This window comes from Condylostylus longicornis, unplaced genomic scaffold (assembly GCF_029603195.1).
Source record: "Condylostylus longicornis isolate FDR11 unplaced genomic scaffold, ASM2960319v2 ptg000026l, whole genome shotgun sequence".
Classification (NCBI taxonomy): domain Eukaryota; kingdom Metazoa; phylum Arthropoda; class Insecta; order Diptera; family Dolichopodidae; genus Condylostylus; species Condylostylus longicornis.
Window position 1 is genome coordinate 1,176,022 of NW_026577995.1, and position 288,358 is coordinate 1,464,379.

The 288,358-nt window shown below is 25.4% G+C and overlaps 1 long non-coding RNA gene across 1 annotated transcript; it reads right to left on the reverse strand.

The window, feature by feature from the left end:
- Positions 1 to 113,114: 113,114 nt before the first annotated feature.
- LOC129607082 (uncharacterized) lies at positions 113,115 to 225,387 on the reverse strand. The gene is made up of 3 exons (XR_008696794.1): positions 225,213 to 225,387; positions 209,542 to 210,309; positions 113,115 to 113,390 (listed from the first exon to the last, which is right to left on the reverse strand). It is a non-coding gene; the product is annotated as an uncharacterized LOC129607082 (long non-coding RNA).
- Between the last annotated feature and the right edge of the window lie 62,971 nt (positions 225,388 to 288,358).

A 288,358-nucleotide genomic window follows, 5' to 3' on the forward strand; every position in this document is an offset into this window, starting at 1 on the left:
GATAAGAGTCATTTCATACTGCATTCTTCAAAGTTGACTCAACTCAATTTACGTCAAGTCATTTTACATTTATTTGAGATTTTAATCAAAATTAAAAACCTACAAGAAAATAAGCGTACGAAATTGAGTATAACATTTTTGCACACAATCCTGTTTGCTTGTTTTATTGTACTTGTTCATAACACTGGCTCATAAGTATGTGCATAAATTCAGCAACTTCTAATGCAAATTGTAAATGTAAAGTTGAATTTTAAAACTAAACATTTTTTTTTTGTTATCCATTTTGCAGGATTCACCACTGATGAGTAATTTTAAGAATGACTATAAAAAGTAATATTGAATTTATTTTCTTGGAATCTAGTTACACGTACCATCTTAATGTACGAGTATATACATATTATGTTAAAGAATATTTGTATAATGTAAGTATGAAATATTAATTTTTATTATAAAAATTGTTGAATCTGACGATCTGAACACTTTCAGTTGAAATGTTTTCTTTGAAATTTTCATAATAAAATTAAAGAATAGATTTTGTTTTCTCCTTGTTTTTTTTTACTTCGGTATTGTAAGGATAACAAATAAGGAAATAATATGAAAGATTATCACATTTTCCATAAAAATAAATGAAATAAGAATTATAGATGGATGGTAGAGTCTACAGGATAATCAAATTAAACTTAACTTTGCTATAGTATTTTAGAATTATAACAATTTTGAGATATTTGAGTAGAAAATTTTAACATGGTAAAAATCAAACAAAGAATATCTCAACTGTTCAACAGATGCTTTCTTGGAGAGTACATACATATAGCAGAAATTAATACATACGAATAAAAGCAATGAAATACATACAAGAAGAAGCAGAAATGAGTTATAAGTAAAATACCAGGACATAAATTACCAGATGTATGTTTCATACAATAAGTGAATTATTGTTTTCACACCAAATTTCGTACTTTATGTAGTTTTCAAAAAAATTCTGTTTTCATGGTCGATATCTGTTTTCATGATATCTTTTTGTGTATAACTGCTCTATGTAGCTCTAGTTCGGTTTAATCGATATTTACGAATTTATTTTTAGATAGGGTAAATTGACCCACACTTCAATCTATTCATGTCAGTTCTTAGTTACAGCTGCAAAATTTTTCCTAAAGGCGGATTTACAATATTTGTTTAAAGAAAAAATCAATATTTACAGGTTATGTTTGACATTTTTTAGCAAACTTAAAAGGTTTCCATAAAATTGGGCGGCAGTAGCTTTTACTTGTAACTAATTTTCATTTTTGACTAAATCTTCAATTTTGACAAAATTAATTTTTGAAATAATCAATGGAACTTCTTGTCTCTTAACTAAATTGGTACGAAATTTTGGCAATAAAGTTCTACTAGATTAAAAGTCAAATTTACATATTTTGAGGTACATACATTTTAGTTTTCGAATACAATTTTGGAATTTATACAAAATATATTTCAATATTGAACTTTTAAAAAATAATGGCAGAAATAAAGCAATGATTTTGGTTATGTATTGATCAAAATTGAATAACAATTCAACTCAAGTACGTGCATTAGAACTTATGGTAATTAGCGCGAACGTGATCGAAATATTAACGGATTTAATTTACAAAACCATTTTAATTTTTTGAATAAAAGCAATCAATAGTTTATTAAAAGAAATCAATAGTTAATTATATGGAAATAGAAAATAAGCCAAATCTCATTTTCCTTTATACTGTTAAAGAATGAATAATTAATATTTACGAGAAAAAGACGAGCCTGCCTAAAAATTAGCAGTTCGTGAAAATTGTGAAATATTTACACATTAAGCATCACAACATTTTAAATTGCAATTTTATATTTAGTATTTATTTATATTTAGTATTCGAAGTGTTCTAATTTCAATGGCACAGTAATTTTGTGCCAATTGTGAGACAAAATCAACCTAATTGTTGATTAATAATTTTTGTTTGTTGGTCATTCCTTCTAGTTTTTTTGCTAAAACTATATGAAAATCAATAATATAAATTATAAGTTACCAATTTTGTTATTCAATAAATAAAATGCAATTTTATTTACTTTAAATTTTACGAAACAATAATAAATTTAATGAAAATTTGGCTCTTATACAAAAATAAAATCAAAATTTATTTGCCGATATTGTAAAGAATAAAAATACTAACACTATCACTAACACTATAGTATATTAAATATGAAATTTTGTAAAATTAAATTATAAGAATATAAAAAAATATATTTGAAAAATTAAAGATTGCAATAGAGAAATTGGTATTGTTATAAAGAGAAATTGTTTGTTAAATTAAACTTTAAAAAATTTTTATACAATTGAAAATATTATGTATAATTTGTGAATATGTCACACATTTGGAAGAATAACGACACAACTCAAAAATATAACTTTAACTTCCGGAATTTAAATTATTTATAGCCGATTGTAAGTTCCTATCGAAGGCTTAAATACGTTGGTATAGAAGGATTCTACAAGTATAATTATTCTACAAGTTCAATGAACAAATTTTCTATATTATTTTATTATAGAAAAAATTTATATATATTAAAATATAATAATAATAAAACCAAGTTTGCGATTCTGCACTTTGACTTATGTCATTGTTCTTGCAAATGTGCGATATAAATAGCATATATGGGTATAAAATTAAAATTCTCATATATATTAAAAATTCTAATATAGATTTTATTTTATTTAATTATTAAATGTGTTATTTAAGTTAATTATATTATTTTTTTTAATTATTTTAAAAATAAATATGGTTTTAGTTACATTTGTAATTTCTATAACAATAAGCATATATGGTGTGCGTTTTTATTCCATTGCTCTACATTGTTCTATATAGTATATTGAAGAAATTTTCATTATTATAATAGAAACAAAATGAATTTTCATATTAAAAGTAGCTATGTATATAAAATATAGTTTGAAAGAAAAAAAAGAAATTCATATAATAATTATTAATTATCAACTTTTATGCGAGGATATCCGCGGTAAATAACTTATTTATAATAAATTTCAGTCCTTTTTTTTTTTTGTACTTTATAAATTGTGAATAAAGTCAAAGAAAAATATAAAATATAAGAATATATTTACAGTATTTGTTTGGTTTTTTTTTTTGTATTTCCTATAATATTTGAAACAAAATAAAATAGAAACCTTTAATGTTACTTTAATGATTACAAAGGAATCTATGTTTATAAAACGTATTCATTTCTTTTGAAATCCTTGATTTTTTCAAATCCTGTTATAATCATTAAAAAAAAAATTTCTCTTTTATATTACATATAGTATTCCTGTTATATTTTTTCTTATTTTTATATTTTAGTATTTTTAATGTTTTAATCGGAAATTACCGTTTTTTAATAGATAATATAGAAAAAAAAAAACTTTTAGTCATTTTAATTCAACCACACATATTATTATTATAACAAGAAAAAAAACCTCCTCTAACTGCAGCTTACAAAAAAAAAAAAAAAAATTAAAAAAAATAAAAAGGATGCGTTTCTTTTTCAATACCCTTTTTTTTTCTTTGCATATTATACTATTTTTTTATTTTAATTACTGAACACATTTTAAAGAGTCTGCGTTTTAGATCATTTTCATAATATTTATAATAATATTCTTTGATAAAAATATTAAAAAAAATTAAATAAGTAAAAGAAAAAGAAATTTTTATACGAGTTATATATTTACACGCACACACCCACTTTTACCCACACTTACCCACACTTACCCACACTTACCCACATTTACCCACACTTGTGTATATAATTTATTTTGTTTTAGCCTTGAAACAGGATAAAGCGAGACACTGGTATACTTAATATTTATATTTTAATATTCATCCTCCTTTTTTTTTAATTTTTCATTTTAATTTTTTTTTTTTTTGATAATTAAACAAAAAGTAAAAAATGGCAAAATCTATGGGAGAAGAAAACTGAATATTTTAAAAAATAAAATCTCAAAAAAAAAAAATAGTTTTCTTTTCTTGAATATTTAAATAAATTTTACAAATTATATGGAAAATTTTATAAAAGTTGGTAATGTGTTAATTAAATTAAAGTTGACTGTTATATAGCAGAAAATCTTCTTATTTTCTTTTTTAAATGTAAACTCAAATATTAAATTAAAATTTACAAAAAAATATAAGGGGTTTTGTATATTTTTCTTCTTAAATTTTACTAAAAGAATAAAAGTAAGAAAATCTTTTGTCTTACAGAATAAGAAAAAAAATTTTGAAAAAATATTTTAAATGAAAATTAAAAAATTTTCTTTAAAAAAGCCATAATATTTTAATAAGTTCATTTTATTCTGTATGTGATTGGAGTTGCAAACCTGACTTTTATATATTTATAGTCTTATTGTGTATCTCACTATTTCACTCGTTAATTGAGAAAAATTTGAGTAACTATCATATTATGTTTGTATAATGAAGCTTTCGTGTGAGAAAAATTATTCCGGTATTGCGTAACTCATTCCTTTCGTTATTTGAGTAATTTGCGTAACTCATTCCTTTCCAAAATCGAATATAGAGAGGAAAAACGACACAATTACAAAAAAAATTACTTCGACTTCCGAAATTATAAGTATTCATAGCCAAGTGTAAATTAGTATCGAAACGAAATTGTTAAAAAACGTTGGTATAGAATAATTCTACAAGTAACAATGAACAAGTTTTCTGTATTATTTTATTGCAGAAAAGTTTTATATATTATAAAGTATAATAGTAATAAAAGCATATTTACGCAAATATGCCAAATGTTTTCAAAACTTATTTACTGAGTATTTGAAGGTAAGACTTTCAATCTATAATGTTTGGGAAAAAGTGCAAAAATCCAGTTGAGAAAATGAGTAATCTTATTGGGTACATTAAATATCTATTAGAAAAAAAAAAGTGGAATGAATATATGAAGGGTTGAAAAGATATATGATATATATCCATAAAAATATATTATATGAAAGGTAATATAGATACATGATTAGGCTGCTAATATTAAATTTATTTGAATTTTATTGAGTTGCAAGAAAAAAAGTTTTCGAATCAAATATAATATCTTCTTTATATTACGTTGAATATAATTGCATACTTTTAGGATGACAAGTTAATTAGTTGAATTTTTGAAAATAAATGTTACCCTCACATATAAAATAGCTTTCAATAGAAATTTCATAAGATTTATAGTTTACCCAAAATTCAAATTAATCCAATTTAGTAGTATAAACTCAGCAGAGAATATAAAAACTTTAAATAATTCGGTATAAAAAATAAATAGATATGTATGTATACGATTAATATATGTATCTACAATTAACTGGAAATAGATTTCTTGTTAGCCCAATTTGACGATAAGGATTGCAGTTTTTTAATATTTAACAATATGTTTGTTATATATAAAATATTTGTTATACATAAAATCTGCAAATTTAAATACGTTTAGAAAGGTATCTACCAGATAAGTGTCAAATTTCAGTTCAATAAATAAAATTTGTAAAAATATACGTACATTAATTTCTGATTTATAAATTGTTATATTCAATTTTCAATTTAATATTTAAATTTCAATAATTATTTTTATTAAGAATAATTTCTACTAAATTCTCTTTGTATGAAATTCAATAACCTGTAATAAACCTGTAATATATTTTCCGAAAAATTTATTGTGCCAAGTTTGCTCATCTTTTGTGCATATATAATTTCTAGCTCCATACATTTTGAATAACTAATATAATTATGTTTTAAGTCAAATTAAGTTTTCTATTTAACGAAGTCAAATTTCGTTAGTACTTCACAAAATTTCTGCAATAAATAAGTACTTCCCAAAACGTTAAACAAAATATCAAATTTTTAGTAAAAATTCAAAAATTATTTTTTCAAATTCCTAAAAACTAAATTTCTTAAACTTGAGATTATAATTATATAGCAGCTGCCGAAGTCAATATTAATCTTTATGTTAAAATTTAGTTTCAGTGACTCATTTAAATCAAGAATTATTATGAAAAGAATTAAAAAAATAATATTTAAACTTAATATATCTTATATGGGTGTGCACGAATTAAGCAAAATCTAAATTCATGCAGCCACATAGATATATTGTACGTATACTAAAATAATAAATGGGAAATAAACGCCCCTATACATATTCCTGTACTAGATTTATATTATTCAATTATTCAGAAAATGTGAGACTATATTTATATTAGTATTAAACATTAATTAAATACCAAATTCTTTGATCTTTAATTTACGATCAGAAAATTATGACATTAACGATCATTATATTCTGCATGGATTTTTTTTCTCAATATAATTATATGTATATATATACGGTATATAAGGTACTTAACAATTTTCTTACTTACTTAAACTTAATTAAGATTTATTTTAAGACTGTTATAATAATTTCTTGTATATATATTTAATATTTTATTTAAATATAAAATAATTTACAAAAAAAAAAATATATGAAGCAGTTGGAGAAAATACCTTATTTATTTTAAATATAATAATATTTTCAATAATATATTAAATATTATATAAAGAGCCCAACATAATTATCCTTTTATGAAATAGCATAAAGCGAATATAATATAAATGGAGAAAAAAAAAATTATTATATTAAAAATGCGAAATTAAAATACAAAAAAAATATTTAATTAAATGCATAAAATATTATAAAAAAATGTATATTTCTTGTTAAAACATTTTGAAAATCACGCAATATCGTATAGTGTTTTTTATGCATAAAATTTTAATGTGGACATACCCATATTATATAATTGAATTATCTTTATTACTAAATACTTCTATTACAGCATATTCCAAAAAATACTTTACATCAAAGCGCATCAATTTAACCAGTTTTTTGTTGTCTTTATTTTTTATTATAATAATATGATCCTTGTACTAGTATCTGTATATATATATATATATATAATATGATATTATATTGCAATATATATATATATATATATAGAGAGAAAATATATTATGTATGAATGCATTCACTTGAATATTAAATGTGTTACACATGAAAGATCAAACGCATATAAAATAGTGTTGTTTTTAATTATTTTAAAAACGATATAAGTGCTATTATCACATCCTATCAATTCGATTAAAATAAATGCATATATAAATTATATAATATATATATATATATATATAAATATATACATTATAAATGTAGGTGCTTTAATGTATACATTAAAGTGTATAACAATTTCTACATTATAATGATGTATCCATGCGTACTTATGTGTGACTCTAGTATATTATGTATATGCAGTCACATATTGTATACATATGTATATATATATATTTATAAAAGAAAAAAAACACTTCTTGTTGTTTTTTTTTTCTTGTTTTATAGACCTTACATTAAGTAAATGTTTGTACGGATTTAATTTATCTAGATTCGCTTATTAATATTCAAATTATGTTAAAACATCCTTTTGTAATGGTAATTAGTAAATATAAATATTTGTATACATCTACCTTATAATATATGCATAAATATATACATCATAATATTTGTATATAAAATTTCGTATATTAATATTGAAAGTGTTAAGCCAAAAATATTGAAATTATAATAGAAAAGAAATTTTGTGAATATTTAGTTAAAGTTATTAGCGCCTTTAAATGCCTTTGATTCTTTGTTTTGTCACAAAAAAAAAAAAATCATTTTTTTTTTATTTGTTTGTTTGTCTATGTTAATGTTAATTAGATTTGCATAAGAAATTAATTGTTAAATTGATCTAATATATAGATGGGGTTATATTTGACATGTGTTATATGTATAGGTTGACTTGTATTTTAATAAATACACGATATGTTTAATTTAATTTGAATTAAATTAGTGTAAAAATATTAGAAAAAAAAATGAAAACAAAAATTAATTGGTTTAATAAAGTAAATGCGTGTGAAATTAAAATTAAAGAACGCATATACATAAGTGAAGGCTTTAAGATGAGAATGTCCGATTTTTCTTATTGAAGTATAACATTGAACGAACTAAGGAAATTAAGAATTTTCATTTAAATTTGAAATACTCGTAGGTGTGAAAAACAAAAATCCCTTCAAATAGAATACTATTCAGAAAGCCTCCATACATCTGCGTTTACGGCAGTGAGTTCGATTTATTTTTATTATCATTTAAGGTAGCCTATGTGCCTCTATCTCAAAAATTTAACGGCCAATATTCATTACCATAGAGACGGTAGTTTTTTGATTATTTGCATACATCATCAATGATTTAAAAAAAAAACACAAGAAAAATAATTTTAGTAGCATTGAATCACAGTTTCTTTGTCAATATGCTACAATTCTATTTCCCGTAATAAAGTTATTAATTTAATTGTCAGCTGTTATTATACAAAAAATCAATTAATATTACTATCGCTTAATATAACAATCAATAATTCAATCGTATGGGAAACATTATAGGGTCAAATTTAAACATTTTACTTCCTAACAATTTCTGAATTTGTTTCACTTAAAATTTGTTGAAAGCAACGTGTTTGATTGAGTCTTCAAGAAAATCGACTGTTAACATGACAGAAAACAAAACCAGTTTAGATTTTTTTCCCATAAAATTAAATTTTAGTTCCTATTCTAAAATCTCTATTCAAAAATTCTAAAAAAGTTTGACCATATAACAGCTAGGTTTTTGCAATATTATAAATTACACGACATTTTTGTAGAAGGTATCTGTAGTACTTTAAATGTAGGCATCCTGTTAGCTACATTGCAAGTAACAATGCTTTTGTCAACCGCAGTACCAATTTAGCGAGAATTTGGCGCTTTTTTATTTTAATAATTTTAAACAAAAAATTTTGTTTATGGTTACGGTGGTGTTAATTTTAAATTTGTTACTAATAAATAACACTGGATCAAAAGAGAAAGGGTTCCCGATAAATAAATTTTTTAAATATAAAATAATTTCTTTGTTAATTAATTGAAAAAAATTCAAGAATCACCCTGCGTTAATTCCAATACTATAATGACAAGAAAAATATTAATGTAATTGATTATTTGTTATATAAGTTATAAAATGCTCTTTGTATATAATATTAACACCATAATTAATTATATTGGGTTAAATGTAAAAAAGTCATAATAATTGTATGAAATTTTAGAAACCTTTCAAAAAGAAAAAAAAACACAATTTTCTATATTAAAAATTTTTCATTCAAAAAAAGAGCAAAAATAATGAAAACTATGCATTCAGTATTTTATTGGACAATATTTTTCTTCTTTTCTAATATATTATATAAGCCTTTTAAAACACAAAAAGATTGCGTTTTTATACCTGTACGAACGTATATTCGAAGTGTATACTAAATTTACCTTACCAATTGTGACGCTAAAAAATAATGGTCTGTGTATGTTTTTGAACAGCGTCGAATTCTAAGTTGATTTAGCTTTGTCTGTCCGTCCGTTCCAAAATAACTCAAAAACTAAGTTCACCAAATTTTCACAAATGATATACTATAGTAAGTGCCAGAACCCTATTTAAATTGGACATGATCGGGGTACTGATTCGGATAGCTGCCATACAACTTTAAAATTTATTTGGCTTCAGAAACTATAAAACCTATATGGTATTGAAATTTCATACAAGCGATTATATTAGTAGGGCCAATGAGTTTGATGAAATTCGCTAAAATTGCTTGGCTCTTTCTGGTAGCTGTCATACAACTTCAATAGTAGTTTGACACACACAGTATTTTGTAAAACACAGTACTGAAATTTTTCATAAATTATTATGGTAATACGGCAACTTAAAGTCATAGTGTGTCTCATAGTCAGTTATGGCTTATTTATTCGCACATAGGATAACAAATTCGTACGGGTATCACAGAGTTGACAAGGTCAACTCTATTTTTTCTCGTTTTTTTTTTCAATTTTTTTTTTTTTGTGTTTGAAATTTAAGTCTACTTTTAATTTTCATATTATATGCATTTAAATATGTTCAATTTTAGATGTTCATTTTTAATTTAATTTTTGTTTTTTTTTATTTTTTAGCGATTTTATATGCGCACATTTTTACGCGATGAATGTGCATATTGTACATATACTTATGCAACGTGTTATTTAATATTGTGTATTTTTGTAAATCCTTTTTATTTCATAAAATAAAACTATATATTTTATCTGCATTAATACATAAAATATATGTATATATATATATTTTTTTTTTATATTTTAAATTGAATTAAAATTTTGTCTTTTCTCTTCTTTTATAACAGCTGTTTTTCAATCATTTCAATTTTTACTTTTGTAATTTTAATAATATGATCACATCATCATAAAGTAAATACGGCGGCAACGCGAAAATCATTTAAGCATTAAAAAATTTCTTTTACATTGGTTTTTTTTTATTTTTTTGTTCATAGCATTTTTATATGTACATTGAACAACGCGGAATAAAATAATAGAAAATAAAGTAACAATAAAGAGCTATTATTTTTTTTTTTTTGTTTTTGATATTTTTGTTTTTGTTCTGATGAGAGCTAATAATTTTGATAGGCGACTCATTTTCTTTTTTTTTTTTTGTATGTTGCCTGAAAAACAGTAAATGAAACAAAAATAATTCAATAGACTGCGGATTAAAATTTAAACAAAATATGGCGAAAGAATACAAAAAAAAAAAAAACAAGAGAAATAAAAAGGACGAGACAAAAGAACAAAATGAAAATGAAAATAAAAAAAAAATAATGTAGATAAACTTTTTGAAAGCCAATAATATTATTATGATGACTTTAATCGGTGTTATTTTGGTCAGAATACTTTTTTTTTTTTCCAAAATGGAATGAATATTGTTTGGGTTGGATATTTTTCAAAGTAAATATTTGCTTTTAATATTGGAAATCAAATTTTAAAATTTTATCCAAATTACAAAAATTTTCCAATTGTAAAGGTGGTAATAAATATTATGGTAAATATATTATATAATATATTTGTGTACATAATGAGGAAAATTATATATAACAAAGTACATACATAATATTCGCATGTATTCATCGTTTAACTCATTTCTTTTATTTAAATTGAAGCCAATTTTCTTTATTTTATTGAGAATATTTTATAACACTATTATATAAATAGATATTAATTGAAAATTTATAGTATAAATATTAAATTACATAATATTTGGAAAATAATATTATGTAATTTGGGCCTTAATTTATTTACATATTAGATTTATTTCAATAAATGATCAATTTTTATTAAAAAATTTGTTCTTTTTTTAAAATTCGCTTATAGCTGGGAAAAATTAATTTGTGTGATTAAAACCAAAAATGAGAACCTTATAATTAATTGGAAATGTTTAATACGATATCATTCCAAAAGTAATGGGAACGTACATTACGGAACTCCTACCGCATAAAAAATGAAAACATTTTCCATTTAAAAAATTCGTATGTTAAAAATTTGCTTTTCATTTGATAAAAATGATCTGTGCCAATTATTATAATTGGCACTGTGCCAATAATAGCCAATTATTAAAGTTAGACAAATGAGATAAGTCGTAGAAATAAAATTTGCCAGAGCTATGTTCTTTAAATGCAAAAAACTTCTTATCAATTATAATCTCAACATATAGCAGTAAAATTTAGATTCGTAAAATGTTCTATGTAATTAGTGTCGCAGTATAAAATGAAAACATGAACTCTAAAAGTAACGGAAATGAATAGGATCGAAGCTTTTGAAATGTGGGTACATTGTAGAAATTTCTCGAATAGACAGTGTCCAAGGAACACCGAGGTTCCTGAAACAAAGAGAGTGAGCTACTTTACGCAATTAAATGCCGAAAAATAACATACTCTGGACATGATATGACGAACTGAAAATATTATCTAGTACAATTTATAATACATAGCGGCATAATAAGGAAAAAGAGTCATCGAGAGAAAACAAAATATCATGAAAAAGGGACTGAGTAACATTAGAAATTGAACCGGTTTGAGAGACTTTTCAGTTCTAATGGAATCTGCTAGAGACCGAGAAATATATAAAGAAATTGTCAATAACATCAACTATATAATATATAGGTATGAGGAAGGATTCAATATTCGGAAACGAAGATGCAGAAGAAGAAGAAATTGCATACTTCTAGGATCACATCCAAAAAATTAATAAGCAATTTTTGCTGTTACTTTCATGATTTTTCATAAATTTGAAAAAAGCGTGGTTAAGCGTGGTGCAAAAGGTGAATTTTCGATAAGCGAAATTTTAAAGTCAATGGAGGAAAGAGATGTAGGAAGAAATAAGTTTTTTCATCATACGGTCTTATCAGTAAAATCAACAGATTGTGTAAAACCAAAAATTCTATGCCTTACTGCAAATGTTAGATTTTTTAAAAAAAAAAAAAATTGTTTGATGTTTAACCAGCTTTTCCACCACAAAGGGAGCAATTTACAAAAAATGATATTTTTAGGACTGGTATGAAAAAATGATTATTAGGACTAACTAAAAGAGGAGCTAATAAAAAACAAGTTGCTCGTTTTTACAAACAAGACCTCTTTTTTCAACTTTCAATACCTTTTCAAAAAAAATTTCCACATCTTCTTTATATTCTTCAGAAAATTTTTTCACAAATATTTATGCTTATAATTTAAAACAATAATTATCTCTACGAATTCCTACTTCTATTAAAAATTTCTCTTTATTTGCACTTAAAAAATTTCGTTACTACACAAGTATATTAAAACTTTAGAAGTTATATTGCGCAAAAAAACTTTTTATATTTTAATTCCATTTAAAAGTATACATTAAAGAAGAATTATATTCAATTTAACACTAAATTTTTAAATTACATTCATGTTATTTTCGTTTTAGGAAACGGCAACGTGTAATAAAATGAATAAATCAAACCAGTTCGTTTCCAAAGTAACCTTGATTTTCTATATCATTTCCATTACTACAGAAAATATCTCGAAAATATTTATAAATTTTATGAGCTTATGCAAGTTAAAATTGTAATAATAAAGAAAAACTTTTTAAATTTACTTTTTTTTGTTACCTTTTTAGAATATCTTCTATAAAATAATATAAAAATATTTTTTCATTTACATTTAATTGATTGGCCGTCAGTCTTACGTTCTAGTATAGTTTTTATAATTTTGTGAGTAAATTTATTCATTGTTCAATATTAAATGAAGTTAAAAATGAGAGAAGTCTCGAAATATTGTGAATTTACGAGGAGGAAAAATTTTTTAGTTCAGCTGTTTTTAGTTGAAATTATTTCGCTTGATTTGTCAGTTATTGCCGACAAATTAATTGAACTAAATTTGAACTGCACATAGCGCTAAGAAGAATAATAATTTTCATGTAAATTCTATTCGGGTGTATAAGTTCGTGTAACCGGTGGAAATCGTGAAATTTGCTTTAATTTACAGAATGTGTTAGACTCGGTGGTACTCCCACAGTATTAGATCAAGATAAACAAAAACATAATGAGTGATTTCTTTTTTTTACTATGATCAATTCCTAAATTCCAAAATTTTCTTGTATAGGGTTTTTCAATTTGCGTGAATCAGACTCTTATGTTATTTTGAAATTGCTTACCTGAAAAAAAATTAGAATTTGATTATTTTGATGAGCTTTTTCTATTTATATCAATTCGGATTGCGGAAGAAATAACAATTAAAATTTTTCATTTTGTAGATTGTAAATTGTAAAGCCCACCCCCCTCCCCCCCCTCGCCGGCCTTGGTACGAGGCGCAGCCCTTCATCACCCGCTCGAAATTCTCCACCTTGATGTACTCGAGTTATTTGTGGCCCCCGCCGTTACAGTAAAGTTCTCCAGCAATACACTCTCCCAAACAGTGTATTAAAGTCTCTCTATCTTCCTTACAGAACCTGCATTTTGTATATATTACAACAAAATGTGCTTGCAAAATTTTTTAAATTTTTTACCAAACTTTTATTTTCTATTCACATACTCTTATAAAATGTTCTATTCAATTTTCTTCCTCTTCAATTTATATAATATAATATACTTGAAAACTATTCAGCAATTTATAATAAATATATTTCATATACATTTAACTATACATATATACAAACATAAATTATTTTATAATATAGTTACCTATATTACTAAAAATATTACAAACAATTACAAAACTATGAACTCCTATAATATTTTGGTTTATGTACTATGGAAATTGTTAAGGATGGAAAATTATTATGCATAGGTACATAAAATATGATGAATTTTTCCTTTTATTTTTTTTTTTTTTCAAATTACTGCATATGTCAGTTACTACCGTCTGTAGATATAAATTATTCACTTAATAATTTCTGGAACAGCAAAAAAACAAAAAACAGGAGTAAAAATGTTGAAAAGGATAAAAATTATGATGAGATGAGATAAGGAAGATATTATTATCAACGCATTCCTACATATTATTATATAACGTTGATATCCTTAAATATTTACAAAAAAAAAAATATTATAATATGAGGATTTTTTGTTTTTGTAAATAGATTAAATTACTATGGTATTTTCGCGGTTAAAAAGAGATAATAAAATGCATTTAAGCTCAATGAAAAGAGATTTTTTATTTCTTCTTGTTTTTTTTTTTTTTTTTTGTGTTCAGATTCAGTGAATCAATGAATATTACTTAATATATTTTATGATAAATGTACATGTATATGTTAAGACAAATGATCATGTACTTGCGAAAGAATATTGAGAGAAGAGAATACTAATTTAAAGGTGGGGAAAATTGTTATACGTGAAAAAAAAAAATTATGGATTTATTGATGTGAAAATATGATGGAAGTTGTTACTATTATTCAGCTTATTATTTAAAGAGTACAAGTTGAATGAATGGTAGTTTTATATTTTAACATTTGAAATTTTATTATTGATTTATTATTGTATATATATATATATATATTACTGCTGTGTATCTTTAAAGTTGATATTTGATTTGTAATTATAAAAGTATATGATTTAGCTTAAAGGATGACATTAAGTAGTTTATACGTATATATATATATTTTCATAATAAATGAATATATATATTTTTAGTTAAGGTGTTGCCATATTGAAAATGTATTTGATTATTTTTTAATTTTATATTGTATTTTCATTGTGATATTATAATTGAAGAGGAAGAAGTGGACTTGTTTTGTGTAAAATTACCCTCTTAAAGGCAAGCAGAGAAATTCAAATTTAAAATTTTGAATTTATAAAAAAAAAACGAGAATATATGTAGTTGATCCTGATTCTATGACGAATGAATGATTTTAAATGTTGGAGATAATTGAAATGTGGTAGTTACCATAAAGACCTATATAAACTAAAAGAGTTTTACTTAAAATGTGGTCATTATTCATCACCAAATTTGCTTGTTCAAAATTTCAGTATTGTAGTTTCAATTGTTTCTGTGCTATAAACAAACAGCTTATGAAATTGTGTGGTAACTACCACAAGCAATTGAGAAATTTGAACGGCTTTTTTTTAAACATAACCGCCCTCTAAGAATATATTTTCTTGTGAAAATATTCGAAACTATGCGCTGAATGAGATATTGGCAAATAGTTTTTAAAGTTGTATGGCAGCTATTACAAGCACTCATGAAATTTCAATAATTTTTAAAGAATATAGTTGCCATTTTACCATATTAATTTTTGCAAAATTTCATTATTGTAGGTTGAACAGTTTTTTAATATATAGCCAAATAATTTTTCAAGTTGTATGGTAGTTACCAGATAATAATTATTCCTTTGTAAAGGTTGTTGTTGGAATTAATCGGAATTAATGAATTGAATTAAATTGAAATACAACCTTTGTCTTATACCCCCCTTGGCTGCAACAAAATGTGTAAGACAATTAGTCTTGCATGTCGAGAATACGTTATAAGTGAAAAAATAAATTTATAATATCATTGAAGCAATATAATTATGAATGCTTTTGCATATTCTTGTGCAAGAATATTATAATGAACATTGAAAATAATGACAAAAATGGCAATTTAGGTCATTTTTTGTGACACGTATTTGCTCTTAAATAAATATATATTATAATGTTTGAGGTCTATATACTATATAGTTTATAGAAAATATATTCTATATAGTGTATGCAAATAATATTTTTGTATGTTGATAAGAAATGCGCACATGGTCCCTTTATGTACCTGCATTTTATGCTATATTTGGTGTGTGATTTAAAAAAAAAAACAAATTTTTTTTTTTCCCGCTATCTAGACACTCTAATATAAAACAACAAAAATATTATTTTCTTTAGTGTAATATAGTTTGTTACGGTAATAACAAACCGTATTTTGCTATCATAATGCTTTGCCATTGTAATGTAATATGCCTATTATGATTTACCTAGCCAAAATATAACCAGAAAAAGAAAAATATTTTCATATAACTAGTATGTATTCAATATCTGTTATATAGGTATGACACATTGAAAGTGAAATAAAAAAAAAACGGTATTGCAGATATTTTAATTCGAAATTAAAGTTTTCAACAAAATAAACACTATTATATAAGTAAATAATATTAAATTTAAAAGCTTACAAATTTTAAATTATTTGAAAATATTGGAGTAGCAAAATTGCTAACAATATACTGCTTAATATCTGGGTGTAGTATAATTTTTGGGCGATTATAGTCTAAATAATTTGAAAATCACAATTTTAGTTCACTTTTTTACTAAATTTTAGTGCCTTTTTTATTAAATTTTAGTTACGAGCTTGTATACTAGTCGAAAATTTTCATTTGCTTTCTATTAAAGTGCCATAACTTTAGACTTACAGAATTCCAAGAGTACTGCAATATTATTGAATGCAAAAAGAAATACGGTTGCAGAGCTTCTGTTTCAATTTTATCAAAAATATCAATATTCCAATATTACACTTATTTTTATGTTCTGCTTATTATTCAGGATAACTTCAGGAACTTAATGAAACATACATAAAATAAATTTGTTTCTCAAATTATTGCATTCTGGTATAAACTTTTTTTTTATTATTCGATTGTAGCAATTGTAAAAGATTGCGTTCATATTTTATCGTTATTATTTTGTAGAACTTAAAAATTAGTTATGATTTCTTTGCCAACAAAACAGAAAAGAGGTGCCCAGTTAAACAATAATAATTGTTTTTTATTTTTACTCCTTTTACTCCTGATTGTGGTGGATAAAGTTTTCTTTTTAAAAAAGCATATTTTCTTTTATAATTGTATTTGTCTTTGCCTAAATTGTTTTATATTTTGTAGATTTTTCTTATGGCTAGTAATAAATAAATTTTGAAAAAAAAAAGAAACGAAAAATTAAATTCGTGTTTTCCTGTAATTTTTCTCTCGTTTTCTTCAACCTAATAAATTTTCAAAGTTTTTTACCACCAAATGAGAATTTATTTGTAATAAATTCAATAGTTACAACCTTTTTCTTATTTTTTTTTTCAACAAAATATCTTATAGTTCATTCATATAGAAAGTTTCCTCAGAAATGGTTGTATAATTCATCAAGAATATTATGGAAATGATAAGTAAAAGAAAATGGAATTAATGAAAAGGAATTTTTATAATTGAAAAACATATTGTGTAAAGTGATAAGCTGCACACAATAAGCTTACAAGTCGAGTTTTGCGTCTATTTAATGGTTTTTTACACAACGATACTAAACGGAAGTTCCTAAAATAAAATTGTAATTCAGTATTGCTTTGAATTCCAAATAAATGTGTAATTTATCTTAAGAAAAATGTTACATGTTAAGTAAAGTTGACATGGTGCACAAAGGAACTCATTCATATCATTTACATTTTAAACTTTCTCATATCCTAATTTTTCAAAAACCAATTGAAATCTCTGCCACTTGCGTTGTGTAAATCCTATCGAGTAGATCGAGAAAGATTTTCCTTCTCTGTTTCCTTCTCGTCATAGCCGTTTGAAAAACATCGTTAGCATTACTAGTGAAATGTCCTTTGCCTTAAAAATCCTTGATATTCAAAAAATCTTTCATTGAAAACGTTGATATTTTTCCAAAATATAAAAATTTTTTTTTCGGTGTATAAAAAGAAAACTATTATTTCTTCGGTACAAAATTCTTCTCAGAGAAGAAAATAGGCTAAGATGGAGTCTGAAATGAATTGTTGAAATTAATAATGAAAATTATTTATTAATTGCTGATTCGTATTGCCATTGATATAAAATTTTACTGAATTTCAGTCTCAAATTGAATATTAAAAATTTAAATTATCTAGCTCAATTACAAAGAAAAGTATGCTAACTTTAGTGATTATGTTTGGCAATAACAAAAAAAAAAAACCTTAAAGAGCAAATAAACAATCCTTAATAAAAAATTTTTTTTTATGAATTTTATATATGTATGTGTGTGCATTTTGTATAATAGTATTAATATAAAATTGATTACGCAACAGTGTATGCCTTTTACAAAATTAACTATTGATGAATGACGCATAAACAAAGAGTCTGCAATGAAGCTTGGTTATTTTCTGCTGTTTTTTTTGTTTTTGTGTTTTTTTTTTCTCAAATGACTTACATAAAAGGCCGGAAATTATTAAAGAACCGATATCCCATTTTATTTGATTATTGTTGTTTTTTTTTTTGTTTTTCTTGTTTTGTTAATTTAAACCTTTGTTTTATTTTTTGTTTTGTATTTGCGTAATGAAATTTTACTATGTGTATTTTTTTATAAACACATAAATATAAACATGTTAATATTAATTTATATATATATATACATGTGTGCAATTAGTCAATAAACACTGAATGCACTTATTAAATTTTTATGTACATTGTATCTAGCTTTTTTTTTTGCCGCTTTTTCGTAAATTGAAGAGGAAATGACAGAACAGGGATCACTATGTACTATATGTACATTCTATGATAACAATAAGAGTAATAACAACAATAGTGATGAGAGAAAAAAATGCCTAAGCGATTGAGTGGTTGTGTGTATGTGAATAATTGCACACGCCATTATTTTAAAATAAAAAGAAAAATACCGGAACGTAATTGCAACTCTATATAAAGTTAAAAAAAATGACTTCTTTAAATTAAAAAAAAAAAATAGTTATTCACAATAGATACAATAAAAGTTAAATTATAAATGGGAATGATTGTAGATAGAAAAAAAAAAACAGAAAAAAAAATTAGTATATAAAATTTTTCTTTGCCTTATACCGCTAACGCCGCTAACCTATAGTGAAGTAGCACTAAGTATTTTTGAGCTAGTTTTATCCTTTCTCTTTTCATATTTAATTAATTTGAAAAATTTTTTAAATTACATTTTTCTTTCTAGATACGTATAAGTTGTTTATTACTTTTGAAGTATTCACAAACAATTTCGCAGAAATCTGAAGATCGAGGGAGTGTAAAAGTGATTATAATAATGTTACAGGCAACAGGCAAACACAAATAAAATGGCTCTAATTTCAGTATTCCTCACATGAATAAATTAAAAAGTTTTGAGATGTGGATTTATAGAAGAATGCTGAAAATATTCTGGGTACGCCATATCACTAATGAAGAAGTTTTCAGAATAAACAACGATTAAAAGAAGAAAAATTTCCTTGGCCATGCAATGTGTGGTACGAAATATTAATTTCTTCAGTTAATAGTTGAAGGTAAAATCGAAGGAAGAAGAGGTATAGAAAGTAAGCAGCTATCATGCTTGAGAAACATCCGCAACTAGACAAGAATAAGAACGGCATGAGAGTTATTTCATTGTGAGTTATTTAAACTTTAGTGTTAAATATAGAGATCGAACTAGTTATGATATTGGCCCATTTCGTCCGATTCACCTTTTAGGATAACGTTCATTTAACAACTTTTTTACATTTCATTCGCAATAAGCTGATACACCAAAGTGTATAGTAGATCAGTTAATTAAAATTACGAATAACCATTTTTTATAAAGCATTGAAGCTTGAATTTTTGTAATTATCAAATTTTGAAATTTTGAATTGCGGCCCCATTGTGTTTAGGCCCCATTATGGTTTTATGAGGTAAAATAATTATTATCTTGAATTAAAACCTTAATAAAATTTTCGACAGTTTTCTTCTTACAAAAAAATGGGCCGTACACAGCCGAAAAAGATATTTAATATTTTTAATATTTTGTGTTTTCAAACATACATTCATATATACATATGTATGTGTACTATAAGTATTTACATAAAAATAATAATATTTTCATGTGAATATTTTATTTTCTTTAATTGTGTACTTTATATACGCAATTTCAAGAAAAAAAAATCTTAAATAAAAATCACGAAATTGTTATCATTGCAAAGGAGTACAAGAATTGCATGACTACATCTTACAATAGAGTAATCTTCAGTTAGTAAATTTGAAAACATTCAAGTATAGCATTAAATTACGAGCAGTAAATGTTGTACACCCAATATTTTTGTCTAAATCCAATTTTTACTACAAAAATTTTTTTGAGTATAATTAAAATTTTAAGTATGCCTATCAAAATTTGTATACTTTTCTTTTAAAGGAATTACGATGTAAAATGTGTAACCACAAATTTTCCACTACATTATCACACTGTTACATAATAATGTGCACTATACCACTACGAGGATATGTACAAGTAATTACACACATTGTTTCTATATTGATTTAATTATCATATTTCTCTTGTATAATTATTGATTGTTGTCTCTCTATACTTGATCTCATATCATCACAAAATACAAATTTTTTTTTGTATATGAAATTAAAAAAATTCATAACCATAATATAAAAACTTGTTGTAAACGATATAACAAAATTTACATAATCTCATAACGCATTTATGCGTATATATGTGTGTGAAAAATAATTCTATAAAAACACCTACGTAAATCCTTACATAATAATAAATACACACTTATATGTTCGTATAGAAATAAAGAAAAACATCAAATGAATTTCAGAAAATTGTCGATTCATAAAAACAGAAAACAATAACAGAATAACAAAACAAAACAAAAAAAAAAAGGATTTTTTTTTTACTTATAGTTTCTTTAGATTTGTACATTTTTCTCATCCTTTGATCTATTTCATTAAGTTGCATTGCATATGCCTATAGAGTTTTTTTCTTTATTTTTTTGAAATTCTAATACAAACGTATATAGTCTATTGTTTTTCATCTAGAAGCGGTCTTATACAACAATAATACAATTCATATATCATAAGATAAATATTTTACATACACACACCTACACAAAATCTATATACATAACATTATGTAATAATGTATATGTATGTCTGTTAAAAACAAAGCCGTCGGAAAAGTATAAAAAAGTAGTTTTTTTTTTTTTGATATAAAGTGACCTAAATTTTTTTTTTACTATCTTTTGTAATTACTAGACATTTTCTATCTATTTTCTCTATATAATGCAAATTTTTTTTTTTTTTGAGTCTATAAAATATTGTGTTTGAGTGTAGAATATGTAAAATTTTTTAAGTCTACAATGTATGTATGTGGGTGTATTTTATTATAGGAATATTGTTATTATAAAAAAGTAATGCATGTAATTGTATTTATAGCTCGAATCGGTAATTGTTCAAATACATTATGCATATAATTTTCAATATGTTTCAAAGTAAAGTATCTATTATACTTGTCTAAGAGCTAAAATATACTTGTTGTTTTTTTGTTTTATCTTTTATTTTTGGATTTCGTATTTAGATAAAACAAAAAAAAAAAATAATATGAGAGAAATATATTTTTGGTATATGTGCGCCTACTATGTGTATAGGAAGTTTGTATTTATTAAAATAGATAAATGAACAAGGGTGCTAGATTTTTATTATTGAAAGTGTTATTGCTATACTAACAGCTTAAAGAAAAATAGTGAGTTGATTAAGAGGCGTTACAAAAGTTTTAAATCAAACTCCTCCTTTTGAAGCTTTAAAATGCGATAAAATTAAGAAAATATTAATTTCAGCTTGTTTTTAAATAAGTAAGGGCTGGGGTGATTTAGATAATCCAAAACACGACTACTGGCAAAGTCACTACAACTGGCATAGTAAATCGAATTGTAAACATTAACCGATTTTTCAAAAAGTAATTTCCCGTATAATAAAATTCAAATACACAAAAAGGTGGGCAACTATTGCCAAAACAGAGTAATTAACAGTATAAAAAACACAATTGCTCTTCAGCTTATTCTCAACTCATTAAGTTTTCTAATACGTATAATTAGAAAAAAATTGTATGAAATTGCAATAAAAATACAAAGTTTCGGTGAATTTTGTGTCAAAATGTCAAAATGAGCAGAAATTACACAAAGCACACACATTTTATTCGCTAATAAGCCAAAAAATATTAAGTGGAAGGACCTTAATTCGAAAAATCTCGATCAGGGTTAATTCATTTTTCAAAAACTTGTTTGCTAAGGCTATTGTAAACTCTTGTTTCTCAATTCAAATTTTCAAGATAATCAAAGCTCTTTAATGTCAAAAATGACTAGTTTTCTTAAACCATAATTAATTTTCCTTAATAATAGCTGTACATTATTCTTCCATATAAAATTGATCAAGTCAGTGGTCATTTAATTTTGGAGCAAGGAATGGATAAATTATGAATTGTAAATAAATTGAAAAATTTATATTTTGAGTATTTCAGTTTTTCCCGGATTTCAAATAGCCCCGTCTAATTTCGAATTATTAGAGAACAAAATGAGAGCCCTGAATATTACGTCAGTTTCGTCCTTTTATTTTGTGATAAAGTTACAAATAAAAAATTGTCTTGTAGAGACACTGGTTGTAGAGACCTTGTCCTTCTCTAATATTATGTAACAATTTTTAAATTACTATCCACAAAAAAATTTGTAATATTATTCTGAAATTGATAAAATTTTCATTTTGGATTGTTTTAACTGACACCCACAATATCAAAAAAAAAAAAAAAACAAATCTGATATTAGATATTGTAGTGAAAAAATTGTTCAAAAAAAAAAAAAAACAACAAAATGAATTTTTCTAAGTCAGCCCATTTTACATTGGGTTGATTTTGTTTTTTTTTCTCTCTCTCTCTCTCAAACTGTGTATATAAAAATAAGAAAGATATCAAACAAAAAATTGTTGTTACGTCTAGGAGGCAAAATAAAAATGAGTAGTTTGTCCTAGAAAAAAAAAATGAATTTTTGTTTTTGTTTCTCTGTTTGTCTTTATATTTTTGTCTTTTCCTCTTTTTGTTTTTTGTTATTGTTTCGCTATGGGATTTTTTTTTTATTTCCGCTTCGTTTATAGTTTGAAAGTTAAAAAATTTTTTGAATACACAAAAAAGCGAAAAAACAAAATGAAGAATAAAAGAGAAAGATGCAAAAAGCAATCTTTTTATTATAAAATAAATCATTATCATTACTACCATCGGGATGTAATGGGTAACGACGAGACAAATAGAAGTAGCACAGCTATTTTAACATAGCGGCACGTAGTTCTATAGTTTATAACAGAGAATGTGTTAAGAATGGGAAGAAAAGTGCTCCTCTTTTGAATTTTTTCTTTTTGCGTTTTAAAAAATTTTTTTTTTTTGAAAAGTAGTCTAATGATAAGAGGCTGAAAATATTTTATAGGCACACATATTCATACGTATGTATTTATGTATGTATATGTTAGAAGTGTATGCAAATAATGTATGTATGTATATATTTAAAAATTCACTGAGTATATAGAAAAAAAAAGTATTAATGTAAAATTGTAAAATTAGAGCAGACATAGCAAAAGTTATGATTGGATTGTTTTTGTGGATAGATTTTTGTGGTGTCGCAAAAAACGAAAAGACTAATAATGTTTACAAAAGAAATACAGCAAAAAAAAAAAATTTTCAACTTAAATTTTTGCTGTCTTTTTACTCAAATGATCGATTACTCACAACCCCTGCATATACAAATATTAAAGTAACGAAAAATTATTAAATATATATTTATTTACTATTGTATGTTGACTGGAGGGTGATTGGAGGTTACGGTATATTATGAAAATATTTAAAAAGACTTTAATACTCAAGACACTTCATGAAGTTATTATTCCGAAAATTTTTCTTGAAAAGGATTTTTAAGGATATTTGATTCAAGTAAAGAAACAGCGTTTATTGTACATAATGTAGAAAATCATATTAAGTAGACAGGATTCTATTAAGATACCGTCTTAATCGTTCATTAATTTAATAGAAGCGGGAAACTGATTAAAAATCTTGAGTAGGCACAACAAGAAATTAATGAGGACTCCGATTTAATTTAATTTGAGAGAGGAACCACCAGATTTTTCGACAAGCGACGAGAAGCGGATCAAGTAAAATATTGGAATGAGAACGCGTCATTATCGAAGGAGACTATATAATACACCACCTGGTATTTAAATCACAAGAAAAGGAGGTTTCCTAGCATCTTTAATTGTTGTGACAAGCAATCAGTTTGCAAATATTTGATAAAATATGTTATTTGTCATGCAAAATAAGGGACAGAGAGAATCGTTTTCACGGTCACAGCATATTGTCAACTAAAATTTAAATTTAAATGTAAATCTAAAATTTTTATGCTGGCTATTATTCAAGATAATTATTATAAAACTGCATATCAAGAATTTTGTAATTATGCTGTTCCTACAATCATATTTTAAAAGTAAAGTCATAGCCCGTTAATAGTCTACTTAAGGTACAGGTCACGGTACTCGAAGAACAGAAAATTCACAACTCATTACAAGTATTTTAACTTTCGTTCGCTCAACGCTGAGAAGTGCATATTCGAATGGCATTTTGCTATTATAAAGCCAGATTTATTTTGCAAAGGTTCTTGGTAAAAGGTGAATTAATTTTTGTTTGATTATTTAATTTGCAGTTTTTATATGTTTGTCTTCCCAGAGCTTTAATATTTACCGAAATATCTAATGATTTTTTTACCTTAAATGACAAACCGATCTAAAATAAACTATTTTTACCTTAATGTTCATTGAACTTGGATCAAACAATTTCTTTTTTTCAAAATAATTTTTGAATGGTGTTATTAATAGTGTTGCGGTGATGGTTTTTTTTTGCTAATGATATTTTTCATTTATGTGCATTCCCAAAATCTGATGTGTGTTTTGTAACTATTATAATTATTGTTTAGATTTGCAGATAAATTAATTGAAACCCGTTTTTTTTTTTTGAGTGAATTTTGAAGGTCTTTAATAATGTATTTTACTTCATTGTTATAAAATGCACAAAATGATAATTAATTTTTATTGAAAATTTTGGTTCACTGCATTTACATTTTATATGTTATGTGGATTTGATTATGATAAAGTGAAATAAATAGAATAATTATTTATATTTAGTTTTGTTTTGTAATTAGGTGTATGACAAACAAAAAAAAATTTTCAAATAAAAGCTTTATTTAAATTTTAAAATATAAATTTCTATTGATTAAAATATTCTATTTTAGAATATTACATAACATACATTTTGTGCATCTACATTTATATTAAAATATGCGCCTCCTATGAAAATATTCATGTGATGTATGAGTTTTATGTACTTGAATCACATGAAATGAAAAAAAAATTAAAATAAAAGTGCTAAAAGAAAACTTTTTTATATAATGAAAAAAAAAATTTTTCAAATGGCATAAAAAATTACTTTTATATATATACTATAGTAGACAAATATCCTTGCAATCATGCAGTATAAATTTATTAGTTAGAATGGCAACTGCTTTTGCCATTCTATAACATTTAATTTCTAAAAACGTTTTTAGTTGGGCAATTTCATATTTTAATGGTGCATATGTTAAGTTGTTGTAATTCTTACTCAACATTCATTGAGTTGTGAAAATTTTCTAAAATCGACTTTGGTCTTAGACACAATAGACACAAAACAAAAACCGATTTATTGAAACCGATTTAGAAAAACGTTTCAGTCTGTCTAAATTGACTAAATTCAAATTAAATACTCTACACCTTGACAATCTTAGTATAAAATTGTAATATACTTGATTTTGAAATATTAAGAATTGTCACACCCTCCCACAAATCGTTCATCAATAAGTCTGACTTATAATTAGACTTAAACCTTCCAAATCTTATGAACCTAACTTGAATATTTTTCTCAATACTTAAAATTAGTTTTGGAGTTGTGTGTATGGCAGCTACCCGAATTGGACATACGTATACGAAATTTCTCTTTGAGCTGTAAAAAAATTTGAGAAATATCTCTTTCAGTGTTATGGCAGCTACCCGAATCTGTTGTCCGAATTGGTCTAACAATAGCGTCTGTCCTTGGCGCAAAAGAAACAACTTGTTGAAGTTTGGTATTATTTGCTTTATTCTTTTTTGAGTTATTTTGCGATCGGATGGTCGGACGGTCGTCGGGACAGACAATTCTAAATCAACACAGAATTTTACATTGAGCAAGATTATATACACCTGTTCATATTGTAGATGACACTTATACGTGGTTAAAAACTCCGTATCAAAGTTAATGTACCCTAACACACATAGTATAAAAATCAATGAGCCTCAATTATTAATAAAATAATTAAAAATCATATTCATATGGTATATAAGTTGAGCTAAATTATATGAGATTTTTATAAAATGATGAGGTCTTTTTGACTTTCTTCTTTCTTCAGTTATATTTGTTATACTAACATTGTTGTAAAATCATTTATTACTGTGCACACAACAAAGCAAACAACCATCAAACATTATAAAAATTTTATCACTTAATTTTCACAATATTTTCTTTCTGATTACCGATATAAGTTAACACAATATTATATAAGTTATACTGCATAGGACAAGAAGATTTTATGAGCAAAAGAACAAACATATTCACAGTAGATCCTCTTTATGATGAAAAATTTATATTAATTCTTAAAATAAGCACATTTTTATAAAAATAAGAAGAAAAAATTTAAACTGGTTAAATTTCATATACCTTTTCCATAGAAAAAAAAACATCTCACTTAATATATGTATAACAGCTATAGCAAAAGTAAATCTTCACGTAATTCACAAGGATATTATTGTGGAATATAAGCTACTTCTTTTCCTTTTGAAACCAAAAAAAAAAAAGTTTGCACTAAAAAGCTGGTAAAAAGAAGTCAAAATAAATTTGCTCCTTTACAAAATTACATCCTTTTCATAATATTATTATTACTCGAAGTCTTTTCTTTTAAAGATGAATTGATTTGAACTTCATTTTATTTTCTGGTCAATTGCCAAAATCGATTTATATTGGAGAAAAAATTTGAAAAAAAAAAATATGAAAAGAATTGAAATTATACAGGGTATGTTAAGTAATTTCAACTTTAATACGAAAAAAAATAATTATTTGAAAACCATGTGATTTGGTTTTAAATTAAGACTTTTAGGAAATAAAATGGAAAATTCTTAATTAGAAATGCAATTTTAAACAATATCTTCCATTTGAATTTACAGAATTTTAAAGAGTACCTGTATCACATGCTAATTGCAGTATAATACTGCTTCGTTTTCTCGGAAGTCACTGAATTTTGAATGTCAGGGTAACGACAAAAAATTAACGACTAAGTATTTAAGTTTAAGTAAGAAATTTACGACTATTCATTTTATGCATAAGCTAATTTAGATAAACATCAGTTGACATATTCTGTATTACTGCATTTTGGAACTTATATACAGTAAATTACTATACCAAGAGCAGCACATTGGTATCAAGCTTAGAATTCCTTTGTAGGGGTATTCAAAAACTGGTTATAGCATCTGAAAAATTATTTTTGACATTTAAAATTAATAAAAAATTCTTTCAATACTTTCATTTTAATATTAAGATTTGAATCAAATTCTTGAATATTCACCGCTATACTGTTTAACTATTAATGTTGCCTCGTTTAAATTAAAATCATAAAAAATACAGTCAAACACGTTTAATATCAACCCTATTTAATATCACAACTCGGTTAAATTCATAAAGTTTTTGACAAGAAAAATCCCCATATACTTTTATACATATTCGAACTCGCTTAATAGAAAACTCGTTTAATAGAAACTCTCTTATAATCACATATTTCTGGACAATGAAATGTCTTTCATTTAATTTCGCTCTCTTAAAATCACTTAAAGTGAATCACTAAAAAGTGAAACTTGACAAAATCCAGAAGAACAATTCTTTTTCTCTTTTCAAGAATAAATGCAAATCCTTTTTTTTACGACATCTGTTGGCAATTTTTTTTTTACAAAACTATTGAATGTGAACGAATTTTTATTTTAGAATGTACTCGTTGAAATATCTGTCAATTAAGATTTAAAGTTCTCTTTGTTTTTTCTATCTATTTAAATATTTTTGTCTTTCAATGACGCTTTGAAACTATTTTCCAAAGTAAGTACGTTAAAATATTTTATAAGCTCATTTAAATCGACAACTCGGTTAATACCATAACTCGCCTAAAATCACAAATTTTTGGACATTTTTTCTGTATAATGTTAAGCGTTGCATTTCTCTACAACATTATCAAACACCATCTTTCGTATCATACAAAATTATCATAGAAAAACACCCATTATTTTAATATTTTTTCTTTTTAAATTTCACTTTTTCTTATACAAAAGTTAATAGTAAATGAAAATCAATTTTCATGAATGGAAAATTATTTGAAAATATTGAAAAAAGGTTTATTTTTAAGAAAAATAAATCCCTTGACAATTTTGTACAATAACAAAGATTATATAAAATATACATACATACATATATACATAGCTACTTTTAATTTTCCTTTTTACAATATCACTTTTTAAGAGGATCGAATACTGTGTAAATTAAATGTGATTTATTTTTCTTAAAGAAAATTAAAATTAAGCGTGTGAAAATAGGGAGAGACTCTATGAAATCAATTAAAATTAATTTATTTTTAATTTGTTGATTTTTTCTTCAACAAGATTTCATCTTGTTCAAAATAAATAGCTTTAATATGTCTGGCTGGAAACTATAATGAAAAGGTTATCAATGTATATGTAATTTTTTAGCACTTTTCCAAAAAATTTTTGAAAAAAAGTGCTTATTAGTTTCACTCTGTCCGTCCGTCCGTCCGTCCGTCCGTCCGTCCGTCCGTGTGTCTGTTTACAAAACTTCTACATTCTTAAAGATAGAGAGCTGAAATTTAATACGTACATAGATCTTCACTAGAAACTTATTTTCGTAGAACAAAATTTTTACCTATCTCCCCCCCTCTAGAAGTTATACCCCCCCAAAGCACTAAAAATTACCTATTTTAACTATTTGTTGCAATGAAACCATAAGCATTTTTGAAATTTTGCAAACGCAGAAAGGCAGCGGCGTGCTTCTCCTACCGTGGTATACTATAGTTAAACTTTAGAAAAACAAAATGGCCGCTCAAATTTACCGTTATCTAAAGTCCTTCTTTTCCAAATTTTTGATGTCGTTTTTCTTCTAGACCCCAGCCTCTAGGAGCTTGAAATTTTAGGGGCTTTTAGACATTAACAAGTAGTTCATTTCGTTAGAAGAAAATTTTTTTCCATCTCCACCCCCTCTCAAGTTATGGCCTCTTGAAATTTATAAAATTTGCATTTTTGACACCTTATATTTCTGAAACCGCAAGTTTTTTCGAATTTCTATAAACGCAAAAAGTTAACGGTAAATTCCATGACATTAAAAAATATAATTATTTTTCTTAACTCACACAATTAACCCTTAAAATCGAGCATTATGTTAACCCCTTTTTATATTAATTTTTGCTGTATTTCAAAGACTGCATATATGCGTCATCCTAAATATATGCAATTCTAGAAATAGTTTTGTATATGAATGTAAATAATTTTAATAGTGTGATAGGTATACATAGACTGTTTTTAAAAGCAGTATTTTCACTTGTTGAAGGGAAAAGTGCTACAATACAAACCATTGGTTTGACCCAACTTTTTATTATCATACAATTAACAAAGAAATGAAAGTGTTATATTACAAAATTTTGTTGAGAAATGAAAAGAATTGAAGACACCTTTTAATCCTTTAGCGAATATTAGAAAACATAATAGTGTTATTTCTTATTGAATTGCTTTTATATTTGATAGAATGAAATTTTTTTTAAATAAATGGTGAAAAAAATTGTTTGATAATGAAGTTGCGTGATGTACATAGGTAGGTTTTCAAGTATTTTTGAGTAATACAACTTATTAATAGAATATAAGACCCTCTCATCACAACAAATATAATTGGTACGTATTATTATTACACTGTATTGCCTTACTATTCTTTTACACTTATAATATTTGCATTTGAAGTAATTGTAAGAAGTCCTTTGAAGATTTATGCTATATAGTTTTACAATTAATTATATTTTTCTATATATAAATTTTCTTAAAGTGCCAATGTCATAATAATAGGGAAAATATTCTATGTACACACATTATATAGGGCTAAGTTGAGTACAATTTTTTATATTGTATTGCTTAAAAAAAAAAAATCTTGTTATATACTTTAAAAAGGTGTTTTAAAAGGTGCTCATTTTTATTGAAATAGTTCAAATGTCTTTTAATAGATTCAAGATTTTCATTAATAACAAGAAAGAGTTAATTAAAAAAATATTCTTGAATTAAGTTGTTAAATTTGTTGAATCTTATAAAATGGAGAATATAAATAAAACATTTTGAATTATAAATAAAAATATTGTTAATAATTATTTTATTTTCAAATATCATTAACTTTTTATTAATTTAAGTACATTTTTTTTTATTTTGAATTATTCAATAAAATGTCACAGACTATAATGATTCCTAGTAATGTTTTATATTGTAATTATTAATGTATGAGACACCATGTTGTATGATGCCATACAATGTTAAAAAAAGTTATTTGTATTTTATGAAAATTAGCTGCTAGAAGAATATAATTAAGGTACTTAATGCAATTAAGATTGTATTAACAAGAAGTGTTCGTAAGTGTTTTGTAAGAGGCTTTATAAATTTTAAGAATTTTCAAAAACAAAGTGTGCTATTTTTTTTTTGTAAATATGTAAGAAAGTGTTCTGCTGTGGTAAAAATAAATAATTCAAATAAAGAGATTAAGTTAATTATAAGCAGCTTGAACATTTTATATTATAATTTTGATTTCATTTCTGAGAAATATGTTGATAAGAGCAATGGATTCGATCAAACCTATTTCTTAATAAGAAAATTTTGTTCTTTCACTCCCCTATATGTATAAATGTTACCTATAGTTTTTCAAAATCCGAAAATTATTAATTTGCTTTCAATTTTTACAGGAAAAATGTGAGTCTTTGAAGATCATTAGTTTGATGCGGACTAATTGTTTATTGTGGGGTTTAACATGCATTTCTTAAACAATTTCCTGAAAATTACGGAAAATACAACATTCGTCAGTTTGTCAGATCACCCTTAACATTAATATAACCTATCTGTACAATGTTTGTTTTAAAGCTCATTAAAATATATACATACTAATAATCTATTTTATGTGGGAGAACTATACTTTTAGAATCCGTATACAAAATTAGATTTTTCTGTTTGAAAGAAAAAAAAATCCTCATTTTTTTCTCTCACAAATAGATTTATTTGTTATAGGCTAAAAAAAATAAAATTGAAAAATAGAAATAAGTAAACAGTGAGGAAAGAAAAAGGAAAAAAAAAGAAATGAGTTTCCAAGAGAAAATTGAATTAAAAAGAAAAATATACAAAAAAATAAAATTCTGTATTTTATTGTGCTTGTTATTTTCAAGGATTTCTGCAACTACGTATATGAAAATTTTCTTTTATTTAATAAGAATTCACATTCTTTCATCTTAATTTAAAATTCTACAACGCTTTTCTTTTCATCATTTTTTACTTTGCTTTCATCAATAATCTTTTTTTTTATTTCTTTTGTAAACATTTTCTTTTTTGTTTCTCTCTCTTTCTTTTTTCTTTTTTATATTAAATAATTGCATTCTCTAAATCTCATTCCATTTGCAATATAAATATTATGAATAATTATAGAGAAGTTAACGACCCAAGTGATAAGATTATCATATAATATTTAAAAAAGATGTAAGGATTACCTTATGTCAAAGTAATTATAATTTTTAATTATTGTATACCAGTTTATTTTACAGAAGACAAAGTGCGAGTGTGTAAAAATGCTTATAAATATTGGGTATATCCGTTTGGAATAAATTCGTTCGGATGCAGACTAAATTAATTTATAATTGCAAATGTTTGAGAAAAATAGTTGTTGATGAAAGAAGTGAGCTTCCATGCACCTCACCTACTTGAATAATTTAAAAAACATAATTGAATGCAGGACAAAAGTGAGGCAATTAAGCAGAACTGCAGTATCTAAATTTAAATTTCATTTCATTAAATTATTTTCTGAATATTTTTAATAGATCAGGGGAAAAATTGCATATTATTACAGAAATACATTTCGCTTAAAATTAATGACTTAAAAAGCTGGAAAGCGAATCGTATTTTCACTAAAATACCCTAGAATAGACAAGACTAATACTGTGTTTTCCCTTCATTTCTCAGTTTTTTTTTTATATATTTTATAAAAAATTTTTTTATTATTTTTTTTCTTCTTTTTAATTTTCACAAAAAACTTATTACATCCTTTTCGTTTGCATTCAAACGCAAGATTGTAAATATTTTCTGAATGTCAAACTTTTTTTTTTCTTCTTTAAATTGTAAATAATGTGAAATGTAAATATATTAAAAATTAAACAAAAATTAAACTTAAAAATAATTTATTATTCTTTGAATTTGTATGCTTTCTTTTTTAACTCTTTTCAAATCATATTGTGAACTTTTTTTTTTTTTTTACTTAATGTTTATGAAAGACTGAATAATGACGCTTGTGGCAGTTCTATTTTATTTATTTATTTGTTTATTTTTTTTTTCCTCCGCCGTTAGTTTAAATATTGTGATTTGAAAATCAATTGAAATTGAACAACTCTGTGATGTTTTTGTTAATATTCTTTTTAAGAAAATTTTATTTATGTGTAAATATTGGGGTTTTATAATATTAACAAAAAAAAAAAAACAAGATTAAATTGTTAGGTATGATGCACATTTGTATAGTTACTGTACGAACAGGTAGATGATGTCACATTAACGGAATATTTAAAGACTAAAATTATTTCACATCATTAGTAAAGCTTCTACATATAGGAACCCAGTGACCAGTAACACAAAATTTACACAAAATTTGTTAGAAGCTTATTCAAAAAGTCAAGTTTAACCCGAAAGTTTTGGGAGGAAGAAGGCTTTATAATACAAATATTGAATATTTGTACAAAGTATGACAAATTAAAATTCAAATATTACATTTTTGGTTCAAATATTAAACCACTTTGCTTAGACTTGGAATACAAATTGAAAATTGTATATTTTAGAAAATGACAGCCCTGATTTCTATTTGCCATGATAATTTTAAGAGAATGACAAATTTAGATTAAAATGTAAAAAATTCAGGTTTTAGTTTTCGAATCCAAATTTATTATTATGTAGTTAATGTTGACAGAAAAGTTCAAATATTTCTTGTGAGCAAGCACCTAATTTTCAAAAAACAGTCTAACTTTTTCTGTTTACTTGAACATTAAATACATAGTTTCAACGGAATAAAACTAATTCATTAAGAGTGCAAAAAAAAACAATTACAGCTATCCTGTATACAAAATTTGAAATCTAATAAAATGTGTAGAAAAAATGTCAAATGTCATAAATTTATATGACGTTGTCTATATGACTGACTTTCAAAACTTTCAAATGGTGTTCCAATTTATTTCATTACAAAAAAAATGTTTTGATTACAGAAAATTAATAATAAACAATTTAATAGCAGTTTGTACAATTACAGACCAGAGAAGACTTGGGAATTTTTTTTTTTCGTCAATAAAAATTAATCGAACAGTTAAATTTAAAAAATAAATAAATAAATTTGTATTTGAATGGTATAGTGACTGTGTGTGGCTGTCAGTTTATTTTGCAATTTATTAAATTTTTTTTTTTATATATTTGTAAATTTATTTAACTAAAAAAGTAAGTAAGTTTTATTGTAATTGCATTTAAATTAAGTTCCAATTTCTTGTTTGTTGTTTTTTTTTTGGTGTTATTTTGCTTTCAAACTCTCATTCGGCTTACCAATGTCATACCATCATAAAGGATTTCTGGTTTGGTAATTTTTTTTTTTTTATTTATTTATTTTTCATTTTACAATTTTACATTATATTTTACAGGTGTCGTTTTGGTTTTATTCTATTTTTTTGACTTTTTATAATATAAAAGAGTTTAAAATTTTTTTTAAACAATCTTTTTTTTGTGTATTTTTGTTTTGGTATACATTTTTTATATACATAGATGCAAGTAAAGTTTATGACCCATAAATGGACTTACAAATAAAATAAAAATGTAAGAACAAACAAAATTGCACTAAATTAGAGAAGATTAAAATGTGCAGACAAAAATTTTAACAGAACACAAAAAAAATATTCGAGGACAAAAACGACAACAACAAGAACAACATTAAACAGTAACAAAAATTAAGAAAAAAAAAATTGGAGTAATAAAACTAAAAAAAAAAAAGAGAAAAAAAAATGGAGAAGAGAAAAATATAAATAAAAAACCAGCAACAACAACAAAATCTAAATAAAAACATTAAGAATGAAAATAAACAAAAAACAAAAACAACAAATTTAAATAACAAGAAAAAAAAATGTTGAATACAATGTTAAAAAAATTTTTAATTGTTTTGTTAGTGTAAAAGTTGTAAAACAAAAGAGAAAGGATGTTTACAGTGCTGCTATGCTAGTATTGCTAGAGTACTATACTGCTATCTTAATATTTTGTGAGTATTTTGGGGAAAAAAAGAGCATGAGTGCAGTTAGAGGTGAAAAATTATTCTTCATATATGCAAGTAGGTATTATTATTATTTATATTTTATTGTGTATGTGTGCATATGCATGTTTACATATAAAAGAATAAAAGAAATCCACAAAAATCACAATAAGAAATAGAAAAATAATATGAAAAATAGTTAAGAAGAGTGAAGAGAAAAAAACAAATAATGTTGAAAATGTTTCCTTTTGTTTTTAAATGTAAATATTTTTTCTATTTTGAATTTATTTTGGGTGACAAGTTTTTATAAAGTTTTAAATAATTCATGGTAAATTATTTAAATTTGTAAGTGATGAAAATTTTTTATTTCACATATTTTTTTTTTTGCCTTTTTTTACTTTTCTCATTTTGTCAGTTAGTTGTGTACTAACATATGATATAGAAGTTGAAAATAAATTCAACTTTATTTTACATTTTCTTATTTTTGAATATAAAATAATGTTTTCATATATGTACATATATAAATTTAAAATTTTTCATTTATAACACAAAATTATATAATGTAAATAATTTGAATTTAAATATCTTCATATACATACTATGTATAAATGTAATTATAGTTTTCAATCTTACCACCATATGTAACTTTTATTACAAAAATAGGTACAACAAATTCACAATAATTATAGTTGATTTATTTAAATGTTTGTATGTATTGTATAGATATTATATACAATATGGTGTTATAATATACCTGTAAATATAAATAAATGAACTCGTTAGTGTTTTATATAAGTAATATAAATAAATATATAAAATGTTTAAATATTTTATTATGGTTTTTTTTTTGTAAATGTATTTATATATATAGTAATGTAAATAATTTAAATATAATCATTAAAATTTTAAATACTTAAATTTATCAAAAAGGTTCTGATGAAAAAATGTTAAGAATGAAAAGGGAAAAATTTAATATAACAGTTTTATAGTGAAAACTTTATAATATATTATTTTGTGTGTGTTTGTTTTTATGGGTACCACAATAATTACAGTAAACTTTGGTTATAACGAAATATCGATTATAGGGCACAAAAATGATAACAAAGTTTCATTCTTATATAATGTATGGAAAAAAATTGGACGTGGACGACGTTTCAGTTTACATGGCAATAAATTATAGTTATAATGAATATCTCCGCTTGAGCGACATGTACATTGTTATGTACTTAGCTAAAATAGTTTTTGATGTGAAGTTTTTGTTTTTAAGGAAAACAAATTTTCTTTTGTCAAAATATTAAATGTCATTTTCAAATTAATTTTCATTTTTCTTTTTAATTATTGAATTGCAACTTAAATAAAACAATCATAAAAATTGAAAATTAATTATGTAATAGATATGTTTTATTTGTATACCAGTTATAGCGATATTTAAAATTGTTTAAACTACATTCATATTTTCTGAAACTCGCTTGAATGTACAGTATAACGGATTTCTACTGTATATACATTTTAAGTAATTTTCTACAATCCATAATTTATTTATTTTTATATGTTTAAAAATTAAAGTTTTTCAAATACATATGTCGGAATGTTATTAAGTTTCATAAAGGAATATTATAATTAAATTTATTGTATAAATTTTATATTCTGTAATTTAATATAATTAAGAATGTTCACTATCATATATAAATTAAATGTTCTAAAAATAGATTTGTCTTTTGATTTAGTTCTAAGAAATTGGAATATTACGTTTTTACTATTTTCTGAATTAATTTTTAAAACAATATAATATTTAGTTAAATTATCGTGGAAATTTCAATTTTTCATGACAATTTTAATAGCTACAATGTATATACTTGAGTTTGAGCATTAAAAAGCTGAGTTTTACAAAAGCACACTAATTACATAACCATAGCAAAAAATGACTGCGTATTGCATTTGCAAATAATGTTGTACATATACACACACACATAAACTAAATACCGTAATATTTTAAAATGAAAATATTTTTTTGTTAAAATTACAATTTATATTTTAAATTATCAAATTCATGTCTAAGAAATTGTATAACATTTAACAGAGCAAAAGAGATATTCTCATATTAAATATGAATAGAGTACCTTATACTCGTATCGTATAATTCAAAATGTTGTAAAATTAATTGAGCACCGTATACAGAGAAAAATGAATTTCTCAAAATTTTCTTTTGTTTGTTTTTTTTCTCTCTTAAAATAGTAATTTTTCACTTTTGTCATATTTTCAGATAATGAAAATAATATCAAAATATTTATTGACAATCAATTTTTAAGATAAAAATAAATTTTTTTTTTCTCTCTTTTTTTTACTCAACAAATATTTTAGCCCCTTTGAAAACACAATTATATGTTCATAAATTTCGATTTCATATTTTGTATACTTTATATAAATTTCGTATACACATATGTATGCATAATTTTGTATAATGTTCCTGCATATAATTTAATAATATACTTGTATATAAAGGAGAAAGAAAAATTATTACTTTGTATTGGTATACGAGTATAAATAATTTATTGAATGTAGGCCCGAATTGCTTCTAATTTTCAAAATTTATAAAAAAAAAAGAATGTTTTATCGTTTACTTTTAAAAGACTATTTTAAATACCAATATAAATTTAAAAATCAATTTAAAGTTAATTTTTGAAAATATCTTTTTTTTATAATAATATTTTGATTCAAAAATATTTTAAAATTTTGAAAATTTTCTTGGGCAATCCACGATCAAGGGAGAAGAATTGTGAATTTAGTTTTTTGTTATAAATTTTTAATTGACACTATTATTAACCTAAAAACTGATAAAATTGCCAAGTTTTAAGTGAAATTACAATAATAAAATGGTTTACTTATAATGTGAATGTAAAAAATGATATTCCCCTTTGATAATTTAAGTTTAGAGCTTGTGACTCTGATTATATTATAGTTTTAGGCGATTTTTTATAACCCTACAATTTTGCATAAATTTAGGGGTTGTTGGAAAAAATAGTCCAAAAGATCAGGTTAGAATCCTAATTAATATATTTAAGGCATAAGAGCATACTCATGTGCTACAGAACGCATTAATTTTTGCCGAGATTGCTACATTTATGTTTTTTTTATAGAAGTTTGAGTGAGCACGACTCTATAGATATGTTAAATGATTTATCTTAATGGAAATTTCTTCATGCAACTGCAGAACAGATGGATGACGTAATCAAAGGAACGAGTTAAAGGCATGCCTCTGTAGCTCAGTTGGTAGAGTTCCTTTGATTACGTCATCCATCTGTTCTGAAGTTGCATGAAGAAATTTCCATTAAGATAAATTAGTAGTGTAATAGGCACATTCTTATTGATTCCGCAACTATAATGTTGTATTAGTAAAATTCATAATATATGTTAAATGATGTTTAAGATAGTGATAAAGATGATTTTATATCAAATTAAGTAATTCCGTCTTTTAATTTTTTCTCATTTTGTTCCTATTTTATGATTTTTTCTAACTCTTTACCTTGTATCTTCTAATTTTTTGCTTGTATATCGAATTTCATAACTGCTCATTCGAATTTAAGTCAATCAAATAATAAATGGGTAATCTAACTTTTAGTATTTATGTGCATATGTATGTATGTATTTTTCATGTCTTTCCTATATACCATCAATAACCTTTCTCTGTTTAATAAACCATACAACTTTGCAAGTATTTCCAGACTACTAAGCATCTGATTATTAATATTTATTTTAATTGCTATATACACTTTTGAACTGTATAGTTGTTCAGTGTTAACACTGACATAGTAATATATATTTTAATATTATAGATGCTTTGAAATAATGAAAAAAAAATTCTATATTTTTTTTATATAAAAAAATTACTTGCTTCACAGTTTTATGGTTTTTTTTTTTTTATTTTGATCTTTGAATTGTAACATACGAGTATTATTTTAATTTAGAAGCGTATGAAATTCTAGACTCAATCGCATTAATATTAAACATTAATCTTTTGTAATTTATATTTGCACATTCCATATTAATATATTTTAATATTAAAGCGATTTTCAAATTAAAATAATGAATAGCTATATATTGTATAACAGTTATATGAATTTATTTTCTAGCTACGTTATATACTTTAAGCATTTCTCCAAAAAAAAAAAAAATTAGAAAAAAAGTGCTTATTAGTTTCACTTTGTCCGCCGCTCCGTACGTCTATTCATAAAACTTTTACGTCCTTTAAGATAGAAAGTTTAAATTTTGTATACCAATAAGATATTTACAACAAACTCATTTCTCTAAGTGAAGTTTTTGCCCATTTCCCCTCCTCTAAAAGCTATAGCCACTCAAAACTTTCTACAGTCTTAAAAATTCTGTTTTTTAACTATTGTTACAGTATCCGATCTGATAAACATCTGTTAAATTCTGCATACGCAGAAAAGTAGCTATACTGTTTTATTTCCTATCATGATAGATTATGGTTAAATATTACAATAACTAAATGCTCGGTGAAATTAATCGTTACCTCAAACTGGTTTTTTCCCAAGTTTTTGATTTTATTTTCCTTGTAAGGCGGCAAGATGTAGAAATCTGAAATTTTAACAGCTTTTGGACAATAAAAAATAATTTCTCTAGGTAAACATATTTTTCAAGTTGTAACCTTTCCAAATTCATAAAATTTGAATTTTTGGCATCCTTATTTCCGAAATATTTCCGGTTCTAACTGTAAATGTCATGCAAACAAAATCCTAAATGTATGCAATAAATCAATACATTTTGGTGTATGAATTATGAATAAACGTAATTTAAAATTGTAATACTGTTATTAATAGTATTGTTATTAAAAGAAGAATATTCACTTATTAAAGGGAAAAGTGCTATTTTACAAATCATTGGTTTATATTTCATACAAATTTACAATTAAGCTATAAAATGAATTGAATTTTCACAAAATATTAAAGAGAACTGACAGATTTTTGTGAACATGAATATAGATTACCCATATCAAAAAGGGCTTAGATTTTAGACAAAATGTATAAGTTTATTTTTATTTTTAAATTTTAAGCTTTCACTTACCAATGTTATTAGATCTAAACAAAAATAATCTAATAAAATTTAAAAAAAAAAAAAGGAATAATTTTTTAAAAGAGAATTTTAAATTAATCTGTTATCTATTTGATAGTTTTATTTTATATATTTAGAGAATATATGTATATAAAAATATTTTACAGTATAAAATCAAAATAAAACTTTTTTAATATCATAGGCAACATAAAATTTTGTAGGTTATAAAATATATCCTTAAGGTTAATAAACCAATTCACTTTGATGATCATTTTATTTTATTTTACGCCTAAAATGGAAAGCAATTTTGTAATAACAATGTAATAAAATTTATTACGATTTTAAATTTATCTACCTATTCATATATACATACGTAATATAACACAAAATATAATATATAGAAATGTAAAAGATGTTAGAGAAAAATTATGAATGGTTTGGAGGAAAATTATGGTAATGTGTTTGGAGAAAGTTATGGAAAAAGTTATACAGAATAAAATTAGGCAAAGTTTACATTAGCTATAAACGAAGAAACCAATTACAACAAAATTGTTTGAACATTTAAATGAAGTAGGACCGGTTATAAGACTATATATCATAGAATTTCTCAACGACATATATCATAGAATTTCTCAACCATAAGAGAATTCTAATAACATTAAAAAGATGAAGGAAAGACTCAAGACATTTAATCAACATGGGAATAAATTCAATCATCGCCCTATTTTGTTTGTTAAAAAAATATTATTTATGTTAACCTGACCAATAAAATTCAGTCAACCCCTTTTATATTATATGTAATATGTATATAGAACAGATTCCTAACATTGTTTTCTAAACCGCCAAAAATCAGCTTTAATAAGGCCTGTATCTAATATTTTATTAGCAGCAACAAAATCGTTTCTCCAAACTGAATTACTTGTTTTTCTTCACAATTTTTAAATAATTGTAGAGAAATTCTAAAACTCGATAAGATCAAATTATTATTTCACCCATATTTTAAATTAAAGTAAATTGAATGTTTTCTAAAAATCTGAAATTTCAATTTCTAGTGATTTTTCTACAGACCATCTAAATTTTGAAATATATCTTAAAATATTATTAAAAGAATTTTTGTTTTTTAATTGTAATATTTTAGGATGGCAAATTTAAAAATTGCAAAAGGATTATTTTATGATGCAAAAATTATTAGAAATTCATATTAAAATTTCTAATATTTTTCTAATGCTCATTAGAAATTTTACAAAAAATACAAAAAAAAAAAAATAGAAGAAGAATTCATTTTACATTTCAAAACTAGAATAAAAGATAAAGGAATGTAATAAAATATTTAAATAATTTATAGGTGATCCACTCGGGTGAAAATATTCGGATTTTAAAGGGGGGGGGGGGGCGAGGGTCAAGAACTAATTTTTCTTTTTTAGGTATTTTTTTTTTTCATTTTAGTTTTTGTGGTATATTATAACCTACCTTTTCGAAAATTATTAATGATAATTCACTTACTTTTTTAATACTTTATTTGTGTAATGTAAATTTTGTATATTATATTTGTGGCCCTTACCAATTATTTTAAAATATAGTATAATTTGCAAGTATGTACATTCGTATTACAAAAATTAATTTATTTTTAAAAAAAAATACTTCATGAAATATTTTGTTCCATTATTTTGGTTTGAATTTTAATGAAATACTCGAAAAGTCTTTACGTTTTCTATTTATTTTCTATTCGCTTTACCAAGTCTTGTTCTAAAGAGCTTACTGTAATGGTACTGTAATGGTATAATTAAAAGCAAAATAATTCGTAATTCTAAATTTACCATAAACCAAAATTATTTCGAATTAAAGTAATTTTACTTGCATATATCACTATGAAATACAAAATATTTTCTGTATGCGTTCCTTCTTATGTAATATTCGTAAAATTTTACATTCGTAAATTTGTAATTAGTGTACCTTCATAACTGGTATAATAAACAAATTATAAATACACAAATTTTTTATTATAATGTTAGAATGATAATAATTCTGAAACCACAGAGAATATTGTGAAGATAGCAATAATAGATACACAAGTATTAAGGGTAGGAAATAGGAATAGAAGATTATTCCATTTAGTGTAATTTCTTTCTTATATACATGTGTAAGGAATTGTTGAAAATCTATTTACTTTATATGTATTTTATATATTTAAAAATAGATATTTATTATGTCTCCATATATATACATACTCTTAAATTTTTAATTCTGTTCAATGGCCCAAAAGAAAAATTAGCACTTAAAATATCTAGCATTCGCTCAAAAAGTGCATAATCACCCAAAAATACATTATTAATTTTGAAATTTTTTTCGTATTTTCGATTTGTTAGCATAATAAACCCTTCGAACTGCATTGGAATTACCCATATAGTGATTTCTAGTCTCCAGTTAATGTGCTACTAAATCTTCCGCATTTTTTCACTTCAATTATGACTTGGGCCGTTCAATATAGCAAATTTTACAATTTATTATTATCAATTAAATGAGAAATGTACGAAAATTATTTGCACTAAAAATAATTAGACAGTTCGAAGATAAAAGTAAAATAAAGAACAATATTCAAAGCAATTATTTATTTTCTCTTAATATTTCTAATATTAGTACAGGCATTGTTTCTTTAGCTCATTTTGTCAGAGATCTTATAGAAAGGAAATGGCATTGTTCTAATTATGAAAAAGTATGTATAACTTTTGAATTAATTTTCTATCTATACTATTTCAAACTAAAATGAATTTCCATTTTAATTTATGAGTTTTGTAATGCGACGGGATATTTTTTTTTTCTCTTTCAACTCAGTTTTTTTTATTGATATGTGCGAATAATGAAGAGAAATAAAGTAATTTCACGCAATTGTTTCAAATATGTTGTCGGTCTCTTTTATCTCTTTTAATTACGATTATTTGCCTTTCAATTAAGTGAAACTGAATCTATATATGTGTGTAGGTAGGCATTAATATTAATTATACGTTTACCTTACGCACGCACATGTGTAATGTTATACACGTTTACACTATGTGCTAGATGAATAAAATAATAATTTTACAAGAGAAAAAAAAAAAGAAATTCATTTTCTCTTTTAACTTTTTATAATTTAAAATAAAATGTTTGTTAAAAAAAAAAATAAATATAAAGCATCAGAAAGATTGCTCATTACTGTAACCTATTTTTTCCTTTTCTTTATTTGAGTAAATTAAACTTCAGACACCTTAAAAATGAATAAAGATTCAAAGGGAAGATAATGTACGTACGCACTTAAGAATATATAAAAATTTTACTATTGTTGCTATACCCCAGTATATAGATGCGACTGACGTTGCTTCTACTTTTTGTTTTTACTTTTGATCCTATAATGCTATTGTTGTTATATGCCATACGTTTATGTGTAAACTATATACAAGTTTTCGCTAATTTATGAGACGAAACATTGGAAATTTTCATGTTTCGTGTGGGTAAGAAATGCTGTAATTATGATTAGTGCAATAGGGCCTGGTTCTCGCATTCAACAATAATCTGTTTTCTTAACGCCTTTCGCAAATAAACAATGCACATATAAACTGATTTCTGTATCAGGAACAATATGTAAATAATTAATTTCCAAAGATTTTTGGTCAATAAAGAAGCTTCTAAGAAAACTGTATTTGAGAGTTGTAATTGCGACTTAGGTAACGAAAATATTCTGGTTTTCTTCATTTTTATATTAGTTTGATACCTGCATATTGTTCAAGATTATATTGGTCTAGCGAAATTTTAAAGCTTTTGAGGTAAATTTTACTTAAGTATTTTAAATATCAAGATTGCAAACGGCTAGGCTAATACCTTAACTTTGTTGTTTCTTGTTTCATATTTAGCAGGTAGTCAGAGAAACATTGATCTTTAAACGAATGCATTTGATTAAAAACTTAAAAAAAAACTTGAAAGTAAAATTTGAATAAAAACTTACAAGTAGCTTTGCCCAATAAATTTTCTGGGTAGTGTACATTTCTTGTACCCTTCTTGCATTTGTGCCTATACCTGTACATATATAGAAAAACTTAGTCTTCAAACAAAATTAATTATTTCATAAGAAAATAATGTAACAACAGAGACAACATTATTTTGTATATATAGTTTTCCTTTTCTATTCTATTAGTTTTTAAGATGACACAGAAATTTCATTCTTTTTACCATACTGTTGTTTTGATTTAAAAGAAAAATGCGTTATACGTACATATATTAATATCTATACACACATGAATATGTATGTATATATACGTAGGCTGTATAAATGTTATACATTATGTAATAATATGTGCATATATATTTGCATATTGAGAATGTTAAAATTAAAGTATACACAGACATTCATAGTTTTTCTTTTTTTTTTGCACAGAAAGAGAATATGATGTAATAATAAGGAGGATAATGTAAAGGAGCTAATAACTGTAATCATACATATATCTATATGTACGTATTTATATAATCCATATAACACACATTACATCACAAATGTTGTAAATGATTGCACACATCATATTTAACAGTGGTGGCCTAATATTGATTTTTCCAAAAAAAAATTAAAAATTGCTGGAAATCTACACATAACTGAAATAGAAAACTTTACAAAAGGTTGTCTCTTATAAAATTGGGTAATATCAAACGTACTACGCAAAGTTATGGTTTTCTTTAAATTCGCTGAAATATAAATGTCACTTTTCGCTAAAAGCTCGCTAATGGCCCAATTTTTTCACAAAAGACTGACATATTCGTGAATTTTCTTATTTCATCTTTGTTCCCAACAAGCATTACATACATAAATAAAAGTAAAATTTAAATTACATTTAGAATTTGTAATCAAGGAGTAATCCTGATTGAATTTTCGAAATATTTTTTTATAAATTTGTTCTAAGTACATGATTTGAATAATAGGTTGACCTTCCCTGATAATCAGACATATGCATATTGTGTATAAAAAAATTACCATATATTGCTTCCTTTTCTCTTTTGACATTATAACATTCTGTTTTTCACTTTGTGTCGTATGCTTAAATGTAGATGTATTTGGAAATTTATATTGTCAATGACAAACAGCCTTTTATATTCGTCTCAATAAGGATAAACTTAATATAACTGTGTATATATTTTTTTGCTAGGCTTATGAAGGACTTTTTAAATTGTTCTCATTAAACCCATATGTATGTATATACAGCTATTTACTTGCAGTTATAGAAGATGTAATAACAGAAAGCCATGAAAAGTGAAAAATGACAGAGAAATATAATCATCGCTTATTTCTTTTTTCTTTGTTCAGATAAAGATATTGCATTGTAATATGCACACACAGAAAAAAAAAAATATCAAAGTTACCATCTTTTCTAATATACATACACATTTATTAAAGTTTTTACAAAATTTTTAGATTTTGCTGTAATTAGGCAAATTTATAATGTACTGAAGTAAGGAATAAGTATAACAATTATAATTTCTCTTTCTTACAAGAATTATTTAATTATTATAAAAAATGTTAATAACTTGTACTAAAATTGTTGGCTTTGTTGCCCATTGTAGTTTTGCGTTAAGATAATGAAGTACCAAAAGCTCTTATTGTATTGCAATATCTTTTTTCTCGTTTGTTCACTCTCTCAGAGAGCGTAGTGCTTTCACATAGCCTCTCAATCTCTCTCGGTTGCGGGCTGGATGTCTTATTTGTGCCCAGGTCCTGTTGCTTTCGATAATTTCTTTATCTGTTGTTTGACGCAAAGTCATTTTCGGCTTTGCGATTTAATGTTTCCCTTGCGGATTACACTGTAATGCTTGACGTGATAACACAACCTGCGGTCTTCTTAGCGTTTTCCTTCTTTTTATCTGTAATAACATGGGCTCTTCACCTGCGAACTTTCACACCTTAGCATTCGATATTTTTCTTACCCAGAAAATATCGCATATCTTTCTAAGACACTTATTTATGAACACCTGAACACTATTAATACTAGCGTGATTTGTGTGTCAGGCCTCACTCCTATACAAGAGTATCAACTTTATGCAAAGTCGCGAACAGCCTGAATTTTGTTTTTTTTTTGCTGAGCCCGGACGATCTTCACGCAATTCAAAACGTTCTCTTCTGCACCCCCCTGCGTGTTAATTATACTACCAAGGTAATGGAATATATTTACATCTTCTATTGTTGTATTATTTATCTTGAATCGGCCCATGTTCCAGCTATTTATTCTTAGAGACTTAGTTTTGTTTGTATTAATTCGAAGTCTAGCTTCTTTTGCTTTATCGTGCAAGAGATTTTAGGAGATAATATAAACACGTTCCAAAGTTATAAACCTTATTTCTAAATTTCACTTATATTTATTATGCATTATAAAGTAAAAATTACTTTAATCTTCCATCTATAAAAAAAATAAATAGAATCTATTATTGCATATACTATCCACTATTAATCTGTTCAACCATTTTTTTCAATAAAATTTCAATTTGTACAAAGAAAGTAGAAGGCAAAAAATTTAAATACTACTCGTACCAAAAGAAACGAAAATAAAAGATAAATAGTTTAAATTTATTAGTAAATCGGATAAAAGGAAGTAACTATCCTTGTATTATTAATGCGCACGATTTCCTATTAATTTTTTTCCTTTTTTTTCCTGGAATAATATTTAATTTGGAGTCCAAAATATTTTCTTTAGTTTGAATTATATTATGCATGCATATTTATAGCGTTGTATGTTTTCGAAGATTAATTTTAAATTGAGCTACGATAGAATTGTAATGAAGCACAATGAATTAGTGATGAGATGGTTTTGCTTGGACTAAGCATAAAATTAAAAAACAAAGATGTCTTTGTTTGGTTTAATTTTCTTTTTTTACTCATCTTTGTTAACTATTAAATTTAACTGATTACAATAAAGTTCTGGGCTACGTGATATTGAAAAAAAAAATTAAATTCTTTAGTTAATTATGCAATATTTGAATTATCATAGCTTTTTGTCCAATTTAATTTTTATATAAAGTCATGGAATAAATATTAAATATTTTATTGAATTAAGTTCTTTGAAAGAAAAAGAAAATGTTAAGGAATCATTTTTGATTTGCAAAAAAAATCATTTAAAAAACTAAAATAATTATGAAAATGCCTTATTTTCAACACTTTTTTACAATTTTAGATAAGTCAGTAAATTTTTAGTTCAAAAACCTAAAAAAATGCAAATATGGCTCTTAGTAAAATTTCGGTTTGTGCAATCTGAATTCCCTTAAGAGTTCACCAGTTACTTTCATTATCAACCCAAACTTAAATATTAAATTTCGAAGAATTACATCAATTAGTTCCGTAGATGTGGTAAAAAATGCGAAATCGGCCCCTCTTCGGGTTCCGAGTCCCAATACTTCCAAAATATTTAAAGATTTATTGTTTTAACAGCCCGAATTTAAATATGAAATTTCAAGGAAATTGATTAAATATTTCTCTTTTTATATGGAAAAATATTAAATTGGCCCGTAAAACGGTTCATTTTCCGAATCCCGATATATCTTAAAAGTTGATGCCATCACATAACTTCCCTTATTGTACGCAGTGCGCTCATTAAAAATAGTTCTAAAATTTTTAAAAGTTTGCATAAAATTCAAATAATTTTTAATAATTCATTCCACAGATTATAAAATATCGCATGACTTTATTTGAGTATTTTTCCAAAAACATTTTCCAATCTTCAATACAGTGATTTTCAAAACTCGACATAGTCACTTGATGACATTTAATGACCGCACTCAATGACATTCAATTACAACAAAAATATATAGGAAACTATTCCGAATACGAAGAATTTGTTGTAGCAAATCCTTTCAGTTTGAGTTTAGTAAACCCTACGAACGGTTTTGGTTTCAGGAATCAGGAAGAAACGGAGAAAACAGGAGGCAAAGAGCTTATATTTCAACAAAAGTGATCCTATATCAACAAATAACACTCAAAGTCACAAACAAAAAAGTTTAATGACCCAGATTAGTATAATATGAAAAATAAATAAATAAAAGAGTTCAACGTATTTAAGACTTAACGTAATTGTAAAAAATATAAATCTTTATTTAGCAAAGTTAATGTGTGGTTATTCTTATCAATAGTTATTGGAAATAAACCACGAATTTTCATATTAGTAAATAAATTCAATAAATTCTTTAACGATTTACAACTTTTCAATTCAATTTACATTTATATATATACAAACTGTACATACAAATATAATGTCCGTATATATAAATTATGCAATATGAAATGTTCAAATTTTAAACCAATTCGTAAATTTTCAAAATTGAAAAATATTCTCATTTCAATGATTCCAATTACTCTAAACTGCAATCGATACTAAAAAACCAAAATGGGGAGCAAAGGAAAAAAAAAATTGTGTTAAAGGAGCAAGAATGATACTCCAATTTTATGTTCCTTTCCATGCATATTATATACAGTGCAAGAATGCACATGAAAAAATATTTGATAAAAAACAAGAAAAAAAAACACACAAACAAAAAATGTTAAAATTTATGTCTTTTTTGGCAAAAAAAAAAATAAAAACGCGGAAGATATAGGAATAGACTTGTAAAAATTTCAAAAGCTAAAATTTATAAAAGTAATAAAGTAATAAAGGATAAAACAATAAATTATGTTGAACTTAACAGGAAAAACTTATTATATCATGTTTGTTAATAGTGGAAAAGAAATTTATTTATTCGCTGGGAAAAAAAAGAAAAAAATTCGGATATTACAGCACATTTTCAATATAATAATGGTTGGTATACGATGTGAAAATTATGTGGAGCATAATAAATAATCCTTACTCGTATTAGAAAATATTTCTGAAAGTTAATTTAATTAATACATAATAATATCTTGTTTATATATATATGTATTTCAAGTACCGAGTGATGTGTTTTTAAAAGGATAATTGAATCTATTGGAAAAATTTAAAATTTTATTATATAAAATTTATTTGATCTTAGCATAAAATTTCTGAATATGAAAGTACTGCAATTTTGGTAGAAATTTTATAAATATGTGAAAGTGCATTGTTCATTTTTATGTCAATATTAAGTAAAATGTTGCTAAATGCCAGACATTAACTATATTCAAGCTATAATTTTGTTTATTTCCTATTTATCTTACTAGCCTATCCAGAACGGTGGTGCAGGACGACCTTGAAGGCATTATGCGGGCTATGTGGATGATCCCATGATGCGTTACGAGGTATAGTAATGTCGAAGGGAACGAAATGGTCGAAGAACTGGTCAGATTGGAGGCGACGACTGACACTGCCACAATGAACTGGTTTGTGATTCCGCCCTTCTGGAATTGAAGAACATTATAGATAGGGAAATTAGAAGATGGCGGAACTTGATTTGTTATGGCGGGCCGAAGAGAAACGATGCAAAAACAAGAGAGCTGATGGCATTGAGAAGGGGGGATACCAGCATTGCGCTTGGCATTTTAACAGGATTCTGTTTATTGTATTTCCTAATCGAATATTTGGCGATGATGCCACGAGATCGGTATGATGGAAAATGGAGACGATAAGAGAAGACGATAAGATAAGATAACGGTTTGACGGATTGGAGGAGTTCTTCGAGGATTTACTTCAATGGATAACTTCAATGGATTTAACGTGGAGAGGTGTGTTGTAAATGGACTTAATAAGAAGGTTAAATTTCAAAAAAAATCCCCGAAACTATTATTATGTAAGTGTACTTCTCATATAATACGTACATATCTAAGCAATAATAATGTCAACGATATGAATTTTATGGCTAAAATAGTAAAAGAGAAACCAAAATGTATTTGTTTTTTTTTTTTTAAAGTTTAGGAATAAAAACTTCGTTTTTATCAGGAAAATGAAAAATAAATTTTATATACCCCAATACACACATACGATACTAATATATCACACAATGAACACAATATGTATATACAAATATAAGAGTTTATTCTAATGGAATTTCATGTATCTAGGATTCCACGAACTTTGGATAATTTCTGATTTACAAAATTTTTTTTCTTTTTATTTACATAAAAATATTCTCTGATTTTGCTGATTTTTGAAAATTTATTCATTTATAAGCAATTGAAGTTTTGGGTTTATCTACATATTAATGTTATATATCAGAATTTTCAGGCTCGCTATGCTTTTAATATTATAGAATTTGAATTTTTCTACAAGAGCGAAATTAAAATTAGCATTAATTTTATAAACAAATAATTGTCAGATCTTAAGAACTTCTGCTACTTTGTTCGATTATAAAATTGTTTAGGTCAATAGAAAGGTGTAAATTATACAGAAAAAAAATTGAGTCCAAATCAATATTTTACGTGGTAACAGCTATTTTAAACTGTATAAAAAGAAATAAGTCCTTATTATAATATATTCTCTATGGTATTAGAAATCCTTAGCTCCACTACCAGTTTATTTAAATTTTATTTATTAAAATTGAAATTTTTAATAAATAAAATTTAATATTTTACTTACTGTTCGATATCGAAAAGAATGCATTTACATCTTTTAACTTTTATAGAAATCCAGTAAACCTAATAGGTCCCATAACCAAAAATACGAAGATTGATTATTAATTTACATTCCACCTACTTCCACTTTTGTCTTAACTTACATAAATTTTAACTAATTCCTCCTAATCACGACAGTTTTTTGTAACAGAACTCAAAAACAAAAAAATGTTTGCAAAATTTTTCAGAACATGATGTTTTGAGAATTTTGACACACTAAAACTTTAATTGTACATTGGTATAAAAATAGAATATCAATAATTATTTGCCGCAAAATATGCAATTTTTAACAATATACCATTGTAACAAATTTTAACAGCAAAATCAATTATTTTTCGATTACAAATTGTTTATCAATTGAAATAATTAAGTACTTAATACACCTAATATTCCAATATGTCTTTAAGGGTAGATTTGTGAAGATGTGCATATAAATAAATTTTTAAAATTATCATTTTATAAAATGTAGACTTTTCCAAAATTATTAATTTTACTTTACCAAAATTCAACATTTATAAATTTTTTAACCAATTCAAAGCTATTTATAAGAAATATGTTTTACATACATTATGTATTTATCATCATAGTGTATATATATGTAGGTAATATTGTCAAATTTAATTATAGCTATTTTTAAAATCATTTACTTTATTACAATATTATCTTTATTATATTTTAAAATAATATACAATTGTAATAAAATATAAATTGCTTTTATAATTTTGAATTATTTTAATACTTATACAAATTATATACCCTGTATATATATGACAGATAATATGTATATAGCTATTTATTATATTTAATAATAATTTATTTAAAACAATGTGATTACAATTCAAAGAACATAATTTAAAATTGTCAATATATAAGAGGCTTTTGGATATGTTTATTACCTTAACTTCAATTTTCATTGTAACTAATTTATGTAAATCAATTATCGGTTTAAATTCTAAGATATTGGAGCTTACCTATGTGCATATTATATAAAATTGGTTTAATAACAATTATAATGCAATCATTATAATTATTATAATTTTATATATATCTATAATAATTTATTGAACAAATTGCTTGATTGTAAAGATTAATGTTTATACATTTAGTGAAAATTAATTTTATTGTATTCAGAAAGACATTATAGCAATGTACACTTTTAAGGCAAATAATACAACCAATATAATATACGATATAAAATTTTATAAATGAACAATTCGGTTATGATATTATATTTTTGATTAATAGTATAAATTGAATTTATATATTAAATTTGAAATATACAAGATTAAATTAAAAATTGGTTTTGTTGAAGCCTTAGAGAAAATTTCATTAAAATTATATGATAATTGAAGTTTTATAATTTACGAATCAAATTCTTCTAGCTATATTTATTAAAATTATCGGTTTTAAGTAAAATGTCAATTATTTCAAATTGTGTATACAAAGATTTCTTTTAATTACCTTTTTGTTGTATTTCATATTTATGTTCTATTTAAATTCATTATAATTTAGTTAAAATTCTGAAAAAAATTTATTCTGCATTTATAGGAAGAAACACCCGTTCCGCTACGGAAATGTCCATGGCTGAGACGTACCTAGCTGGCTCATACGCACTTCTCGCTATATTACCGTTGCTCAGGAGCCAAAGGGTCACATACGCCAATTCACGGCTGCATATCGCCGACAAACTTCGAGAATACCCTAACCGACCTCCGAGCTAAAAATTGTGGTCCGGCTGCCGGTCACTATGTCGATTGCGACATTCTTTAGTGAAAATTTTTGTGTTTCATTTCAGTGTACCGATATTATATTCCTAAACATATAACGCTCTGAAGTCTAATGGTATAATACTCTATAATGCACATGACTTTTCTAAATAGACCAGCTTATTTGATAGAAATAGTTACACACATATAAAGCTTACATATAGAAAATAAAATATCAATATTTGAAATTTATGTCTTCCTTTTTATTCTCTTAGAACATAAAATTTGAAAATATATACATATATAGAATCCAAAATTTATAACCGGCATCATCTAAATAATTTTTGACGTATACGGACAATAATTGCAAAGACACTTTCAAGAATTCAGTTAAAGCTTAACCTCCGGGGTGAGTGTATTTATGATTTTATGCACAGTATCGTATAGCTTTTATCAAAATACAAGCCATCATCCTGCACTCAAGAATTAAAGATCACATAGAAAATCGACTTTGAAAAGAACAGGCGGGTTTTAGAGAAGGAAGAAGCTGTACTGAACACACCAACACAATAAGAATAATTGTAGAACAGTCTAAGGAATTCAACTCGCCGCTCTACATCGCCTTCGTAGACTTCAAAACGGCTTTCGACGCTGTAGACAGAAATGCCATGTGGAGGGCTCTAGAGCTAAGGGGAATCCCTAGCAAAATAATTAGAATTATCAAGGCGATGTATGAAAATGCACAGACCCAGATTCTTCACAAGGGAAGACTAAGTGAGACCATAACGACAATGCGGGGAGTTAGGCAGGGCTTTCCATTTTCGCACAACCTCTTCAACATTGTTATAGATGAAATTATGAGGAAAACAAATGAAATCAGAAATGGGATTAACTGGAATATCTTCAACACCCTGGATGATCTGGAGTATGCGGATGTATGCCTAATCACACACACATATGAAAATATGAAGCAAAAATTAGAAAAGTTAAAGGACTGCGCAGCAGAAGTTGGCCTACAAATAAACACAAGAAAAACAAAGACCATCAGAATGAATGCCACAACAAGCCAATCATTTGAGATTGATGGCGAAGCAATTGAGGATGTAACCACCGTAACATACCTGGGGAGCATAGGAGTTTGAAAGGAAAAAAAACAAAAAAAAAAAATCGTATAGCTTTTATAGTAGTGTTCGTTATAGCAAGCAATTCACAGCACTTGGTCTTAACTCATAAAATTAAAAATTATTGTACCTATCCTACTTAAATAAATTTTAAATGGCGTTAAAATTAAATTCCATTTATTATAGTTCTTTCAGGACTTGCAAGTTGTAATTGTAAAACACAATTGTAAGAAAACAAACATTTTCTTATTTTAATCTGATTATTATTAATTTATTATTCCTTTCCTCGAAATTTTCTATTTTATGTCAAATAAAAAGAGTTTTCATTATATCAATTGAAAACATTTAGCATTTGGTTATTCGATCATTATAGATAATGTAGTACAAGGATAAGCGACCATTAACACCATATTTTATACAATGTAAAATACTGTGAACCATCATTCGAAACGATAAACCATTTGATAATCGTAATTTATTTTAATCTTCCACGTATGGGTTATTTTAAAAATTAAAAATTATACTTTTGTCTTGTTCCTTACTCTATTGCCGTGCGCCGTGCGCAATTTCGGAGTGTCCGACGTATTTCCTTTTGGTGGCCATCTCAGCATATTCGATCAATTTAATACGATTTCTGCTTTCTGATTATAATTTCAATCCCTACATTTTCATTAGCGAGCCATTAAATCTGCACTATTCATTCTTTGTGGTCAACATTTTTTTACACAAAAACCAGAAAACTGTTATGAATTTTTGAGAACCAGAAAATTCAAAAAATTATTATTGCCAATTGAAGTTTCAAGACTAAATTTATTTTTAAAATTGTGACCATTTTCAACACAATTTAAAATAGGGTTACTGTAAATGAATTTTTAATTTTCATATTTGTATATAGCTATCCATATATGTAGGTCTTTATTTGTTCTGGATTAAACCTTCAGAAGCCAAAAGGCAAATATAATTGATTATTGTAAATTTACATATAATGGTGAATCAAAAAGTAACATGTAAAATAGAAAACAAGGTGATATTCATATATATTTAAATGTTACCATTATTGCTATTTAAATTGTAACTCGAAAATACCTACACATATGTTTTTCTAATAAATTAATGTCAAATTTCCAAGCATATGGCACTATTTTATTTTGGAGTACATATACATAATTATACATACACATACCTATATAATTGCTCAGGATTTAAAGTATGAATATTTATGTATGTATGTATAATATTAAATGTGTTATGTAACATTCATACGAAATATATGATAAGAATAACAATAATTAACGATTCGTTTAGGTGAAAATGTAACGTGTATTACCAAAATAATTACATACAAACGTAACGCACGTAAATATTAATGTCGTATACGGTAATGTTTAAGGAATTTTATATTTTTATGGGTTATAGTAGACATTCACAATTGTTACTCTAATTTAACAACGGTTGACTTTGTGTAATAGGAAAATGTGAAAATATATTCAACTACTATAAATAATACGAGAGTGCAATACAATCCTACAAAAAAAAATTCTTGTAATACAATTTTTGCTTTTAGTTTGTACAAGTTCCTATGCATTTATTATAGGTACTACTTGTATAGTTAAAGCTTCTACTTATGAATGTTACACAATATTTATTAAATTTCATGAAAAATACATTTTGTAAAAAAAAATTTCATGTCCTCTGTTGTTGTTCCTAATAATTGTTGTTAAAATTTGTTTGAATCAAAAAATATAATTGCTTAAGACCTTTAAAATTATACAGGTATTACTAAGAAATTTTTGTCTATTAATTTATCAAATTTTTGCATGTAAATGTTTTAAAGTTAAATAAAACAAATGTACACAAAAATTTTACTAAATTTTTAAAAAAAATAATAAGCAAAATTACAGAGAATCGTCGTTTCGATGACAATACATTTATTGTAAGATGGGAAGATGTAAATTTAAACTAAACCGGATACGATTTGAGAAACAAAGCAAGCGTTTTAGAATAGTTTGGATGCTCTACCAAAAACTTAGTAAATGTACAAAAGTTCCTTTGTAAGTAGATTAATTACCATTTAGCTAATAACTAAATTACTTTGAATATTTATTTTAGTTTTGGATTTGGAGTGATATTATAGCGGAATTAAGAACAAAACAGACTTGCAACCGATTGTTGGCGAACCAATTTCTCAACAAATAACCAATTTGCTGTAAGAAGGAAATTCAGTGTTTTTAAGTTTAAATTTACAACTTGAACCCCATGGCGGAGAATAACTGTCTGAACTGAAGGCAATATGCTGTGAGTGTCAAAAAAAAAACCGCTCAGTAGAAACCTTTTTGTTTTACTCTTAATATTTTTTATTTTAATTATGCAATTTAAAAATAAATTTATAAAATTTATTAACATAATTTATGAAAAAAAAGGACATTAAAAAAACAATGACAAAACCAAAATTAAACAAATCCAAAAATACAACAGTTTTTACGTGTCAAAAATAACCGCTCAGTTACCAAAAAAATGTTATAATTTTTTGAAAAACAATGTAAATTAATATTTGGTATGCATTTCTTTTGCTTTAAATACTAACAGTATTTCTGTTAATTCAGCACGTGTCTTTTGCCATTTTTCTAAAATTACTTGCTTCAGGTCTTGCTTGCCATTAATTTCTCACTTTTTTAATCTTCTTATTCATATAATTCCACAAATTCTCAATTGAGTTAAGGTCTGGGGACAGCAATCATTCTTTGACAATAAGGGCTATGTCTCGGGTCATTTTTGAATTGCATAATTAAAATAAAAGATATTAAGAGTTAAATAAAAAATTCAAAGAAAAAATACAAAAAAGATTCTACTGAGCGATTTTTTTTGACGCTCACAGTAAAATGAATTTCGATTGAACTTAGGTTATTCAAAAGTAGCATAATTCTAAATTTCTTATAAATATTTCAATGAATGCGGTTATAATATTATAAAATGTAGCAAAAGCCAAAATATTGTTCTTGCAAAATAGAAACTACATGCATAGTACCGCATTTGTTATATAATTAATTAAGAACTAGTAAGTAATGGCAGATTGGGTTTCCCAAAAATGTAAAAAATGGAAGGAACTACCCACTACTTTTGAAAATTTTTTCAATTTTGGTCAGCTTGTACGTAATATGCTATCATTAATTTTGATACTGTTATTCTCTTCAAAGAACATATTCTACAGATTTAATTAGAAAGACAATAATTTTAATTTAAAATTTTCTATTTTTCTCTTTATTTTCATAAATATTGTAATTACTGATTATTCTTACAAAATTCTAATTGAAATTGACTTGTTTTATAAAGAAAAAAAATAATTTAAACCATGTGTACGTGATATTTGAAATTCAAATACAAAAAAAAATTGTAGAAATTTGCAATTTTCAAAATTATCTATATGATTATACCCAATTATTGAAATCTATTTTCTTAAGAAAAACTTCAATTTTATCAATTTTAATAAGGATTTTTAAGACAAAAAATTTTTTTTCTCTTCATTCATATAGTTTCATCAAAAACCACATATGAAAATATTGAACCATATTAAATTAATTTGAAATTTAAACTAATTTTTTTTCCTTATTCCTTTAGATATGAAACTACTATATATGCATGTCCTTAGATACATTGTATTTGTTATCTTATCATATTATGAACTTACAGAAATTTCAGTACTACAATAGAATATTGAGAGCTTAAAGAAAGTAAGTAAAAGAAATTGTATAAGGAATAAATTTTAAAATTAATTTGATTTTGGCGTCAGATGATGTAACTTTGTATTTTGGTACACACACACACAAAAAAAAAATTGTTTTTGTTGTTTTTGGTCAAAACAACAAACTTCTTCCGAACAATCAAATTTCACATATGAATCCTTTCTTATTTTCCTTTATTTTTTTAATATTATATTGCACATACAGAGTGTCTCATATATCAAATTGCACTGCTATTATATCATTGTTTATGCTATATATCAGGCCGTCATAAGTAAACAAAATTTTTACATATGGGGACGATGTTTACAGCTCAACAAGTTTGGAGTTTGACTGATTTTTTTTACTTTTTGAAATTTTAAGTATAACTTCGTGTCTGCTTAAGACAGGCGCCTCATAAAATATGTTTTGGAAACCTCAGAACAAGGATTTTCTCGTTAGTGTCGCCTACATTAGCTAAAACCTGCTCATTTCGGAATCACATGACTTTAAAATTCGAAAAACTTTAAAATTTTAACTTTTCATTTTTAAAGAACCATAATTTTCTAGGTGACGTAACATTGGTCCTTTCTCCAATATTATCACATCTGGTAACTTGGTTTAGGAGATATTGAGAAAAATAAAGTATTGCAAATGTTATTTTATATACCAAGTATTTTTCTTTAATGACTTACGATAGTTCTAACCCTGTAGAGAACGTAGTGTCTTTGCCGTTTAGATATGCTCAATAGTATATTATATTGGTACATAATGTAGATCGCATATATTCTCTCAGTTTTTACCGCATATATTCTCTACACATCCTTATGTACACATATTATACATATATTTTAATATACCACAATAATGAAAATCATTTCTGATATTATATGCAACAAATTTTAAATAGAGTCTACAATTTTTCTAAATTATCCTATTTATATATAAAATGCATTTGAAAGAAATATGCAAAGAAAAAATAAAAAATCTTAAAGAGAATCCAAAATAAAAAACAAAAAAAAAAAACAGTCAATTTCAATTGCAACCTGACCAGGATATCTGGCGACATCTTTTAACCAAGTTATACGAGTACAAACACATAACCAATGTAATTTACGAAAATGCACATACTTTTTTTTTCTTCTTTTTCTTCTACATAACTGTTTTCTTTAAATAATAATATTAAGAAAAATTCAAGATTTTTTTTTAAATGAAAATTTCCAAGTTTCATTTAATTTTCTATGTTATGTTGCCGTTGTATGTAGGAACTAATAATAAAATCAAGAAAAGGATTATTTTTATTCAGTAAGTTAATCTTTAAATTTCTTTTTATTTTTTTTTTTTGTTTTTTTTTAAAGATTTCATTTTTAAAGTTGCAAAATTGTAAAAACAAACTAAAAATTATACAAGAGAATCAGAATATTTTCTTTTTTATTATTGTTTGTGTTTTTGTATTTTGATTTGATTTTGTTTTGTTGAAGGACTAAGTAATAAAATTCAGAAAGAGATATTTTCTATATTATGCAGTTTAAAATAAAAATTTTTAGTTATCCTTGATTATTAAAAGGTAAATTTTGTTGATCTTGAATTTATTAGAAATTTTTCTTTGGAAGAAGAATCAATGTCATTACAAATTTGATTAAAGCTGTATAGGATAACTCTATAGTTGAAGTTCAAACACAATGAAGGCAATATTTTAACAGTGATGCTTAAATATAATTATTAATTTATTGATTATTTAACTATGGATGGTTTTTATATTCTTATTTACGAAATAATGATAAAATATATTTCTTTCAATGGAAACATGATAATGTGAAAATTTAAAAAAACTCGATTATGGCAAGTGTTTGTAGATTTTAGATTTTTAAAGGAACCGATTGGGGCAAGAAGATCTTCCCCCGGGTCACAGCAGCCATTCGTAACTTATTGTAGCATCTCCACGCTTCCACCTATAATATTCTAGTTCCAAGTATAAAGCTAACTATTGACCTGAGTATACTTGAACATTATGGTGCAATAGTTATGGCACCGGTCCTTTAACCGAAGGGTCTCGGGCTCGAAACACGGTTAGGTCAATATAAAATTATATTCAATATTATTATAGCTTAATAAACAAACAATACTTTAAAAAAAAATTAGTATACAATTTTTTTGTATCCATGATAAACTAAGAAAAATTAAAATAAATATCAATAATCTTATATATTTAATATAAAGAAACTATTACAGGCTAGTCTCCTAGTTAAAAATATCTATGGTGCAGTGAAGCTGGGGCATAACTATCTATATAGGTGAACAAAGGAGAAATAAGTTTAAAGCTGGAGATATCCCAATTACAATTAGTTTACAATATTAGTTTTGGACAGGGTTTCCTCTGTTGGGAGGTAAGGTTTAGTTCTGTTGTTAAAATTTTTCAAATTTTCCGAAAACATCGGACTCTGTCCGTCACTAATTATTTTATGTAATGAATTAATATAATAATTAATTTACATTGTATTTACTTTTCGTCATTTGAATTAAAAATTGATATTAAGAATTAGAGATTTCTCTATTAAATAAAAGCTAGTCATGTACAAATATCAGGCCCAATTAAATGATGGTGATAAAACCTGTTAGTTTATTACTTTTTCACTAATTTTAAACATTATACGAGTTGTATTTTATTATTTTAATACCCCATAATATTATCTTTCACATTATAAACTTTAGAATTTACTGTTCAGCATTGTTTCATACAAAAATTTTTAACAATAATTTAAAATATAAAAATTTTGTTCTAGATCTATCATCGGAAAACTTGGGTTCATTGCTACATATATATATATAAAGAATAAAAATGGAAGTTATGAAAGAATGAAAAGAAAAATAAATCTAAAAACCAAAAATGATGGGTCAGAGATTTGTTACAAATATGCGGAAAAATAAAAAATTTTCTTTTCTATTTTATTTTATTTTTTTTTTAGTTCCCCCTAGATGAAGAGTACACAATACAAACTTGCATTCAACTTTTAATATTTTTTTGGTTTTCAAATATCCAGTGATAGACAGCAATCAGATTTTTGTTTCGTTCGGAAGTTTGAAATTTTCCAAAAAAAATTTTCATTTTTTTTGTTTGAAAACTTTAAGGAAAAAGAAAACTATTGCAGTTGTCAATCTTGTTAACTCTAAGATATTTGTTACGGAAATATTTTTAAAATTTCAAATAATTTTTTTCATAAGAAATTAAGTTTGTTGTTCATTTAAGAATTTAACTGGAATGCAAGTAATACTATTTTGACAAAAATAGTTTTCCTTTTGAAATAAGCTTCAAAATTATGACAATAACAGAAAAATGTTTACTTACTAAAATTAAGTACATTTATATTAAAAAGTACATTGTCACGACAGTGTCATTTTGTTTACTATCGCAACAATAAAACTCAAATATATATTTTTACATATTTAAAAAGCAAGTATCTAATTTTGTTAGAATCTTAATTAAAATTGTGTTATTAAAGTAGCTCAATTTTAGCTTTAACGATAATGAACTAATTTTATTAAAATATCATGTAAAAAATTTAATTATAGGCAGAAATTGTTCTAATATTACAAAGTAGCGAGCTTATACTGGAAAATGGTACGTAAATTATTATAGATGGTACGTGCCGTCTAGATTCTTAATCGAAATTAAATTTTTGCCTTGTAATATTTTGAATAATTTTGTAATAAAAATTAATTTGCCTTATCGTAACGCTAACCCAATACAATTGTAACGGTAAGAAATAATGGGCTGAAATATAGACTCAAGTATACTTTTCGGTTTAATTATATCTGTCCGTTCGATACCACAACGATAACTCAGAAACTAATTGAGCTAAGGTTACCAAATTTTTAAAAATGATATATAGTGATAAATGGCAGAACCCTATATCTAAATTGGATGTGATTGAGGCAGTGGTTGTGATTGTTGAAACTTCAAAAATTATTTGAATATATTTAAGAAATTAATGAAGCTAATATCGAAATTTCGCAAAAGTAAATATTTTATTAGGGCTTTTATATTTGATAAAACTAGTTGAATTTTCTTGAATTGTGATGTTAGTTGCCATACAACTTCGAAACGTATTTAGTCGTTTGTTATGGAAACTATTGAAATTGCAGTACTGAAATTTTACATAAACGAATAAAAACTAGGATTACGCTTGCAGCACCGTCGCAATTAACAAACAGCACTTAAAATCATTCACCCGTATGAGTATCACAGAGTTGACATGGTCAACTCTTCCTCTTCTTGTTTATTTCGATTTTCTTACTTAAAATAATTTTAATATTATAAACGAATGATTGTATTTCCAAATTAGATTTTGAATTTAAATAATATTATTGTAAGTATGCATGAATATATGCTGTTCATAATAAAAAATTTTAATTCGATTGGCTAAATAAAATTGAAGATTTATATGTTAATTTTTTATTTTTTTTTATATTTTTTTTGGCAAATAAATTGAATTTCATTTCGATAATAGTATAAGACAAAATTTAAATAAGAAAATTTATATCAAAGTTTGAAATATGCATTCATTTTGTTTTTCCTATATATGTATAATATGTAAATATTATTCAAGTGCAAAGTTCGATTGCATATATTTGGGCATTCCAAAGAAAACAAAATGAAAAAAAAATAATTTGTATTTACTTATAAACAAAAACTTGATGAACACAATAAATTTTTGGATTTCTTTTGTTTCCCATTTTTTCTCTCTTATTAAAAATCATTTTATTTTGTTGATTTCTTGAATTTTTTAAGAATATTGAGGTTTTTATCGAATAAGGAATAAAAAGTTTTGAATATCTTAATTCATAACACAAGATTTATGCATGTATGAGTGCATGTACAAGGGTATATACATTATATTCTATATGCACTTATGTATGTATGTTAGTATATCAGAATTCATTTGAAATAAATTTTGTTTACGCCAAAAAAAAAAAAATTGTTTCCTGAACATGCAACATTGTATAATTTTTGAGTTTTTTTATTTAGAAATGAATTTTTATCTGTGTACAAAACCATTAACTAAATTGAAAAAAAAAAAATTTAAAAATTTCCTTAAAAAATTAATTGAAATTGTTTTGTTTGTAAATTTTCTTTAAAATTTATTAAGAATTTTCAAAATTTTCAATGATTTTTTAAATTCGTACGATTTTATTTTTAAAAATAATTTTAATTTTCTGATCCATGATTCAATGTTTTATAATTTCCTGTAAATTATTTCAGACTTATTTTTTATATCAATTGCGATGCGTTCAACAGGTGTCGCCACGAACGGAACATATTATGTATTTGCAAGTTGCAGTAATAATATTATTAAAGCCAGACCAATTTAAATAAAGAAATTTAATTTTGTATTGTTGCACTATAAAAATTAATGTTATAAGAAATTGAAGTGTGGCTGTTCAAGTGTATAACAGTTATGAAATTTTTAAGAATATAATATAGTATGTATATCAGTGAGAAATTAAGATAATAATGTTATAATACTGTACATAAAGAATAAATGAAACAATATTCTAAGGGGAGGGTAAATGAAAATTTATTCATTTTGTAAATTGGGAGATTTTAAATCAAATTGTTGTAAGAAATGAAATGTACGAATATTATAGCCTTTTCCGTATAGTGCTTACTCCAATTAATTTTTCATAAATTTTGATTTAAATGTGACTGTATGAGGCACCTATATGTATGTATATAAATTATCAACTTAAACAAAGAAGAAAGTCCTGACAAATATTTCAAACTTAAGTTTATTTCTTTTTAAATTGCAGCTCGTTAGTAGGAATAAAGCCGCTTATCTAACATTTGCCAAAAAATTATTTCCTTTTATAATTAAAATATTTTCGAATGCGGGTAATTATAGTGTTATTTTGATGTACATAAGGATGTACAAGTATCTTTTATAATATGATTCGTGAGTACTAGAATAATTTTCGGGTTATTACAATTTCTGAAATTTATTAAATATAAAATTATTGAATATGAATATTTATTATTGTTACAACTAGTAGAATGGTTGCGGTATGTATTAAAACTATTAACAATTTAAAAGATCCATGCAATATAGAGAGATCAAAAATGGCATTTTATCTGAAAAGTTTGTTTTCTCAGTTCATAACTTTTTCCGACAATAAAGTAATAATAATTCTTTTGTTCGTTATAAATAATAATAATGTTAAACAACATAATAAAAATAAAGATATTTCTTTGCTTTTTTTGTTTTAGATGTTTACTAAATAAAGTTTCTTCCTTACTTTTACATAAAACAAAAAAAAGTGATTCGGAAATCTCCCGACATGTTTTGCAATCTTATAAATTAGCAGGAAGAAATAACTGACAAAGAAAAGGCAGATTCAATTTCAGAAAGGAAAATTTTTCTATCTGAAAACTATTTCGTTACAAGTATCGCGTATCGCCAAGTGCGTTACTAACTTAATCATTTTCATATTTTAATTAATTATTTCATGTGAATTTATGTGTTCAACGAAAAAGAGAGAGAGAGGTTTCGACCCTGGCCAAAACTTCGGGTTGTGGAATATAATAGTTTGATGTATTACGGGTTAATAGTTCCCAAAAACACTATAAGAACTGAATGAATTGAATAAACGTATAATACGAAACTTAAAAGAAGCCTTCATGAAAACACCACATTAATGTCACGTCAGGATTTAAGTACTATGCCAATGTACATTCTACAATGAAAAAAAAAAACAAGTTAGTACAAATTGTGAACAATTGGAAGCATATGATTTATATCAGACAAAGTGATAGTAGACTTAACGAAAGTATTATCGAATAAGATATGATTGTTTATAAGGTCAGGTTATGTTTTTTTTATTAAAGAATTGGTAGCATAGAAATACTAACGTACTATGGACAGTTAAAAAACAAATGCTGTGGTAAAATAGAAATGTTATAGTTGACAGGCACGCACTTTGCGCTCCCGTCTTCAAACCAATAAAGAATATGGAATAAACATTACATGCTACGCATAACAATTGCGGCCCTGTTCTATGGCGCTCATTGTATATATGCTTACTTTGTTTATATGGTAGATCCTCCGGTTATAGTTGAAGAAACATAAAATATTCTCTTGATTATCATTTAAATTCTGGATTAAATTCGAGTATAATATTAGAGAAATAACTTAAGTATACAAACTTTTAAAATTTCATATTAAATTTTCAATTCTTCTTTCAACCCAAATTTATTTTTGATTTTTTAAGTCACTAAATTTTATCGCATAAAAAATGTGCAGAAATATTTTCCTATATTAAGTAAGAAACCAAAGATTTATTGTATTCAATAAATTAATCTTCTATATGAAATAGAAAAAGAATAATGTAAAAATTTGCAACAATCTATAAAAAAAAAATAGCAACAATATAAAGCGTAAGTGTAAAGTAAACAATTAGTTGTTTAAAATTGTTCGCTTCTGGACCTTTTTTTGACATTATATTTATGTATCCTTTTCATTGTAATAAAGTAATGAGAAGATTACAATATAAAAATGTCCTTTTGAAGAAAGTATCCTTTCTTTGCTTTATACAAAAAAAAAAAACAAAAAATAAAAATAAAATCGTTTCATTTTTTTTTTCTATCATAGCTTGCTTGTTTGAACTCATATATAAAAAAAACTATTAAATACTTGCATACTTACATACACACACATACATAAAATCATAATATATTGTGAATTCTAGTAAAATAAAACGAAAAAATAAATAAATATTAGTTTGAATAATAATAAAAAATTTTAAAAAGAAAAAAAAAATTAATTTCTGAAAATGTCATTTAAGACGTTTTAATATTGTGCTTTTTATACAGGCACAGTGTTGTATACATGAGACTTGACTGTATTTATTTGTAAACTTGCTTATATATGCGAGTATTACAATGGAAAATATGCTGTGCTGCAACCTAGTATACAGTGCATAGTTATAGCTACATAATGTAAATATGTAAGTATGTGTATGTGCATAGTTTATATTTATAGTGTCAGAAGACAGTTTGTGAATGACAATTAAAGAAAGATACAAGAATACAAAAGGAAATCAAGAAAACTTTCAAATATTTACATAGGAAGTTTTCGTTCTTTTGCTTTTTTTTTTGCTGTTAACTTTAATAAAGTTTTTTAAGTTGTTCTTTGTAAAACAAAAATAATAAAAATAAGATTTATTTACAATAATAATAAAAATGTATGAGTCGAAATGAATAATTATTATTTTTTTTGTTATTGTGCTAATATTGGTTATTCATCCATGTTAAAAACTGATTCTAATTAAAATGCATATTGCTTCTGGGCAATATTTTATATTAGTTTTAGTTTTTGAATGAATAAAATGTAATTGAAATCTAAATGCTAATATTAATAAAGTTGGATCAAGCCAATGGTTTCTAAAGAAGCACTTTTTCCTTTAACAAGTGAAAATACTGCAACATTCTAGTTAACAACTGAAAACAATCTGGTTATTTATTATATTATTAGAATTTCTTTCATTTATATACGAATATATTTCAAAAATTGCATACCTATTGGCGGAGCACTGTATGCATTCTTTAAAATAAAATTTAAAAAAATTTAAAGGGGCGTTAATATTATGCTCGAACTTAAGTATTATTTGCGTGAGTTAAGAAAAAACAGTTAGCTTTCTGTATTTATAGAAATTTGGAAAAACTTACAGTTTTGGATATATAAGGTGCCGAACATTTGAATTTTACAAATTTCAAGGGAGCGATAACTTGAGAGGGGATGGATGTGAAAAAAAAAATATCTTTTAACGGAATGAGCTACGTATTTATTAGTATCTAAGTGCTGTACACTTCTTTAACCTGAGCCCTCCATTATCCTGAGCCCTAGATTGGACCAGATAGTTAAAAATTTTCTTTTATGAAAATAAGTTTCTATAGTAAAGACAAATTCATGTATAAAATTTCAGTTTTTTTCTTCAAGGATGTAGAAGTTTTGTAAAGAGATACACGGTCAGACGAACGGGCGCACGGACAGAGTAAAACTAATAAGCAATTTTTTTTTTAAATTTCTTTTTTAAAAGTGCTAAAAAGAATTTGTCTTTTAATAATTTGACCGAAAATGTTAAATATTTTAGCTCAATATTTAATATTTAAAACAAAACAAAAAAGTTAGTTTATTAAAAATATTTTTTGCAATTTTACAAAAATTTTTTCTTATTTTATTTGTAAATTTGAAATAAAAAAAAAATTGTGTTTATATTTTCAAAATTAATTTCTTTTATTAGATTTTCTTATTCTTATTGAAATTTTTTTGATTAAAATTGTAATTTAATTGCAATTTAACAATGCCAAAATAAATACAAGATTATTGAAATAAAAATTATAATAAAGGAATAATAAATTTAATGAAATTATAAAAGAAATTTCTGTTCAACTAATAGCGGGTGTCTAATAAAATTGCAACGACTTAGTATCAGACTATACGCTTGTTAATCTTTTGAAATAGACTTATGCATTTTCATACAAAAACAAAATTTTTTGAAAAATCAATAGATTTCTTAAATATAGAAGAACACCTTAAGATTACTACGTTTCCCCAGTAAGTGTTATAGTTCTGCCAGATTTTAAATAAGTCTATGGGAAGTAGCTTTCATTTTTATTTGTAGAGGTAAAGAAGTTTTGACAATTTCTAAATATAAGGTTTCATGTCCATGTAAGCTAAAATATAAGAAAAAATATGTTATATTTATTTTAGCTTACATAGAAATGAAAACGACAAATTCAAATAACTCCTTACAAATCAGACTTATAGTCGAATAGTTTCATCTTATAGTCCCATAGTTTTCATAACGCTTTCATCACATTTGTTCTTTTGCCAATTATTGTTTTTTGTCTAGATATATGCAATAACAGAAGGTATCATTATTATAGAGAAGAAGTAAGACAGTAGAGTAAATAAAATGTAAACAGAGTTTTTCAATGATTCGTGTGAAAGATACTTGATAGCAAACAATTGACGGGGGCTTTTCTTGATTATTTTTATTAAATTTTTTTTAAAGATTTCAACCTTTCAATCAAAAATTACAAAACAATTTACTTTTTTTCGTAAGAACAATATGATGATCGATTTTAGTAACGTAATTTCCAGACTACGGCAAGACTATGAAAGAATTTATTTCTTTACTTCGACTTGAAAATAAAGTAAAATTAATTCTTAAATAAAATGTGCAAGGAATTTAAGTAAGAAAACTAAAAATTTATAAAATTTTATAAATATATAGGTCAAATTCATAAATAAAATATTTTTTATCTGGAATTCGTGAATTTCCGCTTCAAAAATTTGTGTTTCTTTTACGAGAGAGTTTAACGCGTACTGTTCATAAAATATTACATTAATTCACTAACGGTAATATTACAAAATTTTATCAAAATAATGCACATGAATTTATTTTAGTAGACAATATAATTTTGATATATATACATATATGACATACATATAAATTTATAAAATATAATTTTCTACTTTAAAAACAAACAAATAAACTATTTTAACTTGTCATTTTAATATCATCGATTTTTGAACTGCTTACTGAATATACATACAACAATGTGTATGTATACATGATATTTAATTTAATTTTAAAAATACATACATATATATTCACTTTAAACTTTCTACATTTTCTAAATATTTAAGTGTAACATGAATTCAAAACGTCACCATATCCTTGAAGGCGTTTATAAGTTAAAAAACAATTTATCGATCAATATAACAACATAATAGCACATAATATATATGTATATATATACGAGTACATATACCATACACATTAATCTATAGATATATAATATATAATCATACTGCTATATATATATATGGTAAATGGATGCATGTGAATGTTATTTCTTTCTATTTTGATGCTTTTAGCATGGAAAATAATAATAATAATAAAAAAAGGATTCAAATGTTGAAATAAAAGGAAAACATGGTCTTCTATATATTTCTATGTCAAGTTCATATATTTTTTTTTTAAGTTCATTTTTTTTTTGTTGAAAACTTGAGATGACAAAAGAAAATCTCTATAAAAATCGATTGAATTTACTTTGTGCTACACACCAAATTAAATGTATAGTATTCTCAAAATATATTGGAATTTCATATTATGTATACATGTGGAAATTGAAAATGGTTTCATTTCCTATATTTTCGATATAAGCATATATTGTGCACATGTATATGTGCACATAATAACAAATAGTTGAATAGTTGAACAATAATGTTGATAATTTCTTACACGTGTACCAATTTAATTCGAAAATTTTAAGTTAACGTTAAGTGTACATACATTTTTGTTACTTGCACACATATGTTTACAATATATGTATATATACTTACTCTATATCTATATGTTTAACATTTGCGTTTATATGTATAACATTTAACTTAATTTTCTTTAATTGAAAATTTTGTAACAAAAATAAAATAATTTTAGAATTACTATTTTAAATATATTTTTTGTTTGTAAATAATTTTTAATTAATTTCGTCATGTAAACCAAATTTTCGTTTCATTAATTAAATTAAAGGCCTCATTCTTCATTTTTTATGATTTCAGTTATTTTTTAAGTGATTTTTTAATCAGAATACACAATTTTTTTAATAGCTAGATTTGAAAAATTTCCAATTAAGTTGCTAATATTTTCAACTGGATTTCAATTTTTCATTACTTCTCAATAGGTCACTATTGAATAGGTCAGTACAATTTTTTAGAAAAAAGCAAATTACATTACACGAAAAATATTCTTCTCTCTTGGAAATCACATTATAATAACAAATATCGCATATAGGGCAGAATAACGACACAACTCAAAAATATAACATTGACTTTCGGAACTGTAAATTAGTGTGACCCGAGTGTAAATTACTTTCGAAGGCTTAAGATCTTTGTTACAGAAGTGTTCTACAAGTATATGAACAAATTTTCTTGTAGAACAGCTTTATATATTAAAGTATCATAGTAATTGAAACAAGTTTGCGACTCTTTATTTTGACTTTTGTCATTGTTCTCGCAAATATGTGATATTCATTCACGTTCCCCATTGTCATTTCAGACCCAGTGGGGTAGAATGTGGAGAAATATGCAATAAGAGCTTGTTATATTATTTTTATTCATGAAACTAGTTGAAAATTAAAATAAATACTCGGTTTATATTAATTCAATGGAAATTTCTTAATACAACTGCAGAACAGTAGGATGAGGTAATCAAAGGACCGAGTTAAAATTAAAAAAATTTTTCTCCTCGAACTGGACTCGAACCAATGACTTACCACCTTCTAGGCGGATGCTTTACCAACTGAGCTAGAGAGGTATGCTATCTCTATCTTAACATAATTTTTATAATTTTCGTTGAGTTTTATTAAAAAATTTTATTGCCAATCTTATAATTACCTAGAAAATTTCATTATTTTCAAAATTCAAAGTCTAAAATCATTAAATAATTTTAATATTATACATGTATCCATTACAAATTTTTAATAATCTTAATATTTATACATAAATAAAATATAATAAATGACCTTATTTACTCTTGATTACACTTAAAAATCAATTTCTTATCTTTACCTTTTTCTTATTCTTCTTTCTTTAAATACCATAAAATTATCTTAAAAGAACTTAATTTCCATGTTACATAAAATTAATATTAAAATCTTTGGAAAATTTCGAAAATTCCTTATTTCCATAATTTTATGTTATTTTAAAATAATAATGAAGAAAATTTTATAAAATGAACATATAAAAGGAAACTCATACATAATATACATAACATTTAAAAACAAGGCAACACAACAAAAACAAAAAGAACAGGGAAGAAAAATAAAATTTCGGAAATATTTAGTCCTAGTAGGATATCATACTTATCCTGTATATATATTTTTACATCTTTCAACAGTGTTATAATATTGCATCCCATCACCATAATATTATAAGTGCCATATATCTTATTTTCTCTCTATATATATATATATATATACATTTAGTTTTATAATGTTGATAATTAGAATTATAAAACTGGACATTCATAAAATATATGAACTGTTATACGAGTACAAGTTTAAGTGTGTATAGTTTTCATAATATACTCTCCAAAAATTCATATTAACATATTATGAATAATTTATGTATTTTATATACAATGTAACCTCTTTTCGAAAATCTATTTCTATATTATAATTATGCAGAACACAATCCAATCTCTATTGTATGCATAATATTATGCAAGTGCATTGAAATCCTTGTTGTTTAATATGGTTGGGTTGAATTGGTGAATGTAAATGGTAAGTTAGAATAATAAATTCAAATTTCTTTCATATTTTAAAGTACAATATAAATCAGAAAGAACATATGCTAAATGTCATACAATTTCTAGTGAATAAGATAGATTATATGCGTATATGCTAACCTATATATTTGTAAATTTTGTGTATATAGTAAGATAATTATTCATATATTTATTTTCTATTATAAGTATATATGTATACGAAAATATTTACTTATATACACAAATAATAAATATAATATTTAGAATATTACAAAGAAATTTTAAAACGAAATGAAAATATTATTATATTTGTATACTAATATTAAACTGTTATATTCTGTTACTCGTATATATTCAAATTCCCTTTGTTATAATTCTACATTATTTTTATTCTTTTGAGATGGCATAATTTTCATTTTTGTATTATTATAGTAATAATACGGCGTTTTATCTGTCTAAATATGATTTTTATACATGTAAGACGAAAAACAAAAAAAAGAAACCAAAAAAAAAAAATTTGGTGACAAGACGTAGAAAACATCCTTATAAAAAGGATTACAATCATGAAAGTCAGCTAAAATACAAAAAAGGAAATGTTTTTTTTTTCTGTTTTGCGCTTATATTTTTCTATATTTTACTATAAAAAAAAAAAAAATCAAAACCGTATTTTCATACTCTACAAAATAAAATTTTTAAATTGAAGATTCAGACCGGGTCGCATCATTGAAAGATTTAGAAAAATGATGGCAACAACCTGTTTCTTATTTTTTATTTTGAAGACCTACTATATTTCAAATATATAGCGCCGTATAACAAAAATATTGTTAGTAAAATTTGAAAAATAAAAAAGAGAAAAATGGGTGTATTTGTATAACAAATTCAAGTCGATTGTTTTATGACAAAAACAAAGCTCAAAGACAAAATAATATAAAAACAGTTTTTATGTAAAAGCAAGTTAGCATTTTAAATGAAAATCTTGTAAAAGTACATAACGTCTTGAAAATTTTTTATTAAATTATTTTACAATGTAATCAAAGAAGCAAAGAGACAATGGGTCTAAGTATAGTAAATTGAAATCATAAAAAATAAATTTTACAATTTAATAAGGCTAAGGAAAACTTTAATATTTTACACAATAAAAATGTAAAAGAAAAAATTATAAATCAAATAGCAGAAAAACAAAAATTCGACCCAGACAGAGAGAAATCAAGAGGAAAAGTAATAAATTTCGATATGATAAAGTAATTTTGTTGCCCATAAAATGGTTTACAATTTCATAAGCTTAACAGTTTTTTATAACCGAAAAGATTATTGTCTTTTAAAGAACAAAAAAAAAAAAAAAAAACAGGTGATTTAATTTGTCTTCATTTTTCTGTAGTAAGAATTTCAGACATCTTTATTTTCAAAAAAGAATCTTTATTTTGTTTATATGAGCTTATGAACAGGGTCGCATTATAATTCTGATATGAAATATTTTGTTCGTAAATTCAATTTGCCTAGACATTTCGGATAGAAAAGTAAAACACTGATTAAAAAACTTTTATTTCGAGAATCTTAATCTCAAGTGTTCACAATCGGAATCGAATCGCTTTAATCCTCCTCCGTCTGGGAAATCAATATCACCGCATTGCTAGAGCCGGGAAAATTAAGATGTCAGAGACGGGAGCTGCACAGTAAACGTTGAAATCGTTTAAATCGAGAGAAAACTTAGTAACTTAGTAGAGGTTGGGGAGGAAACTTAGTAATAGAGTTAGAGCGTGTATTCAGAGTCGGATTCAGGGTAGAAGACTAGGATGGTATGAAATTTTCGATTTGGTTTGTAGTAAGAACATATACACGGGCCGAAGTCAGGGTTGAGGTTAGGAGGTTAGTTTTATATGTTAATTGCACTTTGGGTTAATAAGAATCTATCGTAATTTAATTGCTCATTAAAAATCTTATTTAAAAATTTAAAATACCTTCAACTTTTTAATCTTATTTCGTTTTCTTAATTATTTTACACTCTTATTTTAATTTATTGCAAATTTATTTTTATTAAACAATTTTTTTTAAATTTCCTTTACAAATTACTATATCACAGATTTTGGTAGGAGAAAATTTCATCAACATAAAATTATACTTATGTCCTAAGAGTTTAAAGAAAAAAAATTCTGGACTGACTATGTGCATAAAATTTGTATAAATAATTTAATTTTGGAAATTTGCTAAAAACGAGATTATAAAATATCCAAAAAGAGACAAAAGAGAAAGAAAACAAGTGAATCATGAATAAATACTAGACTAGAGGGATAATAAAAATGTTAGTATGCCAGTAACAAAATTTGAGGATTTTTAACACTTTGGTCCTTTGAGTGCATTTAAGAGTTTTCTTTTTTATTTGTTGTCTTTTTGCTATATAAAATATAATATTCATTACAGAATAAATTTAGATGTAATAATTTTAGGCCAAAAGAATAAAATAATATTTTTGTTAAGTTTATAGAAGTCTTGCATTTTTTTTTATGCTCAAAATAAACAGTGAAAATTCACAAGGGGGAACTTTAGTTTGACTTTGAAAATTTATAACAAACGTAAAAGTGATACAATAATTGTGATTTTTTTTTGTAAAATAAACGCTTGCATACAATGACGTTGATTTTGAGTATTGTTTGTAAGTAATTGCGACAGATCATTATTTTTTTTTTTGTGATTTTTGAAATGGTGTTGAAAAGAAGTTGTTTTGTAGGTGTAAAGAAAAATTTCGTTTAAATTAAACTATAAATAAAAGGAAATATGAAGCCTTTTATAGTGATTTGTTATCGACTACAGTTTCGTCATTGACATTTCTTTCTTTGCTTTATATTGTTTTTGTTATTGTTTGTCTTGTGTATAATGAGGCAAAATAATTAAGAATTTAATTTGAAAACAAGAAGTATGGAGAAATAAGGTTTTTTGAATTTAACATTTTTCGATAATATTTTTCCCAATGGTTTGCCAATTCTAGAAATATTAAAGGAATAAACCTCACAACAATTGAGTTTAATAATGAGAGAGATGAGTAATGTCAAACATTACCGGATTAAAAATTTTAAATATTGTTAGTTTTGTTTAATAATAGTATACTTTTATGCAGCAGGTCCATCGCACCCTAATTAACAAAATGTGCCGTTTTGTTACTATGTATTACCAGATGATCACCAGGCCGTCATTGAACGTACGATTACAGATGGCCACTCTAAGGCACCCGGTTCTCTAGAAAAATCTAGCTAATTCCTCAATGTTAATTTTCGATATCTCGTCCAGCTCTGAAACACAGGCTCTGCTCTACTTGACTAGTCTGAACCATTAAAGAGTCGGATACTGGTAAAGATAGTGAGAAACGGTTTCCATAATATTCATTTCCCGACAACTTGAACACGTTGTGGTTAAGGAAAAGCCCATCCTAGCCGCATACTCCCACAACTCACCCTATTATTACGCACACCCCCGTAATAATAGTATAATTGGTTCCTCCTCTCTTTGTCTCTCGTTTATACTGAAAAGTTAATAGTACCCTAATAAGTTATTTTTAATCAAAATTAATTCATCTTTTCCGAGGGTATCGCGCAATAATGCAGGCAGAGATTTTATGTTTTTTTTTAATTTAAAGGGGAATAGTTTTATATTACTTAAAACTCAAATATGTTGGCATAACTCGGCAAGAAATAGGTTTAATTTTCGAATCAATAAAACCTTTACCATAATATGCTACTCGTACGAGCCCACGAATTGATTCACATTTTTATATTTTGGATATTATTAAAATTATGAAACAAAAGGAAGACTTTGACATTTTCAACTTGAATTGAAATATCCTGTTTTAAATTTCCTGAATTTTTAATAAACAAGACCCAGACTTTCTAATATTAATTAAAGTTATAAAAACATACAATTATAATTTATATTTAAAATGTGATAAAAAAAATTTATTGTCTATATAAAGGAAACTTAAAAAAAAAAAAACACCAACAAAAACTAGGAATTACTTAGACAAAACTGATTTTGATTTTTGAAAAACAAACAAAGAAAAATTACACTGTCTGGTCTTTTCCTTTGTAAGTCAAACTTTTATTTAAAATGTTGGTTAGACAATGTAAAAAATAACCTACCTATACCTATATAATTTTACTATAGAAAATAATAATAAATTTTTATCATTTTTGTTTTCACTGTATTTTGTAAAATGGTGTTTATTCCACGATACCTTATAGACCATACCATTTAGGATATGCCGCACATATTTATGTTAATCCTTTTTCAAAAATTACAAAACAATTGAAAATAAAATTTGTTTTTTTCTCATTTTCTATTATTCTATTAACTTTGTAGTGGTAGAAAGTCTTTGAAAAAAAAAATAGATCTTTTATGACAATAGTACAAAAACAGTATTATGGGTTTTGTTTTATATTCTTTATTAATTTCAAATGGTATAGGAAACGAAAAAGTGCTGATAAAAAAGCACCGATTTCTTTCCATTGCAAATCATTGAATTTCATTTTTATTTTTCCATCTATGGAAATTCCTTTTTGATCTACATCCCATTTTAATTATCATTAATTTCTTGTTTTTCTTGTTTTTATTTTAAACTTTTTTTTTTATTACCACGTAGTTTTAATTTCCAAGGACATTATGATATAAAATTTTTTTTTTACACACACAAGAAATGTAATAATCATTTGGTATTCATACCATCTAAATTCTATTTTCATTCCATTGTAATTTATACAAAAAAAAAAATCAAATTTCTTCATGCAATTTTTTCTTATCCTGAATTTCAATTTATTGTTTTTATTTTTTTTTGCTCTCTCTCTCTCTCTCTGTGTTACATAATGAAGCAATATTTAAAAATTATCATACCTATACTTTAATTTCATATATTTTTCCTTGCCTGTTTCGTAATAAAAATATGCTGCAATAAAGATTAAAGTAAAAAGTAACAAAAACAAGAAAAAAAAAGAAAAACAATAGCAGTAGCCAAGCAGCAACAATAAAGGAAGAGAATTGAGAGAAACAAAATTTTCATTTACAACAGAATTAATATTGACATTTCGACTTTACTGCTCTCTTTTTCTCTCTCTGTCTTATTCTGTTATTGTTTTATTGTATTTGTGTACAGTACCTTTTATGTGCTCTGTAATTTTTATGTTCAATTTTTTTGTTCTTCTTGTTTAATGTTTGCATTTTTTTCTTCTATGAAAACTCAACTTTTAAGGATTTTCTTTTAATATTAACTAAATTTCATTATTTTTGTTTTTTTTTGTAAAATTTTACGTTCATACGATTTCTTTCATAACAAAAAATAAACAAAATGATAAAAATAATATTTTATGAATTGTCCTTCTTTAAGTAAAATACAACAAAAATATAAAAAAATATCCAGAGAAAATGGGAAAAAAAATTAATCACAAAAAGATCGTCAAAATGTAAATATCCTTTTTTTTTAAATATCTTTTCGGTTCGTGTTATAATATACTCGAAGGAAGATGAAATGATTCTAGAACGTTTTATTTAAGGAAGACAAAAAGAGAAAGCAAAAATTATTCTTTGTGTCCTTTGCTGCCTTAGCCTCCCGTTCTAAAGCCTAATGGCTATTAATTCATTTAAGTGGAAAAAAATAAATAGAAGGAAAGAAGGACATTTTTTCGTTTCACATCTATATTGGGAATTATAATATTATTAAGCAGGGTTTACGTTACAAATTTATTATTGGAAAATGCTTTTGAAAGACTCCTTTTTACTTTTCTTACAATATTTGTTGCTGTTTTTTGCTCTAGTTTCTTGATAGTAGTGCAAATTTAAGTGCCTTTGCAAAATATTTTTTTTTTTTGTTATTTTCCTATTGATTTTGCGTAAATCAATAGAAAAGTGAGTATAAAAAGAAATCGTATGATTTCAATAATCAGAAGAATTTTTAAGAAATATGAGAGTCAAAGAGAATGGTTTTGTTAGAAAAATAAGTTAAGGTATGTTTGTTTGCCAAAAGAAAAGGAAAAACAAAGATCAATATTAGAAGAACTAAGATCAATTGAATGGACAACACGTGGAATATCATATGGAATATAAATAAAAGTGATGGTTATACTCGTATTGTTAATAAAGAAGGAGTTTAATTCAACTCAAAGGAGTATAATTTCAAAAATTATAGATTTTCAGAATTTTATTTGAAAACAAAACTGTTTGGTTTTGTATTGTTTAAAGATTGTGACTGCCATAATGAAATTTAATACTTATATAAGCACTCGCATAGATGTTTATTCTATTATTTCAATTTCTATTAATTGATTTTTATTCTATTAATTGATTTTCTTCAATTTTAACAAGGATAAGAAAAGAAAATCTACAGAACACAATTATAAATAAATGAATATGAGAAAATTATGTAGATTTTGAATTAAATTTTCGAAGACAATATATCAAATGTCAAGCAATAAATGCTCAAAATATCAAAATTTAACTTTACAAATTTCAAATACAGAAGTTTCATTCTATAAAAACACTATAAATAATTATGGAGAAGTAATAAATTCAAAACGTATGCATACCATAAATTCTAAAAGAATTTACTCATATACATAGGTGACAAGGTACACTACATAATCACCTGTAGATTTAAGTTAATATATATATACATACATAGTTTGTATACACCATACCAAAAAAATAAATAAATAAATAAGGGAAAAAAACATCATATTAGAATGACAACTTGAAAGGATCAACGCTATAAATATGAAAACAAATGCAAAAATAAAAAATTGAAGATGAATCATTTAAGGATAATTTTGATAAAATACTATTAGAAAAGGATATATTCTTATAGAATTTCTTTTAAGAATTTAGTACGATATTCAAAACAAAAAAAAAGAAAAGAACAGTAAAGCTAACAGCAAAATAATAAAAAATATTATCCTGAATGTAATCTGGAAGAAAAAGAAAAATTCATCATTCTATACATAACATCTTCATGTATATATAAAGCTTTAATCCTGATACATTTTTATGAAATATAATGAATTCCTTTCATTAAAACTTATTTGATTTTCATGTTTTTTTTTTTTTTTGGTGTTTAAAAGGTGATACTGATATCCTTATATATAAGTTCTAGTTTATTATTAAAAGCAATTGCTAGTATATTTGAATATTTAAATAATTTTTGCACATGTACATATACAAGGTGTTCCGAATAAGATAGAAAATAATTTCAGGGATGATTCTTTGATCAATTTCCAGAAAAAAATTGTATTAGGTGTGTGGGAGAGAGGTGGTGGGGTGGGCGCTTGCAGATGTACTCGTTTTCGAGCTACAGTCCTTGCCTGTAACAACAACCTCCTAATGATAGCTCTATGTCGTATGGTTCCGAAGTTATAATCATTTATTTATAAGAAGGAAGAGTCCAGTACCTTTTTTTTCAATAGGCTGTAACTTAAAAACGAGTATGTCTGCACCACCCATACAATTTTTTGCTGTAAATTGATCAAAGAATTATCCCTGAAATTATTTCACACCTTATGTGAGACACCCTGCATATGTGTGTATGTTCATAATAATAATAGTAATGTCTAAAGTATTTTTATGTTAAAACATTTTGTGAAAAGAAAAAGAAATTTTTTTTTTGTTATTTATTTTTTTCGTTTGCTTTTTTTTTTAATGCTAAAAGAACCGCAGTTAATTTCCTAGCTGTTTATATTAAAAAGGATAATATACTATTTAAGATTCATCTCAACTTAGCACTATACATATAAATTTTTTTTTTGTTTTTTTTTTTTGTGCACTTCAAGTGTTAAGTTTTTTATTTAATATTTTTCTTTATAAGAATGTATGCATGCATGCATGTATGTATACTAAAATTTTCTTTTAAAATGTCAAACAAGAATATTTCATTCAGTTGAGTTGATAATGAAGTTTGGTGTTTAGAATATGTACAAGTATATATACAAATATGTGTTTGTGTGTTAGTATAAGATTATTTACATTCTTTTATATATTATAATGTATGTTCTTTTTTTTTTTTTCTTCCTTCAGTCATATAAATAAATTTTTCTTTTTTCAAATATTAAAGAAAAAACTTAAAATGATTTACGCTAATTCTTTACTTGACTGACTTTTAATTTTTCTTTCAGATTTATTCATAGAAAATTAACAATTTTCATTTTAACTATGTAAAGATAATAATTCATATTTTTTTTCTCTCGCCTCCTCTCCACCCCCCCAATTTTGTTTTTGTGCTTTTCATTGTTAAAACAATGAATAATAAAGTATTTTAATGTGTTAGAATAGTGTAGGTATATATGTGAACTTGATTAAGATTTTTAAATTATATGAGTAATTCAAAAAAAAAAAACATGAATGAAAATTGAAAATGATAATGAAATTATTAAAAGTATAATGAAAACAAAAGAATTCCAAATTAATAAAGATGGAAAAGGAGGAAAAAAAAAGTAAATTGTGGTCCTTTTTATGATTATGTTTTTTAAAGAAAAATGAATATAAATTACGTTTATGTGATTTAGTTTTTAATAATATAAAGAATTCTTAGTATTTTATAAATGACTAGAATTTTAATTTATGATGATTTTAATAATGGAAATGGCAATTGCAAATATAGTCTCACAATAGTTGCCTTCTATATCTTATGATTACCTATAACGGTATAGAGTTACTAAAATATTAATCTTTAATTAAATAAAGTGATTAAAGCAAAATTTTACATAATCACATATTTTTCATATATTGCAAAATTTAGACGGTTTTCATATAAACGGCTTGCAAATAATTATATTTTTAAAACGAAAATATTCACCCGTACCGTGTAATACCCATACGAATAAATGATTTTAATTCCTGTATATTTATTATATCCATGCTATTTCACACGTACTCGTGGTTTTTTATATATGCTTTTACCCATATATGGCAAATTTGTATTGAAAATAATTATTACTATATTCAAAATTTATGCAAAATTTCAGCAGTAGGTAATTTCAATAGTTTTCATTATCCATGACCAAATTACTTTTGAAGTTGTATGGCAAAATAATGGTCACTTTACCATGTACGTTTTTGCAAAATTTCATTAATGTAGCTTCAACAATTGCTTAGTTATGAGCAAGTAATTTTTGAAGTGGGATGACAGGTACCATAAGAAATCAAAAAAATTCAACGATTTTCATCACATATACTCGCCTCATTGAAATATGCTTGTACGGAATTTTCAATATTATAGTTTCAATAATTTCTGTGATGTAGCCAAATAATTGTTGAAGTTATAGGGCAGCTACCCGGACCACGGCCTCGATCTTACCCAATTTGAATAGGGTTCATTACCGTTGGGACGAGCGGACGAATGGGTTTATAAACAAATAAAAAACTTATGATTAAAATTTTTGCTCTGAGCATAATTTGAAATAGAAAACTCAATTAATGTAAAATTATAAATCTGGAGATCAGTCATCATATTTATATTCAGATAGATTTATAAATTTGTAGATTTGTATAACAGGGGCAACAGTGCACCGCGGCCACGTATAAGAATCTATTGTGCCCCCGAACCCCCACCTCGAGTCGGGATACGCCCAGCTACACATGCTCGTGATCCACCCTCCTGATGAACTCATAAGCAACTTGTGAGGACCGGAAGACCGTAACTCCGACGCTGGTTGAGTAAAGGCCCTCAGCATCTCTTCCTTCTTATGAGCAAGAGCATCACACTCCCCCAGAAGGTGCACCAAGTTCTCCTCATCCACCCTACAAAATCTGCAAGGATCCTCACTTTCTAGGCCTAGCCGACTAAGGTGCCCCCTAAGTTTGCAGTGGCCCGACAAGACGCCGGTGGGGATTCTCACCTGTCTCTTGCCTTCCCCTATAATTTTCATAAATCGCTTCTGATCATCTCCCAGGAGCTCTTCAGCTTGCTGCAACCCCGGAAAGCTTCTCCAACGCTCTGACCGCCTTCCTTCTGATTCCTTCCTTAATTCACAACGGATAGTATGTGGTTCGATTCCGTAGAATCCAAATATTCAAATATTATATTCAGACAAATTTTGGCTATTTTTAAAACGTGTCAATGAATAATTTTCAAACCATTACTTACTTTCAGCATGCTAAAAAATTCTGCTATTTTCTATTTGAATTACACATTTAATAAATCCATTAATACTGGGTGTTTTTGTTTTAAATTTAATTAAAGATATTTTATTAAGTAATTTTCAACTCAATTATTCATCTTCTTTAATTCATTTACTCTAGGTTTAATTTTTCAATATTAACGCAAATCATATTTTTATTACAAAATTCAAGAAACTTTTAACATTTACATCATTGCACCTGTTAAGAATTTTGATGAATTTACTCCCATATATGCTGACATCCGTAGTAAAACCATTGTAGACATAAAGTCTTCTACAGAAAGTGAGGTACTTGAAATTCATCTGAGTTATTAAATTACTTCAACGGTTGATGAATCAACGTTTTTAATATTGAGATGAATATTTTCATATTTTTCTGCTCTAGTTTTTCTTCTCTTCATGTCATGAAAATCCCTGTCAAGTGAAAATAACTAAAATAGAATTTATGATTGTTTCAATTAACTTTCTTCTATTTTTTATACTCTCTACCTTTATACTTTGGTTATAAAATTTGTTAGTATGCAAGTAAGAAAAGTAAAAATCCTAATAATCTTTCAATTATAGTCCACGTGATAGATTTATATTTCATTTATAGTCTTACATTTTGTACTTGACTTTTTCACAGTGATCACGAGCACAATGTAAAATATTACTATATTACTTTTGTTATACGAAACAAAAAATTGTAATGTTGTTTAAGAATAGTGAAGCTTAATAAATCTTGAAACCTGAAAACTTTTTTGTTAAAAAATATTTCAGAAAAAAAAAAAACTTATGTGTACAAAATGAAGAGGAAACTATGGAAGTAACTGAAAAAAAAATAAAAGAAATAAAAGTGATTTCCACCTGTTACGATGCTCCGGTTGTCATTTTTACTTAGAATCAAGTTAGTTCAGCTTGGACAGTTTATTTAGTGACAGAAGAATATTTTTTTTATTCATTTCCATTTTTGGAAGTACGATTTTCAAAATGTGTGATGAAAGAGAGCAGCACAGAAAATAGTTTTGTATAAATTTTTGTAAAGGTAAATTGAAAACATAAAAATAAAAATTATAAAAATGATTTAGAATGAAAAGAGAATGTTTGTCCAAAAATTTAAAAAAAATTTCATTATGAATTTATTGCACATAGTCTGGAGTAGCAGAGAATTTGAAAACAAGAAAAGTTTTATAATTATTTGCTATTTCAGGACATTAGAATTGAAGAATATAAATTTTTATATGATTCTGTCAATTTCAATATCCTTAAAGATGAAAAGTTTTACCGGTGTGAAGAGTACTAATCAAAAAAATCATAATAAACTTTTAAATTTTAAAATTGTCAAATCCATTAAATTACGATGATTTAAGTAATGTCTTGTTGGTCTTCTCTATACATAAAGTTTCCATTGATCTAATTTAAAGATAAAAAGAAATTTATGGTTTAATAATTGAATTTTAAAATTATTTTTTTCAATTCCTAAAGTTTTCTAATTTTGTGTGCTGTTCTGTTATCCGCGTACAGTAAAATAATTCCAAATAATTTTACAATTCCGAAGGTAAAGTGTGCTTTCTAGAGCTTTGTATTCTGGTTTTAATGAGAAGAATATATTGAGACTTATAATGTGACAATAATATAAGTAATATAGATACGGGCTGCCAATTTAAAATTTCACAAAGTAGCCGATTTTGCAAAAAACCGGAGCTTTTATATAATTAAAACGGAGCCCGGTCTTCTAATACTATAAAGTACTCTCTACATGTTTTTATAATATTCTGATTGTACTTAAATCGGTGCAAAATTTTTTTGCAATTTAATATTAAATTATGACCAATCTATATTGAAAACTTTATAAATTTATTTATAAGAGATCCAACATATTATTTAACCTCCGTTAGTCTTCAAGATATAAATTGGTGCAAAGATGCAAAGGTACGTTTTTACATGGGGTTGAATTTTTTTATATGACTGTATTACACATACTTGCTAAATTATGATATTAAAAATAAAAACAAATGCTTTTCGAGGTTTTCTTTTCGCATTTTACTGCTTGAATGTGCAGGATTACAAAATTTTTACGGTATATTGCAGAAAATATTAATTTTTCAAAATAGAGCCTGGGTATAGATTCTTCACACAGTTGAGAACTGATATTGTTCTTATTTAGGGTGGTTAATTGTAGAAGTAACATTTTACAGCGAAGACTTGATGTCTAAACCTGTCTTTTCAGCTCTTGTTTGCTTCAGGAGGAAATGAATTTTGCAAGGAAAAATCTCAAAATATTCGATTTGGAAGACTTTAAAATGAATCTATCATATCTATGTTATGTGATGAGGAGTTTGATAGCGTTTAAAACTCAGCTTTAATAATTCGCCAACATCCTGAACAAGAACAAGAATGGAACAAGATTGTGTCGATTGGCCTGGATTAAGGCTTTTGAAATACCTACAATACTACAACTGCATTTTATAAGACTGTTTTTTAATTAATTCACTCAAAAAAAGTGTGGATAATAGATAAATTGTTCCGTATACTTTATTTAGGAACAGAGTATAGCTTAGTATTAGTATAAGATTGCTCCAAATGGATGCATTGTGTTATATTTTCACTCTGTACATATTGTGAATTCATTCTTTAAACAAAGCAAGTGTTATTATAAGGGTTGACTTTTTCCTCAAATTTTATATGACAAAGACATACACAAATATAACAATTTAATATATTTATAAATATTAACTTAAGAAAAATAAGTACATACAATTTTTTAAAAGTAATTCTTAAGTTCTTGAATTTAAAAATGATAGAAAAGTTTTAAATACTTTTGAAAATTCTAATCCTCAAATTGTACAATTTAATTTCCTTATTTTCTGGTCAGAAAATCTTAAGAATCATATATAATATTTTTTTTATTATTGTACTTTTTAAATTATATAAAGTATAAGATTTTTTTGGATTTGAAAATTGTGGCAAAATGAAGTGCACTTCCAATTGAAGATAAGCAACTAATGAATATTTTATTTTTTTAAAACGAATAATAAATTTATAAAAATAAAAAATATTCACATATAAGAGCAAATATAGATAATTAATTTATAATAGAAAATTTATAATTTTTAAAAATATAAAAGATACAATATTAGTATATGGTGTACATTGTTCATATATAGAGTTACAATACACAAAGAACTTTGAAGTTTTACAACTTTAAAAAAAATATTTTATATTTTTAATTGTTGAATTGTTTCCTTTTTTAGCACTTTTGTAAAAAAAAATTGAAAAAATGTGTCCGTCCGTGGACCCGTTTACAAAACTTCTATACGCTTGAAGATAGGGACCTGAAATTTCTTATGTACATAGATCTTTACTAGAATTATATTTCCGTAGAAGAAAATTTTTACCTATTTCCTCCACCCCTCCCCAGCACAAAAAGTTATAACCCCTTAAGGACCTAAAAATACCATTCTTATGCCTTCTTATTTTAAAGAAATTAGAAACATTTTTAAAATTTTGCTAATACAGAAATGTAGTGTCGCGCTTCTTTTACCGCGACACAGCATAACCAAATATTAGAAAAGAAAAATGGCGACTATCACTGTTATCTAAAACCCGTTCTAAAATTTTACCAACTTTTTTCTTCCATCTTGCCAAATTATTGCCATTTTGAAATTTCGAAAATTCGAATTTTTGACATCTTATATTACTAAAACTGCAAGCTCTTCCAAATTTAAATAAATGCAGAAAGTTAACGGTAAATACCATGTAATATAATTATTTTCCTTAACTCACTCAATTAACCCTTAAATTCGAGTTAATACTCAAACTTTCAATTTTATCCTCATCCTAAATGTATGCAATCTTTGAAATATTCCAGTATTCAATTACCTAAAATACCATACTAAATAGTTACCTAAAATAACATAAAAGCTACATTATTTTTAACTAGAATGTTAATAGGTAGATTATATTTTCATATGTTGAAGGTAAAAGTGCTACTTAACAAACCATTGGTTCAATCCAATTTTATTAATAATTTTTTTTTATTTCTAAAAATATTGTTTTTAAGGGCAATTAGTTGTTATTATTTACAAAAAGGATTTGTATTAGGCTTTATTTTTTAAAAGATTTCTATACCATATATAAGTAATACATGTCATTATATTTAAGAAAAAATTTTTAAGAAATATTTAAAATAGATTTTCTAGAGTTCTGAATATTTTTGATAAAGATTTTCGTATAATTTTTTTTAATTATAATTCTTGTCATGAGAATCTATCAAAATTTTAAGAATATCATTTCTTACAACAACTAGGTTATATATATTGGTCAAATTGTTATGATGCAGTTTATTGGTCATATTACTGTGTATTTTAATTATTATTTTTCATTTTACAAGTTCAGAACGAACTCACCAATGAATTTTATAATTGAATATTTTAATAATAATTAGATTATATTAAATTGTAATATAATTAAATATTAAATTGTTATAAAGAGTTACTAAAATATCTAATATTCGAAGTTACTTTTAGAAGATACCCTTCTTAAATTTTGGTATATATTGATTTGTATATATATCTATGTCTACAGCAAAAGCTAATGAATGTAAATGCTATATGGTACGTTAATTCAACTACTATACTTTGCAAATTTTCTTTTAGAAAAACAATGTTTTTCATTTTAAGATATTAAAGACTTTTAAACATTTCTTTTTCTACCTTTTGTGTTAACCATGATTTTGACAATGTATTTGATAATTGATTCAATTAATATGGTGTAGAAATGTCAGATTTATATAAATATGGTTAATTAAAATTAACACTTTATTTAAAATATTTTAATAGAATTCAAATAATCTGAAGAGGATCTGACAATCATAATAAATAAGGGCACTCAAGGTATGAGTAACAGAAAAATCAACAAAACCACTAAAATTTGTAATTGATGTTATTAATTTGAAACTTGATTAAGAATGGAATTTCTCGACCCTAACCGAATTTAGAATACAATACCCACAACATACATTCAGAATTTTACAATTTTTTTTTTTATAAAATTCAAATCTGTAATTGACTTTTTAAGAATAAAAGCAAATTAACAAAAGAAATACATGAAAAGTATAGAGAATTTCTTAATTTTACCAGAAAAAAAAAATTAAAATTGTCTTAAAAATTAAAAAATTTTATGCATACACACTTATGTGTACTTTCAAAAAAGTTAAGATTTTTTTAAAACTTTTTATAAGAAAAAAAATTTTTTTTTTTTGCTTGCAATTTCAATACAAGATACAAAGTATATGGAAAATGCTAATATGCTTAAAATTGAAATATTAATTTAAAAATTTTGAATATTTAAATTTTTTTTACATAAAAAGTTGAACTTTGTATTTATTGTAAAATTAAATAGGATAAAAATGAAATTTTCAGTATTAAAACTCTTACAATAAAAAATGTTTGCATTTCGATTTAGTATAAGATTTGTTCATAGAATTTAAAGTACAAAAAATTATTAATAGCATGCTTGGAAAGCAATAAGAATATAACCGGAATTCTTATATAATAGCCTGAGCATAATAGACACTGAATAGTCACAGGGAAATAGAGAATAGCTGAAGCAAATGCAAGGTACACCAGTACCTTGAAATAATCAAAATTTTCTTCTGAAATTTTGAAAATAATAAAAGAACTGCACTGCTTTTCAACAACATTATTTTGCAACTCTTATATAAAATTCAGCGTAAAAATTCAATGAATTTCACCAATAATTCACTATTATACATGTTATTACCAAAGTCCTATTACATGCTTTTTGAAGTCATATCGCTGAAAATTTTTCAAGTAAAATGTAATGAAGATTACTCAAAAATATATGAAATCGGTGCTACATGGGTTCAATATTGGGACCGATTTTATATTAAATTTATATTGCGGATTTGTCAATGATAGATGGTATTCTAAATGCTACATATGCAGATGATACGGCGTATTTAGTTAGTAACATGGAACCTAACACGACATCGCAGGTTTTGCAACTTTATCTAAATAAGACTGATAATAATAGAGAAGGTAATTGCAAACCGGCAAAAATGGCAGGGGAAGAAGTTCCTAAAAAATCGGTGGTCAAATATCTTGAATTCCACTTGGACAGGCGACTCACTTGGATAATATGATTTATTCGATATAAATCGTTGAACTGCCTGTTGAACGCGAAATCAAAACTATCATAAAACAATAAACTGCTTGTCTACAAATTCATTTTTAAATCAATATGGACATATGCTTTAGAATTATGGGGAAGCTCTGCAAATTCTACTATAGAAATAATACATGAATTTCAAAAACAAGTTTTAGAGCAATCAGGTATGACGCTTCGTATGCTAGAAATAACGAAATACACGAGTACCTAAAAATTTCAACTGTAAAGGAAGAAATAAGGAATCGAAGATTTAAATACAAAAATAGGCTTATTGAACATATAGATCCATTGGCAAGGAAATCAACAAAGAGGCAGGAGATATCCCGACTCAAGTGATTGAGCATTCTGGATTTAAACAACAGAAACTAGATTCAGAAACTAGTTACATTTCAATTTAAAGTGCAATTACATCATGAAAGGGGTAGAACGCTCATTGTAGCATTTCCGGTAACGCAAATGAATAATTCCTACAATTTAATTATGGCTTCCAGCCGATTGTCGAAAGTTGTTCAAATAACTTATCTACTATATGCACTCATAAAGGAGCACTTGCTAAACCGTTTACATCTATAAAAAATTCAGTATCTTATGGTTGACATAGAATTCTACAAGAAAATTCATTGAAAATTTTGAAAAAAAATTAAAGAAAAAAAGAACATTAAAAACAAGCATTCTTTAATTTCTATATCCAAACCTGGAAATATTTAAACAATCATCAAAAAGTAAAAAGAATACCTTTGATGTAAAACAAGTCTAGAAAGAAAATATTTAAGACTTTGAAATTTTGCGAATTGTTTTAATCAATTCTACGATAACTAGGACAAATAATCCTTTGTGAAATTAATTTATTTATTTATTTTTTTTTTTATTTATTAATTAACTTTTAACTTATTTTTAACTCATTAAAAACATAGAAAAATTTTCGTAAAAAGAAAGAAAAAAAAGCATACTTTTACAGTTGAAATAAAATATTTGACTAAGTATATAGAGAAGGTACTTTTAATTTACTACAATTACGTAATATAATAGAATTACATAACATGAAATCAAAGAAGAAATTATTGAATTTTTGTTAACCCTTTAAAAGTTTACGATTTATATGTGTAACTTGTACTTTCTTAGAGTCAATCCAAAAATTATATTGTTATTTTTATACATAGAAAAATACTGATTTGAGAATGTTTTTTTAAAAATTACGTGTGCCGAAGTTATTGCGGTTTAGTTCATCCTATTACTACAGAGAGACTGATGTCCGAATAAAATCGCAATCTTAGTCCGTAAATGCTCTCTTAATCTCTTAATTATATTTGGCTTTTTGCATAAATTACGTGTATATAAAAAAACATCGAAAGTATAATTATTCTATTGAATTTCAATAGTTATGCGTTTATAGAAGGGATTGACCCCTTCAATGTAACCATCTCATTGTAGATTGTAGATTGTAGATTCTAAGGGAACCGAGTGGGACAGGAGCATCCCCCCCAAGCCACCGCAGCCATTTTTAACTTATTGTAGCCACCCCACTCTCCCGTCTATAATATCCCCGTCCCAATCACAAAGCCGGAGATATCCCTAAGGGAGTTGGACAATAGTTCCCGAACACTTAGGGACCCATGTCCAAGACAATTGCGGCGCCGAACAGCCAGTGCCGGACAGTCGCAGAGAATGTGCACGGCGGCCTCATCGCCACCCCCACAAAATCTGCACAGGGGGGAGCCCGACTTCCCCAGCCTATGCAGGTGGTATTTCACCGGGCAGTGCCCCGTGAAGAAATTCGCAATAGTGCGAACCCGGCTCCTGCTCATCCCCAGCATTTCCGCAGCGAATCCGCCGTAGCACGCCGGAACAAACACCTTCGCATGACGGCACCCTTTCGTGTCCCGCCAGTGACGACCGCATTCCGCCGCGAGTAGGCAGGCAAGCCTGGCTCCCACGGCGGAAGAAGGCAGACCACAGAAAGGCAGCGGCTGCACAAAGGCAGCCCCAGATCCCCTCCGCGCCAACTCATCGGCAACTTCGTTGCCCGCATGGCCACTATGGCCCGGCACCCAAATGAGCATCACTCTGTTTTCCGATGCCAATTCCATAAGTGCAGCAAGGCAGCTCCAGACCAGCTTGGATGTAACCTGAGCTGAACGGAGCGCCAGCAGTGCAGCCCTTTTGTCTGAGAACACATAGATGGTGCGGTTTCTATACCCCCTTTCCAAATTGATGGAATTGATGGACCCCTTCAATGTAACCATCTCATACAACCGTTCAACTCATCGTGTTCAATATTGCAAATAAATAGTGTCAATTGATTTATAGATTTAAATTACATGCAAATTTTAAATTTTGTCTGGATTTTTTCTCTTAATTTAGAAACGAAATGCTAAAAAACCTATACCTTAATATAGCAAACTTAGCATTTCCATCACACATTCAAAACATCCATATTTTTATTTAGACAGTAAATTTGTACAAATTTCGTTAGCCATAAAACAAAATACTGAAATCACGAATTTACAACAAATTTTTCAATTGTAAAATAGCCAACAGCTATGCTTTTCTAACTTTAATTGAATATTTATTCCAGCCTGCTTTTACAACAAATTTATTAATCATTCAGATCAAATTGTAAAACAAATAAAAAATCTCATTTAATTTTTGATTTACTTATTCCATTGTTTAAATTTACTATGTCTACTGTATGCCAAAAAATAAATTGTGGAAAAAAAAATTATAATAGTGAAAAATTTTTCTTTCTCAAATATTAACTATGTGGCATATGTTCAAATAAAAAAATATTTGCGAATGTAAACATACACATAATATATACACACATAAGTATTTGGCTTTGTGTTCATGAATATGTAAGATTATATTGGGGCCCAAAACCGCACTGTCACCTCCTAGTGGTGGGCCCCGGTAATGGCGGAGGATAAAGGGGTGATTGAAACGATCAAAGTTACGTTCGTGTCGTGGTCATGTCTCGCGGCGAGCCTCTTGCTTTGTGAGTTTCAGCCCTATATCTATACGTCAGCTGACGACAGGCGTCCCAAGTCAAGGTGGAACAGCATATGCCGATGACTGCGTGGCTAAGGGGGAGCTTAGTCGTTAGTATGCGGACTCTGGATACCAGGCGCCCTCCAGTTTGAATGAGCCTTCCCATGGTATGCCGGGCTCTGCCATGGGTGACTTTACTTTCCCGCGCTACTCGTGGGACAGAAATGGAAAACAACAACAACAACAACAAGACAAATAACAACAGTGACAACAACAACAACGACACTAAGGACAACATACAACCACTTAGTGCTCAAGGGTCTTCGGAACCAGAGCTTCTCTCAACTGACGCAGAGGAGGAACTCCTACTCACGCCAGTGGAGGAAAAGGCTTCGCCTCCGATGGAGACGGATAATCAGGATCCTCTTGGACCTATTATCCAAAAAACTGAGGAGGACCTGAAAAGGTTGGACATCAGGGGAAAAAAACAATATTTCTCTGGTGCATCCAAGCGGCGTATCGCGGCTTATATCAGGGATGGCATGTCCCCAGAGGAAGCTCGCAGATACGAGAAGGAAAGGCTGGAAAAGCTGAAGGCCTGCGGATCGGTTGTTGTGGCCGACCATCCCCAAAAGAGGGAAAGGTCGGAAAGCAACACCCCTGATGCAGGGCCCTCAAAGAAGAGGTCGATGAAGGGCAATGTTGAGGAAAAGGTCCCTGGGAACATTCCTCAACAAAACCCGAAAATGACTTCTTATCGGGATGCAGTAGCACAGGTCAAGGTGGCCATCACTCATAGACTGCATCCAGAGGAAAGGCTATCCGAAGTCCAGATGGGGAAAATCAAAGTAGCCATCATGGATGAAATGGATAGGATTGTGGACTCTCATCCACAATTCACTGCAGCGTTGCAAAGGGACGGATGGATATCCGTAACATGCAACAATCAAGACACCAGGGAGTGGATAACCAGTGTCTGCAGGAAGATAAAGCCTTGGGACGGTTGCGATGTCGTGGTACTGGATGGCGACAGCATGCCCAAACAGCATGTCTGCGTCACCTACGTACCAAAGGACGAGACAACCGTCAGTCTCTCCAGGGACAAATTTCTAAGTAGGATAGGGAAGCAAAATCCCAGCCTCAAGATAAGTTCCTGGAGGGTGCTGAGGATGGATAAGGAAAAGGACGGGGGCTGCTCCATCACCTTTTCCGTGGATGATTCCGGATTGGAAGATCTACGGAAAGCGGAGTTCCGACTTTTCCTGAATTTCTTCCGTGTTACCGTTCGGGTTAAAGGAAGGAAATCCTCTCAAGGTGCTGGCGGCAGGGCAGGACAAAATAAAAAACCAGTGCCCACCGCGACAACGACGAGCACTTCAGGCCAACCAAAAGAGCCAAAACTCATTGGAAAGCCTGAAATCGCTCCGAAAATGGCGGCAAGGGAAACGGAAGGACCATCGACCAGCACGCCAAATACAAGCGTCCCGGGGGAACCAAAAGGGCTCAAGCCCATTGGGAAGCCCGGAAATGCTTCGGTATTTGCTGTTGCAGGGGCTAGCGTGGCACCTGGGGCGGCAAAAGAGGCTGTGGCAGGGCAGGCGCCCACCAAGATGTGTAAAAAGGCGAAAATGGGAGGTAAGGCTCATGTAAAGCCTTTGTCTAAAGGGCCAAAGCCCATAGACAAGAGCCGGAGGAAATAATATGGCTGTGAGGTGCATCCAAATAAATCTACAGCATGCTAGGGCATCTACTGATGTTCTGGCTCATAGATTTATGAAGGATCACCTCGATATCGCCCTTATCCAAGAGCCTTACATAGTGAAGGATCAGGTTAAGGGCCTAACAGGTGAGCTATTGTATGATAATACAACTGGGGGCAGGCCTAGGGCTTGCATCTTGTTTAGTAAAAAGCTAACGTATTTTCCCATTCCAGATTACTGTTCTAAGGATCAGGTAGCTGCGTTGGTGAAGGTGAAGTCCTGCGGGGGCTGGACAGAGTTCATTGTTTGCTCATCCTACCTCCCGGGGGACTGTGCCCACCCGGACGAGCAACTGAAGGATCTAGTGGACTTTTGTGGAAGGAGGAACTTCCAACTTATAATAGGAAGTGATGCCAATGCCCACCACACCGTCTGGGGAAGCAGCAATATAAACAAAAGAGGTGAGTGCCTACTTGAATTTATATATAGCAATAAATTAATGATTATGAATGAAGGCAATAGGCCGACATTCATAAATGCAATTAGGGAAGAGGTCCTTGACATCACCCTTTGCACTGAATTTATCGGCAGTAGGGTTGGTGGATGGCATGTCTCAAATGAGACATCCATGTCCGATCATAGGCAGATTAGGTTTGATATCATGGTCTCCGGGGGCCTGGCAGAAGAAATATATCGGGTGCCCCAATCCACAGATTGGAGTCAATTCGAAACGCTCCTCATGGATGGGATTAGATCCGTTCCTGCTTCTGTCAGAACGGTGATGGATATCGAACTGGCCAGCGAGGCCCTGACGGCGGCTATTACTAATGCCTATCACGGGAGCTGCCGTGCTAAGCCGAGGCGGAGCAATAGGAAGTGCCCGTGGTGGAATGAGGAGCTTTCAAGGCTTAGACTAAAGACCAGGAAGCTATTCAATAGGGCCAAAGCGTCAGGTTCGTGGGAAGAGTATAAGGACTCACTCACAAAATACAATAAAGAAATTAGGAAAGCGAAGAGAATCTCGTGGAGGGCGTTCTGCAAGGGCATTGATGAACTCCCCAGCAGTGCGCGTCTTCACAGGGTGCTTTCCAAAAAGTATGCTAGTAGGTTGGGCCTAATGGAACGTCCTGATGGCTCCATGACTGAGAACGGAAGGCAGACGTTGGAGCTTATGGCGTCAACGCACTTTCCTGACTCGGAGATTCTTCGGAATCACTCAAATGCAGTCATCGAACCGGGGGCACCCTGGCCCAGGAGGGATGACTGGCAACGATCCCGTCTAGTCTTCACGATGGGCAGGATTAGATGGGCTGTTTTCTCTTTCAGGCCCTTCAAATCTCCTGGTGATGACGGGATATATCCTGCATTTTTGCAGAGGGGTTTCCAACATATCGCTAGAGCACTGTTGGGAATTTTTCGCGCCAGCTATGCGTGGGGTTACATCCCTCAGGCATGGAGGGTGGCTAAAGTGACGTATATTCCGAAGGTGGGTAAGCGACCAAGCAACCACCCAAGGTCTTTCCGTCCAATCAGCCTTACTTCTTTTCTATTGAAAGCAATGGAAAAAGTGATTGATAGATTTATACGGGACGGTGCACTGGGAAGCAATCCCTTGCATGAATCTCAATACGCCTATCAGTCGGGAAGGTCTACTGTACTCGCTCTGCAGAGTCTGGTGGGGGTCCTTGAAAACTCACTGGAAGTGCGGGAGGTAGCAGTTGGCTGCTTCCTTGATATAGAGGGAGCTTTTGACAACACCCCATATCATGTCATCTGTGAGTCGTTGCACAAACGAGGGATTGATGCGACGACTAGCAGATGGGTCAATCGGATGCTACAGGATAGGATTATTAAGTCCACCATAGCTGACGATATACTCTTCATCTCCGCTGCAAAAGGATGTCCGCAGGGCGGGGTTCTTTCGCCCCTCCTGTGGTCCATTGTAGTGGATGATCTAATAGCTGCTCTCAGGGGCTCCGGGGCGCGTGTCTGGGGATACGCTGACGATGTGGCCTTCGTCGTGCGGGGAAAATTTGAGAGCACTATTTCTGATCTTCTACAGCAAAATTTACGTGTTGTGGAAAGGTGGTGCAAAGGCGTTGAGTTAAATATAAATCCAAGCAAGAGCACTTTGGTCGCCTTCACCAGACGCAGAAGCAGGGACAGATTAACGAGCCCAATTCTGTTTGGTGAACGTATTAGTTACTCGAGGGAGGTGAAGTATCTGGGGGTAACCCTGGATGATCGTCTCTCTTGGAATACCCATATCGATAGAGTTATCGGGAGAGCTACGGCGGCCTTGTGGACGTGTAGGAGCTTCATCGGGGGGACCTGGGGAATTAGTCCCAGAATAGCACTGTGGCTATATACGGCCCTTGCTAGGCCCATCGTCACCTATGCGTCGATTGTATGGTGCCGTAAAGCTCAGCAGGCGGGTGTGCGGGCCAAGCTGGAAAAGCTACAGAGGCTGGCCTGCCTGGGAGTGACCGGGGCGATGCGGACGGCTCCCACCGCTGCATTGGAGGTGATGATCGGATTGCCGCCACTGCACCTCCATATATTGAAGGAAGCTCGGCTGGTGACTTACCGACTTCTCTCTGGCGAGGACGGGGCAGGGCTAAAGTTGGCCCACAGAACTCACAGAGACTTCATTGAGGGCGATCCGATTCTAAGGATAACCATGTCAGATACCTGTCTGCCGCGGTACAACTTCGACCACAAGTACAGGGTTCTGTTTCCTGATCGATGGACGTGGGATCGGGGTGGTCCGGTACTTAGGTCGGGTTCGAGCGTGTGGTATGCGGACGGATCCAAAACGGAGTCGGGTGTGGGCTCGGGCGTATACGGTGTCCGCCCGGACACGCGTGTATATACAACCCTTGACCCGTATTGCACAGTGTTCCAGGCCGAAATACATGCAATAGAGATCTGTCTGAGAATCAATTTGGAAAGGGGGTATAGAAACCGCACCATCTATGTGTTCTCAGACAGCAGGGCTGCACTGCTGGCGCTCCGTTCAGCTCAGGTTACATCCAAGCTGGTCTGGAGCTGCCTTGCTGCACTTGTGGAATTGGCATCGGAAAACAGAGTGATGCTCATTTGGGTGCCGGGCCATAGTGGCCATGCGGGCAACGAAGTTGCCGATGAGTTGGCGCGGAGGGGATCTGGGGCTGCCTTTGTGCAGCCGCTGCCTTTCTGTGGTCTGCCTTCTTCCGCCGTGGGGGCCAGGCTTGCCTGCCTACTCGCGGCGGAATGCAGTCGTCACTGGCGGGACACGAAAGGGTGCCGTCATGCGAAGGTGTTTGTTCCGGCGTGCTCCGGCGGATTCGCTGCGGAGTTGCTGGGGATGAGCAGGAGCCGGGTTCGCACTATTGCGAATTTCTTCACGGGGCACTGCCCGGTGAAATACCACCTGCACAGGCTGGGGAAGTCGGGCTCCCCCCTGTGCAGATTTTGTGGGGGTGGCGATGAGACCGCCGTGCACATTCTCTGCGACTGTCCGGCACTGGCTGTTCGGCGCCGCAATTGTCTTGGACATGGGTCCCTAAGTGTTCGGGAACTATTGTCCAACTCCCTTAGGGATATCTCCGGCTTTGTGATTGGGACGGGGATATTATAGACGGGAGAGTGGGGTGGCTACAATAAGTCAAAAATGGCTGCGGTGGCTTGGGGGATGCTCCTGTCCCCACTCAGTTCCCTTAGAATCTACAATCTACAATCTACAAGATTATATTACTAATAAATATTACTGTGAAACTCATAAACCACAACGGTTACTACCATGAAATTGTGATTTTCCCTATTGGTAACATTTTAAATTCGCAAAGTGATAGAAAAACTTAAAATTTAAAATAAATGCGGACACAAGCGTACTGCGTTAATGGGTTAAAGTCTCAAAATCTTCTAATGTCGTAGCTATTTTCATATAAACAATTTTACATAATTTATTTTTAACATTTCATATTGAAAGATTTTCTTTTTCGTATTCATTAATTCTTAATTAAATTCGTATTATATTCCAATAAAACAGTAAATTTTTGGTAAAATTTTTCAAACGGCCCATAAAAAATAACAAAATTTTGTTAAATATGTGCATACATGTGTACATATTTTTTGATTATGCCATTTAGAAGAGCTTATTTTATTGTTCCATTATTCAGTTTTTTTTTTTTTTAACTTGAGAAAACGAAAAACGGAACAGTCAAATTAAACATAAAAGTAACAAAAAACTAAGCCAAAAAAAAAAATGTAGGAATAAATTTCAAATAGAAAGAAAAAACAAACTTGTAATTGCCTTGTGTCAAACCAAAAATTTCTTTTTAATGTTTACTTTCCAATAAGGATGGGAGAAATTTCCACCTTATTTAAAAATCTTTGACCTTTTGCCAAAATAAAAAAAAAAATCCTTCTTTTTTTCTTTTATTTGAAAAGAAGACCAAACAACAAAAGAATTTAAAGTATTTCTGACTACCGTGGGGCTAACATATTGTACGTAGAATGGAAACACCAAAAAAAAAATTTCTTCTTTTATTATGCACAGCTTGAAAATTAATTTGATGTAAAATTTGAAGTTTTTTGCTAAAAAAACTTAAAAAAAAAAGAAGCAATACAAAGAAATCACTTCAGTTTTTGGCACAAAATTTTAAAATTATTTGTTATGTTTAACCCTTTAATATATAAAAAAAAAAATGTTATTAGAGAAAAAATTTTTTAGTTCTTCTCTTGATTTGATGTAACAAAAAAATAGTTGGACTAAGAATTGAATGCATCCATTTCGATTTATATGAAATTTCAGTCACAATTTCGACTGTTTTTTACGATTCAATTTTAAATGACGTAAACTGAAATGTCATAAAGGGAAATGTTGTTGTGATTCCGTTTCAGTTGATTTTGTTCTTGGTATTTGATTTAACATGTTTGAGTTCTAAATGTTTTCGACCATCACGCCAAATTTTTTCAATATATTGAAAAATTGTTTAAGGAAACTTCATTCTAATAATGCTCTTATATAGTATGAATATAAGTGGTACCAATTACAATTTAAAGGGTTAAAAATATTTACTAATACATGTATATGAAACATATAACAATTATTTTCTGTATGTTTGTATTTGAAATTTACGAAAAGTGATTGTTTTAGAAAAAAAAAACAAAAAAATTTAATGAAAAAATTAAACTTTAGGAATTCGAATTTGAAAAATATTCAATTAGCTGACCATAAAAAATTTCTTTACATCAGAGTAAAATAAAAGAATACTTGAAGCGTTTTTTTTAAACTTTAAGTAGATTTTAAGCATCAATTTAGATTTTTTTTTTTTTAAACATGGTTATAGTTGTGTTTTAAATATTAGTTAATTAGAATCCATAGGAAATATTGGAAAACAATAGAATATTGTTTCAACTTAAATTTCTATGTTTCAAAATTACCAGATTCAAAATACTTAGTATACTTGGTTCAAAAGAATGAAACTAGAAATTATTATTGCACGAGCGAGTTAAAAAATATATTGCGTAAAAATATTTGAAATTCGTGTCCTGGTTTAACTACGTGTGTATGTATATTTTTTAATAATATAATTCAGACTAGAAAGAATTTTAAATGTAAATTTGTTAAATTGAAGCAAGTAATTGTCCCAGACAAATTTTAAATATTTTAAATTTTATTTTTAAAATTCCATATTAATTTTTTAATCTCGGTAATAGTGTTAATTACCTAGATATTAAAATTTTCAAAATATATATTTTTTTGTGCCATTTTGATGGTGGCAATTTTTTATATTGCAACTCCGGTGGCAAATGAATAATATCACAGCAAGATTTCAAAAATATATTTAAATTTTTTTTTATTCTTTATTAAATATTTTTTAAAATTTATCTGGGAATAAAATTTCTTAAATTTTCGATTAGTGTTCAAAATTAAATTTAAATTGACTAAATTGAAGTGAGAAAATCTTTGAATGCATGTAGACTTAAAAAAAATATCAAACATATTTGTGATATTACGGTCTTATATATTATTAAAATGATTCAATTCAGAGGTATAATAAATTTATTATTTAATTAATTTTGTAATAAACTCTAAAGGAATATTTTTATTTATATGTAGATGTAGAATAATTTACATCAACAATAATGTCCTTTTTTTGTTCCAAATCATTAACTTTATTAAGTGTGTCATTAAATGTAATTGTTAAATATTTATTTGTACATACTTGCTTAAGAGTATATAAGGGTTTATGTATGAACTTCTGAAAAATACAACAATATAACTAAATGGAATTTGTTAAATTCTTTTTAATCTGTTGTAAATATGGGACATCGACTTATTTTAGCTACATAAATTACAAAAATTCGAAAACCTATAGTATAATTCGCTCCCCTAGTGTTTTACTCTAGGTTTTGTCAAGAGGTAGTGAAGAAAATTTGATGATCTTTTTGTGGTTTAATGATCTTGATATAGTTTTTGTGAGGCCCGTTTTAGAGTACGCCAGGTTTAGCCTCCTCTTCTTAATGTTCTTAATATTAATCGTATTTAAACTGTGCAGAGGTGTTTCCGTTTGTTTCACTGTTCGTGGTGTGGATTGGTAGGATCCGTTTAGAGAGTAGGCTTCAACTTTTGGACTTTTAAGGTCGTTTCGTTGTCCTAGGGTGGTTTTCGATATAGTTTTTATTCATCAGCTTATGGTAGGTAGCTTTGTTGCTCCGGTTTTATTGGATTGAATTTTTTTTACAAAGACAGTCCTAGTAACTTAATATCGGTCGAGCTTTTCAAATTAATTTGAATTCGTCTGTTCTTTGTGCGAATATAAATAACAGTCTGCTTAAGGTTAGACTACGGTAACATTGAGACAGAATACAGTAATTTTGATTTTGTTTAATTTATGCGACGCTTTCTATTAACTCGCCGAGTGGTAGTCATATACATTTGGATTTAGCTGTTTAAATTTTTAATTTACTTATTAAAATTTAATTAATACTACCAATATTACTTTTCCTTCCCCTTTCCCTTTCTCCGCCCATTCAATCTAAAAGTGATGACGATTTTAGTTATTATGTTCATTTTTCTATACTAAAATACTTGTACTTTAACATTATGAATTTCTGAATACTTCCGAATACAATTTCTACTATTTATAGTATCTGGCATGAATGTAAATGTAAACCACAAATAATTTATAAACAAATCAAATTTATTTTTAGATGAATTTTTAAACAATTTAAACAGTTTCCACATCACAAACTTATTAACACCTATTCGATACAAAATTATTGGCTGCACAACAACAATTATTGCTTCTCATTTCATTTTCAGTATATAGTTTTCCATGTTTCATCCTACAAAAGTTTTGACTCCTAAACAACTCTCTTTTTCTTTTCTTGCTCGGTTTTGTTTTTTGTTGGTCTATAAAAGCGAAACAAAAACCATAAAAAAAACATTCGTTTACTTTTACTGCAATATTCGAAAAAAAAACAGTAGGTACTTTTTTTTTTGCTTCAATTTTAGTCCATAAACTTTATATTAAAGTAAATGTCTGAAGGGAAATTTGACAATTTGCCAATTTTTACATTATTTATATTTATATAATATACATATATAAAAAATAGACAAGGGGCAAAAGAAGAAAGTTAAAGAAAGTATCGAATAAAATTGTTCAAAGTTGGAAAAGCCAAAAAATTCCATTCTTTTTTTTCTTTGTGCTTTTTTTAACTTTGGTCGAATTTATACGGAATAGAAATAACGTATGTAGTCATGTACATAAAATTACGTTAAAAGTAAAAAAAAAAAAACAAAATTTTTTTCGTCATACTTACAATAATATCGAATTTTCACCTTAAAATAGGTTTTGAATGTGTTTTTTATTACCTGATTTTATTTTAATAAATGGATAGAGGCAAAAATTTTTCCAAAGATTGACTAGGTTGATTAGTTGCTTACAGTTATTTACATTTATCCTATTATAAGAATTTAAGAATAACTATTTGCTGCAGTGCAGCAGCATGAAATTTTTTTTTTTTATGTAGGAAGGTACCTTATGTACCGGCAAACGTAATATGCACATGTACATGTAGCTATGCACAATCTAATTTTTAACAATTAAAATTCAAAAATCTTTATATTTGATTTGACCTTCTCATATACCAGCATTTATAAACTTTAGAGTACAAGCAAAGATGTTGTATAACAAGTAAGAGGAACGAAAAAAAATTTTTCCAAAATTATTTGGCAATAAAAATTTTCCACACATCATTCAATATTTGTACAATAATTTTGATCTTAATTATTGTTACTGACCGTATTGCATATGTTACGGGACTTCATAAGATGACACCAAATTTCGGATGTCGAGTTTTCGATGGGAATGTACTTCTCAATACTAGGGGAAGAGTAAATAAACTGTTCTTAGAAAGATGTCGGTCTGTCTGTCTCTCGGTTGGTTTGTCCGCTGGTCTGTGATACCTTGATAAAATTCTATATGCGTATAGTTTATTTCGATTATGTCACGGATTAATAAACTTTAAGAATATGTCAGGCAACGGTAAGCTAATCATTTTTACGAGAGTCTTACACTTTTGCGCATATAAAAAAAAAATAATGAAATGATTTTCTTGAAATATTGAAATTCGGAGTCTTAAATTAACGAACTTATAAATTTTTTGAATAGATCAAGGCTCGGAAATCGAATTAGGGGCTGATTTTACATTTTTTACCATATCTATGGAAATAATTGATAGCATTGCTTGAAATATAATATTTGGATACTAGTTGTTACCGAAACTTACTGGTAAACTCTTGAGTTAATCCGGATGGTACACAGCGAAACGCTACCAAGAACCAAATTTACATTTTTTAAAGAATGTTAACTAAAAGCTTATTAGTGTTTTTTTAACACTTTTACTAAACTGGATAATATACATATTGCGGTCAGTTATGTGCTGACCATATCAGATTTTTTTTTTGTTATAATTTGAACAGCATTCTAGTGTTTTCTCACTGAATTTTTCAAGGTCACTAATCAATATTGTATACAAATTTATTGTATCTACTCAATTTTGTTATTATAATTTATATGTAGATAAAACAAAAAATTATAGTTTGAGAAAATTCTATTTTAAAATTACAGTTTGTCATGTTATGTAACGTTAATATTTGGTTAGCTAAAAAATAGCTTTTTATGGCTAACAAGAAGTCAGCTTAGAAAATATAAATTGTCAGTATTAAATATTCTGTTCAGTAAAATTTTAACATGCTTTGGTTAGAAAAAAGCCTAAATTCTGTGTGTATGAAAAATATGTTTGTAAAAATGTTATAGCTGTTATTAACTGTGGGCTACGTATTACATAATGTATGTAAGTGTGTGAATTACATTGTCAATTTATCAATTTTTTGGAATTTGATTTCTAATAAATTGTTCAGTTTGTTTTTGTTTTAACTCTTTGACAACACATTTTCGGATCTCAAGTTGAAATTGAAATCTTTCGTTACTATTGTATAATTCTATTGGTGGCAGGTTAATATCATTTCATACGTATAAACTTATCTCTTCCGACGACAGTAATACAGATGACAAGCTAATAAATATTTACATTATTAATATTGCGAAATATTGTAAATTTGATGAAAATTATCAATTGTTCAGGCATTTCATATCAAAATATTACTAAGGATTTCAAAAAGATTTTACAGCCAACAAACTTACCATTGAATTTTTTATTTCGTTTAAAAAAATGTGTTAAAGATGTTTACTTTACGAAATTTTCTAAGTCTTGAAATTTAAGGATTGGTTTCAATTTTAGTTAAAGATGCTGAGTTCAGTTAATGAAATGAATTCAAAATCTCAGTTTGGTTTTCATTGTTAAATTAAAAGCCAATAATTAAATTGTTTTAAAGATATTTAAACGTCTTCCCTTCAACTTTAACATACAAATTGCACTTTCTATTTTCATTTTGGTAGCACTATATAGCTTTATCACAATTAATTTGCTATACGCTAGTGAAAAGCACCAATTTCTACTTCCAATTCAATAAATTTCTATTTTTCTGTTAATTTATTTTTATTATTTTAATTTTTGTATAAAAAACAAATTTTCAAGTTTTATTTGAAATTTATTTTATTAAAAAAAAAATCGATAAATTGATTTTACAAGTTTTTTACGTGTTTGGATTTTTCAATGAATACAATAATGAACCTGAAATATTTTACCACGCTAAATGAAAATTGAATTAAATTAATAGTGTATAGCTAGTTAGTAAAAAAATTGGCTCTTTTTGCATTAATTGTGCACATTAATGCATACATACTTCCATACATATACGATGATAATATTATTAAATTTTCTATATATATTCTACGTATTTTATTACTCGTTCCGTAGCGTATATACAAGGTGTGTATAGGTTTATATAGTTTAAGGCACAATTTACAAAATTAGGCATAATAAAATAACTACTTTGTAATAAAATTTTTGGCAGACACAAAATTTAGATTTTGTTCTGCTTCTTTTTTACTTTTTTTGCTCTCATATTATATTGGCCTAATTAAGTAACAATGTTATATAATTATTATTATCTAAGGTATATACATATATAAAATTTATAATTTATACTGTTACATTGTATATGTATACGTAATTTTATATCATAGATGTATAGATTATTTAATAGAGCAATAAAATTTTTAAATTTATTTGTTCATTTTAAAATGGCGGTTCTATTAAATTAATTACTTAATAAAGGTACCGACAAATATTTGATTAAATAATTTAATAGTATAATTTTATATACTTTAGTTTTTATGCTTTAAGTATGTAAATTTAATGCCATTGTACGTCATAGTATTAATGCTCTAATACCTAATAAAAAAATGCGTGTACAAAGTTCACAAAAATTATGACTTTTTTTTTATACAAATATAACACATACATATAAACTTATTTATATACAAAGTAATGTATAATTTACACAATAATAATTATTATTTAATATTTTATTATTTTATTACATATAAAATAAGATTTATTAGCTTGAACATTAAATTTATTTATTAAATTATTACATTGGTAATAATTACATATTTATATTTTAATAAATTAATAAAATAAATTTATATACATATATTTTTTTTTTAAATGATATCGCGTTTGATTAGCATAGATTGACATACCTATGAATCAAAAAATTTTTTTTATATAATAATTATTGCAATTAATAATTTAATGTTTGAAAGAAAAATTTTCAAATTAAAATGTACTTAAAATGTTTTTTTGCTTAAAATGTATACACAATTTTGTTTTACATACAAGCGTTGAAGAGTGACACATTCACATTAGAAGTAATGCGAAGAGTAGCGAAACTTGCATATTATTTATAATACAAGAATAGTTCGTTCGCTTATTTCATTGTTAAATGAGTTGAGAAACATCATATATAAAGAAGAGAACAAGGGGAGTATATCGTTTACACGTATGTATGACAGTCGCATTTGCTTCTTTTGAAATGCTATAATGGTAGATATGGAGCACGTGTCAAGACAAAACTCAAGAGCCTCTTACAACTTAACAGAAGGAGTATCAGAATTGCGGCTCAGTCTTTTAAGAATACGGAGGATCTTTTAAACAAGATTTCCTAGCCATTACGTATCGATTCTGCGAATATACAAAATTGAAATTGTTATATGCATCTATAAGACGAAGTGGTCTTTTAGTGGAGAGAAATGTCTTAAGAACTATAGCTAATTAGACTCTTTATTTTTAATATTGGGTCTGTAGACAGGTAGCAATTCATAAACCTTATTATTATCGGATATCTGAGCATAATAATTCTTAAAAATGCTAATGTATAAAAATAATCTATTTCTCAGAATTAACCATTTTTTTTTGAAGAGTTATTTTATTTTAATTTTTTAAAAAATACAAACATTGGAGCCATAAAATGCGAAAATGTGCGAAATTATTATTCATTTCTGAATTTAAATTGATGAATTGTATTTAAGACTACAAATTCAACAATTCAAATTTTACATTTAAATAGATAATCCAATTTTGAAAGTCACATTTCCTAAAGAGATTTTCCAACTATACATAACACATACATTTTTTCCATATAATATATAATTATTATCATATACCTTAACATATAATATATATATATCATCATATATGTACAATTAAATTTAATATTAAATAGCCTAGAAGATAATTTAAGGTATTATTTTTACATTAGCCCTTTTTAATAAGATCTCTATAATAAACTGATTAATTTGAAAATTACATTAGTGAAATTATTGCCTTGGGAATCATTATACACTTAATATATTCATCAAATTGCTTGTAAAATTAAATATTGTATATTTAAAATTAATTTCTTTATCACTTCACCATATTAAATTTTTAATGTGTTTTTATAAAATCTTTATAGTGTAATATTATTATAATATCGTTATAAAATACAATGCTTACAGACATATTCACTTAGTATAGAAAATATTGTGCATATAGCTATATTGTTATATAAAAGTAAACTGTTATATTATTTTCTCTTTTAGCTAAATATTAAACAAAAAATTTTGTGCAATGGAAAATTAAAAAAATGAATTTCAAGAAAATATTATGTAAATAGATTTTTGTTCAAAAGATGGTGAAAATTTTAAGTACATAGCTAGATGATAATGAAATTATTAAAAAAGTAAATTTCTTTTTGATTTTTTGTGAATATATCAGTATTCTTAGAGGACACATTACGTATCGTATCAACAGTCAGTAAAGGAAAGTAAAGTGAAGAAAATTTTTGTAAAATTCAACGATTAGTTCGGCACTTCTTCTTTGAAAATTAAAGATAGAAAATTGAATAGGTATTGTGCAGTTTCCCTATATATACAATTTAATATTACTTTAATATCTTCCAGAGGCATATTTGATTAAACTTAAGTGAAAAATCTCTTAAGAAATTTTATTTTCTGTCATCATTAAAAGAGCAAATTTTTAAATGCATATTATTAAAAAATTAAAATCCTCATCGTATACAAGTATATTGAATGAAGTTAGGACAGTGATAATTTTAAATGGCAGGAATAAAGTGTTAATATTCAAAAAGTAAAAAATTTAATCACTATTTCTACATTAAAATCATATTGGACACTATTATAATTTTTTTTGGTAATTTTGATTTTGAACAGGATACTTTTATAATATTGTTATATAATGAGGATTTTAAATACATAGGTATGCCTTGATTATATTAAATTTCTATTTTATAATTAAGAAACTAAATATACATATTCTAATTATTCCTTAGATATACTTTAAACAATAATGTGAATTCATTTAGTTAATTTAGTTTTCATTTTGTACAAGATTGTATAGAAGATCATGTAAAATTGTAATCCTATAAACGTATACTTCAGGATATTTTACTTTAAAGAATATTGACTATTATAATAAGAATTAATTTTTTTAACTGCAAATGAATTAAACCAAATAATTTAAGATAATTTGATTTATTTAAAGAGTTCAAAATTCATGACAGTTTGTATAACGATAGAATATTGTTTTCATTACGTGTTATTAATGATATTTAAGTAATCAGTTTATAATTATTATTTTATGTATTATAATCATATAATAATTGATATACATTGTATTCAACAAAAAATATAAAAATTAATGATCATAAATTTAAAAAAAAATTATAGATTTTTATAATTTTTCTATTAAATCATCTCATTCCAAAGTGGGTTCTATATAATGTGAACAAATAAACATTAATATAGAGAGAATATTGTGGCGAAGTTTGATGCTCAAATTTTATTGTTTTTTTAGTAATATCGCTTTAATATTAATAATTAAAATATTGAATGTGTTATACGTAATATGAAATTACGCTCGGTATGATAACATGAAAACTCACCATAATTTGTCGAAAGATTCTTGCTATCTACCGTACAACCTCAAATTCACCACAATAATAATTTCTCTCATCATACTATATTGCACATTATATATTATTAAAAATAAGTTAAGAAAGTTACCAAAGAATTTTTGATTTGCTGCTAACCAAGAATACCTTCATAATTGGTGACGCTGACGTGCTGATCTTCATAATTGGTAACTCCAACCAGATGTCTGGCGTCAAATATATTTTCCGAAAAATGCATACTTAAAACTACACTCAATGTAAGTTACAAATGATTTAAGGACAGACGTATTTAAATATTCTGTTATACAGGAATGAGTAATAAATTTAACGAGTTACAGGAATAACTTGTAATAATTTTAATTTCAATGATCAATTTGACATAAATATCAGAATAAATATGGAATTACTCTTCTCAACCACTCTTTAATGCGATTAAACAGTGTCTATGAAGTTTACTTTTATATTTCGCAGACACGAAAAATGCAAAATTCTACAACATAAGAATTAGGAGGAGCCCAGTTCATCTTTAAAATTTATTATTAAAGATGTTACACAATAATTTTTTGTAAGAGTTTTCAATAATTTATTTGTAAGATAAAAGTCTCATTTCCTTGCGTTTCTATCACTTAATTCAATAAAATTAGTCGTGTGTTGTACCGAATAACTACATCTTAATAAGAAGCAAATTGTAAAATTTAATAAATGAGTTCTTATTTATCTAAATTTAAAAAATTTAATAATAAATTTATTATAACAGTTAACATTTCCAATAATTATTTGAATTTTTAATATAAAAGTGCTTTTGATATCAGTGATTTCTCGTGATATGTGTAGGTTCAGTAATGTATTATGGTCCGCCCCAGTTAAAATAATAACGTTCATAAAATTGTAATCGTGCACTTTCTTCTAACTACCATTTAAATTTTTTATCATTGACATAAGATAAATATATTAATTAAAATGCTTATTCTTAATAAATATGAAATATTTGAAATTATCAAAATAAATGAAGTTATTATAGTATTGACCGACCTATATATAGAATTACTAGTATTCATGTTGTAAATCATACTACGATTTAAGGCTTTGAATTTTTAAAAATTTTACGCGAATAACTTCATTTTATCATTTAACACGTACTAGACTTTTAACTAATCAATTGGAAATTTTCTAAAATGAATGATTACAGTTTACTTTATTTCAATTGTAACCCACTACATATACATACATACACATATACAGTTTATTTTCAGTTTTTTGTTCATTGCACCAGCAAATTTTTATGAGCTCAGTGTTGATATTATAAATGCAAATTTAAATTTATTGCATATAAATGCAATTGAATTTAGTAACTAGCAGTGGTAAAAAAATTAGTAATATGAGATGTTACATAAATAAAACATGTCTGCACGCGAACTTCGAACACAAAAAAAAAATAATGAAAATTTTTTTTTTTTTTTGTATTTTCCTTTTATTGTTCAATGAAGCATTTAACTTGTACGTAGGTACTTAAATTCGTGTGTGGTGAATACCTTTTGTCACCAGAAAATTTTTTGAATAGCACGTGAATTTTTATTTTTATATCCTTACAATACATATGTATGTATACCAAACGGTAAATACGAGTATAATAATATAGATTTTAGTGTAGATTTTTAGTGTTCAGATCAAAATCATTTCCAATTTAGTTTTTATTGTTTGAATTGAATTTTCTTGTTTTTTGAATTAAAGTTTTCCATGACATTTACATTCCATTTTTTTTTTCTGTTTTGTTTTGTTTTAGTGGCAACTATATGACAGTTTATTTGTTTTTCTTCTTTATAAGTAAATATTTTGTTGTATACCTTTGTTTTTAGGTACAATTATGATTTATATGAAAAAATAAAAAAACTCTGTTGGAATTGCTGACACTTTTGTAATGTTACTTAAGTTTGGAATTTTAGTTGATTAAATTGTTATTAATGTCGTTAGAATATTTCAGAAAAATAAAGAAAGAGTTAATTTAGATAAGCCTTTCGGGCATCTGCAACGTGTTTTTTTCGCGTTTCAACAAAACCCGATAAATTTTTATTGAAATTAAAGCTTAAGCAGCTGGGCAAGATTCTGTAAAGAGAATTTTGAAAATTTCCAAAAAAATTTTTGAGAAATATTATCGGGACAAACAGAGTAACAAAAAATAAAAAATGAGGAAAATTGGAATTTTCCTAAAGTTCGAATGCTTGTATTTCCAAAAAAAAACATGTAAAACCAAATAGCCTGCCACTCTTTTTTAAAAGTCCTCTTAAAGCTCTTTTGAAAATTATTTGCTTAACATACTTAAGCAAAACTTAAGTATGTTAAAATTCGGCCAAATTTTCTTAAAATCACTGTAGCTCGAAAACGATTCCTAAATTTACTAAAAAGTTTGGGCTCTAAGCATATTGTTTTAAAAAACATTCCAAATTGCTAAATTCTGACAAAAACTAGTCCTTCTCTATGAAAACAAATCTTTGTAACTCTCACAAATTTTCTTGAAAGAGTATCAGGAAAATCCACAATCTCAATTTGAAATTTAATTGAAAATGCACTCAATTTATTCAATTAAAAGTTATTTCTGTTTTACTCTAATATCTCATGATAACCATTTTTACCTTACAATTTACATTTTGATTATTTATATATAAATGTAGTTTTAACCCCTTAATGAGGCGTATTGGTGTATAAAAAACATTAATATTAAATTACTGTAAATAAATTTAAAATTGAATTAAATTAATATAGGCTGTAAAATTTCAAATAATAAAAAAAAAATATAAATGTAAATTGGAAAATGTCACGAATAAATATAAAATGAAATTAAGTTATTATTGTTGAAATAGGTACCAATTAGTTTAAATAAAAATTGAATTAAGAAATTTACATTATTATTAACTTTATTCATGTTAATTTGCTAGATAATTTACTAAAAAATATAATAATAATATAGAAGAGAAAATAAAGAAAATTTTTAAAAATTTAACCATGTAAATTGAAATTTTAATAGTATTCAATTGATATAGTAAGTAAACCATAGTTAGTGTTTATTAATTTTTTAATACAAGAGAAAAAGGGAGGGAATTTTTTATTTATACGGAATAAATATTTCGAAATTTCACAGTGAACGTTCTTTCGCATTAGAAAATTGCATTATTAAATCAACTGTACTGGGCTGTACTAGCTATACCGAAAATTCTTTTATAACTTCTTTAAAAATTTAAAATGTTAGACCCCATTTATGTAGAATATAAAAAAGAACCCCGTCTTCTATTTTTAATTCTCTGTTTAAAATGCAATACATATACCTATAGCCACAAGGCTTCCGTACTATTATTGCTTAACATATTAATCACCAATTATCTGATTATTATTACAATCATTCTTCGTACAGATTATATGACTTGAGATATGTCATTTCTCTTGTGAATTAAGAAAAATTAATGTTAAATTATGTAGACGCTTATATTTAATATTGCGGCGGTTACTATGTTAAAAACTTTTCTTCTATTAACTTACTATGGTGATTATTCCTCTTTTAATATATCTTTAGAGTCACCATTGTTCTATTGGTTTTTTCTGTTGTACAATTTTAATTTTTAAAAATTTTTATAAAAGTAATTTGTATCTTAAAAGAAATTCTGGTAATCATTTTATTTCCTTTAAAGAATAGAAATGGAAAGAATAAAATATTAAAGAGAGACGACTTGAAAATTTCAATATAGCAGATTGAGAATTTTATACACGTAAAGATAGAAAATTGAGAATATACGTCAAGAGTTTATGTAATAGGTGTTTTAATATTGTATTTAATTATATTTTAAAGCTATATAAAGAGAATGCTGAAATGTCGAAGCTGCTTACTTTAAATAGTTGCACTATATAAAATGTGTTCGGATAAAATTTCAAAGACAATTTTTCAAAAGTGAATTAATGAACTTTCAACGATTCATGAGTAGCAGCATTTTATTAAAATGGTCACTCTAATTTTAACTGACTTATTTTACAAAAATCAATTTCAACCAAAATAAAATCTCTTTTTGTTTACAATGAAGAATAACATGTGATATTGAATGTAAATTGCTTTAAAGGTATAAAATTGTGAAACAATGAAAACAATACCACCCGAAATTAAAAGAGAGGAAATAAAATTAAAATGGAAAAAAATCACAAGAACAAACAAAAAAATTAATGTAAAAGAGTATAGAAAGTCAAAATGAATACAGAAAAATTTGTCATATTTCCTCAATGGAAACCGAAAATAATGGAACGAAATATATGCAATTCTTATAGTTCGGTATGTGTACGTGTATTGCAATCTGTACTTTTTTTATAAAACAATAGAAATCGAGTCAGCAATACTTTTTTCCTTTTCTGTCCCTTTATAAATTTTTTTTTTTTGCACGGCAGTAACGTGATATAAAAATGTTTTATAAAATTAGTCCAACATGTTTTTTTGTAATCAATCAAATTTGAACCAAATTATCACACATATATGTACATATTTATAATTTTACAGAAAAATTTTTACGATTTCTTGAAAATATGAGAAATTTGTTTCGCATGCTTCCTATGTTTTTGGTTTTCATCATTTAGAAATGGAATTGCAATATAACAATAGCTGTGAAAATGAAAATTTTTGGAAATTCACTTATATTTTGTGATTGTCATGTGATTTATATAAAGCTTTCTTTAAATATATTATATACATATAATACTTGTTTCCGGTAGCATTCAAAATTCCATCATATGACTCTAGAATTCTCTCTACAATATCTATATTTTTAAATATAATAAAATAAATTTAATAAATTTATATTAAATTGGTTTTAAAGTGCACAAATTATGTAAACGAAAGCTTGTATACGTAGGGCACTATATAAAATGTTTAATATCCCTTTTATTTAATATTAATTCCCTTGTATCCCAGAAGTAATAACACGAGAAAATATCGCAGAGAAATTTTTAGAGAAAATTTTTAATAAACCAATAAATACATTTGATCTTCATAAGATTGAATTAAATAAAGAGAACACAGTTTAGCATTGGTTGCGTTTATGATTGATGGTTATGTTATAATAGATAAGTTGAACAAACAGGCAGCTGTAGTTTGAAATTGATTACTCTGAGGGTCAATTTTAGAAAAGAAAATTACAATAATAAAATTATTCGAATATGTAACATAAACTTTACAACATTTCGACTGCGTGTTGTTCATTAGGAGCTACCCTTGCTCGAATCGGGCATGTATTTTGATAGAATATTACACGGTTTTCAATAGTTCTATCCCATTCTAACTACAAATTTCACATATGATATTATGTGGAAAAGGGTCCAAGTTGTCATTTCATTCATTCATTTAATGTAGCGTAATATTTTCACATGAAATTACACAATTCATTTTGATATGAGTCATTATTAATGACTTATGTTCCAATTATCTCGAAAAGTAATGTATAATTTTATTAAATCAAAAGTTTTATGAAAAAATATTTTTTTTACTCGCCTTTTTTACATTTTACGTTGCAATAATGAGTTTTTATTGTTTTCGCTTAAATTTTTTTATTATTGGCAATTTTTCATTAATTTTATAATTTTTTTGTAGTCTGAAAATTGAGTCCATATTGATTTCATTTTGAAAATATTATTTTTATTTAAGGACAACTTATTTTTACCATCAATGAAATTTTGTACGTTGGCTGATGTATATGCGTTCTGTTTTGTCATCTTGAATAAGTCCTTGGGTATTAAAATGTGTATATGCATACAATATAACAATATTTTGAAATTGTCTCGATTTTTGGAGGTTTCAATTAAATTTTCTCAATTTAACAGGAAATATTTGATTTTTTTTTTGATATTTTAGTTCTAGTAAAGACCTTTAATTAAACAAAATTAAATTATTAGATTAATGATATAAATAGCAAAAAAAATATACACATATATACATTTATAAATTCATATGTTCTTTAAATTTAAAAAATGTCAAAATGAATAAATTTAAACCACAATGAAATAATAAAAAAAAAATGAGAAATTTATTTGAAATAATAGACATTTGAATTTGATTATAAAAAAAAAATTAATAAAATTTTTACTAATATATTTAAAAAAGCAATCATATTAGCTGTATATATAGTATAAAATAGGAGTTATGCAACAACCGAAAAAAATATATAAATAATTCATTAGGTATAAAAAAATCGCGGTATTTTTGTTAAAAAATTCAAAAATTAAAAAAAAAATTGTGTTCACTTTGGAAAAAAATAGTGCAGTTGGTCGATTCAACTATAAGGTATGTGCAGGTAAACAGATTATTCATTAAAGTATTATATTTAATGGCCATTAGTGTGTTGCCGGACCAACAATCGTGAATTTAATTGCAACCACTTAATGTGGTTGCGTCGATAACGGTTGTTGAGGAAAATATTCAGTATAATTACTTAACAAAAATATTAATAAACAAGGTAAGAACTATTAGGACTTATGTAAAAAATCACAATAAATTTTACTCAACTTGTAATCCCTAGCGGTATTCCGAGCACAAATGCCCTTAAAATGGGAAATACGTATTATTAGATTATTAGAGAATATTACATCCTACAATTGTACGATTTATTTCTATTATCTCAACTGCTCCACAGGCCATATTTGAAAAAAAAAATTATTAAATATACTGAAAATATGTAAATTATGTGCATATCATAAACGTTATCACAAAAAATAAATTCGATTCTACAGGTACGCACATTTTTTTTTTCCAAAGACCTAAAACCTAAAATTGTAAAACATCAAACTACAATTGTTACAAACCTCAAACACATCAAAAATTTTAATTAATTAACAATGATTTATTAGTTATTCGGTGATATTAATTGGATTTTTTGGTTTTCCCTCTAATTTACGTTTATTTTTAATGCTATTTAATTCATCATTTTTTTTTTATTATTTACTACACACACATAGTTAGTGTTTATTTAATAATAAAATATTTTTGGTTAAAATTTTAATAAATAAAATAAATAATTTGAAAAATTTTAATATAAAAGAAATGAAAATATTGTCAAAAAATATTCAAAATATTTTCTTATGAATTTTTAATTAGTTTTACACCTACATACAAATGTATATCATGCATAAAAAACATTAAAATTTAATGTCATAAAAATTAGGTATGAACCAATAGTTTCAACTAAATTTCTTTGTTGTCTTATGCATACGAAGTCTGAATTAAATTGTAATAAAAGTTCTGAAATTAGAATTTTCTTATACAATGTATAGTTCGCAACTCAATTCTTTATTACTCTATTTTCCAATTTGAAATAATTGATGATGGGGTTGATTGTAGATTGTTGAAGAGAGATATAGGCCAAGGAGCTCCTCCCCTCCGACAACCGTAGCCAACCATGGCTTATTGCAGCTCTCAGTACAACAGTACTGAGAAAGCCCCGCCTAAACAATCTGTAGTTTTTGACAGCCAGATCAGGACAGGTACACAGAATATTTATGGCCGTCTCCTCGTCATCTTGCCAGAATTTACACAGCAGGTAATGGGGTAAGAATGATTCTATATATAGTTCCTCCAACATTTATACTCACTGAATTCGAGCAACTTGTGAAATTTGGAAGATTGCAACTTCGTTGCCAGGAACACGAACACAGTTTACCACTATTTCGTTTTTCCCACTTTCTTTTTTTTCTTACATTTCCCCAAAATATTTGTTTAGTCGTCCTCTCTATAACATTTGAAACCGCGCTTGTATTTAAAACTATCACTTTGTTCTAACTCTTTAAAATCCCTCCTGTGCTCTGATAAACTTTACTTTGATTCTTTTCTTTGTGTTTGAAATACAATCTCTTGATAAATCAAAGTACTATGGCAGTTTAAAATCAAAATCTTTTTAATCAACTTTAATAAAAATATTATGATAAACAAAAATTAGAGACCTATAAAGAATGGTACAGAGAGCAAGACGAGGATTATAATAATTTGTTAGTAATAGAGTTAAAAGGATCTGTTACTTTAAAACAAACCGTATAATATAAATTACCTTAATTTCTTAATAAAAACTTAGTGGAATCTACATATCTGTTAACTGTTTTCAAAAACAATCTGTGCTCCATTACAAAACACTTACCTGCAAGTAAAAAAGAAATACAATAAATATTATTAAAAAAAATATTGTCATATTATGTAGATTTGAAAAATGTTATTAATTTTTTCAAGCAAAAAAAAAATACTGTTTTTTGTTACGAGTGTAAAATAATTTCCTCCTTAAGCTAAAGAAAATTTCCTTTACATTTCCAATAAAAAAAAATTCTTACTGCTTGACCTTTGCCGATAAATACATATAGACTCCTATATGAATAATGTATATTAAAATATATACAAACATATTTTTCAGCATTGACAAAGCGCTAGAATCATTACTGTAAAATCAAAATGTAAATGTAATTTTATTATCGTAAAGAAGAGAGAGAAAAACTGCTATATTTGTTTTAGACATTAAACAGCATTGCAGTAAATTGAATATTACATTTAAAATGAAAATTTTCTCACTATCAAAAAATTTTCTTATGCTTTTATTCTATTTCTTTCCTATGTGTTTATTTAATATTCTTTTCTTTTTTTTAAAACAATAAATCATAAAATTTTTGAAGAAATCTGATCTTAAACGACTTTTTAAACTAAACAATTTTATAAGGTCATTTTAGAATCAATAATTTTAACAAAATAAATAAATAAAAATTTTATAAATTTGTACAGAAATTTATTTTAGAAAAATTGTTCAATTAGAATTATAAAATTTTTGGGAAAAGGTTAGTTAGGATGATTTTGGTATACAAGTATCTAAGATTGGCAGAAGTTAAAAATTTATAGTTTAATAAATTTGTAAATCTAAATGCTCCAACTCTTATAATTATGCGGCTTCTACGGAAAAAATAAAGTGTTTGACAGTGTCTAAAACACCACTAAGATGCAAACTAGTAGCCCATGACAAACTGATTGAGCAAATACTCGTAATGTGCTTTAAATATCATGGTGTCAATATTGCATCATACATAGATGCATTTAAGCTCTGAAAACAAAGATTAGGCAGACAAGGCATCGTTAATCTCTGGATGCTTACGTGACGCCATTTGAAAAAACAAATACTTAAGTACAGCTGAGAAAGTTCGAATATATAAATCTCTTATTCTTGAGCGATTCTAATTTATGCCCATAGAATACCGAGCAGATACCGCAATAAAAAAGCGGCTACTTTGAATCACAGAAATGAAAACTCTACGGCAAACAACTGGTAAAACAGTCAGAGATCAAGTCGGAAGCGCCGATATCAAGAAACAATGTGATGTGCAAGTTGCAGTTCATTAGTCGAGAGAGAAAAGCGTGGTTGGAGTGAACATATAGGAAGAATGGATGAAAATAGGCTTTTTGAAATTGCCTTTAACTATATACTACAAAGTCATCTGGATGTCCACCAAAAATGTGGCGAAATTGCTGCACAAGCCAAACTCAGGAAGGTACTGTTCAAAACAGGGCGTACTCGTAGTCCTTTAATAGGAAGAAACTGGTTATATTAGTCGTATTATAATGCAATACAGGTCTATTATGTTATTATTAATATTATTCCGTCGTTTAAAACATTAAACCTGTTGGCCAGTTCATTTGTAGTAACCAAATTACCGATTTAATCTTATCGTTAATTACGAGAATAAATTTTAATGTGACGAATTTTTAAACTTTTAAAATAAGTTTTAAACTAAAAACTTATCTTGAGAGAGAAACATAAAAAAAAGATACGATACTATGAATGAAAGTCTACTTTGTGTAAATATTTCACGATAACTATGCGTATAAATTTTCTAAAGAAAGCTTTGAGATATTTCAGGAAGAGTTGAAATTATTCTATGTATATGGAAGGCTTTCTTTATAATAGAATTAAAAGTATAGTTTTCAAGAACAGAAAGAAACAAATAAAATATGGGTTAGGTAATACAGTCATACTTACTGAAATTCTTGAGACATTATTTATAATATAATTGAAGTTCACTTTAAAAGGCAAAATTTTATAATAAATAACGTAAGACGTAAAACTGAAAAAAAAAATTGGCACGAGATAATGTAAAAAGTACCCATATGTTTTATTTAGTTCTTGATTTGCTTGCGGCATACATTATTTCTAATAGATTGAGGCTACAAATTTCAAGTCACTTTGTCCTATATCGACATATACATGTACTACGCGTTGGCTCAAACATACGCGGTATGGTTGAAGATAAAGAATCAAGTTTTTATTTAAGATGAGCCGGAGAGTGCCACATATAGTTAAAATATAATTAAATTTACTGATTGTAGGGGATATGATTAAAAAACAATCCGATGTTCACAACTTATTATATTTTGTATCCAGAGAAAAATTACAGATTTTTTCTTTAACAAGCATAAGACCCTACCTCATAAAATATTTTTTTATTAAATGTCATAATAATAATCCAAAAATTTTCGCCAAGCCAAATGTATTCTCATAGTAATAAGTTATTCTGTCATCAATTAGAGTAAAATTTCAAATATAATTAATGGTTTTATTTCAATTGCAATAAATCGAATTTTGTATATACGATACAACTAATAAGAACGTAAAACTCTTATGTATAATCTTTAAAATTATTTTTAATAAACTTACACATAATACCCATATTTTTCAATCATTACTGATATAAATAAATGACAAGAGTATTTTTCTATTTTAATATTATGGAATATATGCTTGTGCATGGAATAAATGGCATTCGCCTGAATAACACTAGTAGTAAACAGATTATTTTCTAATATGAAATGAACGTATGTATGAGTGTACATGGGCGAATGTATGTCAATTATTGGTTCATAATTTTTGTCAATATTTAAACAAAAATTTCTCATTAATGTAAGTTTTCTAAAGTTAAAGACACTTATAATTTTATTTGCTATAGGTTAATTGGATTATTGAAACGAATAAAATTTTATCGTATATTTTATACAAAATATTTTGTGATAATTATATATAGCTATTTATTATAATTTTATTTACTTTTTCATACTTCTACATTGTATATTGTGTATAGTATGAAGAAACTCAAATAAATAAAATAAGTAAAACAAAATGAATAAGTTACTAAATTGAATAACATTCAAAGTTCAATTATATACTCGTATATTATAGATTACGTTTCAGTAATTTCGATAATTATATGTAAAATAGAATTAAAATCATGGCAGTATTGTTCTCATATTGATTTTTCGACATTATGATAGTTTAATTCCGAAAATTGGTTTAAGCTTTTTGAAAAATTTTTATGTTAATAAATATTTCATCTGTTAAAGGAAGCCTTGATATTTGAGGAATACGTCTTACGAAAATATCGCATTCCGGAAACAATTCTCGAAGACAATTGTGAACTTAACAAAATATGAAATTTTTTAAGAGAAATATTGCAATAATTTAATTTATAAGAAGCTTCGAATAAAACTTGTTGAAGAATTTTTTAGTGATATTTTTTTGGTGATACTACAAGTTTAGCATTATATTTGAAAACTTATTTTTCAAACAGCTATTCTAGCATTATGTTTTCACTTTGGAACCTTGAAGATCAATTTTCAAAAATATGTATTTCCTAGCACAAGTGTCACAAAACCTTTCGAAATTTCTCTATTCTTATCCTATTTCTACAACAATAACTTCTGAATATCTCTATTGGTTGTCGACCAAAAATTTTAACCTAAAACAGTCAAAACTAAGAGGCCTACTCAAAAAACCCCTAGTGAGAGCTAACGTTTGCAACAATTTATGTTATTTAAATAGTGTAAGGGCTCGTTCTAATCTTGTCGTTCAAATTACATTTTCTGATCCGATAATTTAATATTAAATTATCAACATTCAGGAATTTTCCTTATTTAAATTCTACTTTTTTCAACAGCATAAACAAATTTAAAGTAGTTATTTGTTTTATTTATAACAACCCCATTCTTAAAATTTATCAAAATATCTTATTGCATATTACCACATATTAAATAATTTATTTATTTATTAAAATGTTATGATTTCAAAATTACTTAAAATCATATAATTTGTGGGTTATAATTTGACATATAATAATTAAGATAAAAATTATTTTAAGAAATCCTGAATGCTGTAATAATTTTATTGCAATTTATAAATATGTATGTACAAACATATTTCTTTCAATAAAATTAAAAAGTAAAAATATTTATAATAAACACTCAAATATTTTGTAGTTAATGAAAGGATAAAAATTACAAGATGATATTATAATTATGATCACATTCACATCACATCAAAATTTTATAATTATTTTTTAAAGAATAAATAAGAATTCATATTTGTATACTCGTATATTTAAATATTATATAGATAACACTATAATGAGTGTATATACCCCACTTAATGTCTAATGTGTGTGAATAATTTTGTTCTTTTAAGAATATTTTTAAGGATTTACTTAAATTAACATTGCCTATATAACTATACATATAACTAGATAATGAAAAATTACTAAAACAAAATTTTTCTTTTCTCCTGTTTTTAATGCGCCTTTCCGCCCGTATACAATCTCTGAGTATTTGAATGAGAAAAATTCATTAGAAAATTACAATATGCTTAAAATCACAACATCTGCAACAAAATATATTGTTCATATATAATAGAAGTGTATATATGCACTCATATGCAGTTGCAATACCTTTAAATAAACTTCATATACACATTCCTTATAAAATATATTTTAAAGAAAAGCCTTTTTAACATAAATTTTTATTATTTAAAGTAATTTTAGTTTAAAATTTTAAAATCTAAATGTTCGTATATACTTTCCTTTTTAAATTATTATTTTGTTTTTTATTCCATAACATATTTTCAAAGAATTCTAAGAAATGTTCCTTTTGCCTTTTTATTTTATTTACTAAATCTAATATATGCATATATAATATTAAAAATATATTGTGTGCATATTTGCATGAATATTTTTTATTGTATATAAAATTATATATATAAATATATATATGTTATATTTGGCACGAGTTTTTAAATTGCATGTATACACATAATATACATACGTATACGTACGTACATACAATAATAATAATAATTTAATATATCCTTTTCAACACAAACGCATAATAAGAAATATAATTATTAATTTATTGATATACAAGTTAATATTAATATAAATATATATATATGTATATAATATATATATTATACACTCCATTTATTTTATATCAAACCATAAATATTACATATAATTGGTATATTTATATATATATATACATTTTATATATGTATACGAATACAGTAAAACCAGACATGAAGAGTTGAAAGTTCAAGGATTCATTAAAATTTAGAAAAGAGGTTAAGCTTTAATACTTATTTTTAAAATAATTTCCTCTATATATAAATGTGTTATATATACATATATATATACATATATATATATATATATATATATATATAAAAGTAAAAAACAAATATATTATAAAAGTTTATGTATATAGTGTGATTTATTGTTCTACTTTAATAAACACCATCCTTTATATGAATTCAGATGCGTATAACTACATAAAAAATCTGATGTGGTCAGCACATAACCGACCGCATTGTGTAATGTCTAGTTAAATGAAAGTGTTACAGAATATTATAAAATTGTCTGTTAAATACTTCTTTCCAATTTTTAGGACATTAGTAAGCTTATAGTTAACATACTTAGAAAAATGTAAATTTGGCTCTTATTAGAGTTTCGCTTTGTGCTACCCGAATTCCCTGAAATGCTCGCCAGTTAGTTTCGGTAACAACCAGAACTCAAATATCAAATTTCAAGAAATTCCATCAATTTGTTCTGTGGATATGGTGAAAACTGTAAAATCGGCCCGCAAATCAGTTCTCGAGTCCTGATCTTTCCAAAAAAGTTATATGTTCATTGCTTTAATATGAGGAATTCATATATTAAATTTCAATGAAATTGGTTGATTATTTCTCTTTATACACACAAAAGTGTATGTTTGGCCCGTAGTAAACGTCTAGTTGCCGATGCCTGATCTTTCCAAAAAATTTACATGTTCATTGTTTTAATACGGGGAATTCATATATTAAATTTCAATGAAATCGGTTGATTATTTCTCTTTATATACACAAAAATGTATATTTGGCCCGTAGTAAACGCCCAGTTGCTGATGCCTGATTTCTTCCAAAAATTAGGAATTTTTGCGTATGATCGAGCAAAGCTTATATATGAAATTTCAAGTAAATCTGTTGAATACTTTCTTCAAAATGGTGAAATATGTAAAATCGGCCCGCAAATCCGTTTTCGAGCCCTGATCTTTCCAAAAAATTTATATGTTCATTGTTTTAATTCAAGGAGTTCATATATTAAATTTCAATGAAATTGGTTGATTATTTCTCTTTATATACACAAAAATGTATATTTGGCCCGTAGTAAACGTCTAGTTGCCGATGCCTGATTTCTTCCAAAACATACGAATTTTTGCGGACGGTCGAGCTGAGCTTATATATAAAATTTCAAGTAAATCGGTTGAATATTTTCTTCAAAATGTTCAAAAATGTAAAACAGGCCCGCTAAAAAGTGCAGTTCCCGAGGCCTGATATATACCAAAAGTTGATCGATCCGTGCCATGGTGGAAACAAACTTACATATAAAATTTCATCAAAATCGGTTCAGCCGAACTTGAGATGCACGCGTGCACACACAGACCGACAGACGGACAGACCGACAGACCGACAGACCGACAGACCGACAGGTTGCTAAAAATAGTTTATTTACACTTCCCTACTATGGAGAAGTACGTTCCCACCGAAAACTCGATATGCAAAATTTGTTGCCATCACATAACCTACCTATTGTTTACACAATACGGTCGGTAAAAATAGTTTTATATGTATAAGAATTAAATGATGAATTTATATTATGTTTTAGTAAAAATCAGCCATGGTCCTTATAATAAGCGATTTTTTCGTAGATTTTCTTATTTAATATTTAAATATCTTAATAAAGCATAATTAAACTGCTAACATATAACAGTTATTTGAAGGTGGCTACATTACGAGTATCATGACTACATTACAAAAAATCATCATTTTAGCAGAGTCCACATGCTAAGTTTTCTAATAGTTACAATATTTACAACTAATGAACACTTAATAAGAAATGACATGATCCTGAGGCATCTGTTCCTTAAATAATAAGTATTTCTTAAATTGATTACAATATCTGCCAATGCCTGCTAGAATTCCAAATTAAATACATGAATAATTTTGGTATGAAAATAATACCTGCTCTTTTTATTTATTTAATCTTTTAAAAACCATTCATTTTAATTGTACACCTACATAATATGGCAGAAAAATTGATGAAATAAAAAGAAATCATATCGGAATTTAATCATAATTTTCAATTAATTTATTTAATATAAACTTTTCTTTTTTGCTTTTGTTCTAGCAATTCTATATTTTTAATGCTAATTATTACTAGAATTTTTCTCTATTAGACAAATGTTTATTTAATAATTTTTATGGCTGAGAATTATAGAAACAATAAGAAAAAAATGTGTTTATAGAAGTGTGTGTATAAAAGAAAACTCAGTTAAAAAAAAAAAACATTAGTTTTTAAGTATTAACCATAATGAATATTTTGGGTAGTGTTCGTTTTAATATTCTAAAGTTAATGGCGGCAGAATTTCGAAGAGTTTGAAGAAAATTACACTGAATTTATTTAATATTTAATAATGTAATAGATTTTTTCGGGAAAGTTTTTTAAAATAATAGTGCCTAAACATTGAAAAAATTAAATAAATTTTCATTTTATTGTAGATTTTAAGTAAAACATGTGAACAGTTTTCGAAAAATCTTCAATAACTAATAAAGATTTACGAAAACTAATAAAGATATTAATATGAAATTTTGTAAACATGTGTCTAATGACATTTTACATAATATTCTTAAAATTTTAATGGCTATAATAATGGAAATAATAGAAAGATCGGGAGGCTCCCATACAACCCTGAAAGGTAATATTAAATTTTTGAAAAAATTATAAAGCTATAGATTAGATACACGAAATTTGGCAGTAATATGCACTATTATAGGTTAGAAATACCCGTGAAGTTTTTGTGGAACATCCTACAAGTTCGAGTAGCTACCATTCAGATTTTTATACCCTACACCTTAGTGAAGGGTGTACTTTGAGAAGGAATTTGCAACCATTCAATTGGAGTCGTCTGTATAATAAATAACATGTAAACGATATTCTTGTTGAACGTAAAATTCTGCGTTTACTTGGACAAGTCTGTCGATGCGTCCTTCTGATTTACGATCAAATGACTCAAACTTTAAGAATTTGTTCTTTTTCTGCCAAGAACGGTTGCTATTATAATTGGACCATTTCAAAAAATGGTTTCTAATAGCTGCCATACAAATCAGAAACATGATTTTGGTATTGTCATAGTGTAGTGTAGGGTATAATGCAGTCGTTTAAAATAATTCAGACTTTCAAACGTTTTTGCTTCAAAACAATTTAAATTTATTTTATTGTATTTTACGAATATTTCCCGGACTTACTGTCCTTAATGAATAGATTTGAAAAAAAAAGAAGACGAAAAATGGTGTATATTTGAAAGCGATGGAAAAATCTTTTTTAAAAGCGTAAAATTTAACAATAATAAAAAAAAACTTTTTTGCAATTTTGGCTTTTTTTTTGCTCTTTTCTCTAATTTTCTTTTAATATTTTTTTTTGTTGATTCTGTTGCTGCTGCAACAAAGTAGAACATTACAAAGCTCAACCCAATTTTTTGATTTTGTTTTATTTTTCTACGTTTAGCTTAGACCTCTAAATATATTATACGTATATCGTTGAATACATTTTATGTAAGAATGTTTATCATTTTTCATTATTTTTCACATAGATATATAAAAATTGTATTTGTATATAACGGTATAGACATTCTTTTGTTTTACAATGTATACAATTATTTTAAACAATATGTTCTATATTGAAATATTCATCGAAATAAAATCTACAAAGAAACAAAAATTCTATAGAAAGCAGTGCAAATCATTCAGTCAATGCTTAGAATATTCCAGGACAATATAGAAAAAATAACAACAATTTTCTTTATTTTTCATTTTTTTTTCTTGTTTTCTTTTTTTTGTTTCTATTACAATATGTGCATTAGATCGGCGAAGTCATATAGTGTAATATTGTGTGCTATAAACATTTATGTACACCTATATACATACATGCATGTGTACATTATATGTATAAATGAAAAGGAATGTTCTATATATACAATATAATTCGAAATTTGCAATGTTTGTATGTAGGCATACATTCGTAATAATAATGACAAAGATGAAAAAGAAAATAATAAATAGTAAAGTGCATTTGGCACAGTTTACTCTAAGGGAACTTTTCATTCTTTTTGATTCTCAAATGTCTTGTAATTTTTTATTTTAAATTTTTTTAATAAATACACAGAATTTAGTTGAATAAATTCTTTGACCAGTAATTGGAAATTTTAATTTGATTGTATCAGCAGCGAAATAATTAAAAAATCAAAATAGTGACGACACTTTAAGGTTTGTAGTAGTAATTCAATAGTTTTTGCAACCATATTTCCACGTCTTTTTCATACACAATTCTGCACGATTTGTTTTTGCTTGTATTCCGATAAAGAGTCCCATAACAAATCTTTAGCGTCTCTTATATTCTTCTCTCTTTTTTCCAGACAATTCCCACTACTCTAGTTCATATCAAAATCAAATTTTTTAATAATGAAAATACGGCTATTATGATGATTCGCCACAGTTATTCCACAATTTGTTCTGAACATTTTCGGCTATTTTTTAGACGGTTTGTATCTCCTATAATATATCATCAATTATTTAAAGATTCTAAGAGTGTTATATTGGTATCCGAATTTGAGTAATAATTGAATTAACTTATATAATTAAAGAAATTTGTAGCAATTTCAACTCTGTCTATATTGTGATGTCGCATGCTAATTGATTCAAAAATTTCTCTTAACATTCAGATTCATTTAATATTTTTCAATTAGAAATCATTTAGAAAATAAATTTAACAACTCGATTTACATAATTTTACGTAGAAAAACTCTTCTAACATCATAGTTAAATTTTGCTAAAAAATAATTTTCTAACAGTCTTCTATGTTTCACTTTTCGAAATGAGATTTTTCGTCGAAACTCCTAATATTTGTTCATATTCTAATGAAAATTTAACGAAATTCTTCGACGCCATAGATTTTTCTAATTACTAATCTAAAAAGAGTAACATAATACAATTTCAAATTTATGATAGTCGGTTCAAAAGGAATTTTGTAAAACACCGAATACAAACAATTTAAGTGGAAAAAAGGGCTGACTAAATATGACTATCAGATTGAATGTGGTGTCTTCATATATATAAATTGTATTTGTTATGCAATATAGTTTTATTATATTATGAATTGTTATATACAGTCTTAGACACAATATGTATGTATGGTTGTGTACTCAAGTATTATAGAAATATTTTATGTACATATAATGTAATTATTTTATATGAAATTCTATATATGTATATTTGTATTTATATAGGTAAAACATTGATCAATATTGAAATTTCTATTATGGTCTGGTGAACACGATTTGTATTGAGTTCACCCACATGGCTTGATTTTTATTTTTATTTCATTTTTTTTTTTATTTATATTTCCCTTTTTTTTTTCTTATTCAATAATATAATTTTTTTTTTTTAACAATCGGATTTTGATATCCTGATGACATGATTGTATTGAAGAGATAATAAACTAATTTTTCATAGTTTATTTTTTTTTGTGATTTTTTTTTACCGTTTCGCTGATAGTCTTTTGATTATTTCCTTCTTCTATTATTTAATTTTATTATATTTGATTTTTTAATAAATAAGAAATTTATAATTTTTATTACTTGATTTGTTGTGTACTGAATAAAATGCTGAACAAAATATAAGGCAAATGGTGTAGAAAATATTTGGTGCCTATTTTGCTTTCCCTTTTATTTCCATCTTGAAGCATTGAAACGTGAAATGCTTTTACACCACAATGATTAAAGATTGGTTGCAGTAGTGTCAACATTTGATAATCAAATAAATAGATCTTTGAGAGTTTAAAACAAAAATCAAAAATTTTAATAATGTTAACTTGAAAATTGCATACTTTTAGGGGAAATATTAGATTCTATGCAATTTCCTGTAATTTAAAATTTTGTTGATTAACTTAGTTAATTTGTTTTTTTTCTAGACTAAGTAAATTACAAATGGTTCTTTCCTTTCCTTTTTAAATTTAAAAATGAGTGGCAAATTATTTTAAATGCATTAAGATAAATCAAGTAAGAGCCAGTTGGTGCGCGACAGATACGAGCTTAAAAATTGTAATTTTCAAATCTAATTTAAATTTTCTATGAACTAAACATAGGAAACATATGCTTTTTAAAAAGAAATGTGTACTCTGAGACAGAATTAATTAGCAATAGAATAAGCTTGCAGTTAGAAATTTATTGGAAGTCTGGTAATATAAAACTTATAGTTTTTAAGGTCTTTCTCTAAATTATGACTGGCTTATGATTTGGAACGAATACAACGTAAATTTTGTAAAACAACTTAGGAAAAGAAAATATTTTCTATTTGAATTTTAAACAAATGATTGAGTCACAGTTGTTAAAAAATATATTTAATACGGCTATTATGGACAACGTGTTTTTTCTCTGCTAATTTTATTGTTCTTAGTTCGATTTATTCCAAATACAAACCATTTTCAATAGTTAACCAATAGTTAATAATAGTTGTTAAACATTACATAAAATTCCTGCGTTGTTCTTATTAAGAATCGTGTTTTTTTTTAATCTAACTGATTAATTTTTATTTTTTGAGATTTTTATTCATTTTGCCTCTAAATTTTTAATTTTCTAATCGGATACAATTTTTGTAATAGTTTTTTTTTTTTTTAAATTATTTTGAATAAGTTTTGCATGTATATAAATTTCAATTAATTGTTTTCGTATACGAAATTAGATTCTTAAATTAGCGTCTATCAGTAAGCATTCATTCATTTTTTTTCGTATTTTTAAATATTTTTAATTTATAAAGTTCGTAGCCCTATTTCAATGAATGCAATTGTACATAAACAATTGATTAAATATTGAAGCTAATTGAACGGTTTCTGTTAATTTCTAATTTTCGGAATCATTTATCTTTTTCTGGATTTTTTTTTATATGTCGCCCAAATTTTTGGTTTGTTTTTTTTTGTTTCTGCTCAATTGATACCACAGCAAGCTGTACAAATAACCATATACATACACTTCGTGGTAGATTTCATAAAATGCATTACAATATTTTTTTTTTTTTTGGAATAAGTACATGTGAAAATTTATGATGGAGAAATTTTAGTAGGTATAATAAATTTCATGATTAGTTTGGAATTTAAATTCTGAATATTTAGGGATTATATACAAGAATATTATATAATGTTGTACTCGAAGCCATTAAAACAATATGTTTCTTACTTACATTTACGAAATTTCTTGAAAATTCTATTAAAATAAATAAGAGAAAATAAATCTTTCAAGCAACTATAAAGCAGATGGGTGGCGTGAGCAAAAGTACGGGTTTAAGAACAATATTCCTATTCAGTAAGAAGTAATGAAAATTTTTTTTTCATAGTCGCAGGTACATGAACGGTGTTATAAAAGAATTTTAATCAAATAAAACGAGAAACCCTAATGAGCAATCTGAAACATATTGGCTTCAATGGTGTTTTATTTTAGTTTTATACTTAAGCAATGGAAATGCTGTCGTATAGCACAGTAGTATTCTTAATAGATGATGGTCAATATTGACATCATCCGTTCTAATTCAAATTTACCACGTTTACTCCTAAACTGCTTCTCAAATGTGTTTTACAATTTCAATTCCTTATACAATAGTGCATTCAATCATACAACATTTAATTTAATTTTAATGAATCTTCTATAGAGAATATCACTAAACTTTTATAAAATTCGAAAATGTATCAAAAAATCTTTGAAAACAAAGTTATGCACATATTTTTGAATAAATATCCTGAAGTAGGGACCAAAAAATTTTTGAATTTTTTTTTTTTATTTCGTTTGAAAAATTGATATTCAAATATCATGATGACGCATATATACCAAAAATGAATTTTATTTTGTCTCAGGAAAGGCAAAAAAAAAAAAAAAATAGAAAAAAAAACTATAAAAAAAATACTGAAATTTTTTTTTCTTTCTTCTTTTGTCTGTGTATATTTACATAACCTAAAAATATGACAAAAACAAAAAAATTATTTTCAATTGTAACTTCGTTACCTAGCATGTGTTTAGAAATGGTTAAAACAAAGTCATGTAAACGTAAATATTTATACAGACTAAATGAAATGGGCATAGTTTGAATTTTAAATAAAAAAAAAAACACAAGAAAATTATAAAAATCAAAATTAAAAAAAAAAATACAAAAAATTGAAAAGAAAACAAATATCCAAGGACGAAAACAAAAAAAAAAATTTTTTTTTGAAAAAGAGCGAGGCATAAAAGCTTTCCGCCTAGAGTTCCGTTTATTCCATTTTTTTTTCGTAAATTCAATAAAAAAGATAAAATAAAATAAAATTACTGTAAAATTTACACAAGTTGGTTGTTATTTCAGATTTTCATCAGGTTTTTGTGGATTTCACACAATAAAATTCAATTCGACAGATTTAAAAAATTTATAGATGTTTTTACTGACTATTATTTTTATTTATTCAATATACACACCACCGTATACATATATATATATATACATATATATATATATATATAAGTACCAAAATAATAAATGTACAACTGAGGTTGTGAAACAATTCAAAAATGCCTTTTTACTTCAATGTTTATCGAAACGTGACTAAAATTTTTAAATTATTTTGCAGTGTCCAATGCATTGGACATACAAACAATAAAAAAAAAATAATATTTAATTTTGAAACTTTGAAATATTTAATTACAAAAAACTACATACATATATAAATATAGAAAAAAAAAATAAAAAAAAAATTTATGTTTTTGAAAATATTATTGTTAACCATCAAAAATGGCTGAATTTACAAAATTCAAATAAAAAAAAAAAGTTTTGATTTTAGTTTAGATAAGAAATTCAATGTTGTAAATTAAATTATAGGCGTATATTTGACAGAAAATTTCTTTTAATTTTCGAATCGATAATAAAATTTGGTTGGTATTCAATAATAAAATATTTTTGAAACAAAAATTTTACAATAGAATTAGTTTTATTCCTCACCAAATTATTGTTATAGGTAAAATGAAGATTTAAGAAGACTCGAATGTTTCTATACATTCAAGGAAGAAATTAAAATACTATTTAATTAATTATAGTTTTTATAACTACATTATGACATCTCTTATATGCTGCAATAAGAAGGAACCGACCAATATCGGCTATAGATTAATAAAAAATTTTTCCATTCATTATTTTTAAAGTTGGGTCAAAGCAATGGTTTGTAAAGAAGCCATTAGCCTTCAACAAATGAAAATCACTGCTTCGAATCTTAATTTCATTAATATTTCATATATTGTATTGTATAAAATTATATAAAACTATTGCATATATTTAGGATGAATAAAATTGAAAGAGGTGTTAAAATAATGTTTGAATTGAATAAAAGTGCAAAAAATAATTATATTTTTTGATGGTACGACATTTTCCATTAACATACCTCATTTACAGAAATTTGAGAAAGTTTGCAAAGGAAATATACCGATTATTCGAATTTTAAGAATTTTCAGTGGCGATAACTTTAATTAATATTTAAAAATTGCGAAAATTCCAGGCTCTTAAAGCAAAAATATTGAGATTTCTTTAAAAGAAAAATACAAGCACTATTTTGGAATATTAGAACTTTTAAAAGTTGCAGCTTGTATTTTAAGTAATTTGTAAAATAAAAATTTAATATTCAACTAATTTAAATAATTTCGCATTTCAGTTTGAATTATACATAAAATCCATACCCACTAAATAGCCTTGCTATATTTAAAAAACATATTTTTCTAGTTAATTTAATTATTAGAAAAATTTTTAAGTTTATGAACTCTAAATTTAACTATAAACTCTATATAATTAAAAAATAAATTAATATAAAATTTTTCATTACTTATGTAGGTCTTTAATTCAAATTCATTTCAAATTTATTTATTCATTATTTAAGAATGAAAAAAAAAATTGAATTAAAATTAAAAGGTAAGCCTTATATTTTCTCTCTTTTTTTTCAATATTTTAACATTATTTTATGCAGTAATTTTTATTATAGTTTTGTTTCTATTTTTAATATTAAAATTCCTGTATAAAAATAGGAATAAAATCACAGTAAAATATAAGGTAAAAATAAAAAAAAACAAAAATAAATTAAATAAACATAGTAAGTAATAGTACAAGTTGAAACTTTTATACACGATACACATAAATAGTTTACATAATGAAAATAATTAGAAGAGAAAAGAGAAAACAGAAAAAAAAAATAAATTTTATCTTCAATGTTTTATACATTTTGTTATACAAGATTCAAAAATAAAGAGTCAAAAAAGTTGATAACTTTTCTAATAGAAAAGTTTAAATTAAAACAAAATGAAATATAAATGAACAATATTTTTCTTCTCCTACTTTTTAAATAGAAAAAAAAAATAGAAAATATTGTTTATTCATTACAGGTACACACAAAACATAGAATATAGAGTAACTTTTTTTTTTCCCTCCTATTTAAAAATAATAAAATTTGAATATTACAAGTTTTATTCGAAAAAGAAAAATTGTTATAATTATAACACGTTTCAATAGATGAGAAAAAAAAAACTGAAAGAAGGTTGAAAATAAAATTTCAATTTTATTTTCTTATTCTTTATAATTTTAATGCAGAAAATGAGCATATAATTCTATAACTGTTATATACTTATATACTGTAAAGTATAACAATGAAAATAAAAAATATGTTTAAAAGCAGCGTTCCCACTTGGATACAATTGTATCCATTTGGATACATTTTTGCTTTAAATTTGAGCTTGGATACAAAGATACTCAAATCTGCTAAAATGCCGAAATTGGCTACATTTTAAAATTTTACTGAAATATGGATACATTTTTTTTCAAACACTAAATAAATATAACAAGACAGTTAAAATGCTGCTAATATTAAATCGCGAAGTTGCTTTATCATCAATAAATGTTATTTGCTGGCTATTCTAAGCAGGTTTCCGAATTTTTTACAAGAAAGTAAAAAAGATACTTTATTAACTGCCTCTTCCTGTATTCAAATTTAGAAAATTCATACAAGAACGTACCAAAAATATTTTAGTGTTAGCTAGATGTAATAGAAAATGCATTGGATGTACATATTTTTTAAAATTTGTCCGTTTTCATGGTCAATCGTCTTTACCGCATAGTTCAACAACTACAGAAGGCATATATACATATTTTTTTTCTGACCTTAACTTTCACATTTAAAATATAATAGAAGTTGTATGTGATTTCTTAAAGAATTTAGTATAAATAACAAAACTCATATTGTGGAATAAAGCAAATTAATATTAATTATGGGTTAATTTCTACAAAATAAGACGACTTATTATAATAATGCTATTTTACGAGGTTGGATACATTTTGGATACATTTTTTTCTCGAAATTGGATACATTTTGTTTTTTCCGAGTGGGAACACTGTTTAAAAGTATTTTTAAGGAAGAGAAAATAAAAAAAAACTTCTCTCTCTCTCTCTCTCTTATTTGGGATTTCTATGCTATTAAACAAGTTTTAATTTTTGTTGTTGTTGTTCTTTTTAACAATATTAATTTTTATTATCAATTTTAAAAAGTATAACAGAATTTTGAAACTTTTTATTGAAAAAGAAAAATGTAAACATTTTCCAATGGTTATAATTGTAAAACAGTAGTTAATCTTAATAATAATTATTGTTATAATATTCGATATAATAATAATATACTCTCTGTTGATTTGAATTGAAAATATTTTAAAAGTTTTTCTCTTTTAATAAAAAGAAATCTCTGTAAAATCTCAAAAAATATTAAAGAAAATTTATTATAAAAAATTAAATAATATGATAGTTTTTTTTTTCTAAATTTTAATTATATTAAATAATATTTTGTAATTTTATGGTTATGCTATATTTATATTATTATAGAATCAATATAAAGGAGTCATAAAAAGACAGTCTTATATCACATACTTAAGGGTTAAAAAAATATCAGAAAAATAATATAGAAGCGAAATATAAAAATGTTAAAGGGAAGAGTTTCATTCTTTAATATAATGTTCCATGCTTTAGCAGTTTTCCAAAAGAATTTTGAGAGAAAGAGCTTATAAATTTTACTCTGAGCGATCGTCCATCCGGTCTGTCGGTGTGTATGTTTCTAAATTTCTACACCTTTGAAGATAGAAAGTCGAAATTTTATTCTTGAATTGGTCTTAACTAGAAAGTTATTTCCGTAAAAGAAAATTTTCAATTATAGCCCCTCAAAGTTCTAAAAAAGCCATTTTTTGACTACTTATTGTAACGAAACTATAAACATTTCTAAATTTTTGTGACACGTAAAAAAAACGAAATGGCCGTTAAAATTATCCGTCCAATTCAACCAACATCTGAATGCTTCTTTCAATTTTTTCTTAGTTTTCCTTTTATTCATCCTCAATGTACGCAATAGTTTTATATATAATTTGGTATATAAAGAAACTGTAATGTAGTAGATTGTTTTTACAAGCATTTGAAGGAAAAAGTGCTTCCTTACAAACTATTGGTTTGACTAAAATTTATTGTAGGTCATGTTTATGAAACATTGAAGAGATATGCGTGAAAATGGAAAACGATAATTTTCTATCAAAACAGAAAGAAAATCATTAACGGCAAAGGAATATGTGTGAAGAAGAAATATGAAGAGAAATTAAAGGACTAAACATCTTTGCAGATTAGAAGACTTTGAAAATCTTAAAAAGTTTTATACTCGTAATAAAACTCAGATAATTTGTTTTTAATTCTTCCTTTAATAATTGTTCTGTTGCTGAACGCTTCGTTTAAATTTAGTTCGTGTTAAAATGACCCTAGTTGCTGGGTTCTGAAATACGCTAGTCATCTGTTCAGTATATTATTTAATTAATTGATTAATTCATAGAATTCCATATAGTTATATAACCTTCTTAAATTAGAATTCTTTCAAATACTCTAAATAACGTAACTTATTTAGTGTAAGTTTGCTTAAAAAACAGGGCAGATTTTCAAAAACTCTCAACATATTCAATCTATTTCTGTTTGCTTTTTGTATAATAGCAATTTTTATAATTGCAATATTTTGTGTATAAACAATTACAATTATTATTCAAATTATACACTAAAAATTCCATAATATGAAAAGAAACGTGTGATTCTATACATGAAAATTTGTGTTAGTATAAGTATAACCATATTAAATCAATTTTGGCGCCAATGTATTAGAAAACAAAAATTCAAAATCTTATTTAATTAAAATTCCAAAAAGCAAAACGCTTTCAAATTTCATTAAATTTTCTTCTTCACTCTAGCATTGATCATACCTTTGCAAATTTCTACCAAAAAAAGTACGATACTTTTGTGTGACTCTCACTTCTTATTCTCAAATTTATAAAAAAAATTCCTATATTTTTTCAAGTTCTCTCCCTCTCTCTCTCTCGATTTTGTCTCTTTATAGATTAATTTTCAACTCTTAAATTAATAAGAATTAATTTTATAATATCTATAATTATTTTTAATAGAATTTTGAAAATAAAATAACGTTGTTGTATCGGATATTAAAATAAACACAGAACCCGTTTTAAAAGTAAAGAAAATTATTATTTTTTTTTTATAATTATTAAGTTTTTAATGATTCCAAATAGCAAAAAGATAAAATTATATGTGTGCATGAATATTCAAAGAGGACGAAATCAAAATACTTTAATAGCAACAAAAATAAAATAGCAACAATTTTGAAATACTTATAGTTGAGTCTTGAATTTATTATGGAATAAATTATAGTTTAAATCTCGGATACTTAATAATTACACACGAACTTTTAAATTTTACAAAAACAAAAAATATTCTTAGCTCTCTAGCTATGTATACATGTATAAATATAAGAGCATACTGTTATACATAAAATAAAAAATAAAAAAAATATCTATATATTTTCCTTTTTAACAAAAGGAAAATCCTTGAAGATTTCGTATATAGACATCCTTGAAAATATACTAAAAAAAGAATCTAATGAATTTTTTTTATAATTTTTTTTTTTTTTGTAAATTTTTTTTGTGTTTATAAACGAAAAAGTAATTCGAATAATGGCTAAGTTGCCCTCAAAGATTTAATTCAGCAAAATAAGGATAATAAAAATTTATATCCTTATAGTATATAAAACTATTTATATGTATGTGTATATGTATCATGTGTGTATATGTATAATTGTGTATGATTTTTATATTATAAATGCAAAAAACAAATATTTTTTGATTTTTATTTTTTTTTTTTTCGTTTATTATGTCTAGATTTTTTTTTATTATACGCGAGTATATGAACACATATACATTCATGTATGTATGTACATTCGCTATATATTATGTTATATGCAATACTTATTTATATTTCAAAGAAGGAACAACGATTTGAAGTTCTCAATTTGAATAAAGAAACAAAAAAAAAAAAACAGAGCTACTGAGACTATAAGACTATTGTTTCGAACTTTGGAAATATTTTTTTGCCATTTTATTTTTCGCTTGGCTCAAATTTTATTTTTGTGTTTGTAAATTTTTTCAATTGCATCTTTTCGGTTGTTGTTTCGCTCTTTTTTCGCTATTTTTTAATATCACCAAAACTTTCGCCATTTTCATGTTAACTGTATTTTTTTTTATGAAATTTTAGTATTTCCTTATTTTTTTTTATTAAATTTAAAAAATAAATAAAAAAAAGCGAGAAAATAAATATAAAAGCGCGAAAAAATCGCTAAGGTTTATGTCATAACATGGAAAACTTTCTCACGAGAATATTTTATATACATTCGTTTTCCTTAATTTGAAATGTTCACCATCAAATGCTGTGTGAGGGTGAAAAATTTAATTTTGTGATAAAAGATGAATTTTTTAAAAGAATTTTCCATTTTTTTCCGCATTTCTTCCAATATATCATAGCATATTATGTATACGCGCACTTTTGGTATGTTGATTGATAGGAAATCTACACCACTACTCTATAGGTATACACTGCTCTTATACTCGAATACACGTTAGTGTGACGAGGGAAAAAAGCACACAAATAATAATAATATATAAAATGGATTTTCTCATATAATTTTGTCTTTGATTTCAAAAATTAAGTTGTTCTATGAATATATAATGGAGACAGAGCACGCATTTAACTATAAATGTGTTGTAATATGGAACACACGTTAAAAATGTGGGTGAATTGTGAGTGATTCAGAAAGAATTCCAGTTAAACTATCGATTGATTTTGATATTTTTATTACAGTTATGTTATAATTTTTTTTTTAATAAAATAAAAGTTATTGCACATAGATGTCGCTTTAAAGATTACGAAATTTCTTTCTTTTTTTATATTAAATTGTTTCTTTTTTCTTTTTCTATATTTCTCTTTGATGTTTACATAGCTAAGATTTCCCATATGAAATATATATGTACATTTTAATAATACATATGAATGTACATATGTGTGTATAACCATAGCTTCATGCTTTAACGCATTCGAATTTAGATTTTAATTTAATCATATTAAAATAAAATTTTGTATGGAATGGATTAAAAATTTTCAATCCTAATATTATTTTGAGTATATAGAAGATGAAATTCATGTATGCATGTATTATAAAATAGCCTTGCCAAATTTACCAAGGATTTTTTGAAGGAAAAATTTAACTCTAATTTTTTAGAGTACAACTTCTGTAATCTTGGCTATCTAATCTTCGATCGTTAGCTCTTTGTTTTTGATAAAACGGTTCCCGGCATAAAAGGTTTTTCTAAAACAAAATTTTATATTGAATATGAAAAATTTTAGCACTAATATTACTTTTAAATTTACGTAAACTGTTGAAATATTTTATCTCTATTCACTAAGAAATCGTCATTTGGCTGACTTTTCAAAACAACTTCTATTTGCATTTTGACGGTACATATAACAATGTTCTGACATATCCTGTATAATATTTCTTGCTTTCCTTTTCAAGGAAACTGGCAACTCTAAATCTAGGGTAAAATAAAATCAATTTATAAATTTATTAAAATATTTTTATTCAAAAGATCGCCGCCACACTATTAAGATTAATGAATATTTAGATTGAGAGGAGATTTAAGAGTTATAAATTAATATTTTTGATTTTGAAAAAAAATTGATAAATGGTCTTAAATATTAAATCTATATAAAATATAATTCATTTGATTTTAAAATAAAAATTGTGGTATTTTAAAATTTGTATGTTTTTGATACTGCAATTTGTCTTTGTTATTTGAAAAACTTGAACAGAAAATTCAAAACTGGAAAATAATGGCGATTTATTTTCAAATGTAATATTCAAATATGCATTGTAATAGTTCGTTCAGTACAGTACTTAATAATGCTAATCAAAAACTTCTGGGTTATGACAATTACAAGTGACAATTACCGAAAGTAGTTCAAGAAAATAATTCAATTATGAAAATACTTAATCAGCCAAAGAAGCGGAAATACTTAAGCAGCTAAACGGGAATACTCTCAGAACTCTTGACAATATCGATTACAACGGGACACTTGTAAATGCTAAACCTAGATGATTCTTTTATAAATTTAGAAGGAGACGAAAGGATCTTGTGGGAAAGCTTCGATTCAGTTGTGAAGGGAATTTTTCGAGTGATTCATTTTCTTAAAGAGCCTAGTGGGAGTGATGTTTACAAAATATTCTTTTTTATCTGGCGGAATTGATTTTTTTTCTCTCTGTATTGTGATTCTCAAATGAAAATCTAATTATATTACAGACAGACTACAAATCTAAAACTCATTGAAAGATAAATTTGTCACAACATATGGTAATTTTACTATAATATACACTTACAAACACATGTAGTCTACATTTGTATATCACAAATTTTCTATTATCAAAAAGTGAATTGTAAAATTACCATTCAAAATGGTTTTTTTTTCGCAACATTCAAATGTGAATATTTCATTTCGTATATACTTTGAATGGAACCAATTTAGTTCTTATTAAAGAAAGTTCCTCAATCTACGCTTTATTCCCATGTAATACTTACATATTTCTATACACATATAATAATTTACTGTTCATTCTTAAATTCCTTTAAAATGGAAAAAACTTACAAAAGTACTTAAAACAAATGTAATAAACATAAAAATCTACAAATATAATATAAATTTTTGAATATACACAAATGCATGTGCATGCATATGTGTGTATGGCATTATGTGCGAATGGCATAAAACCATTGAGTTAAACATTAATGAAAACCTAACCGAAAAATGTAAACCAACAAAAGCAACAAACAACAAAAGGAAAAATTATAAAAATTCTTCTTCTCTTTTTATAAAGTGGCTTTTATTGAGCTGAAAAGGAAAACACAAATAACTGAAAGTACATAAGTAGCTATGTAGGTTTGTGTATATATGTATGTGTGGAAAATGAAAAGAAATAAAGTTTTTGCATACCAAAAACTCGCAAAATATATTATGACAACAAAAATACATGATACATACATATGTACATATTATATAAGCCTGTAAATATTTTCATAAAATGCATTCATTTACAAACACTCATACACACATAAAATATTCAGATTATTTCTTAATTTTCATTATAATTTAATAGCTTCAACTCTGAAATTCCAACTCCTTTTTTATTATTTTTTTTTTTAAATAATTTTTTCCAGTTAATATACGAAATTAGCTCAGCTTACCTTATGCCTTATGGCATTGCATTAAAATAAAAAGTTGGTATGCTATTCGTATATTGTTATACAGTATAAATTTAAAAGCTGTTTTAATTATTTTGTTAAGGTGCTCATTAGAATGCTTTTTAAGGATTTTATGTAAGGTTGGCAATGAAAATACAAAAAAGAAAAAAAAAATCATTAATGACTTGTTTATAAATTAATGATTACAACATTAATTTTGATGCTTAAATATTGAGATTAAATTTAAATGAAAACTCATTACATAATTTGGTAGTTCTCGTAATTAAAATATTTTATTAAATCAAGTTCATCGGGATTTCTTAGTTATAAGTTTATTGAATGGTAGCAAAATATTTTAATTTTGAGTACGAATTCGAATTCCATTCTCTCGTACGATCCTATGCAAGTAGGACCAATGTTATATTAAAGAGATGGTATTAAACATTGTATTAAAGATGCTTGAATTTATAACTATTCAGCGTTCGTAAAATGCTAAGATGAATAGAAAAATTCAACTGTGAAGCTCTAGATTTCTATTAATTTATAAAAAAATGGAATTAATCTTAATTGAAATCTGGCTATTCACCAAAAAGTCTGCCTCATTTACTTCTTGATAATTTTTTATTCTTTTGGTATGATTGCTTCCTTTTGAAATACAAAAATTTTTAAAATCTTCAAGTTAGTTTAAATTAGAAATTGATTTACCACTGAGGCAGACATGTAATTTTTAGTTTTGCAATTATTGCTTGATTGTAAAAACAACAAAACTATTGCGTCAACTCAAATCGATTGCAAAAATTTAAATTAGTTTGTAAGAAATTACAATCTGTTTGATTTCTTAATTGCATGGGATCATAAAGTTGCATGTTCGATCACACAGTTATACAAAACCAAAAATTGCATGTTTGCCTTAGTCTTTTTCAGCAAAAAATTAAGTTGTTTATCTAAAAAGATGCTTTTAATGAATAATACGATTTCTTTCTTCTTTTTCACTTTTTGCATTTATAGAAACTTCACCAGTGCATTGCGTTGTGTGTGGGTTGTTGTTTTAAATCCTGCTCTGAACATATCGTGAAAAAACAAGTTCTTGGAACCCCTAAAAACAACTAGTGTTAAGTTTGGAAGACCAAGTATTGGAAAACATACCGAAGCAATGCCCGTTTGCTACTTACTTGGTAAGCCCAGTTTTATGTATGCATTAAAAATTCTACAAATTCTTATTTTCGTCATGCGATTGCGAATTTCAAAATTCTTTATTAATTTTTTTTATATTTTTAGTTAAAATCCACTGACATAAAATAGTTGTGATATTGCTAAACGCTTAGAACAGTAAAACAAACAAATTATTCATTTAATTATTCAATATTCGAGAAAACCTTGAACGAATTGTATATTGGCAACACCCACTCTTTATTACAATAATTTTATTAATCAGTATAGACTACTTAAGCATACATTTTACACTATCATTTAGGTCAAACAACGATTATGTATAAATATTACGTAGAAGTAGTTGTGACATAGCATTTATTATATACGCTGACCAACATGTTACAAAATAAAATTAAAAACATTATTTTAAGAAGTAAACAAAGCTATTCATGCTATTCTGTATTTCTTTTTGCAAAAATTCTCTCTTACACTGTTTTTTCATTGATCCATATCCTCTTTATTGGCGTACATAGTTTCAAACATTCTTTTATAGCAATATAACAAAAACAATATTATATACATTGCATCTATGTGTGTATATGTGAATTAAACATGACTTTTATTCGTTAAAATCGTTTATAAGCTATTGATACATTTCTCAAATTAAAATTTAAAGTATGTTATTCAATTCTTAAGTATAGAATTACAAGATTGGCTTTTTTTTTCTCTATCCCTTTTAAATATTGGAATTATAAATAGCTTAATAATTTTCTTATCTTCTATAAAAACGAACTTACAAATATTGGTTATGTAATAATTTTTCGTATAATATAAACATTATGACATTGTAATTCTCAAAAATTCAGAATTTTACAAAGTGGGAGAAGAACTAAATTCAAATCTAGACAATAGTTTGAAAAAGAAGCACATTTCCAAGTATATAGAAATATCCCCGAATAAACATTATTTTCTTTGTCATAGGAATATGTTAAAATTATTGCATATATTTAGGATTACAAATATATTACTAATTACCAATACAACGTTTAGTTGTTTATTTTTATAATTAATTCTTATAAGAATAACTAATAGAAGGGTGCCCGCCTAGAAAGCGGTATGTTTTTGGTTCGAGTCCAGTGCGAGGACTCGTTTAATAAAGTTTTGTACTTTGACTCCTTCCTTTGATTACGTCATCCATTTGTTTTGCAGTCGCATGAAAAAATTTCCATTAGTCATAGATTACAACACAAAATTAAAAGGAATCGCAGCAAAATATTAATGGAATGACACAGTTGGTTTCAGCATTTAAAATATTTATAGTGCGGCATTATTTCTAATGATTTCATCTGATTTATTGTCAAATTATCAAAGAAAACTGATGAAAATATGACGTGTCAATTACAAGAATTTCTGAAAAGTGAAAAGTATAATGAGTTGTATTGTAATGATTTAATTTACAGTACGATCAAAACGTCGGCAGTTTAAGCGAATTCGACAAGTTTGCTGTTAGTTATTTTCCTTCAAAGTGATTTCATAAAATTTATAGTTTTAAATAGTTGAATCGAAATTGATTCTATTTTTAAATTGTATTATTTTTAAGTATTTACTAGTATATAGAGGCTGCTGAAATTTCGGACTATTAGAGTTCAACTGTCAAGAGTTGAAGGTTCGTGTAAAATATTGGAGAGAAAAGTAATGTGAGTTAACGGGTCAACTTCAAAGTTTTTGTCATTATTATATTTGCATATGCTTCTGCAGTAAATTTTTATGGAATTCAAAAAAGGCTTGTTTGCCTCGGAGCAGTAGATAAGTGACGATGTAAACAAAACTGTTCTCATTTTTGTTTATGTAATTTTAACTTTCTATCTACTGCAAGAGCTTCGTAAAGAGAGGCACGGATGGACGAACAGAATCAAAAAATTAATCAAAAGTACATTTTAGATAGTTTCGTTCAAATTGTAGTATAAGTAGTTGGAATATTAAAATATCAATATTCGGTCTAAAATTTTCCGATATGAATTTTTATTACTCAAAAAAAAAAAAACAAAAAACGAAAAAGAATTTTACTGTTTTATGTAATCGTTTTTATATTTTTTCCCTCCTTTTTCCTTATATTATGTGACTTTTATTTTTATTTTTCCCTAAACAAAAGGCAATTATATTTGAATATACACAAAATACCATTCTTACAATATGGAGAGAGAGAGAGAGAGAGAGAGCGAACAAAATAAAAAAAATCAAAACAAAGAACACAACAAAATGAAAAACCAGTTCTTAAGTAGATTATCAAGTTTTGTAGTTGTAAAAACTTTCCAAAGAATGCAAAACTTATACAATGCAAAAATTCAAGAAGAAAAAGCAAAAACTAAGAGAAAATAAAATAAAGTTGGGTCAAACCAATGGTTTGTATTGTAGCACTTTTCCCTTCAACAACTGAAAATTCTGCTTTTAAAAACACTCTATGTATACCTATCACACTATAAAAATTATTTTCATTCATACACAAAACTATTTCTAGGATTGCATATATTTAGGATGACGCATATATCCAGTCTTTGAAATAAAGCAAAAATTAATATAAAAATGGGTTAACATAATGCTCGATTTTAAGGGTCAATTGTGTGAGTTAAGAAAAATAATTATATTTTTTAATTTCATGGAATTTACCGTTAGCCTTTTGAGTTTACAAAAATTTGGAAAAGCTTGCGGTTTCGGAAATATAAGGTGTCAAAAATTAAAATTTTACGAATTTTAAGAGGTGATAACTTGAGAGGGGGTGGAGATGGAAAAAAATTTTCTTCTAACAAAATGAACTATTTGTTAATATCTAAAAGCCCCTAAAATTTCAAAGTTCTAGATTATGGGGTCTAGAAGAAAAACGACATCAAAAATTTGGAAAAAAAGGGACTTTAGATAACGGTAAATTTGAACGGCCATTTTGTTTTTCTAAAGTTTAACTATAGTATATCACGCTAGGGGAAGAAAGCCACTGCTTTTCTGCGTTTGCAAAATTTCAAAAATGCTTATGGTTTCATTGCAACAAATATTTAAAAAAGGCCATTTTTAGGGTTTTGGGGGGGTATAACTTCTAGCAGGGGGGAGATAGGTAAAAATTTTGTTCTACAGAAATAAGTTTCTAGTGAAGATCTATGTACCTATGAAATTTCAGCTTTCTATCATCAAGGGTGTAGAAGTTTTGTAAACAAAAAAAGTGTCCACGGACGGACGGACGGACGGACGGACGGACGGACGGACAGAGTGAAACTAATAAGCACTTTTTTCAAAAAAATTTTTGGAAAAGTGCTAAAAAGGATATGTGCATACATTGTGCATTGTGCATACGATTCGTTCATACCATGCATGAGAAATGCATAAAAATTTTTTTTCTTTAATATCCTTTGTGCATTACTAAAAATATACACATAATATAGGAGTAGTAGAAGTGAGGGTATTATGTCATTTTGTTTCTTTTTTTTTGCATAATTCTTGTATTTCTGTTGTTGCCTGTGTACAAACATAATATGACTGGGTATACAATAAGGATTACTTTACTAACTTTCGTATTAACTTCTTCCCTTCTTTTGATTCAATTTACATCTCGTTTAACCGCATTAAATCGATAGACACATAAAATAAGTACATTTTGTTTTCCTTTCCTTTTTTCTTGCTTTTTATTTGTTTTTTTTTTTGGCAAATGAAAATGAAAATTTTGAAATTCTGTTTTATTATATGAAAAAGTTAAGATCCTTTAGATTTTTTGAAATTTTCATGTATGTAAGCAGAATTTTTCTTCATTTCGTTCTTTTTTTTTTGATAAATGACTTTTCAATTTTTAACGAATAATGTTATTTAAAAATGGAGATAGAAAAAAGTATAAAAATTTAAGAAACATAAAAATTTCTTTGAAAATATCTTGATTATTACAGTGAAAACGTGCTTAAAAATTAAAATTATCAGTAATCAGGAGTAACCTTTATGGTTTAATATTTTGATTTTTGTGTAACAAGGAGTAGGTTTATATAGGAGTAAAAAAATATTATACGGTAGGTCACCTGTCGATTATGTTATGAAAATAAATTCGTTTATATTATGTACTTCTATAGTAAAGAAAATTCTACATTACATTGAAAAATATTGTATGAATTTGAAATTTTTATATAGGGTCAAGAAATTCATAAGAATTACTGCAAGATTACTGAGTTTAAATCAATTCAACTGAAGATTACATAAAGAATAAATTGAATACAAAATATGGGGCATGTAATTAAGGTAATTTTGGAATTAATAATATTTTGATCGGTTCTATCTTGACGTTGTGATTAATTAATTATTGTGGTGAAAGTATATCTCCCAAAAATATTATATTAAAGTGACACTGTAACTAAAATGGTATGATTTGAAGCAATATAATTGGAAATTTTAAAATTTGTTCTTTAACATTATTGAATAATAGTATTGTCAGTTAAATATTAATCTGATCCAATTTTATCAAGCGTTTTCCATATGAATTTTAAAGTGGTTTGATTAAATGTTTGATAAAAATTTAATATAAAACCTATATACAGGTTTGATTGTAAAAATTGAACATCATTAAATATCTAAAATCTTAACCTATCAGAAGCCCTACTGTCGGTGGTAGTGTTACGATCTTCTGGGCCTTATATGGAGCTCGAGTTCTTCAAGAGGGTCTTAAAAATAACTTTAAGCGTAATATCACTGTATTTTTGTGTTTTAATAATTAATACAATAATAATATTAATAAGAAACTAATTTATTTGAAAATGGGAACGTAAATAGCTATTTAACACACAAATGACAAAACACATACAGAATATGTGTATTTATTCCAGTTTACAACATTATTGTGTAAATTTACTCTAATATAACTGTATATAGTACATATTCTTGTTACATATAATACATAGAAAAATTCAAAGATCAAAATAAATAATAGTGAATTTTCAATTATAATTCAACAAGTAATTCTTATATTTAATGTTATACAATTAACATCCTATTTTTTTTTCATAATTATGAATTTTTTGCGTGACAGACAATATTATTTTGAATTCATTTTCAATTTAATTTACTTGAATAATTATTTTATTTACTTGAATTTTATTACGATATATCATGTGCAACCTTTAACTTATATTCTTCTATTTATATTACGCTATACATTATTCTATACAATATTCAATATAAATTGCACATGTAATAGAAAAAACTTGTTTAATTATTCACTTATTAATTAAGTACTTAAGTAATTGATTACTTTGAAAATGAAACCGTATACAATATGGTAAATGAATGAAAAAAAAAAAGAATTCAATCATCATTAATAACAATTTCTTAATGTATTCGTTGTATCATAAAGAAATTGAGAGAAATAAGAGTAAATATAGTACGAGTATTACAGCATTTAATGTAAAACTACTGGAACAGAAGCTATTATGATGGAATTAATTGTAAAATTTTCTTATAAAGGATGTAATGAAAGAGGAAATGATTGTAAAAAACTGTTTATATGTAGATAAATTAATAGGATGACAATACTTGAATAGAGAAATAAGAGAGCTAATGACACATTATCAAAAAGATGCTCTGTGATTTAATTTGTGATTAATGATCTTTTAACAGTTTCATAATTTCTCTTTAGAGTTACTTTTAATTTTTTGTTTAAATTTGCGGAAAATTTTAAATATAATGTAAAAAGATATGGTAAATTCTTAAACGTCACATTTTACAAAATCTGAGTTGTCTGAGTTTACGAATACTCTACTGCGTTTTTACTTTCAGTCAAAGCTTAAATTCTTAAACGTTTAAAAAAAGTCAATTAAGCGTCAAAATTGTAGATTTTTTTTTTTACATGCAGACAGTCTGACGTAGCAATTCAGTAAATAAATTTGATGTATTGAGTGACTATCATTACGTTAAAAATAACATAAAAAATATTTTTTTTGTTAATTTTTAATATGTAAGTATAAAATTATTTTAAATCTAAAAAACATTTTTTTTTTATTTTGACGTTTACGGATGATCAAAATTCAAAGTCAATAACGGGTAAAAAGTTTACTACATTTCTGTCCGTAAAAGTTTTATACGTCAGACAGTTTGCAGACTGAAAACAAAATTTTGACTTTAAAGAATTTGCGGATATTTGAAAAAAATATTAAAGTTGATCTAAAAATAATAAAAATAAAATTCTTTATTGCAATCACCTTGTAAGTAAGGTAATAAACTAATTCGCTATTTCTCTTATTTATAATACGGGACATAGTAATTAATCTCACTCTCTTTTAATCTGACGAAGAAATTAAGAGAAGATATTTGATTTAGAAATTTAAATACCTACGATATGCCATGTTACGAGTATTTAAATACCTACGATATTGGCACTTTTAAGCAAGATCTAAAACAATTCTAAGAAAATTATTCGAACAGATCGTTTGCAACTTTAACAGATTTCAATTTTAAACAGTTTTAAGCTCAATGTTCAAAAAAAATTTATTATTTTCACAAGACGCATTAAAAGTTTTTCAGAACTCTCTGTTTCATGTGAAATTAAATAAATAACGATATAATTTTATTATTTTGAAAGAAGGCAATCTGTCGAATTAATTTGGATTTATTAAAAATATTTGGATTTAAGTTGCAGCCACAGTTCCGAAACTTAAATATAGTTAAACCAAAGTAAAATTCGTAGCCCTGCTTATAATAGGAATCGTTTAGGTTAAAATTAAATTTATTATTTGGACTTATACAGATTTTAGAGGAAAAACAATTTAGCAAAATTGTGAATTAAAACACTTAAATAATTTGAATTTGTTTAATTCTAATAAAATTAAGGAAAAAAATTTTGATTTTTTTTCTTGTTTGTTATTTCTGTTATTTTTTTTTTTTTCACAAATATTCAAATTTTCCTTTTGATTTTATTTATGATTCACAAAACTTTTTTTAAATTGAGATTTTTTGGTTTAAGCGGGTTATATGTGGTCGTTTTTATGTGGCGGGTTTTATGAAAAAATTATAAATAAAAAATTTGTCATTGATATAATCATGTAAAAAATTAAAAAAAAAATGTTGAATAAAAAAAAGGTGTAAAAGAAACCACAAAATATGGAAATCCTATTTTTATTAGGTTTTTTATTTTCAAGTTTGGTTTGGTCATGAGGAAAGTAACCAAATTTTTTATTTATTTCCAAATTGGTTACATAATACAATATCACCCGTGTGTGCATTTATTTCTATATTTTTTTTTTGGATTTAAATAATATTATTTATTGTTCGAAATTAAATTTTAATTTTTTTTTTATATAATTTGAATTTCAGACAAATTAGCATTTGATTAATTAATCTGCCTCGAAAATAGCTATGTTAACGCAAATTGCAAAATATGTTATCAATTTTATACATACGAGTATATTAATTCTAAGACTATGGCGCAGCAGTTAAAGAAAGTTCACACAAAAATAAAAATATTTTAATTGTTACAAATTAAAAAATTTCAAGCTAAATAAAATTTATTTTAAATAAGATGATGTCTGCTCTCAAGTCGATTTAGGTGATTATTGCAAGTGCACATAGTTACCATTTCGAGTTATAGGCGATGTGTGCATTTGACTATTACTTCGGCTACAAATGTGTGTATTTGACTACAGCTTCATCAAATCACATCAGATATTTGCTGGAATCTAAATTCAAGAAAATGTGTAGGAGCATGTCTGATAGATCTTAAGACTGCATTTGATACATTGTGGATAGATGGTCTAATATATAAAATGACAAAATATAAATTCCCAGAAATAATAATACTCATAGTGTATCAACTGATCACCAAAAAGAAGTTTGTGATAACAAGTAATAATGAAAACTCGGAAATGATATACAATGTTACTTCTGGTCTACAACAAGGTACAGTGCTGGCTCCGATTTTATTTAATATCTTTATGTCAGATATATTTCGACATAAAGACTTTGAAATAAACACAAATAGGGCAATAGCTTTCGCAGACGACATAGTGATATACACAGGTGCCGACAAGTGTACTGAAGCACAAATAAAATTGCAAAACTTATACAATCACGTCGAAGAGTTTCTTTATGATTGGAATCTAATCATAAACGAGACAAAAAGCGAAACAATCCTGTTCAGACTAGGGCTAGAGAACTGTAATTATAATATTAAGAGATATTGGAGAAATTTTCAGATCAAAACTAAAAACAATGTAATAATCCCACAAAGAATGTAGTACGATATTTAGGTGTATACTTAACAAATAGATTAAATTACACGCAACACGTTAGTTAAATCTTAGATAATCAGTTAAAAAAAGCGAAATGTGCATTTTCAATATGTAAAGGCTTGTTTTATAATAAAAAAAATAAGTTCGAAAGTCAGAATAATTGTTTATAAATCATTAATTAGACCTGTAATAACACATGGTGCTCAAATTTGGTACAACATTAGCGCAGGAAATATGGAAAAAATTAGAAAAATGGAAAGATACATTTTGAGAGCTTGTCTTGGTAAAATTCGGGATCCACAAACTGATTATAAACGTTATTACAGAACAAAATATATTGAACGAAATTGAACGAATAGATCTGTTTATTTTAAAAATAATCAAGAACCACTTTACAAAAACAAGAGAAATGCAAGAAAACTCGCTATCTCACATATATATTATTCTAATGAAGAATATTTTAAACTAGCAATGAAAAATGGTATGATTCCACCAGAAACATTCATATATCTAGATGAAAATAAATATATTCAAAATAACGAGGATTACCAATAATTTATCATATTAATAGACGAATTACAGACCAACAAATATTGTATAGCGCTGGTAATATAGAAAATAACTTGCTAAAATACAACATACACATAACAAATTTTGATGTAGTTTTTTTTTGAAAAAAGTAATTTAATTGGATGGTGAAGAGATTAGGGATTATAATTTTTCCTTATAAATTCTTAGTTAATACCAAAATGAATTAGTTAAATTTTAGGTTAAAATTAGGTTTAGTTTTTAGATTTGGTTAGGTTTTTTTTTATAAAAATTAAATATAAATCAATGAATTTTTTTTTCCAATTTTTAATTCAATAATAAATTAAAACGATAATACAAAAAAAAAAAAACAACAACATTTACATATATGTAAACGATTCACATTAAAATGAAAAAAAAAGAAAATAAAATTGTATTAAGTCCTCGCTTCCATGAGGCAGTAATCAAATATTAAAAGAATAAAATGTATATTTCATGGCTTTATATGATAATGTAACAAAAAAATGAATAAAGCATTAAAAAAAAATAAAAAAAAAAGTACAGCTTTGACAATTTTTCAGCATTTAAAACGGAAAACGGAGAATTCGCTGGTATAAATATTTGATTTTTGTCCTAACTCGAGTTAGGCGGTTTATGTGTTTGTGGCCACTGAAATATTAATGTTAAGAATAAATTAAGTCTAACTAGTTCCAATGTGTAATCATAATTTAAATAATTCAGTGCGCCTACTAGAACTACCTAAATGGTTAAAACCATATGATTTCATAAAGAGTCCAATTGTCTATGATATCAAGCAATAGTCCTGTATTTCTTATTTTATCAATAAATTAAAACAATTTTTGAATGAATTGCAAATTCAGAATTTTTAAAAATATACAAATTTCTTAAATTTCTTTAACCATACACTCGGAATACAAATTCTGTAAAATTTTTCTAGAAAAATTACCAATAAATTCCACCGCTTTTATATTTAAAATCAGTATTAAATAAATTCGTAAGAATTTTTCATTTGATAAAATAGAAAATTTAAAAACAAATTTTTTTTTTTGAAAATATTACAAAATACTTATTGAATAATTATTATTTTATTGTATTCAATGTATTTCAATGGTGGTTATGACATAAAAATCCTTTTAAATATCATAAAATGTAACCAAAATTTTTACATACTTATATCTAATACAAAAAAAATTTTATTAATTATAAAATAACTTTTAATTTTATATTCTATTGAAAATATTAAAATGAAAAACACTTTACCACACTGCATTTTCAATTTGGAAATCATTAAATTTCTAAATTCAAAAATGGGTGGAAAAATTTTACTTATATCCAAATATGTATAACAAAAACCCTTTCATATTATAATACCTATAGTGTTGGTAATCGTAGAATTGAAATTATGAAGAGAGGAAAAGCTTGGGTAAAAATCAAAATCATCAATATGGAAAATATTTTCCATATTGCACACAAGGAAATTATTTATACACAGTGTGATGCATTTGGTCAGAGAAATTTTTTTTTTATCTATAAAAAACAAAAAATAACTTCAGAGTTTTTTCTGTTTTGTTCTTGTTTTTTTATTAATTTAATAAAAGAAAAACCCTTTATATTTTTTTTTGTAATAATTTGGCATTTTTAACAATATCAAATCAGGTATATATAAAAGTTGAATAGTGTGAATATTTTCAAAAAATATTATCCTTTAACACCTCAATCATTGAAAATCTGACACCATCCAATATAAAATTATTCAATTGTTTTTTTGTTTTGTTTAAGGCTAAAAATCTAAAAATGTTTACCAACTAATTTTATAACAGAAACACTATGTAATTTATAAAGAAACCATGGAATAAATAAAAAAATGTAAAAAACAAGCACAATCCGGTAGAAAATTCAGAAAACGTGTGTTACCTTTACAATTTGCCTTATTTATATTGTATTATGTAAGTGTGAATGTACGGATTTTAAATAATATATAAGTAGAATGTGTCGGTCTCTATATATATACAATATAAAAATATGGTTTATGGTGTGAATGTAATTTTAAAAGGTATACTTTAAACAATCTTTTTAAATCGTTTGCAAAATGATAGAGAGATACCCTCTTCATATATATATACATATAATATGTATGAATGTATGTATTGAACAATTTATTCGTGGCCGGAAACAAGCGAAATACAATTAAAATATTTATTTAAATGATTTTATTTTTCTTTACTTTATCTGAATATTATTTTTTGTTGTTGTTCTTTTTATTTTCTTTTTATTATATTAAATACCTATGCGGATTCAGAGGGTTTCCTGATCCGTTCATGTAGATTATCACAAGTATATATCTGAGAACGTGTTGAAAATACCCCAAAAAAAAAATAAATAAATATGTTGAATATTTATATGCGAATCGTATAAAGCTGTATGTAAGTATGTTTATATTAAATGCATATATATACGGTATTGTATATATATGTATATATAATTATAACTATACACTCCTATACCTATGGCTATATTATTACTATCATTATTGTTATACATATAATACATATACATATTTTTTGTTTCTGTAATTTTTTGTTTTCGAAAACAAGGATGAACAATGAACACTTAATATTTTACACACACAAGAGGGTTATGAAGAACTTTCAAATATATAGAGAATAAAATAGAATAGACAATGTTGATGGGAGAAAATAAAATATTTTCCAAAAATTTTTGACTATCTATACAATAATATTGTTATTGCCCTTATATTGTTATACAAGTGTGAAAGTAAATGTATATGGGTACCTATAATAAATTGTAGTTGCGAATAAAACTTATTCAGTATAGGATAGTATTTGCATAGAAAATAAAATAATAAAAACAGTAAAACAAAAAAAAATGAAATCTATTTTTACAGGATTTTTGAAATTCATACCTAATGTACCTCATATAGGGAAAGTAGAATCTTTAATATAGCAGTTTCATATAGAAAACATTTGAAATATAAATATTTATACCTAACGTATAACAAAAAAAAAAAAGAGAAACGTAGAGGATAAGAGTCATTAGTAAATGAAAATTACCTTTATCCTGTATAATATAAAAGCCACAATTTGCTCAGTTATTTTAGGTGTCATCGTTTTTTCTTTTTCTATTTATTATTGTTATACTTAATTTTAGGATAATTTAAAGGTCATCATGTTTATGTTCAGGTTATGAAGGTTTTTATTTCATTTAATATTGTGTATAAAATTTTTGTTTTCTTTTCAAATTTAAATATTTCTTATATTATTAAAAATATTATTTTTTAATGCAATATTGTTTGATTAATTGTAATTTTCTAGTAATTGAAACTTATTGAGAATGTCAGATGATAATCAATCATTCACAATAGTTTCAAATTTAAAATGACATAATTGAATTGTTTTAAATAATTGAATGACATTTGTTTGACATTTTCTTTTAAATATAATCCTCTTTATCATATAAACATTTATTAAAATACACGAATTTCACGCTATAATTTGATTGATCCAGAAGTTAATTTTGTTGCCTTATTATATATGGCGATTGTCCCGTTCTTTGGATCTTGTACTTTTAATTATTTTGACATTTCATGTATCTATGATTTATACCAGTTAATCAAGGAGCGGCCGAACTGTACTTTTAAATAATCAATGTATAACAAATATTAGATAAGATTCTTAAAGTTTTAAATCCCCCGATTTGTTGCCGAAAACAAACGATTTAAAATTTCTAGGTAATTGCTTCTTTGGAACAGTTTTTGCAGAATCAGTTTAAGCTTGCAAAAACAATATTAAACAATATTATTTCGCTCCGTTTCTTCTGAAATATGCAAAAAAACCAAAGAAAATTAGACTTCTGAAATAGATCACTTAAATTGCAGTCGAGATTGACACTTATATTAATTTATAGTTAAAAAATTTGAAAATCGCACTCATATATCCATTTTCCTCTCCAATCTTAATATTCTATATAATTCTATATAACTTAAGTTTTTACTTAAATTTTACCACCACATATTGAATTCTGTCATGGGTATGTAAGTGGATTTTTTTAATTTTTCCAATTTTTTATTGAGTGAGATTCATTCAATTAAAGAAAAAAAAACAACTTGTATTATGTCCCAATCAAAGATAATCAAAACACTGAAATAGCATTTCTTAATAGTCTCCCAAACAGCTTTTTCAACAAGTTTAATAAATGGTATAATATTCAAACAGTTTTATATTCGGTTCTATTTTATACCATAAAATTTTCTCTGGAAGCCTATATATTGCATTTGCTTACATTGAAATTACTTATTAAATACTCGTTTCACTTCATTAGCTACTCAATTCAAATTGATTGATACAAATTCTATTGAACAATCTTTATTATAACCCTTATTTATTATCTAATAAATTAGAATTTTCTAAAAAAAAAACAAATTTAAATGGATTACCCATAAGTTATACCAAAAAATATATATAGGTTTCACTAGCGTAAACCACAGATAGACAAATTGATGTAAATGTTTTATATTATATGGAATTCCACACGATATTATATGTATAACATGATTATCAAGGATATTAATAATTTTTTAGAAAGTCAGGAAAAAATTTAAAGTCTAAGTTTAAATAATACATTCTGTTTTATATGGAAGATTCTATACATACATATATAATTTTAAATAATGTAAATACCTAAAATATATAATGTCTATTTATATTACTAAAATATTTACTTATGTATATATATATGTACACATATCCTGTTTATATTTGTCTATATTTAATCAGGTACATATTACAATATTGAAATAAATTAAAGTGTTAAAAATACTATGAGAATATTAAAAAGTCCTTACATACACGTATATTGTTATAATATTATGTAAATGTTTTCTATATATATATATAAAGAGTATTATTTAACATTTTATATATTTATGTATTTTGTTAAATTACATATATATCTCAGTTGACTATCAAAAATAGAATTTGACTTGCGTTTAAAATTGAAAATAATTTAGATGCGAGAGCATATAAAATTCAAAGTTTGGATAAATAACTCGTGCATATAAAGTACGTGTAATTTTTGTATTATTATGGTATATTTTTCAAAGTAAATGATAAAAGTGTTAAAAAGTACACGTAGTATATAAAATTCACACTTCTACTGAATTATTTATAATAGATAAATATAAATACACTATGTCATTATATGGGTATAGTAAAATTTTGTTAAAATTTCAGAGTTTTACAACCTAGATATATAAAACAATTTGATTGATTACATATCTAATTTAAAATTAAATTTGGGAACGAAATTAGAAGTATGTTACTTGTATAAATCCGACTGCTGAAATGACTGACCCTGTATTCAGATTCGAACTATAAAATAGTCGCTCGAGCATTTTCCCATACTACTTTTAAAACTATTTTGGGAATTTCATTTGGGCATACTTTATTATACTGAAATTTCATTAAAAAAAGTTGTATTTAAATTTTTTGAAGATTGTTAAAATAATGAAAGGAACAGTAAATAATGTTTCAGTTCCTATATGATAGCTGAGGTACAATATCAAAAATATTTTAATTGAATTTCAGTAATAATTTTAATGACAGTTTTTGACAGTTTTAATGTAAAGTATTTCAATTAAAAGCCCATTATTTAAAGAAAGAATAAGCGACAGCTCATGCGCACCTCAATAATTTACTGGCTCGGCAATCACAACATTGACAATATTATATAACTCTACCTATACTCATTTTATGGACTGAGAAAGATAAACGTTATTTGATTTTCAAGAATTACAATAATTTCTTCAAAATTAGTACTGAAATTTTTTCACATCGACATAAAATTAATTTTGAACATTCTATGTGATTATTTCAATTGCAAATGCCTTCAAATTGCTCCGATCAATAAAAACTTTGTTTTGCAGTACTGAAAATCTATTAAATTCTAAACAGAGAAACTTTGAAATTTAAAAATTTTTGGACTTTTAAAAAGCAAATATTTTCACTGTATACTTGGATTTTATGGGCTTTGTTATAATCACTTAATTAAAAAAAATTCACTTTATGACGAATTTTTAATCACTTTATTGTACATAATATTAATAGTTTCTATATAAATCCTATTTAAAGTGAAATTGAGCAAAATTACAAAATAATATACGATAAGTTGGCATTTTACACACTTTTACATCAATATTTTTCATTGTTACTTTCTATAATAAATTAAAAATTTAATTTAACTGGCACACAAAATAATTTTAAATAAATTGTAAAATAAATAGCTATTTAATTGAAATACATAATGTTATATATATATATATAAGATAAGTAAATAGTTTATATAAATTTAATAAAAGTCAACATTGTTTTGTACATATGTAGCAAAAAAAGAGCATAAAAATAGAGTAGTAAAAATGAGAATTGTAAAATTTTCCGTATTTAAATTCGATTTGATTTAAATTTGTATGATAAAAAACAATTAAAAATGGTAGGGCGGCATAATTTGATTGTAATTTGATTTTAAATTGTACACATATAGGATAAGTGATTTAGCGTTAGTAATATTTGAAATGAGTACTGGATAAATTCATGCGTGATTGTGAACAATAGAAATCTGATATTGTGTAGTTTTCTTAGTGCTAGTAATATTTACTAAAAATGATAGTCTGGTGTTATTACGATATTGTAGTTAGCGGTACAACAGAAATTGTAATTAAACATGCAATAAAAGCAGACTTTTAATTTTTATTTAATTTAAAATCTTCTCATTCTGTGGTTATGTGCATATTTTCAAATTTACTTAACATTCTGCTCTTATTACTTGCAAATTGATTCATGAACAAATATAATGGAAAATATCATTCCACATACCCTAAAATTTCAAAATTGCAAAAAGTAATATTCTCCTTCTCCCATTTTATTTTATGATGTCAAATCATCTTAACTTCATAATGCACACACACACACACATACAATATTTGAAATAAAATTTAATTTCTATAGACATAAATATAATTTTATTAATAAAGTAGCCCAAAATTGATTTTACACAACACAAAACACACCCTCAATTCTTAAATACCCTCAAGAATTTTTCATCTCAATTATCCTATATACATACATAGTGGCTTTTCATTTCATTTACAAGACTTTTTCATTTTCATTACAACAACCAGTTTACCTATAGAAATTTTGTAATTATGTAAAAATTAAAAAACAGAGAAAAATAATTTTATTTTGTAATCTTTTATTTATCACTTCTGGTATCCCTTAGTGAAATTGTAATACGAATAATCAAAAAATAAAATTTACAATAGTAATAGAATAAACTTTTCTAATATAGCAAAATTCTTTTGACATTTAATTTGGAATATGTCGAAAAAAGCCATTATTATAGTTTCTATTGTAATTGGGTTTTTAATTAAAATTTTAATTTTGACTAAGATTGAAATTTCGATAGAATAAAATAAGGATCATTAATAATATTATTTTGGTAAATTTGATCTCATAACAAGTATACGATAGTATGTATGTGTGTACATAACAAAAATGTAAATACATTAAGTTTATGTAAGGTTTTCCATTTACCTTATTTTTTTTTATTTTTATTGATTTCATTATTGTCCTTCGTCCTTTTTTTTGTTGTAAAATCTTGTAATTTTAATATTCTATTGAAAATTTTTGTTCTTTTCAATCGTATATCAAATGCAGTCACTTAAATTACAAATTTTATATCGTAATTTTATATAGTAATGGAATATTTTTTGATTTTATTTTGAATAACTATTACAAAATATTTTATAAGGATAATCAGATTTTGTTTTTAATAAAATGCATTTTCTCCTCTATTGTACGATAAAATGTCTGAAATGCTTTTAATCTTTTATAAGGTAAATAAAACTATTCTTAGCTTCATAATGAATTTAATTCTAAATTATAAAGGGTTTTATTAAATTGTAGTTAATAAAGTTGGATAACAGGAATGGTTTGCAAAGTAGCATTTTCCCCTTCAACAAATGAAAGTACTGCTTTTAAAACAATTAATATTACATTATTCAAATTACTTTCATTACTCATACGAAAATATTTCGAAAATTGCATACATTTAGGATGAGCAATGTATACAATCTTGTAAGCAATGTATACAAATTTAAAATAAAAAAATTTAAAGAGGCATTAACATAAGCTGCTTCAATTGCAGATTTTAGCAGTTTGCGGTCTAGCAGAAAAACCATATCGAAAATTTGACAAAAATGGGTTTTAAATTTTGTTTTTTTAAAGTTAAATTTGATTTTTCGCTACTAATTTTCGATTTCGGAGAAGGAAGCTTCTACTTTTCTGCCTTTGTAGAATTAAAAAAAATGTTGTGGCTTTCTGACACTAAATAATCAAAAAATAATACTTTTAGATCTTTACGGGGCTATAACTTTGAGGGGGGGGGGGCCCAGATAGGTAGATAGATAAAAAATTTCCTCTACGGAAATAAGTTTCTAGTAAAGATAAATGTATATATATGAAATTACAGGGTGCAGAATTTCTGTAAACGAATGAACGGACAGAATGACACTTTTTCCTAAAATTTTTTGGAAAACTGTTAAAAAATTTAGTATGATGTACAAATAACGAAGCTATAAATTAGAAAACAAAATAAAATAAAAATAAATTTTTTTTTTGTGGTGAACACTTTAAAAAAATGCAAATTAAATTTTCAGTGGTTTTAAATTAAAACATTAGCCTTGGTACAAATATTTCACATTTTATATAATATATGAATAGATATAGAGAGAGAGAGCGAGAGTAAAATCAATTTTTATAAATTCCTCTTATGTAAAGTGCATAAAGTTATTATGGTTTTTTTTCAACTATACACACTTGTATATGTAAGCATGCATAATAATTTTTATTAGGTTCAGTAATTGTTGCCTAATTTACAAATCAGGTTCTTTTAATTTTTTTTTCTCTTTTTTTTTTTTTTTGTAATAATAACTTATGATTATATAGCCAAATAATTTAAAATTAAGTATATTATTTAATTAGGTAGGTATTTTACCTTTTATATTGAAAAATTTTGTTATATAGAAGGAATATAGGAAAATATAAAATAATAAAACAAAAAATAAAAATATTTTAGTTCCGCAGAATAAAATAATAAATTTTATATATATTTATAGGTTTATACGTATAAATATAAATAAATTAACATTCGTGTTATGTAATATTTTAGACTTTACAACACAGAGATTAAAAGCTACTTTAAGCATAGTTTTTAATAAGTTACTACAATGAAATGAATGCAATTACTTAGACCATGTTCTAGAAGTTAATTGGTTAATAATATGGTGCAAAGACCTGCTATACAAAGAGCTAACATACTTGTCAAATTATTTATCTTCAACAATATTATATTTATTTATTATAATAAATAATTATGGTTTCTGGTAAAATCATTTTAGAAATTCGAAATCCTGCTTATTTTAATATGTAAACTAATAAGAAAAACAACCCCGCAGTTTAGGAGACTTCATTGAATAGAGTGTATTGGAATATTTCTCAAGAAGCTATTATTTTTTGAATTGTGACAGCATTTTTGCACATGGGCTATATTTCAAAAATAAGCTCAATATTAGTGTATTCATGAATATTATTCCAATATGTGCACTAATTACCATTATCACGATTAAATTAACAAAAACTGAAATATCACCAAAATAACAATTTATGGAGATCTTAAAATTAAGAGAAAAAAATCTTGAATACTTGCAACACTTCATTCATTTCAAGAGTTCTTGTTCAACAAATCAAGACTTTATAAGTATAAAGCAAGTCTGTCCAAAATTCAACACAGTAACAACGGTTTGAGAACTTGCAATCTTAATTATTAATTAAAATTTCCATTATTAACTAAAATTTGTCAAAAATTTCTTCAACATTAAGCACAAGCTTTTACTATTTTTTACAATATAAAATTTTTGTCAATGGGTTAATCAAAAAATTGTTTTTGTTTTTTGTTGTTTTTTTAATTGAGGCTCATCTTCTTAATTGCATATAATGCATTTTTTTTCCACTTTTTTTTATAAATTTATGAAAAATAAAAATATTAAATAGTCAATTTTTTGTATATATATATATATATATATGAATATTTTAATTCAAAATCAGAAAGTGTGAAAATTCAATTAGCAACAAATGATACAATGTACACACAAGTATAGCATTTTAAGGATCAAGCGATTTTGTTTTTATTTTTATATTATTCTTATATGTATATACATGTATTCACTTGTGTTTATGTGTTTGTATGCATAAAAGTTTTTATTTTTAATTTATTTCCGTTATTTTTTTCCCTATCCTTTTGTAATAATAATCCAATTATTACGTACAAATATCGAAATTTTCTCGTTTTACTTTATTTTTTTTTTGTTATAAAAACGGATGCAGTTACTTATCATTTTGAATCAGAGTGCTTGTGTCGCGTAAATATACATAATATTTATATTGACATATATACACAATGTATGCAAAATATTTATGTACATGTCGATGTGTGTGTGTGTATAATTTGAAATTTCAATTGAGCTTTTATGATGATTACAATATTAATTTCCTTTCGAAATTTTTTATTACTTTAGAGTTGTAGAAAATAATTTTATTCCTTCCATTTTTTTTTCTTGTTTTTATTTTATTGTTTATTCAATTGTTATTTTATTAATTTTTATTGTAATTAAAAAAAAAAAATATTTATTATTCATAAAATTTAATATTTAGCACGAAAACAGAATCTTTGTAAATATTTTTTTTTTTTGGTATTTTGTTTTGATATATGGGGGTGTCACCCAACATAGTCCAATATAATTTTTTATGTATTCACATTTATAATGTATCTTTAGGTAAATTCAATTATTTTGAGAATAGTTTATGCTATAAATTGCATACATATACTTATACACATACATATTAAATAATGCTATATAATCTATAATGTTCAATTTAATTTGAAGGCTTTAATCTTGTAATCAAATATGTATACATATAATGTGTTCATAATATGAATTATAATAATAGTAGAAAATTATTATTGTTTATTAAATGGTATAATTATTACCATTTAATAAAAAAAAAATTTAATAATGATAATTATAATGAATTTTTCATTGAAATAATTTCATTTTGTGCATCTGTGTCGTTCTATATATTATATATACATATCCCGGCCCTGATTCAAAAAAAAAAAAGATATATTCATATTTGATTATAACACTATTTTACAATGATTATAATTGAAATTGAAATTTATATACTAGGAACATTGTGTTATGGAGTGCGAATATAAGCATTATAAATTCCTTTTTTTTTTTATTGTATGTCATCATAACCGGATCCTAGGTCATAATGGTTATATACATATTTATTTAATAATTATTATACATTGTTTCATTATATATATATGTATATTATTAACTCAAAAAATTTATTCAAAAAATTGTGAAAGATATAACAAGTATAATAAATAGAAGAATGAAATTTTTTAATAAAAAAAAAAATCAGTTCAATTCAAATTAAAATCTGTAGTTTTTTTTATACATATATATAACTACATAATATGTATATGATGATGATGATGAAAATAACTACATACATATGGTCTCCAGTTGTTCAAATTAATATAATTATTTGCATAATTTTATTTTTTAATATACGCATAATTAAATTACAAAAATAAAATGTTCAATTAAGGTAATAATTTTACAATTCATGTGCTTATTAAAATAAATTTACAAAAGGATAAAATTATTATAGTTTTCTTCGTTTGTTCTTATTTTTTTTATTACACAATATTATTAAAATAATTTTCAAATATAAATTAATTAATAATTAAGTTCACTTTTATAAAATGTTGTTCATTACTGTGATGTAAAATTATGGAATTAATTAAAAAGTTTTTTTCATATTCTGTTTTTGTATTTTTTTATTAAAAAATTTTAATTGTTAATTAATAAATATTTTGGTGTTAATTAGACATTTTCAAAGACTTTTTAAATGACATTTTATTTTTAAAAATAAATTGCACATTCAAGCAATTACATTAATTGATAATAAAATGAAAAAAAAATTCTTTTTAGATTTTAATAAGATATTAATTATTTATTTCAAATAATATTGTTGGAGTAATTGTAGTGGGTTTTAATTAGAGAATTTTGTATTTTATGATCGCTTTATATTAAATGAAATTTGGGAGCAAATTATCATTTTTAATTAATTATTTTTATATTATTAGACAATAAAAATTATTTTATTTTTCTATTCATCTATTGTGTAATTTAAAATAAATTCTAGTTTAATTTATTGAAATTATAAATTAGTATTGAAAATTATGAAAATATTGTTTTATTTTTATATTGAATTTTTTTTATTTTTATTTATAAATTAGTCTTACATCCGAGAATTCTGTTGAAGGTGCTCTATTCTGCACCCATTATTTTTGAAATTAAATATATATGTTTTAATCTTCTATACCGCTGAAGTATTTTATTGTATGCTATCAAATACTAATCACAATTTTATTTTCTAATAAAACTATTATGCAAGTAAAGTTAGTGCAAGTAAAGAACTCCTATACATAATTTTTGGAAGAGATTTTTGGATACAGTTCGCAAAACAGACTAAGAAACATATTAAAAATTAAGTCGTTTTTAATCAAATTTCTGTTAATATCTTATAGGTGGACTATATTTTTAAGAAATCTTTACTATACAGCTATAATGATAATATAAAAGTACATTCAATGTAAATATTTTAAGTACTGATTATAACATACTGCAAGCTTAATATAAATTAGATTATTATTGTGGAGACATAATACAGTAAATATCTCGACGACAAATACTTAACAGTAATAAATATCTCGAAAATAGAACTAGCAAGACTGTAATTGTCGTGATTTTAAATTGCTATGACAGTAAGTGTCTTGACAATGATTACCATGACAGTTACTGTCGTGACAGTAATTTCTATGACATAAGTGTCACAACAGTAATTGTCATGACAGTAATTGTCTTGACAGTAATTTTTATGACAGTAAATTTTGCGACAGTAATTGCCGAAATATTTATTACTGGTAAGTAATGTCGAAACATTTAATATTATTAAGCACAATTTAATTAAATTATTGTTAAACATGTTACTGATGCAATCAGTATTTAAAATATTTACATTGAAGATACTTTTACATTATTTTCTGTGTTCACATCATTACTGTCACGATTATAATTTCAGATTTTTATTATAAGAATTGATTACAAAAACCTTATTTAAGTGAAATGATTACAAATGACAGAGAATTTATCAATAATCCTGCATATGTCATTCCTTTTAAAAAATTATTATTTCAATTTCTTCTGATATATATGTTTATGTATGTACTTTGCAAACTGAAAACAGTAACCTAGATGTTCGCTAATGAAACTTTCGCTAAACTGAACAATACAAATTGCGGTCGGTTATGTGCTGACCATATCAGATCTTTTTCATTATTTATGACCAAATCTATTTTCGCCACCTCCGTAATAAATTTTTATCTAATAGAATAAAATTAAAAATTTTTATTATATGAATTTTAAATAATATTCCAACACATACATATCTAGTTTAATATTGTAAATTAAATTATGCATGATAGGAAATAATAAACGCTAAAAATATTGTGAAAGTTGACTTGAATTTGTTTTGCTTTTTTTTTAATCTTGTTGCTATTTTTATTTTCGCTTAGTTTATATTATTAAAAGAAATGTTTTTCCAACAAGTCTAGACATTTTTACTATTATACAAGAGCGCAATAATTTTCTGATAGAAAACATTATTTTATGTATGTTTTCCTTAATATTACGAAAATGTACATACGCACGTACACTTACATTACATAGATTATTATAAATGCCAAGATATTATGACCAAATAAATTTCAAATTACATATGATTGTACTTAAAATATTTTTATACAAAATTAACTTCTATTAAAAGTAAATTGTTTGCCAAGAATTATTTAGAACAAATAATTATTATAAATATATTTTTTTTGTATATTACTTCTAATATTTATAACAGATTTTCACTATTACACGGCGCTTGCCGCAAATACTCCCCTATATAAACTCGATCATGAGTGTGACACATAAAAATTTTTAGCGAAGGGAGTCACATATGATTTTTTAAATTGGGTAAGAATTTAACGAAAGAAATTTTTTAAATTTTAAATTTCAGAGTGAATTTGAAATTGAAAACCGCATTATTTCAATTTTAAGTGAATATTTACTTTAAAAAAAAATTGGAATAAAATCGTATATGAAAATATAAAATATAGGGAAAATCTAAAGCCAAATTATATGGTTTTAAGTAAGTAAATGGCGTCTTCTCTTTAAAGGATGAATTTTTTATCCAATATTTTTGTTTTGCTCATTTTTTTATTCTTCTTGTTTTATTCTCATTGTTTTTGACAGCAGTATAAATTATATACACAAACACGTTATTTAGTATATTTTACTTTCTTATTTTTCATCGTAATTCGTATTACTATCTATCTAACTATGTATATGGGGACCGAGTCAAGGAAATGAAGCGATAATACGATAGAAATGTCTGCAAAATAATTTTTTTTTTAATAGTATTTTCTTTTTTCATTATCCTCTCCTTCTTCTTTTCTTTCCAATTTAATCTTTCTTAACTGTTTCTGTCTTCTTCTTCTTTAAGCCTATTTATAATTTTGTAACGCCAAGATTTTTGATGCCTTTATATTGATAACATTTTTAAATAATAGTGAAATTTTTTTAGACGTCCTTAATAACGCTTTAACTAAAAATACGCTTAAATTATTAATTTTAAAATAATTCTTGATATTGACTTAAAAAATATTGCGTTAAGTCTTAGATACACTTTTCAAAGTCTTCACCACATTTTTAAAAAATTATTGACTAAAATTTACTGCATATTTTTTGTTTTGCTTTTCTTACTTTCTAAAAATTATTTTTCATTAACGTTCTTAAAGGTTTTCAATGGAACATCTTTACTTTATACTTGTAAAATAATATCAACATTTTAGTTTACTTATATTATGCCATTTTATTATGAATATTTTAAAACAAACTATAGATAATAATACCAGTAAAATCCTTTGCGTAATTTTTTTTAATCGGATTAGTAAGGGAACAAAAGAATAACAAATAGAGAAATAAAAGCAAAAAAATGTAATAAAAGTGCACACACATAAAAAAAATATCGAATAGGTTAGGTGTGTATTCCAATCGTGGATTAACTAGAAATAATTGAAAATTGTTACTGGCATATCGTGTGCACAGTTTTAATCTTCTTATTAGTAACCTAAATAGCACCTAGTTCGAAAATTTTGCCGAAGTGCTACATTGGTAAAAGACACTATGGTAGAAGATAACACAACCCAAAAAGTAGGGTAGAATCAATTAAAAGAAAACAGCGAAATTAAAGAAGGAGGCGAATTTCATGGAAAATCTAACAGTACGGTCCAAAATGAAGAGATGCAAAGAACGGTCACGAATTCCATTCCTCGCAAATTTTTTAATTGTTTATACGGAAATGCCTTACGCAATTAAATTATATTATTGCATATATTTAGGATGTGCTACTAGAATACATTCTTCCAGTAACATACAAGGTACATTCATATGTAAGTGTATGTTTTGTTGGGTCGTATGTTTTATCAAAAGAAATTGTAATTTGCAAGTGATGTATTAAGTAAATACAAGAAATAAAATAAGTAAAAACAGTTATTTGATAAGTACATAATATTTTTAAAATGACATTGACGCCACTTTTTGTTTTGTTCCGTATTTTTATGTGTTAAAATTAAACTTAGTCGCAGACATCGAAAAAATTGATTTTCATTTACACACCTACCAAAATCTACATATACATATATTTTTATGTATGCAAACATAATAAATAGAAGAATTATAATAAAAAAATAGTTTAAATTACATTTTGAGTGGAGACCTTTATGCACTTAAATGAAATTTTTTCAAATACTTATAAATAGTGTGTTTGAGAATAAATAGTAAGTGTAAAATGTATAATAATTAAGTATAATATGGTAGATACTATTACTGGAATAGTAGAGGCTTCTGTGTTATAAGAAAATAATAAATTTTCGAGAATAATTCTTGAGACATATCGTTTTTAATTATAGAAACTGAAAACATTTAATTTAAAATATTTAATTTACAAAGAATGGGATTTATTTATATAGATTAGATCTATTAGATCGTAATTGAAATCCTGACTTAAGTATTATATTAATTTTTTATGTTTTATTCAATTTCGAATCATATAACAGATTTTGCACTAAAATAAGCAGTTTGTGCTTAAATCTCAAAATTTTCCATTTGTAGTTAGAAGTCTTCCAAACAGTAGTTTTTCTATTCAAAAACAGTTCAAATATTACAGTTTTAGGTCTGATCTCAATTGGGACCATGTGTCATCTTTCACATTCACAATTTTTTGTTTCTTGTTTACGATTTAGTTTCATTATTATTATTCACTAGTTCGCTCATGACATATTGTTTTTGGTTCCTAAACTTTATAACTAGGTTTTATATCAGTGGAATGAGCATATTTCATTATAATAGTTACAATTTACAATACCATGGCTATTAATATTCGAAAAGTGGTACAGTTACAGATTTTCCTATAAGACAAATAATATTTCCTTTCAAAATATAATCGAGGGGCTTATTGGGAAAAAACTCTTTCTCGAACATAAGAAAAAATTTATGATGAATTAGAGAAATAGCATTTTCGAATTTCTAAAATATATGATAGGGTGTTTTCACCATAACCCACAATATGTAAATTTTATAGGTAGAGGAAAATCAATTTGATTTCATTGTAAAAAATTTAATTGATTTTTGATTGACAAACACACGCATTTTTCATATTCAAAATTTTATAAATATTTAAATATTATCAGTAAATATACAAATGTACGTATGTATGTAAACATATTCATTGACTTCATATGGTCAGCGGTTTCTTTTGAACTTCTAATGAAATTTGCCGTTTCTATTGTTTAATCCATTATGATTTTTTTTTTCCACATTTTACAGAACAAACGACTGAAATTTTCTTCTCTGATGAACTTTGAGCACTTCATTTTTTTTTAATTTTTTATAAAATAGATGACCTCTTCAATATAGGCGAATTAAATTTTGAACTTTATTATGTAAACATTTGTTATTTCTATGTTGTATACTTCATCTTTTAAATATGGGAGACTTTATGATCAACATTATTGTTTAGTATAATCTTTGATGTCTTTTTTGAACTTTACATCAACATTTTTTTTTTTCTAAATCCAAATTACATTCAATAAAATATGTGTGTATGTCGTTATATAGGAAATAAATAACAAAAATTGAGATTGATTTGTTCACATAAGTTTGCTATATGAAAACAAAAATTTTGTATGTATTTTGTTCACAGTGGAATTGGAATGAAATCTAGAAAGATTTGTAGGTATGTGATTTTTTTTTTAAAGGATATTTACTAAAAGAAGTAAAACTTAATTGTTTTTATCTGTTTGCTTTATTATACTTGTATTTTGTCTGCTCGTTATTTTTATCTAGATCATATACACACATAATATGTACTTAATTGCTTAAAGCTGTTGTTAATTTTCTTCTTCCCTTTTTTTCTGTGTTTGAAAGATAGCCAAAATAAATATTATGGGAAAATAAAGAAGTGAAAAATTTTTGAAAATTTTGGCTTTCTACATTAATATACCCGGCAGTTAGTATTAATAAAGTATTAAAATATTTAAACACGAATTATTTCATAAAAAAAGGGGGGGAAGAAAATTTTTCAAAAATTCATGTTCCAAATGGCTGTGGTATCTGAACTGGAAGTGCTGTACGATGTTTCTATTAAATGATTAAAAATACCTTTGTGTCCATCACAGCCATATTTATAGTTTACTTTCAAGGAAATCAGCTGAAAAAATGTTTGCATCTTAGACTCCTTTACCTTTTCCTTACACCGGTTTCCATAATATAAGTCAACAGTGGAACAATTTTTTTCTTAATTGAATGCATAGACCTGCACGTTTATATATTTCAATGCATCACAATAGGGAACATCCACTATACATAGAAATTGCTTCAATATTGTTCATAACCTTGTTACACAATATTTGTCAGGGGATTATTTAGCCGAAATGTATGCAATAAAAATATAATTTAAAAATTTACGATTTCCTTGTCTTTTGAGAACTAAATAATTAGAATAGAACCTATTAAAAAATTTAATTAGGTTTTTCCAAGTACATTTGAATAAAAAGCTAAAATTTTTACTTAATATTTTATATTTCTTCTAATGTAATATGAAACCGTATGAAATTTAATTATAAAAGGTCCTTTATATCTAAGGTTAATAAAAATTAAAATTGATTCATTTTAACTCTTTTTTTTTAAGAGATTATTTTATTACCGTTCTATAACACCGTATCATCAATATAACGCACAATAATAAGTATCACTTCTGTGTCCAATATTTTGTGTTTTCACTAACATATACACATATACATATATCCAATATTATTACCTCTTTATTATACGTATATCAATATTTTGTACAAAAATATTCCTTTTCAATATTTTTATTTTGAATATCGAATAACAAAAGTAAAATCAATCATTTTATTACAAATTTTTCTGAAATATATGGATGACACTTGTGTTACATGCATATATTCTCCTAAAATCAAAGGAAATAATAACATTTTTCATATACACGTATACATGAAATTTAAAATAGAAGATACCTACTTGAAAACTGAAAAAAAAAGAGAAAAAAAATCAAAATAAAAGTAGTTGTTAAAAATGGTGTTAAAGAATATAGTGTTAAAAATTCACAATATAATCTGTCACTTTCGAATCCAACACTTTTTCTCTTTCGTATTGTTCTCCTTTGGTGATCAACCATGTTACAATAATCATTGTATCTGCTTTCATTGAAAACACAAGTACGGTATATCTATATTAATGTTTTTGATAATATTGGTATGATATTTTGATATTAAACAATACACGTGTTCCTATATACACTGTAACTATATAAGTGTTATATTGAATAAATTGCATTATAAGTTATAAATATATAGGACGAATATTGTCAAATATGAATTTTTGTGTATATATAGCGATGATAAATCCGTGTATAATACGAAAATAAAATAACCTTCATCATCATCATCATTAATTCATATAAAGTTACATAAACTTAACGTTAATGTCAACATTATTCTTGAATTCCAGAGAATAAATTAATGGAAGGTTTCAGCACAAATTGTTACACATAATATGGTAGATACATATATATATATATTTGTAGCAATTGTGACATTGTCAATAGATATTTTTCAATATAATTAATTGTTCAATATAAAAATTTATTTTTCAAGCAATATTTTTAATGTTATATATGATTTTACATATCAGTGGCCTCAAACACAAACCGCCTAACTCGAGTTAAGACAAAAATGAGATATGTTTACCAGCGAATTCTCCGTTTTGAGTTTCATATGCTCACAAAATTTGGTGGTTCTACGACTGTTGTAGCTGGAGTTATTGTCGAATTCACACATGACCTAACTCGAAATGGCAACAATGTGCACTTGCACTAATCGCTTAAATCGAGTTAAGATCAGAAAACATCTTTTTTATGTTTTTGACAAACCACTTATTTCGAGATAGGCTGTTGTTGCAAATCAAAATTAGTGACATTTTTTTTTATTTGTATGAATTTTTACAACCGCTTATCTCGAGTTAGGCTTTTGTTGCAAAATTAATTTTGAATTTTTTTAAATACTAACTCGACATAAGCGATTTGTGTAAAATAATAATTGGTGGTTTTTTAAACTCATCTCGAGTTAGGCGATTATTGCAAATGCAATTATATTCCAAAAGGCTTCTTATGTCGAGTTAGGTTTTTATAACGCGTGCAAATAAGAACAATACATCGAAGTTAAGCGTTTAGTGTTCGAAATAATACATGATCAGTATAGAATATTTTTTAGTTTTTTATAATAAAAAATATTTTATAACGCTTAACATATTATTTTATGTGATATATAGTGTAGGTACTTTATGTCCATGGTTTAAAACTTGTTCACTATAGTTAAAATTAAATCTTACATTCAGCGACAAGTAAGATAGTTGTATTTTTTAACCCAAAATATAAAACATCTGCACAAGTTACCTGCATTATTAATGCTCTAATTACCCAAATATCCCATGTTTAAGATTTGAATTTTTTTATTTAACAAATAATCTTGTAGGTCATTTCGTGATTTACCTGCGACAAATGTTTTTTTCAATTGACGGAGTTCCCATGTTAAAATGACACGTGGCTAGCTACCTAATGGTAGATTGTTTTGCCTTTGTGGTCTAATTGTATTATTAAACAAAGTGTTGTTTTATTATGCCCTTGTAAAACAAATGTTATTAGGAAGAACAAATTTTTGTGTTTGACAAGAGGTTTTATTCTAATTATTGTATTACAAAGCAACACTTTTATTATACACTAGTAAAACACATTTTGTTAGGAAATTCAAATTATTATAATTTGCAAGGGTTTTTTTTCAATAAATAAAACTGGTACATCTGGGAATAACAATATTTTGTTATACTTTTTATTACTCATTTCCGTGAGTTCAAATTTCTTCGATTTTCAAATATTTATGATATTTTTGTTATTTCGAAGGAAGTATTTTTTACAAAGACAGTTATTTATTATTGTTTTTAAATGTGCTTATGTTGGAAATTGTTAAATAATATAAAAATTATCCAATATAAACTTTATCCACGCTTATTCAATGTACGTTAAAAATTTTGGAACTTGCTAGGCGAGCTGAAATGATTGTGGTGGATATTAGATGTATTGCAATATATTTGAAACTAACATAACGGATTCAAAGTGTTTTTAAGCATAGAAATTAGCGAAACTGGTTCTATAGTAAATAAACAAGTATCAACAGATCTTACTTTGAAAACCGAAGTTAATACAGTTTTGAAAACCGCAATTGACTTTGATCGTGGTGACTGTATTAATGATCCTGATTTTAAAATTGACAACATTCAAAAGCAAGTTTTCGAGTCCTATTGGGCATGTGAACATATCTGTAGAGATAAAAAAATATGAAAGGCTTTCTACTTTTATTCTTTTAAGAAAAATTTGCCGAACGGTTAGAAAAATTCGCTTAATCTTTCGCGACCGGGCTTCCTCAATGCACTCAGGTACATGAACGCTCGAAACTGACTCGTGGTCAATTTGTATGGAGTCTTAATTGAAAAGTAAATGCTGACAGCTAAAATAAAAATGTCGTGCAAACTTACAATATTTTTTGTTTATTTGATAATCAAATACTTATATACTCTATGAAAGGAGAGCAAATTCTGAACCAATTTACTTTGCCATAACTTTTTACGGAGATCTATATACTTTTTACGGCAGAACTTGGAGAAAAACTGACGAACAAACCATTTTCTATACGTTAATAATACGTCTCCAAGATTTAATTTTGACAAGTATCGAATTATTATTTTCTATACGAGTTCGAGTTCAGTATCAAATTTGACTTTTCATTACAGTAGTTGTAATGACTCACACTCGATTTCATTTTGTTTTTAATTTAAAAATGTTAATTAATTCGGATTTAGTATCATTATGAACAAGTAAGAAAGTCATATGGACTATAGTACATAAATAAAATAACAAACACAAAACTCATAAACTCATTTTAGAGATTACTTTATGTGCTCATTTTTACAATAATGTAACAACTTTGTCAGATCCGTTGCACAATGAAGCCTTTTTGTAATTGAATTACTTTTTGAAATTCTCTTAAGTGGAAAGAGTCGCACCACCGATTTCAAAAAATTGACTTCCAAAAATATTTTACAAGAACAGTTTATACAAAGATTTTTTATATTTTAAGACGAGGTGTTAACTAGTTAGATTTTCAAGACATGCTCCAAATTGAAGAAAAAGAGAAAATTAGTCCCAAAAAAGAAAAACTTAGAGTACTTGATGCAATTTTTTAATCTGTTGGTTTACAAATTTTACAAAACGATTAAGACTGGATATTTAGCAGATACTCATCCATATTTAGTTGGAGAATCCGAGAGAGAATAAAAGATACTGCCACCTTTCTTAAATTTAATGAAAAAATTATTTTTAAACTTTTAGAAATAATTTTTACTTAAAGTTTATTCATTTTTTACCTCAATTTATGTTTTTTATGACAATGATTTGAAAAAAAAGTGATAAATCAAATATTTTAGAAATAATACACATATTTCTTCCCTTTTCAATATAACTTAAGTCACCTAAAACCATATTTTCAGTTTTGCAACAACAGCTTAAGTCGACTTAAGTTTGACGAAAATGCAAAAGTAATTTTTCACAAATCGCCTAAGTCGAGTTATGCTTTGCAAAGTACTTTTTATAAATTTTGTATAACCGCCTATCTCTCTTTTTTCATAATTAAGAGAATACTATTAGTTGTTTTACTTCAGATTATGAGTTAATCGCTTCCTTTTTTAATTATCTTTCAATCAAAAAAAAAATTGGTTCAAAAAACTTCATAACTTTTTTCAAAATTTAATTTAAAGTTTAAAATGCATTTATCTCGAAATCACTAAAACAGACTTAAGTCGTTTGTGCTTGAAGCCACTGATATAATACAATATATTTACAAGTGTAGACGCGTAAAAAATCACTTGTTTTATACTTTCAATTATTAATTTTGTAATAATAATTGTAACATGTATTTGAATTTTGTAATAAAATTTTAAATTATTAATAAATTTTTCACATTACCATATGGTTCAATTGTTATGGTTCATATATATTATACTGTATGAGCAATGTAGCTTATAAATGATCTTCTATTTGGCATAGCACATCAACAGAACATTAAGGATTCCAATACATTTTACTTGTATCCCTTATAGATTTTACAAAATTTTTCATTTTAATTTTTATATTTCATAAAATATTAATTAATTTGTGGATTTTATATGAAATTGTAAATGTAAATTTTGGAAGTACATGAGGAATTTCACACGAAAATTTATTTACAACATTTTCCTAAATATAAATCCATTCTTCTTTTACCCAATCTGTTGGTGTGTCGTCTTTATATAACACAAAAAAAAAATAATCAAATAATTTGAAATAATTCAATTCTTTCTATGCCAAACCCGCATATTATTCTATACATATTACATTATTCGAACATCCCCATATTATATTTATGAATATAAACTATATAAATATATTATGCATACATGTATGTATGTGAATATGAGTTTATTAAAATAAAATGAATAGAAATATCAAACGAATAAATAAAACATTTAATTTTAACGCATGATCCTTTTTATTACTTGTCATATTCACAAAATGCTATAATATTTGTGGAAAACAATAAAAACAAAAAAGTAAAGCGCACTTTTTCTTTTTTTTTTTTTGTGTTCTTACTCTTTGTAAATCTAATTCCATCGTTGAGTGCTCAAGAGCGCTTTAAAACATTCCCATATAGTACATTTATTTATGTATCTCACAATATTCTTATTGTATATATTTTTATTCTTCTTCAAAAATGGCAGAACAAAAGGATTAAAGGGAAATATAAAAAAATACAGAAAAAAAAAAAAATTAAAAAGAGAAAAATATTCATTCACTCGCACTATTTACAATTAATAAGACTAAAACAATATAAAAAAAAATAATAAGAGAAAAAGCAAATCTTGAATTCTTGAATAACCTTTTTTTTTTAAATAAAACCTTATATTTTCTTTCACATTCGTAGTTGTCCCTCTTTGCTTTTACATAAATACACAATCATAATGCATAATTTATCAAAAATCCTCCCATTCCATATGATTTGCCAATTTGCTTTTTGACACTTTCCCCCTCTTCTAGTCCCATAATTTTTAGAAAAGCGAGAAATATTTTTTTATTATACATCCGTTTTTTTTTCCAAGATAATGCCACGGATGTTTTGATGTTTCAAATTAGATATTTTAACTACCCACACAAATTGAGTGTCCCATATTTTTAATGGGGAAGGAGTAGGGGGGGGGATGTTCGTGTGGTATTGTGTTTAGTAAGAGTCATTTTTTCATTTTAAATTTTATAGCAGAAGATGAAATTCGTATGATAGTCGGTTTTGTTTTCTACTGCTTTTTTTTTTCTGTAACTCTTCATGAATATTTGTTTTGCCTTCCTTTTTTACAAAAAAAAAAATTTATTTTATTTTTCTATCGTTTTCAAAAAAAAATTTTTGTTTTCTTGTTCAATATACTTAATATGTGAGAGATGTGAGTGCGCAACTGTGATATTAACTGCATTCATATCTTTCTTGCTATTTAATATACTAAACATTTTTCAAAACTTTTATGACAGATTGTGTCAATAGTGACCAAATTATAACAATAAGTTTTATAAAAGAATTTCCGATGACCTATGTTATTTATCAACAATAATAAATATGTACATATGTATATGAGTGTGCATGTAACAAAATATGTAAATCAAATAATATAAGGACTTGCATAGAGCTATTTTGAGTTTAATAAAATTTAAGCAGGTGACAGTGTTTTATAAAGTGTTTTGATTCAATTATTATAGAATTTGATATATAGACTCCTTTCGATTATACGAGTATTTATGGTTTTTTATTAGTGTGAAATTCATTAAAAAGTTAATGAAAAATTCGGAAAAAAATAACCATAAAATTCAAGTGAATATTTTATTTTTATTTTCAAATTGTAATTAATGAATAATTCTTTAGGGGGTAATATTGTGTACTTCACTATGATGTTTTCTTATTAACATGACATAAACAAGGTTCAGACACATAATTAACATGTTACTCGTGTAATTTATTAAAAGAGGCTAACATTCTTTACCCTACTTATTTCAATTTTTAGTTACCATTCAGAAAACGTTTGCTATAACTAATAATAGCTTTGTGTAATCATGAGAAACTTAATTACATTTTCATATGTGATCATTCGGAATAGATTTTCTTGATTTACTGGCCGCATTCGGAACTCATAAGGTTAGTAGACCATGGATATTTCATATAACACATGTTGCAGCGTATGTGGACAGCAGATATGAAAAAGAAAATGCTAGATAGAGAATATGGGAAATTAAAATAGATTAAGAATATGGGAAACGACCATGGCAAAGTAATATTGAAGAGTAGCATATAAGTGCGTTATTTCTATTCTTTGTTAGTTTCAATTTATGTGACCGAGTAAATCATTAAAACACCAAGTAAGACGAAGCAAATATAACTATATCTAATATAACACTCTGTGGTTGTTTCATTATACAAATTATGAGTTTTCTTCAAACGCTGTCCAAGATCCAATTTTTTTATTTCGGAACAGAAGAATTTTGAAATTATTTTTCCATTCAATCAAAATTCCCCTTCCGTGTTAATTCAAAGCATTCCAATTCAAAACCAATTTATTTTTGTTTTAAGATTTTACGCAAATCGTTGAAAATTTTTTCACTTTTTACAATGCTGTTTAAATTTTATTTTGCTCAATAAATTAGAAGACAACTTGTCCAGAAACTGGCAGAGTAAATTAATCTAATTCTGGTATGAAAGCTTTATTTATTTTAGAAAAGGCTTACAAATATATTACCAAAACCCATTCTATTTGTTTACTCTGTGTAAAGCCAAAAATAATTTTTCTTCTCTTTTTCTCTCTATTTTGTTTTTTTTCTGTTTTGTATAATCAAAAATGAAATTTCCCTCCGTTCATTTAAAAAAAATCCACTTTTTTATTTTTGTATGCATTACGAATCAACCATTAATAAGAGAGTTTACAAAAGTAACAAAAATATAAGTTTGATTTTCTTTTATTTTAGGATATCGACTAGAAATACAGCTTGCTATTTCATTTTATGAGAAATAATTTTAAACAATCATACTGTATCTTGAAGGCTAGTACATAAAAAAAAGGAAATACTCGTATATTTGAAAAATGAAAAAAAATACTAAATTTACAAAAAGAAGATGAGAAGAAAGGATAAAAAAAGGATAATAAATGAGAGGAATTTCAAATGGAAAGAGAAAAACAAAAACATAAAAATTGGCTCGATGAACTTATTTTAGGCATATTTTCAGTTCATAATTTCAGGATTTATGCCAAAATTTTCATGTTTTATTTTTACAAAAGTGTATTTTTTCTATGCAGAGAAAACCTTTAAATTTTATGAGAACATGTGAACTGAATAATATTAATTAATATTTCTAGCTTATTACATTTAAATAGTAATTTAAAAATTTTTATGTATTTTGTACGCGTACGTGAAATTTTTTCAATTTATCTTAATTTAAAATTTTTGAGTATTTGGTTGGAATTCGTTATTGTTCAGACGCTTAAAATCTTAGCGATATTATAGCATTGTTGCTCAGTCATCAAACTGTACTACAAAATTTCTAGGTTCAAACATTCGATTTGTAAAATTCTTAAGCGAAATTTTATGGCATAATATAATGAATCAATAAATAAAAAGATTAAATCAAATCATTAGAGTATACTACTTGTATTTGCCGGGGCCGTTAAAATGATTTCTTTCGAAATTTAAACTTGAAAAAGGCTTTGTCTACAAAATTAAGTCATCGATTTACTTTGTTATATTTGCGTACTCAATATTAAATTTTAACATTCAATAGTGTAAATAAATCTTTAGTAAACTCAGACAATAAAAAATTGGAATAAAATATAGAATAAAATCACCTATTAGACATCAATCAAATCGCTTATGTACGCAAAAAGCAAAAAAAAAACACTACAAAGATTTTTACACAAATAAATTGTAATAAAAAATAAAAGATCTGATAAAAACGGTTGACGCCACCATTAAAAATTTTAATCCTGTAAACAATTTTTAAATATCAATTCATATTTTTATTACACAATTCGTATATCATGTAATTTTATATTGCATATGCATACACATATGTGCACATATAATATGGCATGAATAATAAAACCAGAAAAATATGTTTTATATCTTCTGAAAAACAAAATAATAAATGAATATAAAATTTTTTTTCATAAATTACGTAAATAATTTTTAGCACGATTATTATTATACCAGTAAAAAGAAATATATAAAAACAAAAAACAATATAATTTTCAATCGGAATCTATTAGATGGTTCCATATTAAATTCATTATTATTTAGTATTACATGTGTGTACTAGACTAGTATATTTTCATGTTTTTTACTCTCAAAATTATTATTTTATATACAAAAATTTTCTCTTCTATACATGTGATAGTGATAGTGAGTATATTATATTTCCTTATGTCATAAAATTTTACAAATCATTGCGCTCTTCTTCTCTAAAACAATCTGTACTGTACTGTTATTATTATATGGGCCTGTATTGCCTATATAACGCAATAAATCTAAACACATAAGCAATTTACAGTAAAATTACTATATTTTTCTCATAATATTTTCCCTCTCTCTTTCACTTTTCTTCTTCTTTCAAAAAAAGTTATGTACTCATTTATATGCATGCAGCGCTCCAATTTAACGATGAAGGAAAAAAAAATGCACACAGATAGAAGAACATTTTTTTTTTTTTACAGTTAAAACGTAAAAAAGAAAGAGGAATCTACTCATAATACCATATTATCCTGTATAAAATGTAAATGAAAAAATTCTTAATGTGTGTATTATGTATATATGTATGTACGTAATATAATATTATGTTTACATATTATATACGCTAAAATCGACTGACGAAAAAAAAAAAAAAACGAAACAGAATTTTTTTTCAAACTTTTTTTTCCCTCTGGTGTTACAAAAACAAAAGTAGGGCGACTATACTTATTTTTATTCCGATAAAGACAAATGCCAAGTAAAACAAAATGCGAAAAAAAAAACTTGAAACGAAAATAACTGTAAAAATAACGATATAAAAAATATCAAAAGGAAAAAGGCTAAAAACATACATACATACATAATATAATATAGGTATATATGAGTACATGTATGCCAAAGTAAGAGAGCAGACGATGAGGACAAAAAAAAAAAAAAGCCGTCACCGAAAGGTTAATATGTTCATGCGGGGCTTAAATATGAGCTGCGTACATAGATTTGTCTGCTTTGTATTTGAATGGCATGGATTTGTATAGCGGCAGCCATCCCTATGCCATCCCTGTTATCAGCCCCCGTCATAGATGTCATCCCCCTTTTATACTTGTCCACTACTATCACTTTTTTTTTTTAAACTTGTATATTGGGTGAATTTTTGTCTATCATAATAATAGTGAGCGAAAAAAAAGCCCATAATGAAACAAATAAAAAGCTTAAAGAAAAAATTATGTAAATAAAATTTTTATCGCGTGAAGACACAAAAAAAAAGAAAAAAAAAGTCACAACTTTATGTGACGGCGCGACGTGCTGAAGCTATCGCATTCTATGTAACTTTTAACCCTTTTTTTTTGCCTTAGTTCTTCACTTCAGTAGTTACTAAAACACTTAGGTTCGTATATTTTCTAATGCAATGATAACTTTGTATGTGAGTGATTATATTTACATATCAAAGTTGAAAAGCGTATATACTCACACACAAACATATGTAATATTATAAAAATTTCTATGTTATTTAATTATATGCATGCGTATATCAAAGTGCATATTTACATTTATGTTATTATTACTTTGCAATAAAAATGTGTGTATAGGCGGCAGATTTTAGTAATTACGATTAACGTAAAAAGGCTTTTTCCTTTTAAGAAAAAGAACAGAAAAAAATTTTTTTTTTTGTTTTGTTTTGATTGCATTGCGTATAGGGAAATTTTTAAGAATAAACGAAAAAAAAGTAGGGGAAAATAAAATTTGATCTTCCTATTATAGGATACTTAAAATTAAAAGAGTTAAATAAGAGAAATAAAATTATTTAAGACGTTATTTTCATAACTATGGACATTCGATACAAACATGAGAGCGAATATTTTGATTTATGCTTCAGTAACTGAGCTAATTTGTATGTGGTTTAAACTTCCACGTAACATATCACCGGAACAATAGCGTATTTTTCAGTTCTGTTCCAATTAGACGTATGTATAACAAAATTTGATCAATGAGATCTAGTTTGGGGATGTGACCCCACGCCTCCATATTAATGGCCAAGAAGTGCTTTAGCCTCTTTCACATTTTAAATTTTTTTTTTTAAGTCCTTCCCAATCCTTTACTGGCGAACTTATTCTATTTAAAACGTTCATGTCTCAGAGAAGCTAAATAAAATAATATGCCGAGCGCATCAGCCACCTGATTATAACAATATGCCCAGGTTCGCAGTAAAATGTAATCGAGTTTTGCCTACGTAAGCAAGACTGTTTTACATAATTCCGGAAGTGACTGAGCGCCCCTATAGTCGAAATGGTAATATGAATTAATATCATAAGGCAGATAAAGGGATGTCGTCATAAAATTCATTGTTAAAAAGTAAAAGCATGTAATTGACTTAAACGTTATAAACGGAAAATAATAAATTTATTATGTCCTCCAAAAGAAATTTGTATGGGTGTTAAGACAAGATTTACCATAACCTTACTCAATTTATTTTATTCTTTTATGTGTCTATTGAGACTCTGCGAAAACATATTATATAGTCAGTCAGTCGCCTTTACACAGTATGTACTCTTTAAGTATAAGGTAAATAATATAAAAGGAGTTTTTGCTATTACTACATTTTGTTGTTTTTTTTTATTTTAATATCGTTAATTTTTGGTTACTTTTATTTTAATGCTATGCCGATATATGTATGTAAAAAATTAAATAGAAGCAGACATTACACATACACATAATATACATATACTAATTTAACATGTGCATACTTACATATTTTATGTTTAAGTGTGTGTATTAATATATTTATTTTTAATATTATTCGTCCTTTCATTTCTATGTTGTTTTTTTTTTATATATGTAAATATATATTTAAAGAGTTTTAATGCGTCTAGGATTACGTATGCGAAGAAAAATCCTTTGATGATGATAAAAAAAAAATTTTACAGCATTTTTTTTTTTCATGTTTGTTTCATTTTATTTCGTTGTTTATTTTAATAGAAGGATATTATATCAGTGTATTTGCACGAATTCATTTTGAAGTGTAGCTACTTAAAACTGTAGTACGTATTGGCATATGTGTATACACGTTTATAAGCAAAAAAAACAAAAAAGAAATAAAATAAATAACTACATTTAAGTACGGATAAAGTAATTTATATATCTTAGAATATCTAAGAAATGCCGAACAAAAATAAAACATCCAAGGCCTAAAGAAAATCGACCCAAATAACTTTAAAAAATTTTTCAAATTACAAACCTATGATATACAATTGCGTATATGCATTTATTCATTTAAATTAAAGAATAAAAGTCAAATATTGAGTTGTACTGGGTAACTTAAGATAAAAAGTGTTGGAAAAAAGAAAATGTTTATAGTGAGAGTGTTAGATTGAGTATACGGAAAATTAATTATGTGGAGAAATCATGCGTAATAATAAAAATTTAGAAAAATTTAAATTTTATTTTAAAATATAGACCTTGCAAACCATGCATACGACCTTGATAAAAAAGTAATTAAAATATAAAAATTTACAATGTTAAGATGGGAACGAGATCGAAACAAAAAAAATTAAATAGCATTATAAAAATGGATTTCCTCGTGCAGCAACGGAAGAAAACAATTTATTTTTAACGAAATGTCTTTCAATCTTCATAGTCTTCAGATTATGACAGATTTTCAAAAAACAACATTTGGAGTTCCATTCTGTGCATTCGCCCCATTTTTAATAGTGATTCTAATAGAATACACATTGAACATCTCTGCAAATGCCGCTATTGTAACGAGAGAAAGGATATAACGGTTAAAACAACTCTTAGGAATATGTCCGATGCTTGTATACACAAGACTACATTCTTTTTGTGGATTAATAGCTAAATGAATATAAACGATCTTTGCGAAAGATCTTTGATAGCTTTTAAAAAAATTAAATTGGTTCAGAAGAAGATTGGGAAACGGTTATCCGACAATATCGTAACTAGTCTATATTTAAATAATGTTTACTTTAAGCGACAATGCCACCCTTCTATGTTATTAATCACATAAAATTTTTTGACTTGATAAATTAATAATTTCGTCAAATAATTCGCCGATAAATTTTAAGAGAAGTGATCAACAGATTAATTGTTAAGACTTAAGATTTTCAGTTAACAAACGGAGGACTTGGCCTTTTTTTTCTTTCCCCATATTTTTTATATAACCGACAGATTTTCCTGAAATTTAAAATTTCAGTTTTGTTCATTGTCCACGAACCAATTGCAGAAAATTGACTTTATTCCAGTAGATTTATTAAAAAATATATTCAAAAATTGCAAAATACAATCTGCTTTATTATGCTGACTATCATACCATTTTTTACCAAAAATGCATATGATAAGAGATTTTCTATGGAATATCGTATATTTTATAAGAATTTTTGTACTCATTACTTTAACCTACATTATAAAATATTTAAGTTATAAAATAAACTTTAAAAAAAAATGAGTAATAAATAAAAATTCTGTTCAAAAAAAAAAAAATAAAAAATTTTAAGAAATTTTAAAAACTTAAAAAACAAAATTTTTTATAGTTTTACATTAAATCGAAATATGTACAAGTTATACGATGGCGACCACAAGTTCTATGGGGGCAATAAATGTGCATACAATAAAGTTTTTTTTTAAATCAATATTACAATAGCAACGATATAATCTCTCTCTCTCTTTCTTTTTCTGTTCTACATCCTAGTATTATAATAGAATCCCAGTTTTTTGATTGCCTTTTAAGATCTTAAGTATACAGGAAACGATAATATTTCCAATTACATTAAAATAAGTTGTTGCTGCAGTTCACTTAGATTTCTTTCTTATTTATTTTTATTTGTGTAAAATCTAGTACTGAAAAGTAATTTACCATTTATAATAAATGAAATATAGAAATAGTTTTTAATATTCACAGATCTTAATTTTGCAAGAAGTTTCGATCAAAAGTTAGAGAAATTCTTATTCTATTCGGGAACAGAGTGGAATAGGAAAAATTTTTTTACTTACTGTTGATTTATTAACTAAAAGTTTTATTATGTTTTTTTTTTGTCCCATTTTATTTAAAAGTTTAATGAAATAAATTGTAAAAAATTTTTATTGAATTTGATAAGCAGTTAAAAGTTTTTTCTTAAAATATAAATTGTTGCTCTTTAGTAATTAAAACTTGGAAAATAAGAAAATAGGAAGCATTAATATTCGAGGGAAATTGAAAAATCAAAAGTAATAGCGTAATTTATGTAAATAAGATGAAAATTTTTTCGATCATAATTTTGAGGTTTATTCGAATCCAGGAGAAATGAGGATAAGGTATCCATCTTCCTTTTGTATTATAATGCGTAATTGTCTAATTATACTGAATGGAGAATCATTCGCTCGGATAGTTACAAAAGAGCAAACCAAAAATTTATTTATTACAACATATTGAATTTAAATTACATTTAGCATGTAATAAACACATACATTTGTGTGAAATTTAAAATTACCACTTATTATTTTACTCACGGTCAATTAAAATTTCATTTAGCATAAAGTAAATTTACAAAATTGCAAATATTCTATAAACACCACTAATAAATATGACACCAAGATTAAATCCTATGAAAAATATAATTACAATAATTTCGAAAATTTTTTGTATGTAAATTGCAATAAATATTCAATCTGAGGCCATTGATGCGTAAAGAAAGCAATTAATATTAAAACCACAAATAGAAATATTGTAGAAGTATTGAACAAATAGAAGATTGGTGCAAGGATTTAAATTATATGACCAAAAATTTCTTATTTATTCACGCAGAATTTTCTATGTATTTATTTTGATTTTGAATTTTTGTTTCCATGCCTTAAACGGTTCTTGTTAGATTTTAATGAATTTATCTGAAAAATTTCAATTTCCATTATTTTCCAGTAATCTTTAATATTAAAATTTTCAATATACTTAATAAATTTATACGAAATTTAAAAATTCATTTCAAGCATCACTTGCGCTTGTATAGTTTAAAATTACAATTTTCGTACACTCCAAAAGGAATTTGAAGCAAAAAACAAATGAAAAATGGTTTTCATTCACATTCCAATTTCCATTCCAACTCCTTAAAAAACTTTATGAATTCACATTCGCCACTTTTGTTCACAATAACAATATTAATTTCAATCAATCTGCTTCACATTGAAATCTTTAAAAAGACACCGCGAATATGTGAAATTAACCAAAAAAATTATTCAACGCCTTGTTTTTTACAACAGAAAGAGGAACAATCAAAGTATCTTTAAAAAAAAAAAAAACATTTCGACATTTTTACGATTACCACATTAACCGTATTTCACCAAGGCACTTGTTTTTACGATAAACAAAAAAAACCAAAAAAATTTTTGTAAATTCAAAAACAAATCCTTAAAAGTAAACCAAATATTATAAAAGAAATAAAAAAAATGAAAATCATAACATTCCTGTTTCAGACTGTAGTCTGCAAAATGAAATACTCGAAAATATTGAGGTATACTTTTTTTTAACACGAGTATGTGTGTATATGTATATGATTTATTCTATGAGTTTGTTTTTATAAAAAGGCACAACATCAAATCAATCTTTGCATATGTTTATTGTAAAAAAAAAAAAAATTTTTTTTTTACTAAATTTACACTCGATTTCAATGAATCCCCATTTTGATATCATAAATTTGTCTTAATTTATTAAGCATTCCGAATGTGCAATATGAAACAAAGAATACATGAAATTCGCAAGAATATTATTAATGAGTTTACTAAACAATAGAAGAAGAAAAATTACCTTAAGCAATATTCTGTGATGTTATTGAATTTTGCCGCCAAAATATAAAATACAAATTCAATTCTGTATTTAATGGTTACTCTTTACAGTTCTTACATAAATTGGATTACAATTAATAATTATATACGATATTTAATAGATCGGATTTAAAAATACATGAGAGCCGAAGTTTCTTATTTCTTGGTAGCTTCTTGCTGTTGTCACTGTGCAGGAAAACTATACCTTCATTTGTGAATTTAGTGTATATGGCGTTTTATACTAAAAGTATTTCAAGAATAACTCAGAATAATATTATTTGATGAACAAGCAATTAATTAAAGAAACTCGAAATTTTTAAATGTGCTGTAACAATTTATTAAAATGTGGTCTCTTTTAAAGATTTATACTCATATTTCAATATATTTTTATTTTGGTTTTTTGGTAGGGTTACTATACTCTTGAAATTTTTTTATATTTGACATAACGTTGACAATCAGTCAAAAAAATTGCGAAATATTCGCTGCAACGTGAACCAAAACAGTAATGGACTATAAAAAATTAATACTTCTTCGAAATTCTGAAAAGTAAGAGTAAAAGTGTTTGGTGCCATAAGTGCCTGATATGTAATATAGAAATTCAAAATAAAACAAAATCTAGCAAATAAGTCAGGTAAAATTGTTAGATAACATGACCGCATTCAATATTTTGGAGGGAATAGTCAACACAAATATGTAACTTTTAATCATTATTAAAATTGTAGAAAAACCTGTTCCTGTTCTGAAACTTGGTGGTCTCAACTAATTATATGGTGCTCATGCTAAAAGATATTTTATTGTATTTGTATATGTGCTCTTAGTGTATTTTGCATGCATGAAGTGTCCAATCATTGTGAAAGCAAAATGTCCGAATTTATCATCACTATTATTATTTAAAAGCTTATAGTAATTTTCTGACTAATAAACGAGTTTAATCCTTAAATAAAATTAAAATCATATTTTCCATTTTGCATGTTAGAAACTTTTTTCCTTATTTTATTTTCCAATATCTCAATAACAATATTTCTATTGCCGAAAACAAGATATGCTAATTTACATCTGTAATATAAGTAAACAAAATTAATGGTGTCAATTTAAAATTAAATCAAGTAGGACAATTTGATTCTTATGGTTTTCCACTACTACCTGTAATATATCTAAAGCTTACAATATAGACCCAATAAATTTACATACTCAATAAATTTCAAATTACATTATTATATGTGCATCATATTATTGACTATACTTATGTACTCGTAGAATATTTATTAATATAGACTTTTCTTAAAAGGAAATGCACTTCATCAGTTCCTCAACACAAAACGTATGTGTGTAAGTAAGCTAAATTCTCTTATATGTATGTGTAGTTTCCTTTTACATTTTATTGTAAAAATTTTCCACTTAAAAAATATGTTTATAAAATACAAATAATATTACACATTTTAAAATTACATTTAAAATATTGAATGAATTTTGAAGAAGTAAATAAAATAAATGTATTAAGTGTCATTCATGTGATATTTTTAAGTAAACAGTCAATAAAATAATAGATTTACAATTTTCGATATTAAAATAAACAAAAATTAATTTTATTATTCGTATAAAGTGGGCCTAATAATATGTTATTAGCTAATACATATAATAATATTTATAATAAATATATTATTTACAAAAGTTTGAAGTTGAATAATAAATAAATTTTTGGATAAGTGTTTTTCATAATATATACAGGCCTAAATTCAAAGTAATGAACAAAATATTTGGCATTCGTCGTAAAACCCAATAATCTAGTGGTCGTAATTTTTGTAATAAACTTTTAGTTCTGTTTAAAATATGGAATTCTGAAATACAAAATATTACAGATTTTGTATGAGGTATAAAAGAACCATGAGGTGTATGAGAACTTTCATTATATGGTAAAGGAGAACTATACATGACCGACCGGCAATTTTTCTGAGCACATGAATGTTTAAACTTCATTTAATTAATATCCAATAAATAGGTTGATTCATCAATAAGTTGGGAACCATATATCACCGGGTAGAAGGTCGAAAATGAGTAAAATTTTTTTCGGAACATAGTGTTAAATCGGAAGCGTTTCCGAGCTAGAGGGATTTTAAGAAAATTTAGCGAAATTGTAGCATACTCGTATACTTAAGGTTTTTGTTTATAACTTCCATTTCAAAAAAGATAAAAGTTTCAAACAACTAGTCGCTCAAAGAGCTTTAAGAGAACTTTAAATAAAGAACAGTTGGTTATGTGCTTTTATATGTTTTTTCGGAATTACAAGCATTCAAACTTTAGGAAAATTCCAATTTTACTCATTTTATATTTTTTAATTTTTTTGTCCCGGCAATTTCTCTTAAATTTTTTTGAAACTTCCAAAATTCTCTTTGCAGAATTTTTATTATAGAAATTCTCCTGTTTCACTATTAATATCTGAGTATTTCATGCCATCACTGTATTTACTCTACCTGCTACTACAGCTATATTATTTATTTTTGAATCATATTTATTTATTTTAAAAGTCATATACACAATATATATATATATATATATATTATATACAAATAAGTAAATAAATTCTAAGAAAATATTTACTTGTGTCAATTATTATATAATATTGTCATTGTTTTTAAAATCGTTGAAAATAATAAGTTAATTTCAAAAATTAAATTTATATTGTAGAATCTTCTCACTTTGTCTTTAAATAATATTAATATAAGAAGCTCATGCAATATTTTGCTTCTTAAAGGTGTTGTATACACATGTGAATCGATAATATTCTAAAATATAGAAAATAAATAAAGTTCTAAATTACAAAAAATTAAGCAAAAGAAATTCGAACACAAAACATGTAAATAAATTAAATTTAATATGAACTAAAAATATTTATGCATTTATAAAGGTATGTTGTCCTTATACTATATATATTAGGTAAATATACAGTCAATATCAAAAATATACACATACTTAACTTCCGTATATGACCATATGCTTATATGGAATATCTTAAGTTTGTATATTATTAAACGACATGCTTTTCTTATATTCTAATATTTTGTCTTCATATTTCTTATATACAGGGTGTCTGAAAAGTTCTAGTACTTTTGGAAATACTAATTTTTCTCGTTATAATTCTGGTTTCTTTTGAATTTGGTTTCATTATTTGCATTCGTCGCCCAATTTTACCACTAGTAGTACCTGTTAACTGTGTCTTTATTTTTTGTTAGCCTAGAAATGAATCGCTATAAGAACCGCATTTTTATTATAGAAGTACACAGGTCAGGTATGAAGACAGCTGAGATTGTAAGGACGACTGGTTACAAAAGACTGACTGTATATGATGCCATAAAACGTTACCAGGAGTTGAGGACTACGTCGGAGAGGCACTCAAGGGTGCGAATCGAACAGTGTTCTACCATTGTAAACAATTTTTTAAAGCGCCTCCGTGCATTAATTACTGCATATGGAGTTACTTTTGAGAATTTCTTGTAAATTTTTTATTGAATATTGTTATTAATGCTCTAATTAACGTCTCTGGCCAGTTAACCATGTTGATTTTTTAATCCATGTAGCAACTTTTTGGACACTCTGTACACGATTTTAAATTTAGACTATAAATTTAAATATTTTATTACAAATTTTCCCATTATTTTTCTTCTACTTTATTTATTCAGTTTCATTTCACTTATCATTCAAAAGAAAATCAAAAGGACTTCATTCGTATCATTACTTTTTCTCGTTTATCGAATTGAAAAATTGTTTTTCTGTAAGTAGAAAATGAAAATGGAAAAAAACGTAGAATAAAATAGAAACGTGTAGAAATAAGAAGAAAAAAAATAGTAAAACAATTTGACCAGCGAAAAACAAGACAAGAAAAAAACTTCACGTACTTTAAAACTTTTTTTTTTTTTTTCAAATATCCTTTTCTGTTTCCCTCTGTATAGGTACATGATCGCACACACAGTGCATTCAGTATTGTTACGTGTATATTATTAAATGCATTATGTAATACCAACTTCTTCCTTACAATATGAATGTGTGCATGTGTTTGTACTATAATTTACGTACATTTATGTGTTTGAATAATTTTTGTTTGAAAAAAAAAGGATTTTTTATTTTAGTATTACTTAGTTTAGAGACGTGTTGACCTAATGCAGGCATTTTTTTTTCTTTCTTCTTCTTTTTGATTTTGTGTAAGTTCTTCAAACCCTTTCATTTTTCTACTCTGAAATATTTTTTTTCTTTTATTTTCTTACTTCGTGAGATTTTGTTTGAAGAAAAATGAAAAAAAAAAATAAATAGCAAATACAGTAAAATTTCAATTTTTGGAACAATATGGAGAAAATTTTGCTGATAATTTCCTCATACCCCAGTTTTTAGAGTTGGCACAGCTAGTACACTTGCATAGCGATACGACACTCGTTTGACTTTAGCTTCAGAAGAAAATTGTTTTAATTTTCTGCCTTGACTCTTTTATTTAAATGTTATACAATTAAGATTTTTAAGTTTTAATAAAAATATTACAAATTAAGGTGGTAAGCATTAAGAGGCTTTAATATTTAACTCAGAGATTTCGGTTAAATTTGATCAAAAATTTTTTCTTTAAAAATATGAGAAAGGATTTACGAAATTCAGTTACTTTTTCATATGAAAGGCGACCAGGTTAGTCAAAAAATTTTTTTGAATAGTTTCTGAACTATTTATTAGTAAATTAAGTAAATTTAATTTTAAAAGTGAAAAACAAGAATTGAAAATCTATACTAATCCACTAAATTTTTTCTGCATACTTCATCTGATCTGAAAAATATACTGAATATTTTACTGTAAAACTACTTGAGTTTTCGTTCTTCTTTTTTTTTTACATCATTCTAAAATAAAAAAGTTCATTTCATTTTGTAAGCGTGATGCTCTTGAAAATTTGTGAAAAAAAAAATGAAAATGTAATAATAATAAAGAAATGAAAAAAAAAAAAATTTAAAATTGAAAAATTTATATAATCCACAGATTTGTTAAGAAGTCGCTTAAATTTTCCAAATATTTTCTTTACATATTCAGAATATACAATATTATTTGGGTGTATATCCTTTGACCGAATTCCTTGACTTAGGTTATTTAAAATATTTTGAAATATTTATTTGAAAAAAGAACTTACAGTATTGTAAGCACTTTATAATTTATTCAAAAGGAACTGAAGTTGTATTATTCCCATAGAAATACGAAAAGGAATTCAGTGGAGTCCTTTTTTTACTCTACAATATATTATAAGTAAATTTTGTAAATGAAATGAACATTTTGGTAAGATTTTTTTTTTATTATTAAACGAATATGAGAATAAATTTCATAAAATTTTTATGGAAAATTAAATTATCTTATTATAGGAAAGAATTTTCATCTGTAAAAAAGGAATATGAATTATTATAGAAAAGTTATCACTAATGTAAAGTTTTCATTACTTAATTTAAAATTTATTATTATACATTCATATTTAATGCCTTATAAAAGTAAATATATAAGCATGTTACCATTACCATTATCATTTGGTTTTTTAAGGTCCTCCGCATGGAAAATTTAAATGCAAGAATTGTGTTTGAATAAAAAAGGCTTGTTAAGAATTAATTTTTATATTTTTAGAGTATAAAAAGTCTTAAATGTTTTTTTGTTAAAATTTGTGATAACATACAAGAAATAAATTTTGAAAAAATTGGGAAATTCTATACACTTTCTTATCCTACCTCTTTAATTTTCCTTTAATTACTACTTATTTAATATTATTTGTAATTTGTTTCAAATAGTTCAAGCAGGAACCTAGCACTTAGTTAAACAACAAATTTTGTTTAAAAATAACATGCCTAATTAATAAGTTTGAGCAGAAATCCTATATTTTTAATGGTAATGTTCAAAAATTTTTGCAAAAATAAATTTATAAAAGGCAAGCTGAAAAAAACGAAGTCTTGCATTACAGGCTGTTCAGTCCTACTTTTAAATGCACAATTGTACAGGAATTTGATAATTAACTTTAAATCTTGCTCTACTAAAAACTTTTTTTAGGAAAATTGGCTTATCATCTATGGTTTTGTTTTGATTTGTTCCAGAAACCAACTTTAACGGCGAATTTTACATGTGCCTTGAAACTATTAGTTTTAAATAAAATTTTTTTGGATATCATCCAACTCTGACACAAAATAATATTGTTTAAATCTTAATTTAAATCTTAATTTTATTTAATTCTTGTGTAAGTATTTGCTGGACACATTCAAATAAAAATTGTAAATATGACCCAGTCGGTCAATTCCAGTGTGAAAATTTTTTACCTTAGCCGCAGTTTACTTTAACTGGACTTGTTTATTAAAATTAACCTCAAACTCTATATAGAAAATATCGAATCCTAAAAAATCGACTCAGCTCTCTTAAATTTCTGTAATTAACAAGATTTTAAAATAAAAAAATCAATCGAAGTACCCCGTTATTTTCTTGTAATGCTATTAATTGTTCTCTAATTTAATTGTTCTCTAATGCCAGTTTCTTTCTACACTTTTTATAAAATAAAATTATTATTTTAAAATGGTGTAATTTTTCTTTTTCTCCAACAGTAATAGTTTAGAGAATAATAAAGTTTACATGTAATAATTTATCCGATAAATAAACATTAAAATTAACGATATATAACAGTTTTGGGGAAATTATTAAACTTTGGTTTTTTCTTAAGGGTGTGCAAATCACTAAAGCGTAAATAAATTTTCTTGATATTTCTATTTATTCAAACAAAATTTAAAAGATGTAAAAATTTTCTAATACATCTACATAACATAATGTAAATATGTATATTAGTAGTTAGTAAAATAATTTTCTAATAGCAAAAATACCTATACACACATATAATGATTAAAAGGAAAATGAAGTTAAAGAGTTTCAAGGCTGAACTTTTTTTAATAAACGCATATAAAATCTTACAGTATATTTAAATTAAGTTTATGAACGTTAAAGTACCTACCATAGGATTATTATGTGCCTATACAGAAACTGTTATATGTATAACATTTATGTTTATTGTGTATAATAATATGTAAATATTAAGGTTTGAACACTAAAAAAGGATTTAATATTTACAAAATATATTGAGTTTATTACAAAAGAGAATGAAAAATTTTCTTACAACTTATTTTTGTAAAGAGTTTATTTTTTTTATAAAGTAAAATACTAAAACTTTTCTGTTAAACAATAAACCTTTTGGTGTTAAATGCATTTAAGTTGATGTATGACTGCTTTACATACTATGAGGTTAAAAAAATATCCTCATATCATAATATAGTTTACCAGGTGTTATACCAAGTTATACAGGATTCTATATAAAAGGTATATGAAGTAAAAAGTTTTCTTTAAATTTCACTTGCTTTGAATAAAGCTAATAAGAAAATTTGTACATATTCTTTACGGCTCTGTAGATATGTAGTAGTTAAAAGTTAACTACTAAAGAAAGTTGGTATAGTTTGGAAAAAAAACATAAAAGAGGTGAATAACAAGGAAATAAAAACAAACCAATGTAATATATAGAAGAATCTAGGTCAAATCGGCACTTATAAATTTTGAGTCTTTAAAGGATTTAATTTGCTTTTTTTTTTATTTAAACAAACAACTGCTTAAGTAATGTGTAATTAATAAGAATTCTCATATAGTACCTATACAATTTTCTAATAAATTCTTTGTGCTTCTGAAAGTTTATTAAAAAACATTAAAACGATTTTATGATGATCTTTTAAGAGATTCTTGGTGCATTGGAACGGAAATAAACAAGAGTTGTAATAAATCAAGTAAATTATAAAATTTTATTTGATGTACAGTATAATTATTTTAATTTCAAGATAAAATGGTATATTAAAGAAGCACATTTCCACGTAAAACGAAGTTCCATACACAGCTCTCTTAATATCACATTAGTATACCGTTGTAATTATTGCATACCTTTATTAAGAGAACAAAATTAATAATGAAACCGGTTAATTTTGTTTTACTGACATTTGATAAATTTGATATATTATTGCAGTTTTCAAAGAAATGAGTAGGCGAAAATTGATATTTTGGTTATTTTTAAAAAATTTTAAACTTCGATAGCACTGATTTTGAGGAACGGTTACGTGGCGAACTTACTAACGTGAAAGAATTCTGCGCCTTCAGGAAACTATTCAAAAAAAAAATCAAAAATCCAAAAAAAAAAAATTTTTTATAGCAATGTCATTGATTTTTTATTCTCTATCGATCTGCATTATCACTTTAGTCAGATTCTATAAAAAATTCCTTGTAAATTGAAGTAAACAATATAATCTTCATAAAATTTACATGTTTCAGATTTCGCATAAGGAACTCAGTTAAACTCAGTATAAAAAAATTACATTTCGACTTAAAATTATAATTTGTGACCTCACACTTTTGGTTTTTTGTAATACACTGATGTAATATTTAAAACATTATCCTAAAAGAAACTATTCGTATAAAATCATTAAAAATTAATAAAAATTATTAAAAAAAAATGTTTCCAGAAAACTTTTTCCCTGGGACCTTAGAATTTGCGTCTAATACAAAAATTTATTAAAATGTTTAGAAGCTTCCGAAATTTTAGACTTCTCGAAGGTAACACTTGTTAAAAAATTTCAAAAAAAAAAAATGGTGTAAGGGAACCGTAAATTTTTGACTTCGAGATTAAAAACAGCAGAATTTAGAAGAAAAAAGTTCAAGACATAAAATTAATAAAAGTTACCATTTTTAGAATCTTAAGGGGCCATAAAATTTAGAAGTGGGATGTGAGTAAAAATTTTCTTTTAGAAAAAAATGGTATACCCAGCAAGATCATGAATAAAATGCCAGCTGTTTTAAAAGATTTAGAAGAATTGTATAGATAGTAACATGTACGGCCGGATGGAAAGAGTGAAAATATAGGCACAATTTTTTTGCAAATTCGTTCAAAACTAATTTAAAAACGGACACAAATCATGACTAGATTTACATATAAGTTCATTAATGAACCATTACTCAGATATAAAGGACTTGCTCAGATTTTACCATCGTATATTTCACGCTTTAATATTTTACGCCCGTAAAAATCACCAGTTTAGAATTATAAAGTGACTGATCCGACCCTGGTATGCAAATAAATACATGCACATTATTTTTAATTTCAAAATTACATTAAAAACTGGATATAAACAATAATTGATAAATTTAATTAAATATAATTTTAACTTCAACTTAATTCAAATCGCAAATTTATTTAAAAAAATATCACCAACTTTATCCCACATTCAGAGTTAAAAAAATTTTGTCAAAAATTTTACAACTTAACCATAAATAGAATAAAAATTAATAGAATAAAAACAAAAATTATAAACAGTCCTTCAATAAAATTTATTCTTTATTGAGATCCTTATTATACATCATAGTTAAAAAATAAATAAGTCCTTCAGATGTAAATAAAAATTTTTGTAAACTTTGTTCCCTTCTACATTTTTTTTTGTCTTTCTGTTGTTGTTGCTGTTTTCATGTGGATGTCAAAAAAAAACATCAACAACTTTTTATTTTTTTTGTCTTTTTCCATATTATATGAGAAAGTTTTTTATTTACTCGACTTACTGCAGATTTTAAACTCTTTAAGGTTCAAAAATTTTAACACATGTAACTTTAAGTTGTTAAAAAGTTAAAATTTGAAGCATATGTGCGGAACTTTTTTATGCTTTTTTTTTGGTTTTCGTTTGTTTTTTTGTGTATTTAACTTGCTTAAATAAATCACATAACTATACGAAATTCATTTAGACACGTATGTAAGTTGTACATGTGTATACAGATAAAAAAAAACAAGATGAGAGAAGGATGTGCATGGACTAAATGTCAATTTTGCAGAAAATTTTTACAAGGGATTCAAAAATTTTGTTATAAATAAAATTACATAAGACGTACAAAAAAAAATAAAAAATCGTGTATATGTATGTGGTGTATATGAGATGGATAAAAAAACAAGTTTCTATATTATTTATTTGGTGAGTTTTACCGGATTTCCTTCACAAAGGCAAAGAATAAGAAAAAACAAAAAGTAGTATAAAAAGAGAAATTTGTAGTTGTAATTATTTTAAAATTTTACAAAATGAAGCTGTTCTAATCTTAATAATTAACTCAATAAAAAATTCTTCATACAATTGCAGAACAGATGGATGTCATAATTCAAGGAACAAGTTAAAGGCCTAACACTCTCTAGGCGGACGCTCTATACCATTTGAGCAACAGAGGTTTATCAACAGTGCAACAGAGGAATTTTCCGAATAAACTGTAAAGCGATTGGAGCTTACTCATATATAATATATTAAACTTCAACATACTTATTAGATCTTCTACTACGCAACTATGATTACAACAAAATTATAGTATAGATGTCGTAGAATGATCACAGCAAATCTGTAAAATAGCTATTTTCCTTTTGATATTTTTAGTTTAGAGTATATGAGTATTCGCATTGTTTCCATTCTAAAATATTCCCATTCTTTAATTCTAAATAATAAAAATGGTTTTCTATAAATGTACTTCAACTTTTAAAAAATATAATATTGCATAATTTTAGGGGTAATATTTAAAACATTAATTGAAACAAATCATTATACTTAGATAGCCAACATTTAAATTGAAATGTTTATTAGTTAAAGTAGACTTCATAAATATCGAACAACTATTTCGACGAAAATTGATATCTTACAAGATTTGGTTAGGCTTAAAAGGAAGGGCTAAAAACAAAGTTTTGCTCAATAATATAAGACAATTTACTGACATCCATAAATTGTTAAATTTTAAAAGTTCAGCATGATGGCGTATAATAGAGAAATTATTTTAAAAATTAAAAAATAAAAACTTTAAAATAAAATGGGGAAAAGCGTGAAAATTAAAAGCTTTACCTAATAAATAATGCAATAATAGCGTTCATAACAATAAAAATTCCAAATTTAAAAGCTGGTCTAATTAAAATATTCAAAATATTTCGCTGTTCAATTTATATAATGACCAATGTTTGTAATGCTTACCTTAACAACAAAACTTATTCCATCGAATATTAGAACAAAATTCTTACCAAATTCAAAATTAGAAAAGCGTCTTTCTTTTAAATTTTTACTTTTTTTGGCAAGTAATAGATTTAAATCTCGGATTTTCAAGTTTTGTATCGAAAATTTGACATGTTCTCATCTTATACGATTTAAAATACGGAATGGGCAGTTAATCAGAAAAAAATATTTCATTAAATTCTACCTTATAACAGAAAAACAACAAACAAACGGGCAAAAATAAAATAAATCTACAGGATATCCGAAATTTTTCTTTTTGTGTTTTTACTTAAGAAAATATTCACGAAATTATTTTTATGCCAAATGAATTTTTTTCTATTTTCGTCTTCACACACATCGATTTTCATTTATTATGTTATAAAATTTTTCTTTTATTTTGGAAAATTCTTTAACAGATGAGAGAAAAATTAAAACTTAATTGTTAGATAAAAAATCAATATGAATTTTCACCTCAGGCGATAATATTCCTGGTAGGGAAAAATTTTTCCCTATACCAAAGATTCCGATATGAAAGAACTATTTTACTTTAAATATTAAATAAGCGTATATGAATCGTTTTTAAAATTCAAAATTATTGCCATAAATATAAGGATTAAGGAGAAAAACCATATAAAAGAAAACCAATATCACGTTCTTGAACCTTTGCAGTTAGGGGTGGGGGGCAGGACTTCAACATGATTCTGTATAGTGCATTTTAATGCATTTGAATTTTACACGATCTGAATATAATTTTAATTTTTTAGAAGAGTTTATCAAACATTAATGTGTAAGTTATTATTCGATTCATATTTAGAGTTTAATGGTACCCAGCAAAAAAAAAAGATCTTTACTGCATTATAAGTGAAATTTTTATTCATCTGTTAAGAAATTGAAAATTTTTTTCTTTCAAATAATTTAAATTTATTTGTTATTTCCAATATTTTTTCAGAGTTTTGCGTACACGAAAATTATATAACGGAAAAGTCGATTATTACATTTTTATAATAAACCATAATTTATGACAAAAGCAATCTGGCAGTGTTAATCAATGGTGTTGTGGTCGGATGTTTAACAGAATTAAAATTGAAGCTTAAATAATGGGCTTAGCATTTAAAAAAAATTATTCTCATTTATACAATGGTGCCAAAATTTGTACTGTGGTACAATAAAGTTGAGACATATAATACGGCAAACAATTTTAGTTATAAGCAAACAATATTAACTAGATTAATCAGCTGTTATTTCGGAGAATGCTTTATCTATGTTTTTTTTATAATACGTCTAATATGTTACATTAGTTTCTTCTATATCAGTTGCTACTACAACCTTTATTAACGAATAAAATAAAACCAAATTATAAGCCTGTTGAAACCCAGAGCTAAATAATCGGCGATTTCCTGATCAGAACTGGGAGACACGTACTACATTTCCAATAACTTATCATAACCATCTGCATTAACAAAGAATAATAAGATTTAGAAAGAATGTATAATAGCATGGAGCAATTCATTAAATCTAGTTTTAATATTTCTCTACATTGAAGTGATTTTATAATGTGGCTCTGTTCAAATGTTGTACGTTAATTATTTTTATTAAACAGTTGACTAAAATCTCAATTCAATGAACAAATTTATGCGTACAAAGTACACATTGGGAATTCTTGTACGAAATATTAGAATATCGTATGAAATTTTCCTATTGTGTAAAAAAATCTTCCATCTACTCTTATTCATTTTGAATTTTATCTCTAAACTTAAGATTTTCTCAATACTAACAAAACGAAAAATCAAATTTTCAAATAATCCAAAAATAAAATCGAGTGAAAAAAAAATTTTTCGAAGTCATAATGTAAACATGATGTAAATTTCAAATGCATGTATGAAGAATAAACAATGGAAATGAATTCATAAATGACAGTTGGAAAATTAGAAAAGCGGCACTCTACATTTTAAAAACTTTTGATGTACCTATGATGTCTACTTAATTTGCGTTTTAGTTTTTTTTCTTCTTTTTATTAAATATGTGAAATGTCTATATAGATTTAAAATTTTTATGTGTTATTAGCCGGTACACATGAAAGTGTGTTCAGTATATAAGAAAATAAGAAATTTGGTAGGTGCATTAGTAAAAAAATCTATTTATATTTCATTGAACTTTTGTAACCTTTTTAAATTTAAATATGATCTGCGACGGTCATCTGATACACATCTGATTATGTAAACATTATCATCTGAAAAAACTATTGCTTTAGACTAAAATAATTAATTGAACCCTCTTGTATTAAGAAAATTTTGATTGAAATAATAAAAATTGTTATATTTTAGACCGGATATTTTATACAACAATCATTTATTCTGTTGGAGAAAATTTAAAGAACATGAAAGGTTTATGAAAATTTTCAATATTTTAAAATTTTCCACCTGTTCAATAAAATTAACATTTATCAAACCATACGTATTTACTAAATTACGTAATGAAACAAGCGATGAGAACACACCAACCGCAACTTTTCATGACGTATGTTGTAAACGTACAATTTTGGGTTCCTTTTTCTAAACACGACGATCGTTTTTCTCGAAAAACTCGATAAAATAATTGTACGATTGTACGATGTATCTAATTCTAGCATGAGTTAGAGCTGTACGCAAAATTTGTTACGTAACAAACGGACACTTTGAGTCGTAAAGGAATGATATTGGAAAATTTTGGATTTTTTTCTACATTTCTGTTAAATATGACAGCATTCTCTAGCAATATACACGTTCCTTTTATATACATTGGTGTAATTGCGTTATATTAAAAAATATAGGGCACAACAAGAGTCTAGCTTTTCTGATGAACGATCCAATAAAAATTGATAACTGGATCGGATATCCAGTTCTATATTTCCTCGGATGAACGATCCGAAATAAAATTACAAAATTTTTCGAACTTGTAAAAATCAATTTTTTCAAAATAAATTTAAGAAGTTCAGCATTACTCAGCGGGCATTTGAGCAGCAGAACCTTTTCTTTATTTACTATAGCCTAGTGCAGGAAAAGAGAACTAGTGCAGAAAATGTAGAGAACATGCTCTCCTTGGCTCACTAAAATTTTGCCGATTTAACAAGAACTAAGGTATAAAACCATACAAATACTTACTGAAACAAGTTTTAAAGTGCACAATATTTTAATAATTTTGTTCATAATTTTTTTTTTTCATTCACAATAACAAAATTATTGTTTTCGAAAATGATTCTATTTCAACATTATTACTTTGCTATTATATACGATCTATAATTTATCATTTCAATTAAAAACGTATTTTAATTCACTTCCAATATTGCGATTTCGAATTACCGCTATCATTAAATAATTATCAATAATAATATTTGCAAAATCCGCGGAATTTACTTAATATATATTTAAGCTACAATATTATACACATACTTGAGTTATAAAACAATATCAAAATAAATTTTCCTGACTCAATCAATTTTTATTACTTGTTAACATTTGCCTTTAAAATATCATTCATCCTTGTAGCTGATACTATAATAGAGAATGCTTGATTGAAAATTGAAATTCATTTTTCATTATTCTTACACGTGTAGTTTTCAATCTTATTTCAAAAATAATATCCATATAAAATAGAGGTGTGATATTTTTATTTCTTGTTACAAAATATTCATTATAGAGTCGAACAAAACTATATATATATAGGCTTCATTTTGTTTTATATTGTGTATTATCCTTTAAACACAAATTGAATATTCCTAGCTATTTAAAATTTTTGAAATTGACTTACTTTATTTGTACCTATTTTACATAAACATCCGTTATAATATATCATTCCTTATCTTTAGTATTACAGTTTTAAATTGCACACCTATTGTGTTTAAAAGTTAAAAATATGTTTGTACAAAACAAATACAATATACAAGCGATCATGGATTCTGAATATTAATGAATAAAGTTGTAAAGTAAATATACACTATTGCTGGTATACAATATAATACAGGTAGGTAGATATTGTGCTATTAGAATTGTATTGAATAACTATATAGTACAATATGCAAAATACTGTTATCAATATGTTTATTTGTAATAGAAATGGTTATCAGTGTTTCATTTATGTTGACAATTTGCATATTGTAACACGGAGAATAACTAAAAATTTAATACAATTGTACAATATTGTACCTGCATTTATTATTATTTTTTTCTTTATAAATAAAAATTACTTACTTGTACGTATATATAGGTAACTGTTATACGATTTATATATTTTTTTATTTTTTTTTTTAAATTTATATTGAAAATATTGTAAATTTTTTTTTCTCTAAATTCAACAAATTTCAATCGAATGCAAATTTTTAAATTACTTTTTTTTTTTATTGTTGTATAACAATAGAAGACGGCACTTTTAATAAATGGTTAACTTATAAAATTTACTTCCACTGTAAGTTTTTTTTTAACCCTCCATCACTTATATGTGGGGTGTAATCAATGACATGGTAGCTAAATTCAATCAAATTAAAATGAATACGTAGTTTAACTTTCAATTCTAACAAAAAAACAAAATTTTAAAAAATGTATTTGGTACATCCCCATTGGATGTAGGACGGTCGACTTATATCATTCTAATCTTAATTTGCTTCTAACTAGTATATATAAATACTTCTATTCACCGCTATTCCCATAATTTTTACACCAGATTTAGAAGAAATGTCAATATTTGTAATATTTGTAAAGTAATACTCTGTCATCTCAATAAATTTCGATTGCTGATTCAAGGTTGTTTAAGAGCTTACCGGAAAAAATTGAAGTCTATTCAGAGTTTTATTCTTTAGGTCAGTTTTATTCTTTAGGTTAAGTAAGTTTTCTCATTTTATCGCCAAATACTTTGTAATTTATTGATAATAGGTTTCTCGTATTTTTGTTTTTTAATTTTAGTATTGGAAGAGTATTTTCCATTGAATTATTCTGTTCTACATAATGATGTCATGTATTACATTATATTAAATTGTAAAAATCTTGTGTGATTACTAATAATTTTCCTGAAATATTCGAATGGTGAGTGAAAAAATAAAGCCTTAACGCGAGAGAACCACAATCTTTACTGTTCCGACACTTCTCCGGATGAATCTCATTGTAATTAAAAATTTTAAAATTATTGAAAATTTCATTGATTGCATTGATTGCATTCTGATATATAAATTGTGTTGTTTTGTTTGTCTCAATAATATTATTTAATTTACCATAATAATATTATAATTTTTAATTTATAAAATTTGTTTTTATTTTTTTTCAATACATAAATTTCATATATAAAAATTATGTAAATTTTTTCTGAAAAATTAATTACCAGATTGCATTATCATGTATTTTTGTTAAATTCAATAATATGTAAATTACATTATATAAGCATTTTGTGGTGGAATTTACAAATATACAATATATTCGTAATATTATTGTATGTGGGTGCTATATTATGGTTATTATGTATGTATAATGTAGACAGAAAAATGAATTTATAAAAAATTATTAAAATATAAATATAATATTCTTTTACCAAATCAAATAAAAGCTGTTAATTACTTGAAGGGAGAGAGAGAAAAAAAAGAAACAATAAAAAAAACAGAAATCCATCAGGAATTACTTGAATCCCTTTCAATAGCACACACTTGTTTTGAATTTATAAAATGAAATCTCATTAAACAGTGAATGATTGTCGTAATTAATTATTGTACAATCACAATTTGCGAGTAATTAATCAAAAAAAAAAAAAAAAATTTATAGTATCAGCTACAATTTATTATTCCGTTCCCACGAAACAAAATCAAAATAACTTTAATTGATTATGATTTTTTTTTTTTTAAATTTACAGAATTATTTCTTAAATTTGAATTTATGTTGAAATATTATCATAAGTATTAACAGATTTAATGTAATAATGAAAAAATATTAAAATAAAAATTTTTGTATTGGTTATTGAAAATCTTTTAAATGTCCTGTGAAGGAAAAGATGATACAAATTAATGAATTTAGATTATGACTAACGGTTGAACACAATCTGGAATTCATTCAAAATACTATTAGGGAGGATTTTCAATATTAATTTCAAGAAATCGAATATTATTTTTAACATGGAAGATTATTAAAGCTAAATATTTTTAATTAAAGTGATTACAAGTTAAAAAAATTTCAAAATTATTTTGTCACATATTTTCAAACCTATATCTTTCACTATTTGTTTCCAATAAGTTTTTAAAATAATAGCAATTTTAGCTCTTTACACTACATATTCTGTAAATTCTTATACATAGTACATTCTTTTCGAAATTTTTAAAACCGCGTTTAAATTAATTTAATTATCTCTTGATTGAGTTCATTGATTATGGCACCGGTCCTTTAACCGACAGTTCAAACCCTGGTCAGGTTACTATAAACATTATATTCAATATTAATATATATCACTTATAAAATAAAAAAAAAATAGTACTCGTATTTCTAATTTTTATAAATGATCATATTATAGTATTCGATATTAGAAACTAAGTGAAATAAACAATAAAGCAGGCTGGTGATAATAAGTGAACTTTGAAATGAAGAAAATAAAATTAGTCCCTTAATTGGTAAAAAATAAAGTGGCAGAAAATTTTGAAAAGTAATCTGTTCAACAAAAAATCACATATTCTTGTGATTCCCCCAAAAAATTTGGAAATTTAAGGAACTTGCTTAAGTCAACTTTATTTATCGCAGTTCATCCGAAACAAATTTTCCGTAATTCCGTGATTGTTGTGTGGGTGCCACGTAATATTTAGATTTGCCGTCGGTTTTTAAATCTAATTGTATTTGTTATATTGAAACCACAATATTTTTCATGACCACAATTTTTAAACAGATCTTTCATGATCTTAATATGAACTCTTTTCGAATTTTAAGACTATACGTTGCTCCTAAATATTTTTTGTAATTTAAAAATGTACGTAATCTCTTAATACGAGATTACGTATTCAAAGTTGATTATTTTTTTTAATTTTCATTCACTTTTTTACGCGGTATCAATATTATGTTCTCGTATTTAAATCCTTAACATTCCATTAATGCGACATGAAAATCTTATGTAATTGATATTAATTTTAAATAAAGTTGCTTTAATTTTAACTTACCCCATCGTAAAAACTGACAAAAAGTATTTTAAAAATTAACAATTCGTCAACTTTTTACTCAATTTTTTTTTTGACTTATCAATTTCGGCGGATTTTTCGGAGGTAAATAAAATTGAATTGTAGTTCGAATTCGTGATAATAAAAATAATTTTTCTCTTCTCGTTTTTTTCATTTTTTGTTAATAAATTGAATTGAAAAATTGAATTTAAAAATTATACTCAAATATATTGTTCATTTTAAAAATTAATGAAATAAATTTGGAATGAAATTTCTCCGAGAAAAACAATTAATTAATTTTGATTTAATTTTTTTTTTTGTGATTTTTATATTGAAATGTAAATTTTTTAATTCGTTACATAATTAATTTGTATATGTACGCATGTATATTATGAGTATTAAATATTATAGTATTAAATATAAAGAAATTAATAAAAATTATTAACGCTTTAAGGCGGAATTTTCATTATTAATAACATAATAATAAAAAAAAATTTATTTTATAAAATTATTAAGAATAAAATGAAAATTTTATTATTACAATAAAAAATGAAGATGTAACAATCAAATATAAAAAATCTGAATTTTTAATAAGAATAATTATGCAGTAGAAATCATGCAAAATATTATGAATAAAATATTATTACAGAATAAACTTTAATCGCGAATATATTGTGTATGAAGGAGAGTGGAAAATGAAGAAGAAAAAATTTCGTCCACATAATAAAAATATTGTGGGAATTGTCAACAACGGAAGACATCATGACTTTTTATCACATTTTCATTATCAATAAATCTCTTAAGAATATTAACGGCGCCGACTAAAAGTAAAATTAATTAACATAACACAAATAATTATTACGGGAGATATTTTAAAAATTTAATATATAATAAATTGAAAACAGGAGGTTACGATAAAAGATTTGAAATGGTAAGATTTTTTTTATTCAACGTATTTAATATTGCACTGCCCCATAATATATGCAATTTTTTTCATATTAGAATATTGTTGGAATAAAAAACATAAAAGCATTTCTGATAAGTGAAAATTATCTTTTAATCGTGAAATTTAATATTAGGAAAAGGTCCCTGGAATATAGAGGTACTGGCTACCTGCGCCAGTAAAATTTGCCCACAATATGTGAGCGACATTTTAAATTTTCAAGTACTATTTTTATTAAGGAAAAACTATGGAATATACACGTTATGTTCATAATGTAAATAATAAAAATTAAAAAATAAAATTGCGATAAAATAATCAAAATATTTTAATATCAGGAGTCCGTCGGCAAAATTTTCTTTTTTTTTTTGTAATTAAATTTATAGAAATTACATAACTTTTTCTAAGCATTTAAGATATGCTCGTAAAACAAGTTTTAAAATTTTAACTTATTCTGAGTTTATTAGCCATAACTTACAATATTATTCACAGTATTTTTCAACAAAAATAAATAAAAAAAAAGTGGCTGAATTTTCCTAAGATATTCACGAGAAATTCCTACTATTCAAATAGCTTTTACTAGCATCAAGTAATTTGTAAGCAATCGTGAGTATAACCTCATTTTACCATCTATTATATTTTTAATACAATTAGCAATAATTATAATTAGCATTACAGAAACACCCTTAAATTGTTTTAAAGAAATCTGCTTAAAGCTTTTAGCAGCTTTAACAATTAACAACTTTTCTAACCAAACATAACAGCAAAAAATATTACAGCAAATTATAAAATTTTCAATTTAAATAAAATTTTGTAAATTTAAAAAACAGTTTAAATAAACATAGTATCGCAAATTCATTAAGAATATTATTTAATTTTTAATTGAATTTCATTATACATAATTATGACATTATTGTAATTAGCATGAAAATTATACACATATCTATATTACATATATACATAATATACACATTATATTTTTGATTATTAGAAAAATTAGGAAATTTTCCAATAATTACATATAGCAATATAATATAGTATGTAAATAAATTAAATACACAAATACAAATTCATATATAAAGCGATTTTATTTATTCATTATTGTAAATTAAATATTACATAATAGAGCTTGGTTATATTAAGTCAACCCGCAAATATTTGGGCTACTATTTGGTTTCAAATTGTTATGTAACAATCAAAATGTGTAAAAAAAAAGAGAAAGCCAAATAGCTACCCTATATATACATATATATAATAATCTAATTTCTTGCCGCATATTAAATGTTTATTTCAGCAACTTTTCAAATATCTAATAATATGTAAATTGAAATTATTTTCAAAATCAAAAAATAAATAATAAGAAAATCAGAGAATAATTTTAGTATAATTTATAAAATTTTTTGGTATATAGCCTAGCTAGCTAATGTATATGAAAAATTTTCTAAATTTATTTTAAAAATAATTAAAACCATTTTTTTTTTACTTACAACCAAATTTACACTAGCGGTTTAAAAAAATTTTTTGAAATTAAATTATCACTGTAATTTTTATATCATGACCTTCAAAGAATGTTGTTCACATTTAACACAGTTGCCGGACAATACAATATGAAAATATCCACCGAGAAAACGAAATCAATGACTATATCGAAGGAACCAATTAGGTGCAAATTAGTTGTCAACAACAAAACGATAGAACAAGTCAATCGTTTCAAATACCTCGGTGTCGATATTACTAATTCCCGGCAAATTGAAACAGAGGTTAGTTAGCAGACCGCTAAAGCGGCAGCCATCTCCGGGAACTTACGCGATGTCATTTGGAAAAATAAATACATGTTAATAGACAATAAAGTCCGAATTTACAAGACCTGCGTTCGACCAATAATGACATATGCAGTAGAAACCAGGGCCGATACCGCGAAGACAGAGCAAATACTCCGAAGAACAGAAATGAAAACTCTTAGGCAAATATGTGGATATACGTTGAGAGATAAAATACGAAACGAAGATATAAGATCTACTTGCGAAATACAAGATGTTGTTCGGTGGACTAGATGTAGAAGGAGGAACTGGAGAGATCATGTAAATAGGATGTCAGAAAACAGAATCGCAAAGATTGCAATGAATAACAGGCCGAGCACCAGAAGACCAGTAGGAAGACCACCTAAAAGATGGAACGAATGATGGACCTCTTCATCACAAGACCAAGAAAATTAAGGCTGCATTTATATGAAAAACAGGCTAGTAGCCTAAAACACGAAGAAGAAGAAGAAGAATTTTTATATCGCAATTAAATTTTTAATTTAAAATTAAAATTCAAAATTTTTTTTGCAAAGATATTTAGCAAAATTTTTAGCAAAATTAGTAAATGAGTAAGACGGAGGCCGGATATAAGATTATTAATAATTTACGATGTTGGGTTTACCCGCCATATACCGTATTTGATAGTGTAAATGAAAAAAATTTCCGAAGAAAAAACATCGTTTTAAGGAAAATACAATATTAATTGTGAGAATTGTACCAATCTCTTGATTTTTGTTTAATTTTAAATAAATATTGTCGGAAATTTCATAAATAAATATCTGAGCAATATTACAAATTAACAACACAACGTGTGGTTGTTTATTATTATTTTCTAATATAAAATAGCTAATGAAAATTCCTTCATATAACTGTAGGTCAGATAGATGATGTAATCAAAGGAACGAGTCAAGGCAGAAAAATTTTATTAAAAAATTAAAAAATTTCTTCTTTTCGAACTGGACGCGAACAAGTGGCACACCGTTTTCGCGGTCAAGACGGACAGTGGTATAAAAAAATTGTTGACAAATCATTCATCAACTGATTTATACTGTAATCTACATAATTACCAAGTATTTGATTACATGAGATACTAAATGCATTCTTCTATTTGAAACACACAATTCGAAGATCTTATAGATAGGTATTGTGCCTATTATATACCAATGATATTAATATTATTATTAGTTCTTATAAGAATACTTTATGCAAAATCCTCCATACAAATACAGAACAGATGAATAATAGTAATTAAAGGAACGTCATCTTTCTGTTTTGCTGTTGTATTATGAAATTTCCATTACAATTTAAGCAATATTTTTTTCTCAGAGAAGCTATAATTTTTGTGATTAGAAAATTAAAAAATTACATGTGGCAATGTGTTCTATTAATCCTAACTTTAAAATGTAATTCACATATTCATATTTAAATATCCCCAAATAAAATATTAATTTGAAACTAGACAAAACTTTAAAAATACTAAGCAATTTCCTTGAAGAAAAAAAAAACCTAATTTAAGCTAAAAGAAATTAATTTACTCTTTAATAACACTAATAATTTTTTTTGGTAACAAATTCATGAGCAGTTCTGTATATGTAAAAAATTAAGTAATTCCCGAAAATTTCTCCTTATATTCATTTTCGTTTTAATTACTTCATTTAATAAAATTATAAGTACAAAAAAACCACTTGAACTCTTCTATAGCCGTATATTAATTAGAAAATCTTTTAACACTCAATATTTCAGCTCAAGAAAAAAAAACACAAAAAAAAAGTAACATCTTTAATAATTTCAATGATCTTTTATAATTTTCAAAAATTTTCATTTCAAATCCAATGTCATAAATTTTCCTCCATTTCTTCATATTTTCCTAAGCAACTTGACAAAATTATTTAAAAAAAAAAAAATAATTCTTTTCCCTATAATAATGACAGCATGAAAATAAAAAAATATTAATTCTAAAATATTATAGATAGTAATTACTGAAATAAATTACTGAAACAAACACTTTTAATTAGATTTTAGAGAGTCCTTGAAATTATAAAAGGAACAAAACTGGAAAATAATAAAATTAGGCTACAAATGAATTCATTAATTTTGATTTTGTTCTTGTTTTTCCTCTTTTTTTTGTGTTTTTTCATTCAATATAATTATACAAAATGTATAAAAGACATTTTAATTAATAAAATTTTGGATTTTGGTCTGAATTTCTAACATTAAAAACAACAACATCAATATAGTAAGTAAATGCAGTAGAAATGAAAAAAAAAAACAATTTGAGAAAAAAAAAAAAATAAAAATAGTTTAATTTGATGTTCGGTTTTCATTACAAGCTGAAAACATTTTAATTATTCTCCTTTTTACTAAAATATTTCAGTATTTTATTTTATTTTTTTTAATTTATTTTTTTTTTCATTTAAATTTTACTATGCATTTTCTATAACAATTGCATAATTAGATCAACCACTAAGATATTTATTTCTTAGTTTCTCTATATGTATATTTATATATATGTATATGTATATTTTTATTATGGTATCAAAGTTACAGTAAAACCACATTACGATAATGCCCCACAAATATGTTCGAATACAATCAATCAAATGATGGTTCGATATGTTTACCACGTAATTTTATCCCATATATACAATATGCTTCTGTTATTCTCTTTCAAAATGAAGGTGTAAATTAGAAGCTAATAAATGCAAAAAATAAAAAAAGAAAGCTATGTGAAACCAAAAATGTAATTTCAGTTTATAATAAAATAGTAACAAGAAAAATAATTAATTTTAATTTGAAAATTTGCTTTAATATTTAGAAAAACTTTAAAGTATAAAATTTGAATTAAATTTTTTTTTAAAAGTGTATTTGACGAACACAAAAATTGTAGTGCTGATTTGCTAAAAAACTGATAGGAATTTTTAAAAATTATTGAATTAATTAAAAACTATTGAACTGAAGCTATTCCCGAAATTTTTAAGTTTATAAGTTATTGTTCACAAAGGTAATCATCGGAAAAAAAATTATGTAATTCTGAGAATTGGAACTTGTTGTATTTAAAGCGTTTAATACGAAATTTATTCTCTTATGCACTATATCACAATCTTTGGCAAATTAAATTATTTTCCAAAATTTGAAAAAAACTTAAAAATCAATTAGAAGCGAGATGGAAAAGATGATTACCAGTACTATAGTGTCTGCACAATACTGCTCTGGATCAGGAGAACATACGCTGTATAATTGAGTTAATTTGGTAACTCTACCCGCAGATAAGTTTTATTCTACTATATTATTTTAATTTCTGCACATGATGAAATGCATTTTAATACTATGTTTTATTTGCATTTATTTTCAGCAAATTCTAGATATAGTTGGAATGAACATATCATACATGACAGAACACCCAGAATATCATTTCTAATAACCCAAATTAGTTTAGTTCCAGTTACGATTCATATACTATAATTATATTACTTGTAATTTATATCGATAATTACTGAATTCTCTACTCACTTCCCATATATACCCTTATCTTTATGCACCAATAATTTTCACTTTAAGTTGCATTTCACGGCAGGCTTTAATATATTTACTTAAATTTTTATTTAGTATAAATGAGTCATGAACTTTTTTTTTATTACTTAAAAACTTTAAATATACTGACATAAAAAATAAATTCTATCATATATTATAATAAAACTTATTAAATAAGTATACGACAATATTACGACAAAAAGTAATGAAATTTTAATTTCTTTTAATCTTATACAATAATGGAACTATAATGAAACTAAATAATATGCAGTATTTTATATATACAGAAATTTCTTTAACATTTGATTCTAACAGCTGATATACATATACTTACATATATACATATACTTGTGTATGAAATGAAAATATAATCAAAATAATATTTTTTTCACTATTTTTATTGTGTAGTACAACAAAATTATATTGTTGATCGTTAATGAGAGTAAATAACATTTTTATACTAAATACATTTATAATAAGTAATATAGGAGGGGGAGAAGGGGGGAGGGGCGGTAAAATTTTCAAAAATAAATTTATTTCATTTTAAATTTTTGTAAGTACTTGAATACAAACACATTTATGTATATATGTATATGTATATATAGAGTTGCTTACTATTATGGCATTTTGTTTAGTAAAGCTTCTAAAAATATTAAACTTTTTCGTTTAAGTACATTTTGTTTATTTCCTTGTTCATTTTTTGGTACATTTTTAAAAAGTTTTCAAAAAAAAAAAATTACTTATTTGTTGCACTTTTGTCTGTCCGTCTATTTTGTATAATTCTTAGTAAAAATTTTATTACTTTTAAAAATCAAATTTTTACATATAGCACTCCTCTTTAAATTATAATTTTTTATTTATTAATTTTTTATGTATTAATTGCAATTTTTTAAAGTAAAAGGCAAATTTTGAATTATGGAAATGCAACAATGTCAGTAAAATGTCAACAATAATGTCAGTAATAATATCAAACTTTTGAATTAGAAAAGTTAAATTAAACATTATGTCAGACCAGTGCTTCACCAAATTACGGAATAAATTATCTTCAGTATACAAACTCTTTTGAAGAAATATTTTTACTTCCGAATTTATTGCATTCTACAGTTTGGCAAATGTTAATTTTCTTTAATTTTGTAACATTAACAGTTGTCTTATCCAAAAAGTCATTAACATTACACCATCTTCACCCTCTATTTGAATAGCAATACAATTCAATCTTCAAGAAGCCTTAGTATAAATATTTTAAAATTTATGATTCCTTAAAATTTCTCCTAAATTTATGCAAATTTTTTTGATAATAACAATTTTTAAACAAGTATTTTTTGGTTTAGTCCCAAAATCAAATGTAAATTCTTGAATTAAACTATTAAAGAGAAATGTACTATTTTGCAATGCATGATTTTGTAGTCGGCATATTTTCGTTTCTTTTTCAAATATAGCACATAAAATGTAAATTTTATATAATTTTTTTTTGTTTTTTTTTGCTTTAATGTAATACAAAACTTTATATTTCATTTTATATAATAATGTGAGAAACATAAAAAAACAAAACAAAAAAAAAAATTCTTAATTAAAAAAGTGGAAATTATGCAGTAACATTTATATTTTAATAAATTTTATATAGGTAGTAATTTTTTTTTTTTTTTAGGATATAGAGACATTCGCACGTACGCGTATTTTAAGTCATGTACAACATAATAAAATATTTATATTAATGTTATATAAGTTAGGGTAGATCGTAAATGAAAAACTGCAGGTTTATGTTATGGAGAAAAAAAAAGAAACTTTCTTCCAGACCGCTTTGATGCAATATAATAATTATATCTATATGTCGGTACCTATATGAATATTTACATATATATAGTTGGCTATAATAAATGGTATGGTATAGCAATCTATACTTACTCCCCGTTAAAATAGTTAAAGATATTGTTATATAAAAAAAAATTTTTATTTTATTTTTCTTTCTATTTTTTTTTTTTAACGTTTTGTTATACATAAGTCATTGCAGAACATCAAAAAAAAAAAAATTTTTTTTTTTACCTTTGAAAGTTAAAAACAGTGTTTCTTTTTACATATGACGTTCTATATGCACATATACGTTATGTTTACAAACACATTATATATGCGCGTACACGTACTCGTTACGGGTATATGTGATGCAAAAAAAAATATAGAAGAATTTATTTTCTAACTCCAATTAAATATTCATTTTTTGTTTATTTCTTTGTTTGTTTGTTGTTTTTCTTCTAAACATATATATATATATATATTTTTCTTCTGATTTTTGATTTTATATATTTTTTAATACATGCATGTAAGTATGATGTGTGTCTCTATATTCTAAATTTCTTCGCATTTCAAAATCCTTGTTTTTTTATGTAGTTACCTATACAATGACAAAAAAGATTCTCTATACTCTTTTACAAACTCGACAATTTTTAATTTGTTTTCATTTATTTCAAACACCTGAATTTAATTGTATGCACTTCAAATTATATTCAAGTGATGCCGTTCTTTTAACAAAGCTTATGTCTTCCACTTTTTTTTTTGTTTTTTGTTAAATTTTTCTTTATTTTTGCTCCTATGCGATAAATTTTTACTTTACCTTTATCTTTTTATACCCCATACTCAACTTATGGGGCACATACATACATTTATGTACATATATATAAAAATAATATTGAACGCGTGTGAAAAGTGGTGTAAAGTAAAAACGTACAAAAAAAATTTTTTTTTTTTACTTCTCTTCTAAATTCTCTTTACTTAACTGTCTCTGTTTTCTTTATTTTTTTTTTGTCTTATTTTGTTTTCTTACAAAATATTTAATATAGAAATTTTTTATTTACTTATACCCATATTTGTTTTTGTGTTTTTCTTTTCTTTCTTTTTTTAATAATAAATGAATTTACCTAAAAAAAAAAATCGTACTCAACTTTTTCACCACTCAAAACTCTTTCCGCACCATCTATAAATTTTCTCACAAATTCTTGCAAAAGAAAATTGAGAAAATTTTGAATAAAATTCAAAAAATAATAAAAGAAATGAGGATAGACAAGAGAAGTTAAAAAAATATAAATAAAATTAAAAAAAAAAAATATTTTTATTGGCGCCAAAACAATTGCATTTCTGTTTATGTCATATTGTAATATTATGACGGCGTTGCAATTTATTTCATTATATTATATACATATATGAAAATTTTGTGACATAAATCCATTTATGTATGAGTTTATATATTACTGTCTTATTCTCTTATAAAATTGAATTGCTCATATACTACATATACGACATCTATAAACGTGTATGTTAACTTAAATTTACTTATATACTATATAAAATAATAATAATATTTTAGTGTGTACAAATATTTATTGGAAAAATTGTGACTTCTTTGCCTTTTGCGATTTCTCCAATTTAATAATATAATTTGGTTTTATTAATATATTTATTATTTGTTTTCATATGTTATATAATGTGTATATAATGTATTTTTGGGGAAATAATGGTAATAAATAACAGAACGGTATCTAACAATAATAATGACTAGTATAGTAACAGTAATAATGACTGATATTTTTGCATAAATTATTGATTTCTTATAAAATTTTTACAATTATTGTATTGGTAAATTTTTCAATGGGCAATAATAAATTTGACGCATTTGTAAATTAAAAATTAGGTTAAATAGTGTCCATATAAATTTTATTAAAAATAATAGTACCTATACGATAAATAATTTATAATTGAGTACTATTAGTAAATTCTTCACTACGCCAAAATTTGAAATTTAGAGAATTAATTTGTAAAACGCCTTTTAATTTAAAATCCTATGGATTTTGTCAATTAGAGTATATTTTTGCAACAATTTTTTAGGTTTTCTCAATTTCCATTAATTATTTCATATATGATGTAATTACGTTATTTAGCTTGCTTATGATCCTAAAAGAGGTAATGAAGTATATGTATTGCGTACAACTATGCTAATAAGAGCGGCGATTAATGCGATCTAAACATTATTCATAATCAATTTCAAAAATAATTATCATTTCATATCATAAAATTATTGTAAATTCAATTATAAATGTTATTAATTCTCTTCTAGATCTTTTTCATCTCACATATCAAGTGATCAAACTTTAAAATTTCAATATAAAGACATCGATATTTTCCGGATTTATATATACCAACTTTTAATTTCTACTATATTGAAATCTCTTCACTGAGAAAAATTTTATTATTTCAATTAAAACTTCAATTTATTCACAAACCTAAAACTATGCAATTTAAATCACAATTAATAACGACGCAATGAAAAAAAAAACTTTGATAACATTCTCTAATTCCCTATTTAAAACATGATTTATACTCAAAACTCTTCTATTACATTTATATAAATTATTATTGCTATTATTTTATTCAAATTTAATTAGAAATATTTTTTAACCCATATACTTGCAACTAGAGCCCATAAAAATGTATTCATTTTTAAATCCTTTAAATAATGCTCTTTAAATTTCTATTCACAGACAGAATTATTGACTTTGAATACCAAATTTAATGATGGAGCCGAAAAGAAATGAATTAGAAATCATAAATTAATTTCATGATTAGAAATAATTATTAATAAATTTTTTAATTTGATTATGACTAAAATATTGATGTTATCTGAATAAATTTTTAATTCAATATATTTATAATATAGAAAAAAACAGGTAACACTTACCTTTTGTTTCTCGTTTTTCAAAAATGGATGAAAATGAAAACGAAAGAGAAAAATAAATCTTCAGTCGGACTGTTGGCTATGTTTTTGTTTTAATAGTTTCCTTATTTTTTCACTCTTTCTTCCTCTCTCTCTCTCTTTCTCTTGCCTTCTTTTCTGTCTGTTTCGCTCTTGTTCTATCTCTCTGTCTTTGTCTTTGCAATTATGTTTCAGTTTAAGTGACTTTAATTTAGTTTAATTGTAATCAAAAGAATTTTTTTCTAATAAACAGAATCACATTTTTTGTTTTTCTTTTCTAATTTTATAATTATAAATGTTTAATAAAGCACCAATGCAAATTGTATAAAAATATTTTTTCCAAGAAAAATAATAAAAATTGTAAAAATTTAAAATATAGAAATAAAATTTTTTTTATTATTGTTTTCCTTTTTATTTTACAAAAGGAATTTTCTGTTTCTTTTCTTTTTTCTCCTTGTATACTAAAAAATTTTCTTTATTTTTCCTTTTGATCGTGTAAAACACTTAAAGGTCATTCATAATATTTAATTATTGTTTTTTTTTTTTATAATTTTATATAATTTAATTTTATATAATTAATGTATGTATATATATATATGTATATTTGTATTTTAATGTAATTATTATTAAATTTATGTAAAATATTTTATGTATTTTTATTTATTTATTTTTTCAATTATTTAATATAGAATGAATTTTATTTAGACACCTTATTAGAGATAATAAAGTTAGTATAGCATACAATGATGAATACTGAAAATAAATAAGAAAAATAAAAAAATTATTTTTAATAAATAAAAATATTATTTAAATATATTAATAATAGTTTTATATTTAAATATTTTATTTAAAATAATAATGTTATATAGAACAATATTATTGGCATAACAAGAGAAATTGTAATCAATGAAGGATAAATGATGATGTCGCGTGTTCATATTGTAATTTATATTCATTTTATACTCATTTTATATACTTAATAATTATTAAGAACATTAAAACTCTACATTCATTATAATTTTCTGAAATTACACATCTTTCATTATATTTGTAATATTATTTTATGATATTATTAAAATTCAAAGGATATTCAATTAACATATGTAAATGTATTGAAGGAGACAAAACAAAAAACGAAAGAAGAAATCACCAAAGAAAATATAAAAAGTGTAAAATTAATCACATAAGTAATAATAAAAAAAATATTATGTACTTATACTATAATAATAATATTATATTTTATGTAATGGGGTGATTTTCGGTTTTCAAATTTCAAGAAAAATACAGAATAATTTTTATTTCAATCGATAAATAAATTTTTTCCATTTACTTTTCACAGAAAAATAATTGAATGAAAATTATAGTTCAATCGAAGGATTCAATTTTGAGACAACTATTCTAAAATTTCATTCGAAATACCGCTACGACTATGTTTTAGGTATAGGTCAATCGAAGAACTCAATTTTGAGAAACCTATTCCAAAATTTAATTCGAAATATCATATTAATCAAATACACAATATTGTTTTCCGAATGGTCGATATAAATAAAAGTTTTCACGTAACAAAGGAAATAATCAAATGATCTCGATGGTCAATATTGATTAAATCTAAAAACTTTAAAAATTTCGTAATTGCTCATCTACATTATTCTTATTTAATATTATTTTCTAATTATTTCAATAACTAAAAACTCATTTTCGGTCGCCATGATCCAATGACCAAATATAATTGAATTGTAATTGAATTGACTCGCTTTTGTGACAATAATATTGTAATAAATTATCAATCTATCAAAAAAATCACCCTATTTATAATTTGTAAGCGAAAAAAAATATACACGTGAAAATAAATAAATATCGTAAAATACTTATAAAAAAAGAAAATACAAACATAATAAATAAATAAAATATTTTTTATTGAAGAATGAAATAATAAGATTAATATGCAATTTTATACATGCACATATGATTCCATATATATACATATATATATTTACTTATATATTATTATATAATATGTAAAATAATTCCTTACATGTCTTATATTTTTTAATAAATACAAAAATTTTTTTTTGTGTTGTATTATATTTAAATATTCATGCGTGAGAACAGAAATCAGTCAGAATTTTTAATTAAAAATTTCCTAGAAATTTTGCAATATACACTGAAAAAAAAAAATTTTTAATTTAATACCATTACAATTTTTATAATATTTTAAATGCTTCTTCACATTTTTTTCTTGAAATTTATAAAAAGTATATAATATTATAGAAAAAAAATATATATTATATAATATATGAGAAAAAATATCATGTGTCTATTTAAGAAGAAAAGTGTAAATAAGAGTACTTTAACGAAAAAAGTAAAAAAAAATTATAAAATGTTAAGAAATATTTTTTTTTTTAATATTTTAGTTTAGCAAAATAAAAATAAACTTATAAGATGCAATTTTATATTTATAGAAAATGTTATATAGAATACTTGTAATATTCTTAAAGGAAAATATGTAAAATTTTGCAAAAAAAAAAATGAGGAAAATTCAAAGTAAAAAAAAAAATATTATAAAGGATTCTTCTTTAAATATTATAAGACGTCGTCATTTTGCTTTATTTATTTACATAATCTCCTGTTGTCGGAACTCTATTTTACTTTTTAAAATGAATAAAAGTATATAGAAAATATTATTATACAATTTAAATGCAAAATTATATTATGTAATTAATATCAGTTTCAATATAATAGAGAGTATAAATTTTTCAATATTAAGAACATTTAAAAATTTTTCTATTATCCCTCTAATCATCGAACTTCTTGTAAAACATCAAATAGATCGATTTTATATATAATATTTAATAGAAAATATAATATTAAATTGCTATTTTTTAATCGATTTGAAATAATTATTGCTTTTTCTTTATAAAATAGAAATTAGTTAAGAGTTTTATTAATATTTTTTATATATAAAAGAAAATTAAAATATGAAATTTATGCAATTATTTTATTAATATAGAAAACCTTTCAATTGATATATTATAGATTGGTGTTCTTAAAGTAGATATTTAGAATAAAATTAGTGATTATTAGTTTATTAATTTTCATTTTATTTTTTTTTATTAAAAAATATATAATTTAAAATCACTTCATTTAATTTATAACAACCATTATAATTATAAGAGCATTATGTGTTATAAATTTTAGAAATATCATTAATTAAAATATATATTATACTATTTTATTAAATTAATAACCTTTAATATAATTTCAAGAACCTAAGCCTTTATACCGTAATATTTATATAAGATTATTTCATATTATGAATGTAATATGAAGAAGTTCTTATGAATTAGCGCTTAAATTTATATATGTAGAGGGTTCTATAATATTAAAATATATTGAATATTAAAAAATTTAGATTATTTTCGTAAAGAAATGAATGATTTTTACAAAAAAGAAGAAAATTTTTTTGAAAATAAATTGATTTTTGAAGGAGTTATTTTAATTTAATGCGTAAATAAATTGAATACAAAATTAGATTTTTGCATGATTTAGTAAATAATTTATTTATTTAATTTATTTATTATTAAATCAAAAATTAGTATAATAAATTTATAATTAATAATATTTATGAAATTATTTTATTTTGCATATTTTTGTTAAATAAGAATAAATTTAAATATTACGAAAAATAAGCTTATATTTTATGAATTTATGAATAATTCTGTTTGCAAAAAATTAATTACCTATAATAATTGTAACGTGTAGCATGTAATATTTTTTATGTGAAACTACAATTGAATTTTTAAATAATTTAGAAATACTTTTTTGAATAAATGCAAGGTTTTGTAAAAAGTAGTGTAGCAACATGTTTTATTCAAAATTTTTGAAATTTTTGAAATTAAAATTGGAAAGAGACAAAAATTTAAAAAAATTAATTTTTTTATTTATTTATTTATTTATTTATAATAAATTTTTAATTACAGATTTTATGAAACGAATTTACAATATTTGAACTCTAACAAGACCCAATTCATCTACATTAATAAAATATTGAAATAAATAATTGATCATGAAAATTTATTTTTTTGTCAAGTAATTCTTAAAAAAATTTAAATTTTTTATTTATTATTGGAAAAACCTATAATTCCGAACCTGTATGCCTATAATTCCGAATTATATTTATCTACAATATCATTTTTAATTTGATTTAGAAGTATGGCTGTTTCTTTTTTTAAATTAATCTGATTTTCAAAATCATAGAACGAAAAAAAAATTGATTTAATATTTTGAGATGAGTTTTTGCCACTTTGATTTATAAACCTTAGAAGTTTCCGAAATAAATAAAATTTTTTGAATTAAATGGGTTCAGTATCAAGAATTAAATTAATAGTAATGCCTGAATGTTATAAAAAGTTGATTTAGACTGTTTTGACTTATTGTAAATTTATAATTCAATAATTTTATTATATAATCAAAAAGTATTGAATTAGTGCTACATAATTTTAGTAGTCAATAACAAACTGCCTATAAAATCAATATTATTCTAGAAATTTTACTTATCAATATTCTCAATCTTATCACAACTTCGAATTCTGTAAGTATATTTTTTATTTTTTATTTACACTATGTATCCTGCCAAAATTTCCCAATTTAATATAGCCTTTATGATTAATGTGGCTTATGGTTTCTTTTTTCTAAAAAATAAAGCTAAATTTCAAGATTTTTTTATCAAATGTCATGAATTTTTATAAACCAAATAGTTTGGTATTTTTTCTTTAAAAAAAATTTTTTAAATTTACGTGACTTCCAATTCCAAAATAATAAAAAGAAATATTAAACGCTATATAACTTTATTTTTTAAAATTAATTTTATTAAATTTACTTGAAGCATTAATCGTTCTTTTTTTTTTTTGTTTCGGACTAAACCCATTTTCTGCTTAAAAATCGCAGTTTTTTATTACTTAACCGAATTATTTTATTACCAATTATAAATTTATTTGTTTCCCAATATTTTTATACCATTAAAATGAAAAAGAAAAAGCAATTGCATACTTTAAACATTTTAATTTTAAGAAAAACAAAAATATTACTCAACAATTTTTCACAAAAAAAAAAAAAATAAAAAAATTCAATTTAAGAAAATTTTATTGATTTTACTTGAATGCACTTTAATAATGCGCGAAATTTATTAAATAAAAACAAAATCAATAACAATATAAAAATTATGAAGAATTTTATTTTTTACAAAACTTTCTTCTTTTTTTTCAAAGACTTTTACAAAGTTTTAAAACAAAAAAAAAGAAAACTTGTTTTGTTTACTCAAGGGAATACAAAAAATCAAAAATGTTCTGTTATATTAAAACTTTATTTCAATAATTAAATTCTGATTAATTTTAACAGGGCAAAAATTATTGCCAAAAAAAAAAAATAAAAAATATTATTTTATAATTGAAATTATCATAATTATCTAAAATTGAAAATAATTTTCCGCGAATTCTCGTCTATTCCCTCAAATCCCCGCATATTCACGCAGAATTCTCGCGTATATCGCCATTCTTCCTTCATTCTTTCACTCTTTCATGATTTTCTTTGCCTAGCCGCTTAAATTTTTTTTATCGTAGACAACAAAAATAATGTTGTGCGTTAAATATTCACCTTATTGTTTCTTTATTTTATTTATAAATGAGAATAATATATTTATAAAAATATTCTAAGTGTGTAAGTATGTTGGTACTACAAAATGTTAAGCCTATATGCGTATATTTGCATGTAAGTAAGAAGAATAAGAAGAAGAAAAAGAGAAAAAAAACAAATAATAAAAGGAAATTTCTTTTATTTTATTTTTTATTTTTTCTCTTTATTTTTAACAAACTACTTAAGGTCCTGGAAAGAAAATAGAAAATTACAAAAAGACCGAAAAATCATCAACATCTTTAGAAGCTTTACAATCTTTCTTTTTTTTTTCTTTTTCTTCTGTTTTTATTTTTTTCCTCTTATTTTTTTGTCGTTTTATCTTGGCATTTTGTGCGTTTTGTCTCAATTATTTTTTCTATTATTTTCTTCTCTTTTATTATTGTTTTTTTATTCTTACTTTGTTAAATTTCATTGTTTTTGAAATTTCTGTGCCTTTTTTCATTATTATTATTATTTATAATAAATAAGAAATTTATAGAGAAAAAAAAATGTATTGGGAAAACAGAGGAAAAACAACGAAAATAATTTTATATGCGTGCGTGTGTATGTATTCAATGCAAATATTATATAAGATAAAAAAAAATTGCAATATAAAAATAGAAATTTCTGGTTTTTTCTCTCATTCTTTCTATTTATTTTTTTTTTAAATACAAAATTAATGTTGGGATATAAGAAAAAAAAAAACATGACTTTTTATTTTTTTCCATTTTGTATACATATAATTATTATTACAAATGCAGAAAAATAATAAAAAAAAAAAAATGCGAAAAAAAATTGCATATGTGAAAATCAAAGAAAAATAACGCACATCAAACGTATTATAGTTATAACAGTTATATTTTCTGTTTTTTCTTTTTTTTTTTTTTTTGTTAAAAACACACAATTATTATTTTCATGCACATAACATTTATGGGGTACAATATAATGTAAGTATGTGCATATTTTATAATATGTACGCGTATATATGCATGTATGTATATTGTATATAAAAATCAAACAAGACACATACTTTTACAGCGTGCAATATTACTTTCAAGGATATTTCTTCATTCTTGTCCTCTTCAAAAAAAAATTTTTTCTTTTATTTCTTATTATTTTTTTTTTTTTTGTTTTTATTACACATTTTTCTATGCTCTTTATTTTGTGTTTTTTGTTAAAATTGTTTTTTTTTTTGCATTTTTTTTTTCTTTGATGAATCTTTACTTTGAGATATGCGACAACTACAATATTATAATAATATAAATATATAGAGAAAATGTAAAAGGTTCATCAAAAAAAAATTCATATAAGTAAAGATATGTTCAAATATAATATATACATATAGATAAATGTGTGTATGTATATGTAGCCTAAATATTATAAAATTATATTTATACCAAGTATGTACAGAAAACAATATATGTTACGTATATAACATTATGTTTTGTATTCGAATAAAATTATTGTATAATAAAATATATAATATATTATATTGAGTACATGTATTTTACATACAAATATTATTATATGTATAAATAAATATTTTAAATATTAGAACAAAAAATATATGTACAATATGAATTAGGCGTCAGACTTATATTTAATGCAAGTATATTTATACATATGCCTATATGCATACGATTCATAATTAATGTTAGTATATAACTAAATATTAGGATATATATAAATATTTGTAATAACAATAATATGGACATATTACAATATATTTATATATGTATGCATATATTATGTAAGGATATGCACGAGTAAGTAACGAGGCAGACTTATAAAAGTTTTTTCTATTTTTGTATGCATTTTTGTTTTTTCTTTTATAATATTTTTTATTGTATTTTATTAATACTAAAAAGAGAGGATATAAATATGCATGCATATTATTATTATTATTATTGTAGGGACATGTGAGTCTTGCATTATTATTTTTATTTTTTGTATATTTTGTTTTTTCTGTTTCATGTTTTTTTTTTTGTTGTGTATAAATAATGTTAAAACAATGTTAAAACATTTTAGAATGAATTTTAGTTTTTGTAATACAAAATAATAGCAATAATATTACTAATAATAATAATAATAATAATGAAAATAAAAATATACAAGTTTAGTTAATAAGCAAAATATTCATTATTATTATTATTATTATTATTATTATTATAATTATTATTACTGTTATAATTATTAATATATAAATATAAGCCAAATATTTGGCGTTGTTAACATGAGGAAACGCAAAAAAAAAATATTTCTAAAAAAAATAACTTGTTTATTAAGCATAAAATTATTATGAAAATGCACTCGTGTATATTATATTTAAAAAGAAAATATTTTTAAAATATTTACGATATTAACACATGCATGTAAATATTTTGTGTATCAAAATCAAAATCAAAATTTTTTTTTAATAATTTTGAAAATATTAAAAAAAAAATTTAACTGGCCTAAATTTTTATAATTATTTTTTTTAGCTATTTGCTTATTTATTAAAATTCCGAATGTTAAAATTGTAAAAAGATTCGAACCTTAATGTAAGAATATTGTAAATTAAATTGTTGTTGTAAAAAATTACAAATAATTTTAAAATATTTTTTAATATTAATTTTGGCCTAATATTAATTGAAACTTAAACATATTTTTCGGACTATAATTAAAATTATAATTAAAATTAACAAAAATTTATTTAAATTACTTAAATTGTTAAAAAAATTATTTAATAGAATTATTCTAAAATCATATATAAAATAATTTTTAAATAATATTTTATTTAATAATAAAATAAATTTTTTCAAATTTTTAATTAAAATAAAAATTAATTCACAAAAATATTTTATGTTTATAACATTTAATTATTTTAAAATTAAATATTTATAATAAAAAAATTTTAAATAAAATAAAATTTAATATTTACCTTTAATAAATATATACTTATTATGTATATGTAAATGTGTAATAATAATTTTATATATATATATATATATATATATATATATATATATATATAGTTTAAAGTTTGAATTTTTAAATTTAATTTTTTATTTTGTTTTTTTTTATTTTGATTTTTGAAGTTTACAATTAATTATTACTATTGTGAATTATTATGAACGCAAGAAAAATTAAAAAAAAAAACTAACATTGATTTTTTAAGTTCTTAAAGTCTAATTAAAAAATTTTTATCTAAAAATATTAAAATTTTTATTTGTTTAATTTTTTTTCTATAAATTTTAAATATTTTAATTTATTTAACAAAATTATTTATTAGTATATTTTTTTTTTAATTAAATTTAATTTTTTTTTTTTGAAATTGTTCAAATTCAAGTTCTCGAAAATTTTTAATATTATTATTCAGTTCACAATATACGAGTATATAGAAGAAAATCAAGGAAAGAAATAAAATTTTTTAAATGAAAAATATATGAGAAAATTTGAATTTAATGTTTTTTTTTTGTTTTTTGTTTAAAAATCACAACACTTTAATTTCTTTTTCTTATCTTCGTTTCAATCCTGTTTTCCTAAAAAAAAAAAACAATTTTGAAAGTTATTTTTTATTTTATTTTGTTGCCTTACATGTTCTTATACAATTTCAAATTTACTTCGTTAAAGGATAAAATATATTGTTAAAGGATTTTTATTTTTCCCTTTATTTGTTGAACTTCTCTTTTTTTAACAAAAATTTTCTAATTCTTATCACTTTTTAAAAAAGAGCAATAATAAAAATAAAATTTAAATATACTATAAAAATATAATTGCATATTTAATATATGTATGTATATGTATGCAATCATATGTAATATTACAATCTTACATACATATATTTTATATGCATAAATATACTCATATAATGCAAATAAATTTTTTTATATTATTATTTAAGAAAAAAATATATATAAAAAAAAAAATAAAAATAACATATTATAAATGAATCAATGGCACAACAACAGAAACCAAACAGTAAAAAAAAAACAAAATTCTTCATATAAATTATTTGTATGTGTGTTAAATGCATGCATTTATTTGTAAATGTAAAAAAAAAAAACGTTATATACGTTCTTTATATCGTATATGTTCTCGTTATAAATGTTGTAATAATTTTATCTCTGATATTTTATATGAAAAACAAAAAAAAAAAAAAAACAAAAAAAAAATGTAAGCTGTAAACTGTAATATTACTTCGTGTGGACTTGTTGTTGTTGTTGTAATTGTAAATCGGCCTGTTTTTTTTTACATTTACTTGCCATTGCCAGTAATGTAAAAGACAGAAATTATACATTTTTTTTTTTTTGCTGTTGCTATTTTTATTTTTTGTTTTTACATCGTATTGATTTTACCAGTTTTAATATTGCATTTTGTTACTTAAAATAAAAATAAAATAAAATTTTAAATTTAAATTTTTAAAAAAATATTAATTTAATAAAAATAATTTAATGAAAATTATTAAAATAAATAACAAAAATTATAAAATTGAAGTTAATTAATAAGAAAAAAATTTTTTTTTTTTATAAATTACTGAAATTTACTTTAACCTAATGTCAATTAAAAAAAATTTTTTTTTTTTGTATAAGCTGTCACATTTACATTTTGATTCTGTTACTCTGTGCTCCTTTTGATTTGTTTATTTGTCTTGCCTATACAATTTGAAATTTTTTTTAAGCACAAGAAAAATTTCAATATTAAATTTTTATTTTTCAATTGTTTGTTTTGATATTTTTTTTTTTAAATAATATGAAGAATTTATTATTATTTTTGTTTTTTCTTATTTTTACTTATTTTACTTTTTCACTTTAACATTAAACTTAAAAAACAAACAGAAAAAAAAAATTCATTTATAGTTTCTTTCTATATAAATTTCTATTTTTTGTTGCTTGTAACAAAATTTGTTGTTGTTGTTGTGTTTTTTACTTATATTTTCTTTACTGCATTAATATTGCATCCTTACTGAAGGAGCATTCGCGTTCAACTGAATATAAAATACACCGAAAAATACAAAATAGAATTGTTAGCTTATATGTGCATTTCATATATAAAAAAAAAGAAGCAGAAGAAAACAAAAAAAAAAATATCAGAATATAATAATAAAATTCTTGTTATAATATGGAAAATTGAACAAAACAAAATCATAAAAAATCATATAAAAATAACAAGAAATTTCCATTTTCTACCCGCTGCCTCTGCTATTCCAGCTACTGAATGCTTTCTTTTTTTTTGCTGTTTTCGCCTGTTAAAAGTATATTATGTAGTATAACGCTTATAAAGTACATTTAATAACTTTATACACCCACCTATATAATATACATTACATATGTACATTTAAATATATTCCAACTTTACCAATTTCAAATATAAATTTTTTTTTTGTTTTACATTATATATAAAAATAATATATACAATATAGGTACAAATGCATATGTACATTAAATACATTCATACATAATACTGTATTTTGCATGTTTACACACATATATACATATATATATAAATATTTTATAAAAAAAGATAACATAAACCAAACTAGAATATGTTATCCTTTTTTATAAATAATATTCATCTAACTTCTACATCCAAATATATTACAGTATTAAATTTTAAAATAAAACAAAAACAGAAAGAGAAAAATAAAATATTGCAAAATGCAAAATAACAACTAAAAGTAAGAACATTATATTATGTGTATGTATATGTATATAACAGAAAAAGACAAAACAAAAAATTTTATATTAAAGTCAGACTGCAAATGACGAGTAAAGGCTATATAACAAATATAGGAGCTAACAGGAGGACTACATCAATATTTTTAGTTCCCTTTTCATAATAATTTCCATGTTATTTTGCATAAATTTATATATATGTATGCCTGTATGTACACATATATCCTTGCATAACGAAAAATTCTAAGTTCATTTTCTTTGGATTTTATATTCTTCTGATTTTACTTTTTCTCAGCAGCAAAAATATTTTTCTTATTTTGTTTTAAATTTTTTTGCTTCTTCTTTTGATTGTTGTTAAACCCTTTATATAATCTGTTTATATACTCTGTTAAATGAAATATTGCAATTCTCAACTTATTTACCATAGTACAGAATATTCCTTACCTTTTCAATTACATATACATATAAAAAGAGAAATGTACTGGCTTTACATAACATTGCAAAAATTATACATACATGTAATGTACAAAATAATATAGGAAAAAAAATTGAAATTTATTTTAACTTTAACTGCCTTTTCTATAATTTCTTCCTGGTATATAAATGCAAAATATCTACATGAAAACATTTTTTTTTTTGTTTGCTCCTTTTTCTTCTTTTCTATTTATTTTACGTTTTTCTATAATATGTGCAATATAACAGTAGCCAAATGCTTTTTTTTTTATTATTATTATTTTCTCTCTCCATTTTCCATTACGCTCTATAAATAAATATTTCTCTCTTTCTCTCTATATATTTTACTCAATCTATTTTTATACTCATATTACCAATATTCCATGTACATGTACAAAATCCATGTAATATTATTTCTTTTGCATAGAAATGCATGCCAGTTAATATACATGCACACACATACACAAACACAATATGTACTTTTGTATACAAAACTGTTATGCACTCTGACACATTTTTGTTTTTTTTAGTTAGTATGTTGTACCCAAAATATGGATACCTTTTTTATTTTCTTTCCTGTAAAAATTGCATCGTTTTTTTTTTTACACATGTATAAAATTTTATAATGAAAATGTGTGAATGTATTTGTGAGAGATTGAATTTTTTTTAAAAATCCTTAATCGTCTAGCATATCCGTAAATATTATTACGGACCATACTCAATAATAATTATTGTGTGTATATTTATAACGCACATGGAAAACCTTTACTGTTATGAAAGTATTTTTTGTTTTTGTTTTGTGTTCTTTAGTTTTCAAATGGTATAAAAGCAGCAGTTTATCGTGTATGCATAGGAATATTATTATTATTATGGTATAAGCTCTCTGTTGATGTATTTATATGTATTCTTCCTTTAAAATTTTTTACATTTTTGAACTAGTTTATATTTTTCTCATGTGTACGTGTAAATGTAGTATGTACACAATATTATATCATGCCTTCTAAGCAGCAATCAAAATGTTAAAAAGAGAATGACAAGCATTTAAAACGGAAATATTTAAAAAACAGTCTAACCTGTATAACAATTTTAAACTTTATGTCTGGTTTTTTTCAACCATTTTATTGAGATTCGATAAGTTTGTATTTGAATTTTTCTGATATCAATAAAATATTGCAATTATTGGATTATTTTTTGGATTAGAAATTGAGAAAGAAAATTGGAAATCATTCGAATTTTTTGGAAATATTTTGCATAATTATCTTTAGTTTGACCTATATATAATTGGTAAAAATTAGGAAATTTTGAGAAGGAAGTGATTTTTGAAATGACTTTTTCTGACGTGATTTTTCATGAACACAAACATATTCCGAAAAATAATATTGAAGAAATATAATTTGAATTTTATAAAACAAATTTTAATAAATGTTAGACGGGTTAAAAAAATCATTTTAAATAGAAACCAAAACAATAAAAAGGATAAGAATAATAATGACAAATAGAAAAAAGATCAAACAAAAATCACAATAATCATAACGGATTTAGAAATCTTTAAAGTCCTTTTATACTGTAACTTATTGCACATAGTTTGGGTTGTTATGCATTTTATAAATACAATAAAAAAAATATATTATTGTACTAAAGTACCTACACATATTGCGTTTTTTACAATATGCGAAATGAGAACGCAAAAAATTTATTCAAAAGTCCTTTTCATATATTTTATTTAAAGTGCAAAAATAATGCACAACAAAAATTTTAAGAGAAATCAAAAATTTCCTATTCTTTTTCATTTTATATTATAAAGTTTACAATAATTTTCATTATAACATTAAAATCTGTTAAATGTTATGTTATTATTTTCGAAATAAAGTAATTTTACATGTTTTATGTTAACGATTACGAACATTTATACAAAATTTTAATAAGAACCAATGTGAATTTAATATTTTTGCACATGCATACTATGAATTAGGCTTGATGATGAGAAAAGTTTAAGAAAGAAAATTTTTGCTGAATACATTATTTAATTTATATCTGTAGAATTTTAAAATATTTCTCAGATTATTTTTTTATTTCTTATTTATGTCGTGAGTTTTTTAGAAGCTTATAGACTACAATTAGAAAATACGAAATTGAAAATTTTGAACCAGAATAATGTGGTATAAATTTTAGAGCTAAGTCAAATTCAGGATTGTGATACAACCTTAAGTAAAATTAATGAAATTAAGCAAAACGCATTGGAAGTAAGGGAAATATTCTCAATATAAATTTATTTACGATTTGCAATATAATTTTGTATATATTTTTGTCAACGCTCGAAAATAACTGAATAACATTAAGAGGTTTCAACGTCAACTTCCATTAAGTATTGTTTCCTTTGCTAACTTTTTTTATATCCTGCACCTTCCTGATGAGTATATTCACTTTGGTATGGAATTTGTATGGTATATTTGATGGCTCCTTCAAGTAAGCAATTGAAGAAACCATCTGCGATGTGGACATGTGTATATGTCCTTGCTTAGCGTAAAATTCTGGGTTGATTTAGACATGCCCGTCCGTTCGAATTAACGAACAATGCAATCGAACACATACTTTCACAAGTGATTTCTTTTGTACTAAGGTCGAACCCTATATTGGAACTATTTCGGACAACGGGTTCGAGTATACCTGTCGTACAACTCAAAGAGTTTATTTTAAATATTTCAAAAACTAATAAAGGAATAAATATAAAATTTTGTATACGCGTATCCAATTACATTCTACATACATGCTTTATAATTTTAATAGGATAGCTGCACTGGTTCGGCTGGCTGCCATACAATTCCAAAAGCTAATTTTAAATATTTGGAAAAATAATAAATCTAAATTCACAAAACTTGGCAGTGTGTCCAATTATAGGTCAGATATATTCCTGAAGTTTTAGTGAAACTGCTTGACAAGTTCGGGTAGCTGCCATACAAGTACAGAAGCTAATTTAAATATCTGGAAAAATAATAAATCCAGATTTCAAAAAAACTTGTCAGTTCTGTGTCCAATTATAGGTCAGACATATCCGCGAAGTTTCTATAGAGTGGTTTGATAGGTGCAAGATATAATATTTAACAATGAAAGGTGTAAGATATAATTCGATGGGTTTATACCGACTGAAACGTTTTTACTTGTTTTAATATAGTTCGGATATAATTAGAGAATTATAGCCTTAATTTTTATCTTGCAAATGTTTTAATAATTTTAAAAGTTGGCGGAATATATGCGTACTAACTTAATTTTCGAATTTCTTTTTTAACAATATTTGACTCTATTACTCTACTGGCTTATGCATAAATTAAATATTGCAGTCTTTGTATGGGAGCTAATATCGTATGTAAATGATAAAGATTTTGTTCTAATACTTAAAATTACAAATAATTTATAAGAATCTTGCCTTTGGGATATTGCAGAGAGGGGCGAACGGACAGACATTGTGAAATCGACTCCGAATTCGATAAGGAGCAAGAATATTTATATAAATATGTTTTTATTTCTGATCAGTTTATTTTTGGGTGTTATATAAGTGGAATGGCATCCATGAGTCCAACACAATCATTTAACATTATTAATGCACAATTTACCCTATATATGTGTTTTGAATTAAAAGCTATTTATTTAATGTAATTAATTAAAATTTGGACACAGAAAATCTCTTCTGTATTTACTGATGTTTACTGCTCCATAATATTAATTACAAGAATTTAGAAAGAAGTAGAATTGGCCTTATTAAACCGCTTTGTAAATCATATTATTAAGTGCGAGTTTTAAAATTGCTTATGTTATAAAATTTAAGTTTAAATTTTAATTCATTAATTTTAATAAGACAATTAATTTCCAAATAATAATTACCTCAAATTTCCAGTACCAAATTCAAATTGTCTTCAAGAAAAACTGTTCATTCAATGCAATTGAATCACAAAATGCAATTCTTCACACACATACACAATGCAATTTATTATTACATAATTAAACTCAATTTTTGCAATAAATTAATTGTTTTCATTACAAAACAAACTTTTAAAATAATTTTTTACTTTAATTTTAATTAAAAAAATATTTAACAAAAATTTTTTTATATAATCACTACTTTTTTAATACTGAAAAACAAATAATTATTTATTTTTCTTTTCTTTTCAGAGAGATCATAAATTAAGACTCGTGCACCGAATAACATTCGTCATTATTTTAAAATAATAAAATATTACTTAATAAACATATTCAGATTCATAAAATATATTTTCATAGAAACACTGTCAAAACTATTATTAACATTTCAAAGGGAATTTATAAAATTAAATTTACAATAAAAGAGAATTTAAAAAAAAAAAAACAATAATTCTCTTAAATTTTTTCAACAAATTATAAATTCTCTTATAAAGTAATATTTCTCTTATAATGTAAATTTTACATCCTGTTAAAAATGAAAATAAAGTTTAAACTTTAAAAAGAAGTTTTAACAGATTGCATCCTGTAAAGCGTTTTACATTGCTATATGAAAAGGAAATGAACAAAAAAAACCCAATTGGAAATTTCTAGAACAAAATTATGCAATTTTTATTTTTACCATCCTTATACAGGATATAGGATTTTATGCTCAATTTTCTATCATGTAGCAAACGTAAAAATTTTTCCATCAAAATAATGTAAATATTCTACATGGTACTGGTATACAAGAAAAAAGTAAAAAATAAAAACAAAAAATCACTCCAATTATACCTACATGCAATTTTGATGCTTTTCAAAATAAATTTTCAAATAAGGATATTATCCTTGAAATGAAAAATATGCGTATATCATGTTGTTTTTATTTTCTTTATAAATCTTTTAAAAAAAAAAAAATACTTTTGAATGGGTGGAGAGAATTTTATAAGTTTTTTACATAAACAGATACTCCCCCCGTAATGCACAACATAAGTACTTTGTTTTTTACACCAATACAATTACAAAAGTAAAATATAAACAGAAACTTAATGGTGGTGGGTGGTGATTAACAACATACAGGATTACTACTACTAAACTAGATTTTAACTGCGCATGTAGTTGCAAGGAAATAAGTATTGCAACACAATAATAACAAAACAATTATAAAGAAATAAAAAGTAAAAATTTTTAATAGAAATAAAATAAAACAAAAAATAATAAAACAAAAAAAAAGGATTAAAATTGCATCTACAAAACTTCATCATTCCGAGGTTAAACATTTTTTTATAAAGGGAGAAAAATAAGAGAAACTGAATATTATGAAAGAAATGAAATTGTGGCGAGCTCACTAAAATTAACAAGAGCCAAAAACCATAAGAATAATAAAAAACTAAAACAAAAAAAAAAACAAGCAAACAAACAAATTTATGACGAATTACTTAAAAGAAATTAAAAGCATACTTCGAGTTCCTTCGGCGTATTCGTCGTCATCGCGAATTCCAATTTTACAGATACTTAAAAAATAAAAGAACAAAAAACGAGAAATTATCCTTGTTGGTACTCGGGAAATTATTTAAATAATTTTATAAGAGTAAATTTTGTAATTGTGCAATTTTATTTCGAATGAAAGAGAAAAATTTTTTATTATTTCTTTTTCTTCTTCGATTACATGCACGTGTCCTGAAAATTATTTTGTCTTTTATTCTAAATCAAACCTATATCTACGAAATGTAAATTGGTTTACGTAAAATTTACATATAACAGATATTTCTGTTATTCGTTCTTAATTTTTAACTTCATGTAATATAATATAATTTTAACATTAATGCTATATAAGAATTTCTGTTAAATGAAAAATCATTTCTCAATTTTTATATGTAAACTGTTATCGATTTAAGTAGGCTGCTATCGTAAACATTACATTATAATATTTGTATAAGCTCAAATTATGTAAAAAATTTTTTAACAGAATGCAATTAATTACATTAACAGTTTTATTTTAACAGTGCAATTGGATTTAATTGTTTTGCATAAAATCTTTAGAGAAATTTACGAGAATTTTTACGAATATTATCAAAAACTGTTGTTCTTCTAAATGTCATCTAAAATTCATGAATAGATCAAATCATCAAGAAAATGTTTAGAATATAAATACCTTTAAATTGGTTCAAAATTTTAAGCTCCATAAATACGATTTGAGTATTTATTTAGCCTAAATATTTTCGAAATGTGCAGTCAACTATTGTTAAGGTTATGATTGTGAAACAATAAAATTTCATAAAGTACATTTGGGTATGTGAAACAATCAGCACTGGGATTGTAAATTTTTTCAATTTCTAATGTAACAGGTAGCAGATTTTATTATTATTTTTAAATTTATTATATGTTTTACAGATCATTAGTTGATAGTTATCAAGTATTAATAAAATTTATTTATAATTTATTGTATTTTTTAGCATATTTAATGAATTCAGGATTTTAAAGGAACTCATATGAATTTCGGCTTTTCGTGCAAATTTCGAAAATAATATTTTAATAGACTGAAGTTCACTTGGAATTTTAAAGTTCTTAGTTTTTTAATAATTTTATTAATACGTCAATGCCCTATTTATAATAACTTGGGAAATGTACAGCTTTCACACTAAACGATCCATGTATCGGATTTAAAAATTACTTGATTGTGTTGACTGTTGCAATAAAAGAAAATGAATTAATAGATTCGCCTCGAAAGTATTTAACAATAGGCAAATTAATCAGAACCAATTATTATTATTGGAGTCTGTGCATAGAATTATAAAGTAAAGATAATGAACTAATTTTTAAACCGCAAACTAGTCAGAAATGTATTTGAAGTGAAAAGGATTACTAAAAAGTGTGGTATTTAAATTCTACTATATTTAAATTTCATTGAAATTATCTGGTGAGAATGAATAAGAAGAATCGACTTATGTGTTTAAACAATTTTTGATATTGGTAAGAATTTTGCAATTTGATGGGTCTTGTAGGTTCCCCAAAGAAAATACGGGCGACTGTAATGTATTTTCTCATTTACAGTAGAAGAGAATCTTTGAATGAAAATCCTATAAGTGTTGCATACGCAATATTGCGCTGGAAAAGTTATATACTTTCGTCGAAAGTACCATAGCTTCGATGGAATTTTTCAAATCGGTAGCAGGAAGGAAACGCATTTTGATCTCAATTTTTAACAATTATCCATTCCAAATCACCCAATTCATTTCATTCTGTTAGAGCTTTCTCATTGAAATATTTTTCACATTTAAAACGCAAAATTTCTCACATTTAATCCATGGATGAAAAATTTAAAAACTTGAAATTTCATCTCAACCCGTCACTTAAAGATTTTTATAAATCCATACAGTCAAATTAAAATTGTTAAAATTTTATCCTTTTAAAATTCTTTTTTTTTTCCGTAATTTACTTTTATATGAATACATACATCTATATTCATCTATACATTATGTGTGTTTGTTTACCAGGAATAACTCTCTTTATAAAAAAAAGTTGAAGCATAGTTGAAAAAATTGAAAAAAAAAAAAATACCTTCAATTTTTTGTGTTTGTTAAATTTTTACCTGTCCGCTGTGGTTTTTTTTATTCATTGCAATTAATTAAGCCACGATATTTTACAGCAAATGTTTGTTCTATCCCTTTGTCCAATAACAATGATTTTTAAGGCATTTTTTGGAAGATGTACTTGAAAAATTTATTTTCAAAGTAATGGAATGAAGTATGAAAGAGTATTAGAATATTAACAAACTTCAAAATCCTCGTTAGATTTCATGTGATGATCGGGTTGCCGCCACTGCACTTCCATATATTGAAGGAAGCTCGGCTAGTGACTTACCGACTTCTCTCTGGCGAGGACAGGGCGGGATCGAAGTTGGCCGACAGGACTCACAGAAACTTCATTGAGAGCGATCCGATTCTAAGAATAACCATGTCGAGTGCCTATCTGCCGCGGTACAACTTTTACAGGGTTCTGTTTCCCGATCGATGGACGTGGGATTGGGGTGGCCCGGTACTTGAGTCGGGTTCGAGCGTGTGGTATGCAGACGGGTCCAAGACGGAGTCGGGTGTGGGTTTGGGTGTATACGGTGTCCGCCCGGACACGCGTATATATGCAACCCTTGATCCGTATTGCACAGTGTTCCAAGCCGAAATACATGCAATAGAGATCTGTCTGAGAATCTATTTAGAAAGGGGGTATAGAAACCGCACCACCTATGTGTTCTCGGACAGCAGGGCTGCACTGTTGGCGCTTCATTTAGATTACATCCAAGCTGGCCTGGAGCTGCCTTGCTGCACTTGTGGAATTGGCATCGGAGAACAGAGTCACGCTCATTCAACGAGGTTGCCGATGAGCTGGCACGGAGGGAATCTGGGGCTGACTTTGGGCAGCCGCTGCTTTTCTGCGGTCTGCCTTCTTCCGCCGTGAGGACCAAGCTTGCCTGACAGCTCGCGGCGGAGTGCGGTCTTCACTTGCGGGACACGAAAGGGTGCCGTCATGCGAAGTTGTTTTTTTCGGCGTGCTCCAGCGGATTCACTGCAGAGTCGCTGGGGATAAACAGGAGCCGGGTTCGCACTATTGCGAGTTTCTTCACGGGCAATACCCAGTGCAGTACCACTTGCATATTCTGGGGAAGTCGGGCTCCCCTGTGCAGATTTTGTGGGGACGGTGATGAGATCACCGTGCACATTCTCTGCGACTGTCCGGCACTGACTGTTCGGCGCCGCAATTGTCTTGGACATTTGTCCCTAAGTGTTCGGGAACTGTTGTCCAACTCCCTTAGGGATATCTCCGGCTTTGTGGTTGGGACGGGGATATTATAGGTGGGAAGGTGGGGAGGCTACAATAAGTCAAGAATAACTTCGGTAGCTTGAGGGGTTACTCCTGCCCCACTCGGTTCCCTTGAAATCTACAAATCTACAATCTACAATATTAAAAATCAATTAATATCAAGTACATGTTGTGGATAAGATTATGGTTTATCATAGGTTATCGTTTGGATTTACAAACAGTGAAATCGTTAGTCGGAATATAAAACTGAGAGCTAAGAATATGTGGCGCCCTCCATCCACTTCTATAGTATCCTTGTAAGCAGCTTTCAATTTTAATTTGCAAATTTTATACTAACAGTAAGTCAAACCTAGAATAATATTTTTTTTCTAAATTTTTTATAGTGTTTTAAAATTTAATTTGAAATGCCACACACGTGCTTAAGCGAAGGTGTATGATATGAAAATGATATTCTCATGTAATTTACATCATTTCAAAAAACAAGAAAGAAAATCACTTTTTTTTTTGGAGCAATTCAAAAAAAAAATCTGAGTTTTTACAAAGTAAAAATATGAAGGTGAAATTGTCGCCCGTGGAAAAAATGAAACTATACGACCTAGAAAATAAAATTTTTAATTATTACAAAGGGGAACGGAAACTTGATTGCAATAAACTGGAAATGACTGGCTTGTAAATGCATTTTCACATTTTTTTTTATTCATAAAGGTGCACAGATTTACGTTACATGTACACATATACATACATACATACACATTTTTAATATACGGTATATGAATGTGTCCTTTTTTTTTCACAAGAATTTAAGTGAAACATTGAGAATTTTTAAAATTTCCCCGAAAAAAAAGAGTAATGAAAAAACTGAAAATTATTAAATTAGTAAAATTAACCTAAAGGGAATTGCAAGGATTTTTCGTGTATATGGGAGCTTTTAAATTTTTAAATATTTATTACAATGTTAAACGAATTCTGTCTTCAACTATAACTTGATGATTTTATTTAAGTTGAGATGGTTATGCCTTATTTTGTAGTACAGAATGACTACAAATTAAGGTAAATGGTTTCATTAACTCGTATTATAGCAAACTCTTTTCGTTGGAGATTCTTAATTACTTAGAAAATGCACGTTATCCCAAAAATGAATGTTATTTTAATTCAGAATTCCATATGCATTTATATATTTTGTACCATTTGGGCGAAAAATTCTAATTGAACATAAAAATAGCAAAGTTCTCACAGAATTTTCTTGGAAAATCATACCAGTTTTCCGAGTCTTGGCTCAGCGAAAAGTAACAAGATAATTTTATATTTATTAGTAGCTCTTTTCCCTGTATAAATATTTTTAAACAAGAAACTTTGCATATAACAAGTAAATAATGTTGAAGGTAAAATTGGAAAGAGTTCGTACATATGTATGAGTTTCTGACTTCAATATTGCTTTAGTTACGAGAAAACGTGCGAAATATCTTAAAAACAAGCTAAAAACACAAAAGAACTTCATTAGAAACAAAAGCAAATTACTTGTTAATTAAATAATATAATAAAAGGAACTTGTTGCCATATACCCCAGATATTTCTAAGATTGTTACTACTTTTATTTTGAATAATATAAAGAGACCTAGGGCTAGGACTTAGGTTTTTAAATGATTATTAAATACATAATTAAATTTTGAAATTCATTTTCTCATATATTCATATTCAAATCCTTTCTAAATCTCGCTTTTTACTACGCAGCCTGTTAATTTTCGTCTAATTCACTTCCAGGCGGCTTAAACTGATTTTAAAATCGCATTTCTTTTTCATTTATTTTAATTCTTCTTTCCGTTCACACATAAATGTAAATATTTTCAACTGAAATCGCAAATCCACCAAAAATTTACTGCATCAAAATATTTTCATTGAATTTAGAATTTTTTTTTTTATTATAAAATTAAAGATAATTTTTATGAAAACAAGAAGGCAATATTTTTTGCTTATTCTAGATCTCTTCTATTTAACAATAATCAAGGTAATATAAACAAGTACAATAGCATTCACGATAAAAGGCAAACACTTAAATAAAAATACTCGTATAAGAAAAATGTTCAATGAGAACACTATGACTAGTACCTGACTGATCTTCCATTTTTTTTGTTTCCTCGTTTTCTTATTGTCATTATTTTTTGTTTTTTTACTTGTGTTCCTTTTTATTTGTCAAGGATGTGGGATTACTTTAGTTCTTGTTTTTTTTGCAAATAACTGTAAAGAATATACAAAATAAGGAAAACAAAGGATACGATTTCTATAAAAAGGGATTTAAGCATAACTACTCAGTTTTTTTTTCAGTTATTTTATGGTACCTTCTTTCAAAAATTTTGTTAAGCTTTCTAATGTTTTTTTTTTTTTTCAAAATTTTATTCTGGAATTCTTTTCGGCTGTCCATGACTCATCTTATTATAATGTTTAAATTTTTCTCTTGGAAAGATGGTATCTGCTATTAATTGAGTTCGATTCAAACAAAACGAGTGGAACCAAAAAAGTGAGTCGAAGACCAACAACACTCTTAAATTTTCATATTAAAAATATGACAATTCCAAACAAATAACGTTACCCGAATATTACAAGGATTCTTAATTCATAACATTAAAATAGATTAGTTGCTACAACTATTTCAAACCCGTAGTTTTATTAAAAATCTGCTATTTTACTATCATTGCCTGTGTTTAACTTTTGCCGAAACGAATTTCTTCTTTTAAGATATTTGTTCGCGATATCAAAAGTACTTCTAATTTTGGCAATTTATATAACGAGACGAGAATATTTCCAGCTTGTTATCCTCTGTACTAAACGGTTAGTGAATTTTTCGAATTATTTGGAATTCCTTAGAGTCAAAAATGGTTTTGTAAATTAAAGGTGAGAATGCATAAATATTTGCTTAACAAAAAAAAATCTTCTCTGTTATTTCTTTTGTTTTCCTTTTTATTATTGCTATTTTCTGTTTCATTTTTTATTATTTGCTTTTATTTTTTTAAATATAAAAATGTTTTTGATTTTTTATGCATATATACGGTATAGTTGTTTTGTTTTTTATTCTCTTTTTTATTCTCTTGTTGCTGCAGTAAAGCTTTCATGAGAAAAAGAAATTGCTAGGACTTAAAATTTAATTTGCAATAACTTTGGACGAATAACTTTGAAATTTAAAATAAATTCGCTTGAATATTTACGACAAGCTAAGCTCAAATATATATCTGTGTAGATTTGTTGTAGAAAATCCTTACAGAAAATTAAAAGGATTTCATTCCCTAATATTTATTTGTAAACATAAATAAACTGGTTAAATATCTATATATATATATACATAATTATGTACATATCTTCAAAATTATAAGCAAGGATATCAATATTATAAATATATAAGAGATAATATGAGAAAATTTACTATTGTATAACAAAAAGACTTATTAGTGACTTGGAAGACAGTTTTAAAATTACTTTTGTTTATGTATTTGTGTATTTAAACTTTTAAATATTATTTTCTTTTATGCATTTATATATTTTAAATTAGTTTAAATTTGGTAAATAGAATTTTTTAGTTTATATTATTATTTAGAGTATAATATGGAAATGAGTTTTTTCTGATATTAAAAATAATTTCCTGTTTAACAAAATGGGATGATATTAAAAATTTTTTGTTTATGATTCAACTTTGGATTTAAAATAATTTTTAATTGAAATTTTCAACTTTACGTTAGTAATACTTATCGCTTCTTACTGCATTTCGTCATGTCCGTCATATATGTTTTTGATGTACGAGTAATAGAACAAATTTAATGGTTAAGCGCTGTTACAGTAAAATCAGAAATAATACAAAAGTTGTTAATTATAGTTAATTTTGTCTATATTCAAGATTAGAGTTCCTTTTGGGACGAAAATTTACGACTTTCAGCAAAATGGCCATATTCATTACTGATTCTATGAATTAAACATTTTTCGATTTATATGAAAATTTCTGGTATTTCTAAGTGTAACAAATTGCTGTTTTATTATAAAAAGTCTGATGTGATCAGCATATAACCGACCAAAATGCATATTGCCTAGTTTAGTTAAAAGTTTAGGTATTATTTTAAAGTTTAGTTTAGTTAGCCTAGTTTAGGTATTATAAAAGATTATGAAAATACCTTTTTATTATTTCTTTACAATTTTAAGAGCACTAGTAAACTTTTATTCAACATACTTTGAGAACCTGCTATTTCCGATTTGGGCTATTTGAATTCTTTGAAAAGTTTGGTATTGAATTTCAAGAAATTCCACTAATCCGTTTCGTAGATGTGGTAAAAAATATAAAATCTGCCCCTAGTTCAGTTTCCGGGTTTTAATCTTTCCAAAAAATTTACACGATCATAGTGGGAAGAGTATAAAACTCACTCACGAAATACAATAAAGAAATTAGGAAAGCGAAGAGAATTTCGTGGAGGACGTTCTGCAAGGGCATTGATGAACTCCCCAGCAGTGCGCGTCTTCACAGGGTGCTTTCAAAAAAGTATGCTCAGTATATGACTGAGAATGGAAAGCAGACGTGGGAGCTTATGGCGTCAACGTACTTTCCTGACTCGGAGATTCTTCGGAATCACTCAAATGAAGTCATTGAACTGAGAGCATCCTGGCCCAGGAGGGATGACTGGCAACGATTCCGTTTGGTCTTCACGATGGGCAGGATTAGATGGGCTGTTTTCTCTTTCAGGCCCTTCAAATCTCCAGGTGATAACGGGATATATCCTGCGTTTTTGCAGAGCGGTTTCCAACATATCGCTAGAACACTGTTGGAAATTTTTCGTGCCAGCTATGCGTGAGGTTACATCCCTCAGGCATGGAGAGTGGCTAAAGTGAGCCTTACTTCTTTTCAATTGAAAGCAATGGAAAAAGTGATTGATACATTTATACGGGACGACGCACTGGGAAGCAATCCCTTGCATGAGTCTCAGTACGCCTATCAGTCGAGAAGGTCTACTGTAATCGCTCTGCAGAGTCTGGTGGGGCTCCTTGAAAACTCAATGGTGGTGCGGGAGGTGGCAGTTGGCTGCTTCCTTGATATAGAGGGAGGTTTTGACAACCCTCCATATCATGTCATCTGTGAGTCGTTGCACAAACGAGGGAATGGTGCGACGACGAGCAGATGGGTTAATCGGATGCTACAGGATAGGATTATTAAGTCCACCATAGCTGACGATACACTCTTCATCTACGCTGCAAAAGGGTGTCCGCAAGGCGGAATTCTTTCGCCTCTCCTTTGTAGTGAATGATCTAATCGCTGCTCTGGGGGGCTCCGGGGCACGTGTCTGGGATTACGCCGACTATGTGGCCTTCGTTGTACGGGGAAAATTTGAGAGCACTATTTCTCATCTTCTGCAGCAAAGTTTACCTGTTGTGGAAAGGTGGTGCGAAGGCGTTGGGTTGAATATAGATCCAAGCAAGAGCACTTTAGTCACCTTCACCAGACGCAGAAGCAGGGATAGATTAACGAGCCCAATTTTGTTTAGCGAATGTATTAGTTACTCTGGGGAGGTGAAGTAACTGGGGGTAAACCTGGATGATCGTATCTCATAGAATACCCATATAGACAGAGTTATCGGGAGGACTACGGCGGCCCTGTGGACGTGTTGGAGCTTCATCGGTGGGACCTGGGATCAGTACCAGGATAACACATTGGCTATAATTTCTATAGCCAAGCTGGAAAAGCTACAGAGGTTGGCCTGCCTGGGAGTGACCGGGGCAATGCGGGTGGCTTCTACCGCTGCATTGGAGGTGATGATCGGGTTGTCGGCACTGTACCTCCATATATTGAAGAAAACTCGGCTAGTGACTTACCGACTTCTCTCTGACGAGGACGAGGCGGGGCTAAAGTTGGCCCGCAGCAGTCACAGAGACTTCATTGAGGGCGATGCGATTCTAAGAATAACCATGTCGGATGCCTGTCTGCAGCGGTACAACTTCGACCGCAAGTACATGGTTCTGTTTCCCAATGAATGGACGTGGGATCGGGGTGGTCCGGTACTTGAGTCGGGTTCGAGCGTGTGGTATGCAGACGGATCCAAGACGGAGTAGGGTGTGGGTTCGGGTGTATACGGTGTCCAGCCGAACCCTTGACCCGTATTCCAATAGAGATCTATCTGAGAGTCAATTTAGAAAGGGGGTATAGAAACCGCACCATCTATGTGTTCTCGGACAGCAGGCTGCACTGTTGACGCTTTATTCAGCTCAGGTTACATCCAAGCTGATCTGGGGCTGCCTTATGGAATTGGCATCGGACAACAGAGTCACGCTCATTTGGATGCCGGGCCACAGTGGCCATTCAAGCAACGAGATTACCGAGGAGCTAGCGCGGAGGGGACTTGAGGATGACTTTGCGCAGCCGCTGCCTTTCTGCGGTCTGCCTTCTTCCGCCGTGGGGGTCAGGCTTGCCTGCCTGCTCGTAGCGGAATGCGGCCTCCACTGGCGGGACACGAAAAGGTGCATCATGCGAAGCTGTTTTTTTAGGAGTGCTCCAGCGGATTCATCGCAGAGTTGCTGGGGAAAACGCCTCCTGTTCATTGACATTCAAAAAATATAATAAATGGGAAAGTGTATTCCCACCGAAAATTAGACATCCAAAATTTGGTGCCATCACGTACCTCACTTATTGTATGCTATGCAGTCGGTAAAAGGAACACAAGTACCCAATCAATCGTTTGTATTTCAAGTTTTGAAAAGAATTAATTACCAACCGATATTTTGATATTTGAGCTCTGGTTGTTACTAAAAATAACTGGTGAACTTTTCAGGGAATTTAGGTAACACAAAGTGAAATTCTACTAAAAGCCAAATTTATAGTTTTCTATGTATGTTAATTAAAAGATTGCTAACTTCCTTAAAATTGAAAGGAATACAAAACACAAAACGCATATTCAAAATTGTTCACTAACTAGACATTAACTAAACTAGACAATACACTTTGCGGCTGGTTACATGCTGACAACATCAAATTTTTGTTAAATAATCTTCTATTGAATCAAAAAATTCATTAATATTCTCATATTAAGACAACAATTAATATCAAATTTTTATGTATTCCAAAATTAAAATTTAAATTTCAACACCTTTCAACTTGTTCATAGAAACCTAAGCTATTATAACGCAAACATTATTTTTAATTCGTAAAAATAACAAACAATGAAATTTACACTTTTCAATGAATCTGTTTAGGAATTCAAATGATGTCCTGTCTTCGAGTTCATTTTAATAATGTAAATAGACAACTGTTTTGTTTTTAAATCTTACTCAAGCAATACACGCACATATACAAATATGTTCATACGAATTTATTAAAGAAAACATAATAATATATTTACATGCTTTTGAATGAAGAGAAAACATCTAAATTGATTAAATCCTGATGATAGTGCCCTGATGGCTCTGATATGGCTTTTGTTAGTTTTTATTCGGTTTGCTGTGGTTTGTTTTCTTCTTGTCCTTATTGACCAACAACATTTGTATATATAAATGTATGCACAAAGAGGTAAATATGTAGATAATTCGTTGTATAAATTTATCTTTTACATAGGTACACTTTTCCTCATATTTTATATTTACGTATTAAGAGGTCGCACGAAACCCAACAGAATTTGGTTTAAAAGTGTTCTTCTTTGATTTTATTTTAAAATTTTTTTTTTTTTTCAAAATGCACATTTTTATGCGGTTTACAAATTGACACAGAATTTGTGCTTTGTTTTTTAAACCTAACAAAAATTTTTAAATATTGTATGTATGTAATAAAATAATAAAATTCAGAGATAAAAATTGTGATGGTGCCAATGAAGATTGCGTTATTGTGATTAAAATACAGTCACTATTTTAGAATATCAGTTTGTTGATTCAAAGTAAAACTGTTATTTGGTCTTTTTATAATTCCATCTCTAAAAACCAATCCTTTCACTGAAATGTCTTGGATTCAACTCATCAGGGTACTATAAAAATTATATTAAATATCACAAAGCTTAATTATTATAAAATAAAATATTAATATAAAATTAAATTACCACAAATCCACAATATTCAAAACAGACTAGTCCCCTACCCAGAAATCTAATGATTATATCTAGGTGCCTGCCTATGATGTCCGGCTTGCCCTCTAATAGAATACATGATTTTTTCCTATGAAAGAGCTCATTCCTACTTTTATACATATATCAAGTTATTCCTATAATCACAATTAAAAAATTTTTTGGAAACTTCGGAACAAAATAGGTACATTTTCCGATAACATTTTCGCAAGAAAAAATTATTGCTTCTCTTAGAATGCTGAACTTTTTGTTTACCCTTGGATTGGATTGATAGTATTAATTCTAATCTTATTCAATCAAATTTAAGATTAAAAAAAATTTCAGAACGTAAATTCAAAATTTAATCCCCAAATCGCTATTTCATAAAAAGTTCAGCAGACATATGGAAGCACACTTATTCTACGAAGGTAACATTAAATTTTTAATGTTGGTATACTTGCACATTTTTTTTTGGCTTTGTGTCTTAAGTTAAAAATTAAAATGTCCTTATTAATCAAATAGCAAGCATGAAGGAATGTAAAACAAAATAAAATAATTACTTCATTTTTCTGTAAGAAGCTATTTGATTATGCGGTGATTGACCTCGAAGAATCAAATAGCTTCCCAAACAAACAAGATTTTTCAATTTAAAATTTATAAAAAAATTTTTTTTGGGGACCATTAAAACGTTAAGATTCCATATGGTAAAAAATAAAAAAAAATACAGAAAAAAGAATATAACAGGAAAGCAATATGGTGTTTTTGTGTTTTTATTGTACAATTTTTCCTTGTTATTGAAGGTTCCTTATGATTAAAAAATAAAAAAGAAAAAGAAAAATAGCTGTGAATAATATGGGGTTTGATACAACAACAAATGACCATATTCTTTCATATAGTACGTAATCTAATTATTACTCAAATGTGGAGGCTACTGTATGAAGTGCCATTTCGTTTTGTGCAAAGAAATATGGAACTGTTTTATATTCAACTGAATTTGTAACGCAGTTACACTCATGTCCATTGTGAATAACAATTATTATCTTAAATGATTATTGAAAAGGGTAAAATATTTTAATTTTTTATTTGTAGGGAAGAAAGAAATGATGGGAATTTCAACAATTTTTTGCATTCCTAACTATTGTTGTAATAAAAGAACAAAAATTTGTTTGATAATTTTTCTTTTTGTTTTGTTTCACATGTTTTTTAAGGTTTTTTATATTTATTTTTAATTTTGTAAAAATAAAATTAAAATTGTGGAATTCGGTGTGAAATGAAATTAATGGAAAAAAAATGGTATAATTGAGTATTTGTAAGTATATCAAATTACAAATTTGAAAAAAAAAGAAAATGGAATTAGTGAATTAAAATAAATTGGTGAAACAAATTCTGATTTTGAGAGCGTCGATTAAGAAAGGAAAAATAGACCATTCCCATTTAACAATTTAAGTTTAGAAATTGAAATGAATGTTATGAAAACATTCTATTATAAAAAGTTCACATTATCGTTTTGCATAAATTTAGGGTAAATCTTCCATTTTCACGACTTTAGAGAACAATAACTTGGAACGGAAGAGCGATACCAACATTCTTATCATAGAGAAATTGCGTCCCTATTAAGATGTATCTGTGTGCAAGATTTTATTTTCAATCGTAATTGTGCCGCAAGATTTTGCACCAGTACATAGAGATGCAAATTAATTTATAACAATATAATGTTATGCTTGTTTTTCCACCTTTTTAGAACTTTTTTCTGCCAGTCCTATTTGAATTCTGCCTATCCGTCGGTTTATATGTATGCCTGTTTACAAAAGTTCCACGTGATTGAGATAGAAAGTTGAAATTTTATACATAAATAAATATTTAGTAGAAATTTATGTCTGCGGAAGAAATTGTTACATATCGCCTTACCCTCCCCAACCCCCCCCCCCCCCCCCTCCCATTCGTCACACTCCTAAAGGCAGCGACCTACTTATTCTACGGCGACACACCATACCTGAGCATTAAAACGAAAAAATGGCCGTCAATATTAACCATTATCCAAATAATTTTTTTTTAAATTTTGGATATCGTTTTGATTCTAGACGACTACTTGTAGAAGTTTGAAATTTTAGCAGTTTTGAGACACTAATAAATATAGTTTATTTCATTGGAAGACACGTTTTTTCCACATCTACCCCTTCCCAGGTTATCACCACTCGACATTCGATCCAAACTCGCTTATCCAAATTACTATAAGAGCGAACTGTAAATGTCATGCCATAAATGTATATATTTGCCTTAAATCAGTAACTTAACCATGAAATTGAGCTATTGTGTTCTAACTTCTTCCAATTTTTTTAGCTCGGGCATCCTAAATGTATGCAATACACTATATATGAAAGTATATATCGTCGGCTGAGAAATAAAACAGTGTATAAAAAAAGGTATAGTTTTGAGTAAATCGCGTTTGAAGTTTTTTGCAAAATGAAAATGAAGTTTCGAATCTAAAATCTTCCGGTTGTCATCTTTGACTATCCTGAAAAGTTATGTTAAACATTTTTGGGGGAAAAAATAGTTTATTTGCATAAATTTGATTAAATAAATTTTTGTAGATCTTAGAAAATTAGAGGTTTGAAATTTCTTGGTACTTCTTACACTATTTTATTTTTGGTAGAAATTGTATGAAGAAAGTTATACACTGTTTCATTTTAATTTTTTTGTATGGTATACACCATTTCATTTTTATTTATACGTTATTTTATTTTGTAAAAAATTAATATAATTTGAGAAACAAAATTAACATTACATACTTTAACTCAACGTATAAAAATATAAACAGGTATTTTTATCGATATTAATGTAACATGAAAAGTCGTAAACAAAAATAAGTAATATTAACATAAAAGATAATTCAAATGTACATTATTTCTACTTGGAATTTTGAAACTTAGTTTTAAAAATTAATTATAGCTCTTCAATCTCGTCTTCTGAATAGCTTGGTTCGTTTAATTTAGATAAATTATTTTTAGATTAGGCTTTTTCTGCCAAGTTTTGATAAAATGCTACTGAATGTTTCTAACTAAGATTGATTGATCATGTTTTCATATTGCGCACATGAAACGAGTAATTAAATTTTGTATTAAAGATTCTTTTATAAGTATGCTAGCCAACTTTTATGTGTATTTTATAATGCTTAAGTTAATGTGTTGGCAGTTGCAAACTCCGTTGTAACTTTCTTTTGCTTTGAATTCTTTCTTTTTTAATTTTTTTTATTGCTTTTTTACATTTTCACTTGGATTAGTACTTTATAAAATTTTTTCGAGTAGTGTTTCCGCTGATGTAGATGTAATGGTTTCATTATCAAACGTTTAGTCTAAAAAACATTCTGTAAGTTTTTCTGGTTCCGCTTCACCCGTTTCAGATGCTGAACTCTTGCTAGGTTCATAATTGTCATCAGAACCAGAAGAAAAGTCTGTAATAGAATTTTCTGGTGACTTCTCGAAAAATGTTACCACTTCTTCATCATTAAAATTTTTATTCCTTTTCTTTTTACGTAACACAACAAAATTATTTTAATTGTTGTGTGTATAAAATTTTGCCTTAAATTATTAATTATTTGCTTCACTTATTAAAAAAGTTATAACTTTAAGTTCTGTACTGATCAACAAAATCCAACAGAATACTTATTTCTTAAAAATATTTGTCTTATACATGAAGATGCATATAGAATTAAACACAATTAAACAAGTACAATGTACATATGTACGTTTGTTTTGTACGCTGTTTTATTGCATTGTTTGCCAGGGAAGACGATTCAAAATTCAAAATTAAAGTAGTGTATAAGACAATAAGAAACAGTGTATCAAATTCTTACACCGTTTTACTTCTCAGTTTATTGCAAAAATTTTTTTTATTAAAATTTAAAAAGCGTGTAAAAGTAACATACACTTTTTTATTTGGTATTGAAATTAACAACTGAATGATAAATTTTCTACCAAAATAGTGTAAGAATTCATTACGTTATTTTAAATTTTGTAAAAAATTACGGTTTGGCAATAAAACAAAGTAAACGCATTTTACGCTATTTTGTTATTAATTAGTTTCTAAAAATGCTTTATACAATATTTTCGTTTTTATTTAAAAAGTATGTTAGAATGAAAAGATAGAGAAATATAAAGTAACTCAACTTATAGAATCGACTATGGAGAATCCAGTGGTGATAAAATCGGATAACGACGTATAAATGTTATACGCTGTTTTCTTTCTCAGCCGACGATATGTCTCTGAAGACATTTTTTTGAGTAATAAAAGTTGTTTTAATCAGCGGGAATTCAAGATAACAAATGCAAGAAAACCTTAAACAATTAATTTCATATGTGCATATTTGAATATTTTTAAATATTTTTAATTCGAAAAAAGTTATGTATAATTCATATACCAACAATTTAACGTAAAAGTCATATACACATGTATAATTTGAATTATTTAAAATTCTCTTTTATAAAATTCATAAACCGAACATTTGTCTTTCAACACAGTTGAAAAAGAAAGCAAGACCCTTGTATTATAAGTTTAAAACTTCCAAAATTTTGAATTATTACGCTTCTTTAGCTTTATATAATCTTCGAATTTAATTTATTTACAATATGTGTTTGGTATAAAGTGGTGTAGATTTAAAATACCTACTAGTTTAATACAAGAATTGCTTGTAATTTTTGTAGGAGAATTCGGTTCATTTTAATATGAACCATTTTTATGGATTTTAAATTATGTTATTTATGTAAAACACAGAAAATCATGTTTTTGTTAAACATTTCTTTTAAAGTCGATCATGGTTATTTGTCAATTTTCCAAAAGAATGTATAAAGAAAATTTTGTAAAAATAATTAATTATACTACTTGAACTATATATTATGTGATTTTACATAAACCCATTCATTTTACTATGTCTAATTGATATAAATCTCTATGAACTGGGCATATATACGCAGACAATATATATTTTCTTTTCAATATACAGTGGCATAACAATCTTCTACACGTAAGTATATAAGAAGATTGTTGCAATCTAAATTCAAATATAATTTCAAAAATTACGGCTGGCTCGTTGGTTGGAAACAATATCAAAGAACCTCTAAAAATAAAACGTCCATTTCATTTAATTTAAGATAAAAAATTTTTAGTACCCGCTATAGTAAAATTATGAATTAAATTACTATCCCTGGATAGAAAAAGAACATAACATCGTCGACATACCGCAAAACGTCAATTATGTGTTATCAGGGTTTTGGCGATGGTATGAGAAATTTAGAAATCGGATGAAACAAAAAACAAAGCAAAGACAAGAGTGCCACCGAAAGCGTCAACAAATGTCGTCAATAAAAGTAGTCATCAATATAGGAGTTTAGCTACTATACAACGCAGTTATTGCTTGACTATGGATATCCAGACAAGAAGGGATCCGAATTAAATTAGATAATCATCGGAATAACCCTAGAAGAAGTGCAACTGAAATACATAGGGAAGAGGAGCACACAAGAGAAGGAAACTAAAATTACTAAACAATGAGAAAAAAAAACAAAGAGATAAAAACCACACGAAAAAATGGACGAAACTGCACGAAAATTAAAGGAAAAGACAAGTTTTATAAATAAATTAAATGATCTGCAATAGTTTTCTTTAATGGCATAAAAGGATTAATGATAAATGATTTGGTTTATTCAATATAAGACAATAAGTTGTTTAAAAGGAATACCGCAATGCCACCGTTTGTTCCTACGTGAACCAAAAAAACATACTAGACCATAAAATAAGATTTGAAAATTTTGGAATTGATTGAATTACAATTTTTAGTCCGAATATAAAGTACAATGTGTTCTTAAAAATCACACTTTGGTTTGGGCGTTGACCACACTTGATCGTCTAGATTTGAGGCTACTGATTGGTGTACTCATTGGAAACTGTTTCTCAAAGGTTCAATTAAAGAGAATTGGCAGGACGACCAGTGAAATCTGCTGTCTCTACTGTCAAGGTTCTTGACCCCGATGGAGACTTGAATTCTGCAATTTGTCAGGTACCTAAATATAGTTCTAATGTAGGTATTAGAATCACGAATGATTCTATGGGTCGACGAGAGAAGGATCTAAGGATCCGACGAGAGAAGGGTCTCGGTCCCCTATGGGAAAAGAAAAATTAAAATCACATTCCATTTTTAGTATTAAAACTAAAATCCAGAAAATTTTCGACAACACTGTATATAAATTCTTTTCGAACATCCTTAACTGTATTAACCAAGATTGTAAGTAAAAATTCTCACACTAATTCTATTTAATTCAACATAATTTTGAAGAGCTTGTTATTTTCTTCTAATATTGCGTCAAATCAAAAAAAGAAAAGCAATCCAAAAAAAAGTACCTCATCATTAAATCAAATTTAGAATTAAAAAATCAAAGAAGCATAAAATTTCAAAAAATCAAAAATGAAAGATATATATTTGACAGCAAGTAATATTTTGTGGTTTCTGCATTTACAACATTTTCAAACCACAATTTGAGTATATTAATTCACTAGACCATTATCTAGTATTGACAAACCGAAATGAAATAACAAAATAAAAATAAAAACATACTCTTATGTCGATAAAAAATTTTAATTTGTATGTACACATGTTGTGTGTAGGTAATCTTGACTTGAATAGAACAACAAATCAGGAGTAAATAAGAGCTCAAGGATGAGAAATTAACTAAAAATCTAATAAAACATGCAGGAAAGCAAAAAAAAAAATATCAATTTCTTCTAGTTGATTAGAAAAGATACGCAAAAAAAAAAGAAAAAATGAAATACGAAAATTTGTTCATCTATCAAATTGGAAAGTTCGCTAGAAAATGCTTGTTCAGAATATTAACAGTGTCATCCAATCATCTAAACCTTGAGAATTCAATAAATTAAATTAGCTGTTTGGTGCTCGAAATATATTGAATGCACAAAATAAACTGACTGACTACTAAGATGTGGATGAATTACCTGCACCTATACGTCCTTTTTAGTATATATAGAAAATTTTTAGATTTGGTAAAGTAACAATATTTTTCCTCCTTAATACACTTATCCTGATTATAGACAATATACATAGAATAATTATATATAGAAGAACATCTCAATAACAATAATAATTTTGAACTATCTATGGAAAATGTGTTTTCTTTTTGCTGTTTCTTTTTTTACTTCTTATTAAAAGGGCAACATTATTATTTATCGTAAAAATGTATCAGAAAGTGTTCAATTGCATTTTACTTAAAAATTTTATAGATATATGTATATAGAGAATGATAGAAAATATTGTGATAAAAGATGCCCGCAAAGCAAGCAAACTTTTATAATGTGTTTTTTGTACTTCTTTATTTTGATTATTCTCCTTTTTTTTTACTATACCTTTCAATTTTTTACCTTTTCCTTATCCCATTTTTTGTGTGCAAGGATATTATCTTTAGTTTGCTCATAATTCGAGATATACACGTATTATAATATTTTGCAATATGTGTGTATATTATTTTCGGATAGATTTTATTAAGGTGTTCAAAAAATGCACACAAACGAATGAATATTACAATTGATACATTTTGGAATAAAACAAAAGTTTGATCCTGTATTTCTTTATACCATAAGTTCCTATAGTATACATACATATACAAAATATATATATAGTTATAAAAATTTCATCTTTATTCGGTCAAATGAATTCTAGATAAATGTTTTGAATTGAATTATCATTTTTTAGGATAAGTCGAAAGCAATCAGCGTCATCCTTAAGCAAAAAATTTTCTTCTTTACTTTTATTTATCTTCACATTATGTACATTATTGTGGTATACGGTACACATACATATGTACATATATCAATTTCAATATTATATAATAATAGTCAAAATTGACATAACAATCAAAAATAAGAAAAAACAAGTGCATACCTTATCATAAGACTGACCATATTTTTTAAAATGATATACGATATGAATTAATATTCATTTTTGATTAGATGCTTTCCAGAAATTACACAAATTTTATTTTAGGAACACATGCAACATGCATATGACGTGAAGTTCTCGACTCAATAATTATTTATATTCATCCTATATTTGAAACTGATATAAATTCAATATCTTTAATATATTTGTAAAAAGAGCAATGATGGGATTGGTGGATACTGGTGCTGATAGAGGAACAGGTCTGTTACATCGAAAATTGTTTAAGTAAATATTTTTAAAATTTTCAATAAAATTTCTTATTCCGACTATCAATCGAAAACTAAACAAGAGACTGCAACTGCTACTAAAAAAAATTTTGTTTGTCTTCAAAGAAAAAGCAAAATTTTTGAATAGATGGACTTTTGAAGCTCAATCTTATTGACTGCTTTGTCTATTAAATGAATTTTGCCATGTGTGTGTAGATTGCCAAATTGTGTGAAGCTTGACAACATAAAGTAAGAAGAATTTTTGAAGTAACTTTTATATTTAGAAATAAATAATTCTTGATAACTACTCTTTGACCATACTTGTAATTTTTTGCAATGCACAAAACAAAAACATAAAAATTCATTTTTACTTCATATTGATGATTATTGGTTAGGCAATAAGGATATTAAAGTTAATAATTTTCATATTCATTTCGATGTTGTACAAATTTTCTATTTTCTTCATACATGCATATCACATATAAAATTGAGTTGAGGTTCAAGTATATATTATAAAAAAAAATTTTCTTTCTATATATTTTAATATTTTTGCATAAAATCAATTAAAATTCTTCTTAAAATTGCCAATTCCTTTGTTTTTTCCCTATTTTTCTTTATTTTTTTTTATTTCTCTCATTTCAATTCATTGATAAGAACACATTCATATATTTCTATCTTTCAAAATTTTTCAAAAAATAAAAATTAGATTATGAATAAGAAAAGGACAAAAAAAAACAGATCAACATTATTTTGTATATGTGTGTAAATCCTTAAATTGCTATGTTAATAATAATGGTCACAAATGAAATTGAACTTCTGAGAGTTTTGTCTTCCCCAAAATAGATTGCAATAACATAGATCTATATAAAAATAATTACACATTCCAATTGGAATTTTTATATACTTGTATATTATATAACAAATTCTAGTTCCTTATATTTTTTTGTTTCTTTTGTTTTTCCGAAACATAATAATTTTTATATGGAATTGTTGGTATATAAGAAAAACGAAATTTTGAATGCAAAATTCATGTTCGTTCCGAGTTCTCTTTTAATTTTAGAAAATAATAATAAAATAATTGTGGTATAAATTTAATATGCCTTAAGAAATCAAGAATTTTAAGTTCAATGGTTTCAAATATTATTTTATAAAATACTAAATTTTAAAAATTTTTATGTTTAGATTAAATAAAATCAAAATAAAATTTATATGATTTTACTCTAAAGGTCAAAAATATGTACGTGTATGTATATGTATTTTATACAATATAGATTTATGGATGGGTGTAGTAAATATTATATATGGATTAGGACAAAAATTATGAAATTGTAATATAAGTAAAAACTATTTTCTAATTTCGAATAATTCATTTTTTCTTTTATGTTTTGAATTTATTTTATGAATATTTCAAAATTTCTATATGAGAAATGGTATTTTTTTTTTTTTAAGGGTTTCCAAGTATTCATTCAGGTATTGTCGTATCGTATTGAACCTAAATATATACATAAATTTCAAAAGATTTACGTATAATTTTAAAATTGAGTACATTATTTCCGATTATTATTATGCATTCTTTTGTTTTTTTTCTTAAATTTATGTTTAGTTCTGCAAAACAAGCCTTAAACATTATAAGATTTCATTACTTGCTCTCTGTGAAGCGAGTGGTGGAAAAAGGCCTAAATTAGCCGCCCTAATCATATCTCGACTCTAACATCTATATAATTCTAGAAAATTTTCAACACGATTATATCTAATGATGTAATATTAAACAAATAGAGATATGGAGAGATGTCGAGAATTTACAATATAAAAAGTAAAGGAATGCAAGGTGAACTACTACATTTTAATATTTTTATTTTTAGAAATTATACCCACTTACTTCACTGTATACGCTTAAAATTATTCACAATAAGCAGAATTTTCTTATAAATTTTTTTAAAATTTTAATAATATTGTAACAAAATTGGCATTACAACTTGAATAAGCGTATATGATAGATCGAAAGTTCATTCTGTATTATGATTGTCGTTCGTGAATTTTTGAAGAAGGCATTTTTTTTCAACGAAATTTTTATTTAATTGAAAATTTGATTTTTTATTTTTGCTAGCGTTAGGAGCTTATTCTGGAGGTAAAAATGAAATAATTGAAAATTAATAATTAAATATTTAGTATTGATTGTTTTAGAAATGAATATGCTAATACAATTTTTTTTAAAGAGCAAAAGCTTTTTGTCGAATAGAATGAGACTAGAATAGAATGAAACTACGCTATATTCAAAAAGAAAGTAATTGATATTTGGTGCGAAATTTTGATGTTAATTAAATATGTAATTACCATAATAATAAGAATGTATTCTAATATACTAATTTGTTGAACAGTGCAAAATATTTTCGTCGAAGAACAGAATACCTGTATGCTATTTTGTCAGTGAATCATCGGACACAACACCATAAAATTCTAGTAACTTGTTTTTCAACAACTAGTCGTTTAAATACTAAATTTAAATATTTCTTTTATAAATGACAACATAGTCTATAAGTTTTTCTTACAATTTTTTTTTTTGTTTATCTCTTATTATTTCCGATTTATATTAAAAATTTATTGAGTCGTCGCATTTTCTTTACTATATAAATACTTTTAATACAATTTATACAAAATTAATTTAATATGCATATTTTTTTAATTCATTTGTTCCTTCTTTCTTTAATGCATTCTTGAAAAGTAATAAATATTCATTGACCATAAATAAATGGTGCATTATAATCAAGGTCAATCTGTTTATGTACATTGGGAAAAATTGATTAATTATACATGAGTTATTTAAGAAATGCGGTAAACAAAATCAATTTTAATAACACTTAATTCAATTATATTAAAATTAATAAAGAAATTCGAATAAATCCATAATTTTTAAAAAATAAAATGTATGCAAAGTCATACAAAAGGGAAAAATCATGAAGTAAAATTTTTATATTGAAATACAATATAGAGGGATGAAATTGCATTGGAATGAAATTCATTGAGGAGTTCAAGGTGTCATTCTTTAAATTAATACAAAATTGTCAATGAATTCGAATTATTAAATTTCTATTATTAATGTTTCATATTTTAATAATAATTTTTGTGCGTGTCTATATGAAAAGAATTTCTTTTCAATATGCATCAAAAATTCAAAAATGTTTTCCTATTCTACTATTTTATTATTTCCTAAATTGCAATTTGTTAAAAATATGAAAGTACTCGCAGTTTCTCAAATTTTGTAGAAATTTTAATAATATGTTCTGTTAAACAATTGAATGAAGGTAGATGAATTATAATTAAGTCATTAAATTGTTGATAAATTTTAAAAAAAAATTTGTTAATTGATTAAAATAACTTGCTCACAAAAAAAATGTTTATAAGATTTCAAAATAACCCTCAATATGAAACTGTTTGGAGTAATGTTTTTCGATTTTAAACGTGGTATACTTAAATACGCACAATAATTGCTCTATATAATATGATTTACTTCTCAAATGCATAAGGGTTTACCACAAAAATAGCAAAGGTTTAATTTTACATGAGTTTTGTTATAACAGCAAGAATAAATATTTTATTTTCTATTAAGCCATCTTAAGACAAAATTCACCATGATTTACTACATTTGCTAGATAAAACCTAACTAAAAGGTAACTATTAAGTTCCAGAATTAAACACTCGAGAAAGCCCAAACGTATACTGAAATTGCAGTCTCTTTTAGCGATCCGTGTTTTTTTAATATTTATTCGAATGCAATATGCTTGTCTTATGGAAATTTTTTATAAAATTAAATAAGAAAAATTTTTATTTAAGACTTTATTCTCTATATGGAAAAGAATTTGAATTATTTCTTTTAATTTTAAAAGATTAAATTATGCAAATACAATTGAAAAATAAAGAATTTATGAATTTTTAAAGAACTCATTATTATTAACAAAAAAATTTCATAAAACATGAGAACAAAAAGAAAATAATTCTTTCTTACTATTACGATAATTTTTAAGACAGATAAGTAAAATGAATAAAAAATTAAAATCTGCATTAATACAAGGTAGACTCCTTGGAAATATTTAATTCCTAGAAAAGATATGAAAAACATTGTGTACAGTTAAAGTTGTATATGTGTGGTTGTGTACAATGAATATTGAAATTTTTAATAAAGCATTTCTGATTTACATTCAATTTAAATTAAAAAAAAAAAAATTCATACGAAAATTTACTTTAAGAAATAATAAAATATTTTTATGAAAAATACTCTTTTTTAATTTATAAAATATTTTTTCCAATTTTAAATCAATCATGTTAATATTTAAAACATCTTAGTGAAGATATAATGAATCGGTGATAATAGACTTTTTGTATGAAAATTAAAAAATCGAATTTCCTTCATTTTTAACTGCCATTTCCCTCTTGCATTACAAATCGAATTAATCTTAAATTTTACTGGTAATTTATAAAGTAACAAAATTCTTAATAGAAATTGCAATCATGAATTTATCAATATCATAATTTACATGTTCCTAAATGTATGCAATATTATATAATAATTAAACGAACTAGAGAATCATTTTAATATACAAGAATTGTGTCTTCATTACTTAATTTTAAATTTATTACCTGTACTTATATTTTATTATTATCTGGAAAACATATTCGTTCATATATGCGTTTCTCTATATGCTAGAGCAGTACAAATAAACTATTTTTAGAGAAACGTCTGTCAGTATATCTGTGCAGATCATTATCTCAAATTCAGCTTAATCGGTTTTTATGAAATTTTATATATGAGCTCACTTTGAAGGTTAGATGATTTTATATGTCACATCTTGGGAACTGGATCTTTACTACGGATCGATTTTACTGGATCTTTACTACAGATCGATTTTAATAATATAGATGATTAACTTGATATTTTATATATAAGCTTCGCTTGACAGTATAAGAAACCATGTAACTTTTGGAAAAAATCAGAAATCAACAAGTGGACTTTTACTGTCGGCTAAATTATAATTTTTGAACATAATTAGAAATAGTCAACACATTTCTTTGAAATTTATTATTTGAATTCAGGATGTGAAAATTAATATATAAATTTTTTTGTGAATATCAGAGCTCAAAAAATGAATTTTACCTAGGGATCAATTTTGCATTTTTTACCATATTTGAGGCAGAATAAATTGGCAAAATTTCTTGAAATTTAATATTTGAGTTTTTTTTTTGGTACTTGAAGTAACTGACAAACTTTTCAAAGAATTCGGAGAGCACAAAATGAAACTCTACTAAGAGCGAAATTTAGATTTTTCTAGGTATGTTAACTAAAAGCTTACTAGCATCACTAAAATTCGAACAAAGTGTTCAAAAGGCATTTTTATAATTTTGTGAAATATTTTTGTTAAACTAGACAATACACCTTGCGGACCACATCAGATTTTTCCCTTTAATAATTATTGAATTTCTAATTTTTCATTTTGTAATATTGTTGGCTTCTCCATATAGGTTAAATTGAATCATTTCTCATGAATATCTACTACATCTTTACAAATGAAAGTAAGTAAATTTTAAATTATAAAATAAAATGTGCATATAGAAAACAAAAATTTTTAATTATTTTTATTTTTAGAAACTCTAATTTATGAGGTTCATACGCAAAATAAATCATCTCTCATTATTATATGTATTAAATCAACTGATTAGATTCCAAAAATTAAATATTGAACAAAATTTCAATTTCATTATATAAAAATTAGTGAATATACCCATTCAATACTATATACTAATAAAAATTCTACTAGTACATGCCTTGTTTGTTTTTAAATAAAATTTTGTGCACATTCAAAAACAAATAAACAGATTATTGTAAAAAAGGATTAAATTTAAAAAAAAAATGTGCTATATACCATAAATATTTCGTCCTTTTCATTTATTTCATATAATAAAATTTATGAAAATAGATCAGTACATATATAGTTAATTTATAATATTAATGAACTTAATTATACTACAATTAACCTATAAATTAAATCATATTTAAATATTATATAAACAACATTATTAAATAATAAAATTAATAATAACAATAATAATATAAAAATATGTAATAATAAAATAATTCATTAGATTAAAGTATATAGATGTAATTTAATGCCAATAAATATACTATACATATACATATAAAGAAAATATATACAACACTCATTCTGTAAATTATATTCTACATAGCTATTATAGGATATAATAATTTTTAACATATTTTATAAAATTATAAAACAAAGAATTATTTATATAATCTTTACAACATAATATTATTACTGATAATATTTATGATTTATTTGAAATAAAATATGCGTGAATATTAAAATAAAATTAAAATTAAAAGCAATAGTGAAAATATATTGTTCATTTCATGTTTTTTTTATTTTATTTTTAATCCTTGTATTAAATTAATTTTATTAATTTAAAAAAATTTACAAATATAATATTATATAGAATTCAATTTTAAAATAACTAAAAAACAAGAGAAAAAACAAAAACCACAGTTAATTAAGTTATTATGATAAATTATTATTTTATTTTTATTCTCATTATTATTATTATTTGTAAAATAATTATTCAAATATTTATTTTTTTTATTAAATATTATCCAACCGCACATATAAAATAATCCTAGTAATTAAATGAAATTAAAACCTAAAAAATTTATAATTAATAATAGTAAAGAGCTGGAAAACAAAAAACAAAGAATAGAGAGAGAAAATCGAAGCACATTACTGTAAATTTTATTAAATGAAGAGTATTAAGAGAAATTTGTGTATGTATATAACAGGTATGAACACTATATAATACATAAATAATCATAAAATTCACGAAGATTTTTAAATATAAAAAGCGAGCAGCATTTTTTATCATAAAAAATTTTCATTTAATATTTTTTTTTTCTTCTTCTCTATGTTTTTGATTAAAAAATATTAAATACTTTTATCACACACATATTGTTTGTATATAATAAAAATAAATTTTAAAAATAAAATTGTCTCGTAAAAAATTAAGAAGAGAAAAAAATCTATTTTATTTGTTCGATTCTCTATATATTGTTTTAGTCTTCTTTGGGCACTAACAAACGCCCCCCAATAATATTATTTTCTACTCTTATTGTTATTTTTAAATTTACTTCGTTTTTATCCTTTACATTCATATATCTTCATCTATCAAATAAAATACACCATTCTTGTTATAACACTTTCATTCTTCTTATGTCCTCTATAATTTTTCCTTTCTTTTCTTTTATTTTGTATTTATTATAGCATTTTTCCTCATTTCCTCAAAAATTCAGGAATTTTTACAATGCCAAAAGTTTAAAATTTTTTCTTTTGTTTTTTTCAAAAATTGCATCTAATGAAGAATATAAAAATGCAAGTTGTAAAACTACAACTTCAAATAGAGTAAAAAATAAATAAAAAAAAAATATTTTATATTTATAAGAATCGTATACCCAATTTTTACCTGTGTAATAACAGTAAAACTACTAATAGAAAAAAAAAATAAAAAGAAGAATAAATAAAATGAAAAATTTCATGTTACTATTTTTAGTAAGAGTGATTTATGTCTTTTTAGTTTCCAATTATATGGGCACATATTAAAAACTTAATGATGAAAAATTAAAAATGTGCTGCAAAAGGAATAAAATGAAGTAATTAAGAAAAAATTAATGAATCATTTCTCTTTAAGAATAAATTAATTGCTTTTGAAAACTTATGGCATTGACTAGAAGATTATAATTACATATGGTGAAGAGGCTTACAAACGAAGGAGCTCGGTTATGTCAAACTTTTTGAAACGAAAAAATTTTAAATTCTAATTTACAGAAAGCTTATGCAGCTATTTTTACATTCAATGTATTTATATTCCAATTCCATTTAAGTAGATGAATATTGAAAATAGGAGGTTGAAGTTTTTAATCCGCAAATACAAAACAAGTTAATTTTAATTCTGGAAATATATCTCTTACGTCCGTAATTTATTGGCCTATTCAATTAGTAGTAACTCTAAAATTACCAAATTTTCTGATTCTCATTATTTCAAAATAACATTGCCCATAATATTTTTTGCAACTCCAATATCGATTGAATTGTACAGTTAATTACATATTCCACCATTATAGATAGCTTTTTAAGGTTAATATTACAAAATTGGTTTTTGGTTACCATTTATTATTTTACTTCATAATCATGTAAAAATTTTAGTTAAAAGTAAAAACTGCCCAATGGATTCCTTATTATAAAATCAATTTAAATTAAACTTAATATTAATATCATCAACCATAGTTGAAATGTAAAAACTCCCATACATAAAAGAATTTTTTTGTTTTTTTACTAAAATATTGCAAATACTAAACGTCAAATATAAATTTCTTTAAAAATGAATTTAAATTAGGGTGGTCCTTTAAAAAAATTAACTAAATTTTGGAATTATGTAACCGTAAATCATAAGTTGTAAATTTATTGAGTATAAAATTTTGGTTTATTACTTCTTTAGCATTTGCAGATTGTAAATTATTAAGGGAAACGAATGGGGCAAGAGGGATAATAGCATAGAAAAGCTTCTATGTTGTAAGTCGAATTGGGCCTAAATTAGATTGGATCGAGGCAGTGATTCAGCTATATTTCAAATTTTATTGTAACTATAATGTCGAAATAATATGCAAGCAAATATATTATTGGGGCTGTTATATCTGATAAAAGCCGTTGAAATATAATATTGACTTCGTTTTATAACTATCATACAACTTCAAATGGTATTTGGTCATAGTCAGAAACTATTAAAATTACAGTACTGAATTAAAATTAACAAGGCAATATAGATACTTTTATAAACGTACGACCTAATGTTCTTTCTTGGTTGAATACAGCCAAATTCGGATGACTCAACAGCACGTAGAAAATTAATTTCATTTCTTATAGAAAATACGAGCGTAATTAGTGACATTGTCTGCTCCATAGTGAATTATTGCATATTTGCTTGCCCATATAAAATAAAGTTCATACGGAAATCACAGAATTGACATGATCAACTCTATTTTTTCTCGTTTAATTTACTATAGCTTTTCAAATTGCATTACAGTTCCATATAGTCAATATAGAGTTTCATATAGTCATTCTCAAAATATAAACTTGTTTTTGCATTTAATTAAGAAAACGTTTACTATACCTCTTCCAGACTGAACTTGCACACAAAAATGAATTTTTAAAACTTACTTATGTAAATTTTTTAATGAATTTTTCTGCCTTTAACTCGTTCCTTTGATTACGTCATCCATCTGTTCTGCAGTTGCATGAAGAAATTTCCATTAAGTTAAATTAAAACTTACTTATGTACTTTCCCAAACTAATTTTAATCCTTTTTATAGTAATATAAAAAATAATAAAAACAAAACGAAAAGCAAACGAACGATAAACCTACATTATTAAATTTCTTTTCATTATGTAATTTTCGCTTTATTTCCAGTATTGTCCTTCTTGAAGTTTGTTTAAAAACCATAAAATAAAAACAAAATGGCAAATAATAAATTTTTTATATATTTCAAAAAAAAAAGGGAAAAAAAGCAAAATAACAGAAAAAACACTACGGTTATATGGAGATTAAGCGTTTATTTTTCATCTGCCACCATTATTTCTTTCGAAATTTTTTTACTTTTACTTATTTTCTTTTATTATTGTTATTCTTTTCATTTCTTTTACGAATATATCAACTTACTAATCACATATACTCGCATACACACACACATTTATAAATTTCATTTTAAAATACACACACATTTTTCTGAAAAAAATTTGCAGGACACTCAAATATAATTTAAGTCTGAAAACTAGAATAAAATATTGTGTTGAATGAAAAGTAAAATTTGATATGAAAAATAAGAATAAAAATAAAATTGAAAAACAAAAAAGGAAAAGTTTTTTTTGTTCCTTTTTCTTTTTTTTATTATTTTCTAGTGGGGATCAGTTTATGTCCACCAAAACTTCTATTAACTGCCATATGTTGAAAAGAAATCCTTGTTTTTTAATTTTTTTCATATAAAGTCACAAAAATTTTAAAAATAAAACAAAAGAAATTTTTTCAAAATATTTTATAATAAAGTATGAAAAAAACAACAAAAAAGCAAAAATTAAATTAAAAGGATAAAGGAATATTTTTATTTTCGGTAAATTATATGAGTGTTATATGACAAACTTTTATGACTTTTCCTTTCTTTTCTCACTTTTTTCTTGTTTCTGCTTCTCTTTAATATTTTTAAGAATGAAATGAGGAAAAAAATTTAATAATAAGGTAAAAAAAACAGGAAAGGATAAAATTAACAACTCTATTCTATTTTATATTATGGCTATCCTTATAAAAAAGTTATAAATCATAATATGTCAAAATATAACACTCTTCTTCTCTCGTTCTCTCTCTGTCTTTCTCTCTTGCTTTTGGTGCCATCAAAAAGAAGATGGCGTGAATTTTACACGTGAATATTGTCATATTTTATAATAAGTTATCAACACCGGTCTCTCTTTGAAAGAGAGATGAAATTATTATTTTAAATTTTATATTAAACAGTAAACAATATACTTCTACACCATACTTTATTATTAATATTCACACGTTTCACATCACATAATATACATACATTATATTATCATATGTTATGTTTGTGAGTATATACGTGCTATTCCATTCAAGCATAATGCATAATCTTTTATTGTCAATTGCGTTTCCTTATTTATTCATATTATGCGAAAATTTAAAGTAAATGTGAAATTTGAGAATTTAAAAATAAAATTTAAAGAATAACAAAAAAAAAAGTACTTAATGTGTGATTTGTCAGAAGAAGAATAGACCTATTTTTTTTCCGTATTCGTTTTGTTTTTTTTTTTGTTAATTAAATGAGTTCATTGTTCTGTTTATTTTTTTGCCTTCATTTGATAATCAACATTACTTTTATTCGTTATATGCTAGCTGTGGGCTATATCGTATAATATCGTATCGTATGTCAAGTACCTGTTACATATCCAAAAAAGTTTATCTTTTAATATGAATCCAATGAAAGTCGTGCCCATAAAATCTATTTGATATTTGACTTTGCGGGGTAGCAAATAAATTACTTAATATTCTTAACAGATTAATACTCTCGCACTGCCAGATCAGTGAATTAATAATGCTTGACACATTACCGTATAATTAACGGCCACAAAGAAAATTATTAAGTAAGTTCCTACTTCCTTGACGATTTTTTATTGTTGGCAACATCGTACGTTTTATCAGGAATCTAAAAATGAGAAAAGTCCTACTCCCGCGTTAATGTTTTCCTTAATTTATGATTTGATAATGACTATCAGTCTGTCAAAATATTTCGTGTGAGTGAGACTGTTTGTCAGATTTTTTAAAAATAAAATGATAATTTTTTTGTGAGAATTTTTCCTGTGATCAGCTAATTTTTATTGCATACTCGTATATGTAATCATTCATCAAAATTTTATAGATTGGATCTTAGATTTTGACGTAAATGTAAACGTTCCTTAAAACAGAATTTTTTCTTCGTATTCAAGTAATAATGTAATGGTGCTTTTGTTTCATTAACTTCTTTGTGTAAAAGATGAAAAATTAATTTTTTTTTTTTTTCTGGTCAGTTTCTCTGGCTGTAATTTCATGTGTATAATTATTTTTTCGAATTGAAATTAGAATTAAAAGAAATAAAAATATTTATAGTTAATTTTTTTCCAAATCAGTTTAATGCGATTTACAGGAATTTTGAAGACAAAGCGAAGAAATATAAAGTTAATATAGAAAAGTAAATTTACTTGAATCGGTATTAAAATGTTTCTCACGTATATATTTTTATAAGTACATAGAAAAAAAGTTCTGTGAATTTTACAGCTCCATAATTTGGAATTATACTTAAATGCTATAAAATTTTGAACCTAAACCGAATAAAATTGAATAAAAATTTTGTAATTAAATTTAATCCCATGCATATTGAGTAATTTATTTTAAAAATAAACTTGCATCTCAGTGAGATCAAGATAAAAGAAAATTTTAAAAGACTATTTGCTATGGAAATTTTATAATAGTAAAATATTTTTCAAATTTGCAAATGTTCCACGTAATAAAGTATTAAAATAGAAAAATTAAGAAGGGGGTTATAAAAATATTATAATTGTAAAAATGCTCAAAACAAATACGTGTATGAGGATGAAAATTACCATGCTTTAGAATCCTATTTCCCTAAAATGATTTTTTAAAATGAAATGACCAGGTACCGCCATCAGAACAAGGTTGAGAACCATTGCAATAGAGTATTATTGTTGTAAAATTGAAGGTAATGAAAATAATTTCACTATAGTAAAGAAACATCCAATTAGCTCCATTTATTAAGGTCCAACTGTGTACTATATTATTTTGATGCAACAAAGTAATTAATTACTTATAATTTACTATTGTTTTCTTATTCTCACAATTCAGAAATTTCATGCTTGTTTACTTACAATGAATTCATTTTGAATATTGTACAACTATTGCCTCCGTAAATTACACTCGATTATTCTTCTTAATATGCCGGAAATATTATAGATATGAAAAGTCTTACGAAAAAATTAATGCACATATAAACTCATAATTGAAAGTCTATTATTAAACACTATAATATTTTGCATTCAGCTGTTTATCCAATTATCTAATTCGAAAGCAAATAATATTTGGATTGGCAAAAATCAATCGGCAAAAAATGTTTTCCCAAAAATATTATTAATATAAAAGACATCCAATTACAATTATTATCTAAGACTGAAGTGAGAAAATTATAATATAGTTACTTTAACGCTATTGAAAAGAATTAAAAACTTTAACTTAAATCTAAACTTACTATAAAACTTTGCCATTTAAAACAGGATTTTTTTTCTTCATTTCATCAAATTAATATTCGATAAATCAATGAACAATAAAACTTGCCACTAATATTTCCAAATATGTTCATTTCATCAAAGCACATCACTAAAATAAAAAACCAAATTTTACTTTCAAAAAAAAAAAATATTTACTAACTCAATCAGTTGCAATGCTGTAACTAAAAATATTGAACACGATTAAGTAGAAAAATATGCCGCAATTAGAATTTTGTAAAAATAACAAAAAGGATTTTGTGTATTGAACATTCACTGTACATGGTTTTTTACCTAAATTATTTCAGAATATTCAGAAATTTGCAGCTCATAATTTTTAACTGAATAGAAAGTTAACATTAAGGAAAATAATGTTCTAAGTTCTAAACACCACAGATTTCAAATAAAAATTTGAATACGATGCGGTTGCCTTACGGAAATTTTACGATTGTATAGATTTCAAAGACATAGATCAACTTTTCATTTTTAGAACTAAATAACCCCCCCCCCCCCCCGTTTTTCTCTTAAGGTTACCAATGCTTTTAATTCGTGCTTTTAATTTCAATCAGACAGTCGAACTTCAAATTCGCAATTTATTTTAAAGCTAAATTGTTTTGTCTCTAAGCAAAAAATATACGTAAAAAAATTTTGAAAAAAAAAAAGGATTAAATGAAAACGCATCAACGATTTAACAAAACCTTAAATATTGACAAAATTTTGTAAATCAAATCACCATCTGCTGACACTACCAAAAAACTAATTCAATTGGAAAAATTTCTGGTATGAAATAGTTTTTTTTTATTTTTTCTTTAAAAGAACAAAAAAAAATTATTCCAGAATTAAAAAAATAAGCAATAGAAAAAAAATGTTATTATTAAAGGTTCCCAAGATAACAGAAACTGTTAATTTTTTCAAAATTAAATTTTTAAAGGTTTTACTTGAAAATTCATGGTTGAGAAATATTTTCAGAATATTTTTGCTAATAATTTATTCACGATTCAGAAATTAAAAATCTTATGAAAAAACACCCTGTCTGTATGGATGTAAACGCTGTGCGAAATAATTCTAGATAAAAATGAAAAGTAGATAAAAATTTTACAATAAAAAATTTGTACGATTGTTATATTTTGGGCTTCTTATTTTAATTCCATGAAATTCTTTAGAACAAAAGGTAACTAATTAAATTTTTCCTTCAATATCCTTATTAAATACAATAATTACTTACTCTATATTATAGTTACAGTTACCATTGTGCATATCAGAAAATAATTTTTTTTTGGAAGATATTAAAGATAATTTTGTTTGCCTTAAACAATTGAATTTGTTATACAAATCTGTCTTGGAATTTTGTTCAAGGCAAATAATTGAATAAAGACTGAAATAATTTTCTTTTTTTTTTTGTAAATTTGAAATTTAATTTATTCAAATTATTATTTATTTAAGATGTGAATAAAGAATAAGATAAAGTTTTTGAGGAAATTGTTTTCGCAAGGTAAATTAAATTCGCCAAAAAAAAAGAATTAAGATTGCATTTGAAATTGTTATATAAATTGGAGTTGTAAGATTTGTAAAATTTAAATGATAGCAATATTAGGATGTGAGTAATCATTAGAGGCTATTAAAAAATTTTATATTCTTTTTAAATATAAAGCTAAAAGAAATGTTCGTTCGAAATAATTTGTGATGGTCTTAGGTATGAAACGATGTGTAATCAAGGTAATCAAATAAGGGTAATCAAGGATGATAAGTCCAATATGAAAAGGCTTATAATCAGCCTATAAAAAATTCAATTAATTCTATTTACATATAGGCAGGAATAACTAATTCATAGTTATAATTCATAAAATTCTTCATACAACTGTGGCCTAGGCGAACTCTCCATTTCCATTAGTTATTTTTACAATAATTAATTATAAAAGATAAACAATTACACGTTCTATTTGTAATTAATAATATCTGTTTACATTTCTTAATACATTTCACTGTTTCTTGTTCGCTCCAATTTGGTGCTAATATATCAGTGGTACCATTACAAAAAATAACCTGATTGTGATCAGCACTTAACCAACTGCAAAATATATTATCTAGTAATGTTTTTTTTAGCAGAAGTAACAGATTAAATTTCAGAAAATTCGAATTGTGAACCTCTGTTAATGACCAAATTTACATTTCTCTGGGAATGGTAACTAAATTATTGCTAGCGTTCTTAAAACTTGAAAGAAGTGTTTAAAAAGCATTTTCATAATCTTGTGCAGTGCACGTTACATTCGATTATGTACTGGTAACCAGTTCCTATAATAGTCACTGAGTTGTAACATAAATTATGTCAGACAATGAAATATTTAAAATTCATTATAACCTTTAAATTTGGTAAGTTGAATTAAGCCGTTTTGAATGATTCCATTAAAAAATTTTTCCTTTTAAAGAAACTACCTTTATTTACCTTTCACTTCTATCCGCTTTTCACTTTCATATTATATGATTAATTTAATATGTAAAATTAATTTTCCTGAAAATAATATCTCAATTTCATTTTATTATTATTTTTTTTTTAATTAATTTTCAAGGAATGGGCACAAAATATTAATTTTTTTTTTCTTCATTTACTTGTATTCGTATATGGTAATGCAGCACTGTAGCTGTGACATGAGTTTATCATCAAGATCAGACCAAAAAATAAATATTTATATTACAAGAAAAATAATAAAAATAAATTGAAAAAATAAGAAAAGCAGGAAAAACAGGAAAAATTAAAATTAAACAGAATTGAAAAAAAAAAAATATCGTTAATCGCTATGTAAAACAAGCATATTACAAATATTTGATTAGTGTGAAAGCATTTTTCTCATATATACACTGTAAATATATATTGCATGCATACATGTATATACGTATATATTCGCTTATATAACATTATGATAATTTTCATCGTTATTTTTATGTTAATTATTTTAATATTCAAATAACACGACGACCATGACATGCTAACAATTTTCTTATTAATTTTCTCCTCTTTTTTTTTCTGCCTTTCTTTTTTTATGTTTTTACAAATATTATGTTATATGTATATATATATATATATAATCATTATATATCGATATAGATTTATATATTATTTGTTTTTTATAAAACCAATTTTTTTTCCTTTTTTGACTTTAGTCGCTAAAACCATAATGCATTTTTCTATTAAATAAAATTTAAGCTTAGAGAAAATGGAATTCCCATAAAATTTATAAAATGATGGCAAATTTTTCATCCTTAAAACAATATAAATAAATGCAAATTGAACATCGAGAAAAAAAAAACCCCATTAAATATAACTTGTTGTATCATTTTATTGAAGTGATAACATGTACATATATAATGACATTTTAAATATTTCATGATCCCAACCAAATAAAAAATATTATAAAGATGGGGGAAGGGAGAAAAAATATAGCAAAAATTATATATGTGTATATAGTATAAGTTGTGTGTGTATATAAAAGAAAAGGATCCTAAAAAGTTGAGTGAAATAGAAAAAAAAAACCACCAATCATTTGACTTTTTTTTTTTGGTTAGAGTCTTCTATTCTGCTATGTGATTATTATGTACAAGACAAATATTGTTCTAGAAATTTCTTCTTTACAAATTTTAAATAATTTTTTTCTTAAACTGAAATATTTTCAATTTGAATGTCCTTTTTTGAATATCGTCCTGTCTGTAATTATTTAAATTTTTTTATTAATGTAAAAATTTTGAAAAAATCTGTAGAGATTGTCAAGGAATTTGCCGAAGAGTTATCCTATGGTACATACGGTAGCCTGTTTCATTTAGCTTCACAAGGGCTAATATTATTTTCATTCTTTTATATTATTTTCAATTTTCGGGGAATCTACACAATTTGAGTTAAAAACATGTATGGGATGATTCAGCGACTTTCACTCATGGTATAAACTAGTGAAACACAAATGCACAAGACATATGAAATGATTTAGTTTTCTCTTTTCTCAATACTGTATTGTAAAGGAGCTGAGTCAGTTCAAAAATTATATGATTCTGATTTCAATCTCTGTTTTGTTTCTTCTTAACTTCGATTTCAACAACAAAAAAGACTTTGAAAATTTAACTTATTTATAAACAACTTTTTATGTTACAGGCCACCATAATCCATATAATCTTTTAATGAAATCTAGAGCTTTGAAGAAAAACTGTGGCTTTTAGAAAATTATTTAAATCCAAAACCTGGAAATGCTTAATTTCGAACAAAATTGATGAGTTAAGATAAATAAACTTTGATTGATACAGAATGGTAACAATGATTACATTATCACTTTCAAATCTTAGAACAGATTCAGTTTAAGTGAAATTTCTTAAAATGTATATTTTACAAAGCCTTTCTTAAAATACTAAATTGTTTTTAGTTTGAATAAATTTTATTATTTTTAATGATTTTTAATATTCTGTTGATCATAGACTGTAACTTGTTTTTCATTGACATTTTAAAGTTTGTATGTATATACAACATAAAAATTTATGTATCAAAATATATTCTTTGTGCTTGTATATTGTAGGGTATACTTATATATTAGGCACTTATATATACTGCACAATGAAAATAGTGGCCTATCCAACATTTTTGCAAAAATGGGTTATTATGTTCAATAGAGCGCTGTAATGGCTTCAAGAATTGTTCTATATTTTCGAAATACCTAGTTTACACCACTTTTCACACGTTGTTTTGACATAAATTTGTTTTCTACATTTTAAAAGTTTTCTTAAAAATTAAGTATTTAATTATTTCAAACGCAATTTACTCGAAATGTCACTTTTGCATATAGGCCACTAATGTACTGAGCGCCTCATGTATACGTAGGTAGACTAAAAATAAATTTATATATATTAAAATAAATAAATAGAAAACTATCTACCCAGCCTGAAAGAAGGCAATAATATTATGACCATATCTACAGAGTAATAACAAAATAGCAATGATATTCTCTTTTTTTTTTAAAGACTTTTCAATCATTTATTTGTTTTTTTTTTCATTTTGGTTTTTTTATGATTAAATGTGATGAAAAGAAGTGGTTTTGTCTATTTCTTTAGAAAAAAAAAGACAAACAAATTAAATAAACTACCAGAACCCATCTTTTACTTTTTCTTTATTTTTCTAATATTGCGAAGAAAAATAAGAGAATAATAAAATTCAGTTAGAGCCACGTTTCACTGCTAAAAATATTAAGCAGGTCCTTTTATAGTTTTCACAACACACAAACTTCATTTTCTACTATACATCTATATTAGTATATAATACATAATATTGCACATACATACACATAAAATGTACATTATCCTTGTTATTTTTGTTTTTTTTTTTTGTGTTTCATCACTAGTATTATATGCACACTTTTAAATTATTAAGATTAAGAATCTTAAAGAAAATTCAATATAAAAACTTATAATTTTGGTTTTCTCTCTATTTTTCCTACTTTTCATACATATTTTAAAGGCAAATAATACATAAAATATCCTTTTTAAAATTAAAGAATATAAAAAAAAACATAAAATATAAAAGGAATTCTTTTGCAAAATATCCTTATTCTAAGACAATATTTACAGCTCTTAAATTGAATTGAAATAAGTTGGATGGTTTGTTATTTTTTTCTTCATCTTCAAATTGCAAAAAAAAAAATATTTTCTATTATTTTTCTATATTCACTTATGGGAAAGCCTAGTGAAGTTACGAATTTAAAATTTTTACAAAAAAACTTTTTTCTATAACCACTTCATAACAACATACGTTCATGTTTATTGTATGCTGGACAATACCCACCACATGCTTATTCTATGCATATATGCATAATGAAATTCAGTTCTTATTGAAGTTGTAATATTCATAACCCGGAATAAAATTTTAAAATAATCATGTAGGAATTTTGGTATTTAAATAATATATTCGTGAGAAGAGAATTTCAACAGGAAGAGGAAAAAAACTTTTCTTTTTTCTCCTCCTGATATAACAATATTTTTATCTTTTATTTAAGAATTTGCAAGGGAGGCTTTTTAAAGGATGTGAAAAGAATGAAAGTTCTTAGTAAACTATTGAGAAAATTTTTGTCTAATAAAATTGTTTTCACTTATAATAGAATTAAATTGGAACAATATCAATTTTATAATGAAACATGAATGTTTTTAAAAATACGGTCAAGGATAATCTTTAAAAGAATAAGGATATTTTAAAAGAATTGTACATATTTAAAGCATTTTGGCAATAACTGAATTTTTTCATTAATAATTGGCTATTTTTAATTTCAGAAAGGTTTCTTGTAAATTCCCATGTTGGACACAATACGAATTTCGTCTTGAATACAAAAGTAATTTCTTCCAAATGCTATATAGTAATAAATGACAAGGACCGTCTTACAGGCATTATTTGAATGAATTATTTAAAAAATTTTTTAAAAAAAATTTTTATAATTTACATTTTTATTAAATTTTATCCCTCTATACAATAATACCGATAAATAATAAGAAAATATTCAAAAATGTCAAAGGAGACAAAAAAAAATATTCCAAAAAAAAAATTTTTTTTTGAAGTTTTGTGAATCAAATACAATGTGTGAAAAATTCCATATTGTGTATTGAGTATTTTCGATTTCTATATACAAAATTGTAATAGACACATTATGTATATACACTTATATACATATATATATATATATCTAGTACAACTCTATTACAACAAAAATTTCATACATAATATTGTAAATCTCTTCTGTGGTTTAACTTTTATTCCTTACTTTCATTATCCATTTTTGTTAAAAATAAATGTTTATACATTTATATATACATATGTACATATAATGTAATTACAATGTAGAAATTTTAATACATATTTAAGGAATGAAGAAAATTTTTGATCAAAAATTTCAATATTAATTCATATTTGAATTACATAAAATTTTAATACAAATATTCCTAAGATATTTGTTTTCTATATAAAACACAAGGTTATACAAAAATATTATGCTTAAATATGTGTGAAAATGGAGAGTAAACAAAAATATAAATATACATTCGCACATTACTACAAAATTGAAGGGTATGAGATTCCTGACAAAAAAATATAAGGCACATCAAAAAAAAATCCTTCTTTGTAATTCAATATTCATACACTAACAAAAATATTATGTTAAGTACGATAATGATAACAATAATTATTATGATGATTGTGATGAGGACTCATGTTAATTTTAATAGTTTAATCCTGTTGTTTATTTTTGTAATTTTATTGTATACCTAATTTCCAAATTACTGTAATATTTTATATTTAATTTTTTAACAACCCCTAAACCTTAAAAGGCTTGCAAGGGGAATAGTTATATATATTTTTACAGAATTATTCTTGAAGACATTGAAATTTTTCCTGGAAGCTCACGGATACTAGAATGATTGTGGTCAAAAATGCTTCCTTCTTTTTATATGTTTTAGCAAACTAAACATACATTCAATAGTTATTCAAGCTCACCGAAGTCGCTACATACTATTAAACTTAGATAAAGTGATAATTTTTCTTAAACTCACACTGATAAAAAAATTTCCAATATTCTTATAAGAAAAAATTCCTTTTTTTAATTATTTGCCTGATTAAGATTATAAAATGAGAAAAATTTTATATCACGTCACGTGTAAAATAAATGTGTTTCTACTCAACTTTCGCATTAGGTTTTGTTCTCAATTTCAAAGCGAGTTGAGAAACTTACGGAAATCATTTGGAATATACAATCAATGTGTGTTACAATCTCATTTACCGCAATCTTACCAAGATAAGCTACACATTTTTATTTATAGTTTTAGGTATTTTTATAAATGCCTAAATTAAATAATCCGACAATTAGGGCAATTATATTTGTAAAGTATCTCTGTTGAGGATCTCTATTCAAAAATTATAATTTTGTTCCGTAAGTAAAAGATTTTTTTATTCAAATAAACTTGAAGTAAATTTACACAATCAAATTGCTCTGCATACGTAAACACTTGGGTATAAAGTGTATTTATTTCTAAACAATACAATAAAATTGCCGCAATTCCAACACTATAAAATGAATTTCAAAAGGAAAAACGAAACATACTTCGTTTAATCAAATAAATCAAAATTTATCAGATATATGAAATTGAACCACATTTTAAAATGATATCTTTGTGAGGTTAAATGCCTCCCAACTTCTTAAATTTTTATGAAACTATTCAAATATTATTTTTTGTCAAATGACATTCTGTGTCGAAATGAATAACTATTCATTTAGATATTGAGGACATCAATTTGTAATACGACCTTACATTTATAAACACACCTTACTTTTTTATTCATAATTATATGTATATTTACATAATATATACATATATACTATTATATTGCACTTATACTATTTACTTACATAAACCTTGGCACATTTATTATTATTGTGTTTATTCAATATTGTTCATTTAATTTATAAATGCATGAACTTCTTTTTCTCTTGTTATTTTGGTATATAAAAAAAAATGTAAATCGATATATTGTTAGACACTATTATAATGCCTTTGTAATTTGAGGAAGTTTTACAATTTTACAATAAGATTGTAAAAGTAATTTTTCGAAATTTTTATTATTGAAAAATTCTTCTGTATATTTGTTTAAGATTTAAATTAAAATTTTAGAAATCCGGAAAGAATTTTATGTTCATTTTTATTTTTTGTTAACTTGAGAATACCATTTGTTCTAATATTAAATTGAATATATATATATATATACTTACATATGTATGTTAGATATATTACAGTTCCATTACAATACGAATGTGAAAGTTAATACATGTATATGTGTGTACAGGATGGTTAAAGAATGAAAGTACTCTCGAAGCAGAAAGGAATCAGACGAACAAAAAGTATTAGGGAGGGATTTCCATTTTTTGAGGTAACAGTGCACTACGACCACCGTATAGGGATATCTATTGTGCCCACCAACTAGGTGTGAAATACGTATATGACGTATCCTCGATAACCATCTCCCTGTTGAATTCGGGCAACTTAAAAGGACCGATGAACAGCAGCTCCCCCGAATTGAGTATGTAGTTCCAAAGCACATTCCTTCTCCTGTATGTGAAGCCTCTACAATATCTCAGAAGATTCACTCAGGCCTTCTCATCCTCACCACAAAATTTGCAAGTGCCTGCCTGCCTGCAGTTATCAAAGTATAAGTGAAGATTCTCACCTGATTCTTGCCCAATCCTATAATCCTTTTAAATAGCTTCTTTTCATAATTTTCTAGAAACTCCTTGGGCTGTCACAGTTCTGAAAGACTTCCGACTAGCTCTTCTTCAGTTCCTTTGTTAGCTCCCAATGAAGAAAATATGTGGTCCGGTTTGGCTCTGGGCTAAGAAGAGGTCTGCTAGAATAGTATCGACACCCTGTATATTGATGTATAATCAGATTGTTTTTCTTGAAATAATATTAAAATTATCAAAATGAAAATTATTCAAATTGTTTATTTTCGAATTCTCAAAAAATAAAATTTGACACTTTTCATATACAAATTATTATGTAGACAACTGTATATTATTTTACTATTGATATATTGACCTATGCATTCCTTTGTCATACAAAGCAATCGTTGTGATGGATACAACATAAATTTAACAAAAATTATGGCCTATACTAAATAATTCCATATTTAATTAATTTCGCTTCAGAATGCAACAATTTCCAAAAATTGTTCTTAAACTTTAATTATAAACGTGTGTTTTTTATTAAACAAAAGCCTATGATAAGTCTGAAGTATGTAAGCATTACTAGGGTATTTTGCTAGCAAAAGTTTTAAAGGTCTAATACATTTTGTATAACAATTTTATAGACTCATTTTGAGATCGTGTCCATGGCTAACTTGGAGGTCTTTATCTTGCTATTATACAGCCCATAACTATTATAATAAATTAAAAATTTAATTTACATTTAATTTATTAATGAATATAAGCAATATTTGAATAAACCTTATTAACGATTTTAGTTCGAAGAAAATAAGTTGATTAAAAATTTTAGGACGCTTAATTCAAAATTAATGAATATTTTTTTATTAAATGAATTTTCTTATTCATTAACCGTTCCTCCAGTTGTTTACACCTCACAAATCACATCTTAAAATTACATATAGAACGAGCGTCAATATAAAATAATAAATTTCAATAAATCATAAATAACCGCTAACTTAAAAGACAATTAGAAAGGGTACAAAACAAAAAAAATTTGAATTATAACACTATTAATCAAATAATAAGTATTATTACAAATATTACACCTATTTCACAAACGTGACGACGAACAATGGTACCAGCAAGGATTTACTTAAAAAAAGTGTCACGACGAAAATTCAAAATCAAAAAATACCTAAAAAGTATAATAGTTTTTAAATATTTTACTTCTACATTTAAGATTTTAATATGGCAATTTCGTCTTTTCTCTTCTCAGACACATAGGTACTCATTTAGTTGCCAAATAATTTCTAAAAAAATCTGAACATTAGCTTTCATTTACGAAAACAAACAATATTTAAAATTAAAATTTTATCTAGATTTTAAAGCAAAAATTTCTTTACATTATAGCTGTCTTCTTGTTAATAAATTATAATGAAAAATTTTAAAATATTTTTAAATATGTGCTTGGATACACAATACTTATGTGATTAAGTGCATATGTAAGTACATATAGTATGCTCAAGTGTACATTATAAATTTCAAAAGAAATTAAAAAAAACAAGGAAAAGAAAATCGGGTACTTTTTTGTCAAAAGAATAAAAAAACAAATAGCATCTAGCATACACTTACGTTATTTATCTTTAAGTAAAATAAATCTTTTTAAAACAGTATCATCACATTTATCAATTTGCCTCAGTATAAATGACACACTAAATTATAACTAAACAGATTAATTGCTGATTATGATAATAATTATTGCTTATTTTCTTTATAAATTATCATATTTTTTTTTTGCCTTTTATCCTTTTATAATTGCATATTATTATTATTATACGTTTTGATGACCTTTGGTCATATAACTTAAAGATTAAATTACGTTAATAACTTAAGTACATAAAATATTTTTCAATAGACATACATATGTACATATAAATAATATACATAATAGGCATATACATGTACAATGTGTATATTTGAATATGCAATATACATTTATAAAATGAAATTAATTGTAAAACTATCAATCTTTAATTTAATCCTTAATTTTAAAATCACCTCATAGTTATAGTATTTATTTTATATAATGCCATAGACTATGTTATACTCGTACGTATAAGGCGCATAAACAGGATATTTAATGTTGACCGAAATACTTTTTATTGTTTAATAAAACAATAAAGACAAAGAATTAAGAATATTTTGATTAAATTTAAGAGGATAGAATAATAGAATAAGTGCGTTTATATAATAAAATAGTGACTAAATACATAATTATGAATTTATTATTGCACATATTATATATATACTTATATGTACATTGTGTTCTTGGGCTTATTATAAATATATATTATAATATTTGTATAATTATAATTAAATTTTCTGATTAGTCTTTTCACATTTTCCGTTGATTTTCACCCCATTGCATTTTCTTTTTCTTAATATAGTTTTTTTCATATAATAATTTAACAAAAATTATGATTTTCCTCCGATAGGTTATAGTACTAATAATTATTATTTGATGATTATTTATATGTATACAGTATGTCTCGTGTAAAAGTGCACTGCTATCGAACGTTTTAACTATGGACCTATTAAAATTTTCTGTTTATAAAAACATTATTGATATTAAAACATTTAACTTAACACATGAACATTTGCTTTACACAATAGAGACTCCATTTTAAACGATTGCTGTATATTTTTCTAAATAATTGAAGAAAAAAATTTGGTATTGTAGTGTACTCTATTTTTCTCAATAGCTCCTAAATCAGATCAGATAGCATGGTGACTCATTGAACCTCAGCTCACAAGGTTTCCAGCTGTTGTAAAATTGAAAAAAATATATAATATTGCATCACCTAGAAAATTAGCTTTTTTAAAAATTAATTAAAATTTCAAATTTTTTGAACTTTAAAGTCGTATTGTGTTTCCGAAATCGGAATCTAAAAAAACAGATTTTAACTAACGTAGATTCATAAAAAGGCGCTTATTCTACGGTTTCCATAAATCATATTTAATAATACGTTTGTCTTACACAGCCACTAGTTATGCTTAAAATTTTAAAAAGTAAAAAAACCACCCGAGATTAATTCTAAGCCCCTCTAACTTTGATCCTGTTAAGCTATGAACATAGTCTCCATATAAAAGTTTTTTCTATTCATGAGGGTCATAAAATGGCATATGACAGTGCACTTTAATACGATACACCTTGTATAACAATACACTTTGACACGGGACACCCTGTATATGTGCAAATGCAATGCCATTTAATACACTATAAAATATCTTTTCCTCCATATAGAGACTGTTTTACGCATTTTGAGCGATTAAAAATAAAGAATTTTAAATTAATTAAATTAATTATGAATATTTTTAACTCGCTTTGGAAAGAAGAAAGAGCTTGACGCGCTTGATTATTCAAACCAGAGATTATTATTATTATTGGCGTATTGAGTGATTCACCTAAAAAGTATTGACAGAACGTAGAACAAATTCTGACTGAGTGGAATCATTTCTCGGTTGAAATTGGATTGCTCCGGGAGGTGGGGGAGCTGGTTTTTGTAATTGTAATAATCCTCCTATTTTACCTTAATTTATTAATGTGAAGATACTGTAATATATTCTTATATTATATTATAAGAGTTATATCTAATACTATACACATAGCACTATTTTGTTTAGGTACAAAATTAAGCAGTATTTCCAGAGATCTATTTAGTAAATAGATGCTGATAATCACAAAGTGCTCTACGTCAATTACTACGAATTTTTCTACAATTAATTTCCATTTTAGTTTAAACAACTAAAAGTAATTAAAATTTTTCTTCATATAATCAAAAATTAATTATCAATTATAAAATATTTTTCACTTTGTATAATTTTTATAAGTATGATGATGTTTAAAAAAAATATTATCTATTAACGCGTTAAAAATATTCATTATACTAAGAAATTTAAATTTTCATCTAAATTTATTTCCTACTTTAAAAGGAAATGCTTAAATTCTAATTATTTTTAGCATAATAGCTACATAATAACAAAGAAACTACTTATAAAACACAAAAGAAACCTCAATGTGTTAAAACATAAAAGATTGATGTGTTAAACCTTCTTATAAATGGAAGCATTTTAAATATCTATAAACGTTAATAACCTCATAAATATTAATATCCTTAATATTTACTTTAAAATTTTTCAGACTTATAATCCTTTGGGTGTAAAAAGTTTTATTATTTTACTTATTCATATATAATCAAACATATGGAAGTAAATATATTGTGTTTTTATGAAATATTCTAATACTTACATATATGGCGCTACATATAGTCAGCTATCAAAAGTTTTTTACAATTGATGAAAGTACGTTTCCAAAAAAATTCAATTATGAGCTTCAATAAAGCTGTTTCAAAAATATATCGAGTAAAATGAAAATTTTCATTACCTAAAAGCTAGAATTATAAAAGTTCTGAATTTTCGTTTTTAAATCAATTGAGTATTTTGAATCCAAAAATATTAATGAAAAATTTTACAAGAATATTCGATTGCAATTAAATAATTTTAAAACTTTTGTTCTGCCTTCAACATAATCATACAAAAAACGTAAAATATACAAAAATTTTCCAATCATACAAATCAATCAAACCAAATTTATTAATGTTTTCTATTAATTTTTCGAGGGCTCAGGCGACATTAAATTTTAATTTAGTTTTGCAATTACAGCTTGATTTTAAAATCGTTGATCGTACCTTTAAGCAATTAAACTATCGCGTTAAATAAAAATTGCAATCAGTTTGAAAAATATTACAAACTGTTTAATTGCTTAATTGTATTCGATCACACAGTTGCAAGTGTGCGCACTTGAGTATAAGTTTATGGTATATCGTATATGTACAAATAAACAATCAAACAATATTGCAAAACTGAAAATTACATGTTTGTATGAGACCTAAATAATCAGGTTTGGACGCGATTTTTATTGCTTTTCCATAAGAAATCTATCCGTAACAGTTAACATCAAAACTGCATTACTACCTTTATTAAAAACAATCTTTTATCTAGGAGTATCGCGTGGCAATATTTTTGTATGACTGGAAATCTTGTACGTCCTGTATGTTAAAGAAATCTTTAATCAAAAAAAAAAATTATATTTTCACACTAATATTAACAAATTGATTATACAACATATCCTTTTATCCGTATATAACCGAATTTTTAGTTATATAATAGATTTGACATGCACATAGCAATATATTATGTAATAAATTTTGAATTACTCTTATAAAATTTGAATTACTCTTCATATAATATAATTCTACTCTCGTTTGAATTAACTTAAGGTTTTATAATCCGAATAATAAAAACCACATGTTTATATTGGCATTAAATGCGATATCAAATTTATTTTGGTTAATTTGGTTAACTTGAGGTAAGTAAAGTCTACTAAATAAATTATATTTAGCAGAAAATTTTACATAGAATTTCTTTACTTATATATGACAATTAAATAATCAAAATATAAAATATGAAAATCATTTTAACAAAAATTATATAATTTAAAATATTATAAAAAAAAATTTCAACAAAAATAGGAGAATGACGACAAATTTAATAAAAATATTCCTAATTTATTTTATAGCACATTTATATTCGAGTAATTCCAATAAATCTAATTCCAAGTTGCTAATTCTTACACCTGATTGCATTTTATTTCATATAAATAATGTGAAAACTACCTAAAATGTCGAAAAATTTTAATTTGTTTCGATATGTTTCTTGTTTATAACCGGACCTATATCGTGAACCTATAGGTTTACGATATAAATGCAGAAGTTTGATAAAATATTAAATAATTCGCTATAATATCAGCAATTACCTTAAAATTGAGTTAATAGACGAGGTCTGATCCTGTTACTGAACGAGTAGTTGAATGCTATATAATATTAAATACAAATAAAGGTCACGGAAAAATTGTAACAAAAAAATTAATTGTGTCAAGAGACAAGATTGTCCATTCTATTAATTATAAAAAAAAGGTTCACTTAATTTAACAACGAATATTTTATATCTAAATAATAAAAATCTGAGCCTGTTAAAAGTTGCATGTTATGAAACGGCACCTTGAAAATTAACTGGAATGTAATGCTTCAAAACCAATTATCTTTGAAATGTTGGGGTGTTTCAAAATATTCAAATTGTGAAATTTATGAAAATTAATTCAGCCCTTAAAATTAACCATGCATAAATTAAACATAGCAATAGAGATTTTCAATTTAAAATTTTCCTTAAAAGAAGCAAATTTATAGGAAAATTTTCTTATTTACAAACATGTATGAAACACACATTTTCTCTCAAACATTTAAGTTTTAAATCACTTGCAACACTTTTATTTTCAAAAATCATACAACACAAATAAAAGAGGTGACAAATTTATTTTATTTTATTTTTTTTTTTTTTGGTGTTAATTGTTTCAATTGACTCTGTGTACACCACAGGAAAAATAATTAACAGCAATATTATTCAAATATAATTTATATTATTTTTTTTTTTTTGTTTTTTTATAAAAACATTAATCTTACTTAAAAAAGGCTTATTTATAATTCCATAATTTAGTATCAATACTGATTTTTGTCCTTATTTATTTTTTCTATTATTATTATTATTCACTTTTCACTCAATTACATTTTATATTAAAATTTCAAATAATTTATATTTTCAAAAATAAATTTTACAAATTCCTTTCAAATTATGCATATGTATAATCTATATCTATATTGTATGTATATCTATGCCATTATACCACAATATAAATATTATAGTAATAATTTTTACCATTATAATAATAAAATATAAATTACAATAATACCCAAAATCATATACAAAAATATATGTAAAACATACAATATGTATATACATAATAATATACTATTATAAAATAATTTATTTTTATATTGTAAACAATATAAAATTTTCCAGATCCTGAATATGTAAAAATAAAATGTTTACAAAATTTTCGAATTCTTAAAAATTCTATAAAAAGATCATTATTATTATTATTCTATATTGTATATATGTGCATACACATACAATATGTATAATTATAATGAACATGTATAAAAATATCATCATAAAATTCAGATAAAGGTTAATCATATTATTATTTAGTGTAATGTATATAAAATAAAATCAACTGTACACAAGTGATACAAAATAAATCTATTATGTAAAAATATCTTCTGCATATTTTATAAACTTATAATATGTAGATGTAAGTATACAATGTATAATGGATACAAAAATAACAAATGTTTTATTATATGATGTGTGAGAATGATTTAAAATTTAATAAAATCCATTGACAACTTTCAGTTCCAAAATGTCATCATATATATTTTGGATTTTTACAAATCCCAAAATACTTATAAATATTATTATTATTATAAATTTCGAATAAATATACTATAAATACTTTTACATTATACTTGCGTATATATAAATCAAATTCAATATTATTTCAATTGAAATTTAAATTAATAATCGTAAAAAAGATGAAAAAAAAAAAGTGGAGAAATATTATTTTTGTTTTTTTCAATGTTTTTTATTTTAATATTATTTTGCACTGAATAATTCATCAACCAAAGTTTAAAATGCAAATTAAATAAACAATAATATTACAATACAATTCACATGAAGTACTTATACATATACACTTACCTACACCTACATTTTTAATCTACATTATATCCTATACACACAGCCACACGTACCAATATAATAAAGAACGCATAACATATTTTTTATTTTGTGTACAATTGGTGTAATTCTTTATAGAGTGGATAGTAAAGCGAAATACATACAACAAAAAAAAAAGAAAAAAAGAACTCATTTTTGATTGAAAAAAAAACGTATAACATGGTAAAGAAATTATGAGCTATTCATGTAAAATAGTGACCACGTGCCCGTGAAAAATTAGATTATATTCATTAAGGTTTTGTGCCAATTAAAGTTCGTCTTGTTTCTTTTTTTTTTTTCTACAATATTTTCGCTTCATAAAATTGAAAAAAAAAATGTGTACGCAATAAAAAAAAAATTAAATAAAAATTATAAGAAAATATAAAAAAAAAATTTGATGTAGTCAGCACATAACCGACCGCAATGTATTTTGCCTAGTTTAGTGAAAATGTTACAAAATATTGCGGATATGCATTTTTAACACTTCCTTTCAATTTAAGGAGAGTTAGCAGGCTTTTAGTTAACATACTTAGAAAAGTGTAAATTTGGCTCTTAGTAGAATTTTGCTTCGTGCCACACCAATCCCCTTAAAAAATTTACCAGTTAGTTTCGGTAACAACCAGAACTCAAATATCAAGTTTTAAGAAATTCCATCAATCCGATCTGTAGATATGGTGAAAAATCTAAAATTGGCCCTCAATTTAGTTTCCGAGTTCTGATCTTTCTAAAAATTTGCAAATTCTTTGTTTTAACACCCCGAATATAAAGTTCAGTTCCCCAGGTCTGATATATCCCAAAAGTTGATCAATCCGTACCATAGCCAAAATAAACTCACATATAAAATTTCATGAAAATACTTCCTAGCAGACATAGACCGACATCTCTCCAAAAGTAGTTTTGTTACACTTCCCTACTATGAAGAAGTGCGCTCGTTCCCATCGAAAACTCGACATTCAAAATTTGGTGTCATCACGTTACCTACCTCACTGTATACAATGCGGTCGGTAAAAATATTATGCATCATGCTAATAAGAGGGTCGATCAAAAAGTTAAGTGAAGTGAAGCTTTCGGAAAAATGAAATCAAATGAAAAGCAACAAAACAATTAATTGTGAAACGAAGAAAAAAATTTAATTATACGTTCTTTAATTCACAATTACCACACTAACAAAATAAAATACAATAAATGAGTAAAAAAAACTATTATAAATTTTTTATGTGAATTAAGGACATTAATGAAAAATTTAATAAAACTCATGCATTTTATAACATTCGTTAAGCATATTTGTGCTGCTATGCCAACTAAAATCTACAGTACATGTAGCAGTATATGAGTTTGAAAAGCAGAAACAAGTACTCTTAACCTATTTGATACTATACCTATACATTATTATTTGTGCATATTAATTTTAATTAAATATAAATTAATTAAATTAATTTATTAAGTATTCATTATTGGTATTTTAGTGTTCTTGATGTTATTTTTAATTTGTGGTTGATGAACTTGAGTCCTTTAATTTCTAATATTATTGCTTTTCTATATACACAATATTTGCAGTTACATTATATAATAATAACACAATAAGATATATGAATTTTTAGTTATGTAGAAAATAATTATAAATTACATTACATTGGTATCAGACGAATTGCTAAGGATAATCATCAATTTGTCGTGCAAATTAATATTGCATTAAAGAGTCAAAACAATTATCATTTAGACGCAAAAAATGCGGCTACCAGATTGTCTATAGCAAAATCGTCAAAATTCGGGAGGAAAAGGATGGTGGACAGTTAATAAGGGTATCGATTTTATTAGACACAAAAAATTTTTTGATTAAGTTTTACGGAAGAACAAAAACAACAAACTAGCGAAAAAACTTGAGCCACAATACCAAATTAGTAACCAGAATAAAAGACGGCTGTTGACAAAAAGGAAATTGTTACATTGAATGCAACTAAAATTTTGCTTTCTAATTTATTGTGTTTTCATAAAAGCAACTTTACAATATTATTTCTTTATATGAATAAATTTTACTTTATTGACAAAAAGAAAAAGAGTATTAAAATCATTAAATACAATAGAATCACTCCAATACTGGTCACTTAAGCTGAATAGAAGTCAGTAACTTCTATTAACAAAATTGACGTCCAAATCGTGTAACGCACATTTACCTATCACATTAATATTTATTAAAGTTTAACTGTTTGTTTCATTTTATTTATTTGACGCCATTTGCTGAGCAAGTTATCAATTAAATACTTAATCTCAATTAAATATTTGTATAAATTTTAAACTTTAAGAAATATTTAAAATTCAAACGGGTTGACATCGAAATAAGAGACGTAATGACAATACGAGTATTATAGCAAAGAAGAAATTTCTTTATTACAATCAAATTCCCGATAACATTAATTAATACGAAGTGAACAAATAAGGGTAAATCAAATTGATACGCTTTGAACATTATTTAGAAAATTGCTTGTTATTGACAATATTAAACGAAGTTTCTAAAAAAAATCATTGAAAATTTAGACTACAGAATTTCAAATTGTGTTTATTATAATCAAAATTATTATAAAGTCTTCTGGTTCGAATTAATTCACTTCCAAATTAAGCTATTTCACTTTCTTTCTGAATTGACTTCCAAAATTATTTTCATTTATTTTCTGCAAAATTTCAAATATTCACAAAACCTACATGACTTCTTATTCTAGATTTTTTAACATTCCATTGTACATTTTGAATTCTTCAAAAAATTATTAAAATAAATATTTTATGATTTCATTGAAAATTTTCCCAAAAAAAACAAAAAATAAATAAAATTCTTTCTTCATTACTGTTGTCCATGAACTTTCAATGCAATTCAAAAATTTACAATGCAATTTTATCCAATGGTATTTTTATTTAAATTATTGCCCCAGATACATTAATAGTTATATTTAACAAACATAAATATATCTGCCCTTTGATAATTATTACACATAAACATTCTCATTGTAATTTTGACATATTCTGATTTATTCAAAAAAAAAAATTATATTTATTTATGTGAGAGAATAAAACCAATTTTCATATGTCCTTTTTATCATTATTCCTATTGAGTAAAATGCATCCGTAATAATATTACGTGTATTAATCCATTTTTTGTCCTTGGATCTGTCTGTTCGTCCTTTCAACTAAAAAAAAAATTATGGCTTCTATAAAGTATTCAAATTAAACTTTGGATGAGTGAAACTTCTATCTATTAATATTGGCCTCAAAAATTGGCCTATTTATTAAATGTAATTATGAATTAATATTGGGCTTATGTTTTTCTGTTTTCTTAATTAGCCTTAAAAATTTCTGATCCATTTCCTTAATTATAACCTTAAATTGCTTTATTTTTTATTTGATAACCTAAAATTTGTAGTTTGTCGCTAAGAGAGAGAAAGTTCCTTAAAAGTAATGGTATTGGAAATATCAAATAAACTTTTGCTCATCAAATAAACTATTTTAATTAATAGAAAAGATATTGTGAAACGAGTTGTAAAGCAGGTAATAGTCCATAGATGGTCAAACATTTTACAAAATTTTTTAACTTGAAATAAAGTGTCACAATTTTGCTTTCCGATAAGAACATTACAAGTCATACAATTTTTGAATCAAACATTGCTTTTTCCGCTTACTAGACAAATCAATTCGAAATAAAAATCCTGCAGTTATGTTATGCGTATTTCCATTAGAACATGTTCATGTATACAAAATATTTTTTTACAACAATAATTAGATTAAAAAATTATATTGATATCGAGTTGACATATTTTGTCATCTAGGTAGCATAGGTTTTAAAAATATTCCAGGAAAAGTACAGGTTCTGGGAATTTACTAGGAACACGATATAAAAAAAAAATATTTAACATAAAAAAATTTGGAAATTGGAAATGAGAATGTTAGAAAAGAGTAATGAGTAGAAGAGTAAGAACAGAAAGAAAGCAAATATATCAATTATTAAATTCCACAATGAAGTACTGCAGCAAGTGGTAATCAGAATTTGACATTAACGAAATAGATCGTAATTCTTAGGTAAATTTTAAATATTTCCCAGTTCAATTCCACAAAAATTCCTTTTATAAGCAATAGAAAACATCGACTATTGAAAACATTTTTGTTTACTTTATGTAACATTCAATAAAATTAATTTATTTTAGAACAATGTAAAATAATCATGAATTATTCAGCACTTATTAAATATTACAATAACAAAATAGGATTCTGTAATAACAAATAATTTTATTATGAATATTAAATTTGTTATTATTTTATTGTAAAGTTCATTATACTCGTAATATTTTTTATTATTCTTAGAAATTCTAAAAATTAAAAAGTAATAATGTAAATTTTAAACAATTGAGATGATCTGTATGTACACACAATAAATTTTAAGGGATATTTGATTAAAATGAGAAAATCAACTCGTTAGAAGTTATAGTACAGCTGGTTAAACTACAACTTTAATCAAGTTCGTATTAAGTTAGTGTTCCCATATTAACAACCAAAAACTCTGCAAAAATTTTATTGTTTTTTTATAGCGTTAGAAACGGAATGGCGAATTTCGAACCTATGACCCGCATGGAATGATTTCAATTTATGCAAAATAGTTGTATGGCAGCTATCATAAGCCCTCATGATATCTCAACAGCTTTTTCCAAAAATAATGGCAATTTGCAAAATTTCAGTACCGTATTTTTAACAACTTATAAGTTATGACTAAATAATTTTTGAAGTTGTATGACAGCTTCCACAAGGAATCAAGAAATTCCAACGATTTTTATTACACATAAAAATTCCAATAATTAAATAATTATATTTAATTATATTATACGCGATATAGCCAAATAACTTGTCAAGTTATAGATCATCTACCCGAACCAGTGCCTTGATCACATACAATTTTCATACGGTTGCGGCATTTACTATCATAATTAATTTGTGAAAATTGGATGAGTTTAGCTAAATCAATTTTTGGATTATCGTTGGGACGGATGGACAGACGAACGGACGGATTGACAGAAAAATGGATAAATTGACTCATAATTCAACGGTAATGTATCTACGATCATTATTTCTTAACGTTATAAAAGGTAAAGCAAATTTATAACATATTTCGAACATACATTTTTACGGGCATTATTAAGGTAGAACTGCAACGAATGCCCTATCTGCAACGAGATTTATTTACTTTTTAAATATTTTAATTGAAAATTTTAGTGTAATAAGAAATGAAATATAAGACCAAAGCCGAAATATAAGAGCGAAATTTGTTAACTATTTTCGGGTTGAGCAAAACCAAACAAAGTATATTGCATAGTTAAACTAAAACTTAAATGAGGGCTTATAAGTTCGGGTCTTAATAATTTTTTTGTCTTTGATAAATTTGCCTACTAACGATAGCCAATAATAATTAAACAATTAAAATAAGAAAAACACCACTATGCAGTTCTAACTGTGAATATTTTCATTCACAAATTTTCAATATTTTCTCAATGAATTGCACTACAGCATTATAAAATTGCGAATCAAAAACGATTTCTTCATGATTATTTACGATAAGAAGATTTTCATTTCAATATTTATATTTCTCTTCCAAGTTTTTCTTCAATATTTTTCTTGCTTACTCGTAATTTGTAAAATATGAACCGCTTTTTTCAAACTTAGTTTTTCAACAATGACAGTATATAACTCATCTTATCTATATAAACTCTACACACATATAAATAACATAGATTACATTTATAAATTCGTACACAATAATGTATATTTGTATATGTATGTATGTGTATAGGAAAATAATAAATTTAGATATAATTTGCTATAAAATTATGCATTAAGCATATTTAATGAGGATGACATCAATAATAACTTATTTTTAACTCAAAAAGAAAAAAAAAATGTATGATACTAAAAAATAATTCTCTGAATTATAATCCTGTCACATAAAAACAATAATAAAATAGAGAAACAAAAAATTTTGCATGGAAATGCAATTATTTATTTTCGAGACTAGTAAAAGAGGAAGAAGATTAACGGGCAAAAAAAAAAAATTTTTTTTTTTTTTTTGGAGTATATAAACAAATAAGGCTCATTCTGTCCGCTTTGAATTGTCATTACATTTGGGAAATTTAAACTTTATTCATTTTCTATATGCTTTTAAAATATAATGAGAAAAAAAAAATTAAATTAAGTAATTAATTTTACTTTGATCGTCTAGTTTTTTCACAACTTCAAAATCAAAAAATAAATTTATTTATTCTTTTTTATATATGTGTGCGTGTTTAGCATTAGCATCCGTTGACATTTTGCTATGTGCTCTTTTCAAAGACATTAAAAACATGTGACGCCTTCACTAAATTAGCCTACATAAGGAACTAGTTATTTAAATACAGGCATATATTCCGCTAGATTACTTTATATTTTTTATATTTCTTTCTTCTTCTTCTTCTTTCTTAAACTATGCAATTAAAACACTATGCTCCTTAATTATTTTATATGAGTAAATATAGTTTTTAAACTAGTATGGCAGCTATCTAAATTGTTGCTTTGATTGCAAACAAACTAAATATGAAATTTATATAAAAATTTTGTATAAGCCTACCACAGTGCGTTTTTGAAATATCAATAGAATAGATGAACGTTCAGACAGGCGTAACTAATAAATTATTAAATTTATAATACTCTTCGAATAAACATTCGTGCGACTATAATGAATATTAGAAAGAATTTAGATTTTACCCCAGCATAATAGAATCTTTATATCAGAAAAAGTTCCGTTTGCAAAGTTACACCCCCAAAAACCTCCCTAAGAGCAATAATTTTTAGTACTTGAACGCATAACCCAGTCTTTATTAAATTTCTACTTTGTGTTATTTCTCGAACAATTTTTCTTATACTCGTATTAAGATAATTATACACAAACTTATAATGGTTTAATTTTGAGTTCGGTATCTGATCTTCTGTGTACAAGTTTAATTTTCATATACATAATTTGGAAATATATGTAACAATAACATGCTATATTAGAATGAAAATTATTTTACTATATAATTATGAAAATTCGATTTAAATTCCAAAATATCTTGAATAATATGAAGAAGTGATTTGAAATATTTGTAATTCGTCTTCTAAGAACAATAATCCTTTATACTTTTACTTCGTAAATATAATAATTTGTAAACATGTTATTATCATATTTGTGTACACAACCATATTATGTTTATATACATCTAAACATATACAGTTTTTGTTTTCATACAAAACTAAATTACTTTTTCTTCTTCTTATTTTTCATATCCTTATTATTTTAATTTCATATACATAAGTACAAACGTAATATTATATTTATAATTTTCCGCATATTCAAAAACTACAAAAAAAAAATATTATTTTTATCCTTATATCCTTGGAATAAAATTAAAATATAGAGGAATTTTCCTGTAGGTTTTCCCACGAGGATCACATCAACATCAGAATCATAATCATTATGTATATCAAAATATATATATATATATATATATATATTTTGTTATATAAATATTTACCATAAAATTGCATCCATATATGCGTTACACAAAAAAATAAAAATAAAAACGAAAAATCAAAAAAATATAATAATGATTCTAAAAAACTAAAAATTAAAATCATAAAAAAATTTTAAATAAGAAAAAAATAAAAAAAATAACAATTTGGAAATTTTCTATGTAAAAAATTAAAAAAACTTAAGAAAACAGGACTGGTTTTTTTCCTAGTTTTTTAGGATACACAAAAAAAAAAATAAAAATTCTGGCAGAAAAATAAATAAATATGAAGTAGATTCATTCATAGATAAAGAAGATCCTTTGTATTTTTTCTAATATTTTTATTTTATGTATTTATACTGCTTTTGTTCTTTGAATTATTCTTTTTAAGTTTTGTGTTATAAGACACACAATTCCGGATTAAATATTTAAAGAAAGAAAGAAACTGTTAAGGAAAATTAAATATTTAACTAAATAAGACAATTTCCAAAAAAAAAAAATATAAAAAATAAATATTAAGGAGATCTAAAAATAAAATAATAAAAAAAGTAGAAATAATAGAAAAAAAAAATATGTTATCCTTATACTCGTATACCTTAGGAATGAATTTTTTAAAAAATTTATTTTGTAGTTTTACACCATACTGAAAATATAAGGTGATTTATATTGTAAAATGTTACGAAAATTACTAAGAGCCTGATCGTCTATGTTGCTATTTTTGTCGGCAAGTGAAAAGAAAGTGAGTAACTATCATAATATTTGTGTAGTGTATAATTTTCGAGCGAGAAGAATTATTCCGTATCGCGTATCTCGTTTTTTTCTAAAATGACTGTGAGATATTTTGAGAAAAAGTGCAAAAAAATTGTTCAGTCGATAATTTGAGAAAATATGTAAAGGTCGAATTGGAAAAATAAAGAGTTCCAACATAAAAGTAAATAAAAAATTAGATGAAAAAGCGAAATACACGATAAAGCTGTAATTACTTTGTTTGAAAATTCTACTTAAGAAAGCTCAACCTAGATCAAGAATAATTAAAAGATGAAAATAAAAATTTCTCAAAATCTACTTTGAAATTTTCTAAGATTCCGTACAAAATTTTAATTAAAATCGAAAACAGCATGAAAACCAAAACTCTATAATTTTGTAACATTATATAAATCGAAATTTGGAATAATTTTATTATGTTTTGAGTATTTCAAATCTTACAATCAGAATTGTTATATAAATTATATGATTGTAGAAGTCTGTAGTGCTATAAGATTTATCTTAAATGTATATATCAAACATTGATTCTTTTAAAATTTATATTATTTATACTTAGTCCTTACTGTTTCAAGAATATATTTCTGAATAAATTTAACATTATACATTCAATTGTAATTCTTTTATTAAAATTATTTAGGAAAATACAAGCTTGAGCTTGAGTTATTTTTAAATAAAACTCTTATAAAATCTAAAATACACACAAAACCTTTCATGCAGTAGTATAAAATTGCATTACCTAAAAGGTGGGCATGTAATGTGGTCGTTCTAAATTTATATTTTAAACCGAAATTGTTTTAAAAATGTGACATACGGTCAGTTTCGTCCTGTTTCCATCGAATTCTTATATTTATGTTGAACTTAGATTACTTTACAATTAAGAAAATATTAAGAGTTTAATTCACCCGGTACTTTTTGTGTAAATTTTAGACAAAAGGCAATCCAAATTCTTTTACTAATTTTTTTAAATAAGTTTTCAAAAAAAAAAAAATTCTTGTTTTTTAAACATTTTGCTTCTTTTTCATACTTGTGCTTATATTTTCTCTTTTTTTTTTTTAAATATGAACTCATATATGGAAAATAGTTTGGAGCTTCAGTTTTCTATTAGAAAACTAAAGAATTATTATCTTTCCTACTTATGATGTTTTATAAAATTAAATGTTAAGAATTATTTTGTTTTTATTCTCCATTTTCATTATTATAAATTTTATTTGTTTGTAAATCTTCACATTATTTCAAGAAGAAATTTTTTATGCAGAATTATGCAATTTTAACTGTAAATGTAAATATTTTATAAAAATATTGTAATATTATATATTTAATAAAATTTTACAATTTAAACAATTCTTACTTATAATCTATTTAAGAAATGTCGACATTTCAGAGTAAAACTTTAGTGATCTTTTATATTCAAAATACAAAAATTTTGACAAAACTGAAAGGAATGAAATTTTTAGATTAACATTCATTGCTCTAGTGAAAAAAATCAAATTTTTCTAATTAAATTAATTATAATAGGAATAAGCTTTGACTGCAATATTTTAACAAAAGTCCAAATAAGCAAATATCTATAGAATATATGTAGATAGTGAAAATAAAAGAATGACTTTTGCACATAACTTACATATGAACATTATTATATTTTATAATTAACTAACTTACTAAAAATTATGGCAAATTAAACAAATAATAATTAACTAAAGTACAAAAAAAAAATTAAGAAGGAATTAAAAACTGTATAACAGCCTATCACAGAATAACCATGAAGTGTAAAATAATTTCAAGAGCACCGCTTTCAATTGAAAATTCATGATTCATTATAAATTTATAACTGAAGTACTGCGCCATTCGAAAGTACTAAAACCTCCTATATTAGATTTTGCAAATTAAAACTAGTCCTAAGGAGTAACCAAATACAATTAATACAAATTTGGCAGTCGAAAGCTTAAATCAAGTATTCTAATAGGAATATTTGATGAATAATAAATCTTTGAAATTGAACAAAATTTTTAACGTCAACTAATCGAAGCAGTACGTTCTTGATATGATGGGATAAACGAAATCTATCGCGTGAAGTCCTCTTCTTTATCTCATCCGTTATAAAAGGGAACTGAAGATTCCTACGAAAGCCTGTATTACGAACATACCAAGGGGAGTCGACAATGTCGCGTAATACCCTATTTTGAAACGTTTGAATACTTTTAATATGGGTTTGTTTGGCAAATTCTTATATTTGAATACCCTATGCCCAGACTGGCTTTAATATTTGACTATAGATCAAAATTTTGTTATACGTTGAAAGGAAGGATTTTCTGTCAATCAGAGAATTCAACTTAGAGTGTTTGATGTCCAGTTCCTTATTCTCTATTTTCGCGTGCTCCTTCCATTTCAGCTTTGCATCTAGTGTGATTCCCAAATATTTTGCAGAGTTCACGTGTGGTATAATAAAATTATTAATTGTAACTTGCAAAGGTGACTCAATTTTTTATAAGTGAAATTTACATGTGAAGACTTAGCTTCATTCAATTTGATATTCCAATCTTTACACCATTGGGAAATTTTATCGTTAGCTCTTCGTAGCTTATCTGTTGCTTCCTTTAGGTTTTTCGCGACCGCAAGTAAAACTGTATCACCCGCAAATGTTGTTATTGTTGAATTTTCCATCTCCGGAATATCACTGGTATACAATAAATAAAGCACTGGTCCCAAAAATGCTGCCTTGAGGCACACCTGCTTCTGATGTATCTTCGCCCTGCCTGATTTGGAATAGTCTTCCCTTCAGATAAGATCCGATTAATTCAGCATACTTTTTTGATAACATGCTGCGCAGTTGTTTATATAAGTCCCTCATGTCATACGTTGTCGAATGCTTTCGCAATATCCAGGGAAATTTATAACTAAAGAAAAATGCGACGAAATAGAAAAAAATTAGGTAAAAAATTATTAACAATATTCTTTTTTGTCATCCATAGCCTTTCGTTATCCTTCTTTTTCAACAGTATACGTGCTTGCTTTATCAATTTGTTGTTCATTTATTGAAAATTTATTGGTCATTATTCGTTTACCTCATTTTTAAATTTTATATTTTAACTATATATTTTTTTTCACATAAATTAGTTACTTAACATTTTTCGGTTTAGTTTACATTATAATGCAATAAGGTGATAAAAATAAAAATTGTATACGAGACAATTTCTACTCAAAACAAAATATTTTTATTGATCCTTTTGTTTAAAACGTGTACTATAAACAGGTAAAAGAGAAATTTACTTACATTTTTCAATATCGTTGAGGGTGCTTGAAAGTGTATTGAATTTTCTATTATGTTATAATAACATAATAGAAAATTCAATTAACTTTCCCGTTTATGGCAACACGACCAAAGCCAACTTAGCACTAAATTAAGATGTAACTGTTTTTGAATTGTCCGTTTCCAAGTATAAAACACAAGAAACTTTAATTAACTTCCGAAATTTTTAAGGCGCGTAATTCAACGTAGTGCCACCTGAATTATTTTCTCGAGAATATTTGAGGCGCTCAGCGCATTAGTGGCCTATCCAACATTTTTGCAAAAATGAGTTATTATGTTCAATAGAGCGCTGTAAAGGCTAAAGAATTGTTCTATATTTTCAAAATACTAAGTTTATCTTAGTTTATCTTAGTGAATATCTGTTTCGTTTTGTGATATTTTGAGAATTTTAATAGGTTAAAAGAATTCTTAACAAAATACCATAAAAGATTTAAAGCTACCAAAAAATTCAATTGGCAAATAAAAATATTTTACGCCTTTCAACTTTGTTTACACGAAACTAT